At 40.0% G+C, this 251,080-nt stretch overlaps 4 protein-coding genes across 19 annotated transcripts; 1 reads left to right on the top strand and 3 right to left on the bottom strand.

Annotated features, from left to right (window-relative positions):
* Nucleotides 1-32,061: 32,061 nt before the first annotated feature.
* Nucleotides 32,062-49,547, bottom strand: DCAF16 (DDB1 and CUL4 associated factor 16). Of its 5 annotated transcripts, XR_005357410.1 has the most exons (4): nucleotides 49,419-49,531; nucleotides 40,151-43,968; nucleotides 32,487-33,428; nucleotides 32,062-32,086 (listed from the first exon to the last, which is right to left on the bottom strand). XR_005357410.1 is itself a non-coding variant. In XM_038533614.1 (3 exons), exon 3 carries the CDS (start codon nucleotides 39,891-39,893, stop codon nucleotides 39,243-39,245), a length of 651 nt encoding a protein of 216 aa, XP_038389542.1. In that variant the 5' UTR covers nucleotides 39,894-40,497; nucleotides 46,856-46,954; nucleotides 49,419-49,537; the 3' UTR covers nucleotides 37,233-39,242. The 5 variants fall into 5 exon arrangements, 4 of the variants coding, with proteins under 4 accessions (XP_038389542.1, XP_038389540.1, XP_038389541.1 ...); XM_038533614.1 differs by lacking the exons at nucleotides 32,062-32,086; nucleotides 32,487-33,428 and adding an exon at nucleotides 46,856-46,954 and having other exon boundaries at nucleotides 37,233-40,497; nucleotides 49,419-49,537; XM_038533612.1 differs by lacking the exons at nucleotides 32,062-32,086; nucleotides 32,487-33,428 and having other exon boundaries at nucleotides 37,233-40,497; nucleotides 49,419-49,547.
* Nucleotides 49,548-49,730: 183 nt separating this feature from the next.
* Nucleotides 49,731-92,625, top strand: NCAPG (non-SMC condensin I complex subunit G). Its single transcript, XM_038533608.1, has 21 exons — nucleotides 49,731-49,916; nucleotides 50,311-50,520; nucleotides 51,761-51,989; nucleotides 53,923-54,068; nucleotides 54,357-54,441; nucleotides 55,832-56,024; nucleotides 56,502-56,651; nucleotides 60,459-60,599; nucleotides 61,577-61,700; nucleotides 62,826-62,912; nucleotides 63,432-63,611; nucleotides 65,643-65,753; nucleotides 68,600-68,719; nucleotides 74,783-75,010; nucleotides 84,897-85,078; nucleotides 85,373-85,547; nucleotides 87,414-87,575; nucleotides 88,021-88,159; nucleotides 88,563-88,649; nucleotides 90,149-90,215; nucleotides 91,152-92,625. The coding sequence occupies exons 1-21, from the start codon at nucleotides 49,806-49,808 to the stop codon at nucleotides 91,273-91,275; spliced, it is 3,051 nt and encodes a 1,016-aa protein (XP_038389536.1). The 5' UTR covers nucleotides 49,731-49,805; the 3' UTR covers nucleotides 91,276-92,625.
* An 834-nt stretch (nucleotides 92,626-93,459) lies between these two features.
* LCORL (ligand dependent nuclear receptor corepressor like) lies at nucleotides 93,460-243,509 on the bottom strand. Of its 12 annotated transcripts, none has more exons than XM_038533603.1 (7): nucleotides 242,272-242,570; nucleotides 200,196-200,261; nucleotides 189,758-189,837; nucleotides 188,731-188,860; nucleotides 138,669-138,920; nucleotides 117,475-117,568; nucleotides 93,460-93,921 (listed from the first exon to the last, which is right to left on the bottom strand). In XM_038533603.1, the coding sequence occupies exons 1-7, from the start codon at nucleotides 242,414-242,416 to the stop codon at nucleotides 93,741-93,743; spliced, it is 948 nt and encodes a 315-aa protein (XP_038389531.1). In that variant the 5' UTR covers nucleotides 242,417-242,570; the 3' UTR covers nucleotides 93,460-93,740. The 12 variants fall into 12 exon arrangements, 11 of the variants coding, with proteins under 11 accessions (XP_038389531.1, XP_038389533.1, XP_038389528.1 ...); XM_038533600.1 differs by lacking the exons at nucleotides 93,460-93,921; nucleotides 242,272-242,570 and adding exons at nucleotides 102,215-109,506; nucleotides 243,430-243,509; XM_038533597.1 differs by lacking the exon at nucleotides 93,460-93,921 and adding an exon at nucleotides 102,215-109,506 and having other exon boundaries at nucleotides 242,272-242,580.
* LOC102156563 (anaphase-promoting complex subunit 13-like) lies at nucleotides 205,442-205,792 on the bottom strand. Its single transcript, XM_038533611.1, has one exon. The coding sequence runs from the start codon at nucleotides 205,703-205,705 to the stop codon at nucleotides 205,481-205,483; it is 225 nt and encodes a 74-aa protein (XP_038389539.1). The 5' UTR covers nucleotides 205,706-205,792; the 3' UTR covers nucleotides 205,442-205,480.
* Nucleotides 243,510-251,080: the final 7,571 nt, after the last annotated feature.

Below are 251,080 nucleotides of genomic sequence, written 5' to 3'. Positions count from 1 at the left end.
ATTGTTGAAAACTGGACATTCTGAATATTACAGTGTGCATCTTTGGAAATCAGATTCTCCTCCTTCCCCAGGACTTGTTATCACTTCTCGTGGTTGCTGTTGTTTGTTTAGTGACTTTTCTTTTTTTTTTAATTTTTATTTATTTATGATAGTCACACACAGAGAGAGAGAGAGGCAGAGACACAGGCAGAGGGAGAAGCAGGCTCCATGCAGGGAGCCCGATGTGGGATTCGATCCCGGGTCTCCAGGATCGCGCCCTGGGCCAAAGGCAGGCGCCAAACCGCTGCGCCACCCAGGGATCCCTGTTTAGTGACTTTTCTTAACCAAGTTTGCAAAGTCTGCATCGTTTGTCACGTGGCCACTGACGTCTTTGTTCCGCTAGCTTAGTGGTCAGTTAGTGACCCGACAAAGACTTCTTTAAAAGTCTAGAACAGCAATACCCTCCCCCTCGAACCATAAAAGCTCCCAGTCTTTGCAGATGGGCCATGTGCGTGGATTGGGGCACGCTTTCAACACTCATCCAAGTGTCACCCGGGTCGAGAGATGAGGCCGCCCGGGCCGCTCTGAGGATGCGCCAGCCCAGGGAAGGCGTGGGCAGCTCTAGACCCCCAGCGGTGCCCGCCCCAGCCTTTCCTCCCGAGCTTTCAGCGTGTCTGCTGTTTGCCCCAGGATGATACACTTGCCTTTAAATGTTTTGCCAGGATCGCCCCCCTAGCTAGCTACTTCTCCATCCTGGAGGGTTCCTAGTCGGGTCAAACAGAGGCAAGGCTCTTTTGCAACAGTCGTTCAGGGGGCACCCAGGTCATCAGAACAAGGACGGACAGTTCTTTGGACACAGGGCCCACTCTGCCCTCTCTGGCCCCGGGCACCCACATCTGCTTTCATGACTGCCAACCAAGCAAGGGGCGGGGCAGGCCAAGGGCAGGTGCAAATGCCCAGAGGCCCAGACCGTGATCGAGCTGCCTTTCCTCCATCAGGCATTAACCAGTTACTAGAAGTCTCTGACCATTTTCCAGAGTTTCAGTCAAGCTGATTCTCATATTTTTTGCCAGTTTATTTGGGGGCTTTTGAATTTCCTTTCTCCACCATTCTCACTGACGTCGCCGTGTAAAAAAACATTTTTTTTTGTAAAACCCTGTCAGAAAATGATAAGTAGAAGGAAAATCTCTCAAGGTGGTAAAGAATATCAGCCAGAGTCAACAGCAAGCGTCATCAGTCACGCCGTGGTGATGGTGGCCCGACGCTGCGCGCTTACAACGGTTAACAGGGCGATCTTCTGTTGTGCGTATTTTAGGACACGAACGACCACCTGAGTCCTGTTACCATTTAAAAGAAGTAAAGCATGGGACGCCTGGGGGGCTCAGGGGTTGAGCGTCTGCCTTTGGCTCAGGGTGTGACCCTGGGGTCCTGGGATCAGGTCCTGTGTTGGGCTCCCTGCATGGAGCCTGCTTCTCCCTCTGCCTGGGTCTCTGCGCCTCTCTCTCTCTGTGTCTCTCATGAATAAATAGATAAAATCTTAAAAAAAAAAAAAAGAAAAAAGGAGTAAAGCATCACAGATACTGTCAGGAACAACGACAACGCACCTGCCTTTGCCGCGACATCGCACTGGGTTTCTGAACCAAAGCAGCACAAGGTACCCTTACAACTGATGTACGTCGTGCAAAAACCTACGCGGAAAATCAGGCGTCTGCAGGCCAGACGTTAGCACCAGTAAAACACCTTTAAAAATCAAAATATAAAACTATAGAAACACTTAGAGGGGGATCCCTGGGTGGCTCAACGGTTTAGCGCTGCCTTCAGCTCAGGGCCTGATCCTGGAGACCCGGGATTGGATCCCACGTCAGGCTCCCTGCATGGGGCCTGCTGCTCCCTCTGCCTGTGTCTCTGTCTCTCTCTGTGTCTCTCAGGAATAAATAAATATAATCTTTTTTGAAAAAAAAAAGAGAAACACTTAGAAAAGAAACCTTTGGACAAGTGATACAGCGGGCAGGCCTTCCATGCACCTACCTGCGTCCGGTTCTGCTCTGCTTTCCTTCACACCAAGGGTTTCGCCTGCCCGGACTCGTGCGCTGGGGTCAGCCCAAGGCATGAGTGCAGGCTGGGGAGCTGGACGGGCGACACGGGTCACTCCTGAGATAAAACCGCAGCGCTGGGACAGGACCCTCGGCGCTCTCCTGCCCACGTGGTCATGGGGCCCGGACTGCGTGTCCCTGTGCTCAAGCCCTCACAGTCCCCTCGGAGCACAAGTGGGACCCTGCACTGTGTTTTAGCCAGTGACACATGCAAACACGAGGGGTGCCACTTCCATGATCCCCATTTTGATGAGATTTTAATGCCCCCCCCAGCCACGTGACTCTCCCCCTCGCTGGCTTTGGGAAGATCTGCGGGCGACTGTGGAAGGTGGCCTCTAGCTGACAGCCAGCAGGAAGCAGAGGCCCGGGCCACCACCTGCGGGGGGATGGATCCGAGGAGCACATGGAAACCGCCAGAATCACGTGACAAGTCTCTGAGTGGGCGGCTATGCAGGCAACACCTGGCCACGGCTCTGCCAGGCAGGCACGGAGGGGCTGGCCCCGGCCCTGGGGGGGGTGGCAAGGGCAGGCCCGGGGGGCCCTCCTTCGCTCTCGAGCCACGGCTGTTGGGGCTTCGGCGACCGCAACACAACCTGCCTACTGATTGTCATTGATCCTTGGAAAACACCCTTCGGCGGCGCAGGAACAGCGGCCGCGCATGGCCGGGGCGCGACGAGCAGTCCCACCGCCGCCGGCAGAGCTGCGTGGACGGACCCAGGCTCAGCCCTTGTTCAGGGACGGCGACCCAGCAGGAGCGCCGCATCGAGCTGTGAGGGTCCCCGGGCCCTGCGCGGGTGGGAGGGCGAGGGGGCATCTGGTGCACCTGCCCGGCGCTGGACGCCAAGTCCTACCACAAAGGGTCACTCGAATCCGGGACAAACAGCCTGGCACCGAAAGGAAAACGGCCAAAAGCTCGAGTCCAGCCCCAAGGGCTGAAAGCCCTCAAGGCCGCGTGACGCCTGCCAGTCCCAGTCCCCGGCCCCGGCCCCGGCCCCAGCCGGGTCCCTGCTGTCCCCATCTCCGTCCCCGCGGCAGAAGCCTGGGCCACAGAGCTCCAGGCACCTGTCTCTGGAAACACAATTTAGCAAACATCCCAACTGCCGGCGGGGCGGGGGTCAAAGTGCAGCAAACCCCTGGGGGGTCGCGAGTGGAAAGGCGGGCCCACAGCCATCACCTCGGCAGCAGCTCGCTGCCCCCCCACAGGACAAACCCCACAGCTCAGCAGAGCTATTTCGGGCCACCTGCGAGCGGACAACTGCCTCTGCAGGGAGCGAGGCTGGGCGCGCGGTGTGGGCTCCCCTCTCTCAGCGTGCAGGTGCACCCCTGCACCCCGAAGTCCTCTCCTCACCGCACACCCAGGGTCCGCTCAACCCCTGCTGAAGGCAGGCACCCCCAGGCGTGATCCCGCCGGCCGCTCGCGGTCTCCCCGGAGCACCGGCAGCCCTACAAACCCTCGCGTGAGGCTTACACGGAGCAGAGGCCACGGGCTGGCCGGTCCACGCGGCCAGGAGGCACCAACCACTCGGAGCAGGTCCAGGGGCCCCGACGGCTTGCCCAGGCCCGAGCTCCCGAGCTGGTGGCTGCGGCCTGGTCGCCCGGCCCCGGTGCACACGGCAGCCGGCTCCTCCCAGGAGGGACACGAGGCACCACCGGGCCAGGGGCCCCGAGGAGGGGGGCAGAGACGGGCCGCGCACCTGTCGGGCTGGGCAGTGCGTCCCCGGAGGCTCGGCGGGTCTGTGGCGGGAGCCCCCCGCCCCCCAACCTCGACCTAGCACCTCTGGGCCCCAGGGGGTGTTTCTGTGGTTTGAAGCCAGCCCATGCGGCTGCGGCCATGGAATGATAGGGACGGTCACCGCTCAGTGGCCGTCACAGTCGTGTTCCTGACGGTGGGGGCGACTCGGGACCAAGCAGCTCTTGCACGAGAACCCCCAGCCACCTGCCCTCCCTCCCAGGCCACTCGTTTCTGCTGCTTCTGTTAAAATTACGGAGCTTTAGCCCCCATGCCCCCTGCTCATGTCTCCACCAGGACGGCCACCAGGACGGCCACCAGAGTGGCCCGCGGACAGCGGACAGGACAGTCAACGTTTGGTCGCTTTTACAGTTGTTTCTTGTTACATACCGCAGAGAGGGTGGTCTCACAGTTCCAGGGGCGGAGCGGCTGCCCTCGGGGACCTGGGGTTCCTGGGCGCAGGCCTCCAGCCCCTGCCTCCGTCCCACGTGGCCTCCTCTCCTCCTGTGTCTCATCTTCCTATGAGGACATGAGTCATGGGCTCAGGGCGCCCTGTACCATCGTGGCCCCGTCTCAACTAGTGACACTAGTCACTGAGATCCTGGGAGTGACGACGTCCACCTATCCAGTCCCCAACCCCAGTTTGGGGGCAGATATGCAGACTCCTTGCTCACTTGCACAGCTCGCCCGTCCTCCAGAGCTCTAGGTTGGAGCTGGTGGAGAGGCCGCACCGGGTCACCTCGCCACTGCAGGGGTCACAGGTGGGATGGGCCGCCGCAAGGGTGTCCCCAACGACCTCTGCTCACATGCCCCTTCTCGGTTGATATCATTTAAAAATCATGATTATGAAAACCAAGACCATTACAAGTTACAGACGGTTGTTTAAAAAGCCTTATTGTTAAAGCCGAGCGGCCGCTAACCGGCCTCAGTCTCGGGTGAGTGGCTTGCTCTCCGCTGCTTCGAGTGGATCCGGTTTTCTTCTCTCCACCTGCACCTCTCACATCCGAGAGGGTGAGCATGAGCTCCCGGGATCCGTGTCAGGAGTGCTGGCCTCGCGGTCTAGAAGGATCCGCAGCTGTACTCCTGTCCCTCTCAGCACGGGAGTCCCAGAGCCGGTGCCGCTGGGAGACGCTGTGGCCTGTCCTGCAGCTTTTGACCTTGAATGTGTAGCAACAAGTCGCTCATCAAAAGATATCTTTGGGGCACCCGGGGTCCAGTCGGTTCCTGTCGGACACTGATGTCAGCTCAGGTCCTGATCTCAGGGCCGTGAGTTCAAGAACCGCCTTGGGCTCGGTGCTGGGCGGTGGAGCACCTGCCGATGGGACACCTCGGGATGCGGAGCATCAAGCCATGAGCAGGTCCGGCTGAGCCGTGGGCACCAACAAAGGAGCCACACCAACCAGCACCAGACGCAGGGCGGGACCGTCTCTCATTGGCCAGGACGGGGCCATCTCCCATTGGCCGGGACGGGGCCATCTCCTATTGGCCGGACTGTTGCTGGGGGAGGAGGAAACCGTCCTTCTCCTGCTGGGATAGTAAAGTGGTCCCTAAGGTGACATCCAGGTGCAGGTGCAGCTCCTGTTGGGTCTGCAGGTGGCCGGGAGTGGTCGGGCCTGGAGCTCCCTGCCTGCAGACTCCATCTAACTGAGGCTCCTTCCTAATTTTCACCTGGACAATTCCCTGCCCCCCCCCCACTGCAGGTGCTCACTGTGGGCGTTTTTTTTTTTTTTTTTTTTTTTTTTGCTGTGTCCACTTGCTTTTATTTCTCACTGTTTACAAAAGTCCAACAGGAGGACATACGTGGGGTGGGGAAGGGGGTGTGCAGGGGCTCCTCCCTCCTGGGGCGGGGAAAGGTTGGGGTAAACAAGGGAGGCCCCCAGAGAGAGTTCTAGGGCCCTTGTGGGGGGAAGAAATGGTCCCACCCCCCAATCCTGCCTGCTTTATTCTGAAGGCCCCAGACCCCACGCCAGCCCCCTGGGAGCTGCTCAAGCTGGGGGCGTGGTTTGGGAAAGGGCAGCCACCCCCAGTATCCCCAGTATCAGGACCCCGGCTTCTTGGATCCAGAGTGCTCACTTGTGACAGCGGCTCTGCCACCAGGAGGCGGGGGTGCGGCTGCCGGGATAGAGGGCCAGCAAGGGCATTGGTCTAGTAGGGCTAGTAGGGCATCCAGGGTGGCACCCCAGTAATGCTGTCAGGGGGGCCTGGGTGGGACGTGCAGTGGAGACTTTGGGAGGAGAAGCTGGTCACCGGCGAGCCCACAGTGACTGGAGAGATGGCCCTTGAGGGGGAGCACCTCCCTGCAGTCTTCAGTCCTGTCACTACAGATGGAGGTCCCCGACACCCTGCACCCACCTCAACCCCTGTTCCTGGCAGTCTGCGTCCCTGCACCTGGTGCCTCTTGGACCCGAGCCCCACGTGGGGCTGTCAGGTTGCTCAGCGACAGGCTCCTACTCAGCAGGTGGGAGTAGGGCCCTGAGATCAGGTTCGAGGGCTCCCCACCCAGCCAGGGAGAGACCCTCCGAGACTTCCAGGGCCACCACCTGGCTGAGCACAGGAAACCAGTCCCCAGATGCCCTGCTGCCTGGGAGCAGGACCCTCCTACCCATGTCGTACACAGCGACAGTCCCACAGACAAGCAGCCAATCAGGAGCCTCCCACCGCAGCCGCCTTCTGACCCAGCCAGCCCACGAGAACAAGTGCCTGGGAGCCCTCCGAGCAGCTCAGCTCAGGGAATAGGAGTCCCAGGGAAACTCAGACCAGCAACCCCACAACCAGGCCCAGCACAGGATGGGGTCCTCAGGACACCTGACCAAGTGGCAGCACCCTGGCTCGGCTCAGCTCAAACCAGAGCCATGGCAACAGGCCGATGCGGGGGGGGGGGGGGGGGGGGGCTCTGACCTGGGCCTCCAAACAAGCCAGCAGAGGGCAAAGGAGTCCTGGAAGCACAGCCCACGGGGCAGACCCCCCCCCAGCACAGGGCACATGCCCCCACGGGACCCCTGGGCAGCTGGCGCCCTTGGACCCCCCCCAGCACAGGGCGAGTGTCCCCACCCATAGGACCCTAGGCAGCTGGGGCCCTCGGACCCCCCAGCACAGGGCACAAGAGTCCCCCAGACACTCCCCTGACCAGGAATTCCTGCCAGCACAGCCCCTGGCTGAGCAGAGGTCCTGCGGGGTGTGGGAGTCCCCTGGACATCACTTCTGGAGGAGGGCCTGGCCGGGTGGGGGGGACGCTGACCCGGAATGGCAGGGGCTGACCTGCACCCCGCCTGGCCCATGTGCACCCCTCAGGGCTCCGGAGAGCCCCCGGCCAGCCACAGGGGCCGGCGTCCCGCTGAGAACAAAGCAAAGCAGGGGTTTCTGCCCAAACCTGTCTGGCCCCAGACCTGGCGGAGCTGGGACCCCGACCTCCCTCCCTCCCGCTGGTGACAGGTGGGAGTGTAGCCCGAGCTGAGAGTGCGGGAGGAGGGGACAGAGAGGAGGAGGGTCCTGTTCCAGCCTCCCCCAGGGCCCCTCCCAGGTCCAGGGATGTGGGTGGCAGCTCAGGGGAGGAGGAGGCCCGCACGGAGCTGGGTCCCGGGGTCAGGGCCTCCAGGGCCCGGGAAGGAGGCTGGCGTCTCTGCCGGTGGCGTCCGCGCTGCTGGCGGGGTCCAGGTCGCGGGGACACAGGGTCGGCGCCGCTCGTGGGACCGGGCCGGGCTGCAGGCAGGGGGCTCACTCCGGGTGGGCTCCAGCCGCTCCCGGGGACCGGGTCCTTCGCAGGCCGATGCAGACCCACCTCGGGCTGGGCGGGGGCAGGAGGGGGGGCCAGATGGGGGCGGGGTGGGCGGACGGGCCGGCGGGGTGGGGGGGACAGCACCCTGGTTGCCCTCGGTCCCCGCCGTCTCCGCCCCATGGGAGGGGGCCCGGCCCTCCAGCTTCCTCCAAGCCGCAGCGCTGGGCCCCGGCCGGGCTCGGGTCGGGGTCGGGTCGGGTCGGGGTCGGGTCGGGCTCGGGTCGGGGTCGGGTCATAACCCAGGTGGGGCCCGGGTGCGGGGTAGTGGGGGCTGCAGCCTGCTGATATTGGCCGTGGGCACAGACACAGGAAGCGGCAGGGGGCACAGACCGGCCCTCCCCCCCACTCCTCCGAAGCCTGGGTCTTGGTTCCCGGGCCACGACCCCAGCGCCGGCCCCACGGGCACACCTGATTCTGGGTTGACTGCGCCCAGTACCCCACGGCTCCGGCCGGGGTGTGGCTGCCCGTGCGTCCCCCACCTGGAGAGGCTCTCACGAGGGGAAGCCCGCAGCAGGACTTCGAGGGCAGCAGAGTGTCCCTGCGTGTCACCCCTCCCCCCCAGCTGTCCTGGTGACTTGTCATTTTATTGCATAAGGGAGGGTGCTCCCACAGCAGAGCCAAAGGGGTGGTAAGTGGATTCTTGGAGGCTGCTAAAGGGCACTTAGCGGGAGGGTGGCCGAGTGACAGCGCGGGAGCCACCCTGCCCAGGGGCCCCTGTGTGTGGCACTCTTCCCTGGACGCTGGTCGGGTGTTTGACTTCACGGTCTTTCCATTCAGATGGTTTACGTGACTGAAGGGGTTAAGAAGCCAGGGCAGCCCAGACCCAGGGGGAATGGAGAGAACTGGGGAAAGGCGGAGGAAAGGTGGATCAGCCGCTTGGGCCATCCAGGACTTTCCCCACATACAAAAAATGACGCATCCGAAACTGCGCTATCCTTCCTCAGAGGCCGTGGTAGGCCTGAGGTCCCCTGGCGCCTGCTGCCCCCGGTGAGGGCCCGGGGCATGTGGGGGAAGCTCCGCACCGCCCATCCTTTGGGTTTCCAGGGGCTGCTTCTGCTTCTCCGGGTCCCCACTGGTCCGAATGCCCGCGTCCACCGGCCCCGTTCCCGGCAGGCATTGGCCGGGTCACCCGGATGCCGTCTGTAGGCACCACCGCACCCCTGGTGCCGCTTCCAGCACCGTGGGCGCGGGCTCTGGGGAAGCTGGTGGGTAGCTGGGGAGGCTGCGGCCGGCCCGTGGCACACCTGTGGCGCCCATTCTGCGGCCTGCCTCAGGCTCTGTCCCTGCATCACTCTGCGTCCCCTAAACAGCTCGGATTTCGTAACATGCTTAGTTTGTGGGGAACTCATATACGCATTCTCACCCCAGCCCAGCACCGGTGCAATGGAGCAAGTGGGGATTAAAATGCTCAGTTTGGGGACCCCTGGGTGGCTCAGTGGTTGGGCGTCTTCCTTCTGCTCAGGGTGTGACCCCGGGGTCCCAGGATTGAGTCCCAGGTCAGGTTCCCCGCAGGGAGCCTGCTTCTCCCTCTGCCTCAGTCTCTTCCTCTCTCTGTGTCTCTCAAGAATAAACGAAATCTTCTTTAAAAATTAGGAAAAACTCCCATTCTGTTGAAGCCACACGGGTATAGTATTTTGTTTTGGCAGCCTGAGCTGACGAATACCGATGCCAACATCTGGCTCCCTGCGCCAGCCTGTCCCAACCATGGCCCATCATTCTAACGCAGCCAGGTCACGATGGCCACGTACAGTGGCTTCTTTCTCGGACCGCGGCCCATGTCCATCTTTGCACCGCCCGCCGCAGTCCACGCTCCCTCCTGGGGCGTCTCCTCCCCAGGGAAGCACCAGCCTCAGCCGGGTCTCCGGATGCGTGTCCCACGGGCCTCTGTCACGGGGTAGCGGTCTTACAGCTTCTGTGTTTGCCCTCTGCCCCGGCTGCAAGGTGTCCCCGGGAAAGCCGCCCAAGGACCCGTTTCTCCGAGGACTTGGGAGGACGCCGCGCCCTGCACCGCATCAGCTCGGCCTAGTACTTACCGCGCGAAGGAATAAACAGACCAACTACCCGGTCTACGCTGATAGTCCCTCGTCTCGTCGGGCTGCTTTTCCTGAGCGGCAGCCCTCCTGTCTTGGGACTTCCCAGGGCTGCCGCACAAACTACCCCCAACCCCGCGACTCGGAACAAGACGCCTCTTTCCCTGCGAGTGGGCTAAGCGTGGCCGAGCTGATCCGGGCTGGGCCTGGCCGCGCTGCGCCTGCTCTACGCCTCAGATTTTGAATCCTCTGGGTTTGGCTCAGGCGGTGGGCGTCGGATTCAGGTCTGCGCTCTTGGGGCTCCGCTCGCGACAGTGGCCGCTCAGCACGAGGTGGTCCCACGGCGATCTCCAAAGTGTGCCAGCAGGTGCTCAGCGCCCGGCGTTCCTCGGACCAGAGCAAGTCTCGGGGGAGCACAGCGCTCATGGGCTGAGGAGGTGGTCTCTGCTGGGGGCGGTAGGACTAAGCGAACATTTGCTGAACAATAATGCAAACGTGCAAACGGGCCGTGTGTCGGGTTTCCTACGAGGTACCTCCGCCTTGAATATCCTACGAACTCCGGAGAGTCTCCATGTTGTTGGCTCAGAACCTGGCTCTGCCACATCCTCCCTCCGTAGAGCGGGTCTCCTTGTCCGTGTCCTGCTGGCAGGGGGTCCTGCGGCACTCGGACAGAACCCCCAACACCTACCTCCAACAGCCAGCCCCTCTGAATTCTGGATCACCCACCTTCTAGAACCCCCCCCCCCCCCCCCCCGCCCCGGGGCCCGCACAGCTGAAGAGCTCCCCCTGCAGACGTGTGCCTGACTCTCTTGGGTTGTTTGTGGGTTTTCAGACGCTGCGTCCCTGGTTCCCAATGGGATGTTCACTGCCCAGCTCCCACTGTCCAGCGCTAGTTCTTGCCCTGCCTGTCACCTCGGGCTCCCAAGGCCCCCCCAGGCCCTGCGTCTCAGCTTGCTTACGCCGCAACAAGGAGCCTGCACCCCGCACGGCCCTTGCGGGTGCTCACCACTTATAGTGGAAACAAGCTTCTCTGTATCAGCTCTTCTCTGGGGACAGCACCTGATGCAGGGGGCCGTGAACCGCTCTTCATGGAACCGACATCAGGACCCACCAAAGGGGAGAGAGCTGCTGATTAGCCTTGGCTTTGCGGAGGCCTGGTTTAGATGACGTTTGCTCACACACACGTAACCCTATGCTCAGTTCGAATCTCCCCACTCATATTTATTTAGGGCATCACCGGACAATTCGACAGGCTTCCTTAGGACGAATGGGCCCCGCTCCGGAGGGCTGAGGACAGGAAAAGCAAGTCTGGACAGGCGCACTTCGGCAGCAGGACGAGGGAAAGCTCTGCAAGATGAATGTCGCCAGTACTGCTGGCTCTTGCCCGCTGTATTAATTTCTCCTTTAAAATAAAGCTGACCCATTTTTTCCAGCCCACAACCCTAATGGACTCTTATTCAGAGGCCACCCTTCTCCCACATAAAGAGCCGTATTGTGTTTAATGATAAGCCTTTTAATGGAATTTGCTATTTCTGGGTCTCTGGGAAAATGCCATTAATGAGCTTGCAAGTGCAAGGAAAAGCAGATGCTTCGGGGGCACGCTTCTCAAGGGCAGGCTACCCTGGCAAGATGATGAGCAAAACCCCAGAAAACAGGGACGTCTGGGTGGCTCCATGGTGGTTGGCTCTTCCTTTGGCCCAGAGCGTGACCTCGGGGTCCCTGGATCGAGTCCCACATTGGGCTCCCGGCATGGAGCCTGCTTCTCCCTCTGCCTGTGTCTCTGCCTCTCTCTCTCTCTCTGTGTCTCTCATGAATAAATAAATAACATCTTAAAACAAAACAAAACAAAACAAACAGAAAACAGGTCCCTTCTCACTGTCTTGGAACTGGGTTGGCCAAACAAAACTACGATCTAGACAAACGGTCTGCAAGGTCTCACCCTTACCCACCCCCAACATCCTACCTGGAGGCCCCTTATTCTGATGTCGCCCGAATGCTCGTCACCGTCATCGTAACAGAATGTCAGCAGCGCGTGAAGTGAGACCGAGACATGGGTAAGCTAGGCGCGTAACACCTGTCATTCCTTCAAAACCTTCAAAATAGGTCCGTGCCCGTTCTGGAGCCTGAGCACGCCCTGAGGAGGACCGAAGGAGGCAGGCCGCTCCGCCCGGTAGCTGGCAGCCTTAGTGATAGCAAAGGGAGCTTTCATACGGGGCTCGTCTCGGGTGGCAGCGGGGCAACGGATCCCCACACCTGCCCTCCCAATCCTAAGGTTTACAAAGGCCCTACCTGGGTGCGGTCATTCATGTCACGTCACTGTCTTCAGCCTGACATCACCACCCCCAGGCTCTGTCCTTGGAGCAGCCTCTGGGAGCGGGAAAGGCAAGGGGCCCACATTCCGAGGACAGGAGAGGGGGAAGGAGTCCCCGAGCTCCTTACCTGGTCCAGCTCACAGGTCAGCTGGGGGTCACGTCTTGATGATGGTCCCCAACGATGCAGTGCCTCTCTTAGGGGGGCTTCTGCTACTTCGGGATCCCTCGGCACTTCCTGTGATGTGCCGACACCTACACGCGGGGAGATTTGCTGGGACACACACCCCTTCACGCACCTCCTGCTGGCGCTCCCTCGCGGAGGTGCTACACACACCTTAGATGCCTTATCTAAGATACACCTTATCTAAGATACACACACCTTAGATGCCTTAGGTGCTTACACCTTAGATAAGGTATAAGATGAGGTCCTGGTCCTCAAGGGTTGAATGGGTCAGAGTAATCCAACCCATATTCCTGAATGTCACTGGGAGCGGGGCACTATGCTAGGAGCTGTTGGAAGTTCCAAAATGAGGAAAACAAAACGGGGAGCCTCACGTTTCGTAAGTGCTTGCTCAGCTTAAGCATCACCTGAGCGGATTTAAAATGCGATCCCACCTCACACCTGTCAGAGTGGCTACACGGAATAACTCAGGGAAGGACAGCAGACGTTGGCGAGGATGCGGGGAAAGGGGAGCCCTCTCCCACTGCGGGCGGGACGCGGGCCGGTATTATGCTGAGTGAACTAAGCGAGAGAAAAACAAATGCCATGAGTTCACTCACATGGAATTTAGGAAACAAGACAGATGAACATAGGGGAAAGGGGGGAATAAAATAAGACAAAAATAGAGGGAGACAGATCATAAGAGACTCTTCACTCTGGGGAACAAACTGAGGGTCGCTGGAGGGGAGGCGCTGGCGGATGGGATGAGCGGGTGACGGGCATGCAGGAGGGCACTCGAAGTGATGAGCACCGGGTGTTGTGTACGACTGACGAGTCACTGAAGTCTACCCCCAAAACTAATAACGCAGTGCAGGTTAATCAAATTGAATTTAAATAAAAAATTTAAAAATTAACATAAAAATAAGGTGCACGTTGGCAGGCCTCGCCGTGGACTGGCTGTGAAATGCCGCAGGGAGGCCTAGCCACTGTGTGTATGCATGTACTTACTTATTTTTAAGATTTTATTTACTTATTCCTGAGAGACCAGCAAATTTATTTATTTGTGAGAGACAGAGAGAGAGAGAGGCAGAGACCCAGGCAGCGGGAGAAGCAGGCTCCGTGGGGGGAGCCCGATGCGGGACTCGATCCCGGGACCCCGGGGTCACGCCCTGGGCCACCAGGCGTCTCAAGCCACTTGTGTTTCATACTAACATTTGAGGAGCACAGGCCTAAAGGGCTTCTGGAGAAGTGCAGGAAATTAGACGGCGCTTGATCCCTGGGCCACCAGGCGGGGCAAGCGCAGGGCTGGCGAGGACCGGGACCTGTCATCCAGGCCACCGGCGTGGTCAGCGTCAGGCTGAAGTCACAGCCACCAGTGGAGTTTTAAAAATGCACAGTTGCCTGAGCTCCACCCAACAGCTTTCGTTCGCTGGTGCGGATTTTGGTTAGGACGCGCCGCCAGCCTCGGCGGGGAGACGCTGGGGCCTCACGCGGCCGCCCTGCCCGTGCCCCTGCCCGTGCCCGAGCCCGTGGGAGCCTGGACGAGGCCGGTGGCCTGCTTTCCCACCGCTGCCAAGCCTCGGCCCCACAGACCCGTCAAACAACAGGCCTTTGCAGGGCGCCTGGCGGCCAGTGGGGTGAGCTGTGACTCTTGTTTGCTCTCAGGTGGTGACCTCGTGGGTCGTGAGTGGGGCCCAGCTTCTGGGCTCAAGTGGGGCGTCTGCCTGAGAGTCTGTCCCTCGACCCCCCCCCCCCTCTCTCTCTCAAATACACGTCTTGAGAAAGCCACCACCACCTTCATTCTTTCGCCCCGGGGAGGGCAGGAGCTCCGGGCCCTGCAGGCTGTGCCTGCGAAGCTCAGGGGGACAGTCGCCCATCGGGGCCCCTCCAGGGTCTCCCGGCCATGCCCCACCGTCGTACGGCCTTACCCCCGCTAGGTCCCTCTTCTGCCTCAAGTCCCCTTTTCTCTCCCAAGGACACTGCCATCGGATTTAGGGCCCCGCGCAGCTACTGGAAGACTCGCGACCCACGTTGCTCCCCTTAACCTGCGAGGACCCCTTCTCCTGGTGAGGCCGGACTCACGGGCCCAGGGCTTCTGTGTCTACCGGGACGGTCCAAGCCGCCCCACAGCCAGTGCCAGGCGACCACAGCGGCAGCTGGTGGCAGCAGCGGGCAGTAAGGCCGGAGTGGGCCTCGGGCCTGCTTTCCAGCCCAGCGAGAGCCTGAGGTTCAAGGGGCCCAGTTGCTGCGGCGGCTGCCGAGGCCCAGCAGGCAGGGCACCGCTCTGCGGGAAGGTTCCACCCCCAGGGGTGCTTGTCTTGGGATGCCCCGGGTCACCCAGGGGTGCCCGTCCTCGGATGCCCCAGGCCACCCAGACTCCAGGGGTCAGAGGGCTCTGGGGCGCAGGCACAGTCCGCACCTCCCATCACATCCCCCTGCATTGAACGTGACCCAGCACCGGGGACCCCGCGAGCCCCCACGGACCAGCCCAGGGTGGCCTCTGTCGCCTGCACACCCGGGGTCCCACCACACGGACCAGCCCCCGAGGCCCGGACGGGACCCCGGGCGACCCCGACGCGGCGCTGTGAAGGCCCTGTGGACGCGTCCCCCTCCAGGGTCTTCTCGGCTCGCCCTCCTGCTAGTGACGAGGCTCTGTCTACACTGCGGCCCCTCTGCAGGATCGCCTGCGTGTCCAGGCCGCCCACCTGAACAGAGGGCACCCATGGCACCCGTCCCCGCCCCGCGATGCTGTTCCCACGCAGCCCTCCGGTTGGGCACAGGCACCCTGTCCTAATAACCGCCCTTAAGAATCCCAAAGCCAGGATCCCTGGGTGGCTCAGCGGGTTGGCACCTGCCTTTGGTCCAGGGTGTGATCCTGGAGTCCCGGGATCAAGTCCCGTGTCGGGCTCCTGGCAGGGAGCCTGCTTCTCCCTCCTCCTGTGTCTCTGCCTCTCTCTCTCTCTCTGTGTTTATCATGAATAAATTAATAAATAAACCTTAAAAAAAAAAAAAAGAATCCCAAAGCCCTGGGGGCCCCTGGGGGCTCGGCCGGGTAAGCGTGTGCTTGTAGCTCGTCACCAGCTCGTCACCAGCTCGGGGCCTGAGAGCAAGGCCCACGCCAAGCCCGCTCCCCCCGGGGGCCTGCTCGACATGCCCGCGGCCCCGGCCCCTGCGGCAGGTGCGCGCTCTCGCAAACCAAATAGTTCGTTTTAAGGCAGGCTTTCTAACAAGTGGGGTGAGCACCTTGTTTTCAACCAATTACTACGTACCCCTGCCCCCAGCCTCTCCCTTCCAATCTCCCTGAGAGCTCCTCCTAGAGTCTGCCCGTAGCTAACGTTAGTTTTGCTCATAGAAATGTAACTGAGGAAAACACCTGGCAGGTGGCCGGGATCAGGTCTCCCCAGCTCTGGATTTTGGCTCAGATCGTAGAGGGATGGAGCACGGCAGGCTCTGCGCTGGGAGTGGAGCCGCTTACGATTCTCTCTCCAGGGCACCGGGTGGCTCCGTCTGTTGAGCCTGGGCCTCTGGATTTCAGCTCAGGTCCTGATCTCAGGGTCATGACCCCGAGCCCCACTCGGCGCGGAGCCTGCTTAGATGCCCCACTCGGCATCTCCCTCTGCTCGTCCTGTCGCTCTCCTTGTAAAAAAACCACCAAAACGATTCTCTCTCTCCCTGTCCCTCTGCCCCTCCCCTGCCCCTGCTCCCCCCCTCCCAAAAAAAAGAATGAGCATCATAGTACTAATCACAATACTGAAAAGCTGGAATCAACTAGAATGTCCACCAGTAATGGTCCCTGCCTACCTCAGGGAAACCGCCTTGGGCCTCAGGCTGCTGGGGGACTCCAGGCCTCTTGCTTGGTGGCACAGCAAAACTGTGATAAAAACAGCAGAAGCTGACTTAACCAGTCTCCCTTCGACCAACTCGTGGGTAAGTTAATACTCTCCCTCGTTTCTCTGGGAAAGCCCAATTCTGCTCACACTGTCACTTGTCGAGGCCGGTTGTATTCGCTGCTGTGATGACGTGACCTCACGTGACATCATACTAAGTTAGATATGAAGGGGAGGGCAGCCCGGGTGGCTCAGCAGTTTAGCGCCACCTTCAGCCCAGGGCGTGGTCCTGGGGTCCCGGGATCGAGTCCCGCGTCGGTCTCCCTGCAGGGAGCCTGCTTCTCCCTCTGCCTGGGTCTCTGCCTCTCTCTCTCTTTCTGTGTCTCTCATGAATAAATAAATAAAATCTTTAAAAAAAAGATATGAAGGGGCAAGTGAGCTGTTCCTATGAAAACTAGGTTGAACACTTTGGACAGATTCAGTAAAGAAACGCTGCTAAGCTTCGACGTGGAAGGGCCTGGAGGGTATGATGCTGAGTGAAATAAGTCAATCGGAAAAGGACAAACATAAATGGTCTCATTCATTTGGGGAATATAAAAATTAATGAAAGGGAATAAAGGGGAAAGGAGAGAAAATGGGTAGGAAATATCAGAAAGGGAGACAGAACATAAAGACCCCTAATTCTGGGAAACGAACTAGGGGTGGTGGAAGGGGAGGTGGGCGGGGGGTGGGGGTGACTGGGTGACGGGCACTGGGGTGGGCACTTGATGGGATGAGCACTGGGTGTTATGCTATATGTTGACAAATTGAACTCCAATAAAAAAATTTAAAAAAAAAAACGCTGCTAAGGAAAAAAAAAACTATTTTCAAATTATGTAACACAGAGAAGTGAAAAGTTCTAGATTCTCTTCACTTTAAGACACCCAATAAGGAAAAGTACAGGTGCACTGTGGGCACCAGGCCAGGTGCTCTGTGGGAACCAGGCCAGGTAGGCCAGGTGCTCTGTGGGCAGGCTGAGCCCACGTACAGGCCGTCCAGCGCAGTCCCTGTGGTTCCAGGGCCCTACCTGCTTCCCTGCCCCTTCCGGCCTCAGAACCATCCGCTCTGGGTGGTAACAGGAGGTCCCGCTAACTCGGGCATAGTTTGTATGAGACAAAGGTGTAATGCAGCCAGCAGGCCAGCCCGAAGAATGAAAACTGAGCCACACGGGTGGTTAGTGAATGAGTGTTCACATGCATGTTTTCAGTTAGGGTCCTCGAACTTTTTTTGGAAAGGTCTACATAGTAGTTATTTTAGGCTCTAGTCGGGCTCTGTCCCAACTATTCAAATCTGCCATCGTTTTTGTGCCAAACAGAAGCTTCCCTGGATGACCCAGAAATGCATGCGCACTGCTGTGTTCCAATAAAACTTTATTTTGGACACTACATTTGAATTTCATATAATTTTCACATGTCACAAAATTTTGTTATTTTTAAATTTTTTCAAGCATTTAAAAATGTAAAAACCCTTCTTGATTCACAAACCATACAAAAATGGGCAGTGGGCTCATTTGGCCTCATAGTTTTAAGTCTTTAAAAAAATATGTAATGTTATGGATGTGTTAGATTTTTCCTTTGTGGTTTTCATTTTTCAATTATTCAAAATGCTCAAATAACATTGAATAAAAGGGTTTCTATTGAGTTTCTCTACATTCTTTCTATTTCTCTTGCGTGTAAGGGCCGTGAGATTTAAGGGCTTTTACCTGGCACATAGCAGGAGCTCGGTAAATGTTTCCTAGATGAAAGACGTTATACAACACGTATGCAATGGAATACTGACGCAGCCGCGAAAAATTACGTGGGAGAGCTCAAGGTCTATTGTGCAGGGTAAAAAAGCCCCGGTAATACAATAGTTATGGGTGTTGGAACTCTATTTAGAAATTATACGTGCATATTTGCATGGGGAATCATATAGTAGGACATAGAAGAATATTATTAGTTATTATATCACTGTAGTTATTACAGGTTTGGGGATGTTTTAAAATCTCTTTTTTTTTTTTTTTTGCTTGTAGTTTTGATTTTTCTAAAATGGTTGTGTTTTCTAAAATGGTGTATGATTGGTCATTGCTGTTTTATTCCACCTTGTAATGCTGGCGTCCTGAAGGAACTTCAACCTCAGCCACGGAGGCACAGGTTTGGCCAGACCCTGTGTGTGTCAGGGGCTCAGAGGGACCAGGTCGGATGCGGGCCGGGAGGGGTCGGGGAGGCCCACAGGCTTGTCAGCTGTGACCAGTTCTCTACGCTACTCAGAAAATTCGAGATTAGCGCCTCTTGAGTTCTGACCTTTGGAAAAGCTTCCCCGCTTTCCCAGGAAATGTATGCAGGTGGTGGTTGAAGTTGGATAATTGATCCTAGGAGCAGAGGGAGGTCCAGGGGGAGGTTTGTGCCTGTCGCCCAGCAGCGGACACTGTGGGCACCGGTCACCAGGCAGGTGCTGCTCCGGCAGGAGGCAGCCGTCGGGGCCTGAGGGAGCTTCCTCGGGGAGAGTAGGAAGCAGCAACTGGTGAGCGGGGAAGTGATGGTGGCCCACGGAGCCCACGGAACCCACGGAGCCGGGGACCTCAGACACAGCCGGAAGCCACAGGCGGGTTTTAAGCCAAAGAATGACACCTTCTGGTTTATATTTTATTTATTTTTAACATTTTATTTATTTATTCATGAGACACACACAGAGAGAGGCAGAGACCCAGGCAGAGGGAGAAGCAGGCTCCCTGCAGGGAGCCCGATGTGGGACTCGATCCCGGGACCCGGGGTCACGACCTGAGCCGCAGGCAGCGCTCCCCTCTGCCCACCCCCCCCCCCGGGCGCCCCTGGTTTATACTTTAAAAGCTCATTGTTGCCGCTGTGTGAGGGCGCGGGGTGGGGGGCAGAGGGGCGCCTGGGGGCCGGGCGCCTGGTTCTCTGCGGTGGGACTTGCTCGGGACTCGGTCTCTACCGGGGGGGCGGGCCTGGGTCTGCGGTGGTTTCTTTTGTGCGGCCTTTGAGCCCCCGTTGATGGGCCGCACCTCGCGGGGAGGCGGGGCGCTCAGTGGCTTCCAGCGCCCGCGGGCCCGTGAGCCGCGCACCTGCCGCACCTGCCGCACCTGCCGCACCTGCCGCGGATGAATTGGCTGTACCCAAGGCAAGCGCCTCGCCGGCCAGCACCTGCCGCCTGGTCCACGGGCTCGGGGACCTCGGGGTCGGGGTCGGTGTCAGGTTGGGGTCGGGGTCGGGGCCAGGGTCGGGGTCGGGCCGGGGTCAGGGTCAGGTCGGGGTCAGGGCCGGGTCGGGTGGGAGTCGGGGTCAGGGTCGGGGTCGGGGTCGGGGTCGGGTCGGGGCTGCCCCGTGATGCCATCCCCTCCCCCAGCAGCGAGCCGGCGACACCGGCCCGAAGGCCGCAGGCTGCGGGGGTCAGGGCCGCTGTTGGGCTGCAGGTGCCCAGCCCGCCGGTCCCTCACCGCGTGTCGGGCCACCACCCAGCCCGGCCTCACCGCTCCAGGGACACCTGTAGGGGCTCCGCGCCCTCCGAGCGGCCCCCTGCGGGCTGTCCCCACTCGTGGCCGGGAATGGAGCTTGGGGCACCTGCCGCCACGAGGACCGTATTGTCTGTCACGCGCTGGGGGTCCGCGGGGCCAACAGGACGCCCACCCTCGGAGCCGGGAAAACAGGCCGGGCCACGAGGCGAGGCCCCGACGACCCCTTGCTCCCGGCCCCCTCGGCGGGTCCTCCTTCAGGAGGGGTCGGAACCAGCACCTGTCCTGCTCCGGCCCCCCCACCCCTGGGAGACGCCCCGGACGCCAGCCAAACCTCCCCTGTCCAATCGCCCAGGAAGAAAGACTCACTTTTTCCGATGAGAGACGAGGGGAGTCGGCCCCTTGCACTGGAAGCTCACAAAGGGCCTCTAAAGACATGGGGTTTTAGCCACTGGCCGTGTAAGGCCTGGGAGGGAGGACAGCCCAGGGCCAACCTCAAAATTGTTCCGTCGCTCTCAGGTGTCTTCGTGTTTATTCTCATTTGTATTTATTAATATAAGTAAGAGTAAGAAGTATTCCTCGAGAAATAAATCAAGTTTAAATTATATCAAATTTAAAAGATGACTTTGAGTCAAAATTATAATTGTTCTGGGGCGCCTGAGGGGCTCCTTCGATGATGCGTCTGCCTTCGGCTCAGGTCAGGATCCCGGGGTCCTGGGATGGAGCCCCACGGGGGGCTCCCTGATTGGCAAGGAGGCTGCTTCTCCCTCTGCCTCTGGCCCTCCCCGCTGCTCGCGCTCTCACCTGCTCACTCTCTCTCGAATGCATAAATAAATGAAACCTTGCCACTGGTCACAACCCAGACGCACGAGAGGGCACCAGGTAAGTGAAATAAGACAGAGAAAGACAAATACCGTATGAGGTCACTTGTATACAAAATCTTTTTTTTTTTTTTTTTAATTCTATTTATTCATGAGAGAGAGAGAAAGGGGCAGAGACACAGGCAGAGGGAGAAGCAGGCTCCATGCAGGGAGCCTGACGCAGGACTTGATCCCGGGTCTCCAGGATCACACCCTGGGCCGAAGGCGGTGCTAAACCGCTGCGCCAGCCAGGGATCCCCTCCTATGCAGAATCTAAAAACCAAACAGATGAACAAACAATACGGAAAGACATCTAGAAAGTTCTGGTGAAACTGCTGAGCAACCAAACTAAACACAAAGTTTAGACTCTATCAAGAGAAAGGCGGACGACCATGGAGCAATGAAGCTTGGACGCGCAGTGGAATTTTTACCCGCAACAGCCGGTGCCAGAAAACAGCCAGTGCCTTCCTCGCTGCTCTGGGCAAGGAACCGCTCACTGGAATTCTGTCCCCAAATGAATTACCACCCACCACTGAGGGCAAAATCAAGACAGTGTCAAATACGCAGAAGTCCTTCCCCCCACCCAGACCTCAACAGGGAAGATTGTTAATAAGTGAACTTCAGCTGGAAGAAAAGTGAACCCCAACAGAAGGCTTTGGATTCAAGAAAACATAGTGAGACGTGATGAAATGTCAGTGGATTTAATTAATGCTTGATTATAAAAATGATTCTTTAAAAGATTATTTATTTATTTACGAGAGAGAGAGAGAGAAGAGAGAGAGATCGAGCATGAGCAGATTATCTGCTGATCTCAGGACCCTGTGACTGTGACCTGAGCTGAAGGCAGAACCAACTGAGCCACCCAGGTGCCCCTATAAAAATGTTTTTTTAATTTAAAAAAAAGCCAAATGCCCTGGACAACAATGGCAAGATGGGAAAGGATAGGGCTGTTAAATGGGTAAAGTGCACAAAACATCCTTTGCAGGAATGGGGCACCTGGGTGGCTCAGAGGGTTGAGCGTCCAAGTCTTGGTTTCGGATCAGGTCATGATCTCAGGGTCGTGACACGGAGTCCTGCGTGGAGCCCCAGGCTCGGTAGGGAGTCTGCTTAAGATACTCTCTCTCCCTCTGCCCCTTCCCCCTCCCCTGCTCCCTGTCTCTCTCTAAAATAAGTAAACGAATCTTAAAAAAAAAAAATCTTTTGCAGGAAGAAAGAATTACATGATAACTTTCTTAGAAAAAAATATTGATAAGTATATATGTTGAAAAATAAGAGATAGTTCTGAGAAGAACAGAAATAAAGCCTAACTCCCTCTGACGAGCGGTGGGGAACGAGGGAATCGAGACCATTTTATTGACCCAATAGAAGGCAGGGATGGGGAAAAAGGAAGAATGGGAAAGGAAGGTCAATGGGAAACATACAACGTGATAAAAGAACGAGCCCCAATATCTAAGCGATCCCCGTCAGTGCCCAGGGCTTGAACTCGCCTCTCCGAAATACACCTGGAAGAGAACTTACAGGAAGATTCAATATAAGAAGATGCAAAATATGTGACACACGAACATTAGGGGAAAGAAAAGTCGAATATTGATCCGATATTAAAATGTCCAATATAAACGGTTACACGAAGGCCGCGAACGGTGAGGACCGTCCTGACTTGCAATCCGAAGCGCCTTCGGGGAGCAGCCTGCTGGGCGCAGCGCCGTGTCCCGGCCTGGCGGCAGGTGAGCGCGGCAGGTGAGCGCGGCAGGTGAGCGCGGCAGGTGAGCGCGCGGTGGCTGCCTGCCTCGCTGGGGACCGCGCTGCGCCGCCCAAAGCCACCAGCGGTCGGGGGGGGGGGGTCGGCGCACAGCAGGCGCTCCCCGGACCCACGGAACCCCCCCTCGCGCCCTGGTTCTGGGCCGGGTCCTGCAGGGAACCCCGGGGTCGGGGGGCAGGTGGCGCCACTGCAGCAGCAGATGCCTCGGCCAATACCTTCCGCAGGGTGAGGCCACGCAGGCTGCGGTGGGGCGGACGGGAGGGGCCAGCAGGTCGCCAAGGCCGGGGGCGGGGGAGGGGGGTTGGGGGGGTGCGCGCCCTTCCCTCCGTCCTTGACCAGAGGGACCGCGGGAGCTGGGCTGGCGACGACAAGGGGCGCGGGTGGTGGGGCCGGGAGGGGGCTCGTGCCGATGCCAAGGCTCTGTAGGCTCTTCCTGGGGCCACACACACAGAAAAGGGCCTGTGAAGCTACGACACATGGGTGGGAGGAGGTGGGACGAGCGCAGGGAGGAGCGCAGGGAGGAGGTGGGAGGAGCGCAGGGAGGAGTGCAGGGAGGAGGTGGGAGGAGCACAGGGAGGAGCGCAGGGAGGAGGTGGGAGGAGCACAGGGAGGAGGTGGGAGGAGCGCGGGAAGGAGGTGGGAGGAGCGCAGGGAGGAGCGCAGGGAGGAGGGAGGAGCGCAGGGAGGAGGTGGGAGGAGCGCGGGGAGGAGGTGGGAGGAGCGCAGGGAGGAGCGCAGGGAGGAGGTGGGAGGAGCGCAGGGAGGAGGTGGGAGGAGCGCAGGGAAGAGCGCAGGGAGGAGGTGGGAGGAGCGCGGGGAGGAGGTGCGAGGAGCGCAGGGAGGAGCGCAGGGAGGAGGGAGGAGCGCAGGGAGGAGGTGGGAGGAGCGCAGGGAGGAGGTGGGAAGAGCGCGGGGAGGAGGTGGGAGGAGCGCAGGGAGGAGCGCAGGGAGGAGCGCGGGGAGGAGGTGGGAGGAGCGCAGGGAGGAGCGCAGGGAGGAGTGCAGGGAGGAGGTGGGAGGAGCGCGGGGAGGAGGTGGGAGGAGCGCAGGGAGGAGGGAGGAGCGCAGGGAGGAGGTGGGAGGAGCGCAGGGAGGAGCGCAGGGAGGAGTGCAGGGAGGAGCGAGTCCGCACACTGCCGGCCTAGGAGCTCCCCACGCGCGCCAGCGGCAGGAACCCGCGGCCGCGGCTGTGCACCTGCGACCTGGCCCGGCGGGCCGCTGCCGGGGACACGGCGCTGGGCTCCGGGCATCGCTCCGCCCCCCGCCGCCCCCCCCCCGCCGCCCCCCCCCCCCCCCCCCCCCCGCGCGCACAGGTGCCGCTGGCAGGTGCGGGGCGGCCCGCGGGCCCGGCGCGGCGCCGGCGTCAGATGGCGGCTCCGACCGCCCGGGTGACCGTTTGCTTGAGTTTTTTTTTTTTTTTTTTTTAATTTTATTTATTTATGATAGTCACATAGAGAGAGAGAGAGAGGCAGAGACATAGGCAGAGGGAGAAGCAGGCTCCATGCACCGGGAGCCTGACGTGGGATTCGATCCCGGGTCTCCAGGATCGCGCCCTGGGCCAAAGGCAGGCGCCAAACCGCTGCGCCACCCAGGGATCCCTGTTTGCTTGAGTTTTCAGTGAATTCTTTTCTTGGATGACATGCGCAGTGACCAGTTCCAATTTTTGCGTCGGGCCGATCGCGGGATCTTTTATGTCCTCGGGCTCTTGCGTCCTGCTCCGAGGGCCGTTCCCACCCGTCAGGCTCCGGCAGGGCGCTGCGGTTTCTCTTTGCTCCCGTTTACACCTCCGGTCGCCCCGGGGGCCGCGGTGCTAAACGGGCTGGGGCTGGCGCACGGCCTGATTTCCCGGAGGGGGAGGCGTCGGGTGGTTCCTGTCGCGCGCTGCCGACCTCGGTGACTTCTGTAGGAGCAGCCCGCCCGCGCGGGGGACAGCGCCGGGGACGGCGAGGGGGACGGCGCGGGGGACGGCGAGGGGGACGGCGCGGGGGACGGCGCGGGAGACGGCGCGGGGGACAGCGAGCGGGACGGCGTCGGGGACGGCGAGGGGGACGGCGCGGGGGACGGCGAGGGGGACGGGGAGGGGGACGGCGACGGGGACGGCGCGGGGGACGGCGAGCGGGACGGCGAGGGGGACGGCGAGTGGGACGGTGTCGGGGACGGCGAGGGGGACGGCGCGGGGGACGGCGTCGGGGACGGTGTCGGGGACGGCGAGGGGGACGGCGCGGGGGACGGCGAGGGGGACGGCGAGCGGGACGGCGAGGGGGACGGCGCGGGGGACGGCGCGGGGGACAGCGTGCACCGCTGCCGGGGCCTCCCGCCGCCGTCCGAGGCCAGCACATTCCTGAGTGTGCGGCTCGCGACCGCTGCACGGAGGCCTGGTGGTGCGGGTAGGAGCAGGACCTCGGACCCACGGTGGCGCCGCCCGGGCCAGGTCCCCAGCCCGCCGCAGGGCCCGAGGAGCCGGGGTGCCAGCCTCTCCCGCAAGTGTGGTCCCAGCTGCTCAGTCGGGACACTCCTGCGGGAGCGGGTAAGGCAGCCTGAGAGGGGGGACCGGGGACCTGCGGGGGACACGGCCCCGGGGAAAGGCGACCTTGCCGAGACGCGTCCTCCCCTTCTTTGGCCGAGGACGTCCTTGCTGCCCTCCGGCCCCTTCGCGCCCTCCACTTGTCCCGCCTCCTGGGGACCCTCGGCGGGGCAGGATGCTGCCCGGGGCCCGACCGCGCGTCCTCCCCACGGCTCGGCAGGTCCCTGACAGGCGTGGGGGTCCTGCGACCCGGGGGCACCTGCGCCACCCGCTGAAAGCGAAGAGCGACCGGGACCGCAGCCCAGGCCGGCGCCGCCCCTAACCCCTCACCCCGCTCCGCCGGGGCCTCGCCGGCCAGTGCAGGGCGGACCTCTGGGGGGTCACAGGGCCCCGAGCTGGACACACGCAGGCCCGAGGTGACCCCAGCCACAGGCCCCCACGGGCCAGGCACAGCCGCGCAGCTCTCAACAGAGCGAGGGACGCACAGGTTCCCAGGTCTCCTCCCTCCGCCCCACAACCCTGGCCCGCACCCGGCCCGCGGCCGCCCTGCGTCCTGCCCTCCCGCCCTCGCAGCTGACAGTGCGCATTTCTGTCTTCCTAGCGCCCGCGTGGGTTCCTTCACGGCCCGCCCCGTCCGACCCCACACCCCACAGGGCTCTGGAAGCACAGCATCCTCACCGGGTGTTGGCCACAGGCCGCTCCATCACCTTGTCTCCACGGTACCAACCCACGCATCGTCCAGAGTGTATGCGTGCATTCATAACTTTTTAAAAAAAAAACATTTTATTTATTTATGAGAGAGAGAGACAGAGAGAGAGAGAGGCAGAGGGAGGAGCAGGCTCCGTGCAGGGAGCCCGACGTGGGACTCGATCCCGGGACTCCAGGATCAGGCCCTGGGCTGCCCCCCCATGTACACTCTACACCCACACGGAGCTGGGGCTCGGCCGCGGAGACCAAGGGCCACATGCTCTAGGGCTGCACCAGCCGGCCCCGGACTTAGACCTTCTTAAATCCTGGTTAATTTAGGAATTCTCAGGAGCTTCATAAAAACAAGCACTTCAGCCTGCCCACGTCACCGGCTTTGCTTTGGGAGGTAGGAGCTTCACTGACGCTGCTGTGCATGGTACCGGGCCCCCCTCGGAAACCGGTTTCAAGGGCTCCAGGACAGCTGTCCCCCCGCAGGCCGCGCTCCCTCATGTCCTCCGCGTCGTCCCACCCCAGGCCTGGCAGCTGTCAGGTTCAGCTCCCAGCAGCTTCTGAGGCCGAGCTGACCTACTCCAGAGATGCTCTCCCGGGCGGCCGCGGCGAGCCGTACCCCAGGGACCTCCCCCAGCTCTGACCAAGCAATCCATCAGCAGGAACCTTTGTTTTTATTTTATTATTTTAAAGATTTTATTTGACACAGAGCGAGTGAGTGAGCGAGTGGCGAGCACGAGCAGGGGGAGAGGGAGAGACAGACGCCCCACGAGCTCCATCTGGGCCGGATCATGAGCAGAGCTGCAGGCAGCCCCCCACCAAGCCCCCCACCCGAGCCCCCCAAGCGCCGCCAGCAGGAGCTTTCAGGGCACGCATTCCCAATACTGCACTTCTTTTTTTTTTTTTAATTTTTATTTATTTATGATAGTCACACAGAGAGAGAGAGAGAGAGAGAGAGGCAGAGACCCAGGCAGAGGGAGAAGCAGGCTCCATGCACCGGGAGCCCGACGTGGGATTCGATCCCGGGTCTCTAGGATCGCGCCCTGGGCCAAAGGCAGGCGCCAAACCGCTGCGCCACCCAGGGATCCCCCAATACTGCACTTCTTAACCCAGGATTCTATCTACGGGGCTGATGTTTTACATACACTATAATATACAGGTAAGTTAACAGATGAATTCAAGAAAATAGGGCACCTGGATGGCTATGATTTTGCTGGAGCTTGCTTGTCCGGAATTGTCAGTCTCTTTTATTCCCAAATAAACCCATCTTTCGCTGATAAAATAAACTGGCGGTTTTGTTTTTAAGAGTTCATTGGATGAAAACCTCGGGATATTATATATTACGATACATTAGAAAATTTTAAATAAAAAAATAGTCAAATAGGTTTCAACATAATAAAAATACGTATTTATCTCTTTAGGACCTTGTGATTCAGAGGCTTAATTCTAAATTCAGTTTCTTTCAACACTGACTTAATAGCTGTTATAAGTGAAAGCCTATGTAACTTGGTAGATTTAAGGAAACGGTCTCACTAAGGCTACTCACTAAATTATGGTATCACTTTTGCAAACCCATCCACAGATTTTCATAAAGGATTTTGTGGAAATTCAGTAAAATTATATCTTCCCTGACACCAATTAATTCTCACAAGTTAATCACAGAATGTTGCATTTTTTAAAAATGTATTTTTAAATAGGTGATTATTTATACTGTACAATATTCAAAAATGAAAAAAAATGAAGTTTCTCTCCCACTCATTCAACTTCCACAGAGGCAACAAATTCTATTTTTATATGAACACATAAAGTATTATTTTCTGACCCATTTTATACTTGCTACTATATGATTGAAGAAGAACATCGTTTTCCTACACTGTGTCCCCACATCCCTTATTCCTAAGGAATTTTATCAGAATTCCAATAGTAACTGTTAAACACTGTAATTGTGTAAATATGATTCACGGGTCAGAGTGCTCAGGATTACTCCTACTTTTACACCCCTCCCCACCTTTTTCTTCTTTTTTTAAGATTTATTCATTCATGAGAGACACCGAGAGAGATCGAGAGAGAGAGAGAGAGAGAGAGAGAGAGAGAGAGAGACAGCAGAGGGAGAAGCAGGCTCCATGTAGGGGGCCTGACGTGGGATTCGATCCCAGGACCCCAGGATCATGGCCTGAGCCGAAGGCAGACGCTTGACCGACTGAGCCCCCCAGGCGCCCCCGACTGCCTTCTTTAATATCATTTTTGGCAACCCCAAAATTGTACTCGATCAACGATAATGGTTCTGTTTTCAGGTAAACATCGTATCTATACACATGAGCAACGTCTGCAGCATTAACCAGGCGACTGTAGTACTCAGGGTGATGCTCACTGCTGAAATAAATAAACCTTACATTTCACTAGCTTCACACAGTAAAGTTTATTTTTTTGCTCACAATAAACTCGAAGTTACTGGTCCTTAGACCTCCTTTCTAAGAAGACCCTGGGATTGGCTCTTTCCCTCCGGCTCCACCATCCCCTAGGACCTCACGGTCATCCACATTCAGCCTGCAAAAAGGGAAAAGAACACAGCGCTTCTCCAGTACCTTGGCCTGGAAGTGACACACCAATTCTGTGCCATTCCACGGGCGAGAACGGAGACCAAAGGCACTACCAATGATGTGAGGGTCTGGGGACGAAAATTCCAGGCTGGGTAGCAACTTCTCAAAAGAGCTCCATACTATGAACAGGGGAGCACACAATCTGACGGGCATATAATCTACCACGAATAATTCAGACGTGTTGTTAATAATCTGAACATTCACTGGTAAGTAAAGGTAAATAATTGGGATATAAATTGAAGTGAAAAAAAAATCTCACTAAAATGTAAGCTCCATGAAAGTAGGAAGTTTTGCCTGTTTTGCTAAACGTTGACGTCCCAGTGCTTAGGCTAGCACTTGGCACTCCATAGGTGCTAAGTATTTGCCGAAGGACCAACTGAATGAATACGCCGTATGTGCTGGAATTACTGATAAGCCAAAATATTTATGGGAATGGATTTAAAAAGAGCTATAAATAATTAAATGTGAAAACTATTAATTTTACGTATAGAAGCAGATCATGCCTGGGCAGCTCAGTTGGTTGAACGTCCGTCCAGCTCTTGGTTTCGGCCTAGGTTATGACCTAACCCTGAGGTCCTGGGATTGAGCCCCGTGCTGGACTCCTCGCTCAGCATGAAGTCAGCTCGTCCCTCTCCCTCTGATCCCCTGCCTAGTCTCTACCTCTCTTGAAAATAAATAAGATCTTAAAAAAAAAAAAAAAAAGACATTGAGAAATTTCTTAGAGTTGAATAATAGGAAAATCAATGGATAGTGGGAATATTAATTAGGCTAGATAATATCTAGGAGAATACCTTACATGCATAAAAACATTTAAAATAACAGTACACGGCAGAGTAACAAATACAATTTTTGTAACTCCAATGGTTATAGAATTGGTATATTAATATCCAAAATTTTAAACAAGTAACTGCATTAAATTTGTAGTTATTTTATGCCACTTAGATAATTGATTTTCAAGAAAAATTTTAATTTCGGAATTTTTCAGTCTTTTGAGGACAACTTACTTAAAAACCGAATGTCAACTTTCCTACCTCAAAGTTCATGAAAAGGACCAACTCCAAAGATGTATAAACCACATCTAGATAAATCACCTTTGACCCGGATAAAACTGAATAAAAGGAGAAAGTATTAGAGGAAACAGAGGTGCCTCTAATATTCTGTTCTCAGGGATCACATTTTAAAAATAGCTGCAGTAAGAATACTTTAATAAAGATAATTCCCCTTCTACCTTATATAGAGAATTAATCTGAGATGGATCATCGACTTAAAAGCTAAAACTATAAAGCTTCTAAAAAAAGAGAACCCCTTGGTAACATTCAGGATGGCAAAGATCTGTCAAAGCACTAACCGTACTGAAAAAAAAAGATAAACTGGATTTCATCAAAATGAAAAACTTCCACTCATTGGAATATACCATTAAAAGGCAAGGCCGGGGATCCCTGGGTGGCGCAGCGGTTTGGCGCCTGCCTTTGGCCCAGGGCGCGATCCTGGAGACCGGGGATCGAATCCCACGTTGGGCTCCCGGTGCATGGAGCCTGCTTCTCCCTCTGCTTGTGTCTCTGCCTCTCTCTCTCTCTCTGTGTGACTATCATAAATAAATAAAAATTAAAAAAAAAATCATTTAAAAGGCAAGGCCTAGGGATGTCTGGGTGGCTCAGCGGTTGAGCGTCTGCCTTTGGCTCAGGGTGTGAACCCGGGGTCCCGGGATCGAGTCCCACGTCGGGCTCCCTGCATGGAGCCTGCTTCTCCCTCTGCCTGGGTCTCTGCCTCTCTCTCTGTGTCTCTCATGAATAATAAAAAATAAAAAATAAAAATAAAAGGCAAGGCCTAGCCTGGCAGAGATATTCAAAACACACACGTGCAATTGACCTTCGAACTGCACGGCTCCACTTACACACGGATGTTTCCCGATAGAGGACAGTACTGTAAATGCATTTCTCTCTCCCTTATGATTTTCTTAATGACACTTTCTTTTCTCTGGCATACTTGATGGTAAGAATACTGTACATAAAACATGTAACATAAAATATATGTTAACCGACAACTTATGTTATCAGTAAGGCTTCTGGTCAACAGGAGGCTATTAGTACTGAAGACTTTGGGGGGTCAGGGGTCACATGTGGATTGTTGCCTACACAGGGACCGGGGACTCCGACACCCCTTCTCCTTCCATTTCTCAAGGGTCAACAGGATCTTTGGCAACTTGTATAAAAAGTGTATAAAGAACTTGTAGAAATCAATAATAAGACGATAATATCATTTACAAGTGGGCAAAAGACTTGAACAAATACTTTAATAAGTATATGAATAGGGGATCGCTGGGTGGCTCAGGGGTTTAGTGCCTGCCTTTGGCCCAGGGCGTGATTCTGGAGTCCTGGATGGAGTCCCACATTGGGCTCCCAGCATGGAGCCTGCTTCTCCCTCCTCCTGTGTCTCTGCCTCTATCATAAATAAATAAATAAATCTTAAAAAAAAAAAAAAGAAGTATATGAATAGCTACGGGCATACCAAGAGGTACTGTTGCCGATCAACGTAAATTAAAGCCGCCAACGAGACACGATTACAGATCAGAATGGGTAAAATTAAAGAATGACAATAATGAGTGTTAGTAAGGATGTGTAGCAATGGAAACTTTTGTAGTTCGCCGGTGACAGTGTAAAATGATAAAATCGCTTCGGAAAGCATTTGGAAACTGCCAGTTTTGCTAAAACAAACATACACCTATCTTATGACACAGCAGTTCGACTCTTGGGTATAAACCCAAGAAGAATGAGTGCACATACCCACCGGAAACAGCTGTATACTGCAGCTTTATTTGTAACAGCCTCCAACGGGAAAGAACTCGAAGGCCATGAATGGATCAATGAGTTACGGTATGTCCATACAGGGAATAGTCCACAGCAAGAGAAAACCCAACCGGTGATATGTGCACGCGTCTGTGAACCACAGCCGTTACTCCGACAAAGGAAGCCACGCATAAAACCGTACACACTGCACGATCCCATTCACAAGGGACTGAGAACGGGCCTAAGTAACCGAATTTAGAAGAGAAGAGTGGTTCTTCCTCCAGGAGGTGTAGCTGGGAAAGGAAACTAGGGCTCAGAATTTTTTTTTTACTTTAAGCGTATACATCCCGATACAAGTGTATACATGTGGAAAGTTACACTTAACGATCAGTGTCCTTTTTGTATTTTACCGTAGGTATGTTATCCCTTACTTTAAAAAAAAAAAAAAAGTCAGCTAGACGAATTGAGTTTACTCCATAGATTTGATGAAAGAGAAAACACACATCACCACACATAATCTTTGTGATTAAATAAGATTTTATTTGATTATATAGTGATAATACAAACAAATTATGGGAAAAATCCTCAATCACGACTCAGAAAAAACCCTAAAGCATTACATGGGCATATACCATGGAGCTGTCACTGGATTTAACTATATCTTGATAGCAAAAACACTACAGAAGGTGAAAAATAGTGTGAAATTTCAAAATATTATTTTTTCAAAATATTATTTTTAAAGGAGGTAATTCCTTGTGCTTTTAAATGAACAGAGGCTAAAATTTAAATGAAAATGCTGTTGACTCTACTGCTATAAACTATGCATCATTTCTGTAAATAAGAAAACTTAGAGATTTGCCTAAGAAAGGGACAAAATTCCTTTTACTAAAAAAAAGTTATATATATTTTTTTCTAAAAAAGCCTTCTGCAGTGCACATCTTACTGAGCATCCACTGCAGTTGTGGAGAATGACACCTGAAGAAGCAACCTAATCGCTGACATGACTACAATTTTACTATATTTTTAATGTCAAACTTCTAAAATCTGACTACTCTGGTTGTAGCAAAATAATAAAATTGAAGTAAAATTTGAGGTTTATATTCGTGACACTCCAGAATGTGTCCATAACCCCGAATCCAAAAATGTCTATTTGTTGTACTTCTAACTGCCTCGTTTTAACATTAACCCACTGTCCCCTGTACATCCCCCTCCCCCCGCCGGCCCCCTAGTGTTCGGGCATCTGTCTCCCGCCTTCCTGGTTTCCCAGGTACACACACTGTTCCCAGTTTCCAGAGACCCGCTTCCCCAGGCCCGCATCCTGCTTACTTGACATAGTAGCCATCCCAGGACTTATCCTCTTTGCATTCCTCTGTGAGATCTTATGTTTTCAGGACCCCAAGCCTTCTTGGGGACTCCCAAGAAGATGGACTCCTTTGTTTTGGTGAAGCACATTCTCCAGCGGCCTCCTAAAAAAAGGAACACGGTAAGATGCAATGTTGAGACCACAAAAGCCCAAATGTCATGTTAGCCCCGTACATGGACGCTGGGGAGTGGAATTCTACGTTGGAATTTTTCCTCTTCTATTTGAAGGCCTTGTTTTCATAGTCTTCCTTTGACCAGTGTTGCTTCCAAGAAATCTAAACCAGATTGGAAAGATTTCTGTTTCTTTTGAGATTTATTGGGGGGGGGGGGGGGGACAAGAGCAAGCAGGGGGAGGGGCAGAGAGAGAGAATCTCAAGCAGACTCCCCACTGAGCACCGAGCCTGATGTGGGGCTTGATCCCAAGACCCTGAGATCATGGCCTGAGCCAAAATCCAGAGCTGGAGCTTAACTGCCTGGGCCACCCAGGCACCTCATGAAAAATACCTTTCATGTGACTCTTGTTTCATCCCCTTTGGAAGCGATTAGGGTCTTTATTCTCGGCGTCCTGAAGTCTCAGGGTATGCTTCTGTGTGTTTGATTCATTGTGCCGGGCACTTGGTGGATCCTCTTAATTTACGTGACCCGTATCCTACATTTTGGAGAAATGTTCTTTAATTTTGTTCTCTTTTCACCCCCCTTCTCTCGTCTCATTTTGGAGCTCTTACTAATCAGATGTTGCGTGCCGTTCTGATCTTCTGATTTTTTTTTTCCTTCTCTATTTTCCACCTCCGTCTTTTTGTTCTACTTTCTGAAATTTCTTCACCTTATCTTCCAATACACCTACTGAATGCTTAATTCAAGCCGTATTTTTCCAATATTTGTATTTTCTGATTGTTCATTTTTTCCCCAGCATCCTGTTCTTACTTCACGGATGCAGTATATTCTCCTGTGTCTGAGAGTATCATAGCTTCTCTGGGGAGTTCTATGGCCCTTGCGTTATTTCCAGGTTTTGGGTTTGTTTGTTTTAGGTTATTTTAGTTGTTTTAGTCTCCATATCTCATTCTTGAAGTTACCCTCAAATATGTATTGACCCTTGGCTATCAGTTTATCATGATCACGAGACTCAGAGCCACATAGGAGTGGGCAGGCCTTGTGACTCCGGGTTTCATTGTAACAGATCATCAGGTGGCACGTTGTTTGTAGAATTGCTCCTCTCTCTGGGTGAGGTGGGCAGGGCTGGGCCTGAGCCCAGCTGCCAGATTCTGAGGCGGCCTGGAGGAGGCTGGAGGGCGCGTGATCACAATGCCGACATTCTCTCAATCCCCGGTTTTCAGTGGAGCACCTCACACCACCACTGCTCTCCCCGAGGCCGGGTTCTAATCTGCTCGGTTTGATCTGTCCAGAGGATAAGCCTCCCAGCTTCGGCTGCAAAGTGGGATGAGTGACCTGGTTACAAAAGGAGACAAAAATAAACGTTCAGATTCGTGTTTTCAACTTTGCTCCTCACCCCCCATCTCCCCGGGTGTCCTGTGCCTTCTGGGGGTTCTGGAAGGAAAAGATGAGGGTTCCAAGTGTGTGGACCGTTTCTGCAAATGCAGAACGGCTGCCACAACCGTGCTACCTACCAGGTGTTGTTTTGAGTAATACTGAAGCTTTTCTTCATAGTAAAGCGAAGTGAGAAGTTAACTGCTTAAAACACGGCTTAAGATTTAGCAGTTAACCCACACAGGACACAGACAGCAACAAACCCAAACTACCTATTATCGTGACAGCATTTTAAAAATGCGTCTGGAAAGGTTTTAATGGTTTTTTAACCTATAAAATGTGTCTCCTACAAAATTCTCATACCAGCAATTGGGCTTCCCCTCCCACCTCACGCCTCTAATCCTGGCTCAAGTATGTGTTCGCCTCCCGTTCCCCTGCACCCCATCACGTATTTGGAGGCAGGTAAGCCACACATAATGGGAAGAGCCGGACTGCCTCCAGGAACAACTCCATGATTACAACCCAATTAATCAATGCTGCTAACATATTTATAGGGCTGCCAGATTAAAAAAAAATTTAATGTGGATTTCAGATAAGTAATTATTTTTTTCCTGATATAAGTATGTCCCATATTTCATTGTTTACCAGAAATTCATTTGGGCATCCTGTATTTTATATTTGCTAAATCAGTAACCCAACAGATTTAAGGAAACAGTGCATAGAAAAGTGACCAACATTAAAGAGGGAAGGTGGCATCTGGACCAAGGCATTCAGGGCCCTTGGAGTCCACATTACTCCCGGGCAGGTAGCTGGGGGCCGACACCACACAGCCCACTTTGTGATGAATTCCCGTGGCACACACTGGTTGTGGCCAGCATTGATGCTTTCAATTAATAAAGAATTTAGTTCTCTAGGTGTTGGCCCCGTGTCACCAGAGCTCTGCCACTGGTGCCGAATCAAGTCTTTCTGGTAGTTCGGGGTGCAATCATAAAGCCAGTCTATAGGGTTTTCTTTTTTTTTTTTTTTTTTTTTTTTTTTAACTTATTTATGATAGTCACAGAGAGAGAGAGAGAGAGAGGCAGAGACACAGGCAGAGGGAGAAGCAGGCTCCATGCACCGGGAGCCCGACGTGGGATTCGATCCCGGGTCTCCAGGATCGTGCCCTGGGCCAAAGGCAGGCGCCAAACCACTGCGCCACCCAGGGATCCCTCTATAGGGTTTTCTTTCACGAGGACTGGCCATACCCTTGGACTGTTCCAAAAGCTGGGGAGCCTCCCCAAGGAAGTTGTCCCTTCCGGACGCCTGCCTAACTAGAACACTGTAAAACACCAGGTGACACACGGGAGCCACTGACACTATGGGCGGCACGTCAGTGTTCAGGGTTCGGCAGTTCACCCAAATGTGACTTTCCCTGAAGAAGGAGCTGCTGAGTTTACAAACCGCAACACTGACTCTGACACCGTTTCATCTGGTTTCTGCTGAAATCTAATCGGATACCACATCGGCTGGGTTTCTATGTATACTCGGAACCTAGTTTTAATCTTGTTGGGCCGACTGGGATCCCAGGTCTCCTGGGTGACCACAGATCATGTCCTACTCCTGGGACATCAATTCCTAATGGATCCAGGAATTTTCATATTATGTGTCAGGGTCACCCATGTCTTCCCAAATAAATCGCCCAAACTCCAGCCAACCTTTTCTTTTTTCTTTTTTTAAAAGGATCCAACCCTAACCCGTCACTAGCAATTTAAGCTAAGTCCATGCTGTTTGGAAGCAGTAACTCTGGGATTTTAGAATCAGGCCTTCCTTTCCCACATCTCCCTGAGAAGAGCCGGTCATAGTTCTCACAGCTAACAGCAGTTGGGTAGCCAGCAAGTGTCAGGTCATGGCGTTACCTTTATCCTTTCCATTTTCTTGGTCTCATGCCGAAACTGTTATTTAATCCCACTGTTGTCACCAATTGAAAAGAATTCAGAGGGTTGTATACAGTGATAGACTCAAACATGTAACTGTTAACTGAACTTTGTTTAAAATTGGCAAAGATATGCTAGAGATTTTCTTTTCGACAAGAGCAAGTTGACACCGGTGGGTGGTGTTGGCTGGTATGGCCCTCTCAATGTCCCAGTCCAGTGGGTACTGCTCACTGGGGACTCAGGCCAGGAGCTCTGCACAGGCTTGTATCATGCAGTCTGACAACTTATCCAGACTTTCTGGGCTTTTCCATATGCCCCAGCCATACAAGCAAAACACTCCTGGCCCTGATCTTTGGGTGCCATTGCCTCTTGAATTTATCAAATACAACTTTTATCTGTGTATAAAAGACCTCTTTATCTATTCCCTTAGCTGACTACCCCTTTTGGGGTTTAATTGTGCCCTCCATGTGAATTTCCACTACACTTGCACATTTACAAATATCTACGGGTCTGTATAAGGATCAGGCAGGCTTATTTAACGTGACCCCAGAGAGCAAGAATATCAATGGCCAAAAGCTTCAGGGCAATTCTATTGGTTCAATATATTTTATTTTTAAAATTATCTTTAAAAAAGATTTATTTGAGACAGAGAGCACAAGCAGGGGGAGGTGCAGATGGAGAGGAACAAGCAGACTCCCCACTGAGCAAGGAGCCAGATGCAGGGCTCAGCTGCATCCCAGGACCCTGAGATCATAACCTGAGCTGAAATCAGATGCTTAACCTGAGTCAATCACCCAGGTGCCCTGGTTCGATCGATTTTAAAATTAATTTCTGGGACGCCTGGGTGGCTCAGCGGTTGAGTGTCCACCTTCGGTTCAGGGCGTGGTCCCTGGATCCAGGATCGAGTCCCGCATTGGGCTCCTTGAGGGGGGCCTGCTTCTCCCTCTGCCTGTGTCTCCGTCCCTGTCTCTCATGAATAAATAAATAAATCTTAAAAAACAACAACAACTAATTTTTTATGTGTAGTATCTAATTTTGCACTCCCAGTGTCTGGATTATAGTAGACACACCATATGTTATTAGATGAATGGCTAAATTTCTAACAAGAGACATTTAAAAGTAATGGGATACTCCAAAAGGCATGAAGTTCTCTAATACTGAAGCCAAAAGTAGAAAATTATTTATTAGAGACAGGAGAGAGAATTTATGTATTGGTAAAAAAATAACCCAAGCGATCTCTAAATTCCCTAACAGCAGACATGTATCAATTTTCTTCCTTCTCTTGGGAACGCTGATGGGTTTAAAAGACATGATTACGGTCTTCTGTGCTCAAAGTATCTGGACTGCTTCAACAAAAAGAGGCTGCCGATCTGCACGGCAAGAGAGTAATACCTTTAATAACATTAATGTCTGTTGGTTTAGAAGTCCTGTTTCCTTTGATAAATATTCCTGTGAATACATAATAAATTTGTCATTTCTCCCAATCTCTTGTAGGGGAGAGTGGGAAAGTGGTAAATCCTCCCCTACAGCCCCGTGTCCGTGGCACACACAAAGAAGTAAAGGCTTAAGTCTTTTCCAGGAACCTATCACTCTGTGTAACCTGTAATTACTTAACACATACTAACAAATGGGTTCAAATACAGGTCTTGACTGAATAGCTGACATTTTCTTCTATGAGTATGTTTCATTTTCTAGAGCTGCCAAGTCACCTCCTATCAGACACTCTGTATAGATACTATTTATCTGTATCCGTATCAGTCAGTTGACTCTATTCAGCACTTAGTGAATGTTGGATAGGCCTTAAGCAAAGCAGGATCTATTTCATTTGTTGAGAACAAATGACCATACTCTGTTCAGCATGTATAAAGCTGTCGGTTTATTTAGCTGCGGAGCTGGGGAAAGGCTTCCTTTTGGAGTGAATAGCAAAAATGCTTCATGAGCAAGGCACTTTTATACACACATACAGAAAAAGGAACAAATTATGGTTACATAAACATCAATATATTTTAATTTTCAGATCTCCCTACCTCTTCCCACCTCCCGCTTAAAAAAAAAAAAAAAAAGGAAAACAGGTTCTTACAACATTTTAAAAACCCAGTTTCACAGAACATCTACATAGGAACAGTTTCTGATACATTCAGTTATACTAACAGTATGATATGGTTTCAGTTCAGCAATTTTCCACTAACAAATATTTTTTCCTATTACAGGTCCCTCTTTTTTCCTTAAGATACGACAACTAAGGCTTAGCGGAAAAACTCATCAGATTATAAACATTTCCCTCTCTCCTTAAAGTTGCTATACATGTATAGAATTTGTGATTCCACTGATGCTTCCCTTTCTTTGATGCCACATCATATGCAGTACTTAATTATGGAGAACAGGAAAAAGTAAGACTAAAATGAAAGGGTATGTGACATATTTTTTCACAATCCATTTTCTGATGGCTTTTTGATGCCCGGTCAGCCAGGATCACACACACAGGTTTCACTCTATTGTAGGTGTGTGAAAAGATTTAATGGTCGCATGCATCTTCTTTTATGTAGTACTTCTATGTTTTGACTTATTTAAATAAATACAGCAAGATTCATTCACAAGGGTACATACTCTTCCTTGTTGAGCTAGAAAAAAATCTAAAGCTAATCTATATCTAGAAAAACAATGATGCTACAAACCCCAACTTCAAATTGTACTAGGCTGAGATTTTTCTGTAGTAGTAATAAGGTCTTAAAAGTTAGAAGAGTTCCTGAAAGGTTTGCAATAGATGTAAACAGTGCATAAAGTACTGCTGAGATTATACAGATGAAATATTTTAATTCACTAGTAGTTAATACTGAAAGCATAAATGCTCTTAATCCTTTCCTACTGGTCTTTTATTATTTATTTTTTATTTTTTATTTTTTTTAAAGATTTTATTTATTTATTCATAGAGACAGAGAGAGAGACAGGCAGAGGGAGAAGCAGGCTCCATGCAGAGAGCCTGACGTGGGACTCGATCCAGGGTCTCCAGGATCATGCCCGGGGCTGCAGGCGGCGCTAAACCGCGGCGCCACCGGGGCTGCCCTCCTTTCCTACTGGTCTTTTAAAATACAATCTGCTCTTGACTAACCTCTGAATGCCAAGATGCATGAAACACATTCCCTGCAGAACAGGTGTCTGTTTAACCCCCGGTTTCAATTTTTTTAGGCCAACGTAGCTAGAGACGGCCTGCTGGGAGCCTATGATATAAAGGTTTATACTGTAACTGCAGGTACTGTAACAGGTCTGAAGCAGTACAGTCTATGTTTGAAACTGCACTCCCTCCCCCCAAAATAAGAACCCTAAAGGGTGCCATCTATAGGCCTATCTGTATAAAAGGTGGGAGATAAATCCTCAGCCCCATCATTTTCTTTTGTCTAGGTAATTCAAATTAATTTAACTAGCATGTAGAAATTAACGTTAGAAAAGCATATGCTCAGAAAGGTGTTATTGGGAGTAGCTAAGTTCCCACTTTCCCCACTGGCTATTTTGAAGGTAAGGTAACAAAAGGGGTAGGGGCCCGTTACTTCTTCCTCTCCATTCAGAGAGGCACAATAAATTGGGGGGCGGGGGCTGAGTGTGAACAATAGTCAACTTCTGTAATATGGTCCGTTTTGTCTAATTTTCTACTGAAGTTTTCATTTTATCCACAGGGTCTGTCAAAGGGCAAGCTCATCATGCATTTTCTGTAGCGGAGTTACGGTGCTACTGTAGTGGCAGTACTTAAGGGCTTGTCAGGACAGGGCATCGTTCATTGAGAAGGCATGTGTTTCTTAACTGCGGTGTGTGTGTGACTTCCTTCTCAATCAGCAATAGGACAGGTACCAGAACAAATGGTAGCTCTTTATAGTGATGCAGTTAGGAGTCTATTAACTGCCTTTTGGAAGTCAGTGTATGAGTAAGTCGTGTTGATGGGTTCAGTGCGGGTTGTTTCCTTAACTGTTTTAGTTAACCAGCCACAGCAACAACCAGAAACACATGAATTAGGGATCTGTTTTAGGTATTCAGGTATGGGAGTGGCTCTACTCAACGTTCTGCTTAACTGTTTGGTGGCAAGCTGTAGTGCTCCATTTAGAGTGGCATGATCTCTAGACAGCCGGCTGGCAGTTTTAAGGGGCTTCTGAAAAGGGGGTACTCCACAAGAAGCCAGAGGAGGCCACTCAGGAATTGGTTCCAGTTTGGGTACACAATGGGAGCAATGGGAGAGTCTTAGGCCTATCTCTCGAAGTATATGGACTGGTGTGCTTGGATCCAAGAGTTTAGCGTGATATAACCAGGAATTAGGATTTAAAGGTTTCCAAGTTGTAGAATATTTTAAAAGGCACTTAACCTGCCAAGCAAGACTCTCAAGAGGTGTTAGGTTGGGCACCACAGGGTCTTCTTCTTCAGAGGAATCCCACTCTTGCCCAGAACTCTCATTTAGGTAGTTAGCATTTTCTTCTTCCTCACTTTCTGATTCTGATAAGGGGTCAGGAGAGGGATTTCTGGGACCCATTAGAACAGAAGAAGAAACCAGAAAAGGGTAACAATCTAAGCCAGCAAAAGACTGACTAAAACTAGCAAACAGAAACAAAAGATGAAAAATCCTTCAGCAAGCTTAATCTGTATGACAGTCCGTTATGCACACATGGTATGTCTCTGGCTCATACCACTGTGCAGTTCTTCGAGATTATGTTGTATATTCTTCACTTACAAAGAAGACATCTCAGTTCTCAGGACCAGTTCAGTGTGTAAAAGTGTTAAGTCACTTACCAGTTGTACAGGTCAGAGTCTCTCCTTCAAATCCTGGCTACCCAAGAAGAGAAGGGGTCCTCATCTAGGAAAGCTGATTTTCTTAGTGGTCTCAACTGGTCTTGATACTGGGAAGAGACACTTTGTGTATTGTTTTGTTGGTAGAGATATTATATCTACTTGGTAAAGAAAAGAAACAATGGTTGCCTTTGTTGTCCACTGGTGGTGCAAATTTTGTGCAGGGAGACGGCGGGATGAGTTGTCAAGGACATCTGGTGTACACAGATCCGATGCTTTCCATGGATGGTGCAAATGCCCTTGGAAACTGGTGACTTAGTTGTTGAACTATCTGGAAAGGTAGCTTTAACCTGTGAATGAGAAGACTAGAGAAATGATATTAAAGTCTGAAAGCAATGAGTAACATTACTGTCCATCTAACTTTATTGAGTATCTAAGAACACGGATGCTAAATAAGAACCCTTACTGGGCTTTCCCATCTCTATTTCATAGACTCAGGCAGAATTTTCTATTGGGAATGACTCCTGGGAAGCAGAGCCTGAGGTCATTTTCATCTCTTCTTGGTACATAGCTGGGTCAGTTTATTCTTTAGTATACTGTTCTAGCCCAGAAAATTACTTCTTCAAAAGCAGTTCCTTGATGACCCAAACTCCAGATAGAGAGCTATAAGAGGTAGTTCTTTCCCTTTAGATGTGCTTGTTGGGATTAGTTTAGGGGACCTGTCCTGGCTGTAGAGCTGCTAGACGTTAGGGCTCTTGCTGGGACCCAAAGGCTGTGGTCATTATAACCATAATCTATAGATACGAGAGAAAATGGCAGGTATAAATCTTTTTTTTTTCCAGGTGTAATTCTTAATATAGTAGAAACTACAATGAATGTAAACAGGTTAAACTCACAGTTAAAAAACAGACAGACTGGATTAAAAAAAACAAGATTCAATAATAATGCAACAGAAGATACTTCAAAAAAAAAAGAAAAAGGTAAAAAAAAAATAAAAGAATGAAAAAAGATGTAATAGGCAACTGTGGACCAAGATAAAGCTGAGATAGCAATCTTAATACCCAACAAAAAAGATTTCAAGCCATAAAATATAAGGGACAAAGATGGACAATTACACCAGTGAAAGGAACAGAATAAAATTATAGTACTCATCATATACATGTATGACCCTGAAAGCACAATCTCAAAAATTTTCAGGTAACAACTGACAGAACTATATAAGCAGGGGATATAAGAAGCCTGAAAAACAGTCAAAATATTAATGTACTTTATGTATTACATCAGTTGTCAGGACTCTATGCCAAACAGGTTAGACATCTGAGAGTACACATACACGCACAAGAAATAGATCACGTATTAGGTTATAGATTCCAAAGGGTCTATTTCATTCAGACGAAATTCTCTGACCAAAATGCAATAAAAGTAGGTATTAAAGGTTATTTAAAAGCAACTCTATGTTGGGAAGCTAATTAACTCATGGGTTAAAATGGAAATTGAAAAGGATATTAAATACTAAAACCGAATAATATAAACTATACAAGGCAAAATTTGTGGGAGGCGGCCAAACTAGTACTTAAAGGAAGTTACAGCTCTGAATACACCGATGAGGAAATTTAAGTATCTACAAGTTAAGCATTCAATTCAAAATAACGGAAAAGAGGACGCCTGGGTGGCTCAGTGGTTGAGCATCTGCCTTTGGCTCAGGTCGTGACCCCGGAGTCCCGGGATCGAGTCCCTCATTGGGATCCCTGCAGGGAGCCTGCTTCTCCCTCTGTCTGTGTCTCTGCCTCTCTCTCTGTGTATCTCTCGTGGACAAATGAATAAAATCTTAAAAAAAATAATGGAAAAGAGCAATAGCAAAATAAGCAGAAAGGAAATAAAAGCAGAAATGAAATAGCATACATATGAGAATAACAGAAGACTGAAAATTTTTTTGAAGATATAAGAAAAAGTGACTAGTGAAACTCATCAAGTGACTTAAAAACACAAAAAGTGTTTAAAAATAAAAAATATGACAAATATATACTAAATGTGAAAACCTAAATGAAATGGCTGAATTCTGGAATAAAATACCAAAACTCACACAGGAGGAAATAGATAACTTGACTAGAACAAGCCAGTATGTGTTAAAGAAAATGAAAAGGCACCAACCTCCTTTTAAAAGCACCAGGCCCATATAATTTTATAAATGAGTTCCACTAAACTTCCAAGAAAATTAATACCTATTTAAGTTGTTCCAGAAAAAAAAAAAATCATATAAGCTGACAAGCTCCTTTTATGATGATAATAAAATATTAATTACAAACCTAGAGAGGAACCAAATAAAAAAGTACAGGCTCATTTCACTTGCAAAATTTCCAATATTACGTAATAAAATCCAATAGCAGATCAAATAAAAGGTAAAGAATATGCTTATAGAGCTTATCCCCAGGATAAGGGAAGGGAAGAACACCTCAACCTCAAAGAAATTTATAGGGACGCCTGGGGGGGCTCAGCGGTTGGGCGCCCGCTGGGTGCCCACCTTCGGCCCAGGTTGTGACCCCGGGATCTGGGATCGAGTCCTGCATCAGGTCCCCATTATTATTTACAAATAATACGGTAATCTAATTTAAGAAAGCTGACATTGAAACAGTTAGGGGACCCCCGGGTGGCTCAGTGGTTTAGCGCCTGCCTTCGGCTCAGGGTGTGATCCTCGAGTCTTGGGATCGAGTCTCACATCAGGCTCCCCACATGGAGCCTGCCTCCCTCTCTCTCTGTCTCTCAGGAATAAATAAATAAAATTAAAAAAAAAATAAAAGAAACAATTAGAGTTACTAAAAGAGCTCAACAAAGTTCTTGATTTGAGATTAATCTATGGATATTCATTAATTATCATTATAGTATATAGGAACTGCCAATGTTAATTTATTTAAAATTCTCCTAATAACCCTACAAGAGAGGTACTTTAACTGCCCTCATTTTACACATGAAATTTAAGCTACGTGCCCAAGGCCATATTTCTACTAAGTGACAGAGTGTGGATTTGAACACAGGTACTTTTAAGTTAAAAACTTCTATACAAACAATACTAACTAAAAAAAGCATGACATATAAATCTTTCACAATGAGGAAAAAAAATCCAACAACATCAAACCTATCAAGTATCTAGAAACTATTTAATAATATATAAGACCTCTATGAAGAATAAAAAATTCTAATAAAGGACATAGAAAATGATTTAAACATCTTGGATGGAACAAATGAATATTATAAAAAGTTTTTCCAAATTGATTTATACAATCTCAATATGGAGAGAATAAAATTCCCCATGCAGCGACCCCCATTATTTAAACTGAAGATTGAAGGGGATTCTTGGCCTACAAGATATTAACACATATTACAAAAGTCACAGAAATTAAAATATGGTAGAGTTAGTATATTGGACAAATAGTCCAATTGTACAGAACAAAACTCAGAAACGCAGCCACACAAAGTTGTGGAATGTAGTACAAAATAAAGTTAGCATGTAAATCAAGGGGGATCGAACGCAGTTAGTACAAAATATTGGCAAAGCTGGCTCCTCACAAGAAAAACCAAACTGTATACCTACATACTGCCACATACAAAGGAGGACTCATGTTCAATGAAAGATCTACGTGAGAATGTAAAACTATGCCGTTAATAGACTATAATACACGAGGGATCCCTGGGTGGCGCAGTGGTTTGGTGCCTGCCTTTGGCCCAGGGCGCGATCCTGGAGACTCGGGATCGAATCCCACGTCGGGCTCCCGGTGCATGGAGCCTGCTTCTCCCTCTGCCTGTGTCTCTGCCTCTCTCTCTCTCTCTCTCTCTCTGTGACTATCATAAATAAATAAAAAAAAAGAAAAAGAAAGAAAGAATATAATACACGAATATAGAGTATCATTGTGACTTGGGGTCAGGGAGACTGTTATTATTATCATTATCTAAGATTTTATTTATTTAAGAGCGGGGAGCAGAGGTAGAGGGACAAGCACACCCCACACTGAGCACAGAGCCTGACAGGGGGCTTAATTCCATGATCCCAAGATCATGACTTGAGTTAAAAATCAAGAGTTGGATGCCCAACCGACTAGGCCACCCAAGGACCCCCCAGAGACTCTTAAATAAAAAAACATAAAGCATGAGACCAAAAAATGAATTCAATTACATCAAAATTCATTATTTCTGAACTGAACTAAAGATATCAAGAACTAAGTTAACTACAAATCCACAACAAAAAGACAGCAACCTCAATAAAGAAATGGCTAAGGACAAAAATATTCAACTTACAGGAGAGAAAATCAACAGGACATTAGCCGTATGATGAGGAAAGAGTTATTTATTTATTTTTTTTAAATTTTCTTTATTTATGATAGTCACACAGAGAGAGAGAGAGAGGCAGAGACATAGGCAGAGGGAGACGCAGGCTCCATTCCCCGGGAGCCCGACATGGGATTCGATCCTGGGTCTCCAGGATCGCGCCCTGGGCCAAAGGCAGGCACTAAATCACTGCGCCACCCAGGGTTCCCGAGGAAAGAGTTATTATTCAAACTATTTGCACATCTCATGATCCAGCAATTCTACTCTTGTGTATATAAAGAAATTCTCCATAAGACCTGCACGTACTCTGACGCTTCCTCTTTGATGGTAAGGAATTAGAAGTGTTCTAGGTTTCCATCACGGGAGGAGTGGACAAGCAAAATGTGGGGAAAGCACACTAGAGGTATACATAGCAACACGGGTGTACTAAAGGCACAACTCTAAATGAAAAAGGCAAAAAACCAAAATAACATTTCATCTATGCTACTCTGTAGGAGTGATTTCCAAAATTAGTAAACATTTCTAGTTTCAAATATACACTGAGTTGTGCTAATAACGTCATATGCTATGGCTTCAGGTCAATATTCCTGTGAAAAGCATTTCTCTGGCTTCCACACATTCTGTTCCCCCAAAACGTCTGGCATACATTACGGCTTGTTAGGTTTTTTTGAAAGAAAATGAGAGAATGACAAAGGTCAGCTGTAAGTAACTCTACAAGCATGTTCTGTTTTTATTCTATGAAGACAAAAATTCTCAAATTATTTTCAAGTGATCTGGGACTATAGGGCACAAGAACAAATGAAAAGTTTTTAAAGCAGGACCAACATTGCTCCTAAAGCATTATGAAGAAACTATGTATAACTTCATCTTTAAGAAACATGAATGCAAATACTTTCAAGTTTATATTATTACCTAGTTCATCATGAAAACAAAAACAAAATTGTAAACATACCGTAAGTCTTCAGTTTATTGAGACAGGAGAAGCTGTTGGCTTTTAATTCTCCTGTCCTGTTGCATTTTTACTAGATTTTTATCTGCAAGATTATTATTGGGCTATACTTGTTATTGTGTTACTTAAAGTATTCTTTAAAACACCCACTCTTTTTTTTTTTTTTTTTTTTAAGATTGTATCTGGGGGATCCCTGGGTGGCTCAGTGGTTTAGTGCCTGCCTTTGGCCCAGGGCGTGATCCTGGAGTCCTGGGATCGAGTCCCGCATCAGGCTTCCTGCATGGAGCCTGCTTCTCCCTCTGCCTGTGTCTCTGTCTCTCTCTCTATTACGAATAAATAAATAAATAGAATCTTAAAAAAAAATAAAGATTCTATCTATTTATTTGAGAGTGAGCAAAACAAGGAGCAGGGGGAGGGGCAGAGGGAGAGGGACCCTGACCTGGGGCTGGATCCTGATCCCGGAGTTCTGGGATCATGACCAGAGCTGAAGGCAGATGCCCAACCCACTGAGGTACCCTTCTACTTTTTTAGCAGAAATAAGACAAAGTCTCGTTGGGGGCATATGTAAATTCTAGAGTGAACTCATCACTGTTACTCCTTTACATTCCATGTGTACAATTTTCCCACATCAAAACTGAACTAACTGGATCTATTATTCCATTTACTTGTGTCTAATTTACCTTTAAAGAATGATTTTACCATAATTTCAGAACTAAATAGGCTTACCTTCCAAAATCTTTAGTTTTGTTATTTCTTCAACTAAACTAAGTTTACCAAGGACAGGAAGAAATTTATTCCCACAGTTGCTAACACTTGTTCTTTTTTCCCATAAAACTAAAAGCAAACTCAAGAAAAAGGTAAGCTTTAAGGCAGTGAGACTAGGATTTTTTACTACCATTTATTATTATTTTTTACCATTATCAACTTTATTGAGGTATGACTGACAATTTGTGTATATTTAACACGTACAATGTGATGTTTTGATACGTGTATATACTGTGAAATGATTACAGCAAACAAGCTAATAATTAATACATTCATCACCCCAGTTACCATTTTCCTGTGTGTGGTGAGAACACTTGAGATTAACCCTCAGCATTCCAGGTATACATAATTACTAACTCTCACCAGGCTGTACGTTAGGTCTCCAGAATTTATCTAACGCAGTTTGTACTTGTCCAGCATCTCCCAATTTCCCCCAAGCCAGTGATAACTTCCATCCTACTCTGTTACTACGAGTTTGACTGTTTTAGATTCCACATAGAAGTAGGATTATACAGCAATTGCCTTTCTGTGCCTGGCTTATTTCCCTTCGCAAAATGTCTCCCGGGCTGACCGTGTTGTAGCAAATTGCAGGACCTCTTTCCTTTTTAAGACTGAAGAGTATTCAATTATATAAAAATCACATCTTTATCATTTATCCATGGATGGGAACTTACATGGGTTCCCTGTCTCGGCTCCTGGGACCACCACTGCAATCAACACGGGACTGCAGATGCATCTTGGAGGCTGTGCTTTCATTTCCCGTGGATATACGCCTAGAAATAGGATTGCTGGATCACACTGGTATTTTTTAATTTTTTGAGAAAACTCCAGATTGTTTTCTATATAATTGCTGTATCAATTTACATTCCCACCAACATGTCTAAGGGTTCTCTCTTCTCCACATCCTCACTAACACTGGTTATCTTTTAATTTTTTGATTATAGTCATCCTATCAGGTGTGAAGTGATATCTTACTGAGGTTTTTTTTTTTTTTTTTTTTTTTTTTTATTTTATTTATTCATGAGAGACAGAGAGAGAGGCAGAGACAAAGGCAGAGGGAGAAGCAGGCTCCATGCAGGGAGCCCAATGTGGGACTTGATTCCAGGACCCCGAGACCACACCCTGGGCTGAAGGCAGCGCTAAACCACTGAGCCACCTGGGCTTGCCCTCTTACTGAGGTTTTGATTGCATTTCTCTGATGATCAGTGATGTTGAACACATCTTCAAATATGTGCTGGCTGTATGTCTTCTGTGGAAAAATGTCTATTTAGCTCTTTTGCTCATTTTTAAAATTGGGTTATTTGCTTTTTTGCTATTGTAGGAGTTTCTTATATAGTTTGGGTATTAACCCCTTATGTGAAACATAGTTTGCAAATATTTTCTCCCATTCTAAAGGCTGTCTTTTCGTTTTGTAATCCATCTCTTTTTATCTTTCGGATTATAATGTTCAAAAAATACTAAATAAAAACATGTTATTAAATCCTTAAAAAAGCTAATCAAAATAGTTAGGCTGACCTCTGGTGGCCAGATGCCTCATCCTTCAGTAACTGACAAAATGATAGGAAGTCCTCTCTCATTTGCAGAGACCCCCAATTAAAATACAGTAAAGGGGGGATCCCTGGGTGGCTCAGCGCCACCTTCAGCCCAGGGCATGACCCTGGGGTCCTGGGATCGAGTTCTCCCATCGGGGTCCCTGCAAGGAGCCTGCTTCTCCCTCTGCCTGTGTCTCTGCCTCTCTCTGTCTCTCTCATGAATAAATAAAATCTTTTTTTTTTAAGATTTATTTATTCATGATAGAGAGAGAGAGAGAGAGGCAGAGACACAGGAGGAGGGAGAAGCAGGCTCCATGCCGGGAGCCTGACACGGGACTCGATCCTGGGACTCCAGGATCGCGCCCTGAGCCAAAGGCAGGCGTCAAACCGCTGAGCCACCCAGGGATCCCCCTGAATAAATAAAACCTTAAAAAAAAATACAGTAAAGGAAATAATATTGTTAAAAACTTCATAGTAAAAGGAACCAAAGGTAGCATGCACCGAAAGCATAAAAAGAGCTCAGCAATTAAAGGCCACAAAATAAGAAAAATGTCTCCAAATATTAGTCTGTCCTAGTTTACCAATTTTACATGAAAAACACATGGGATATACAGTGGTTCTCACACTAAGAACAGTTTCACACTGTCCAATACTGTAGACACCAGCCCCAAGTGTCTACGGAGCACCCAAAATGCGGTTACTGTAAAATAACATCAAATTTCAAAAACGTGGTAGGGGAAAAAAAAAAAAAAAGAGAGAGAATGCAGACCATTAGTAATTTGTTGGTTACACGCTGAAATAACATTTTGGATATACTTGGTTAAAACACTAATGCCCTTTCTGGGTTTCTTTCCCCACAGCCCTCCAGCCATCTACATTTCAGCCATAGTGAGACTATACTGGTTGTATATTCTAGGAATTCCTGGGCCTCTAGGCTCTTGCTCCAGCCGGTTGACCTAAAACACTCACCCCTTCTCCGCCTTCTCAGAACTAGACCTCTTGACGATTTTGCGATTCCAGGCAACCCAAAAGCTACCGCTGCCATTACTTTAACCGGCACTGGAATACTTCGTGTTGCGTGTGTAATAGGAAACAAGAGAACCGGATGAATAAACCATCGAACGTTCACACGACAGAATGCCGGGACAGCCTGTCTGTGCCTCAGTTTCCTCGTCTGGAGGTTACCTGGCCCGGGTGGTCTGCAAGGGCCGGATGAAGTCAAGCGCTCAGAACAGTGTCCGGCACACGCGGGTCCGAAGGGTGCAAGTCAGTACTATTAAAGGACCCACATGAATGAACCTCAAAGACCACACTGATTAAAAAAAAAAAAAAAAAAAAGAAAAGGAAAAAGCAAATTGCAAAGGATTATTATTGTCATTTCTGCAAACGATGACTTGTAGGTTGGAACGCGAGGGCAGCTCGGTGCATTTACTCGGAGGCTTCCCCCCAGCCGTTGACACGGAACCACAGCGGGGGCAGAGAAGCCGTCAGCCGTGGAGGGCAGGTGAGTCGGCGGGAGAGGTGCAGGGGCGGCCTCGGCGGCCCCGCCCGTGTTCGCAACCCGGGCCGTGACCCCGCCCGCGGCAGGCCGGGCGCCCGCGTCTCGGGGAGGGGGGCGCGCAGCCTCCAGCGCCCGGCCTTTCCCTTCTCGCACCCCCCCTTGAGCCCGAGCGGCCGCGGCGCCCTCGGCAGACCCTGCGCTCACCCTGCGGGATGCTTTCCTCCTCCTCGCCCCGCCGGGCCGCACCGAACCAGCGACTCCCGCACAGCGGCTCCGCCGTTCGCCTAGTCGCGCGGCTTACATCACTTCCGGGCGGCCCTACGCCACTTCCGGGCGGCCCGGCGCCCCGCCCCTCGCAACGCCACTTCCCGCTCGGAGCGCCGCAGCCCGTGCCCCAGGCGCATGCGCCCGCCCCTCCGTAAGCGGGGACGGGCCCGCCCCTCTGTTCCCGCCCTCGCGGTAGTCTCGCGGTACCTCCTCCTCCCGCGGGAGTTATTTGAACGCGGTGGCGGGAACGGCGCCCCGGACCGTCGGAGGCCGGCGCGCCCCTGCGTCCCCGAGCGGCGGGCTCGTCCCCCGGGTCGCGGCGCCATGGGGGCGGAGAAGAAGCTGCTGCCGGTGAAGGAGGCCTTCCAGCTGGCGCAGCAGCCGCACCAGAACCAGGCGAAGCTGGTGATGGCGCTGAGCCGCACCTACCGCGCGGTAAGCGGGCGCCAGCCTCCCGGGGCCGCGGCCTCCTCCTCCACCGGTCGGCGAGGTTCCCCCCCGGCCCCCGCGGCGGCCTCGGGGGTACAGGGAGCCCCCGGGGATCCCATGGCTCCTCCCCCTCGCACGGTGTCGCGGCGGGGGCGGCGGGGGCGGCGGGGGCGGCGGGGCCGCCTCCTCGCACCCTGCGCCTCCGCGTCCCTTTTCCTCCCCGAAGTCTTGGTCTCCGCAGAGACATTTGTGCAACAACAATAACAAAAACATTTATTTTCCCTCCCTTGGCCGGCTTGGCCCCCCCGCCCCGCCTCCCCGAGGGTCCGTCTGGGCTGCGCTAGGGGCCCGGCAGCCGTCGGGGGGCGCGGGGGTCGCGACGTGCCGCTCTGCCCTCCAGGTGGGCGACAAGGCCGGCTTCCACGAGGAGTTCGCTCGCCGCCTCCGGTACGCCATGGTGGTGTACAAGCGGGAGCCCGCCGTCGAGAGGGTCCTGGAATTCGCAGCCAAGTTTGTCACCTCGTTTCACCAGTCGGATGCGGACGAGGAGGCGGAGGAGGAGGAGGACGACGGGGGCATCTTGAATTACTTGTTTACCTTTCTTCTAAAGGTACGAAGCTGAGACTTTGGGGGGAGTGGGGGGAGTATCGTAGAAAGTCTTGCCGTATTAAAAGGGCCATGGGAGTTTGCCATCCAAATCCTAGAGGAGGACACAGGCAACACCCCTCTTTGAACTCGGCCGCAGTAACTTCTTGCAAGATACATCCACGAAGGCAAGAGAAACAAAAGCAAAAATGAACTATTGGGACTTCATCAAGGTAAGAAGCTTCTGCACAGCCAAAAGAGTTTGCATGCTTTAGAGGAGGAGATACTAGGGGATCCCTGGGTGGCGCAGCGGTTTGGCGCCTGCCTTTGGCCCAGGGCGCGATCCTGGAGACTCGGGATCGAATCCCACATCGGGCTCCCGGTGCATGGAGCCTGCTTCTCCCTCTGCCTGTGTCTCTGCGCCTCTCTCTCTCTCTGTGACTATCATAAATAAATAAATAAAAATTAAAAAAAAAATTTATAGAGGAGGAGATACTTAGCAACGGAGGAGATGTCTGTGAATGAGCCTGCCTTTTGTAGGAAGTGTTAGGACTGTCCTTGAGATGAGAAAAACGGGCTTTAACTCCAGCGTTAAGCTTTGATGGTCTTAGCCAGTTCTCACCTGGCTTCAAACGAGTTGCCTGTTTTGTTTTATTACTTTATTTTATTATTTTATTACTTATTTTTTTTTAAGATTTTATTTATTCATGAGAGAGAGAGAGAGAGGCAGAGACACAGGCAGAGGGAGAAGCAGGCTCCGTGCAGGGAGTCCCACATGGTACTCGATCCCGGGTCTCCAGGATCACACCCTGGGCTGAAGGCAGGTGCTAACCTGCTGAGCCACCCGGGCTGCCCCAAGTTGCCTATTTTAGAAATAAAGTGAGGGGGATCCCTGGGTGGTGCAGTGGTTTAGCACCTGCCTTTGGCCCCAGGATCGAATCCCATGTCGGGCTCCCGGTGCATGGAGCCTGCTTCTCCCTCTGCCTGTGTCTCTGCCTCTCTCTCTCTCTCTCTCTCTCTCTCTGTGTGTGACTATCATAAAAAAAAAAAAAGAAAGAAAGTGAGGATTTCTACAGAGGGGAGTGTGCCCTGGTAATTTGGTTCAGACTTCCTTTGGACTGTGTGTACGGGGAGCCTCACCGTGTGCAGGCGGATCAAGGCAGCCGGGCGCTTTCTCTGCAAGTAGCAAATGACTCTTGTAACTTCCCGAATTCCGAACAGGATTCCTGTGATTGTAAATAGATTTTAATTTGTTCCCATTACAGTCTCACGAAGCCAACAGCAATGCAGTGAGATTTAGAGCGTGCCAGCTCATAAGCAAGTTCTTGGGAAGCATGCCAGAAAATGCCCAGATTGATGATGATTTGTTTGATAAAATTAATGAAGCCATGCTTATTAGGTTGAAAGATAAAATTCCAAATGTGAGGATACAGGCAGTTCTGGCTCTTTCACGACTTCAGGATCCCAAAGATGATGACTGTCCCGTGGTTAATGGTATGTATAGCTTCCTAAACTCTTTTTCAGTTTCCTTGACTTTGTTAAACTCTTGGTAGACAGGGTTTCTAAAAGATTCTCTCTTTCTCTGTGTGGAAAGGTATAGGGTACATATATGACTTAAAAAAAAATACCCAAGTAGTCCCTACCCAACTTAAAAAGTAGGCCAAAGAGCATCATTCACCAGTGCCTTTGAAGTCTGCCCTACCTCCCATCCTACTCTCCGTCAGAGTTCACGATTATTCTGAATTTTAATTATTCTCTTGTCTTTAGACACATGTATGTATCTCCTGTCATTTATGCATTCTATGAGTTGTATTTGTTTGCACTTTCGGATCATTATTTCTAATTGTAACATTCATCCATGTTGATGATATTTACTGTCTTACAGCATTCTGTTGTATGAATATAGCACAGTTAATTATTTCTAATATTGACCGTCTGGTTTCTAGTTATTTTACTCTGAAAAAAATGGTGTTACTGCGAATTTCCTTATCATGACTTCTGGTACACAGGTTAAAGAGCTTTTCTAGGGTATATACCTAAGGGGGACTTGTTAGGATCATGTTAGGATATGTGTACATTTCAGCTTTATTAGGTAAGGTACAAGTGTTCTGCAAAACAGTTTACCAATTAATATTCCCAGGAACAGTGCAGAAAAGCATTCATCGGTCATATTCTTTCCAATGTTTGATATTGTCAGATTTTAAAATTGTTTATCTGGTTGTGCGTGTGATACATTTCCTTTTTATGCATCTTTTCATATATTTAACAGTCAATATTGTATTTCTTCTATATAATGCCTATTAATGTGTTCTCATTTTTCTGTTGGTTTGTCTTATTGATTTACTGAAGTTCTTTGTTCTGGAAAGAAATTTTGGATCTTGTGAATTGTAGGTATCTTTCAACTTTAGATAGATAGCTCTTTGTTTTACTTTTTTTAGGATGTCTTCTGCTGGACAGAAATTCCTGATGTCAAAATTAATCTCTGCCTTTATGACCTCCTCCTCCTCCTCCTCCTCCTCCTCTTCTTCTTCTTCATGATCTGTGCTTTCTATCTTTAAGAAATTTTTCTCTATCTCTGGCCTCATAAAGATAGTTATATTCCACTTGTCCATATATGCCTAGCTATGTTTTGGCCACATTTTCATTTTTCTCTTTGTCCCTGCTACTAGCTTTATTATCAGTTTTGGTAACCGATGATAGTTAAAATATTTGGTGTTAAATGGTACACATAATACTGTATAAAACAGGGACGCCTGGGTGGCTCAGCAGTTGAGTGTCTCCCTTTGGCTCAGGGCATGATCCTGTAGTCCTGGGATCGAGTCCCGCATCGGGCTCCCTGCAGGGAGCCTGCTTCTCCCTCTGCCTGTGTCTCTGCCTCTCTCTCTCTCTCTCTCATGAATAAATAAATTAAATCTTTATAAAATATATTGTATAAAACAAGTATTTAGTAGTCAACATGTACTTAATTATAAAGCTGGGGAAAATTTGAGAAGCAGAGGTGAATAAATATTTAAATACAGGAAATGGATTTTGTTTCAGGGAGTAAAATGAGAAGTTACTTCCTTTTTCAGGACTCGTTAAAAGTCAAAATAATAAGCCCTTTACATTAAAATCATCTGCCTGCTTTACTAGATTTTCTTCTAGATCTTGAAGAGTAGCAAAGACATAATCTTAATGATGGATTTTCCACGATCTTTAGGGCTTTTTGTTTTTTAGGTTTAGCCTTTGTGCCTAGTCCATTGACAAATTTCTACTTATTAAGAGAACTTGATAGGAAAAAAATTTTTTCACTAAAATCAAATGTGTAAGACTAAATAACTTTATTGTTTAAAAATATTGTTAAATATCAAAATGTGAGTTATCTTATGACTGTGGTTAAGTAAATAATAGTTCCTTAATGTACTAAAACGTATTGCTTTATTTTTAGCATATGCTACTTTGATTGAAAACGATTCAAATTCAGAAGTTAGACGGGCAGTGTTATCATGTATTGCGCCATCAGCAAAGACTTTGCCAAAAATCGTAGGGCGCACTAAGGATGTGAAAGAGGCTGTCAGAAAGCTGGCTTATCAGGTAAATAAGTCTAATAATTTGTGTAGACATATTCTTAAAATACTTTTGAAAAATATTTGGCATATAATAATGATTTCTTCAATTTTTGTGGATTTTTATGAGATTTTTATGGACAGGGAGTATAGATAATTGAGGTAGACTCTTGCTGCATTAAATGTGTTACCAGATATTAATTTGTTTTGGAAATTCTGGGTTATTTTCTTAGATGAAGGAGTTATTACTAGTTATGAAATATATAGACTATGTGGAGTTTAATGACCACCTTATTATTTTTACTTTCTCCTTAAGGTTTTAGCTGAGAAGGTTCATATGAGAGCTATGACCATTGCTCAGAGAGTAATGCTCCTTCAACAAGGTCTTAATGACAGATCAGGTAAGATAGACTTCTATATACAAAACATCAGTAGGGGACACCTGGGGGGCTCAGTGGTTGAGCCTCTGCCTTCAGCTCAGGGCATGACTCCAGGGTCCCGGGATCGAGTCCTGTATCGGGCTCCTTGCAGGGACCCTGCTTCTCCCTCTGTCCGTGTCTCTGCCTCTCTCTCTGTGTCTCTCAAGAATAAAATCTTTTTAAAAAATCAGTAGGTTTTGATTTAGTAGGCTTAGAAGATTTAGAAAACATGTGTCCTTAATTATGTCCAGGAAGTCTGTCACTGTCACAGCCTGTCAAAATTTAGCTTGGTACATCATGTAGAAACATTTCAAAGGGTTAAAAGTCCTGGTAGTTAAAGGAACAGTGTTTGTTTTAATTTTCCTGTGTTTTACAGTTGAAGGAACTGTGTGAAGGCTATCTAGCTAATTTATATCAGAGGTAGGGCAGGATCTTTTTCAACTCTCTCTCTTCCAAAGAAGTGCCATCTGTCCCCTTTGTGTATGTCTTGGTGGTGATGTGTGCTGTGCTACAGAAACAAATTAAGAATAATCAGGCTAGTATAGTTTTCCTACCTTTTTTTTTTTCTCTGTTAAAACTAGAGATTGCTTACAGGCATCATGAGGAATGATATATTTTATTTTTTTATTTTTTATTTTATTTTTAATTTTTTAAAATTTATTTATGATAGTCAGAGAGAGAGAGAGAGGCAGAGACATAGGCAGAGGGAGAAGCAGGCTCCATGCACTGGGAGCCTGACATGGGATTCGATCCCGGGTCTCCAGGATCGCGGCCTGGGCAAAAGGCAGGCGCTAAACTGCTGCGCCACCCAGGGATCCCAGGAATGATATATTTTAAATTTCCAGTCCCCATGAAAAGGCTAAGACAGCTTAGTTTTGCTGTAGCAACAAAACTTGAGATTCAAAACATTGTCAGAGGACTAATGACTAGGAGGATGAATTTAACAGCTAAAGTTTGTTCAGTTATACATGCTGGTATGATTCACTACTGCGAATATAGCAATCATGTAATAGATGAAGTCAGGCATCAGGTGAAATAATCGTTATAATGTCAGGACTAATGCTGAAGCCCAGTGAACCCAGGGGAAAAGGAGTGCAGATATTTTTGTAGGCTGCGAGAGTGGGTGGGTATTTGGTTTGGGCCTTTTCCATTTTTATTGGAAGTGAGCAGCATAGTGACTCTTGCAATATTATTGTAGTTTTATTTTTTCTTCCATATTTTTCTTTGTTCTTCTTAGTCTCTTCTCATTGTTATTGTAAATGTCCGTTTCATGTTAGCATTGATCTGATGATATTTAATTAATACAGACAAAATATAGAAAATGGAAGCTAGAGGGAGCCCCTGTTCACTTAAATTTCAAATGACTTAACAGATGCAGTGAAACAGGCGGTGCAAAAGCATCTTCTCCAAAGCTGGTTACGTTTCACTGAAGGAAATATATTAGAGTTGCTCCATCGGTTAGATGTGGAAAATTCTTCTGAAGTGGCAGTCTCTGCTCTCAACGCCTTATTTTCAGCAACTCCTCTTAACGAACTGGCAGAAATCTGTAAAAGTGACGATGGCAGGTACATGTTCCTTACTTGAAATGTGATTCTCGTGAACTTCTACAATTAGAATCAGTCCCCTTCTGGTCCTTTTCTGATGACTTCAGATGGTTTTAATAGCTTTTATCTAACTCACCTGTGTCTTTACTGTGGCATGGTGAGTGTCTTTTCTTTTTTATCCCCTTTGGGGAAGGACTCGCTACCTTATCACGGACTACTTTAGCTGCATTCTTTTTCTCCCCCCATTTTGTTACTTTGATGTGTGCATTAGCTTACCATGGAAAGTCCTGCAACATGCTTCCCTATTGTATGACTCTTTTTTTCTCTTTTGCTCTAAATATTTTCGTTTGTGCACGTGTGTGGATAAATTAATGACTTTGCAATTAAAAGGATGCTGGTTATAAATCAGGCTTGCTTTTTATTCCTATTTTTTATACTTAGTTCAAATTTTTAACTTTAAGATTATGCTTTCTCTTATTCTCTCCCTTTTAATTGAAGGCAACTGATTCCATTGGAAACATTAACTCCTGAAAATGCTTTGTATTGGCGTGTCCTTTGTGAATATGTGAAATCAAAAGGAGATGAAGGTGAAGCAGTTTTGGAGCAGATTTTGCCGGAGCCTGTAGTATATGCAGAGTATTTACTAAGGTAAAATTTTTTCTTATTATTCAGATTGTACTTTTGTTGCTGTGTTAAGCCTCTAGCCCCTTCCCTCAAAGTCATGTTTGATGACTTTGTGAAAAACCATTTTTTTTGACTAGGCAGAGATAAATAGCAATGTATATTGAGTCTTTCTGAAGAATGTTCTGTGCTGGATGGATAAAGTGCAAAAAGTCAGTGTGTTTAGGGAGATTTCCTTAAAACTGTTAGGATGTGCTTATGAACATTTCTCCATAAAGTTGATAATGATGATGATGTGTTACTCTTTGAAATTGGTTGGCAAACCTTTTCTAAGGGTCAGAGCATAAATATTTTAGTTTGTAGACCTGTGTCACAGTGACAGTTCTGCTGTGTTGGTGCAAAAGCAGCCAAAGAAATATGGGATGAATGATTGTAACTATTTTCCAATGAAACTTCTTTCAACTTTTATGGACTAAAATTTGAATTTCATATGATTTTCATCTGTATATATTTTCAAATTATGTTTATATCCATGTATAAACAAACTTCCATTTAAAAGTGTATAAACTCTCATCCTGCAAACTATGAAAACAAGCAGCAGGCTGTATCTGGTGCACGGGCCATACTTTTCCAACTGACAAGGTGAACCTTTGTGGCTACTTTAGTATTAATTAAACCTGCACTATTTGGCTTTTTGTTTTCTAAAAGGATTTTTCAATATACACTTTTATATTAGTTATTCTAATTTCACTTTAAAATTGTACAAGTAAAACATGAAAGCAATTCTGATCAAAATTCAAATACAGAAATATGTAGAAGAAAAACGTAGAATTTTTCTTTCATCTCCTAATTCTTTAATCCCATTTATCTTACAGTTAACAATTTGTGGAATGTACACTTGTGGCCCTCTTTCTCTACATATATATATTAAAATACACAAAAATTTTAAACATAGCACAATACATGTTTTTGTTTTTCTTTTTCCCCCCAACTACTTATATCTATCTGTGGTCATTATATGTTGGTGCGTATAAACTTATCACACTCTTAACATATTATTCCATGGTATGATGGCAATACTTAATTTACTTCTCTGTTAATGGACATTTAGCGTGATTCTGGTTTTTTACTGATAAGGTTGTATTAAACCATACATTTTTATATGTGTTTGGGATTTTGTGGGGTTGATTCCTAGAAGTGGAATTGCTGGGTCAAAGGTTATATGTATTTTCATAGATTTTGGTGGGTAGATTTTTAACTTTATGCTTTTAAAAAAAAATATTTTATTTATTTATTCATGAGAGAGACAGAGAGGGAGAGAGAGAGAGAGAGACGCAGGCAGAGGGAGAAGCAGGCTCTATGCAGGGAGCCCGACGTGGGACTCGATCCCGGGTCTCCAGGATCATGACCTGGGCCGAAGGCAGGCGCTAAACCGCTGAGCCACACAGGGATCCCCTAGCTTTATACTTTTAATGCAGTTTTTAAAAAGCTTCTTCCATATAATATGAATTATAGGCCTGAGTTCTTTTTGTATAGAATGTAACATTTTGCTTTTGATGAATGATTCCATGTAAGTTAGGAAGCAAAACTATAAATGCATTTTAATTTGCATGCAAAATATTGAACCAAGGATAAATACCTAAAATTTGAGCCAAAATGGAAACTTACAGCCTGAATTCATAGTAACATCATAAAAAATATGAGTGAATCTACTGTTTCAATAGTAATTGTTTCAAGCTTCAATATAATTAGAGTATTCATTATATTGCTGTTTGGGCCATGTTGCAGTATTTCCAAAACCAATGAGTTTGATGTAGTGCTTAATAATATGAATTAATATAAAAGTAATAAATACTTATAGAAAATAAGGGAATGTTTCAGAGATTAATTCTTAGTTACTGAAATCAACAGGTAAGGAGCTTGGTTTCCCTGGCTCTGAGAAGTTAGGGATTCTTATATTTCCATTGTCACTTAATCTGTGAGTTTTGAAATAGGTAACTTTAATCAACTTTTTATTTAAAAAGAAGAAAACTTTAAAAATTGTATTTTTATTATTATTGAAAGAACAGTTTAGAAATAGAATAGTTTTCTTTTTGGAGCGACATCACTAGATAGGATTAGCTTATTCCGGTACTGAAACAAAATTAAGTGGAAAAATTGCTTCCTGAAAAATCTCAGAAATATATTTTCAGGCATTTGGTAGCAGAAAGAGGTAGTGACCCAGAATTCTGATATGAAACAAGGTTTCCTGTTAACCGAAGTATTCACATAAAGGAAGAAATCAGGGATATTAAATTTGGCTTGTCAAATTTGAGGAAGAAAAAGAGATGTGAACACAATTTTAGGAAACAACCTTAAATATAAATTCTTGGAGAGAGCTTTAGGAAAAGGCTTTCTTTCTTGAGTGTTCTCCTCATTGTAATGAATGTGTTTAAAAATGGTTAAAAAGAGATGATTTCATGGTAATTAAAATTGGTGGGTCCATTTTAGGTTGTATTTATGCAGTTTGAGATTCTTAATCTATGAATGAAGTTATTACTCTGAATTTATTTAAAAAAATACCCTCAGTCTTGATGCTATGCATTGTGCTAAAGCTGGAGTGGAAGAGTAGGGAAGGATTCAAAGAAGAGGGGATCCCTGGGTGGCTCAGTGGTTTAGTGCCTGCCTTCCACTCAGGGTGTGATCCTGGAGACCCGGGATCGAGTCCCACATCCGCCTCCCTGCATGGAGCCTGCTCCTCCCTCTGCCTGTGTCTCTGCCTCTCTCTGTCTCTCGTGAATAAATAAATTAAAAAAAAAAAATCTTCAAAGATGAGTGAAGGTTTTTTTTAGCCTGTCAGAAACCAGCAACTCTACTAAGCTAATGATTTTGATAATTACTAGTTTCTTTCCTTTAGTTTTCTACTAGAACCCAAAGAGCGCTGATGCCCTTTGAAAGTCCTATCTCATGGCCAGAGATTTGTGAGCTTTTATTTACTCTTGGTTGTTATTTTAAAGACGAGTCAGTTTATTCATCATACATAATTCTGCAGTTCTTATAACTTGATTTTTGTTGACAATTTAAAAATGACATTTTCATCAGGATTGTTTATTACTTTCAACCTAAAGGCACCTAGTTGTCTAAGCTTTAACTCTTAATTCTGCCTTTACCTAGGTTTTTTTTGTTCACACAAAAAAGAGAACTTTTGGTAGTCTGTTGAATTTTATCTAGATGAGGGTTGTAAAAGGCTTTAATTTGGGCGGAGGTAATAAGCATAAAAGGGTAGTTGATGATGCTTATTTAGGAATATCTACAATGAAATAAGAACAATACAGATATTAGTAGAGCCCCCAAGCAAGGATAATACAAATTCATGAAGCTCTATTTTTCTGATTTTTTAAAAGGTCATTGTATTCATGGCTTACTTGCATAATTAAAAATAATTATTCCTACTTTTCTTCTAAACAAAAGAATAATGATCAGTTAGGGATGATGAGTGAAGACTAGCTCTTTTTGAAAAATTGGGTTTTTGTTAAGGGGGTCAGATACTGATGATACTGAAGTAATGTTACCAATTTGAGAGATATAATATTTGCCTTTTGAAAATTTCCCATAAGAAATTTGAATCCTTAGTCGAGTATATTTTCCAAATTCTTTTTGATTCAAGCCCATAAATTTGTTTGCAAAAGTTCCTAATAGCATAGAGTTTATTCTTTAGGCCAAATTAGTATAATGTGGTATAAACATCCATATATTTGAAGTGATAGAACTGAAAAAGACCCTTTTCTGACCACATGGGGAACTGTTTAATGTTTTTTAACAGATTGTACATTTTATTTATTCTGCTTGTTTTAGTTATATTCAGAGTATCCCAGTTGTCAGCGATGAAAATAAAAGTGATTTTTCCTATATTGGAAATTTGATGTCAAAAGAGTTTATAGGTCAACAGCTGATTCTAATTATCAAGTCTTTGGATACAAGCGAAGAAGGAGGAAGGTATGTCTAAATTTTGGCGCTTGTCCTAATTTGCTTTTCTAATATCCTGTATTCAAACACAGTCTTATTACAGTATGATTAAATATATTTAACCTAGCTCTCTTAAGTGCAATAAAGTTTTCTTTTTCCTCTTATGCATATAATATCTAGTAGGAGATATACTTGGTGTGGGTATGTGGGTGTATACATACATATATGTTTATATATGTACTATATGTACACACGTGTGCGTGTATATGTATATATACACATATATATATATAGTTGACTCTTGAGCAACACAGGGGTAGGGAGTAAGGGTGCTGATCCTCTGTCCCCCCTTCTTGGAGTCAGAAATCCATATATAACTTTTGACTCCTCAAAAAACAAATTATTAATAGCCTATTGACTAAGAGCCTTACCAATAAGCATAAACATAAAAATCGACATAAATAGTTAACATATTTTTTTATATTGTATGTGTTATATACTATATTCTTAAAGTAAGCTAGAGAAAACCTGTTATTAAGAAAATCATAAGAAAATAAAGTACAATACTGTATTTATGGTATTGTATTGTACTGTATGGGCAAAAAGATGCATATAGGTGGACCTGTGCAGTCCATGTTGTTCATATATATGGAAACACAAGTTCCTTATTCAGTTTTTTCAGAATAAATCAATAAAATTACAGATTTTGCTTAAACACCTCTATTACAGAGAGTTAGTAAATACTGTTAAAGATTTGATTCACTTCTAATATTTTGTCATTTCATCATGTTGATTTATGAAAGATTGTAAGGTCATTTATAAAGTTTTTTTTTTTTTTTTTTTTCAGATAGGAAATTTTTACGTAGTCTGTACGTGTTTTTTTGTACCTATAGTGTTAAAAAAAAAGTGAGACTAATGTAATTAAATCTTCAGAATAAATGAAATGTTAGAGATAAGATAGGTTTCTACTGTCATGTTTAAATGAAAATAGTTCTTTTTGAATGCAGGAAACGACTACTGGCAATTTTACAGGAGATTCTTACTCTACCCACAACCCCAATATCCCTACTTTCTTTTCTTGTTGAGAGATTGCTTTGCATCATTGTAGATGATAATAAGAGAATACAAATTGTAAGTAATTTTCTTCATTGTTGATAAAGGTTAAAAGATTGTGGTCAGTGATATTGAGGATTGTCTTATTTTCTTTTCAGTATTTTTTTATTTATCTTTAATTGTTTTTTGTTTTAGTCATGTTTATTTTTTAAACTTCTTAAAACTAAATCTCCCACACACACATTTAAAAAGTTATCTCCTTCCTTCCTATCATTTTGTTGAATCAGGTTGAAATAAAAGAGGTTAGGGAAGAGGGGACACATTTGTCTTTGTCACTAGAGTGTTTGAGAGGTTACTCAAGTTATACATATTTAGGTTCAGATCCCTTCTGCTGCTTTGTGACTTTGAGCCAAGTTATTTAACTTACTAACCTTTTTACTTGTCTGCAAAATGAGAATACCAATAAAGCCTGCCTTGTTCAATGATATAGTGTGCATCATGTGCTTGGTAAATACAGAAATAAATGCTATCTATTGCAATACTATTGCCAATATTATTTTTTCTGGGGTAGCCAAAAAAGACAGGCCTGTATCAGTGCTTTTCATAAATTGATACAATCTCTGAGTTACAGGTTAATTCAGGGGTTGTCTTTCCCAATGCCTCCTTATACATACTTACACATAAATCATTTCTACAGTGTACAAGTATTCCCAGTTAGTAGTTATCCCACGTCTGCTTAAGTACCTTCATTTAGGCTATAGCCTTTTCCTAAATCAGCCAACTCCTGTGTCCCAGCGGCTCTGAAAGGAAGGTCTTTAGTTATGTATTGTATACGCAAAGGAAGAATAAAAGCGTATTCTGTTTTTCTATATTTAACTCCCTCAGAGCTGAACAAGGGAGGGAGTTGATTGTAGACAGAGAATTTTAGTTTTTGGTGCTTAATATTAGATACTATATTTGTTTTAGAATACATGCCTGTTTACCATCTCATGATCTTAGAGTTTTTAGTCATATATTGTTTGGTCATTCCCCCCCACCCCCAAAGTTGTCTGGCAAGCAGAATGTGTGCTGTTTTTACTTGTGTATTTTGCTCCATTTTTAAAGAGATTGTGGATACTATTTGAAGTTATGTGTAGCAATTTGATTTCATTTTATGACATAGAACATATATTAAAGCATGTACTCTGAATTATAACTTACCAGGTTACAGAAATCATCTCAGAGATTCGGGCACCCATTGTTACTGTTGGTGCTGCTGATCCAGCTGATGTAAGAAAGAAGGAACTCAAGGTAAATTTCCTCTAAATTGAATAAATGCTTGACTATAATGTAGCTGTGCAAGTCTCTTAATTCCTCTTCCTGTACTATTTCAAAATTGTTCTCACAGAGTCTTATTATTGGTTAACTGTTGAAGTGTAAGAGTATCTCAAATATTACCAGATGATGCAGTTTGAAAGGTTTGCCCTCTTTGGATCAGGAAGGCTGTGCCTTTTTTTTGTACATGCCTGACTGTGCTTAACTTCTGGTTGTCAAGATGTTAAATATTACTTTTTTTTTTTTTAAATATTACTCTTAAGTTTGCTACAGATGTTCATAGTATATATATATATTTAAGATTTTATTTATTCATGAGAGACACAGAGAGAGAGAGAGAGAGAGAGAGACAGGCAGAGGGAGAAGCAGGCTCCATGCAGGGAGCCCGATGTGGGACTCCATCCAGGACCCCGGGGTCACACCTTGAGCTGAAGGGAGGGCCACCCTGGTGTCCCCATGATAGTTTTTGTTAAAGCAATTTATATCTTTCCTTAGATGGCTGAAATAAAAGTTAAACTTATTGAGACAAAAGAAGCTTTGGAAAATTGCATTAACTTACAGGATTTTAATCAAGCATCAGAATTAAAAGAAGAAATAAAAACATTAGAAGATGCCAAAATAAATCTATTGAAAGAGATAGAGCAACTTGAAATCAAAGAAGTCCACATAGAGAAGGTAAAAATAACTTTTTCATACTAATTTTCAGCTGTTATTAATCATCTCAACTATATTTTCTTTCTTAACTCAATGCTGACAGATATTTTTACTTTGGAGTTGGAGTGCTTTTTAGCAGTATCATGAATTAACATGAAAATATTTTTTTTGTCTTGTTCCTTTTTATTTTAGACTTTGAAAGACCTAAATTAGCTTTATAAAATAATCTCTGTAATCTCTGTACTCTATCATCTTCCTTGCTAAGGAAACTTAACCCTCTAGTATTTTCCTTCTGTGTGTGTGTGTTAAAGCTTTATCCATCTTTCTCTTTTGTGGAAGACTCCAGACTTTTCTGAGCTAGAAAAAGAATTTCTGTGGTAACTATACCATTATACATGTAATTTTTAAAGCTTAACCACACTTTTGTTTTTAGAAAGAGCTAAGGAATTTTGTTATTTTAAATGAAACACTAAGCACTTTATTTAGTAACATTTAAAGCTGAGTTTCAGCAGTCGTATTTTTTTAAAACTTCGTTGTGTTTGATAAAAAAAAACATTTGTCATTTTTTAACATAAGATAGAATAATATCAATTACTGTGTTTGATATTAACTTTCAGGAGGTCTTTTAGAATTTTGCCTTTTGTAGTAAACATGATTATTTTACTTCAAGTTTAGGAAGTGCTGGTTGGAGTATGCTCATAAGAAGAATGCTGGGTGGGGAAGAATTTACTCTGTAGGAACATTTTGTAAGTTATGCTATGTCCTTGAGCTCTCTAGCTGTAGACATCTCTGCTCCAACACTCCATTTTTGAATTTTATTTTTCTAGCTAGTATCTTATTTTGTTTGATAAAGTATGGATCATTATAGGTTCTTAACTTTGAGGAGCATATTTAAAGTGACAAATGAAAATATAAACTTCAAGTCTGAATTGGGGAAATATGAATAAAAATGGTCTATCGTGATTTATATCATCTGTTTAACTGGACTTTCTTTGATCTTTTATGTGTTCATTTGTCCTATTTAAGAGTTATAAATCTATTATAAATAGTGCGGTTACAGCATAACATAATAAATTGTATAGGCAGGGAAGTTATAGGGGTTTTATGGAGAGGCATCTAACCCAGGAAGGGTGTTGTTGGATTCCCCAGGGGAAGAAATGTTTTCACTTGACATTTGAGTAAAAATAATACTGTAAGCCAACATTTATAGGATGCTTTTTCTCTGGTGGTTACTACTTCATGCACTTTGCAAGTGTTTGATTCTCACTACATAACTTTATGGGGTTGGTCCTATTTTCATCTTATAGAGGAAAAGTAACTTGCCCAAAGACACACAGATAGTAAGTTGTAGAGGCAGGATTAAAATCCAGGCAAGTCAGGCAAGTGGCTTTAGATTTGTGCTTTTAATGTACTCTATTGTCTCTCCTTGATGAATTGTTAAAGGAATGCAGGCAGAAGGAAGGCATGTGTGAAGACCCAGAGTAATGTGAAAACTTTAGGTCCACATAACTAGAGAATTGAGGAGGGAGAGGTAAATCAAGTGGAAAAATTAAGGGCTAGGTCTTGTAAGTCGTTGTATAAGCAATATTTGAAACTTTCTGCCTTAGCCAAGGATCATGGTGAACCACTAAAAGTGTTAAGTGGTAGGATGAGATTTATTTAGGAATCAGTAACAGGGAGAAGAGTCAAGAATATATCATAGGTCTTTTGGTTTGGACATTTGGGTAGATGGCAGTGTTAATTTATGGAGATAGCACAAGAAGAGGAGGGGGGCCTGGGGTAATAATGAGTTAGTTCTCTTTTGGACATTTTGAGTTTGAGAAGCCTGTGGAACATACAAGAGGAAACGTAGTAATTGTATATATGAATCTGAAACTTAAGAAATAGCTGGGTTAGCTCATCGATGGTAAATGGAGTTGGATGATTGGATAAGATTGCCCAGAGAGTGTACATACAGACGATATGCTTAGACAAAGCCCTGAAAAAGCTAACATTTAAGGGATGGGCAGAAGATATTCTTACTAATGGGGAATATTTTGTGTTTCATTTTAGAATGATGTTGAAACCCTACAGAAGTGTCTTATTTTGTGCTATGAATTGTTGAAGCAGGTGAATATTTCAGCAGGTATAGGTGCAACCATGAATGGCATCATTGAATCTTTGGTATGTTGGCAGCCTTTGAGGCTTTATTTTAGCCCACTCCTTCCTCATTTCATAAATTATATGTTCCTTGGAGTTCCAAAGAAGAAAAAGATAACCATCTTAAACACCTGATAAATAGAAGTGGTAAAAAAAAAAAAAAATTATATAGTGGCTACTTCATGTTGTGAAGGTTAAATTAAGATAATGTATAATGTATATAAAATTAAGATGATATATATAAGTTAAGATAATGATAACATAAGTTATACTTATTCCTTTAAAAAGTTTGAAAAAATTATGTTACAAAGAGATATAGAATATCTTCATTCTTTGAATAGTAAGAGGAGGTATTGAAACATGTAAGGAAATATTTAAGTATTAGAATCTTGCTGTATAGAGGGACTATGAGACTGTTACATTGTGAGTCCCATGAAAGGAATTTGTTTTTTCCTATGAATTTAAAGGAATTTGTAATTAAGTAGCTCTTCAAAGGTAATTTCCACATTAGTGAGCATAGGGACATAAATACTACAAGACTCTAGTAAAATAACATTGTCTGATAGCAATAAAATGCAAACCACTTGTAACTTTACATTTTCTGTAGCCACATTTAAAAATTAAAAAGAAACAAGTGAAATTAATTTTAATATCTTTAACCCAATATACCCAAAATGTTTTGATGGCATCATTTACTCAGTATTAAACTATTGAGATATTTTACATTCAGTTCTTCATATTGTCTTTTTTTATTTTTTTATTTTTTTAAGTAGGCTCCATGCCTATGGGGCTTACTTGAATTCTTGGCCTTGAGATCAAGACCTGAGCTGAAATCAGGAGTTGGATGCTTAACTGAGCCATCCAGGCATCCCCATATTAAGTCCTTAACAGAAGCACATCTCAGTCTGGCATAGTCACATTTCAAGTGTTGAATGTGTCCGGGCTCTTCCAGGATTTCCCCCCAATTGTTTTTACTTAGGATTAATGAAAAATAGCCAATGGATATAATCTAAAATCAAGTTCCTTGGATTGTCATGAGTTTCTAAAGGCAGTAAAGAAGACCAATTAGCTTTTATGACCATGTAGAGCTTCTGATTAAAAGTAGGTTTTACTAAACCATTAGAATTTAGCTTCATTCTTAGTGAAGCAAATGTCTTTAGTGAAAAGTAGTTACTTTTAAAGTTTTATTTGCATACTTTATGCCTGGTCCTATTGCAAGAGAATGGTAAACTGGTACAATTACACAATGGAAGTAGTAAATATGAAGACTACACATACTGGAAAAGATATACAAGTTTGAGTGAAGAAAACACAAAATTGAATAGTCATAATTTAAGTATACAAAAACAATTTATGTCTAAAGATTGAAAGATATTAGACGTAAATGAGTATAGGGTATTTTGATGGAAGAGTTACAGTATTTTAATGGAATTACCATTTTAAAATAAAAATCAGGGGATCCCTGGGTGGCGCAGTGGTTTGGCGCCTGCCTTTGGCCCAGGGCGCGATCCTGGAGACCCGGGATCGAATCCCACGTCGGGCTCCCGGTGCATGGAGCCTGCTTCTCCCTCTGCCTGTGTCTCTGCCTCTCTCTCTCTCTTTCTCTCTCTCTCTCTGTGTGACTATCATAAATAAATAAATAAATAAATAAATAAATAAATATTAAAAAAATAAAATAAAAATCATAAGTTACTGGGATCCCTGGGTGGCGCAGCGGTTTAGCGCCTGCCTTTGGCCCAGGGCGCGATCCTGGAGACCCGGGATCGAATCCCACGTCGGGCTCCCTGCATGGAGCCTGCTTCTCCCTCTGCCTATGTCTCTGCCTCTCTCTCTCTCTCTCTCTCTCTCTGTGACTATCATAAATAAATTAAAAAATTTAAAAAAATCATAAGTTACTAATTGGACAAATACTTGAACATCTACTGTATACTAAATGCCAGTGATAGAGTGTACATGGTATACAAAACATATAGACTATCCTTGTGGATCTTCTGGTCAGATGAGAGGGACACCAATCAAATAAACAAGTAGAAGAATATGCCATTTATAACTGCTATGAAGAAGAGTTATATGGTCATATGTGAACTTATAATAGTGGGAGTTGCTCTGTGCAGGGAAGATGACCTTGATCTGGTTTTTGACATTAGCTGTGTGAAAAAGGGAAGGAAGAATGTTCTGTATTTGCTCTCTCCGGTACGGTTGCCACATCCACATGTGGCTATTAAAAACTTGTGCCTATTAACAAGTAGAGCAGACTGAGATATACTTGAAGTGTCCAAATACATTGGGTTTTGAAGGCTTAGTACAAACAACACAATGTAGATTATCTTAATTTTTTAATATTGATTACATGTTGTGATGTTAATATTTTGGTTATATTGGGTACAATAAAATGTATTAAAATTAGCTTTACATGTTTCTTTGAATGTGCCTACTAGAAAATTTAAAATGACCTATGACTTACATTATATTTCTGTTGAACAGTACTGAATGGAAGGGGTCAAAATCAGACGATTTTATGAGCAAAGAGCAGGGGATAGCATGGTATAAGATGATACGAGAAAGCCTACACAAATGAGAGCTATGCCGTGTAAAGGTGTTTTATCTTTGTCCTGTGAGCATTGGGAGCCATTGAGTCACTTTAGCAGGTAGAAAGGGATGTCTCATGATCAGACTGTATTTCACTCTGCCTTTATTCCTCTGTTTTAGCAATTTAATACATACCTTTTTTTTTTTTGTAACTAAAAATTGAGTTAGACAATATGGATAAGAAGTAGATCTATAATATACAGAAGTTTTATTTTTAGCCATGTTTTTAATATGCTGTTATACATTTATTATCCTGATAAAAATTATTTTATTTAATTTAGATTCTTCCTGGAATAGTAAGTGTTCATCCCGTACTAAGAAACCTGGCTGTTTTATGCTTGGGATGCTGTGGACTACAGAATCTGGATTTTGCAAGTAAACACTTCGTATTATTGTTGCAGGTAGGATTTATCTTATGACAAAAATCTTGATTGTATTTTCTGAAATAAGTACATAGAATCTGTGATGATACAATGAGTGCTCTAAATTTAATTTATTCCAGGGTTTATTAATGATGGTGACTCTTATGGATGACTTTTAGGGACTCAATGATTTTTATCTTTTGATTTCTTTATTAAAGTAGAAAAAAAGATGAAATGTCAATTATTTAAGGTATTTTTAAAAATTAACCATATAGCATATTCTATGCCTAGCATTATTTTAGGCTTGGGGATAAAAATGATAAGTAATGAAAAAGAAAAGCAAGATAAAAGATGCTGTCCTAATGGAGCTTATATTTTAGAAGGGGAAACACAATGAAAAATAAACTATAGCATGTCCAATTGAATAGATAAAGCAAAGAAGAGGAGTAAGAAGTGGAAATATGGAGAAAGATCTGTTTTGTCAAAGGTCTCACTAATAAGTTGGTTTTGGTATTTGGGCCAATACCAGAGGAAAGTGGGGGAATGAACTATGTAGATATCTGGGTTAGATGTTTCTGAGGAGAGGGAAGAACATGGGAAGGGGCCCTGAAGTAGAACTTTGTCTCAAATGTTCAAGGAGCAGGGCAGCTATGGCTAGGGCAGACTGAGCACGAGGGAGAATAGTAGGAGAAAGGAATTGTAGGCAACAGGATGTCCATATCTTTAGGGACTTACAGACTTCACAGTGAAGGAAATGGGAAAAAATTGGAAGATTTTGAGTAGAGGATTATTATGATCTGACTGGGTATAGAGTTGATGTAGACCAGGGACTGGCAAACCTTTTCTGTAAGGTGCTAGAGAGGGGGCGGTGCCTGGGTGGCTAGTCTGTTGGGCGTCTGCCTTTGGCTGGGATTATGATCCCAGAGTCCCCGGGATTGAGCCCCATGTCAAGCCCCACGTTGTGCTCCCTGCTCAGCAGGGAGTCTGCTCCTCCCTTTCTCTCTGTCCCTCCCCTTCCCCCTGCCTATGCTCTCTCTCTCGCTCTCACTTTCTCTCAAATAAACAAATAAGTTCTTTTTTTTTTTTTTTTTTTCAATAAAGGGCTAGAGAGTAAATATTTTTGACTTTGCAGACTGTATCATGTGTCTCAAGTACTACTCTTAGGTGCAAGTGTGAAAAGACCCACGACAATATATAAGTGAATTAGTGTGGTTGTAGTTTAATATTTATGGACACTAAAATTTGAATTTCATATAATTTTCACATGTAATGAAATTATTTTTCTTAACTATATAAAGATAATTCTTCTTAACTTGAAAGTTGTGCAAATAGGCAGCAGATTGGATTTGGCCCCTTAGCCATAGTTTACAGTCCCTAATGTTAACTGTAGGGGTATAAGAATGGAAGCAGATTTACTCATGAAGAAGGTATGCAGTAATCCAGGAAAGAGATGATGATGACTTGGACCAGTATTCAAGTGACTAATGGGGTTGCAAGAAGGGGCAGTAATCTAAGTTTGAAGATGACATCTATAGAATTTGATAGTCTGATGTGGCATCTGAGAGAAAGAAATTGAAGGTAATGAAGAATTATAGCCAAAGTAACTGGAAAGAGACTTGCCCTTTCCTGTGATGGGGAAAATAGAGGAACAGGTTTCATGGCGGGTGGATGAGATAAGGAGTTCAGTTTTGGGCATGGTAAGTTTGAAGTTTGTGTTCCAAGTAGATACATCGAGTAGGCATTTGTGAGTTTGGAGATAGGAGGGAAGTGCAAATTGGAGAGATGAACCTGTCTTTATGATAGTATCCAGTGCTTCGAGACTGGATGTTACCTGAGGGATGAGTGTAGATTGAGATCTCAACTTTGTAGTTCCCTAGGGCTTAGGCAACACTTAAAAAGAAGGGGAGAGGGCAGCTCCGATGGCGCAGCGGTTTAGCGCCGCCTGCAGCCCAGGGCGTGATCCTGGAGACCTGGGATCAAGTCCCATGTCAGGCTCTTTGCATGGTGCCTGCTTCTCTCTCTCTGCCTGTGTCTCTGCCTCTCTCTCTCTCTCTCTCTCTCTCTCTGTGTGTCTCTATGAATAAATAAAGTCTTTAAAAAAAAACATTAAAAAAATAAAAAGAAGGGGAGATGAAGAACTAGTAAAGACTAAGGTGGAGTAGACAGTAAGGGGAGTGTGATGTCCTAGAAGGCAATTGAAGATGATATTTTATAAGGGCTAGCATCATCTGACTGTCCAATGCTGGTGACAGGTTGATAAGGATTTATAATTGACCATTTGGGGCAAATAAGGAAGTGTTGTGGCTTTCATGAGAATGGGCTGGAGAGAGAATTATGAGAGAGGAATTGGAGACAGCCAGTACAGACTACTCTTAAGATTTTATTTTTGTTAGGAATAATAGAAATTGGGAGGTAGCAAGAGAAGGGCTTGGGATAAAGAGAAGAGCCTTTTGATTTTACTTTTTTTTTTTAATGATAGAGAATATTATACCATGTTTGTGATAAATACTAAAGACAGTGACTCATTGGCCCTGTTGAAAGGAAAAAAATTGATAATATAGGAAGAGAAGACACTTGGCTAGAGTGCTACTGAATAAAGAAGGATGAAATCTGGTGTAGCCAGTGGAATGTATTTGACCTTTTAACTCCTTTGGATATCTGTCTTTAACTTTTGGGCCTGGCTTAACTTCAAAAAAAAAAAAAAAAAACAACTTCCCTCCAGTTCTCCGTATAAAAAGACAATGTGATTCATGTAGCATCTGGTGGTTGCCAAATGTAATGGTATAAAAAAAGCTGCAAGGGATTTTTAGTGCAAATTGTTTGCCAGCAGGTAAATGGGAGTGCTTTGTGTGCTCAATTTGAAAATAACATATGACAACACAGACATCATTTTCATGAAAAAATTAAAAGACAACTCTGGGGTGCTGGGTGGCTTAGTCAGTTAAGCATCCAACTCTTGATTCAGGCTCAGGTCATGATCTTAGTCAGGGTCCTGAGATCTGTCAGTATCGGGCTCCATGGAAGTCTGTTGGAGATTCTCTCTCTCCCACTGGCCCACCCCACTTGCACATGCTCTTTCTCTCAAATTAATAAGTCTTAAAAGAAAAAGTTGAACTCAACCAATAATAAATAATAGAATATTCCCTCAGCATGAAACCTTTATCTTGGAGCACCCTTTAATGTTGCAAACACATTACCAAGAAAAAGAAAGCATATAATTAGAGGAAACCTTGGGGAAGTCACATGTTCTAGAAGTGGTCAAATTGCTTGTGGCTTATATCAGAGGAAGAAAATTAAACTCATACTTACATCAAAAGAATTTCATAAGGAATAAGGAATTTCAGGGTTTTGTTTTAGTTTCCTCTTTTGGAGCATTTGGCATCTAATCAACTCACTTTAATGTGTAGTGATGGAGTTCCTGTTGATGCTTTGTTCATATTTATCCTATGCTGCTGATGTCACAGAAAAATTTCTGTTACAATTATATTCTTTTGGAAACTTGAAATGTCAGAATTATCTTTAAAATAATGTGAAGTTCCTCTCTCAGAGAAACTGAAAGAAAAAATTTGGTACTTTGTCCAGGTGAATCATGTAGAGTGCTCGGCCATACATCGGTTTTGCTCCAAGATGTAGAGTGAATCTGCATGTGTTATAGAGAGTCCTTTTTAAGCCAGCACAGGTATTGGGACAAATGATTCTGTTAGTAATTCTAAAGAAAGTCTTGTTCACTATTATACAATTTTTTGGCTTAATATAGGTGTCCAGAGAATAAAATTCTGTATTTTCAAACAGGTTTTGCTAAGGAATTAGTGTACAGCAAGCTTTCTACTTCTATTTCCTGTCTTCCAAGAAGATGGGTCTTGAAGTGCTAGATTGATCTCTGGTCATTACTTTTTTTTTAAGTGGAAGAAGAATCTTATTAGAACATTCGATAGTGAAGGATTCATTTATGTCTAGCTTCAGTAGTATTTTTTTTTTCTCTAAAAATGGGATAAAACATTCATTAAGATGTTCTATATACCATTAAGAATGCTGCTGAAAAATTGTGAGTTACAGTCAGGTTGGAACTCTAATAGGAAGATTAAAGGTAGACAGTTACATAATATTTCTAGTATTGCAACGAAGGAAATACCATAGAATTTTCCCAAAAGATAATTAAGTTCACTTAACCTTTAAAGATGAAATATGGATTTTGATCCTTTTAATTCTTGGTGGCCATAACATCAATAATAAGTGCCGTGGGGACGCCCTGGTGGCTTAGTGGTTGAGCATCCGCTTTTGGCTCAGGGCGTGATCCCGGGGTCCTCCCTATGAGGAGCCTGCTTCTCTCTCTGCCTGTGTCTGGATCTCTGTCTGTCTTTTCATGCATAAATAAAATATTTTTAAAAAATGCTGTGGTCATTTTAGCCAAAAGAAAGGCAGAATGACTGTAGTGCTTAAAAGTGTCCTGAAGCATTTAGTGCTAACTCATGCTCCACTTGACAGAGCTTATAGGAGCCTTGATGTTGTTTGTTTATATTTTTATTTTTTCTATTTTTTTTGGTCTTGTTTGTTTTTATATATGTACTTTTCTGTTGTGGAAAGGAATTGTCAAATTCAAGCAGATGTGAAAGATAAATGATGTTTCTTATCACAACTATTCCACAATTTTACTCTCTTCCAAATCAAATGAATCAATGGAAAAGCAGCCTTGTCATGGAATTCAAGGTTTTTTTTTTTTTTTATTTTTTTAAAAATTTATTAATGATAGTCACACACAGAGAGAGAGAGAGGCAGAGACACAGGCAGAGGGAGAAGCAGGCTCCATGCACCGGGAGCCCGACGTGGGATTCGATCCCGGGTCTCCAGGATCGCGCCCTGGGCCAAAGGCAGGCGCTAAACCACTGCGCCACCCCAGGGGTCCCTGGAATTCAAGTTTTAAAGAATTGAAGTTTGTCCTCCCCCCTCCCTTTTTTGTAGTATAAACAACTGAGATCATTAAACTTTTTTCAGGGACTAGCTATTAATATTTGCCTGAAAAAAACAGCTAGATTTTTTTTTTTTTTTTAAAGTAGGCTCCATGCTGAGCATGGAGCCCAGTGTGGGGCTCAAACTCATGACCTGAGCTGAGATCAAGAGTCAGATGCTTAACTGAGCCACCCAGGTGCCCCTTGATAAAAATTGTTTTGTAAATTAAAAATGTTTGTGAATGATATCAGGTTCAAATGTGAAATATATGTAAAATTTGCTTGTGTTTTTTTTTTTGTATGTTATTCTGCAGTGGGGTTTTAAGGTCTTTTCAGATCCTTGAAAGGTTCACGATCAAAAAAGTTAACCACTGAACAACTTAAGTTGTTTATAAAGTTATTTTTAGGGCTATCAGAAGATTTTAGATTAAGGGAAAATAGCTATCTTTTGGGGGAAGTAAGATATTAGTTCTTTTGTAAATCAAGTTTTAGTAATAAAAATTGGTTCAAGACATGTATTCACAATAACTTGTTAGAAAGTCAAGAGAGGGAAATTCTTTTTTTTTTTTTTAAGATTTTATTTATTCATAGACACAGAGAGAGAGAGAGAGAGAGAGGCAGAGACACAGGCTGAGGGAGAGGGAGAAGCAGGCTCTACACAGGGAGCCCGACGTGGGACTCGATCCCGGGTCTCCAGGATCACACCCCAGGCTGCAGGCGGTGCCAAACCGCTGCGCCACCAGGGCTGCCCTAATTGGTTAGAATGTAATGTTTTGTCTTGATAAGATGGTGAGAAACAATTTGCATATAATTGAACAGTTTTTCTAGATCTTAAAAAGAATCATAGCCAATATATTCATTCTTTTTCAAATAAAAGGAATAAATAATATAATTCAGCCTGACTCTAGTTCTAGGAATTTTTTTGTACTAAAGGTGAACTTTTTCTGAATGAAATATAAGTGTGAATATAATGGTACAAATAAATAAAAATAATAACTTTAAAACAAATTTTAATTTCTGAAAAATGATGTTTCATGTGGACTTGAATGTTGGAAATGGAATAAGAAAATAAGATGTGTGTTAATTTTATGCCGCATACACAGAATGAAAAGTTTACTGAATTTACTTTTTTTTGGTGGGGGATGTTTGAATTTAGGTCTTACAAATTGATGATGTGACAATAAAAATAAGTGCTTTAAAGGCAGTCTTTGACCAACTAATGGCATTTGGGGTTGAGCCATTTAAAACTAAAAAAATCAAAGCCCTTCAAAGTGAAGATGCAGAAGTAAACAATGATGGAGACCAAGAGTTCAAAGAAGCTGAAGAAGAGACTGCCACAGTCAAGAATGTTCTGAAACTTCTTTCTGATTTCCTAGATAGTGAGGTAAGAAATAATCACAGCTCTGTTGTTACGAAATTTCTTTTTATTGTTTATTTTTATGCTCTATTCTTTTTTAGGCTGAAGTTTAAGTTTGACCAACATTTGAAGATTGTCTTTTAAATATAATTAAATTCCTCTTTCATCCTTAATATACTTTGTTTCTCACTGCCATATTGCATGTGCAGAAAATTGAAGTGTAAACAAAAATGACTATTGGAGGCTGTTCATTTTTTTTTTTTAAAGATTTTATTTATTTATTCATGAGAGACACACAGAGAGAGAGAGAGGCAGAGACACAGGCAGAGGGAGAAGCAGGCTCCATGCAGGGAGCCCGACGTGGGACTCGATCCCAGGACTCCAGGATCATGCCCTGGGCCAAAGGCAGATGCCCAACCACTGAGCCACCCAGGGATCCCTGTTCAATTTTTTTTTTTTTAATTTTTATTTATTATTTATGATAGTCACAGAGAGAGAGAGAGGCAGAGACACAGGCAGAGGGAGAAGCAGGCTCCATGCACTGGGAGCCCAACGCGGGATTCGATCCCGGGTCTCCAGGATCGCGCCCTGGGCCAAAGGCAGGCGCCAAACCGCTGCGCCACCCAGGGATCCCTCATTTTTTTTTTTTTTTTTCCATCTTTTCCCATGTCTTTGTGATTTATGATTTAAAAATTATCAACTTTTTTTTTTTAAGATTTATTTATTCATGAGAGACCCAGAGAGAGAGGCAGAGACACAGAAGGAGAAGCAGGCTCCAGGCTCCGTGTGAGGAGTCTGATCTGGGACTCAATCTCAGGACCCTGGGGTCATGACCTGGGCCGAAGGCAGATGCTCAACCTCTGAGCCCCCCCATGCATTCCCTTCAGGAGTCTGAAGAAACAATTTAAAATAATTTTACATTGGGTTGGTGGAAGGTCTGAGATAGGATATGGGATTAGATTTTTTTTTCTTCAAGTACTCTTGAGCTACATTTTTATAGCATATGTAAACAATTAAAAAATCTTTATCTTGACTTTTTTTTCTTGAGGTGAAATATTGATACAAACATTTTTGAAGTGGACAATTGGCATTTAGTACCCTCACCATGTAATGTAACTGCCACCTCTAATTTGAAAACATTTCCCTTATCCCCAAAGGAAGAACTGTGTCCATTGAGCAGTTGCTCCCTACTTCCCCTGCTGCCTGCTTCTGACAGTGACCAGTATGCCTTTTGTTTCTGTGGATTTAACTATTCTGGATGTTTCACACAAATACAGTCATATAGTATGTGACGTTGTGTCTGCTTTGTTTCACTTAGCGTATTTTCGAGGCTCATTCATGTTGTAGCTTTTATCAGTACTTTTTCCTTCTTATGGCAGCAGGATCTCTCATTTTGTGTATAGATCACAACTTGTTTAGCCATTGATCCATTGAGAGATATTTGGGCTGTTTCCGTCTTTTGTCTGTTGGGTATAGTGCTGTTAGGAACATGCATGGACGTGTAGTTGTCTGTTTTTTGGGGGTATATACCTAGGAAGGGGTTACTGGGCCATATGGAAGTTTTTTTTTTTTTAATGATTCACCCCCAATCCAGTTAATTAACATATCCCAAAAATTCACCTATTATTTTAGTGAGAACATTTAGTTCTACTCTCCTAGCAAAGTTCAGTTATACAGTATACTGTTAACTAAATATAGTGTTAATTAAAATCACCGTGTTTTACATTATTAGGTCTCCAGAATTTATTTTTAAAGAATTTGTAACTGAAAGTTTGTATCCTTTTACCAATGTCTCTGTATTTCTCCCCACTCCCCAATCCTGGCAGCTACTTTTCTACTCCATTTCTATGAGTTTTGACTTTTTTTTTTTTTTTTTTAAGATTCTACATGTAAAGTGATACCACGCAGTATTTGTTTTTGTCTGGTGATTTCACTTAGCACAGCGTCCATAAGGTTGCATTGTCCTACCATGTTGCAGATGATAGGATTTCTTTTTCTTACTTCCAAATATAGTGTGTGTGTGTGTGTGTACAAAGCATTTTCTTTATCCACTCATCAGTTGATGGACACTCGGACTGTTTCTAGAATTTGGCTACTATAGATAATGCTGCTCTAAGCATTGGGGAGCATGTATGCCTTTGAATTAGTAATTTTGTATTCTTTGGATAAATACCTAGTAGTGCAATTGCTGGATTGTAGGATAGTTCTATTTTTAACTTTTTGAGGAACCCCTTTACTGTTTTCCAGCATGGCTTGTACCAGTTTGCATTCCCACCAACAGTGCAAGAGGGTTTCCCTTTCTCCACATTCTTGCTGCCAACACCTATTATTTATTGGGTTATTTGGGGTTTTTTGCTATTGAGTTATTTGAGTTCCTTACATATTTGGAATATTAATTTGTTATTAAATACATAATTTGCAAATATTTTTTGCATATGTATGTTGCCTTTTCATTTTGTTGATGGTTTCCCTTGCTGTGCAGAGCTGTTCACTTTGATATAGTCCCGCTTATTTCTTTTTCCTAATGTTGACTTTGTTTTTGGTGTCAAATCCAAAAAATCAGTGAGACCTGTTTTCTTTAGGAGTTTTATGGTTTCATGTGATAATTCCTTTAACTTCTTTGAGTACCTGCCAAACTGTTTTTCACAGCAGTCAAACCATTTTACTTTTCTTGTTTTTTTAAAGATTTTATTTATTTATTCATGAGAATACGCAGAGAGGAGAGAGAGAGGCAGAGACACAGGCAGAGGGAGAAGCAGGCTCCATGCTGGGAGCTTTCCTTTGTCTTCTATTTTTTTGGACTAGTTTGAGATAAATAGGTAATAACTTTTCTTTAAATGTTTGGTAAAACTCACCTGTGGTAAATGGCCCTGAACTTGTTTGTTGGGAACTTTTTTTTTAATTGACTCAATTTCATTGCTGGTAATTGAGCCTTTCAAATTTTCTATTTATACCTGATTCAGTTTTGGGAGGTTACATATTTCTAGGAATTTATCTATTTTTTCTTAGTTGTCCAATTTTTTGGCATATAGTGTTTCATAATATTTTCTTACAATCTTTCATATTTCTGTGATGTCAGTTATTATTCTTTCATTTCTGATTTTGAGTCCTCTTTTTTTGATGAGTCTGGCTAAACAATTTGTCAATTTGGTTGATTTTTTTCAGGAATCAGCTCCTGGCTTCATTGTTCTATTAGTTTTTTAGTTTTTATTTCACTTATTTTTACTCTAATCTTTATTTTCTACCTTCTACTGGTTTTGGATTATGTTTATTCTTCTTTTTCTAGCTCCTTTATGTGTAAGTTCAAGTTGTTTGAGATTTTTCTGCCTTCTTGAGATGAGCCTGTATCGTGATAAACTTCCCTCTTAGAATAGCTTTTGCTGCATCCTAAAGATTTTTCTCATTTTCATGTCTATCCATTTTACTTTTTGATTTTTTGATTTCTTGGTTGCCTCCTTAATCGTTTACTAGCATGTTATTTGACCTCCATGCATTTGTGTTCTTTCCAGATTTTTTCTTGTGGTTGATTTCTAGTTTCACAGTGTTGTGGTTGGAAAAGATGCATGGTATGATTTTAGTCCTTTTGTTGAGATTTGTTTTGTTGGCTAAGGTGGCCTATTCTTGAGAACGGTCCATGTGCATTTGATAATTATTTTTTTTTAAAAGATTTTATTTATTTATTCATGAGACACACAGAGAGAGGGGCAGAGACACAGGCAGAGGGAGAAGCAGGCACCATGCAGGGAGCCCAACGTGGGAATCGATCCTGGGACCTCAGATCAGGCCCTGGGCCGGAGGCAGCGCTAACCAGCTGAGCCCCCGGGGCTAACAATGTATATTCTGCTGTTTTTTATTTTTTATTTTTTATTTGTTTATGATAGTCACAGAGAGAGAGAGAGAGAGAGGCAGAGACACAGGCAGAGGGAGAAGCAGGCTCCATGCACCGGGAGCCCGATGTGGGATTCGATTCCGGGTCTCCGGGATCGCGCCCTGGGCCAAAGGCAGGCGCCAAACCGCTGCGCCACCCAGGGATCCCATATTCTGCTGTTTTACGACAGAATGTTCTGAATATATGTTAGATCCATTTCATTTAATGCGTCATTGAAATATTTACAGTTGTTATATCTTCTTGTTGGATTGTTCCCTTATGATTATGTATTGTTTTTGTCTCCACTTAATTCTTTGTTTTAAAGTCTGTTTTGTCTGATACCTGTTTCTACCTCAGCCTTCTTCCCACTTCCATTTACAGATGAACGTTTTTCTGTCCCTCACTGTCACTCTTCATGTTCTTTAGGTCTGAAGTGAGTCTCCTGTAGCCAGCAGTGTTTTTTTTTTTTTTTTTTTAGAATTTATTTATGTATTTATTCATGAGAGAGAAGCAGAGACACAGGCAGAGGGAGAAGCAGGCTCCCTGCGGACTCTGGGATCACGCCCTGAGCCTAAGGCAGACAGATGCTCCACTGCTGAGCCACCCAGGCTTCCCACCAGCATTTTTTTTTTTTCTTTTTAAATCCATTCTGTTACTATGTCTTTTGATTGGAGCATTTAGTCCACTTACATTCAAAGTAATTATTGATAGGCATGTACTTACTGCTCTTCTGTTACTTGTTTTGTGGTTGTTTCTGTAGTTCTCTGTTCCTTTCTTGGTCTTTTCATTCACAGTTTGCTGGCTTTCTTTAGTGATACACCTGGATTCCTTCCTCTTTACTTACTGCGTATCTGTTACCGATTTTTGTCTTGTAACCATCAGATTTACATATAACATGGACAAAGCAATTTATATTAAGTTGATTGTCACTTCAGTTTGAATAATTTTATTTTATTTTTTAGATTTATTTATTTATTTATTCATGATAGACACAGAGAGAGAGAGAGAGGCAGAGACACAGGCAGAGGGAGAAGCAGGCTCCATGCGGGGAGTGCGATGCGGGACTCGATCCCGGGCCTCCAGGATCACGCCCTGGGCCGAAGGCAGGCGCTAAACCGCTGAGCCACCCAGGGATCCCCCAATAATTTTAAAAGTACTAAATTTCCCCTCCTCTCCCTGTATATTTTCGGTATATGATGTTATACTTTTTATCTTTACTTCTGTGAATTCCTTGACTGAGTTTTATAGGTATGCTTCATTTTACTTCTTTGTGTTCCCTAGTTTTCTTACTCCTGCTTACAGTGTTTCTTTTCCACTAAAAGAATCCCCTGTAACATTTCTCATATTTATTTATTTATTTATTTATTTATTTATTTATTTCAGAAAGAGAGCATGAGAGGGAGGGGAAGGGCGTAGGGAAAGGCAGAGGATCTCAGGCAGACACCCATGCTAAGCGTGGAGCCAGATGCAGGGCTTGATTCCACAGCCCTGAGATCCTGACCTGAGCTGAAAACCAAGAGTCAGGCACTCAACTGACTGAGCCCCCCAGGTGCCCTACTACTTCTTGCCGATTTAATTACTCCGCGTCTTGGTGTGGACTTCCCTGGGTTGATTCTGCTAGGGGCTTTCTGTGCCTCCTATCCAGATTTCTATTTCCTTTTCCAGTTTTGGGAAGTTTTCAGCTGCTATTTATTCAAATGAGATTTCTTTCCTCTTTTCTCTCTCTTCTTTTGAAGTCCCTATAATGCAAATGGTATCATGTTGATGGCATCTCCTATGCGTGTTATGCACTTTCCTTTCGTGGCTGAGCTGTGTTTGCCTTTAGTCCAGTCATCTGCAGTGGCTCACTTTGCCTGTTGTTGGCAAGCTTTAGTCCCTATATTTTAGTGGGCCAGTCTAGGGAGGGCCACTTTAAGCTTGATTGGGTCAGACTGAGTGTCGGAGATGTGGTCACAACAAACTGAAAGGGCTCTTTTGGTGTTGCCCCCTGGGAAGCTTTCATTGGTAGGCAGGACTGGCTGTCAGATTAGGTGTCTTGCCTTCACCCCACTGCTTTGGCTGCTTTGGGGAATTCCTGCTGTGTCTGGGTTGGAGGGGGCAGCTCTGGAGAATTCAGGAGTGGGCTGTGCGGTTGGCAAGGTAGGTGGAAAGTGTTCATCCTGGGCTGATTCCCTGAAGTGTTAGGTATATAAGTTGGGGAGCCAGGGAGGGCAAGGGCACCTGCCAGGTCTTTTGTTCTTGGAGAAGTCTCCTAAAGATCCCCGTCCTTCTAGCACACATTCTCAGATTAGTAAATAAATCTTCCCGTATACCCCTGGCCTTTTTCAAAGGACCACCTCTGTGCTGTATCTTTGCAGGATTGTTTGTTAAGCTGTCTCCTTAAGGGCAGAGACCGAGTTTCCTATCTCCATGTGTCTTTCCCAGAGCCTCATTGGCTGATTTTCTTAAAGCTCTGGGTGTCAAGCCCCACTGATGATAAGAATTCACAGTGTTAAGCCTTCTGGTTTTCAAAACCGTATGTTCCAGGGATTCATCTTCGCAGTGCAGGTCTCTCCTGTGCCTGGGGTGGGGAGGGTCTGCCCCCTCTCCTCTGTCCAGTGGCTGCAGTGCCCCTTCTTCCTGTGGACAGTCTCGTGTGTCTGTGGAGAGTCTGTCCTGGCTTATTTACACTGATGTGGGTGTTACCCTAGATACATCCATGGGAGGAGATGAGCTCAGGGTACTCCTCCTCCATCTTCCTGGAAGTCCCAAGTTTTTTTGTTTTGTTTTGTTTTAAAGTGGGCATTTACTGCTATAAATTTCCCTGTGAATGCCGCTTTTGTTGCACTTCGTAAGTTTTGGGGTTTTGTATTTTTCATTTTAGTTCATTTTCTAAGTGTTTTCTATATTTCCTTTTGTTTGATATTGTCTTTGGTTTGTTGGTGTATAACAAGTATATTGTTTACACATATTTGTGAATACAGTCTTGTATTGCTGTCTAGGTATAATCTCTTGTGGTTAGAGAAGATACTTTGATGTTTTCATTTTTAAAAAATTTATTTTGAGTTGTTTTTGGCCTAACATGAGTGTCAATCCATGAGGATATTCCACGTGCCCTGTAGAAGAAAGTGTATTCTATAGTGAGGTGGAGTGGACGGCATGTTTGGTGGGTCTGGTTGGTCTGCAGTGTTGGTCAAGTCCTCTCTTTCCTTACTGATCTGCCTGGGTGTTCTGTCCATTACACAGAGCTCTTCAGTTATTATTATTATTGAGCTATTTCTTCCTGCATTTCTGCCAAAGCTTGTTTTATGTATTTTGAGGCTCTGTTGTTTGTCTATACTTTTGTCTTTTTGATGAATTAACCTTTTTAATATAAGTATTTATTGTTCTTTGTCTCTTTTAACAGTTTTTTACTTAATCACATTTTGATTGCAAAATTATGGTGATCGGTCCTTATCAGTGATTTAGGAGTAAATAAATTAAACTCACCAGTCAAGGGACGCCTGGGTCGCTCAGTGGTTAAAGCGTCTGCCCTTGGCTCAGGGCGTGATCCTGGAGACCCTGGATGAGTCCCATATCAGGCTCCCTGCAGGGAGCCTGCTTCTCCCTCTTCCTGTGTCTCTGCTGCTCTCTCTCTCTCTGTGTCTCTCATGAATAAATAAATCTTAAACAAAACAAAACAAAACAAAAACCTCACCAGTCAAAAGGCAGATGTTGACTTTTTAAATTTTAATATTCAAGCGATATACTAATCTCCTGTTGGGAATTACCCAGTGCTATGGGCTTGCTAACATGCCATTGGTAGAAAATGAGTGAATAGTAAAACTGTGTGACAAAGGAATGAAGGTTTCCAATAGTGCTGGTACCTTAATCTCTTTCTGGCTAAACTGGATTCTGTGATTTTGACTTCATTTTTGTTATCACTACTAAACAAAATCTGACTTACTTTACTGCCCTTTGGGCCATAATAAGAATTTTTTTTTATATGCTTTAAAGACTTGCAGTTCTCACTTCATATTCCTCACATTTAACTTCAGATGGATCACTATTGCTATCAGGAAAGTATGTCGTAAACATTTTAAAAAGATGGGGAGCATGCAACCTTGGGAGTTACTGACTTGCACATTTGTGTTCTGGTTGCATTTGTGTGAATTTTCAATAAGGTGTTTATGGTCTCTGGCTTTTTCCTCATCTGCCAAATGGGGATGTTGATGCCTATTCATTGGATGGTTCTTCAGTTAAGTGAACAAATACTTGAGGGCAAATTATGTGCCAGTCACTTTACGTTGAGGGTACAGCACTGAGTGGAACAAAGTTTCTGCCCTCATGGTTGTTGTGAGCTACAAATAGTTAGTGCCAGTGCCCAGCGCTTATTAATCTTGTTGACCTCTAAATCTTTGTTTTGAAAAAATTTTTGAAATAGTTCTTGTATTTTCTCATCCGTTGTTTTTACTTCTATTTAGACTTTTATTTTACATTCGTAGATTATAATCTGCAAAGATAATTTTCCTTAAATCTCATTTAAGTATTAATTTCTCTACCATTTCTAAAACCTTAAGTGGTTCCACATCCTGCTTCACTACAGTTGAATTTCTTTGCCGGATTTTCAGGATCTCTGTCATGTGATCATTGAACAAATTTACTGTTTATCAGTAATAATATAAATAATAACTGATATTTGCTTTGTTTTTTTTTTTAAAGATTTATTTATTTATGATAGAGAGAGAGAGAGAGAGAGAGGCAGAGACACAGGAGGAGGGAGAAGCAGGCTCCATGCCGGGAGCAGGATGCGGGACTCGATCCCGGGACTCCAGGATCGCACCCTGGGCCAAAGGCAGGCGCTAAACCGTTGAGCCACCCAGGGATCCCCAATAACTGATATTTGTTGAGGATTTACTAAATGGATAGCACTTTAGAAAAAAAGATTTTATTTATTCAAGAGAGAGCAAGAGAGCAGGAGGAGAGAGAGGGATAAGCAGACTCCTGGTGAGCACCAAGGTGGATATGGGGCTTGATTTCAGGACCCTAAGATCATGACCTGAGCTGAAACCCAAGAGTCAGGTGCTTAACCGACTGAGCCACCCATGCGCCTCTACGTGGGTAGAACTTGTAAGAGTTTTATTTGTAGTTTTTCTTTATCCTTGTAACTGTAATTTTATCACCCTTTTTTTTTTTTTTTTTAATAAAAAAGTGAGATACATGGGGGACCTGGGTGGCTCAGTCAGTTGAGCATCTGAGTTTTGATTTCGGCTCAGGTCATGGTCTCAGGATCATGGGATCGAGCCCCACGTTGGGACGCCACAGTCAGCAGGGAGTCTGCTTGAGATTCCCTCCCTCTGCCCCTTACACCATTCACGCGTGCACTCTCTCTAAAATATGTAAATCTTCAAGAAAAAAATGGGGTACAAAGTTAATATGCACAGGATCATGCAGCCAGGAAGTGTTAGAGGCTTGACTTTAAAAATTCATTCGGTCACAATGACTAGTACTTTCAGTTACCTGCCTTTAGGCCTGTGCCTCCATTTGAATGTCACTGTATCTTCTCTCCATTTTCTTCTCTAAGGTTTGCTTTGATTAGTCTTTCTGGGAATAACTGTGCACGGGAACACCTATTCACAGTTCCCCTTTATTCACATACATTGTCCCTATCCCCTCAGGAGCTTCCCTTTACAGGCCACCTCCCTCTGACGGCAGGGGTTATTACTAGTGTTTTCTGGATCTTACATCATGAGAAGCATGTAATACAGGCTCTTTGACTTTTGTTTTCACGGTACTTAAAAGGTCGTTTGGTTCTTTTTTTTTTTTTTTTTTTTTTTCCGTTTTTCTTGTTTGTTTGTTTCTGTTTGGTTCTTCTAAAGAATTTTAAGGGAGTTATAGTTTTCTTAGCTAGACTAATAATTTATCACATAGCCTTAACCTAAAATCTTTTTATGTGTCTTTAACGAATTCACAGTATGAGTGATTTTTTGATAGTTCATAGAAAAATATTATACGACAGGCTGCCTTGTAAGGCTTAAAAAGGAAATACAAATTAAAATTTCTTTTAATGAAAGTCATTTTTAATAGGTGCCTGAACTCAGGACAGGAGCTGCAGAAGGACTAGCCAAGCTGATGTTCTCGGGGCTTTTGGTCAGCAGCAGGATTCTTTCTCGTCTTATCTTGTTATGGTACAATCCTGTGACTGAAGAGGACGTTCGGCTTCGACATTGCCTGGGCGTGTTCTTCCCCATGTTTGCTTATGCGAGCAGGTATTTGGTTATAGTGATCATCAGAATCTGAGTTGAAGTTCAATTCAGGCTCCCCATGAGTCCTATCTATAAATACAAGTTTCTTTTTTTCAGTGGTTAGTGATAAAAATGTGAACTTAATTAGATTTTATTTACCTGAATTATTTGTCTCTTTCCTCGATGAAAATATACTGTTATCTTGATGGGGTGAATTTTATACTTTTTTGTTGTTTGTTCTTTTTTTGTTTGTTTTGTTTTTTTGAGAATCATATGCCTTTTCTTTGCTCACAAATTTTTCAAATTGTTTTTCAATAGGACTAATCAGGAATGTTTTGAAGAAGCCTTTCTTCCAACTCTGCAAACACTGGCCAGTGCTCCTGCATCTTCTCCTTTAGCTGAAGTAGATATCACTAATGTTGCTGAGTTATTTGTAGATTTGACAAGACCAAGTGGATTAAATCCTCAGGCCAAGAATTCACAAGATTACCAGGTGGGTGAGGAAGTTAGTCTATGGATAGTAAGGATAATGCCTGTCATGGAGGTAACTGTTTTTGATGAAATAATCCTTTTCATAGGTTCTTTGACACAGAGAGAAGCCACATTTTGATCTTGAGAGTTCTGGTGTATATGGTGGCATATAAACACAAAGTAAGAAAAAGACCTTTTGGGAAATGTGATAATCATATAAAGATAGAAGTAGTCAATGCTAGCGTTTTTGCTACTGAAATTCAGAACTTGCCAAAAATCACTTTCACTACCCCTTCCCGACCTAGCGCTGGCTGTTAAACAGTCTGAAAAATGTCCTGTATTTATTTAGGACTCATTGAGTCTTCCTTCAAATGTTGGGTTATACCTGCTATATTTCTGATACAAGGAAGGAGAATCGAAAGAATGAAGCTCACCTCAAGCTTATTTTTGTTTTTAATTCAAAGAAGATAAATTAGCTGCAAACTTTCCCATAAATTAAATTTAAGCTAGGTTTTTAATCCTTTAATATAATTAAATCAGATTTGTTACCATATTGAAAGTTAATGTGTTGTTAATGAGTTCAGATGCTAGCTAATTAAGTTGAAAGTATTGCTTTTTAATTTTTTTTTTTTTTTTTTTTTGCTTTTTAATTTTAATTGATATTTAGTGACTTCATATTCCTTTCACATCATTATGTTTTATGTTCTTGGAAAGAAGATTACAAAGGTTATTAAGGCAAAGTATAGTAAGGGTAGGTGATAGGGCGACTAAGTGCTTTAGGACTTTAGAAGAAGGCAGGTATCATGGGGTGGGTGGGGGTGAAGAGTACAGCATCAGTAGTAAAATTCAGTTCGGTCTTGTTGGGATTTGGACAGTGGTTTGGGTAGAGCGAGAAAGACTAGATAAAAGTGATTAAATGTAGCTGGTTGCCCAAGTCATGCTGGGAGTTGTGGAGGAATCATTCTGGCTGAGGAGCCAGGATGGCCCTGTTGAGGGACAGAGCATTAAGGTTAGTAGGGAACGGGGAGTTGGCCATATTTGCCATAACGATGTTGGGAATATATATTGAAAGGCTTAATGGGATGAAAGTTACCTATTAGGAAAATCAATTTGATCAGTATTGTTAGATGAGGTGAACTGGTGAGAGGAATAGAAAATATTAATAAAGAGAGGAATTGGAAATCTTTAAGATTTTTAAGAGATAAAAGCTTGTAGAAAAAGAATAATAGCAGCAATAGAAAGTAGAAAGAAAAGAATAGTAGGTATTGACATGGAAAAAAATCACGAGTATAAAAGACATGCAGAAAGAGCCTAGAGAGGCAAGAAGGATAGAGTCCAACCAGGATAACCCTAAGGTCCTGAGTATGGGTCAGAGAAGACTCCGAAGAAGCTGTTGACATCGTTCAATTGCAGAGTTTTCTCACGATCGGCATCCTGCAGGAGCGAGGGAAGTAGGCTGAGGCAGGGGAGGAACCTGGGCCCCAGGTCATCCCCCAGGAAGTTCTTGAACCGGGATAGTGCTTTGAGTCGTCCAGAACCAAGAGAAGGCTGGGCTGTTAAACCTGCATCTTTTCCAGCCATTGAACATGGACTAGGAATATGACGGGGCCCCGCTGTCTTCAGCCTGGATCAGTTCTGCACCTGAGAACTTTTAGCCTCCAGAACTCTGTCATGAAGGGGGCGGGTCTGGACCTTGTACCACAGGAGCCTCTGTAAGAAGAGGGAGAGTTCAGTTTGGGAGGAATATGTTAAATTTGGTCCTAGACATCTTGCGTTTGAGATGATGGCAAGAAAGTTGGAAATGTTTGTTAGATGTGTAGGAACTATATTGTAATGGTGGATATTCCAATATTCCAATTTACAAAGACTTTTCTCTTGACTTTTCTAGGCCTTATCTGTTCATGACAATTTGGCTATAAAAATTTGCAATGAGATCTTAACATGTCCATGTTCACCAGAAATTCGAGTCTATACGAAAGCCTTGAGTTCTTTAGAACTCAGTAGCAATCTTGGTCAAGATCTTTTGGTTCTGTTGAATGAAATTCTGGAGGTAAAGTAGTTTCTAAATACTCTATAAATGCTGCATGAATTTTTTATCAAAGTAGAATTTATGTGGTTGTATTAAATTATTGTATTAAATACATTACATGGTTGTATTAAATTATACATATGTTGGCAAATTGCTTATTTGAAGTAAATAGGGACCCCCGGGTGCCTCAGCAGTTGAGCATCTGCCTTGGACTCAGGTTGTGACCCCGGGGTTCTGGGATCGAGTCCCACATCGGGCTCCCTGCATGGAGCCTGCTTCTACTTCTTCCTGTGTCTCTGCTTCTCTCAGAAATAAAATCATTGAAAAAAAAAAAAAAAGTAAATATTTTACAAATTAAATAGAATTTTTTAAGAGTTTTAAAATAATGTGATATCCATATATATCATTTTTGAAAGAACATTGGAAAATGCTACATTAAAAATGTTAATGATATTTTCTTTTATAGCAAGTAAAAGATAGGACATGTCTGAGAGCTCTGGAGAAAATCAAGATTCAGTTTGAAAAAGGAAATAAAGAGTTTGATGACCAGGCAGAAGCAGCACAGGATGACAACGTGACTATGACTCCTTTCCAAGTTGAAGATGGTAATTGCATACTAACCTGAGGATTTTAAGATTCTGTCCTTTTCATCTTAATGAGGCACATTATTTTCTCCTCTCACATGTGGTGGTTGGATTTCAGAAATGAAAAAAATGTTTCTAATTTAATTGCCTTGGAAAACATACTGCTGATAAGTGTTTATTCTACTTTCATAGGTCTTTTTTATGTGTACATTTTTCATCATATAACCACGCATACATACTGTCTTAGTTTCGTTTGCTTTCCAATATTCACATTTCTTGGAACACTGATCTATGATAATTTTCAATAGCTGCTAATGATACTGGTTGTCCTTTCTGTTTTATGAAAAATCAACTTGGAAAGACCATTTAAAATATTTAATGCAGTTTTAAAAAATTTACATTGTTGCATTATTTCCTTTAATAGAAAAAAGTAAAGAAGCATGTAAAACTTCTCTCAGGGATGTAAAAGCAACCGGAGCATCAAAATCCACTCAGCAAAAGACTAACAGAGGTAGTGTATGGATCTTTATAATAAAACTTTTCAATTTTGTTTTCCAATGAAATACTGACTTTGCAAGTGTCCTTGTAGATAAAGAGTTTTAAATGTCTCAGTATCTTTAACTTTATTTTCAGTTCTTTAAGCTGATACTGCGTTTTGCTTTGTGTCTGAAAGATTCTAGTACCAGTGTTGCTCCAAGTGCTTTTGATTGAAAGTGATAACGACGCAGTGTATCATATTGCCAAGGACTGTTTGAGTTGAATTAAGATTTTTTTTTTTAATCAGATGATCAGTGATGATTTTATATTATCGTTTGTATTCTGTCCTTTATATGATTAAGCATTTTTGAAAAACCTTTTATCCCTGTAATACTTGTCTGGGCTTCTGTTTTCCCTTTTCCCCATTTTCTTTCATAATTTCTCAACATCATCTATTTCCCAAGGGATATCCAACAATAGGGGATTTGTTGGAATAAAGTAAATGTTGACTATTAGGGGATCACTTGGAAAAAAATCTGAAATTCAACATCTTTTTATTGTTTTATTATTATTACAAAAGCAGTTCATGCTTATTACAGAAGAATCAGAAAATACATGCAAGCAAACTAATATAAAGAACGTTAATAATCCCACCCACAAGCCACTCATTATTTTAATTCTTAGAAAACAATTTTGAGGCCCTTTCCTGTGCAGATTTAATTTTTTTCTAAATGGAATCTGGCCATAATATTTTTGTAGCCAATCACTTATTTAAATGCTTATTGTCGGGTGTTGTTACAGATTAGTCCCATATTGTTGGATGTTTTCCTGGGGCTAGCTGCATTATAAGCAATTATGTAAGGTTTTGGAGAAAAACAGTAAGTTTCACATGAATCCATAGGTTATGTAAATTTCAACCAAATGTTCCTTCTGAGAAATTTGATCAGGTTCTTAACATAAATGAGGAGCATCACAGGCTAAATTTGTCTTAATTTTGGAAGTTTCTAGCAAGTAGAATTTTTATAACCTTCAGCATATTGTTAAAAGGTGTAGCTTTTATACAAATGATGTTTTACGACACATATTTGAATTGGCCACGTATATGTTTGAATATTTTACAAGAAGCCATTACCTTACTGATTACAGTTCTTTCTTCCGGGCCTATTGATGGGCTTTCCCCGCCTTTCTCACCTTAATTTTCATTAGTTTCTCCATACACCATGTGCTATAGCTGTAATAGAAGTACTTCTCTTTCCATACCATGTTTTTCACATTCTTCTTTCTCCCAAATATATTTAACTAAAATCTGCCTCCTTATAATTTTTTTCCATATTTTCCCTTGCCTGTTATCCAAGCTTACGAACGAAATGAATAGTTGGTTAGAAACTAGGAAAAAAAAAAAGAAAAGAAAAGAAACTAGGGAGAAATGCGTTGCAGAGGGAAAAGAAAGGATTTGGGTAGCCCGGAACATAGATTAGAAACACTAAGCAATTGCGGATAAATTTTGATCATGAATTATACACTGTCTTGAAGGGCAGAGAAAAAGGACAGCCTCGACTAGGAACAGGAGACGCCGGGCTGCGGAGGTTGACTCTGAGAGGTATGCCGTGCACATCTAGAAAATGTAGAGGCTTTTTGTTGTTGTGGTTCTAGTAAATAGAGAAGAAATTGTAGTTTGCTTCCACTGTGAAAGAGCGAAACTCCTATGTAGTAAGATACTCAGTGAAAACTGTAAATAGCAAGGTTGTGGGTATAGAGAGTCTAAAATTCCATTATCAAGAGCCTTTGACCTCCCATGTCTTGTGTGCTTTTCCAGGTGGGCAGCCCTTAGTCCTGGGTGGTCGTCTTGAATATGTCCTTTCAGTTTATATTTCCTGATCTAATCACGTGATTGTATGTGTATGGCTCCTCCCTTCTTGAATTAGCAAGCTCTTAGGATTTAGATCTGGGTTCTTGACCTTTATAAGCAGGATTATTCTATCATTGTAACTTGATTATATTTGTGGCATAGTGTTAGTTTTAGGTTCTGCCAAGTAAGCCACTGTTGTGAGCTGTAAGTTTATAGCTCTCTCATTCGTCTATTGGAAAAATCGTACTGTGTGTATTTTCCGTTATGTAACTTTAGGTTAAGTTTTGACTAAATTTAAAATGTTTGGGAAACTTGCTGTTTATAAACAGTGTTTTAAGAATATGTTGCTTAATAAGAGAACTTAAAATGTTTTTTCACTTGGAGTTGTCCTCCAAAATTCTTTTGGGCAGTTGTTCCTGTTTAATCACACACCTCATTACAAAATTTTGTTGTTTTGCCTTATAACACCAGGTTCCATATAGAGAGACAAAGCAGTTAGCTAGGTTTTCCGTGATTTACTTGGCAGGATAGCAGGATAGTTAGTCTTTTTTTTTTTTGGTTTTCGTTTTAAACTTAGTAGAATCAGGATTCAATTACACGCTGATAAATGACAGAAACAAAAAGTTTTATTGATAAACTTGTTTTAAAGCTTGTATTTAAATTGGTGTATTTTCAACATCTATTTAGTGATCCTGAAATTCCAGAGCCAGAATCAGAAATGAAGATGAGATTGCCAAGACGAGCCAAAACAGCAGCACTAGAAAAAAGTAAACTGAACCTTGAACAGTTTCTCAATGAAGAAATAAGTTAGAGGAGATGATGGAGGTGAAGTCCTTTTAACCGTGTCCTTTCAAAGTACGTTCAGGTCTCTACTTAAGTTACCCTTGTATCAAAATTAGAAAATGTATTTCTGATGTCTTGTAAGATTTTGTGCGGTGTGAGTCCACATTACAGTGGCCTGTACTGAAGCAGGACAGCGCCTGGCCCTGAGCTCCCAGAAGCCTGCGTCAGTGCCGTGGGAGCAGCCACATGTGGGGTGGGCCTAGGAACCTGCTCCGGACCCGGCTGCTCAGGCCGTGCGTGCGCCCTCACGTTCTGGACCGCCTCTCGGTGTCGCTAGCTCTAGTAGCTGCATCTGAGAAGCTCGCAACTTCGATGGGGCGTGTGTACCCAGCATAGATGGACACGCTTCAGGGCACGTTTAGAAAGGGACATCTATCTCCAGGGCAAACGAAGTAGCACACACTGGCTCGAAGGGGCTGACTGTCAGGGAGGGGGGCTAGGACAGTGAACCCAGAGTCGCCAGCCATCTAGGTTGAATGGTTCTTTTGATGATTTTTGTGGTTAAGAACTAAGAACATTTTGGCTGTGCTACCTGAATGGGTAATTTCTCTTCTCACCATATCTGCATACAGGAGCCCTCGTTTGCTTAAGTTTCTGATGGTGTTTCTTGGGTTAGGGAGATGTTCACATATACATATACAATTACATATATATATATATATATATATTAATTTTAGTAATCTCTACACCAGTGTGGGGCCTGAACTCATGACCCCAAGATCAAGAGTCTCAGGCGCTCCTGACTGAGCCAGCCGGGCGCCCCCACATAAATACATATTCATTAGGGGTTGCTTGCTTTGTTTCTGGCGTGACAATACTTGCTGTGGATAACAGGACAGTTCTAGCGGGACCGTGTGACAGGAAGTCCTTTATGAACTGGCTTAGGAGCGCGGTCTTCACTGTCAGTTTCATGTTTCTCCCCAAATTGGCACTCCCCTGACTTGTGGAAGTCCACCTACGAACTCCGTCCTCTGTCCTTCTGCAACACTCAGCAAAACATGTTTTCTTACCCCTTTCATTACCTTTTCTCTTGGATTATCCAGAATAGAAATGTCCTAACATTGGATCTGTTTTCGTAGTAATTGTGCTTTTTACGATTTAGGCCATTTATTTGAGGTGATGTTCTAAGATAGAGCTAAATTAAGATCGTTTGTGCTTTTTAGAACCCAATTGCCGTATTATATACATATATGTGCTTTGTAAAACTCGGAAATACAAAAGGAGTCTGAACGATACCAAGTAAGAATGCTTGTTAAGCAAAGGAAAAGGCAGATGTGGTGGTGGCGTAAAACAATAAAACACAGGTGCCTGTCTTTCATTCTGTTGGCTCTGTGTCTTCCTGTGCTTCAGATTCCTCGCGTAAGTCTCCTTTTGTTAAATCCCTGTCACTTTAAAAATAGCTTGGGGGTGGGGGTGGGAGAACCAGGACCCAGAGTGTCCACAGAATGTGCTGTGACAACGGGTTTGGAAACCCCGCCAACTACGTCCCTGACCCCGCAGCCGGCGGCGCCGAGGGACGGAGCCGCGCTCGTGCGCCCCGCGGGCCAACGTACCAAAGCTTTTGTTCTCGGCCCGGGAAGAATGAAGCTAAGCACCGAACCTTTAGTCTTCTCACTGCCCACGTTAGACACAGTCGCGTAGCCGTTGCTGAAGCTGTGCTTTTGCACTATTGTAGTTTAAGGTAAGGAGTAGTGTCCTGATGTAGAAGGACATTTTACACTTAAATGGCTAAAGTACAATAAAATCAACAGATGTAAATCCATTTACCATTTTTCATTCAAAACTGGTAACTTACACGGCCCAGTAACGTGTGTGGGGGCCCAGCCTTGCCAGGGAGCCAACCTGCAGCCGCGCCGCTGACCTCGCAGCCCGTGGGTCCCCTGGGTTGAAGGGCGCAGACGGCTGGTCAGCTCAGGCCCGCCTGCCAGTGGAAACCTGCTGCTGGACGGTAAGCTGTGGTGCGTTTCTCTGCACGTGTGGGACTTGCAAAGAGACTTCTGGGCGGTACCTTTGCCTTTTACCAGTTTGCTTCGAGGTAGTTGGTATCCACCTGTATACACTGTTCATGGGTCAGGTCATCATCACAAATCTTTACAATACTAGCTTTCTAAATCACATAATGCAGTATATATTAAAACTTTGTGCACAGAAATAAAACCAGGGACAATTATGTATTTAAACTGAGGGCATAAAAAATTCACAAAATACCATTAAAAAGAGAAACATCAAAATCCATTTGTACTGCAAAATTCCACAACGGTCTGATGTAAACGGTAAAAAAAAAAAAAAAAATGAAATACAAGGAATATAATCAAAATGATTAATGCTAATGATTTAATATAAAGACATCACAGGACTAGAAATAGTTCAAGATCAATTGATAAATGCAGGGTATTGATGTACAAAATAAGGACAGTGCAAGAGGAGCTGAATCTACTTCTCTTCACTTTTGAGATTTTGGTTATGGGCCGTACAGCTCGCTAGGGACGCTGCTGTCAGACTCAGATTCCATTCAATGGGACGAGTAAGGCACATCTTAATGGGGCTCAGGGGGCCACTTGCTGTATTCCCATCGGACAAATTCAATTGCTCATCAGTTTTCATTTGTAGCACGCTGGAAGAAAAAGTGTACAGCGTTTTAGTTTTACGACTTCAAAGGAATGATCAACCTTGTAAAAGAAAGTTCAGGTTACGGCGCGGCCTGCGGCGGCGTCCAACACCCGCGCTCCGCCCGCGCCGCGTCCGCTGGGGGCGCCCCTCCCCCCTCCCCCTCCCCCTCCCCCTCCCCCTCCCCGGGACGCTCGCAGCCCCTCGTCCCTCCGAGAGCCGGAGCTGGGAGCACGGGGAGCGCGTCGGCCTGAGCAGCGGCCCTGTTCGGAGCCGGACCCCCCGCGGGTTTGGCGCAGGTTCCCGCCGCTCAGTGCGCGCAGGCCGAGGCCCGACGGCCTCACGACGGCCCCTAGGTCCGCGGCGCCGGGGCCAGCGGGCGCCTCCTCCCGGCTGCGGGGCCTGCGCCTGCTCCCGCACCCACGGCCCGCGGGGCTCGCACCTCGACCCGCCCCCCTGGCGTCCGCCCAGGCTCCATCCGCGGGAGGCGGCGGCGGCCCGCGGCAGCCGGGCGGGCGTCCGTGCCCCGTGGACAGTCCCTGTCCCGCGGCTCTTCTCTTTGGGCTGCGCCGTGCGCGGCTCCCGGGCGCCATCTAGGGCGACGAGGCACGTGCCCGCGCAGCCGGGCGCCCCTGAAATGTTGTGGATGCGCTTCGCGAACTTTTTATTTTGCAGGTTTTAAAGATGAAAGTCCGAGACTCCGGGATGTGCCTGTGTCGCCGACCGGCCGTGTAGGGCTGCCGTCTAGGAGCAGGGTAAACTGAGTCACGGGGCGCGCGGGGCACAAGGGCGCTCGCACCGCCACGCACCGACCCCCGCGCACTTCCGCGAACCCAGCAGCAGGTTCCAGCGCTGCCCCCTGGAGGCCGTGGCGAGTCGCGGCCGCAGCAGCCGCAGCCCCGGCGGGACCCCGCCGCGACCAGTGGCCGCCTGCCCCTCCCCCTCCCCCTCCCGCCCTCCCCTCCCCTCCCCCCGTAAACGCACCCCGCCTGTGGGCGAGTAACGGCTCTCGCAGCGGACTCCCCGCCGCTCCCCTGACCCCGGCAAGGCCCCCCCACCCCCACCCACACCCCCAGGGCCCCCCGCGTCGGAGGCCGAGGCAGGCGGCGGGCGGGACGGCGCAGCCCTTCCCAGGGGCGCGGGGCTCTGCCCCTTGGGGCTCCCGAGCAGGGCGGCTGCCCCCGGCCCCGCCCCCGCCCGTCCCGCGTCCGGGTGACCCCGCGTCCAGGTGACGTCCACGAGCCCGGCAGGTGGAGGCAGGACCCTGGCGCTCCCGCTGCCCGCAGGTGGAGGTGCTGGGGCGCACCTGGCCCCGGGAGCCCCCGACCCCGGGACCGCCCTCGGCCCGTCCGGGTCCGCGCCCTCCTCCAAACGCCCTGGCTGTGCTCGGGAGACCGAAGGCCCCACCGCTTCCCTCCCCGCTCCTTGCCTGCCCGCCGGGTCCCCACGCTCCCGCACCCCCGACGGCAGGCCCCGCGCGCGCCTCGCCCCCTTCCTCGGGCAGGACGCCGTGGCGGGGCCGCCCCAGGTCCCGGACTGCATCACCCGGAGCCAGGTCGCCCCGCTTGCCCTCCTCCCGCTAAAGCACGAGCTGCCGGGGGCTCCTCCTGCACAGCTGCCAGGAGGCCAAATAGACCTCCTGCCCCCGGCCCTGAAGCAACGGGGACCAGACGCGGACCAGACGCGCCTCTCACTTTGAACGACTTAGAAAGTAGACAAAAATCCATGGGATGCACAGATGGATCCATAAACACTATACTGTGGAGCCCAATGCCGGGCTTGAACTCATGACCCTGAGCATCAAGACCTGAGCTGAAATGGAGTCAGATGCTTAACTGACCAAGCCCCCATGGGCCCCTGGAATATTAAGGCCACGGACAAAAGACCGTGCAGGATGATAAGGATCCCCGAAAGGAGGGAAGCCCTGAGAGTCGCTCTGCTTACTGCCGAAGAGTTTCTAGGCTGCAGTAGAGAGAGGGCCCCAAAGGGGCTTGCAAACCTTCCTGAGCTGACAGGACAGTTTGTGGGTGAGGGAGCCCAAGGCAACCAGAAGCCGTGGCTCGGAGCACGGGAGACAGAGCTGCGCAGAGAAGGCTCCACGGATCTGCACTGGTTTCCCCGAATCTGTAGATAAATCCTGATCAGTGCGTGAACGTTTCCAAGGCCGTGAAAACCCCCCCTGAACAGGATCAGGCGGACACTCGCTAGAAGCCGCGTGGGACGGGATAGGGTCTGTGTTCCCACCAGCAAGAATGGGACACCCCTGACACACCGCAGGAGGTAATTATCGGGAGGGCCTCACCTTGGGGCAAAATCAGCCCTACAGCAAGACCTCTCCTCCTCAGCACCACTGACGTCGGGGCCTAGTGATTATCATGGGGAGCCACAGACCGTAGAAGGTTTAGTGGGGTCCCCGACCTCTACCCGCCAAGTGTGACGGTCCAAGGTGTTTCTGTGCATCACCAAAAATTCTCCACTGGACATCACCAGTTGAGAACCACTGTCCTATGCTGAAGGCTGTTCCAACTCTGCCTACCAATGCCCGAAACAAGATTTGAAAGAATAAAACGTTTTCTTAATAAGCTAATGGTGTCTCAGAACAGAGCCACAAAACGCTGAAGGCCTTGCAAAAACAAACAAGCAACCACCCACCCCCAGCACAGAATGTAAAATCTACAATGTCTAGCATCCAATCTAAAATTACTGGGTCTGCAAAAAACAGGAAAACAAAAAATGAGAAAAACCAATCAATAGGAACTGGTAAATAACACAGATTGTAAAACTAGCACACCAGGATGTTTACCCAGGTGCTTTCAAAGAGCTGAGGAAAGCATGAGCATGAGGAGGAGAAAGACAATAGTTTCCAAGAGATTAAACTTAAATCTCAAGATGAAAATCCAATTTCTGAAATTAGATGCTAATGCTAAATATCATGGGTTTATTAACAGCATACTGGACAATCCAAAGAAAAGGTTATCAAGCTTAAAAGCAGAAATAGCATAATCCAAAATGAAACAGCAAAGTAAACAAAAATGAATAGGTACCAGTGATCCACGTGACAAAATACACGTGGTTGGAATCCCCTCGGGAGGGGAAAGAGGGACAGAAACATTTTAAGAAAATAGGGCTGAAAGATTTCCATATGTGATAAAAACAATCCCCTCATACCCAAGTAGTTAAAAAAAAAAAAAAAAAAACTCCAAATAGAAAAAAGATGAAGGCAACAATGCCAAACCCATTTATAATCAAAGTGCTGATAACCAGTGATAAAATCTTATAAGCAACTGGAGGAGGAAGCAAAACCCAGAACATACAGAGTAGCAAGTATAATAGTGCCCGCGGACTTCTCTGCACGACAGTGGAGCAACGGCTGCAAAGTCCTAGAAGAAACCTATGGTCAAATCTGAGTTTCATATCCAGCTAAAATAGCTTTCAAACACAAAAGTTGGGGGGAAAGTGAAATAAAGACTTTCACAAAAAATGGCAGGGCTGGGTGGATTAAACAGCAAGCCCGCACCACAAGAGATGCTAAAGGAAGTTACTCAGGCAGAAGTAGAACGGCATCGATAGAAACCTGGATTTGTACAAAACAGTGAAATGTGCCAGAAATGAAAAATTCATGCGGAAAATACTTTTCCTAGTTTATTTTTTTAAAGATTTATTTATTTATGATAGACATAGAGAGGGAGGCAGAGACAGGAGGAGGGAGGAGCAGGCTCCATGCAGGGAGCCCGACGGGGTACTTGATCCCGGGACCCCAGGATCGTGTTCTGGGCCAAAGGCAGGCGCTGAACTGCTGAGCCACCCAGGGATCCCCACTTTTCCTATTTTAAGAATCTCTTTGAACCACTATGAAAAGGAGAAACAGCAACAACACATTGGGAAGATTATACCATTTATAGAAGCAAAATATATGTCAATAAGAACAGCGCAGAGGCCTGCGGGGAGGCCATGCAAATGTCCTGTAAGTTCTTGGACTAAAGGTGAGGTGGTGTAGCCACCGGAGCTCAGACGTGCAGGGCAAGCCCACGGCGAGAACTTCTTAAGAAACCGATTAAGGGATGAAATAGAATAAAAAAGTAGGAAGTAAATAATAGATGGGACGAATAGAAAGTAGAGAGTGGGGTGGCTGTCATCAAAAAGACCAGAAATAACAAGTGTCGGTGAAGATGTGGGGAAAGGGCAGCCTTGCTACTCTCGGTGGGTGGGTGTGCCCCCTGCGGAAAACAGTGCGACGTGGGGGGGGCGGGGGTGTGACGTGGGGGGCGGGGGGTAGGGGGCCTGCAAGGCTGTGACACCGGAAGAGCCTGGGCCTGGCCGCGGTGGGCAAACCCCAGTCGTGCGGAGACCGGACTCGGGAAACGCCTTACAGATGTGCCCTCCCCCACATCGGAACAGCACCCACGGCGCCCACTGCGCCCCCAGCACCCCTGGTGCCCCCAGAGCCCCATGGTCCCCCCACCCCCTGCTCCCCTGCACCCCCAGCTCCCCCAGCGCCCCAAGCCCCATGCTCCCCCCATAGCCCCTGCTCCCCTGCACCCCCAGCTCCCCCAGCACCCCCGGCGCCCCCCGTGCCCCAGCATCCCCCTGCTCCCCCAGCACCCCGCCCCCCCGCACCCTCCACACCCCCACGCCCCCAGCATCCTGGCTCCCCCCACGCTGCCCCCCCTCCGCAGGTCCGGGTCCAGGGAGCTGGAACACCAGGAGCCAGGAGGACCCTGCACTGCGGCTGGGGGCTCCCGGGGCTCCCCCCCATTCTACCGACGGGGTCACGAACTTTCTCCACAAAGGCCACGGGGTACGCCAGCTCTGCCCAGGGAAGTGAGGGACGGGCGGCCGGGCCAGACGGCCCAGTTTAGAGAACTGGTTCTGTGTGCGAAACCAGCTCTGCAGCAGGCCCTTCCTCTAGGAGGGAGACGCGACCTCTGCCAAGTGAGAGCGTGTTGCCAAAGCAAAACAAGAAGCCGCAGTAGTTTTACAGGTTCCCCGAGTTCCCGGCGACTCTAACGTGCAACACAAAGCCTCGGGGATCAAAACCAAGAGCGTCCCGCTTATTCGACCACAGTTTGTGGACTACATTGGATGCTTTTCCATGAAAGACGAGGGACAACTGGTGAAGTAGAATATTGTGAAAAACGCGGTAACGGCTGACAAAGCAAGAGCACATCCACGAAAATTTCAAGAAAAAAGCACCAAACTTGGGATCGTGCAAGTAGCTGCTGCGTATTTTAATAAAGCACCGCAGGAAGGCGAGGACTGCTGCAGGGCCCAAGCCCTTCCCCTAACTCCGCTCCTGTGAAGGTCATGCTGGTGGGGAGCAAAACTCAGTCGTGGACAGAATGGATTTTTATCAAAAATTCCTGATTTCATCAGAATGCTTCAAGTGACCCGAGGTTTCACAGGCCCACCGGGCCCTGGCGGTCAGCGAGGCGGCGCCGCGAGGTCCGAATGGAAAGGGCGCCGAGGAGCCGAGTCATTGCCCCGCGAGCGCCCGTGCGCAGCGGCGCGGGGCACCCCGGGGGCGGGGGCTGCAGGAGCCCGGGCTCCGGGAGGTCGGCGTGCGCCGGGGCCTGCTCGGCTCCCCCGGTCCTGAGCCGCCCCCGCCCCCCCCGCCCCCCCCCGACCCAAGGAGGAGCCGCGCAACCGCCGGGCGGCCGTCACGGGCTGCAGGTGCGCGGCGCGGTCCTCCACGGCGACACCTGCCCGTCGGCCTCGGCCGCGGCGACCGGGTCCCAGGGCGCATCGGGTGCGCACACGAGCCTGTGCTTGGGGTCGCGGCCTTGTCTGCGGGGCTCGGGGCGTCGCGGGGGCTGCAGGGCCGCCCCAGCGGGACCTGCACGGAGCCGCGCTCCGGGGCCGCTCCGCAGTGGGGCCAGGAAGCCGGCTGCGCGGGGCGGGGGTGCCGGGGCCTCGGCGGCCACGACGCGTCGTCCGGAGCGTTTCTGTCGCCGCGAAGCCTGGAGAATCGGCTGCTCTCCCCGCGGTCCGTCACCCGCTCACCCCGCGCCGGAGCCACGCGGCCTGCCCCGCCCGAGCGTCCCCTCCGGGGGGCGGCGGGGGCGGGGGCAGCCCCGCGCGTGGGCCCGAGTCCGGGGTGGAACCGGGTGTCTTCGGGCCTTCGGGGGGCAGGAGACAGCGGGCCCGACCCGCCGCCCGAACCCGGCTCGGAGCCGCAATCCGGGCCCTGCGCTGCCCCGGCGGCGCCCCCGTTGCGGCCGGACACGCGGGGACACGAGCCCCGGCCCGCTCTCGGCGCAGGCCGCCCTCCGGCCCCGACCCAGCCCGGCCACGCGGGGAACCTCCCCGCGGCTGCCCCGGACTCGCGGCGCCGATGCCCCGAGGTCCCGCCTCTGCGTTTCCAACAGTCACCGGCCACCTCCCGAGCGCCCCTCCCCGAACCTGCGCCCGGCGCCGCCGCCACCGCCACGGACGGGTCTCCCGCCCCTTGGCCCCCTCCCCCCCCCCGACCCCCCTGCCCGCGGTCCGGAAACGCCGCGACGCCCCTTTCGCTCCCGCCGCGGTGGTCCTCCTCCCCCCGCTCCTCCCCCTCCCCTCCCCCTCCCCCCTCCTGCCCCCTCCCCCCTCTCCTTTCCCCCACCTCCTCCCCCTCCTCCCCTCCCCCTCCTGCCCCCTCCCTCCCTCTCCCTCCTCCCCCTCCCTCCCCTCCCTCCTCCCCCTCCCCTCCCCCTCCCTCCTCTCCTCCCCCTCCCTCCTCCTCTCCCCTCCTCCTCCCCCTCCCTCCTCCTCTCCCCTCCTTCTCCTCCCCTCCCTCCTCCCCTCCCCCCTTCCTCCTCCCCTCCCTCCCCCCTCTCCTTTCCCCCCTCTCCTCCCCCTCCTCCTCCGGCCCGCCCGCCCGCGCTCGGTCTCCGGCCCCACAGCCACCCTCCGCATCACGACGATCACCTCTTAACCGTCTCCAGGCTTATCCGACCTGTCATCAACCGCCTTCACCGCTGTTCCATCCCTTCTTGGAACCGCTTCCTTGTCTCCACCCTCCCGCCTTCCTCTATCTGCCTCACTGCGCTTCTGTGCACATCCCCCGTCCCCCGTTTTTTTTTTTTTTTTGAAGATTTCATCCATTTATTTTAGAGACGGCGCCCCTGAGCGCAGAGGCACAGACCTCAGGCCCCCGGGGCTTGAGCTCACGACGCGGAGACCAGGACCTGAGCCCAGACCAACCAAGAGCTGCTGCTCAACCAACTAGACGACCCAGGCGCCCCTGTGCACCTCCCCCCGCCCCATATCCTCGGGGCCCTGCGATCCCAGGCTCTTCCCATTTTACACTAAGCCATCTATTCCACTCTCATGGGTTCAATTTGTGGACCCCAAAATCTCAGCCTCTTTCCCGAGCAACAAACCCGTATTACCTAAAGCTGATCTCTAACAAGACACGTTTAAAATGCACGCGTCCACTTACACGCAGATTTCCCCCCATAAACATTCGCACGATATTGTAAATGTATTTTTTCTTCCTCATGATTTTCTTATTAAAATTTTCTTTTCTCCAGCTTTATTGTAAGAATACTGCACAGGGTACATACGACAGAAAATACCTGCTAACTGTCCACACTCTCAGCAAGGCTTCCCGTCAACAGGCTATTGGCACTGAAGTTTTTAGGGAGTCAGAGTCGTTTGCAGATTTTCTACTACACGGGGGTTCGGCACCCCTAGACTGCACTGTCCAAGGGTCCACGGTGATTGCGTCATGAGCATCTGTTCTCGGACATCCCAAATTCCCTATGCCTGAATGTTCTCTCGTATCTCAGTGAACCTAGATGTTCAAGCCCAAACCTGGACATCACCCTTTATTGCTCCTCCTCTAACATATCGGATCCCACTTCCTGGGCCTCTGTCAAACGTGCCTGTTCTTCCCCCTCATTGCCACTGTCGGGTCCAGACTTTGTTTCACGACCGATGCCGGCCCCACCGCTGGGCTGGCCTTCCCTCAGCGGCCCGAACTCCGGCTGTGCCCCGCCCGCGGCCGCTCCTCAGGCCTCAGCCCCGCGATGACAGCTCCTGTCCTGCAGGCCTTCTCGGCCGCACCTCCCCCCCGGCGCCCAGGGCCTCGGCGGCCTGCCGGGCTCGGCCGGGGGTGGCCGGTGAGCATCCCTGCCTAATTCTCTAAACCCGGGTTCAGGCTCCGTCCTCCGTGCTCCCACAAGCCGCCCCCCACCCCGGGCACAGCAGGCTGCTTTCTACGGAAATGGCCTATTCGCGGTCTCCGTGAAACACAAACTAGGACTTTGACCATCCATCCCCTTAACTGATGTGATTAGTAATAGAATATCCCACTTAAAACATAAAATATACTCTATTTATTGAATAAATACGGGATACAGGCCTTGTTTTCTTAAGCTGGAAAGGGAACTTTCTCAACTTTCTACAGTGTCTAGGAGCATGCTGTAGGCATTAAGAGGATATTCGGAATAGAATTGCATTTCATCTTTCCTTTCATGTCCACATTTGATATACAGCAGTACACATGTAGCGAAGAGTAAGTTTTAAGACTCCCATGGATTAAACTATACCTGGACAGTTAATCTTGAAATGTACAAAAATGAGACGTTTATGGTAGAAGCAAGACTTTTCAGCAAGAGAAATATTCCATGATTCACTATATACATTGCCCTATGAATTCTTCTATAAAAGTCCTTGTTAAAAATCTCTCAAATCTCCAGTCACTAATTATACTATGATGAAGAAAAACACATATAAAACTAATAATGAATTTTACGGTCATTTCCAAAGAGGCATTAAGAAGTATGGAATACCAGGAATAATGAGAAAAAATAACACTTTAAGAAACATTTTAAAATCAGATAAATATAACAAATACTGTTATAAATACAAATTTGTAAAAAATAATGTCCTTGATTAAAAAAAAAAGAATGTTAAATAAAGAAGGAAAGTTATCAGTAAAAGGTAAATAAAACTTCAAGCAGAACAGGAAATAGTACTAGTAATTTTAAAAATGAGAAAAGGTGAAAAACAACTCTTACTATGATACTAGATCTTTAAAAAATACCACAAAAGGATTTTGAGATTAACTTGAAAAAATAATACTAAGGCATCTTCCATTTTATTTTTCCAGGATATCTAGCGAGATAAGAGAATCATACTAAAATAAATTTATATTTATACCTGAGGAAGATACAATGGCTAAGAAGCTAGAAGAACAAACAACGGTTCTGTTGTAAAGTGAGTTAATGCAAACTACGTTTGGTAAACTAACAGCACGAAATGAGAATGGCATAAAGAATTAAAAATGAAACGCTGCACTTTATACTCCATTCATGACAGTCTTTTAAAAATATGTGTGTATATTTTTACGTGAATTATACATTTTTTAAAAAATCAGGCTTCATCACTCTTTTTTCCTGACATATCTGTTACGCTATTTTTAGTTATCCTGAGGACAAGAAACAAAGGACATTACTTTTAGATTTGATTCATCTTTCATAATGGAGACTCTAATTTGATCAACGTTAAAGCTTTAATCATCACATGTTACGAAGTTAAAGTTTTTAATGAATGCATGTTAAATATTACTTAAATAGGTATTTTTAAAGTCAATTAACTGAATTTTGGGGGCCATTGTAATCATCTAACCTATTCAAACTTGAGTTTAATTATTACTTTTAATATTTTAATAGAGGATTTAATCGTTTTTTAGCTTTTAAAGAAGTTTTACAAAAGGTAACACAAATAAATCCATCAGGACCGGTATAAGCCCCTAAAATACACAATGCAACAACGCAACCACACGATACAATACCCTTAAATTCACAAATGTAACCTGGCACTCTTTCGTGTCTGGGAAGTAATGAGACAAACACCCGGCACTTGTCACACGTCCTCAACTGTCTACGCTTCCAACAAGCAGAGGCGGAGCTGGCTTCGGCGGCAACAGCGCGTTCACACCCTGTCTTGCTAGTTCTCAGGCTAAGGGTCTCCCCGGGGTGGCTGTCAGGCCTGCACAACCCAGTCAGCGCACCGTTGCCAATTCCAGTTCGCATCCTAAATTTAGCGCTACCTGCCACTGACCTGTGCGTGACTTGGCCCCTCGCTCGGCTGTACAGATGGTCCCTGGAAAGAGCCTCCTCTTTGTATCTGTGCAATCTAGTTCAAGTCTCCCCTGAAAAAGCCTATTCAACAAGTTTGCTTATTTATTGAAGAAAATATCTTGTTCCTGGACGCTCTGTAAAGAGCAGAGTCTTAACGTGGTTCCCGAAGCAGCAGGGGTCGCAGCAATTCGACGGTGCTCGGGAGGCGGTAAGGCCGCAATTATTACGTGTGTGAACGGACCCCAGCAATTTAGCAACGAGACAGTCTTTACTTCTGCCCACGTGGTCTCAGAGCTATTAATTTATCAAGACAAGGAAAATGCATTATCCTGTAGCGCAGCAGTGGATTCTTAGATAGCTCCTTGGGCGTATTTACCAAACTATTTTCTATATCTTTTATTAGATAAAATGCAAACGCAGATAATATAACTTGTACACTAAGGATCTATGTTTAGAAGCCTTCTATGTCTCTACTAAATGTATTTTAATTTGCTTAAAATCCTGGATACATTAAGGTGTAGGGACGCGCACTGCTACACTGAGCAGAACCTAATTTCAGGAGTTTCATACTAGGTGCCAAGAAATTAGGTTGTCCAAGTATTTTGGAAATAAACTGAAACTAAATCAGCTGTTCCTCTTCTCCCCATGATCTCATACTTTACTCAAGGCACCTACAATGAAACTTTAAAATTAAGCAGAGAAAAACTTACCTAGTTGGGATTTTTAATAATAGTTTGCCATTTGTCCACTGTTGCAAGACTGTCGTTTATGTCTTTTTGTTGACATTTCTGTGGTCTTCCAAGGTGGTCTTTTTCTTTTGTTCAATTTGCTAAGAACGTCAGAACTATCAGGATTCTTGTCATAGTTAACACATTTATTTAATTTACTATTGTCAAGTTGGCCAGGAAATTTATCGGTTGAAGGACTATTTGTTTTAGCATTTTCCATTTCTTTAGATTGCTTTTTAAAAGAGTTTTGCCTAGCAGAATGGGATCTTAGGGTAAAGCGCTTTGCTTCTTCTATGCGAGTCTGATGATTACTTCCACTGTCAACAGATTCGGGAGAGTAAATGATTGTATTTAGCTTAAAAGTATTTCTGTGTTCAAGATAGTTGATCTTCCTCAAAAATATTCTACAATCTTTTAGGGTTTTTGACTTCCAATTATTTGGACATACATTTCCTAGTCTTGGTCCCTTTTCAAAATCTTTTTGGCTGCAATTTGTTCCATTCTCCTTTGCCTCTGACTTAAAATTATTCTCTAGACTAGCATGTGTTTTCAAGTCAGACATTGCCACCTTCTGCTGCAAAGAGTCATCCCTGATCTCAGGTGGCAAAATAAACTGATTTTCTACGGTGTTTTTTCCTTGGAGTGGGGTGTCAGCATTTGTTCCCCCCTCAGTCTTATTTAAAAATTGGTTCTGGCAGAAAAATCTCAAGTTCCTCCTTTTAGAGATCCAATCAACTGTTCCATGGTTGTGCAACTTCCCCTTTCTTTTCCACCTTTCATGTTGTAACCTCTTAAACTCAGTTCTTTTTAATCTAGCTAATGTTAAATTACTTTTCACATTTAACAGTGGAGAGCTAACCATTTTATGCAGTATATGCAACTTCCCTGCTGATTTTGAAGGAGAAGATAGTGCAAATTTTTTAAAGTGCTTTCTGAAGGGGCTGGTATTAAAATTAGAATATTTGGTTCCTAGTTTAATTCCTCTGGTATTTATTACTTCCAAAGGGTTTCGAGCATTTGCCTTTCTAACTAGTGAAAGAGACTGTGTTTCTGTTGTTTGCATAAACCAGATACAGAGTTCGTTCAAATCATACTTTTTCCGAAAAAGCATTTTTACAGGTGAAACTTCAAGTTCTAAAAGACAGGTTTCCAAAGGGTTGGCTATTTTGAAATTATCATTTTCAACGTGTTCTCTTTTTTTATGAACACAGTTTTCGGCTTCATCTCCACTCACTTGCACCCAAGCATTTGTTATTTGCTCAAATCTATTGTTTAATTCTTCTAATAAGGAATCGTTTGAAGTAGAAGCAGCCCACCACCTGAGCAAGGGGTTTGATGAGATTATAGGGTCCAAAGATACTTCAGAAATGGGAATTAATTTGTTATCTTCCAAACGCATTTTTGCATTCCTCGAGTTCCTAGTTCCCGGGGCACCTTTCGAAGCTATTTTCATCCTTGACTGCCTATGTTTTTCCTTCTGACTTTTACCTTTCTGCAAACGGAGTTTATATGACTTACGGAGCAGAGCGTTTCTATAAATAAGTGAGCTGGAAGATGCGAATGGATGTAAGAAATGGAGAGATGGTTTTCTATCCCTAACAGAATGTCTCAAAGGTATCGTGGCAACCATACTTTTTGGTCCATTCTCAAATACGCCAGCGCCAGCGTGCCTTGCACCCACCTTACCGCACCGGTGTTCACGCTTCTCTTCAGCTACGTGTTTTTCTAACATATTTTCTTGTTCTAAAGGAGGCAAGCAGCTGCTAATGCTTACTTCTCTCTCCTGAGGTGAAACTCTTATGAATAGTCACAGATATGCCAGAGATCTTCACCTTCGCGGGCCGACCAGGCTTCCTAGTTACTGCAAAAGGCTTCTGATTCGGCCGAGCAACGTTCTTGGAAGGTTGAGGTATCACAGACTTGTTCTTGATGGGCCTAACGTGTTCAAAGCCAGACCCCAAGATCTCGCCTTCAGTAGTCGGACTTGAAGCAGCACTTCTTCTTTCACCTGGGTCAGTCTTGTGTTCTCTAGTATTTCGGAGGCCACCACACTCAGCTGGAAAATCCGCAACCTTACTGCTGCCAGACCTAACGTTGCTTATGTCTCCAGCTCCTTCAGAAACATGTCTTTTAGCTCTTCTTGACCTTCCATAAATAACAGTTACGGTAATACTCTTTTTATAAATACCTTCTTTTACTTCTGATAGGAGAGATTCGGGACTTTTCTTTCCAGCACTAGAGGACTCATTCTGGCAAACGGCGACATCTGTTTGCTCAGCCTTAGGTTTCGGGGGTCTTCCAATTGGCCGCTTAGTTTGCTTCACAACCTGGGGACCTATTTTTTTAGGTCTGCCTGGCTTTCGTTTGAAAGATGAATCAATACCACTGCTTGGATTTTCCTTCGGTTCGTCCTGTGGCTTATCACTATTAATATCATCTATAAACATTGCAGACGATTCTGTAGTTTCACTTGCACAATTCAACTTATTTAGTCCTCCCTGAAGAGTGTCACTGTCATTAAGATTAGAACTATGATTTTCCAAGTTAGCGTTTGGGACGTCCTCATTTGTTTCTGGTTTTTTTTCAGTTACGTGAGGAGTCGGACATTTTTCAGAAGGAAGATCAGTATTTGACTTGGAAGTACCAACTGAAGTTAAAGTATATTTGACTCCTTCACTGCTTTTAACCTCAGATAGAAACATGAGTTTGATGGGACTAGAATAGCTGGAAAAAGAAGAGCTTCCAAAGCCCTCATACTTTGTTGGCACACTTGTAACACTGGAAATCAAGCTACTTGTATCTAAAATTGATGACTTTTCCAGATTAACACGTTTTTTGCTATTCCAATCTATTGTAGGCATATGACTGTTTTTGATATTGCCGGCCGCTACCACAGATTTTGATAAACTCTGCTCTTTGCAGGTCATTCTGCTTACAGTAAGGGTCATATTTCTACCTGCATTTTGATCTTTACCATCAATTTCTATCAATTTCTTGGATGCCCTGCATCCTTCAGATGAGTGGTTATTCCAAGACTTTTTGGCCATATTTATCGTGTCTTCCAAACGCTCCACAACAACTTGTAAGTTAGAATTCATTGCAATTTTGTTTAGATCTATATTGTGTGAGCTTTCAATTTGAATATTTTTTACTGGATCTTTTCTTTTTGTAGATTCAGAAACTTTTTTGGCCTTAGGGGACTTTTTGAAAACATAATTATTTGTGACATATATAGAGTACCACCCTGGGGGCACAATATTTCGCTTAGTTCTGCTCAGAAGTCCAGGAACATCACTCTTCAGAGGCGTTTCAGTATTCTCCAGTTTTGGATTCTCCTTGTGATTTTGCAAAAGTTTTTTTCCAGCTGCAGATTTCTCCTGTGATTTTCTTATGCTCATTTTCCCAGGGGAAGTTGTTTTAAAGCTTTCTGAAAATGCATCAAAAGCCAAGTTAGTCTCTAAACTATGAAGAGGTAGTTGCAATGATTGTAATGCACAATCTGGTGAAAATGATGTTTCTACATGATTATTATCTTGCAAGCTTTTAGAATTTTGTAAAGACCCTTGGCAATGATAGAATTGTTTGTCTGTTGAAAATATCTCATCATTGCGTGTCAACTTCCTTGAATTTTTTTCAGTATATTTTTTTCTTACAAAATTTTCATCAAGACTAGCAAGTTCTCTTTTTATTTGTAAAGAGTGCCTTCTAAACATGGGTGAATCAGGAGAGTTGTGCATTGAAAATAAGGTTTCTTGACGCTTTCGAAATCTTGTCTGAATAATTTTATTTTCTACCTTTTTATCATGTTGGCTCAGCAATTCCATAAAACTGTAATCACTGGCCTTAGCGTTATGCAAGAGTGAGGCTATTAAATCTCTCAATTTTAAATCATTATCTGTAGTACAATCACTGCTAGATAATTTTGTAAGGTTTGTCATATCTGTAGTTTCTATTGATTTTAATTTTTCATTAATACGATCCATTAAATCTTGAAAAATTATAGTAGTTTCACCTTTTTCATGATTCGTAGTACAATTATCGCTGTCTTCCAGGAGCAAATAATCAGAGTTACCGCATTTCTTAGCTTTTTGTATTTTACCTTCGTGATCACCCTTGTCACTGTTTATTTCTGCTGGTATGAGAGATGGAGGCTGGTTAATGTTTATTTCAAGTCTGTTATTTTCTAAGGCTGAAAGCTCCGAGACGACATCTTTCAGTTTTTCAAATCCTTCAGTCTGTACAGGTGATAATGGTGGGGGTGACGGACTTCGTGATCTACAAACACCCTCGAGTCGGACTGAAACATCGCATACTTCCCTTGATGAAAGAGGAGCTTGAAAGGTCGATTTTGTAGAGTGAAGGTTTGCTAACGGTCCAGAACAGCACCTGTGAGAACTATAACTGTTGGCAATTCCTCTATTCACCACTGTCTTAATGTGCTCAATAGTTACAGTTTGGCAAGTTAAACAACGTAAATCTTTAATACAGACTGGCAGAGGCACAAAACCAGGGCTTTGCCTTTCACTTTGTAGACCCCCTCTTTCTGCCAGCCTATATTCACAACTACAGAATAGGCCATGTAAATTATCTTCAGTTAGGGGCTTTTGAGATTCTGAAGACACAGTATATGATGTATTACAATAGCAAAGAGAAGCAGCATTCTGCTCTTGGACTAGAAATTTCAACATGGCCAAAACTTGTTGCTGGTGATGTGTGCACAAAGATTCCAAAACTTTGCTTAATGCTGATTTTCCTTTTTCCATTTTAGTAGCTTCCTCTGATTTTGCATCAACAGTTGAACTAAAAATAAAAATCAAACAAAAAATGAATTACAGCAAAAATACCAGTATTATACGGAGTTATAATTTTAACAGAGTTTGAGCAAAAGAAATTTTGGTATTGCTGGACTCCTAACTCCTATAGAGCCGCAACAGTGACATCTTGATTATTGTTCAGCCACAATATAATGAAGCACTGATGATAATTAATTTCCTATGGCAAGGATAATAGTCAAAGGAAAGCCCTAGTTTTGTAGAAAACCTGAGTATAGATATGATTATATTTATAGATCGCTAATGTTTAGTGCTTTGGATGTATTAAGAATATTTAATGGAAAGTGCTTCATGAGTTACATTTTTGAAAGTATACATTTTATAAGTTATTTTGATAATTATCAACCCATATTAGTGCAAATAAGAAAAATAAGATGTAGGAGAAATTCTTTATTTAAAATAGATATTTTTTCAAGGTAGTGAAAATAAAAATTAATAAAAGACAGCTTTGCATACTCACAAGGAAAATTAAGGAATTTAGATTTCATGTAAATTACAGTTTTTTTTTTTCTAAGATTAAGCTGCAGGCATTTTAACCTAATAATAAAAAATTTAAGCTATTTAAAAATAAAATCTATTTTTAATTGATTTTAAATACTAAAGTAATTACATGAAGACTAAAGGCATTACTTACCTAATTATTTAATTTCAAATGCTGGAAAATGTCCCACTGAAGAAGCTAATATACATCTAAATTTAACTAATACCCAAGATTACTTAGCAACCAAGGCACAAGTGTACAAAATTTTTTTTTAATCCAATACCAGCAGCAAGAATAAAATATATTAAAAGAATTCTGTTTCAGAAAAGTATCTATTTAAATTAAACATATCACCAAACTCTGTACATGAAAATAACCTCCCATTCATGATTTCTTATATTTGCTATTATTAGTAGTAGCTCTGCTTTATAGAAATTTTATTTAGGGTTGGAATTGGGATATATTGATTATGAATTGCTACAAAAGACTGTTATCTTGTTTAAAGGGTTATTATATTCATGTGTATTAAAAAATAAAGGATTTTTATTTTAAAATGAAAAGTGAAATTAATTTTATTTTGCTCTCTAAAATGGCTTAACCTGTTTCACAGATAAGTATGCAATATTTAACTACATTTTATAAATATTATGTTATTTGAGTAGCAAAAACACTGAAGCAAATTCTGAACATTAGATAAAAATTTTCTAGAAAAACGGTAACTTTACTAGATTCAACCAATATTTCACCAAGACTAACATGTGATTTGACAAAAGCAGTCATCAAAGTGATAAGATATGAAATTAACAATAAAACATTTCAAGTCCACAGACATGACCCCAATATCCCTTCCTTTCTGAAAAAAAATTTTTTTCTTTGGGTAAATTTTATCACAAGTAGAAGTCAATGATGGAATGGATTTCCAAGATTCACTATTAAATAATTCAAAAAATATATGGAGAACAAAGACATAAGGAAATGTTAATTATCAAATATGAAGATTTAAGTGATTTTTATACTCTTTTCCAGCAAATTAAAAATTATAGTTTTCACATAAGCACTAGAAAACCCAAAAGACTTCTGAAAGATGCATTTCTTTAAAGTCATGTTACGGCCTAGTAAATATATCTGTGAATAAACAGAGATTTTGTTTCTTATAAAAATTCACTGCATCATATTTTAAAGATTATTTTCCTTTCATAAGTTTCAAGAATGCTTACATGTTTTTTGTTAGTAATGTCAAGTATAAAGTAGAAATAATTAAAACGAATGATTAGCGTTAACTATTCTGAGAACCACCCCAAGTTTTTTACAACTGTCTTCTGAGATTTCAAGGGAGTCTATACTTCTAAAAAGTTTCTTATTCAGTTTATTACTTTTTTTTTTTTTTCAGTTTATTACTTTTAATAATGGAACTTCCATAATACCATAGTGGTAATTTCCATGAAATGGTATATGAAGAATAGCTTCATAAAGTGACTAGCTGGATATTCAGGTATTAGATTATATCTAATACACACATATCAAGATATTAGATAACGAAATTCTCAAATTACAAAATTCCATAATGTTTATTTGGCTCCAAAAATTTTCTTTTCTATATTTCTTGCATGTTAGAATCTCAAAGAAAAACCTAATATGAGTAAATAATAGTTGAATACATACAAGTCTCCAACCTAGAATTTATTCTCAAGTGATTATGTAAAGTTCCTAAATCTTTCATAGCTTCCTTGTTTTTAATGTTAAATTTTTTTCTAAGTTTTTCCAGGCTGATTTATAAATGAAAACATCCTATGTTTTTTTGTATGTCGCTATGGGGTTTGCTCATTACAGGTTTTGTTGTTGAAATAGTTCTTTGGAGAAGTCAGTTTTTCATATTAATATAAATAATTCCTATAGTGAATCAAAAAAGTCAGTGTAGTCAGTTTTTTTTCTTTTCTTTTCTTTTGTTTTTTTTTTTTACTGAATGAGTAAATCAATCACACACCAACAGTGTTGTAAATTTAAGTGCAAAAGCATTGAAGTGCTTTACTACAAATTACAACCTAGAAACACGTTAACTGAACAATTAAAATTCATACAATCAGATTTAGATATATAACAACACAAAGTAGGAACAGAATTACAGTACATTTACAACACAAGACAGATACATGAATTCATTAGAAAATATTGTAATAAATAATTCATGAATTATAGTGCAATTGATTTATGCATAAATATAACTAATTGCCTAACAATCAGTTTATATTAACAAAATCTGTCAAAATCAAGGCAGCCACAGAGTTTTACTAAATTACTGCGACAATGGAAATACTGCAATTAAAAAACAAATACAAGTATTTGTACTGTAAACAACTAAAAAAATCAGTCTCACTAAAGTTAGTATACAATTTAATATAAAATTGTCATTAGCTACCAGAAATGGTTTAAACAACTTTACTGAGCAGTAGTTTTCTAAAAACAGAGGCACTGTTTTTTCTTTTCCTTCTTTTTTTTTTTTTTTTTTAAATATAAAATACTTGAGGAACATTCAAATAAGTAGAAAGCATATAAGGGTTGCTTTCACCTTCATTAAAAGTCTGCTGAAACTGGATTTTTCAGAAAACTGTCAATTAATAAGTAGTAACTGGTAACTAAATTTATAAAGTACTTTGAAAGTTTAACATAAAGAACATCTTTATAGAATCACTGGGGAGAAGGGGAACCCATAAATTTCCCTGCCTTTCCTAGTTTGTATAATCAAAAGTTAACTCAATAATTAGAAACATTTTGTTTCTTTTAAAAGTTATGGGTTGATCATTACCTATAAACTATCAAAAAATATTTAATTTACTATTTCTGACCAAAAATAAATAATACAAATACTAAATGCTGCAAATTAACTATAATATTACCTATAAAACTACTGATCACTGTGAAGTCAATAGCAAAATGATCCCTGATTTTATGAATCCTGTAAAGTTTTTGGTCAGGTCATCTTCTAAATGATATAAAAGTGTTCTGTAAGTATCCCTTTACTATAAACTTCTCAATCAATTTACTAATGTAAATATAGTGTGAGGAATAAAAAAGCTCAATATAAATATTATGTAATGCATTCAGGCCCCCAAATTTTTGCAAGTAAAATTCTGTATAAAGAGGTCAATAAAATCGTGGTGAAACATTTACTTTGTTTTTTAAATTTGTTTTTCAATGGGGGAGGAGGGGAAATATATTAAATAATCCAAGTTCTGGCCCTCACAAAATATGGCTTAATTCTTTAAAAAGAAAGATGACCCTGACATCTGCTGTTTTGCAATCTATTATGTATATTTACTTGGGAAAAAAAAAAAAAAAAAAAGAGCAAGAGGATTCATACCCTAGTATGCAGGTAACGTTAAGCTGAAGAGGGTTCAGTATAGATCTAAGAGACCAAGTAACTACCTGGTTGTGTAGTTTCCCACTCTTCAGTTTCTTTAAACGTAATGTAAGCAGTTTTTAAATGTAATAGCTGAAAATCTCTTTAGTATTACATATATATGTGATTATTAGATACACACAAACACAAGTGTAAAAACACAAGTATTTGACAAGGTGCACTTATTTTTTAAATTCAGCTTTAAGTATTCCTTTTGGACTTAGGAAAATTGGCTTAGAAAAATGACCGGAACCTGAATTTTAACAGAGAAAAGGGGCACTCGGAGAATTCTGAATATATGAAGCAAATCCCCATTCTTTATATGGAGGCACATGCTTTATAACATTTTACCACTAAAACTGCATACTCCATAAATCCAACATGGATACTCTGAACCACATTTTAAAACTGCTATATAAAAATTATTGGTCTCTCTTATGAGTCTAGTAAAAGTTAAAATGCACTGCCCAGCTTCTAACTACCCAATTAGTAGAGAGTTTACATTACTGAAAGTTCAAAACAGCTTCAGTGTTAAACATCTGTAAATCTATTCAAGACCCTGAACAAACTGCAAATTTGGTTATTAGCAAAATGATAATGTATCGCCCACCAAAATGAAATCTGTAATTCATTTTGATAAACTGAAAATGTTTTGAAATGTCACAGCAGCAAATATATTAAAGTTACACTGAGGTTTTTCAATAGTAGGAGTGTGTCACAATCCTTAAAATTTAAAGTAGTCATAACATCAACTAACCAGCACATTTAAACCAAAATTATCATTCTCAAGCTTTTTCTGTGCACATTATAAACATGCTCTAAGTTGCATTCCAACTTTCTTTTCTAACCTTACACATTAGCTTATTTTTCAAATGAAAAACAAAATTAAATTATTTTAATAATTAAATTTAAATTACTTTTTGTTCTTAGTATTCCATCTTATATTAAAGGATTCTATGGCTGCTGGGGTTAACTATGTGTCAGTTTTTTTTTTTTTTAAAGTATATACCTTATAAACCCCAACTTCCTGTAAATCAACTATTAAATGATAAATATTAAATTTCATTATACATATCATTTAAGGTTTTCTTTTCTATTCCTGGTGGATGCACTTGAGTGCATTTCATATTTCATAGAATACACTGTAGTGTACTAATACTGTATATATTAATTTTTCTTAGTATGGAGATAGTGGTCTATTTAAACTTTGATTGGTTGTTTGATGTACTTACAATAGCTGTAAGTGTATTAGGTAAAAATGTTTACAAACTATTAATATCATATTTCCATTATAAGATGGTTCAACTGAATGGCTGGAGTGGTCTTTCACCAATAAAAATGTTTCACTTGACAATTACTTGTTTTTCCACAACGCTTTATGCTATTGACTACTAAAGAAAACCTGAATCTTTTTCACCTATTTATACAAGGATTAAATACAAACTATCAGAATTAAGTAAGCAACTATATAATTCTGTCCACAGTGAAAACCCTGAATAAAACTTTTTTCAAAAGGCATGTAAGTGGTTTTTGAACTGTAAAATTTCATGTCTCCTGTCAGAGTGAGCATCTGTAATTCCCACGTGTGTATATAGACACACAAACACACACCTGTGCACATACACACACACACACACACGCCAACGCACATACACACACGCACATACACACACACAAACATTTTCCTAACAAGTAATCTACACAGGCTTGCTGTTTTTGCAGCTGCCAGTCCCTGAATCTGTCATATTATATAACCCAGTGTCTGGTAATCGGAGTTTCTTCTTCGGAGGAGTCTTCAGTGTTCCAGATCTTTCTTTTACCTTGTATTCTAAAGTGCTGTGAGGTACCCCATAAATTCCTTGTGCTTTGGAAACACTCATTTTTCCGCTCATTACCATTGCAATAGCCTCTTCCATTATTTCATGATCGTATTGGCGATAACGGCCACGTTTTTTCCTGGGCTGCTTATTATCTTTTCGATCCAATCCATCTTCAGTATTTTCAGAGGTTCCATCAACTGTTCCATTTTTAGAATTAAGACACAAAGGAGAGAGGTCCCCATGTAGAAAATAAGAGTCAACACTTGAGTGAGTTACAGGCCCAGAACATTCTATTTTGTTCTGTTTAGGGAGTATATTTTTCAGTTTTTGGAGAGCTGATCCTTCTAGGACTGGAGAGGTTTTGGAAACTTGATACATAACATCCAGCAGACCAGGACCATCAGGTTGTGGTTTTGAAACAGAACTTACTCGGAGCTGAGGAATTTTTAACTGTACAGTAGGATGTGAAGTTTCATATTGTAGGCTTTCATTTTTTTCTTTAAATTGAGTAACCATTTTCTGTAGAGTTAACTGATGGAGGTAACTGGAAGCTGTTGGGAATTTTAATTCTGAGGTTTCAAGTAGATTGAGTTTACTTTTTTCTGTGCGCTCTGCTTGAGCTCTTGCCCACAAGGCTACTTTTTGCAGTACTGCACAAGTTTCTTTACTGTCTTTATATGAGTAACTATCATTGAAATCTCGAGTTTTGTTTTTAAAAGACGCAGGCTTCCCTGCTGGTAAGGCTTCTAAGTGGAGAAGTAAAGTTTTTTGAGGTATGCCATAAAGTATGCCTGCTTTATTTATGTCCAGTGCTCCAGACTGAATGTCTTTCAAAGCTTTTGAGAGCAAACCATCTGCAAACTCAGCACTTCTTTCCACATAGTCCTCTCTGTTTCTGTGTAGTCTCCTGGATGGATGGAATGAAACGATGGTAAACTGATGCATGAGAGACTCTCACACAGCTATGGAAGGGGAGGGTCCACTCCTTTATTATACTCCTTGCTTAGGTAACATCACTGCTTATGACTCTTTTTAAGTCTGTGAGATGTAGTAGTTACTCCTTATCAAAGCAAACGCTACAGTCCTGGTAGGACAATGTGTCAATCATACGGTGGCCTCAACGGGCAGACCTTCCAAGAACATAAAATCCTAACTCAGTATTTGTAAAAATATTCTCATGATGTTGCTATTCCTCTGACAGATGCTTGCAGAGCAACACTTATAATTTTTATTTGTACAATTAGAGTTCCATTATAAAAAATACCCAAATCCTAAAGGAGTTTTTGTTAGTAGAAACGTGACGTTACCGCTAAACAAGTAATAAAAGAGTCAACCCCTTTAAAGGAAAATTGTAGCAGCAAGAATATTTCCAAACACAAACACCTCATATTTCCACAGACTAATTTTTCTCTAGACAAAAACTTAAAATTTGAAACAAGTAGATAAGTTATATTTGGGTAAAATAATTTGATACTACTATGTTATTTCTGTTTCAAATATATCACTGTAATTTTCTCAAAGAGAAGCTAACTGTACCTTATGACTCAGAAGCTAGTACAGCCTTAGTTGAAACAAATCACACTCTCCAGCTAAGATTTAAATGTGACAAAAAAGCTTCCTATGCAGTTTGTTAATGGGAAGATGCAAAAGTCACTAAATAAAAATCCAAAAATCCAGCAGAATAGCATCTCACTGCTGATTTTTTAATTAATTTAAAGAGAGCCTTCAAAGTATGAAAGGACTTTTTGTGGTGTTTGCTAGATATATATCACTGTATATATTATATAAAGTTTGCCACCACACCTAAAGCACAGTGAAAAAAAATGTAAATACTCTAAGCTGTAAGAATTAGTAAGTATGGTACTTTTAGAATTTGCTGATTGTTTATAAAATTAAATAGTGAAATCACATATTTTCCTTAAAATTGCCTCCTGAATACTGAATTTTAAATTTTCTCGACTCGTCCTGCTTCTTAAGAGTTTGCAGCCTATGATTAAGTTGGTAGTTCATTTTAGTAACATGAACTAAAGTTTGGTGATTGTTCTGATAACTTTTCTTTAACAGAAAGAATAAAAAGGAAAGAGAAAGGACAAATGAAAGGTATGAGAGACACACATATGAGTGACAAAAATTCTGGAGGAAAGCTATATATGTCAATCTACTCAAAGTAGTATTAAGAGTTCTCTGTAGAGATAATTGTATATTAATATTAAATTATGTTTCCTAGATATTGCTTACCCAGCCATTGAATTTTCAGAAGAAGGATCACATATGGATGACTCTTCAGATTTTATGCTGGTTTTCTTTGTAGAGAGATCTAACACTCCATCCCCTATAATTTTTGCAAGAGAAAAAACTTTATATTTGTGACAGGTAGGTTTACATTTTAACATTTCATATTTTGCTGATCTACTAATTCATGACCTAAAAATTAACATTTGTATTTGACATGTGGCCGTTACCAACTCATCTTGTGGTTTTAGCAACAGGACATGACTGGGAAGGCACTACATAGGAAAAAAGAATCGAGAAGGAGCTGGCACTGCCAAATGATATGAAGAAACAAACAGGCTGTGATATAAAATCTGTTTAAAATCAACCTTTGGTCACTTTTCCCATTGTTCTGCTGTGAACAGCCATTAACTGCTTATTCATGACTTTTTTCTACTCAAGGCTGCTCAGAGGATGCTTCGAGAAAATAGGAATGATGTAAGTTGTACAAAACAGAGATCACAGAAAAAATGATGATGAATAAGAGAACAATTATTAGCATTTACTAGGACTAGCAATATGTGGAACATATATTTAGGTAAACTGTGACTCCACATATGACCAATCTATTTTTTTTTAGAACTCACTGTAAAATTTTACTATTTTACATAGCTGAAATGCGTAACAATTGCATCATTGCCTTTGTAATATACTGTGTTTATATCTGTGATTGGATGAAGACATTACCTATAACAATATAACATTTTAGGAAAAATAGCTTGTTAGGAAACAACTGCCTAAGTATTTATTAAAATGTAGTTATTTTTATTACTATTATAACATTGAATTTACATAAATAAAACATGTTAATCTGACAAACTTAAGGATGGAAAAGAATAAAAATATACTATGAATTTAAAAGAGCACTAAATAATACTATTTCTTTACTGATAGCTAAAAATTTGGAAATTTAAGTTATAAAGAATTATAAGAAAACAGGTTTAAAAAATATAAAAATTCAAGTTGGCTTAAAAAAACTCAACTGGGTTTTATTGTTACCGTGCAAATTTACCCAACACTTAGGTGGCCTGGCAAGATACAAAGACAAAAATAAAACGCCTCACTCGTATCTTGCTATGTGTAATTCAATGATTTTGTTGAGTGCCTACTATGTGGAAAGCACTATTTTAGGAATTTGGAAGCAGCAGTAATGAAGGCATAAAAAGTACCTTTTGTCATGGTGCCAACCATGACCAATCAAGCATGTTATCTGGGGGAAAGCTTCTATCAGGAACAGTTTGTGCAAAGACTGTGATATGGAATCATTTTTGAAATGTCTGAGGAATAGCAACGAGGCCCAGGTGGCTGGAAGCCAGGCTGAGTGAAAAAGATCAGAAATGTAGGAAGGCAGATCACATTAGGCCTTGAAGGTCATGGTGAGAAATTTTAAATTTATTTTAGTTTTTAAAAGATTTTATTTATTCATGACAGACAGACAGACAGGCACACACACACACACAAACACACACAGAGGCAGAGACACAGGCAGAGGGAGAAGCAGGCTCCACGCAGGGAGCCTGATGCAGGACTCAATCCAGGACCCCGGAGTCACGCCCTGAGCTGAAGGCAGATGCTCAACCGCTGAGCCACCCAGGCGTCCCTGAATTTTATTTTAAGAGACACAGGAAACCCTTGGAGGATTCTAAGCATTAGACTGACACAATTTTAATTTATGCTTTTAAAGGATCAATCTGTTTTCTGGCAAGGGGGTAAAGGTGGAGTGGAGAAACCTGTTGGGAAAGGACTAGGGTATTCTTAAACTCTGGGCTTTCATACTTTAAGTTTCCCCTGTTAGAAGACTCTTAATTCTTTCCTTCTATCCTCACACTCATCCTAATTCTCACCAAATCTTACTGGTCATTACTTACTTATTCAGTCATTCAGGCCACAACTTGGATTTGGGTGACTGTCACTATTCTAGGTTCTACAGTTGCAACACTTACTTATAATATTTGGCATTAAGCATGCTATATTCTAGTAGCTTATATATTTACCAGTGTTAGCCATGCAGACTATAAACTATGAGAAGGCAAAGACCGTGTCCATTTTATTCACCCGTGTATCCCCACTGCCTAGAAGAGTGCCTGGCATACAGTAAGTGTAGAGTAAATTTTGAAGAATTAAAAAAGGAGACTGGATAAGCATAAGGTACATAGTACCTTGAAAAATTGTTAAATGAAGCATCTTGCTCCAGGTTATCTGTTCAGCTCAATTTTTTATGTTTTGTCTCCAACTCAGCTCAGCCCCTCAGGTTTCCCATGGATCCAATCACTTGCAGTCCCTCAAACATGCCATGTGGTGTCAGGTCTCTCAAACTGCAGTACGTGGTTCCCTCTGCCTAGAATGCTCTACCTTTTCAACTTGTCAAACTCCTACTCATCCTTAAAGATCCATATGCCCCCAAGCAAAGCTGATTATTGTTTCCCTTGTGTTGACATTTATAACACTTAATGACACTTGTGACACTGTCTTGCAATTACTGATTTTTATATATACACAAATATATATATATATACATCTTTTTATCCCACAAGACTGAAGGATCTTATTTATTTGTATTTCATACGTAGTAGAGTGCTGTAACCTACTAAAAGAAATGAATGTTGTCTTCTCCTTTACTATCTCATTTCTCTCCTTCAACAATTAAAAACTTTATTATTTCAAGACTTTATAAGATCACCATTAAAAACCATTACTACCTAATCCATATTCAGATTTACCAGTTTTTTTTTTTTTTAAGATTTTATTTATTTATTCATGAGTCACAGAGAGAGAGGCAGAGACACAGGCAGAGGGAGAAGCAGGCTCCCTGCGGGGAGCCCGATGAGGGACTTGATCCCGGGACCCCGGGGATCACAACCCTGAGCCAAAGGCAGATGCTCAACTACTGAGCCACCGAGGCGCCCCAGATTTACCAGTTTTGATCCTGCTCATATTTTACATAGTATATAGGACATAAAACACACTGTTCATAAATCTTTTATTCCTAGCCAATGTTACAAAATGAATTAATGAAATTTCTCCAATTCTATACTCTTTTAGACTTTTGATATAATTTAAAGTTAATTAGTCCACAGACCAGAAATAAGAAAAGGAGGTACAGGGAACAACTCCTCTCTCTCCTTTACATTAACTATGCCTACTTGTCTATTGCTCTCTAGTTAGGGCAGTAAAGGCATTCTTGTCCTTTTGGGGCCATTCTTAGACACATGGCCCTGGTTAGGGATAATTTTAATCTTAAGGATGAACTAAACCTAAGTCTTATTCCATCCTTAAGAGAGCTACCCAAATCAGGTTTATACTCCTGATTTCTTTTCTTTCAGAACGCTAAACAGTGACCGAGGTGACAGATGCTTTCATTTTTTCCCCACAGCCTTGTCTCCATATCTAGGCTACCTATGTTAAAAGCTTTGCTCTAGAAGTATTTGCTAACTTAAATAACACACTATCGTTGCTATCTAGTGAAGACAGAAAATATACTCCTTCAACATATTTCTACCACACAGTAAAATTATGTAATCAATGAACATTTGTGTAGTGAATACAAGATACATAAATATATAAATAAAGAACTTTAAAAGAAATTTTAGTTGTCACAGAAAATCTCACTTTTCGTTAGCAGTGCTTTGGCCTATAGTAAAGTATTTTGCTGATATCCTTACTTCTTTATACACCATAAAAGCTTGAGCTCAAGAGTTATCTCTAGGATTGTCACAGAGTTATCTCTAGGACTGTCCAAATTAGAAAAGCAAAACCAGTAAGAGAAGGGGAGAGATAGCCTGGGAAGGCTTGAGAAAAAGAAAGATCAGTAATGGGCTTAATGGGCATTTTCTTGCTCCTGCTGATTTAGATCTAGCTGAAGTGATTACCTCTACGAGCATCACTCCTTCACATGGGAGACAGCACATCATAACTGGATTGTTTTGCGTGCATATATTTCCAAAGTACTAATGATTAACCTAATGGATAACTAAGCACATTTTTAAAAGATTTTATTCATTCATCTGAGAAAGAGAGGGAGAGAGAGCGAGTGAGTGAGCATGAGCTGGGGCCAGGGAGGGCAGAGGGAGAGGGAGACGCAGGCTCCTGACCAAGCCGGGAAACCAACACAGGGCTCAGTCCCAGGACTGTGGAATCACGACCTGAGCCAAAGGCAATACTTAACCACTCTGGTGCCCCCTTTTTAAGGATTTTATTTACGAGAGAGAGAGAGAGAGAGAGAGAGAGAGAGAGAGAGAGGGAGAGAGATAATATATGTGAGCGGGGGTGGGGGGCAGAGAAAGAGGGACAAGCAGACTCCCCGACGAGGAGGGAGCCTAACTCAAGGCTTGATCCTAGGACTCTGAGATCATGACCTGAACCAAAGTCAGACGCTTAACCAACTGAGCCACCAAGGCGCCCCCAAAACTGAACACTTATTATGTTCTAGGGCAATATAAATTAAGTAGAAGACAAAGAGACTGAAATTTATTTACTATTCAACTACTGGTAGGTAACTTAGGTTATCTGTGTTTTACACTATTACAAACAATCCTGAAATGAAAGTCTATTTAAATGTCGTCTTGTGCTCATGTATAAGAATTTTTTTTTTTTTTTAATATACACCTAGTAGTGTAAATGCTGGATTTACATTTTGGAATTTAGTAGATACTACCAAACTTCTTTATCATATCCTTGATGACATTTGGTATTGTTGAGATTTTAAATTTTTGCTAATCTGGTAAGAAAAGCAAATTATAGGAATAAATTAACAAGAGTGCACTTAGTATGCATTAATGCAAATTTTTAAAGCACACAAAATTATTTTACTTATAAATGCAAAATAGGTTTTATCAAAGGTTGCTTCTAAGATGTAAACAAAAGGATGTGATAGTTCCTTAAGAGAAAGCATATCAGAGGCAAACATGATCAAATAGTGACAGGAACATTACTATTTCTACATACTTGGAAATTACCTAATAATAAATACAAATTATTCCCATTTACTTGTTAATAGACTTGGTCTTAACACTACAATTTACTTATTTTTGATCAAACACTAATGCAAAATGTATACAATTATTATTATTATTTTTAATGATTTTATTTATTTATTCATGAGAGACACAAAGAGAGGGGCAGAGACACAGGCAGAGGGAGAAGCAGGCTCCATGCCAGGAGCCCGACGCGGAACTCGATCCCGGGACTCCAGGATCACGCCCTGGGCCGAAGGCAGGCTCTAAACCACTGAGCCACCCAGGGATCCCCCTAAAATGTATAGAATCAAAGAGAGGCCTTTCAACGAGGTCAGGCAATTGTATATATTACACTACCAGACAGAACTTAAAATGGACTGATCTTTGAAAAACCAAAACCATGCCTAATAAGCTGGGCAATTTCTTGATACCAAAGCTTTATTGGGTTAGTTTTATATTTAGAATTCACCTTCTGTTAAAATCAAGATTTGAATTTTCACTTACAGATTGTTTTCAGTTCCGTATTTTCATGTAAATTCCCGACCAAGTATCTATTCAAAGCAGACGAGTGCAATTGTCACAACATAGAGTTGTTTTTTCACCCCTCCAAGGACACCCTTCTTTCTCATCTCTCATCTTATGGCCTTTGTCCATTCTTTAAAGTACGCTCTCTGTTCTCTTGGCCTGACAAGTTAATTTCTACACATCTTTCAGGACCATGCATCCCATCAAATGTTTTCCTAATTTTCCCCACAATACCCTTTATATTCTTCTATACTGTATATTAAGATGTGTTATTAGTTTAGTACCTAAAGTCTAATGGGAGAGTTAGTAACTATTTTTAAAATCTATTTAAGATTTATATGTAATTAAGCATAACTACCTGGTCGATCTTCTCACCAGACTCCCTCCCTAAGCCAGGGCCTGGAAGGAACAGTACCTCAACACAGATTTATTCAGTGGCTCATCAATGACTTGCTCTGTTTGTCGCAACAGTCAGCATTGCATACAACAGACTCAAACAGTCATGCAATCAATGAACTTTGTTCCGCTAGTCAGAAATAACAACACAGTCAAAATGCTGATATCTATATGGGAGAGAGGGTTAGTTTCACACAGAAAAATTCTGCTCAAGAATGGTTTCTATATTTTTTAGGTTTTAATAATCATATAGATTTTTCTTCAGAAATTGTCAAGACTGATGATCACTAATCAATTATGAATATTAACTATATTACAAACATATTAACTCCTCACAATACTATTGGCCTTCAGTTGCTGTTCGAGATAAATAATGAAGCTCAGTCCATACAGCAGCATGAGTCTGAGATAAAAGGTCTTTGAAACTACATTATCTCTCATCAATATTAAATATGTAAATATTAGTAAGAGTCACTACATGAAAGCAAGTAAATTTTAATGAGGAGAAAATATCACATACATTTTGTTATCTAGAAGGGAAGAATATTCCAAATTAAATTTCATAGAAATGGCAATTACTAGCGATAAAGCTTTCATTAAAATCAACGGTGCTTAAAAGTTAGTAATTTTTGATGCAAACTGCAAACTTATGTTAACAGCCTTAATAAATACCTTAAAGCTATTTCTACCTTCTTAAATGGGTCTTGTCTTAAAAAAAAAAAAGATTTATGAAAGAGAGAGTGCACACGTGTGTGAGTGTGCACAGGTGGGGAGGGGCAGAGGAAGAGGAAGAGTGAGAATCACAAGCAGACTCTGCTGAGTGTGGAGCCAGCCTCATGCGGGGCTTGATCCCATGACTAGAGACCACGACCCAAGGAAACCACAGGTCGGACGCTCGACAGACTGAGCCCCCCAGGCGCCGCAGGTCTTGTCTTTCTTTTATGCCCTCAATGTCCTAGTCAGCCTCTGTGGAGTCCGACTCTTTCTGGTCTTAACTGTACCCTTTAGGAGATTCCTATGCTGTAAATTTTAATTCATTTATATTTGGCTGATTTCTAGAAAATATTAGTAACTCACAAATAATCTAAATACATAAAAATAGTATTTTTCTATAGTACATAAAGTGTGATGCACTACCTAAGAGTATTATGTATCTTAACCCATTTAGTGCTTATACAACCCAATACATAAATAGGTTTCCCTAATTTGCAAACTTTAATGACACAATTGAAAGTGAAAGAGAGGTTAACTATCCTGCCCAGGGTCACACAGTTGTAAGTAGTAAAAAATGCCATTCAAACTCAGACAGCCCTGTACCAGAAACTACATTTTAACTACAATTCTAATCTGCGATGTTTTGAAAAGAAAAATTACAACGTTGGTAATGGTGCGATAAACATAGCATGGTCAAACATTACTAGTTCAGGAATACAACCCTTTTGGAAACATTACAGCAGTATGTCATCACAAATCTTAAGAATGTTCATAGTTTTCTTAAATGTTCACACTTTTAAGAAAATATTTAACATGAAAATGTTGTCATGTACCAAGATATACCAAAGATTTTAATGTTACTGATCAATACAATTTTTACAACCCCATATAATTAAAAAATGGTTATATAAATCATAGTAGTTTCACTTGAGAATTAAGTCTAGGTATCAGTTAAGGTAATTAATAAAACATTGAACATTGTGCAACTGCTATTACAAAGTTTTTAAAAAGGAGGATATAAACTTGAATAAAAATATAGACAATGAACCATAAAAAAAGCCAAAAAATCAAATATAGAATAACACTTGGAAGTAAATATACCACATGACAACAATGCTGATCTTTGATGAGGATCTGATTAGTAAAATATGTGTGTGGGCACATACCTGCATACATATAACTTATTAACTCAAATTTACTATCAAAACTTATTAACACAGTAATACCAAAGTATAAAATTCCCTAGGATTACCCAAATTTTATTTTTAAATTGTTTTTGATGTTACTGATTTAACCACTGAGTTGAAGTTCCAGAGTCCTGGGGGAAATAACCAATAAAATATCAGAGTAGCATATCAATTAAGTTTTAACACTGGTTTTTCCTTCCCTTATTTGGCTCCCTCTACAAGCAAGCATGTTTTTAAAAGGGAAAGTTACAGCCTTCCCAAAATGGTTTACTTAGTGCATATATAGCTGAAACCCATAGAATTCATTCATTTACTATTTATTAGTAATAAAAGGCAATATAAATTAAAGTGCTTATTGTGAATTTAGGATGCAAAAATTAACTAAGGTCTCAGTACTTCCACCAAATACTGAATTGAAACAAAATTTCACAAGGCTTCAAGTCCATACTTAAAAAACATTTTCAAAAACAAGTTCTCTTTTTTACCCCATGTATTGCACTACCTTATTCTATAAGTTTAAATTTTAACCAAACATTTTACTAAAATGTGCGATATTTACTTATTACAACAATATCACACTGGAAGACTTTACATTTGTTAACCATACATTTGATAGTCTCTATCATGTATATTCAAAAATGATTTATATTTTTAAAAACTTTTTATTGAAATATGACATTCGTAATAAAAGCACACACAAGTATACAGTTTAATGAATTTTCACAAACTATACAGTCCTATGTAAACAGCATCTAATTATGACCATCAACCAAGAGACACCCCCCCCCACCCTATCTGCCTCTGATCACTGACTCACTATCCCCCCCCACTATCTTAACTTCTAACAGCTTTATGCATGCGCACCTTGTTGCAGCAACTTTACTTCTAGGAATACATGTGAAGTAAAAATTGAGTACAAGGTCTTAGCTCAAGCAGGCTTACTTACATATGTAAAGACAGAATGAAATATGTGATCGTTCCACAAAATATAATACTATTCAACTAAGTGATTCTGTATTAAAGTTATTTAGTAACAAGGATGTTTAAAAATATTATTTTGAAAAACACAAGTTGCAGAGGATTGTGAAGCGTATGATTTGTGGGAGTGAGCTCTGGGAAGACAAAGAGAGAGTGAGTGTATGTATTTCTTCCCAGAAGAAACTGGATTGAAAATTTAACAGGAGCAGTTACTGCTGGGTGGGTAAGAAAGGATAATTTTTATTTTCTTCATTTGCTTATTTATTTTCTAGTTTTCCTATAACACTTGGCTTTTATAATTCATTTATTCAATTAATACTTATTGAATGGATACAATATGCCAGTCATTTTTTAAGGCACACAGGAAACAGTAAGGGAATATGATAGAAAATGTTCTGCTTTCATGGAACTTACATTCTAGAGGGGAAGACAAAGAAAAGATAAACAAATCAATAAAAAAAATGTCACAAGGTAATAAGACTTATAACGAAAATAAAACACAGTAATAGGACACAGTAATAACAATGGCAAGTGGAAGTTACTATGCTGGAACAAATGATGGGGCAAAGCCTCTGAGAAGGTGATCCACTCTTTTTAAAAAGATAAATTCAAACATGTAAGAATATAGAATGATTCCCCCTTATATCCTCTCTTCAGTTTGATCAATTACCTAGATTTTTGCTATACTTGCTCCATTTATCCCTATTAAGTATTTTATAGCTAATTCCAGATGTTACATCATTTCTGTGGCATGAAACTTTAAAACATAAACATTTCCATATATAACTATACCAATTCTTTGCTATGGTCTAAAACTTGGTTTGTACTGAAATTCGCTCCAGTGAGTCTTCAGGACACTGACTTTGTTTTTTAAGTTTATTACTTATTATTTACTTATTATTACTTAAGTAATCTCTACACCCAACGTGAGGCTCAAACTCAAAACCCTGACATTAGAAGTCACGTGGTCTTGCAACTGAGCCACCCAGGTGCCCCAACACTGACTTTTTGAAGAAGCTAGGTCATGGGTACTAATAGATAATATTTTACATTACGGTTTGTTCTGTTTCCTGTGGTGTCCTTTCCTTTGTTCTATGTCCCAATAACTCTGATAAACTTGGAATTAACTGTAAAGCAAATGGTTCTCAAACTTTTGGATTTCATTTCTTTTTACTCTTAAGAAATACTACGGACCACAAAAAGCTTTTGTTTAGATGAGTTACATCCATTGATATTACCATATTATATAGAAATTAAATGGATAAATTTAAAAAATATTCTTAATTGATAACAATAACTTTAATTGTTAATGTTTTTAAAAACATTTTACAGAATAACATTTTCAAAGTAAAATAGATTTTTAAATAATTTTGCATATCTCTATAATGTCTAGCTTAATATAAGATAGCCATATTGTCATATATGCTTCTCTATTCAATATATTTAGATATACTAGTAGTCTCTGGTGGACTTCATTATATACTTGTGAGAGAATGAGAGTGAAAAGGACAAATAATATTAGTATTAGTGTGACCCAGGGTATCTGAAAAAGTTTCAGGGGCTCCAAGAGCTTTCTGAACCATATTAGAGAACCACTGGCCTAAAGAACTGCTTGGATTCCTTTTCAATGTTTTTGGCAAGAGTACTTCAAAAGTGATACGACATATGATGTGGCACATAAAATCTAATCTCAATAATGTTCAAGTGATCAGTGTGTTCTGATGGTGATAATTTGACCCTGCCTCCATTGTACAGTTCCCGAAATAACCTCTCGTCTAATAGTTTTATTTTCTAATGATGATGTTTGATGCAATTCTCTTATTAGGAGCTGCAAGATATTAGTATTTTTAGTCTATCATGTCTTCCATATTTATTAGCTGGAATTCTTCTTTAAGAATCTTCCTTAAATGATGGCTATTTGGTCCTGAAATACGATTTGTTTAAAAAGAAAGAAAGAAAGATGAATGCTTAACTTTTTCCTTTAATTGCTCATTTGCACAGTAAGCAGTTGGTACACTGTGTACCTTCAGTGTGGACTAAAGACTTTGATTATTATAAACTAATGGATTTTAAAACATTCAGCTTGCTTCAGTTACAATTGTTCTTCGTTTTGATGCTCAAATGTTCTCTTATTGGCCAATGGGGAACCCTTAACATTGGCTTCTGTATTCTGTTGACAAATTAGTCTTTGGAGCTTCCTTGCTTGCTGGCACAAGATGTTCTAGGCTCATTTTGTACATTTTCTGATCCAGACCAGGATTGCAAGGAGGCCAGATTCCTTTTAAAGGAAAATAATGTTTAGAGATCATGATCCAGGTATAGGTTCAATTGAAATGTCACTGCTTTTAGGGTACTTCAGCAGTCAGACTAGGAAATACATATTTTTGAAGAGAAAAAAAATTTGTGAATTTGCATGGACATTTCCAAACCACATGTAATATTACAGGGTTTTTACTACTTTGATTTTATTCGTTTTTCTTTTCTTACCCTAGAAATCTTGTTTCCCTAACAATGTTATATGATTATATATTTATCATTTATTTTTTTTTATATTTATCATTTAAAGAACAAACTGGCAATATTATTACTAATATTACCAAAAGGATTTCTTTAAAGCACTCTGTCCTTAAAATATCCTCTACTAAGAATGCACAGTCAAAATACTGGCTTATAGACATATAAGAATTATAGACATAAATTCTTTCCTCAGTGCCAATATGTTACTAATATAATGCAGCCAGGATTTGTTTGCTACATTCTTTCTCAAATTTTAAGGATTGCTTTATTTTAAAAAATGTATATCCTTTGGAATATATAGAATATTTACATAAACTATATAATAAGGTCCATTCACAGTATTTTCATCCCGTCCCCTCTGCCTCATCCTACTTCATCCCTTTATAGGTAACCATGCTTTTAATTTTTATCCCTTACTGCTTTTTTTGCAAATGAGAATATATTTCCAACCCTTTGCTATTATAAAGAATGTGCTCAAGTGTATAATCTTGAATATAATACGTAAAACAGAGAGACAGAGAGGGGGGCAGGGACAAGATCTTAGAGAAGCCATACAAGTCATGGAAATAAATTTAAATTTTGTTTTTCATATATTAGAAAACTAAGAGGAAGATTTTAAATACAGAAGTAATGTAAGTTTTACTTTTATTTAATCTGAGAATGAGAACACAATTTTGTCAAACTGGTAACTTCAAAAGTTGTATTAAGGTATACATTATGAAAGATATCTCTTTAGAGGGAAAATAGAAGAAAATTACAGAGAAAACTAAAGTCCACTGTATTGCAGTTAGAAACCATGTGGTGCTACAGTGGCCAATTTTATATCAAACTCTAACAAATATTCAGAAAAAATGTAACGGTTAAAAAGAAGTTAATCTTTTCTTTCTCTTGCTCCCCACTTTCTTCCTTTCCTTCTTTTTTAGGCTTCATACAGCTAATTACGTTAGTCAAGTGACGGTTTGTTTACATGGGAACATTAAGGAACATCTAACTGTAAAGTGCATGGCTATTTGTTTGTGATATTCCTTATAAGACAGAAAACCAAAAAAATCCAGTTCACACATTCTGTGACAATTATATTTCTTGACACTCTATAATCTGACTTTATAGAAAAAGCTTTGAATAGTCTCCTGATTTTTAAGTAACTGAGGCAATCTTCATACAATTCCTCAAACATAACTGATTTGTTCCTGCCTCTTTTGATTTCTGGTACTTTTGTCTTTGATATTTTTTCTGCCTGGAATGCTTTGCCCTCAGGTCTTCATATGCTCAAACTCATTTCCTCAGGGAGACCTTCCTGACCATCTTACCTAAAATAATCCTCCCAGTCACTCTTGATATCTTGCTTATCGATTCTTTTGTAAAATTAGGGGCAAACAGACAGGCATATTTCAAAAATGTTACAACTAATTCTGGAAATGCAAAACGTAATAACAAATTAGAAACTCAAGATACTTAAGCAGTAATTAGAATAGCTCAGGAGAGAATTAGTGAATTTGGAAATTGTTCTAAATACACTAATCAAGATGCAAGAAAAGGAGACAAAGAGGTGGAAAATATAAGAGAATATAGGTGATACAGAGGATAGAATGAGAGGATTCAAAATATGTCTTAGTAGATTCTGACAGGTGATAAAGTGGGAGGTATAGTAATTTGAAAAGATAATGGCTAAGAAAATCACAACTGATGAAAGGCATTTGTCCTAAGTCATAGAAATCATGATTACCCATCAGAATAAATAAATCTATACCCAAACATATTCAAGACAACCTGCAGAACACCATAAACAAAACACACAGAGAAAGAGAAAGAGAGCTGCTGAAAGTACACAGTATGCAGATCACCTATAAAGGAAAGCCTATTACTTGCAGTTATAGCAACAATGGAAGCCAAGACATTCTTGAGAGTAGTTCTGACAAAACAATAATTGTCAGCCTAAACTTGTGTACCCAGAAAAATGATCTTTTAAGAACATATGTTAAAAAAAAAGAACGAGAAACTGAAGAAAACCTGGGAATTTATTATCAATAAAATTAAGAGAATTCTGTTTATTAAAAGAATTTCTGTTCCCAGAGGAAAATCTGAGCTATAGGAAGGAATAGTGGGCAAAGGAAAAGGTCATCATATATGTAAATCTGAACAAAAATTGATGATATGAAATAAATAGTTACAATGCTTAAACTGTGGTGTCATAAAAAGAGAACTAAAGCACTGATAAAACAGTTCTATGTGTTGGGATAGATGGCAACTTAAAATGCTCTAAATTCTGTATATTAACTGTTCAGCTAATTACACACTTAAAAATTTCTAATGTAACCAACTAACAGAACAGCAGTAAAGTACATAACTTCAAAATCAGCAAAGAAAAAAATGAAGTAAAGGGAAAAACACAACCTAAAATAAAATAATGCAGGGGGAAAAGTTTTAACAAACAAGATGCACAAAATAAGATGATGGAAACAAATGATGCTATGAGAAAATATAAGAAGAGACCCAAACTAAATTTTGGTGGGAATTAATAGGAACGTGCTCACATGTGTACATGTACATGTATGTACATGCAATTTAGGAGGTATGGGGAGGTTTTCTTAGAGAAGTGATGTTTAAACCACCTGGAAAAAAAAGAGTTAAGTTTTATGTAGAATAAATTGGTGGAGGTAGAAAGTGGCTTCTACAGAGAGGCACCTGCACGTGTGAATGTTCTAAGGCCAGGCTGTACAACATATTGAAGAAAATGAGGGATAGCGAGCATGAGGACCAAAACCAGAGCCACAGGATGTGGCTGGTAGACAGCAGCTGGATCTTGGCAAGTTCAGGATTTTAGATTTTGTCCTAAGGACAATGAGAAGCCATTAAAAGGTCTTATTTATTTATTAAATTTTAAAAAAAGATTTTACTTATTTATTCATGAGAGACAGAGAGAGGCAGAGACACAGGCAGAGGGAGAAGCAGGCTCCCAGCAGGGAGCCCGATGTGGGACTCGATCCCGGGACTCCAGGATCACAACCTGGGCTGAAGGCAGGTGCTAAACTGCTGAGCCACCCAGGGATCCCCCCATTAAAAGGTTTCAAAGCGGATGAGTGGTATGCCTTGATTTGGGATTTTTAAGTATCACCTGTTTCTTCTATCCCTATAGTCGGAGAATATTAGATTGAAAGGCACATGGAGTAATCTAGATATATTATGTTTTATTCTTCAGGTTTAATAAAATATGGTATTATATTAAGCATAGAACGTAACATTTCTTCCATGTCTTTAGCTTTCAAAAACGAAAGCTTAGCACTAAAAAACAAGATAGATAATTTTATTGACTTCATTAGTGGATGCATAAAATACCTTCTGAACTGAACTATAGAAACTGTTCAGTATTTTCCTAACAGAGTAACAACAGGCTCCATTTATAAATGGCATAAACATAACATCATAAAACTATAATTGGCTCTCTTAATTACAGTTTAACATCTCAGCTGACAACTTCACCTACTGTAATCTCAGCCAAGAAACCAGACTAGTAGTGACAGTAGCAGAGGCAAAGGATACTTAATAATACTAAACATATCACTGAAAGTCATAGAAGTTATTCAATGCATTCTCCCAAATGCTCACTTGAAGCCTATCCGATATTAGTTTCACACATAATTTTGATTTTTTAAAAATCTTACTCAAATTAGGAGATGTGATTTCCAAAAGTTAGCCTGCCGGTAGCAGTTGTAGTAGTAATTTCTGATTTTTTTTTTTTTTACTTATCTGTTGCCAATTAGCTTGAGGGGAAATGTGAAGATATTACAAGGCAGTGCAATAACTAATGTTCATCATGACACTTAATGTTTCATATGTTGTTTAAGAACGTATTAACGTGGGATCCCTGGGTGGCGCAGCGGTTTGGTGCCTGCCTTTGGCCCAGGGCGCGATCCTGGAGACCTGGGATCGAATCCCACGTTGGGCTCCCGGTGCATGGAGCCTACTTCTCCCTCTGCCTATGTCTCTGCCTCTCTCTCTCTCTCTGTGTGACTATCATAAATAAATAAAAATTTAAAAAAAAAAAAAAAGAAAGTATTAACGTATTTTCCATTTAAAATGTTTAAAATAAAAAATTTCACTGCTAAAAAAATCATAAATCCAATGATCAAGTCTCAATTCTCATTTTAGTTATCAGTAATATTTGAAAACAATGAAGATTTTTAAGCCAATAAAACCAACATGTCAAAGATATAGTATAGGGGAAAGAAAGATAAACATGGAAACAACTACAATGCAGTGAGAAATTTACTATAAAGAAAGCTCTAGGAGAATATTCACTGAACCTCATTACAGAAATCTACACCAACTGGGCCGATGACATGCTGTTTCATCTCTGCCCACATTTGATCTTTTGTATAGGACTGGTAAGATCTTCATGAGTATCACAATAATGATAAAGTCTATAGGTTGCGTATTTCTTCCTGTACTTTAGAATTTAGGAGAAGTTTTTAGTTTGGCCCCAGATTAAAACTGAAAAATTTTTAAAAAAGACACATGAATGACATTTTTAACTCAGTGTGCCAGGGCAAAAAAGAATCCTTAGAACAAGCAATGCATGACTTACTACTTCCTCCCAGATTCTGAGGCTCAGAGTATTTATACAAATCTGTATAAATCAAAGTGCACCAAGAAATATTTCTACTCTTTGAAACACGTGGTTAGAAAGTACAATGGAGAGGTAAATGGGAATGTTCCCCCCTCTGGGTAACTACATTTTAAGCTTGTCTAGAGTTTGTAGAAGAGAAGGAAAGGAAAATGAGGAATATGGAAACTGACTTTGAAAAACAATTAAAGATGAAAAGATTTGCATGGAAAACAGAAGTTTAGAAAGACATAATAGTTTCAATAAATATTTACAGCACTAGTAGAAGGAGTAAATTTTCTCATATTGCTGCAGAGAGGAAAAATCCCCTAAAGATTAGATGGAAAAGAGAGGTCTTAGGGTTAATAATTTCTACACATTTTTATAGTACTGTTAAGTAAAATATTGTTGCAGACAGAAAAAATATAAAACAAAAGGCAGATGTTTCAGAGATATGAGCTTAATTATCAGAGCTCTCAAAGATTTTTGGCAAGTACTTATTATCAATCAGCGACTGACTTACCATCTCCTATATGATAGACCAAAAGAACTCTATATTGGGGCAGAGACTGGGTAGGATATTCTTTTGAGTATCTTTTTCTTGGTTTATATAGCTAATTCTGTTCTGACAAGTGTTTTTGCCTATTTTTCTACATGGTTGTATTTTTCTCATTCACTTTAGTTTTGTTCTGTTAGTTGAATGGTTGCCAGGTGTTATCAAATCATAAATACTGTCTTCATCTTAGCCTTGAATTTTCACTCTGTTCATAGTGATTTTCATAATACTTAAGCTTATCTCAATAGGGTCAAATTTACAAAATTGTTGTACAGATTGTTATTCTTGCATCTTAAGAAAGTCTTCCTTATTTTGAGTTTGTTAGGATTTAATCCTAGATCTTTTCTTTAAAAGTTTTTCCTTTCACATTTAGCTGCTCTTTAACCCACTGGAATTACTTTTGTGAGTGGTGTGACGTAGGAATCTTTTTTTTTTCCTTTGGTCCCACATGATTAACCAGTTGCCCCGGAACCATTTATTCAAGAGGCCATCCTTCCCAGTGATAGAGAATGACATCTCTATCGTATACTAGATTCCACTAATGTCTGGAGAGCTTCCAGCTTGCTCATATGTTCTACTGATATGTATATGGCCAATAGCACCGTGTTTTAATTGTACTGCATTAAGTCTTGATATGTCTAGAGTGACTCCCTCAAACACCTTGACTTAGTTATGCTTAGCTCTTTAAGTATTGCTCATAAATTTTAGGATTGGCAGGTCATTTTTCACAATAAACCCACTGAGAATTTGACTGGAGTGACACTGACTCTATAAGCATATTAAGGATGAAATGCTATCTTTTAGAGCCTGCCCGTTCATTTAAAATATAATTGCTTATTTTGAGAGTCTCATTTTGTAGCCTTCAAAAGTATCATGTTTTCCATAAGGTTTGAAATAGTTTATTAGTTTCATTTTTGGTGTTTTGGTGCATTTACTGCTTTTGTTGCTACTGTCGATGAGATTTTTTAAAAAACTGGATGGTCTAGCTGGGTGGTTGCTGATTTGCAGTGATATATACTGATCTTGTGAGCAGTACCTTTTCTGAACTTTTTACCAGTTCTAAAAGTTTACCTATTCTTTCATACTTTCTACATACACAACCACATTGTTTGTGAGCAACCACAATTTTATTCATTCTTTCCTTGTAAGATATTATTGCTTAATTGCATACTTCTATTTTTTTTCTCATCATGCTACTTAAGTCAGGCCCTCTTATGGTCTGGTGATATATAAATTGGTGATAGTGTGCACTGCTGTCTTGTTCATTACTTTAAATCATCAGGATGTGATATTTTTGGTAGTGGCAGTGCTCATTTACATTTGATAAACATTTTTTATTATAAATTTGTCAGCTTTTGTAGAATTTTTCTCTATCAAGATGATATGTTTCTTTTCTTTTTTGGCAATGTGGAAAATCATAGAGGTTTTTCAACTGTGGAATCATCCATGCCTCACTGTCATTATTTACTATGTTTTTATACTCACTATATTCAACTTGCTAATACATATTTAGGATTTTTTGCACCTATGTCTGTAAGTAAAACTGGTTTGTAACTTTTTTCTTTTGCTTTTTTGGTCTGGTTTTAATATAAAGATTATACCAATATTTCTCTTTTCAAAGACAGAAATTGTTGCTTTACGGTTATATGAAGCTTACCTATAAAACCATTTGTGATTAAGAATTTAAAGATTTATAAGTTAGACTACCCATAAGTTATTCACATTATTAATGGTTAGATTAACTATTAGATTTATGGATTACATCATCTAATTTGAATAAAGAAACTCACAAAATGAACAATGGTCTTAAGTGAGTACTGTTAAGATATTATAAGTGAGTATACTATGGAAGATATCAGCACTAACAAATAAACAAAGGCAGAACATTGCCACAGCTAGTATAAGCACTTTAATGATTATAGGTAAGAACAGTATAATCAGGGCAAAAATTTTAAATCTTTTTTTTAAAAAAGATTTTTATTTATTTGAGAGTGAGAGAGAGCATGTGCGCATAGATGAGGGAGGAGCAGACTCCTGACTTGGGAGCTCGATCCCAGGACCCCAAGATGACGACCTGAGGTGAAGGCAGATGTTTAACTGACTGAGCCCCCATGTGCCCCCCCCACTAAATTTTGATTCTTAAAAAAAAAACATTTGAGGGGCTCCTGGGTGGCTCAGTCAGTTAAGCATCTGCCTTCAGCTCAGATCATGATCCTAGGATCCTGGGATCCAACCCCACATCTGGCTCCCTGTTCAGTTGGGGAGCCTGCTTCTTCCTCTCGCTCTGCCCCTCCCTCCTGCTCATGCTGTCTCTCGCTTTATCTCAATAAAATCTTTAAAAAGAAAAAAAAAGAAATCTGAATCCATCTGAAATGTGGATTTATACCTTCTATCATTATTAATAAAATTCTCTCAAAGTTTATAGTGTGTAATAAGATACTAGCAGTGAAGTTGTGATTAGCAAGACACTTAAAAGTTGTTTATAACATCTTTATTTTAACCTTAAAAATTTTAATTTATGGAAACATTAGTACAGATATTGGCATGTATACATACACACACACATGCATCAAAGGATACATGCTCTATTTTTTTTTTTTTTTAAGATTTGGCGTACAAGTGTGCAAACTTAAAACCTACCAATTTATACCAGAGCAGTAGGCTTTATAGAAAAAAAAACAAAAACAACCTAATTTTATTACTCTCTGCTTGAAGCAATCTAGGAGTTTTCTGTGGCCATAAGAAAGTCAAAATCTTCAATATTTCCTGTATAGTTTTCTCATAATCTGGTCTCTATTTTTTTTGGCTTACTCTATTAACATTCTCTCCCTTGCTCTCTACACTATAAGCCACACTAGACTAAATGATTCCTATAATCGTGTAAGATAAGAAGTAATCCCCCAAAATCAAGATTTAAGGTATAGATTTATATCTACTATTGTTACTCTTTTAATCTTCAGATGAAAAGTTTGTTCACAAAAAAAAAACAACAAAAAGTTTGTTCACATACATATCTGTGCACTTTGCAGAGAATATCACAGTAATTTAAATAATTTACATTACTTGTTTTCCACATATACGTGGGGGTCTGCTGTATCACTTACATTCATAAAATCACAGAATTTAAGGACTGGAAATTTACTTCTAAAATGTCATTTATTCCAACCACTCGTCTGATGCTTTTGAATACCTCTAATGACAAGGCAACCATTTTCCACTTGGAGAAATGTGTGATGCTTAAAAAACATTCTTTTTCATATGACCTGAAATCTGTTTTCCTCTAATTTCTAGATCCTAATTCTAGTCACTGGGCTATTCAAAGAAAGTTCTGCCACATTTAGTGTAATGACCACACAGATACTTGATGGTCACTCTAATGTTACCGTAAGACTTTCTTCTGTGATAGTAAGGAAAAGGAGAAACACAGTATGGAGACTAGTGTTTGACTATCTTTTATGAGTTGGTTACTTCATATTTAATCTTCACATTGCTTTAATGAATTTGCTATTATTATTAATGCCAAATAATAAATGAGGAAACTTAAAGCTCCCACAGGTAAAGTTACTTGTTCGAGTAACTAAGTAGCAGAGCTGGTCAACCACAAGTCTGTCAGGTACTAAAGAAAGCCTATGTTTTAGTCTCATTAGGACACTGACCTGCCTTCGACAAAGAGCTCTAAGAGGGTATGAAACATGGAAAACAAAACAAAACAGCAACCAAGCAAAATTCTAAAAATTCTATGCTAACTTCCAAAATTCTAGGTGTTGATATATTTTTTCCTCAAGCCTTATATTGTAGTCATCTTTGACATTTCTGTCTTATAAACTGTCTAATTATTATCTTAATATTTCTCAGATCTTTCTACATAAGTAAACTCCCACGACCTAAAATTAGGGAAGCAAAAAGAGAAAATCACTTCCCTATTTCATCCCCTCTCAATTTTTATGTTATACAATGAAAAGACCATCTTCTTTAAACATTAACTAGGTACTCTTCTTTAGAGCCCAAACACACACTTCCTTCTATAATCAAACCTAATGCTGGTATTTTCCTGGCTTCAAGGACTGACAACACTATTCCGAACTTGTGTTAACAAAAGATACCTATTCTCTCTTCTCCAGGCAAACACTTACTTGGCATCCTCCACAAGCACTTAAAAGGCCCTTCCTTCCTTTCCCTGTGAATCATGGCTCTTCTTCAATTAACTATTAGATCAGTCCAACACAGACTTCATCATTTAGGCTTCTTATGAAAAATGTATCTCTATATTCTTAGTTGCATGATTATATTTATCACATATATTAACTTTTCTTTTTCTCCATTATTTCCCCATAAATAATTGAAGAAAAATCACCTATTTTTTTTTTATTTTTCATCTAAGTATAAAAAACTGAACAGCAAGTGCTTAATGTTCTCAGCTGTATGTTTTAAAAACAATTTCTCATTAAATACATCTCTTTATTTGTATTCTTTGTTTTTAAGTTGCTTGTTAGGATTTTCTCACCATATATTTAATTGTGAAAAGAGACCAAGAGCAACGCAAATTCTCTTTCAAAAACAAAGTGAAACACAATACAAAATTCAGCCCTTCTCTAGTTCATCCCATAGGCTAGCTAATTGCAAGTAATATTACTTCTAAAATAAATTTCTTTATGAATGTAAGGTTTTATGTATATTAAATACTAAAACATAAAATTATGAATGACACACACATGTACACAAAATCTTACCTTGCTGAGTATTTTGTTCTTGCATTCGATTCACAGTGAGGTCTAAGGGGCCTTCCTGCTCTTCCTGAAGCGAGTTTTCTGCTTGATTCATTTGGATACTTTTACATATTAAACTTGGTCCAATTGAACCATTTCTATTTTCTTGAATTTTACCACTTTTTGAAATATACTCAATTGCAAACTGACGTATCATCTTTTTCATTAATTCCTGAGCAACTAAGGGAATGTTAGGATCACAGTTCTGAGGAAGATCTAGGGAAGAAATAAATATGACAGGCATTAAAAAAGAGAAACGCAAAATACCAATACTTACACTTATTTTTGTTAAAAATTAATGGATTCAGAAGTCTTCAGTCCACATTGCTAATGGTTTCTAGGACTTAGCAGTAGAAACCTTGTAGATTTAATTAGTATTACATCAATCCAAACTTGGCATATTTAATCATTCCTTATAAACATTTTCCAGGGTGCTCGGGTGCTCAGTTGGTTGAGCGTCCGTCCCACTCTTGGTTTTGGCTCAGGTCATGATCTCAGGGTTGTGAGATGGACCCCCAAGAATTGCTCTGTGCTAAATGCATAGTCTGCTTGAAATTCTCCCTCTCCCTCCCACCACATGCACCTGTGTTCTCTTAAATAAATAAATAAATAAATAAATAAATAAATAAATAAATAAAATCTCCAAATAACAACAAAAACCCAAACATCTTCAGTCCCAAACTAAAATACAAAGAATTAGACACAGAAGTGGAACAGCTTATTTTCAGAGTTTTAATTCAAATGCATTCTACTAGATATTGAAACACTTAGAATGCAAACAAATTATAACTAAGCAATTTCTAATATACAAGTAAATGTATACATTAACTATTTAACAAAACATCTAAACTCTTATACTTATTACCGTTAAATTCTTCAATTCTGTCAAATGTGTATTCCATAAATAACCTGAATGTCATCAAAAATTTTCCTTTCCTCAACTTATATGGAAAAATTTCAATCATAAAGAAAAAATAAAGAAATATACAGTGATATAGGCAGCCTCTACCAAGATTCAAGAATTGTTAGTATCCTTCCACATTCACTTTTTTTTTTTTTAATTTTATTTACTTATGATAGTCACACACAGAGAGAGAGAGAGGCAAAGATATAGGCAGAGGGAGAAGCAGGCTTCATGCACCAGGAGCCCGACGTGGGATTCGATCCCGCGTCTCCAGGATCGCGCCCTGGGCCAAAGGAAGGCACCAAACTGCCGCGCCACCCAGGGATCCCCCGCATTCACTTTTAAAACTTTTTTTGTTTGCAGAACCACTGAAAGTATATTGTAGAATTATGACATTTCACTACTAAATATTTCAGTATGCATCTACTAAGACCCTCCTATAAAAATGGCAATACAATTATTGAGGGTCTTAATCCTTGACCCCAAAACATGTAGATCAGCTACAACTACAATAAAGATCAGAAGTGATACACAATTTTGTTTGAAACTTGTACAGGAGATAAAATAACTGAATTATTTTATATAAGTATGGAATGAGGACAGACAACTTGTAAACACAGTATATAATAGTGATAAGAAGTTTTGGTATTAGGGAGGGTGGGTGGTGGTAATTTTTTCACCCATACTTCTGGCCTCACTCCAATCCTTTTATTTTGTTCCGTCAGAGGCAGAACTATTGATAACTTGGGAAAGATGACTATGCAAACATGACGAGGCTCCACAGTTTTTCCTCACAGAAGTTAACCTAGAGATACTACTTCTTTGCTCCTTAAAAACCTCAACTCTTACCAAGGCCGATCAGTGTTATATATATAGGCCTGCTGTGATCCAGGGCTGTCTGAGACTGGAGGATTGAGTCTCTTTTGTTTTGGGTTTAAATATTAGCTGGAGCACATGTCTTAGAAATCTGAGGGCAAGTTCCCCAACTAACATCTACAGTTATAGATACAAGACTCTAAAATGCAAGATAGTTTGAGAATATATGATATTTGGAAGTGAGGAGAGGCAACAAACTACTTCCACCTTGACCACTACCAAATTCGGTAACAAAACGTGATCTAGGCTGAGATGAATCTATTTATTTATGGTCTTGCAGAAGTATCAATATATTTGATTACAGGGTGTTGTTTTGGAGATGTCACATAGCAAATATAACATCTGAGAGAAGGAACTGTGGGCCAATATAAAAGTAACACTTTAGCCTTTACATTTACTCTTCATTTAGAGCCCAGTAGGGAAGAGAGGCACTACTGTCTTTAGGTACTGGAAAAAAAGGACTTAACTACAGGTTGGAATCTTAGCCATCTTTAAGAGCTTAGGGTAGTTACATATCCCCTCTAGGTTTTAGTTTTTCCGTTCAAAAAAATGGAAATGATAACCAAACTTCTGAAATCATAATAGGGCTTGATCACAGGATATTTTAAGGTTTTGTAAGATTGTAGGTAAAATACTGCAATTCCTATACTTGGCATTTTAACAGTCTAGTAAACATTAGCCATTAAGATACAGACTGAATGAACACTTTTATTTTATTTAAGTCACAAAACGGCAAATAAGTAAAAATATTAACTAGGTTAATATTAAATTATTAGCTAACTGGGAAAATACAAAAGACCTAACCTCTAAGTACATGCGATACTTTTTGGTCCAGAATAGACAGTATTAGCACATGTACCCTAAATGACATAGCTTACCAAAACAAGAAATTTCCAAGTTGTACATAAACTCTCAATTTATATCATTTTTAAATTATTACCTCCAAGCATCTTTGAAGGCTTCTTTTGAATATTCTGCTCCAGCTTTCTCCAAGCCTGATTTTCCTTTGTATTATGTGTTAATAGGAGGTATTAAATTTACTTCTTGGTATTTTGTTTAACTGTCTGAAAATTTATTGACAAATGTCACCTTATATATTAAAAAAATTAAATTTACCAAAAAAAGACTAGAAACATTTGGATTTATATCAACTGACTGGGGTTATAATTTTAGGGTTAGAGTTTAAAGCTAAGTTTAAAGCTGAATACATTGTGCTACTCTATTTTTTTTCATGTACTCAGTTTTTGGTCTTTTATACTGGGTAATACATGTGTATTTAAGAAAAGAGAAAGACAGTGACAAAGGAAATGCTGATTAGCTAGGGAGCCTTCTAGGTTATGTGTACAAGCTGTTATAACTATAAAAAAGCAAATGAGTTAACTAGAGATACGGACCAGGAATTGTAATGTTTCCAAAGGTCAGGGAAGCAATAAATATTTGGCTGGAAGAGAGAATGCTGCCACATAGAAATAGTGTCCATTGTCCCCAAGAAGACAAAAATAACTTGTTTTTTTGCCCTCTTAATCCTTTAAATTTAACTAATTCAAATGTTTAACAAGCTTTTGTAACAGCCAGTTTCAAGATAGTTCTCAATGACTCCAACCTCCTGGCTTCAGTCTGTTGTGTAGCCCCTTCCATGTTGCACTGGTTGGTGGTATGGGTGATTTAGAGCATTCTAAAGAAGCATGTCACTTCCAAGATAAGTTATAGAATTCAGTTTCTATCTTGGATACTCCTGAATGTTAGTGTTTGCTGTCACCCCCTCCCCCATCCTCTATCACTCACTCTGGAGGTCATACTGTTAAAAGCTCTTTGGGGAGGCTCACATGGAGAAGAACTGAAGTCCCCTGCAAACAACCAGTGAGTGAACTTGAAAGAAGATATTCCAGATCAATGAAATCCCAGATGATCATAATCCCAGCTGATCCCTTGACTGCAGCCAAACATCCAAGTGTGCTAGTATAAGATTCATAGCTCAGAGAAAAAGTGAGACAATAAATGTTTATTTTAAACTGCTAAATTTTGGGGATAATTTGCTAAATAATAATGATAATAAATTAAAAATTTTGGTACATGTTAGTGGGATGTTGCTGTAATAAAAATCTGAAATTGTGATTTGGCTTTAGAACCAGGCAGAGATGAGCACTGGGTATTATACATATTGGCAAACTGAATTTAAATAAATGAATAAATAAATATTCTAGGTCTAAAATAATTTTTTTGCTAATTAAAAATAAAGAGTTGTTATATTGAAAAAACCCCCAAAATAACCAAGCAGTGGGCTCTGGGGGTGAATTAACATTGTAAGACAAAAAGAACTTTGAAGAAGTTGTTAATAGGAACCTTGTGGTCTTTGATAAGATGTGTAGGGCGAAGATTTGTAGGACAGTAAGATAAATGTTATTGGAAAGTAGAGGAAAGAATATACTTATTTTATAGTGGTAGAAAGTTTTATAATAACCACTGTTTGCAATAATATGGAAAAAGTAGAAAATGTGCCTAATAAATTGGGTGATTTATCTAGAGAAATTTCTAAGCAAAGTATTGAGATGCCCTCCAGTTTCTTCTTGTAATTATAGTAAAATGTAGGAAGGGAGATATACTAAAGGAAGAGCTGTTAAATAAAAAGAAACCAGATCTTGATTATTTTGAAAAATTTCAGATATACAGATAGCAAATGAGGCTAAAATTAAGAAAGGCTGAGCTAAGACCAAATCAGGGGAACAACCAGGAAAACAGCTTCAAAATGGTGATGGTTTTTTCTCCAGAGTTATGGAGAATATGTTGTGGGACCTATGTGAATTTTAAATTTTAATTTTTTGTGTGTGGGGTGTCATTCCTTTAAACAATAGAACACTGGAGTTAACCAAATCTTTACAGGGAGTATCCATTCAAGAACACTGGCTAAATTTCCTTAAGAATAGTAAGCTGTATAGTGTTTTAAATTGCTTTATTCCCATCCTCCCTCACTACTTTTGAGGAAGCCTTCCCAAGGCAAACCCCAACAATGTTAGGGTTCTAGATATTTAAGGAAATCTCTGTCCATTCAGTAGTTTACCACTAAGCTAACTAAGCAGAGATGTTAATAGCTACACAATACAAAGAATACTGACTTCATGGAATTACATCAGAAAAGTCATTAAACAAACAAACAAACATAGCAACAACAAATAGTAACACCAAAACCTGAGGTGGGGGGTAATTTGATTTCTACCAGTGTCACACTGTATTATTTAAAATATCCAGTCTTTTAAAACATCACAAGAAATGCAAAAAAAATAAGAATGTATGGCACATATACAGGAAGAAAAAAGTCAACAGATAATGTCTCTGAAGAGGCTCAGATATTGAATTTCCCAGATAAAAACTTTAATCAGACATTTTAAATATGTTCAAAGAGCTAAAGGAAATCATGTATAAAGAACTAAAGGGAAGTATCAGGAGAATATTTCAGCAAATAAAAAATAAAGTTTTTTAAAAGAACCAACTAGAAATTCTAGAGTTGAAAAGTACACTAATTAAAATCCAAAATTCACCATGATGGATACAGCAAAAGATTTGTACTGGCAAAAATCAATCGATCAATCAATCAGTGAATTTGAAGATGGGCCCATTGAGATTATCCATTCTGAGGAGAGAGAGAAAAGAAGGAAGGGAGAGTAGGAAGGAGGGAAGGAGGGACAGAAGGCAGGCAGGCAGGCAGGCAAGCAGGCACACATGTAGGTAAGGGGAGGGGACAAGAGGGGAGAAAGAAGGAAAAAAAGAAAAATAAGAGTCTCAGAGATCTATGGAATATCATCAAATGCACCAACATTCACAATGGTTGTCCTTGAAGAGAGGAGAGAAAGAGGCACAAAGGAAAGCTGAAGAAATGACAATGTCTCAAATTTGATGAAAAACCTTTACGTACATATCCAAGAAGGATAAAGTCAAAGAAAGCCACATTTAGATGCATCCTAATCAAATGATCAGAAGCCAAAGACAAAGAGCAAGTCCTGAAAGCAGCAAGGAAAACCCCTCAATTCACATACAAGATCCTCAATGAGATTAATAGCCAATATCACACGAGAACCTGTGAAGGCCAGAAGGCAGTGAGATGACATACATATTCAAGGAACTGAAAGAAAAAAGATTGTCAATTAAGAATTTTACATTCAGCAAAAGTATCCTTTAAAAACACACAAGAAATTTAGACATTCTCAAATAAATAAAAACAGAAAAGTTGCTGCAAGCAGACCTTACCTAATAAAAGGACACTGGAGAGTAACTCAAATCCACACAAAGAAATAATAAGCATCAGTACAGTAACTACATAGGTAAAATACAGTATAAATGTATTTTTTTAATAAATTACCAAATGTATTTTTTGTTTGTAACTTTTTTCCTATTTAATTTAGAAGACAGCTGATAAAGCAATAATTACAAATCTCTTAGTGGATAATGTAGTAGTATGGAGGACAAAACACAGCGAGGAGGGAAAGGAAATGGAGATATACAGGTTCAAAGTTTTTCTAAACTACTGAAATTAAATTGGTATTAATTTGAACTAGACTGTTGTCTATTAGGATGTTAATTGTAATCCCCAGGACAACCACTAGGAAAACATCTGAAGAATATAATAAAAGACAGAACAAAGGACTTAAAATGGTATACCAGAAAATATCTCCTTAACACAAAATAAAGTAATAATAGAAACGCAGAGAAAACAAAAAGAAATAAGACATATTGAAAATAGCAAAATGACAGATGTAAATCTTACCTTATCAGTAATTACATTAAATGTAAATGGAAAGGCAGAGATTGGCAAAATGTATTAAAAAGAACAAGCCAACTACACACTGTCAAAAGAGACATTTGAATTTTTTTTGAAAGATCTTATTTATTTGAGAGAGAGAGAGAGAGAGAGAGCGCAAGTATGAGTGGGGGAGGGGCACAGGGAGAGGGACAAGTAGACTCCCTACTGAGCAGGGAGCCCAACATGAGGCTCGATCCCAGGACCCCGAGATCATGACTTGAGCAGAACGTAGATACTTAACCAACCAAGTCACCCAGGTGTTCCAAAAGAGACATTTTAAATTTAAATATCCAAATATGTTGAAAGAAAGAGGATAGGGAAATAAAAGACATTATGTAAACAGTAACCAAAAGGAAGCTGGGGTGATTCTACTAATATCAGGCAAAATTGATTCTAAGATAAAAATTGTCAATAAAAACAGATAAGGTCACTTTATAACAATAAAGGTTCAATCTATTAAGAAGACATACTAATTATAAACATACATATACCTCACAACACAGCCCCAAAATACATGAAGAAATAACAGAATTAAAGAGAGAAATAAAACATTCAATACTAACAGTTGGAAATTACTCAATAAACCACTTTAAAAAATACGTTTATTTATTTATTCTTTCTTTCTTTCTTTCGCAAACATGTGAGTGGGGGGAGGGGCATTGGGAGAGGGAGAGAAAACCTCAGGGCTCAATCTCATAACCTGAGCCAAATCAAGAGTTGGGCACTAACTGACTGAGGCACCCGGGTGCCCCTAAACCATTTTCAATAATGTATAGAAAAACCAGAAAGAATATAAACTAATAGAAGACTTTAACAACACTAAATTAATTATATCTAACAAACATATGCAGCACTCCATCCCAAAACAGCACAATGCATATTTTTGTCAAATGTATATAGGGATTCTCTAAGACAGACCATACGTTAGGACACAAAACAAAAAGATTAAAAACATAAAAGGTATGTTCTCCAAAGTCAAAAGAATAAAAAAAGTAGAAAAAGGAAATATGGGAAATTTACAAATGTAAAAAAAAAAAAAATTCCTAAAAATGTAAGGAGTCAAAGATTGAGTCACAAAGGACATCAGAGGGGATCCCTGGGTGGCTCAGCGGTTTAGAGCCTGCCTTTAGCCCAGGGCGTGGTCCTGGAGTCCTGGGATCGAGTCCAGGGTCAGGCTCCCGACATGGAGCCTGCTTCTCCCTCTGCCTTTCTCTATGTCTATCATGAATAAATCAATCAATCAATCAATCAATCAATCAATCAATCAATCTTAACCCCCCCCCCCCAAAAAAAAAACCAAAAAAACAAAGGACATAGAATATACCACAAGTCTACTGAAAAGGAAAATACAACACACCAAATGGTATGAGATGCTGCTAAAGCAGTACTTAGAGGACAATTTGTAGCTGTAAAAACATATTTTTTAAAAGCAATTCCAACCAACAACCCAAGGTTAGAGCAGAAAAATTAAAGAAAAGAAAAACAACAGAGAAGATCAATGAAATCAAAACTTGGTTCTCTGAAAAGATCAACAAAGTTACAAACCTTTAGCTAGACTAACCAAGAAAAGAAACTAGAGAAGATTTAAGTTGCTAAAATCAGGAACAAAAGAAGAGATGTTACTTCTAATCTTAAAGAAACACAAAAGAGAATCAGAAAATACTATAAAAAATTATACATCAAGTTAAATATTCTAACACATAATACTGTATGTTAACTACAATGTAATTAAAATAAAAATAATAAAATTTCAAAAAAAAATTAGATATCCTATATGAAATGGCTAAATTCTAGAAAGATATAAATTATCAAACTGACTCGACGATGTAATAGAAAACATAAATAGACCTATAGTAAGTAAAAACATTGAATAACTAAAAAACTTGCCATGAAGAAGGCCCAGGGACTGATTTACCAGTGAATTCTATTAGACATTAAAAAAATTAACACCAAATCCTTCACAAATTCTAAGAAAGAGGAAGGAATATTTCCCAATTCATTTTATGTCAGCAATAGACAAAAGAAATCACATGAAAAGAAAACTATCATGCCAAGTGAAAACTATCAATTATGAAGAGATGCAAAAATCCTAAATGAAATACTATCAAACAGAATCCAGCAACACCTAAAAAGAACTACGCACCAAGAATTTATCGGGTGGACAATATAGTGATTCATAACGTATTATATTAAAAATGGTGAAACTTAAAGACAACCTAAATAAATAGAAATATATTTTGTGTTCATGAACTGGACGATGTAATATTTTAAGATGGTAATACTCCCCAAAGAGATTCAACACAATCCCCATCAAAATCCCAGCTGGCATTTTCATAGAAATTGGCAGCTTGATCTAAAACTCATATGGAAATGCAAGGAATCCAAGATAGAAAAAAAAAAAAATCTTGAAAAGAAAACAACTAAATTGAAGGATCAGCACGTCCTGATTTTGAAAATTACTATCAAGTGCAATAATCAAGACAAAGATTAGACATATAGATTAATGGGGTAGAACTGAGCCTCAAAATAAACCCTTACATTTATAGTTAATTGATTTTTGGTAAGAGTACCTAGACAATTCTTTTTTTTTTTTTTTTTTTAACCTAGACAATTCAATGAGAGAAAGAACAGTCTTTTCAACGATGCTGGGACAACTAGATACTTACACAGAAAATGAAGCTGGATCTCTACCTCATACAATATATAATAATTAACTGAAAATGGATCAAAGGCCTCAACAGAGGCACTCAAACCTGAAAAATCTTAAAAGAAAACACATGCATAAATCTTTATAACCTTGGATTAAGGCAACAATTCCTTATATATGACACCAAAAACACAAGCAACAAAAGAAAAAAACAGATTAGACGACGAAAATTAAAAAGTACTTCAAAGGACACAAGAAGTGAAAGACAGTCCACACAATGGGTGTTAATATTTATAAATGTTTGATAAAAGTTCAGTGTACAAGAATTCTTTATAAGAACTTTTACAAATCAACAAAAAAACAAATGCCCCCCCCAAAATGGAAAATGATTTGAATAGATATTTCTCCAAAGAATATATTACTAATGGCCAATATGCACATGAAAAAGATTCTTAACATCACTGCTCATTAGGGAAATGCAAATCAAAACGACAATGAGATATTTCACACCCAAAAGGAGCATTATAATAAAAAAAAATGCAGATAAAGTACTCATGAGGATGTGAAGAAATCTGAACCCTCAAACACTGCAGGTGAGAATGTGAAAATAGTGTAGCCACTTTGGAAAACACATTGGCAGTTCTTAAAAAAATGTAAACACGTGATCCAGGAAATTCCACTCCCAGGTATATACCCAAGAAAACTGAAAACACGTATCAATGAGTTTGAATATCCATGGTAGCATTATTGAGTAATGAGTGCATGAAAATTCATGGAGCATTATTCATAACAGCCAAAAAGTAGAAACAACCCAAATGAACATCAACTGGTGAATGTATAGATAAGAAGTCATATATCCATACAACAGAGTATTATTCAATCATAAAAAGGAATGAAGAACTGGTACACACTGTAAGGATGAACCTCGAAAACATTAGGCTCAATGAGGGCTGCACATTATACGATTCCATTACATGAAATGTCTAAAACAGGCAAATCTTTCTCCTTTTCCCTCTCCACACCCCCTCTTAGTGGTTGCCAGAGGCTGGGGGAGGATAGGTAAAGGAGGAGTGAGTGCTAATCTGCTAATGGGTTTCTTTTTTAGGATGATGAAAATGTTCCGGAATCAGATAGCAGTGAGGGTTGTAAAACTTGGTCAACGAGCATACTGAAACCCACTAAAAATCGTATACCTTTAAAAAAGTTAATTTCATAGTAAAAAAGGAAAGGAAGGATAGAACTCCAAGGAGTGGAATATGACAGATCCAAGAGCCATAAAGAATTGTTCTTAGACCTTAAGATCTAATCAAAGAACTCCCAACTCTTGCCCAGCTGGATTTCAGATTTGCTATGAATGGTGACCTCTGTGTGCTCCCCTTTTCTCCAATGCGGAACAGAGTGTTTACAGTGGTTATTCACCACTCTGTTGGGTGTGTATGGGCAGGCAGCTTGTTTTTCTTACTTTTAAAGGTCAATAAATCAAGAGGAATTGTACCTGAAGTGCTGTAAAGAGCTGCACACAAAGAACCCAGTTTGCACCTGGACCTAAATTAGTATTGTGAGATAACAGTGTAATAACAATAAGACTTTTGAAAGTCTTGGGCAAAGATGAGTATATTTTGCAAATAAAGAGAGATGTGAATCACTGGGGACAGACCGATCCCAACTTCCTTGTATGCACACCTTTGTTTCGTATTCTCCCAACTGATGGCTGGCATATCATGCCACTGTTTACCTGAGAGGAACAGCTGCTCTTGAAATCATTCTAAAAATACTGATGGGTTATCTCAATTATGAGATCATCAATGAGGAATATTGAGTCCAATAAAATGTCTTAAAGGCCAGGATCATTTTTGTCATCACCTTCCCCCCATCCCCATTTCCCTTCTCTCCATATTTGATAGCTGTATTAATAATTAACACTGGTTTACACTTTACAGAACAAGGACTCTGATATCATTTAATGTCAAGGATCATATTAGCACAGATAGTAATGTAACGAAAAGTAAAAAGGGAAGCAAAGTCTTATGGAACCATTTACAGTACACAGTTTTTGCCCTTGCCTTTTATTTTTTCCCAAGTATTTTACTTCTAAACATTTCAATCTATGAAAAAGTTGAAAGAATAATACAATGTACTTCCACAAAATTTTGCCTCTATAGATTCAACAACTGTTGACATTCTGTATCATTTTCTGTACATACACACAAGTTATTTGGGGGGGAAGCATTCGCAGATGTCATGAATCCTTAACCTGAAATACTGGGTAATAAAGAACATCACCATATATAGCTATAATACCATTATTCCTTCCAAGAAATTTAGCACAAACAATAATGCCTTCAATTTTCCCAATTATGTCCTTTACAGTCTTTTTTCTCCCCAATCTCAGGATGCAATCAAGAATCACATGTTGTATTTGACTGTCATGTGTCTCCAGTCTTTTTTTCTTTCATGCCATTCATTTGATAGCATGTTCCACAATCTGGGTTACATTCCTCATCATTTGGGTTCAGACTGATTGATCATTTTTTTGCAGGAATAGCACCATAGATGATATGCCTCCTTGGAGTGTAACAGTTGGTCTGCTATCAGTGATGCCATATATCACTTGCTTTAAGGTGATTTTCAACAAATCTCTCCATTGTGAAGTTACATTTTCTCCTTTATAATTAGTAATCCGCGGAGTCATACTTGAATGGGATTATCCTGTTCCCTAGCATTCTTTACTCAATTGTTTTAGCATTGATTGATGATTCCTGCCTGAATCAATTATTACACTAGCGATTGCAAAATGGTAATTTTGTAATTCCATTATTCATTCTCTATTTTTATGTAGCGTTCCTAAAAAAAAGTGCCTTCTCTTCTGTGAAGAGAAGACCCTTATCTTTTGTTTTTACCACTATGGACTCATGGATTGTTTCTTGTTATCCAATGTTATCATCCATGCCATCATTATCCATTTTAATGCACAAGTTGTTTCAAATTTAGCCAGTGGAAACCTTCAAGTTGGTTCTTGTATTCTTTTGATATACCTCCTGTTTATGGGGATGTCTTTATTTTTTGGCAAATAAGGAGATACTACACGTCCCCTTTCTACTTTTCTTGTCCCTGACTTAGAATCAATCAATATTATAAATATCCTATTTTTCCTTTTTTTGTGGTAGAGAGTGCTACTGAGGCATCAAGATCTGGATGCTAAGTGTGGTTATTGCTACTGTGGTGTCACTGCTTCTAGAATCTTACAGTAGGCCAAACTAATAAATACTATATACATTAGATATATATATATACATACACATTTTATTATATATTGTTATTTTACATAAAATTTATATATGTTAAATTATATTTATAAAATATAAATATATTTAGATCTTGAATTCATACACCTCTAATAACATAGCTCTGTTTTTCTTCCCCCATTCTGTAATTTACTCCTTTCTCCAAATGAAAAAACTCTTAGAACTACTACACCCATACCACTGCTGAAAGATGTTAATCCTTAAAATATGTCCTAGGTTAATTATTTAATTTCTTCCTGTGTTCTGTATTATCAATATGACACAGATTTGTTTCTTTGTTGTTGTTTGTACTCAATCACAGGGTTCACTCCCCCATCCCTTCCGATTTAATTTTATTTTTTAAAAATGCTTAAGATACTTTCTCCCTTTCCCTCTCCACACCCCCACTTAAAAAAATGTAAAAAATTAATGTTTCAAAAGTCAAAACTATACAAGACTCAAATAAGTTTCACTTATTTTTCTTTCACTCCCAAAGTAACCAATTTCATTAGTTTCTAGTTTATACTTTTGTGTTTTTGTTTAAAAATAGACTCATATATTTTTCCCTCTTCTCTCTTAAAAGTGAACATACCACATATAACATGCAGTATACTTTTTTCCTTGCTTTTTCCACTTAAAAAATATACACCCAGGGGCACCTGAGTGGCTCAGTTGGTTAAGTGTCCAACTCTTGATATCAGCTCAGGTCATGGCCTCAGGGTGTTGAGATTAAGATCCACATCCTGCTCCCCTCAGTGATGTGTCTGCTTGAGATACTCTCCCTTTCCCTCTGCCCCTCGTCCTGCTGTGTCACTCTCTCAAAAAATAAATCTTAAAAAAAAAAAAATACACACACTCCCAGGGAATTAATCATTCTTATCAGTTCACAGAAAAGAGATGTTCTTTATTCTCTAGTTTCGTGTCTGTCTATTCTATGTTTTTTTTTTTTTTTAAGATTTTATTTATTCATGAGAGACAGACAGAGAGAGAGAGAGAGGGAGAGAGAGAGAGGCAGAGTCACAAGCAGAAGGAGAAGCAGGCTCCATGCAGGGAGCCCAACGCGGGACTTGATCCCAGGTCTCCAGGATCACAACCTGGGCTGAAGGCAGCGCTAAACCGGAGCCACCCAGGCTGCCCTATTCTACGTTTCTATCACAGAACAGTCACCATGTTAGGATCCTAAGGATAGGCATGTAAGTGATTTCTAATATTTTGCTATTAGAAATAACACTGAAATGAATAATTCTGTGCATGTTGTTAAACAAGTATTAGGTAAATTCTAAAAAGTGAGATTACTGGATCAAAGGGTAAATACATATGTAGTTTTTTTTTTTAAAGATTATTTATTTATTTATTTGTGAGAGACAGAGAGAGAGAGAGAGAGAGAGAGAGGCAGAGACACAGGCAGAGGGAGAAGCAGGCTCCATGCAGGGAGCCCGACGTGGGACTCGATCCCAGGACCCCAGGATCACGCTCTGGGCCGAAGGCGGCACTAAACCGCTGAGCCACCCAGGGGTCCCCCATATGTAGTTTTAATAGATACTGCCTTATACTCCTTGTAGGAAGTGTATCACTTTGTACTTTCCACAACGATGGATGAAAGTGTTTCATAGGCACCCTAATAGGGTTCTATAAGGCTTTTGAATTTTGGCCAAACTAATATATGAGAAATGGAAACTCACTATTGTTTTAATTTGCAGTTCAAGGGCCATTTGAATGTCTTATTTTTCTGTGTTTAATACTCTGTTCATGCTTTTTGTCAATTTTTCTATGAGTGTCTCACCTTTTTTCTCCCCTTAATTTAAAAAAACTTACATAACTTACATAATAGAGATTAACTTACATAATAGAGATCAACTCTTTCTGATGATATAAAGATTTCCTCCCAGTTTGTCTTTGTCTCTCAATTCTATGAAGTTTTATTCCTGGGAAAATTATTTTCTTTTTTTGATATAAATGACTCTTAAATGTCAATATTTCATTTTATTTCACCTTAAATAACAGAGAAAGCCTCTGCCCTATATCTGGGTTACTAGAGAATTCTACTGATACTTTCTTCCAGTTTATACATGGTTACATCATTTTGCATTTAAATCTCTTATTCAATTTGAAACTTCTTCAAGTACACATGAGGTATGGATCTAATTTTATCTTTTTTCAATTAATTTTCTAGTTGTCCTAAGACCATTTATTAAATAGTCCATCATTTTCCTTACTATTTGTAATACCACCTGCATCATATGAGAATATCCCTGAGTATCTGGATCTATTTCTTAATGAGTTGTTTGTCCATTTGGGTGACAGTACTATAATTTTAATTATAGATGTTTTAATACCTGGAAGACCCAGTGTCAGCACTTTAAAAAAATCTATTCTAGGGACGTCTGGGTGGCTCAGTGGTTGAGCATCTGCCTTCAGCTCAGGGTGTGATCCCGGGGTTCCGGGATTGAGTCCCACATTGGGCTCTTTGCATGGAGCCTGCTTCTCCCTCTGCCTGTGTCTCTGCCTCTCTCTCTGGGTCTCTCATGAATAAATAAAAATCTTTAAAACAAAAAAAAAAAAATCTGTTCTATGTACTTGTATTCCATATATTAGCTCCAAGGAAAAGTGGGGGGTGGGGGAAAGGAGAACTTTAAGGGATCATATGAAATTTATGATTTCCTATTACTTTAGGAAAAACAAATTATTTGTATGTTTATTCCAAAAGTCTTTTTTGCTTTTGTAAATGGTATTGTGTTATCTGATTATGTGTATATGAAAGTCATTGACTGTTCATTTTATGTATCTTGACACTGCACTGAATTCTTTTACTACTTGAGTTGATATTAGCATCAATGCTCTTGGTTTTCTATTTTCATATGCAAAGAGAACTAGTTGTATTTCTTCTTTTCCAATTTGTATGAATCTAAGGCAGTTCTCTCTTGTCTAATTGTCCAAACCTCTAACACAATGTTAAATAGTAGGGACTGAGAACAATCTTGCCTTGTTCCAACTTTAATGGGAATGTTGCCAGTGTTTCCACATTATGCTGTATTTAAAAATAGGGTATATGTGTTTTATTAAAGAAATATGCACCAATTCCTTTTTTATTGATTATTTTTATCATGAACACAGGTTGAATTCTGCCAAAGGTCTTTTCAGCAACAGTGGAGATGAACTTTATTTTTGTTTCTCCTTAGATTAACAGGTGAATTATATTAATGGGTATTCTAAAACACAACCATTCTTACATTATTGGAACAAATCTCATTTGACCATGGTGTATTATTTTCTTACTGTAGCACAGAATTCTGTTTGACATTTTTGCATTGAGAGGAGACTGTTCTGTAGTTGTATATATATGTTAATTATCTTTATGAGATTTTTATCTACATCAGTTTCATACTCAGGTTAAAATAATTAGGATACTTTCTTTTTTATGTTCTGGAAAAATTTATGGAGCATTAAAATTGGCTAATCTTAGTTTTGGTAAAATAGAACTTTAAAATCTTCTGAGCTGATGTTTTGTTGAGCTTTTTGATACTTTTTCCTACTAAAAAAAAGAAAGGCTTGCTTAACCTTTCTATTTCCTCTGATAGACAGAAATCTATCTTTTCTGAGATACGAATTCTGCTAAATGGGATTTTCCTAAGTAATGATCTATTTCATCTAAGTTGTGGAAAACAGATAAACAATTTTGTTTTCTTCCCTTTCACCTTAAGGTTGTTTCAAAGAACGTTTTACATTGCAGGTGAACAGGCCTTTAAATTTTGTTATTCATTTCTATCTTTATCGTATTATGGTTGAAATGTTTTTATGTCTTATTTCTACTTTACAGAACTTTTTAAGGATTCTTTTTGACTTAGTAATCAATTTTTTGGTGAATGTTCCCTGTATACTTGAAAGTGTATTTTACATTATCTGAGTAGAGACTTCAATATATACTCTTTAACTATCCCTTACTATTCTTTTAAGTCCTCTATATCTTCACTTAAATTCATTTCACCTATGTTGGACTCAAAGTGACATGTTAATAACCCTATTTGTTCGTTCTTTCCTCTAAATTTTCTGTAAGTCTTAATTTATGAAAGTAGTTGCTATGTTATTTGGTACACAGATATTAATAAATGTCCTATTTACATTATGACTTAGGACCTTTAACAAAGTCTTTTGTCCTCAAGTCCGCAAGAGAACCAATGTAATTTGGTATGTAACAAATATTTTGAGTACTTCATATTTAATTGTACAGGATATTTTTTAAAAATGTCTAGCCCAAAGTTTAAAATTTCATAAATTAAAAAAAATACCCTTCGTCAAGGGTATTAAGTGTCACGGTCCTTTTTTACTACAATGTGAGTGGTGCTTAAGAACACAAGGACTACTAGGTATAATTTATTGCCACTGACTTGATTCATGCTAAGGTGCCAGCAATTTTAACCCATGTTGCTTTTGTGCCATCAGTGCAAATGTCAACATGGCACAAGTGGAAAATAACATTTTAGATTATTAAAAAAAATACTTTTGACCTTGCAGATTCCTTGAATGAGTCTCAGGGACCCCAGGGTTGCATGTATCACGCTTGGAGAACCACAATCCTATGAAAACCTGATATATTTTTATCCCATAATAAATAGTATACTGGGAAGGTAACATAGAAGAATGGTTGGAAATACATCTTTTATTTTTTTTTAAGATCTTATTTATTTATTCCTGAGAGACAGAGAGAGGCACAGACACAGGCAGAGGGAGAAGCAGGCTCCCTGCGGGGTGCCCAGTGCGGGACTGGATCCCAATCCCGGGATCATGACCTGAGCCAAAGGCAGACACTCAACCACTGAGCCACGCAGGGGTCCAGGAAATATATCCTTGTGGTCAGATACACCTGGAATCAAATTTCAGCTGTGTTGATTACAGGCTTTGTAACTTCAGGCAAGTAACTTTATAAGCCATAATTTGTTTATCTGTAAAGTGATTCTACTAATAGCATCTAAAGGAGTTACTGCAAGGACAAAATGAACTAATACATACAGAGCGTGTAGCCAGTGCCTACTACATTGCCCTCAGAAAGCACTAGCCTATAATTATTTAATTTTTATACAATACAGCTATTTTCTAACAATCCCTGTATCAAGAGAAGAAAAATCAAAGACAGTAATTTGGGTAGTTTCTCTAAATCAAAAGCTTAAAAAATGAGCAAAACCTTTGAAATACTAGATTACTAAAATTTTAGAATATAAAATTTCAATAATGGCATTTTTTAACATTTGAAAGCCTTTTTTTTTAAAACACTGAACTTTTAACCTTGTCTATCTATTTTTTTTCTTTTAAAGATTTATTTATCTTAGAAAGAGAGAGAGAGTGCACAAGAGAGAGTGCAGAGGGGAAGAGAGAATCTGAAGCAGACTGCGCTGCATGAGGAGCCTGACACAGGGCTGGATCTCATGTCCCTGAGATCAGGACCTGAGCAGAAACCCAAGAATCAGATGCTCAATGAAATGTGCCACCCACGTTCCCCTATCTTCTCTATTTTATCTTCGCATTCTCTTTCACTAATTTTGTTCATATCTTCATTTGCTTTACTCCAACTTATTTAGGGTTACTTTTTTTTAACTCCTTCAGTTAGATGTATGGTTCACTCATTACATTTCTTTTTCTTTCTAAGAATTTAAGTTTATAAATTTCCTTTTACCAAATCAGCTTGTCCAATAATTTTTAAAATGTCTTTTTAATATCATCCAATGCTAGTATTCTAATAGCTATTAGTTCTTCTTTATTCCCTGAATTACTTAGAAATGTCTTAAAATTTCCATGTTTATTTATTTAAACTTATCTTATTACTGATCACCATCTTAACTGAACGGTATCAAGGCATATGGTCCATATGATATCACTTTTTACTTATAATGCACAGAATACAGTCAATTTTTATAAAATTTCAAGTACACTTGAAAAAATGTTTATATTGTTTACCAACTTGATGATGGTTGGGTTCAGGGCTCTATATATGTCCATTTGTTCAAACTTGATAATTGTGTTTTTCAAATATTCTTTCTTTTCATTAATTTTAAGTTTATTGACTTAATTAAGACAAACTCTCCTTCCGTGATGTTCTCCTTATACCTTTACTGACTTCTGCTTTGTATTTTTGAGCCATGTTATTCTGGTATGTGTAGTCAGAAATGTCATGGTTTCTTGGTGACCACCTTTTATCATGATATAAAAATCCCATTAATTTCTAATACTTCTCTTTGACTTTATAAAATATAATGATTTTATATGTTATATGTATCTGGTCAGGCTTTCACTAGCATATATTTTTTCTCAGGCTTTTACCTTTTCAAGGACTCTTAGGACAAACACGTAGGTGGATTTGAATTTTCATTCTATCTGGTCATCTGTTTTAATTGGAGAGCTCACACTCTAAGACTGATACTTCCATTTATTCTTATTTTTTGCTTTTATAAGTCCCACTTCATCTTTTGAAATTATTATTTTTTTCCATAAAATTTCCCCTTTTCTACTGGTTTGAAACTAGTATCTCTAGATCTATTACTTAGCTGAGAAATTTTCACATACATACGTTTCCTTGTAAAACCTAAAGTCAATTAATATATATGCCCTATTTAAAAGCACTGCTTACATGTTCTTATTGTCAAGTATTACAGGATCTTTAATCACACAAGTAAATATTATTTTTATTACTTTATGCAATCAGTTTTTCTTTAGATTTACCCCAATGATTGTCAATTTTTATTTTCACTCCTTGCATCTCAGACTTTCTTTCCAGGATTGTTTTGTTTCTTCCTCAAGTATAAACCTCAAAGTTTTTTTTGTTTCGTTTTGTTTTTTTTTTTAAAGTAAATCTGTTGGAGTAAAGCCTCTATTTTTTTTTAACCTGCAAATAAATCTAATCCTTGAAAGATCTTTTACTATAATATAAAATCCTAAGTTGATAGTAATTTTCTCTTGTAGGGGTCCATTTTCGCTTAGAAGCCAGCGGTTAGTCTATTGTTTGACTGTAAGTAATCAGTCCTTTAGTTCTGGCTGTTTTCAACATTTTCTCTTTCCCTCGGTCTTTTTGTTTGTTTTGTTTCAGTTTTCAATAACTAAGTCTGATGTGAATTCATTTTCTTTCATCCTGTTAAGTAACACTAGCATCCCATAATATGATTCTTATCTTTCATGAATTCTAAGAAATTCATATATATATTCTAAGATGTATATATATGTGTGTGTGTATTATTACACACACACACACACACACACACACACACACACACCCACCCCACTTCTTTATCCTTTCATCTGTTGATGGACATGGGCTCTTTCCATAGTTTGGCTATTGTGGTCACTGCTGCTATAAACATTAGGGTGCAGGTGCCCCTTAGGATCACTACATTTGTATCTTTGAGGTAAATACCCAGTAGTGCAATTGCTGGGTTGTAGGGTAGCTCTATTTTCAACTTTTTGAGCAACCTCCACAGTTTTCCAGTGGCTGCATCAGCTTGTGTTCCCACCAACACTGTAAGAGGGTTCTCCTTTCTCAGCATCCTCGCCAATATCTGTTGTTTCCTGACCTGTTAATTTAATTTTTTAAAAATATTTTACTTATATACTTGACAGAGAGTGAGTGAGTGAGAGCGAGAGAGCGAGAGCATGAGAAGGGTGAGGGGCAGAGGGAGAAGCAGACTCCGCAATGAGCAGGGAGCCTGATGTGGGACTCAATGCAGGACTCCAGGATCATGACCTGAAGCCAAAGGCAGATGCCTGCCTAACGGACTGAGACACTCAGGCACCCCATTACTTGTTAATTTTAGCCATTTTCACTGGTGTGTGGTGGTATCTCACTGTGGGTTTTTTTTTTTCTCAATGTGGTTTTGATTTGTATTACCCTGATGCTAAGTGATGCTGAACATTTTTTCATGGATCTGTTGGCCCTAAAATATACTCTTTATATTCTTATCTTTTAATTACAAAATCCAGTCTTTGAAGGCAGGGTCTTATTTTTATAATTTTTGCCAATAATTGCAAACAGTTCCTTGTTTGCTTGTGTATTTTATAATTTGTTTATTTTGGGGGGAGGGAAATGAGTTCATTTTTAAAGGATCTTTATATTTGAGACTGTTTTGAGATTTAAATTTTGGATATGTTTTCAGAAAGTCTGTGCCTTTGGTTCTTCTAGGTGCCTGGAGGAGCTACCAAACCAAGATGATTTAAAAAAAAAAAATTTAGGGCAGCCCGCGTGGCTCAGTGGTTTAGTTTTAGTGCTGCCTTCAGCCAGGACGTGATCCTGGAGTCCTGGGATCGAGTCCCATGTTGGGCTCCCTGCATGGAGCCTGCTTCTCCCTCTGCCTCTCTCTCTCTCTCTCCTCTCTGTGTTTCTCATGAATGAATAAATATAATCTTTAAAAAAAATTTTTATCACAGTAAAATACGCCTAACATAAAATTTACCACTTTAAGTGTGATTCAGTGGTATTATATATATTCATAATGTTGTGATTATAATCCATCTCCAGACCTCTTTTCATCTTGTAAAACTGAAACTCCATACCCATTAAATAACCCCTCACTGTACCCCTTTCACCACTGGCAACCATAATTCTACTTTCTGTCTCTAGGATTTTGACTACTCCAAGTACCTCATATAAGCAGAAGCATACAGTATACGTCTTTTTGTGACTGGCTTATTTTACTTAGGGTAATGTCCTTAAGCTTCCTCCATACTGTACCATATGTTAGAATTTCCTTCCTTTTGGGGCTGAATAAAATTCTGTTCTATGGATACATCACATTCTACTTATCCATTCATCTGTCCAGGGACATTTGAGTTGTTTCCAACCCAAGATGATTTTTTTTTAATTTATTTTTATTTTTTTTTTTATTGGTGTTCAATTTACTAACATACAGAATAACACCCAGTGCCCGTCACCCATTCACTCCCACCCCCCCCTCCTCCCCTTCTACCACCAAGATGATTTTAAAATTATGAATTAGTATGATTTCAGATTCCTAACTTCTGTGTCAAATAGCTAAAAATTACTAGAGGAGATTTCTTCTTTTTGCATATAGATATAGGTTCTTATTTTCTATTTATATTAAATTTTGTTTTTCATTCTAGCATTTTTCATTGCTTAATGAGAGTTTTGAGTCTTTTCAATTTCTAGAAACAAGAGATCAGAGCTTCCTTGCTTATAAATTTCCATTTATATCAATGGTCATTTGTAACTAATCACACAAATTTTCAAAATAAATACTTTTTTCAAAATAAATACTTTTTAAACTATTTATTTAAAAACCAAGTTATTCATATGCCTTATTTTTAAAAGACATAACTCATTTAAAGATTCAGAATTATCTCTTTAGACAATGTAAATATACTAAAGTGACTTATGAAATCTATCTTAAATAATTAAAGTTTAATAGTATAGTGAGACATTTAAACTTCCCTATGGGACCACTATGAGCAGTCCTAACCCTGTGGGAAAGTTTTAAAAGTCTAAATGTAGAATAATAAGTAAAAGAGCTAATAATTTTTAATGTTGTCATGATCTCATGACAATTCTTGCAGATTCAGTGTTGAATCTCATAGGAAAGGGTAAAAATGGCTAAATCCTTACAAGAAAGCTTTCCTTGGGGCAGTTACTCACCCTGATAAAAAGCAACTCTGCTACATTTCTGGCATGTCTCTATGTTCCAATGCTAAACACGGTCTAAGCAATTTATGGCAATAATTAAATGAAAAATCAGATTAAGGAAAAGATCCATGATATGCTTTCAGAATTTTTCCTTCCTTAAAAAAAGCCATTCAGTAGATGATACTAGAGATATTTCAGAATAAAAGAGTTCAGCTTGTATTCTATGCCTTTTTAAAAGTTCAAATCCACTGGTTCTTTGAAAAGATCAATAAAACTGATAACCCCTAGACAGGATACCAAGATAGAAAGGGAAGACACAAATTAAAAATGCAGAAATAAAAGATTTTTATCCCCTAGACATTAAAAGGGTAATGGAGGAATATCATGAACAACTTTGTACCTAAAAAGTTGATAACTTACCTGAAACAGAACAATTTCCTAAAAGACACAATATACCAAAACACTCACAACAAATGCTGGTGAGGATACGGTGAAACAGGAATTCTTATTCTTTGCTGCTGGTAGTGTAAAAATGATGCAGCCACACTGGAAGCCAGTCTGGCAGTTTCTTGCAAAGCTAAACAGTTTTACCATAAGCTCTCGGAAATGCAGCCCTGGGATTTACACAAATGAGTTGAAGACTTATATTCACATATAAACCTGTGAATGTTTAATAACACCTTTATTTATAATTGCTAAAAACTGGAAACAACCAAGATGTCCTTCAACAGGTGAAGAGATAAACAAACTGGTACATCACTAGCATGGAAATTACTCAATAATAAAAAGAAATGAGCTATCAAGCTACGAAAAGACACAGAGTAACCTTATACACATATTCCTAAGTAAAAAAAATGAATCTAAAGTGTGTATCTAAAAAGACTACATACTCTATGATTCCAACTAATGGCATTCTAGAAAAGGCAAAGCTATGGAGACAGTAAAAAGATCAGTGTTTTGACACAGGAGGGCATTTCTCGGGGTGGTGAAACTACGGAGTATGACACTGTAACGGTGGATACATAAAATTGTACACTTTGCAAGACCCACACAACTTTACAACATACACAGAGTAAACCTAATATAAACCAGGGGCTCTTTCTAAAAAAATATTTTATTTATTTATTCATGAGAGACACACAGAGAGAGGCAGAGACACAGGCAGAGGGAGAAGCAGGCTCCCTGCGGGGAGTCCGATGTGGGACTCCATCCCGAGTCTCCAGGATCAGGCCCTGGATTGAAGGCAGCGCTAAACCGCTGAGCCACCTGGGCTGCCCTAAACTAGGGGCTCTGTTTAATTATAATGTATCAATCAATATTGGTTATCAGTTATAATAAATGTACCACAACAAAAAAAGATAACAGGGGAAACTGCAGGGGAGTATGGGAACACCATTATTTCTGTTCAATTTTTCTGTAAAACCTAAAACTGCTCTAAAAAATGAAGTCTATTAATTAAAAAAACCCCAAAAAATCAGATTAAGAGAAATATCCGCCTGATATCACACACTTTTCTTCCACTAACAAGCTATGCAGTAGATGGCACCAGAGATCCTTTAGAATAAGGAATTGCAAGATGCACTATTCATAAGGCTTAGATTTGATGTTGTTGATACATGCTTTGCGATTGTATTTATTCATTGAATAATACAATTGACTTTTAAACAAAAAAAAAAAAGTATTACAGACAGCTACATTTAGATGTAAATTATATCATCCCATAAGTAAATAATCATGAAAATCTAGGAATGCGGATCTGAAAAATTATGGAGCAATAGTAATTCTACATTATGGGTAAATAAAAAAGGTGCTACATTAAGCTATTTAAAAACCAAATTCCAGTTCACATTTGACAACTATATAGCACATCCATTTGACACTTCTTGACTACTAGTGAGCAAGTATCTCATTAGTAAATTGTCTTTCTCCATAGACTAAAAGCATTCACTAATTGTAGCATCAAGGCATTTTAAAATTCATTTTCTCCTCAAACTGAGACAGAAAACAAGTATTATGTCTTTCTAAAAAGCAGAGGGTGAAAACATGTTAATTACCTACCAGGCAACTATCGTCTATCCACCCCCTGGCATTCAAGCTGAAATAATATGCAGTTTTGTAGAGAACAAATGAAGTAGCCATGAGTTGCAAAAAACAATCTCTTCTCCTATCTTAATTTATATCACTTTAAAGTGATATTATATAGGCATCTAGCTATTAAGTACATTACCTATTAATGGAGCCAAATATTATATACTTCTGCTTTGATGGAGGTAGGAGAGAAGAGATATAAGGTAAGAAGGAACCAAAGAATCATCCTGGAGAGAAGAGTAAAATGTATTCTCTTATTTCCAAATTTAGAATCCAATTTTCAGAACACAAATGATCAACAATGGCAGCATGTGACTACAATAGTAACATAAAGTAGTATATTATACCTCAATTACCATAATGGTAATATCATTCTTTGTACTTGAGAATTACTATTTAACATTTATTTCTAAGAAAAAAAATATTAGAGTTCCAACCAAACTGATCAATACATTTTTAGAAAATGGTTTAACTGCAGTGGTGGAACAACATGAGAGTAAGTCTAAGAACACAGTAATTGAAAACCAGTCTTGGAAGTAAATCCCCTGAAAGTGTACTATACATTACTAGTTAATATAAAATTATAGACACTGATGGATCTCTGATTTGTCCACAATAAATGTATTAATCTTAATCTGTAAGAGAAAACTGTAGTCACCTACACCTTGGGAAATATACCTTGGACAATATATAGCATGGTGATTCCCAATCTTTTATAACTCAATTCCCTATTGAGTTTAATTCAAAGCAATGCTAATAAGTTGTTCTGTCTGGCAAATTTTATGAAGAAACAGTAGTATGAATTTGAACCAAATATAAAGGAAACTTTTGTTTGGCTTACAGTCTTATTACAAGTAATTATATGACTTTTTACAAACTCTCAGGACCATTAGACTTTAGGCTCCACCAGGATGAGAGACAAAATCTAATCTAATCTCATAATTGTACAGAAAGGAAACAAAAATCCAGAAAGAGCAAGTGGTAGAGTTTAGAACATCAGTTTTCTAATCTCCAAACTGTACTCTTTACTTAACTATATGGTCTTCTTACAGTAATACAAGTATCACTCAAATTTATTTGGTTCTTGAATTCACAGTTTAAAGAGCAAGGTCAGGTAGCAAGGGATGTTTGCAGTCATTAGAACCTATTTGATTCCAAATTTTCAACAGAGAGAAATTTATTTGAAAATTTATCTAAATTTATTCAGTTTCTGAGTTCAGGTAATGAGAGTTCAAATAAAGAAGGAGACCTATTTTGTAAGAAGATGGGGAAGAAAGACTTGATCCATGTCTTTTCTCTTTGTGCATGTGTTTCTAACTCTACCCCACCACGTCTCAGGAGTCATTGCTACTGAAATGTCTCTATTTTTCTTAGGGTAATATTTGGTTTAATTAGAGAAGAGGACTGTAGTTTCTCCTCAACCCCAAAGTTCCTTTCACATACAGTAATTATAGAAGTTTCCCTATTACTACCAGCAGAAATGTAGACAGATTAAATAGATTAAACTGAACAAATATGGTACAGATCAACATGCTCGGTACGCATGGGTCAGTTTACATTATTTTGTAATAATCTCATAATTTATTATATACATTTTATAATCATACAATTTACATACAGGGTTAAAGAATTTCTAAATATGTGATGCCTTTTTAGTCCCCATAAACAATTCAGAGGTATTTATCCTCATTTTAAGTTGGGCCTCTATTCCTCCCATATTCCTTAATGTCAAACTAACATTGCTATAGGATAATATTCTAATCATTTTAAAGTTTTTCAGACACATTTTCCCAACACTATGTCACCATCATTTTCCTAGCATACCATAACACACTTCTATATATGGTTCAACAAATTCTAGCATCCATACGGTACCAAACTAGAAAAAAATATTTGAAAAGAAACATTTATAAATGTATAAATGTTAACATCTGGAATCACTGCACTATATTATGAGGAAACGATAATTCCACAATATAAAGAGTAGTTATTAATATATCTAATTTTTTTTAAGGTGCCATCAAGGCTCCTTTTTATTTTTTTTAAAGATTTATTTATTTATTTATTTATTTATTTATTTATTTATTTATTTATTTATTTATTTATTTATTTATGAGAGACAGAGTGTGGGGAGGTGTGTAGAGACACAGGCAGAAGGAGAAGCAGGCTCCATGCAGGGAGCCCGACGTGGGACTTGAACCCAGGTCTCCAGGATCAGGCCCTGAGCTGAAGAGGACGCTAAACCGCTTAGCCACAGGGGCTGCCTTATATCTAACTTTTTAAAGCATCTGTAAGAAAATTTAAGAAGAACATGGCTAACTGAATCTCTCAATTAAAAAAAAAAAAAAAAACACCTGATTTTCATTAATGATTTCATCCTTACTTTACCCAAAATCTCTTGTGACAGAAGCCATAAACGGGAAAATCTTACAGACTTAGATTTCCTCTCCCTTTCCTAGTTATTCTCCAGGAAAAGATGTTAACAAAACACCAGAGGACAAACAGCAGCACACACTCTTGCTCACACAATTAAAAGGCATAGCTAAGACATATATAAAAAATTTCTAAGTCGTTATATTATCAATTTACCCACTGATAAGCCTACCTACATATTTCTCAAATGAGAAAAAGAACTAGAGTGATAAAGTGAAACAAAGTCTGGTCTAGTCTTATATAAGTCAAGGAAGTAGCCAGGAGAGTCATCTGACCTGGTTCTTACATTTACAAATTTGCTACACATGTAGAATTTTAATATCATCTTCGAATGAGGTTATGTATTTATATTTACATATGACAGGACTTAAAAAAAAAGCTTTAACCTTACAACTTCAAATTTCCATTCCTGGAAATTACGAATTAATACTGGATATTACAAATTAATGCATTTTATAACCCTAATAATGACCTTGTAAATACGATTTTATTTCATTTTATGTGTTTAAAGGCTTAATCTGTTACACAAAACATTTTAGATACACAATAATTTGCCCACCTCAAAAAGGTAAAGTCACTAAGCCTCTCTCAACTTTTCAGAGATCCCCTTTTTATTTTCTTAGTTTTCTTAGTCTCAGCTTAGTTTCATTTGTCTAGTTTCTTCAGCTCCCACAAGGAGTATATTGAAACTATGCCTTTAATCTCACAAGGTTGAACGAATTAGGAGATAAAAATGCACTTCAACAAGGTTTAAGCACTATTCAAACATCATGAATGACCTGTAAATTGACCGGTCTCTAGAATTTATAAAAAGTATGTACAAATCAACAAGAGAAAAAGGGGCAAATGACTTGGAAGAGATCCTTTAAAAGAGAAGATATGCAAACTGCCTGTAAGAACTTGGAAAGGCATTCAACATTACTAGTTATCAGGAAAATGCAATTTAAAGCAAAATGAGACACCATTTCACACCTACTAGATTAGCTAGTAACAAAGACTGATTAATAGTAGTTGTGTTCTAACCGGGACCTGGAGTAACTAGAATTCTCATGCATTTCTAATGAGCCTGTAAAATGATTAATTTTGGAGAATGGTATAACAGTTTCTAGTATATTTAGAAATATACAACGACATTATGACCCAGCAATTCTACTCTTATAGATTCTCCCAAGAGAAATAAAACAGATGTCCAAAAATTATGAAAATGTTCATAGCAGCCTTATCAATAATCCCTAGCTACTTATTAATAACCCTTTTCAGAGGACAGTAAGAAAGAACAAAGAATACAAAATGATTCTTACATGTTAATCCTGAGTGAGAAGATGTCAATAGCACTAACTAATGGAGAGCACAGAAAGAAAAAGAGAAGGCTTAAAAAGGAAAATTAGTTTAGATTCGCTAACTTAAAATTCCTCCCATAATACATATGTGAAGAAGTCTAGAAAAGAGCATGGAACGTGGTGAGGTGCTGTGGCTCATCTAAATAGAAGTTAAATGTTGACGCTGGGAAAGGGGAGGAGATCTGGAAAGGGGAAAAATGAATACATATATTTTCATAAACATATATGTGTACATATAAATTATAATTATAAGGACATAATTATTATAAGGATAAGTTATTATCGTTAAGGTATAACATTCTGGGGGCAGCATGAAGATCAAACAGTAAAGGAGGAAGACAATTCTTACGCCTTTCTGTATGAGACATCTTCAGTAGTATGGTCAAAACTATGGAATCCTACTCAGTCATGTTTTAAAAGTACAAATATATAGGATTCGAAAAGAAACCAACTATACTGAAATACAACTGTCAAAAAAATTTTAAAGTGAGATACTGTTATATGTGTTTTCTTAATGCATTAAAATATAAGATTAAGTAGTAAGTCTAATATCTACAATTTTGAAATAGTGAAAATTATAAACAATAATTTAAGATATGTCAAGGAAACAGCTAGGACTTTTATTGCTGGAACGGGTATTACTACTACTGTTGTTTATTGTCAATATTTATATTTGAAGGAAAAATTAAATTTCAGTTAGAGGTCAGTGAAAATAAAGATGTCATTTTCTTTTTCTCCCATGAAATCCTATCCATGAATTTTTGGAGGAGTATCCCAGGTTAAGAACCACGGAGTTAGGACGTAAAATTAAACAGATATAAAACCTCAATGAAACAGTATCATGGAAATTACAGCAGCAAAATAGCAAATGCTGGTTTTAATCTGTAAGGATAAAATCCTGTACCCACAGTTTCTGCTTCATTTCTTACAATTGTGAAGCAGAATGAGAAAGATCAGGGAACAGTATTGTTAAGCACAGTAATGTAGAAAAGGTGCAGAGGTTTTTGAGTTATTTACAGTAAAATAAATCACAACAGTATTTAAACTGATTTTAAAATATGTACCCTATTAGGAATCACCTGATAAACCACCATAACCACAGAGTGCCAATACAATAATCATTCTATGTACCAGACATTCCACTCGCATCCTCCTTCACCCAGCTTCCAAATCTTACCAAAATCTACTGATATGCTCTGCTCTGCAACCAGGGTCAAAACAGAGGAATAGTAACGGCCTGAGTCTTTTCAGCTGGCCCAACTGCTACCCTAGGCACAGGAAACCATTCATCATGGCACTGAACAGGAGGGGTAGACCATTTCATTCTTTTAGGGATGCAGTCAGACACATTACTCCAGGTACTTTATCTTACCGCTCATATTTCTCTACGTAGCAGTCTGTATTATAGGAAAAATATGACTAGAATTATTTGGAATGCCAAGTCATTTCTCAGGATAGGCTCTTTTGTTCTGCCTCTCAGCAGCCATGGCACTTGCTATTAAGTCGTATCCATCTCTGACCCAACAAAGTCGTTGTTTACAGAATACCTCATTCCTCCCACAGGCACCTTCAACAGAGCTTCGGGGCGAAGTGTCCAGAGGCTAGGCTACCGTGGGGGAATTATGGCTGGGAATGGCACACGTGCTGCAGAAGACACCTGCTGGAGAACTCTCTGCTGTGGCACCCAGACAGATACCAGTATCTCCAGACAAGCTTTTATTGATTTGTTTTTTATTTTATTATTTTTAAAAAAGATTTTATTTACTTATTCATGAGAGACACAGAGACAGGGGCAGAGACACAGGCAGAGGGAGAAGCAGGCTCCCTGCAGGGAGCCCGACGCGGGACTCGATCCCGGGACACCAGGATCACGCCCTGGGCCGAAGGCAGGGGCTAAACCGCTGAGCCACCCAGGTGTCCCTGTTGTTTTTATTTTAATCTCTGTTCCTAACGTGAGGCTCCAACTCACAATCCCAAGGTCAAGAGTCGCCTGCTCTACTGGCTGAGTCTGCTGGGTGCCCCTCCAGATAATCTTTTAGATCTGCTAAAGCTGGGGCGTGGGGCAATTCTCAGGAACAAACAAAACAAATAGAAACAACTAGAAAGGTAAAAGTACTATAAAGCACACTCCCTATCAAAGAAAACCTAATACTTTACAATAGAGTGAAGTCAAAACAAGGTTTTTAGTAGTTTCAAAAACTATTCTAAAACAGTAAAGTTGATAAGTACTACTGTATGTACTACATAGTACACGTGTCATCCCGTCTTTTAATCCTACAGTAGGATTTAAATGTATTGTACTCGACGTGACAAGAGCAGGTAAAGTATCTAATTTTCAGTAACAAGCAGAAACTTAAACTGAGGCGTGGGGTTTAATACTCAATTGGCAGAACTACTATTATTGCTCTTTTCTGTCTATTGAATATGAGTCATAAAAGACCTTCCCAAATGTTGTTTTACATTTTATTTTAAATGGAATGAGACTCTAAACAAAATGCAAATACGTTACTATTAAAAAGTATTTTAAAAACATTATCTAGAAAATAATGGGATAGCTACAGATGCACAGAGGTGTATTTTAGCTGAAGATCACTTTACTTTGTTAGAAGCACAGTAATAAAAGAGACACTGAGAAAGAATACATATTTTCTGTTCTCTAGGTGTGAGCAATCTAGTATGGAAAGATACAATGTGGGATCCCTGGGTGGCTCAGCGGTTTAGTGCCGCCTTCCGCCCAGGGCATGATCCTGGAGACCCGGGATCGAGTCCCACGTCGGGCTCCCTGCATGGAGCCTGCTTCTCCCTCCACCTATGTCTCTGCCTCTCTCTTTCTGTGTCTCTCATGAATAAATAGATAATTTTTTTTTTTTTTTAAAGATACAACATAAAGATCTTATATAGATCTTGGAGGGGCATCAAGGCTCATTTGGTCAATTTCCACATTGGTGAGTAGAGTACAGGAGGTTAAAGATGACATGCAAATCAAGAGCATGTGAACTCTTCTGTTTTACCTCCACTTACCCTACTATAACCTGCCAGTGTCCTCCTTGAGACTAAGCACTGAATCTTACTCACTTACCTATTCACAGTAATCTGCCATGGTACCACACACGTGGTAATTCAATAAATTTCATAAATGAATGACTCTTAACTCTTTAATAATTTTTTAAAGGATTTTATTTACTTACTTGAGAGACACAAAGATAGGGAAAGAGCACGAGTGGGAAGGAGAGGGAGAAGCAGGCTCCCCACTGAGCAGGGAGCCTGACTCGGGACTCGACCTCAGGACCCTGGGACCATGACCTGAGCCGAAGGCAGACACTTAGCCAATTGAGCCACCCAGGTGCCCCCAGACTCTTTATTCTTTAAAGGGAGTAAGGACTGCATAAACAATTCAGCAATAAGCTAACCTGTTCTGTTAATTTACAGGACATAGAAAAATAAGAATGTGGAATTTAAGAAACAGAACAGATAAACATAGGCAAGGGAAGGAAAAATAAAAGAAGACAAAACTGAGAGGGAGACAAACCACAAGAGACTCTTAACTCCTGGAGACAAACTGATGGTTGCTGGAGGGGACGTGGGTATGTCACTGTCAGCTTGTTTCCTGTGTCCCTACTAAACATGTACTACAAAAGATAAATACAAAGTCAAAGTCAAATGAATAGACATGGGCTTCCTGAAGCTTCTCTTCATTCCACAGATTTAATCGTCTTAACTGCCCATGTAGAACGAGGAATCCACCAGGTCAGAGGAACATAGAGAACACAGAACTATAAAATCTCTACATTTTTTAGGGGGATGTGGGGGGAGAAAGGAGAATAGAAAAATGTGATCATAAGAATTCACACCATTATTGTAAAAGGATATCCCTGCAGTCCTACTTCCAAGTACAACCACTTGAGGTCTTAGTAAAAGCCATGGCCCACCACAGCTTAATGTGGTTACTTACCTATACAGCTTTCCTTAAAAAAGGATATGGACATGGTATTATCTTTTAGTCCTAAATTATTTTGCTCCTTCTTATCCATCCTGCTCCCTGTGTTTTTGCCTCATTAATGCCATGAAGTAACAACTATATCTGTGAATCTCCTAACCTTGTTAAAGCAAAAGTCCAACTCTGCTATGACTACAAGTTTCCCTCTTAGATCTTTTAGTCATTAAGTCAGCTCACCAATTCCGGACTTAGAAATAATCCATCAATCTCTAAAATATACTTCAGAGCAAAGTTTTCAAATTTTGTTGACTGTTTAACCTCACCAATTAACAAACTTGAGAATGTGCCTTTAAAATATGTGTATTATTTATAAATTACACAGTCACATTCTTATCATGAGCCAAACATCTCAAAGCACAGCATGTGCTCGGAGAAAGGTTCATCAATGATACAATCTTTTAAGGCCACTTACATATTTTTTGGACGTAATTCAGATAAAACTACATAGCAGTATATGTATGTCCATTTAACTAGACCATCTAAACTGCAATATATCATAATACTCAGAATGCAAACCAAAGAATAAGGCTCCATTATCAATCCCTTCTTATATGAGGAACCTTCTCAGGACCTTCAGATATAAGCCCCAAGTAAGGGTTCCATTGCTGGTCCATTTATCAAAGATAAGATATGTTACCTTATTTTTATCATGGTTTTAAAAAATACTTTAAATTTTGAAGTCATTTTAGACTACAGAACAGTTTCAAAAGCAGGGAAGAATTGATATATATTTTTCTCTCAACTTTTTCCTAATGTTAATCAACATCCTATATAACCAATGATCAATACTCAGAAGTTAACACTGGTATAATACTATTAACTAAACCACAGACTTTAGTTGAATTTATTAGTTTTCCCACTAACATTCTTTTTCTGTTCCAAAATCCAATCCAGGATCCCATAATGCACTTAGTTGTCATGTTTCCCTAGTCTCCTCTAATTAGTGAAAGCTCCTCAGTCTTTCCTTGTCTTTTATTATCCTGACATTTTGGAGGAGTTCTGTTCAGTTACTTGGAAGAATGTTCCTTAATATGTGTGAAACCTTTTCATGATTAACTTCAAGTAATGCATTTTGGCAATCTACTGCAGAAGCAATGTGCCTTTTCGAGTGCATCTTATCAGTGTACCAATAAGATTTAATATGTTTTGTTAATGGTTATGTTAACCCTTCATCACTTGGTCAAGTTGCTGTTGATTTTATATGAATTATATTGTTACTTATTTTGTTCAAATAGTGGAACTATTTGGGCCATTGGGAGCTCTTTCACACTGGCTCCCATGTCTCACCCAACATATTCCTATCCTTGTCTGAGTACTTCCTTACTGCTGGCACCACAAAATGCTCTGAACTCTTTTTCTATTTTCCCAATCCCAGCAATAGAAGCAACCATTTCTCCAAGAATCTTGGTTCCCTTCACTGCAGAAGTTTTATTTTATTAAGGATGCATATTGATGTAAATAGAATTCCTGTACGCCAGTGGATCATCTTATTTAATCCCTGTCTTCATGCACAAATGATTTTGGAAAGCTCTGTTCTATAGCATTGCTCCATGATGATAAATAATTTTTTGCTCTAACAAAACACTCAGCATTAATGAAGGAACACTCTCTATTAATAGTCTAAAACATTTCCAGGGTTAGTAAGAATTAAGTCAAAGAAATGGATGCAATAGGAAGAACCCCAGACTTGTCAATGAGATCTACAGTTTTTTCTCTATATCTTATATACGTGTAAAGCCTATAACTCTGAGCTCCAATAACTACAAGAAATGATGATTTCAAGAGGTCCATAAACATACTTTAGTCTGGGTAGGCACTGAACATTATTCTACCAAAGACAGAGTGTTTCTTTTTACAAACACCTTCAATCAGTATTGTCAGAACAGTAAGTGTGCCTTTTAGAAAAACAAGTATGGATAAAGACTCACATGAAAAAAAAAAAGCTAGCATTTAATATGGGCTCACAGATGGTTCTGTAGAACTCTAGAGTATTTTAAGTTGAAGGAATGAGGTATGTGCAAAGTAAATCAAGAGCCAGTATGGCATACCACACCCAAAAGCTTTGGAGCTCAAACAATATCAGATAATTAGAACATATGATCACACTCACTAGCATGTTTGGCTAGCACCACGGTTCCAGTTGCTCATCAGAAACACTGGCAGCCCAATTTAGTGTTTTCACAACAGAAGTAACTTTAGAGCAAATCACTTTAACATCTTGATGGCTTAAATAAAAAATAAATTTTTAAAAATATATACAAAAGCATTTAAACATTTCTTTTTTTAAAAGATTTTATTTATTGATTTGAGAGAGAGAGAGAGAGAGAGAGAGAGAGAGTATAAGCAGAAGGAGGGGCAGAGGGAGAGGGAGAACAGGCTCTCCACTGAGCATGTGGGGCTGGATCTGGGGACTCTGGGATCATGACCTGAACCAAAGGCAGATGCTTAGCCTACTGAGCCACCCAGGCACCCTGCATTTTAACATTTCTAGTTAAAGCAGACTCTCCATTACCCGTGCCTACAGTAAAAAGCAATCTGACATAATAAACAGCCCTCCAAAATTTTTGTTTTGGTTTAGAAAATGTGTCCTTTTGTTACAGAAACATATTCATATGAGATTTTTACTTTGTTATTAATATTTTAAAATTACTTTTGGTTCTCTGAGCATTCAGAATATGGAAAGAATTAGAAAAATAGCTACCAGAATTGGCCAGCTTTGCAAATTATTTATGCTGAAATTTTCCCTCAGAGTGCCTCACTCTTCAATGATTATTGAAGGCTAACTATGTCAACACACTTTAGCAAAAAGTTTTCCATTTATCAACTAAGAAATTGAAGCACAAAAGTGACTTTTTATTTGTACAAAATACACACAAAGAACACTGTAATTTGTATCCTATTTTGCTGACAATTCTACTTCCTCAGAGCATCCAAAGAATATGACATTTACTGCTGACAGTTTTGAAGCATTATTTTGAGACTCTATGGTCTTGATGTTAGCTATTAATTCATGGAATCCTAAGGACGATATTCTAAACAATTAGAAGATTTAATGTGGCAGCTAAGCTCCAATGATCTCCCTTTGTTGATTTAGTGTCATTCTAAGTAATGACGATAATGACTAATAAATAACAGTAACAGCAGTTTTAGATTATTGTGTCCTTACATATATTATCTCTGCTTCTCCATCTTATTGAAGTATAACTGGTATACAAAAACTGCACATAATTAGGGATCCCTGGGTGGCGCAGCGGTTTGGCGCCTGCCTTTGGCCCAGGGCGCGATCCTGGAGACCCGGGATCGAATCCCACGTCGGGCTCCCGGTGCATGGAGCCTGCTTCTCCCTCTGCCTATGTCTCTGCCTCTCTCTCTCTCTGTGTGTGACTATCATGAATAAAAAAAAAAAAAAAAACAAAAAAAAAAACAAAAAAAAACAAAAAAACTGCACATAATTAATATATACAATTTGGTGAGTTTGCATCAAGCTCTCTTAATCATCACAATAATCATTTTGAAAAAGCTAGAATTATTCCTGTTCTATAAAAAATGGAAACAAGTCTGAAGAATGTTAGAAAGTTTGTCTGAGGTCACACAAGGCTGAATAAGCAGTTCAGCCAGGACTAGACTCTAGGTCTAATCTAAAATCTGACCTTTTAACTACTATGCCTACAAATGATTAGAGCAGGTCATTTAGATGCCAGTGCTTAGTTGCTCACACAACAAAAGCAACAAAAATTAGTGCAATCCACCATGGAGTTATTCTCACTGGATGCCCATTACAATAAGGCATTAAGCTGAATGTTTCATTTACCTTGTATTAATCTTCACAATGATAGAGTATTATATAACTTGTCCAATATCACAGCTAATTTTTTTTTTATCACAGCTAATTTAATGGGGAAAAAAAACTATAAGCAACACATCTAGATTTGCCTCCATAGCCCACAGTCTTTCTACCAGAAGCTACTAATGAACACATAGTATACATATCAATGACTAAAACATTAAAATCTAAACTAATATCTTCTATTTTAGCAAAACTATATTTTTGGTAGGTGAGGACAGACAATAGAGTATAAACAGCTGTAATTATTGTGCCTTTTCTGCAGATGAGAAAGATAAATCACAAAAAGGGTATGACATTTGTCAGAATCACATAACACACGGTGGGGAAGATTTGAATCCATAGCTGTTCATTGTAAAGCTTATGCTTTGCTCCTTCTGTCAAGGATAGAAACATTTTAGAAGACTTCACTCAAAACATCTGAAGGAGGAAAACTCACACATGCCCATAAAAATATGGATTTATATGGAAAAAGGCAGGGGTAACTGCTAATTGTTACTAAAAAATCAATATTACTAACTAATAAGCCTTATAAAACAGTGTGAGCATGCTGTGGATATAATGCACAACTAGCCAAGAGCAAGTAGGAAACTGTAACGGACAGTTCAAATTATATATAAGCTAAAAATGGCAAGATGGCAATTTATAAACTAACTTATCACATTTCACAAGTATGGTATCTGATTCTCTGCTAGAATCCTATACTCCCTGTATGTTGATAAGAGAAATTCAGAAAAAATGAGGTTCCAAAGTACCACAGGGAATAGGTGATTCGTTAAAACAGAATTACATATCATATTAAATGAGACAGAAATGAAAGCTCATGTGTTAGAGCATGTTTAATAAATGCTATAAAATTACATTTAAAAATGATCTTTATGTGAGATTAAGAATCTGAAAATATCAGACTCAAAATTATGAGAAGACAAAACTTCAACATTTTATAAAACAGCAAGAGATAGTAGATTGATTCAGTATCTGGCCTATAATTCAGGTAGTTTTTACACTAGATTTTCTCATTCATAAAGCTACAGTTTATGGAGAAAATTATCTGGAAAAAATTAGCTGAAAAGCAGCATACTCTTTCACCTTTTTATGCCAGTTCAGGACATATGAAATACTTCAGTCCTTGGCTAATTTCTCTGGCCATTAAAAGTTTACTTTTTCCCTTAGAAGGCTCTAATCCTGAGATTCTAATATCACGCAATTTAGTATGTTGGGCTGTCTTAAATTTCCAGGGAGACTGCAATCATGTTTAACCTTTAAGATATCAAGAGGAAATAGATAATTTAAGTATTATTGATTAAAGTTTCAGACATGTTACTTACAAGTGTAATGACATTTTTCTATATTTACACTTTAAAAATGACATCTCTTAAAAAAAATGGACAAAAAATTTGTCAGTAGTTTTTACTCTAAACTCACCTAACAACCTGCTATCTTTAGGTATGTAACACAGAGATAATCACTGTTTTAAAATTATACAAACTAGGGGTGCTTGGGTGGCTCAGTTGGTTAACTGTCTATCTTCGGCTCAGGTTATGATCCCAGGATCCTGGGATTGAGTCCCAGGTCAGGCTCCCTGCTCAGTGGGGAATCTGCTTCTTCTTTTTTTTTTTTTTTTAAAGACTTTATTTATTCATGAGAGATGAGACAGACGAGAGAGACAGAGAGACAGAGAGAGAGAGAGGCGGAGACACAGGCAGAGGGAGAAGCAGGCTCCATGCAGGGAGCCGGATGTGGGACTCGATCCCGGGACTCCAGGATCAAGCCCTGGGCTGAAGGCGGCGCTAAACCGCTGAGCCACCCAGGGATCCCCATAGGGAGTCTGCTTCTCTGCTCCTTCCCCCTGCTGGTGCTTGCTTGCTCTCACTCAAATACATAAACGCTTTAAATAAATAAATCTTACTTATTTTATAAATGTTGTAGCTTAAAATACCATGAAGAACTTGAAAACTTAGAGACAAAATTTAAAAAGAAAAAACCAGAGAAAAGCAGACCTCTAAGACACATAGATTCTTCCAAAAAGTTTTTAAAAACCAAACCTTTATTTTCACAGCATCTAACACAGACATAAAATTTGTGGCAGGAGAATTTATGAATAAATTTATACATATCAATTCTTATAAAAAATCTTAGAGACATATTATTTCATAGACTAAAATCTTAAGACACCTGAAATATAGCAACTGAGAAGGTGAAAGCTGACTAGGAAACCACTTTTGCATCATCTTTTGTGTAGGCTCCTCCTGTATTTGCCTAGACATGTGGCAATATGCCTGAACCAAACTGCCTTATGGTATCTTTTTTTTTTCCCTCTATGTAAATTTTATTTACTTATTTATTTTTTACATATTTTTTTTAAATTGGAGTTCAATTTGCCAACATATAGCATAACAGCCAGTGCTCATCCCATCAAGTGCCCTGCTTTATGGTATCTTAAAAACTTAAAAACTCATAGACAGCTGAGCCATGTTATTCCATCATAACATAAAGGCAGTGTGCATGAACATGCATTCTTTAATAGATGCGTTTTAAAAGATACATTTTCATCATTTTTTAAAATGTATTTATTTATTTATTTATGATAGACATAGAGAGAGAGAGAGGCAGAGACACAGGAGGAGGGAGAATCAGGCTCCATGCCAGGAGCCCAACGTGGGACTCGATCCCGGGACTCCAGGATCACAGCCTGGACCAAAGGCAGGTGCTAAACCACTGAGCCAGCCAGGGATCCCCTATTTTCATCATTTTCTAAATGTATAATCAGCTGTTCATAAATTGAATGGTACCACATGTTAAAGAGTGTCTTCTGTGTTTTTTATATCTTTAGCCAAAACAATTCAAAAAACAGTAAGTATTTATAAGGAATTGAAAAGGAAAAAAATAAAATCAAGATACTCCTTGCCTCCAGAGTTCAAATATATGAATATCAAGTTTTAAGAGTACGTAGGGAATATGGTAGAGTTTTCAAAAATTGACAAAAAATCATTTTGCAGAATCAAAATTATCCTTTAAAATCTCTTAAATAGCCAATGGGTAAGGTCTACAGTCTCATACACTATGATGTATTATGAATCACACATCATCTTAAATATGAGAATAATGCTCTCACTGCAGAGATGTTTTTGAAGTACAGGAGGTATGTAGAAACTAGACGCTATTAAAACAATAGTAAATTCATTTATGTCCCATCTCATGGTTGTCCCCTATGGCGGGCTATATTCTGACAAAGTAGATCAGTGTAGCTATGCCCACATGATACAGATTTTTATTTTTCACATTTGAGTATGAGTATCTGCTGCGGGGTGCTAATACATTTGACATTTCTAGATACAGGATTTATAAAAGTTTTGGTAAAAAGATAGTCTTAGGTGAATGAGAATTCAGAAGAAGTATCACAACAAACAATATAAGATGCACGAAAGAAACCAGCATTTTTTTTTGTTAACTCTAGAAGTTAAAGGAAATGCTGAATATAAAACAAAAAGTCCTCCATCTTGTCAAGGAGGCTAGATTTAATGATCTAGACAGTGAAAATGTTAAAGAACTGCTAACACCACACAGTGAGGAGTTCATGATTGAGAAAATCTTTCAACTTGATGCTCATCATCAGTTTGAATCATAACAGATAAAATGTTTATGGCTACAAGTGAATTTGATTATGATAGAAGACTCCACATGTGAAAAAATGAAACTGCAAGGAAAATCTTAGGTGACCAGGAGATGAAACACTGGTAGTGAAAGGAACTTAAATAGTTCATCCATTGATAGTTTTTAATTTCTGTTTTTTTTTTTTTTTTAAATACTGTTGCTTTTTCCAGGGATTCAGACATTGATGAACTTCAGGCATTTGAATTTACCTGTTTACTACTTCACCGGCTCACTCTGGCTTACATTACTCACCACCCAAGCAGCAACAGGGACTAAAGCTTCTATCTCTTTCCATAAAACCTCACTCAGGCAACTCTATAATACATTAGTTGAACATTTTTTAAAATGCCTTTTTAGGGGCACCTGGGTGGCTCAGAGGTTGAGCATCTGCCTTTGACTCAGGTTGTGATACCGGGGTCCTGGGATCAATCAAGTCCCGTATCAAGCTCCATGGAGGGAGCCTGCTTCTCCCTCTGCCTTTGCCTCTGCCTCGCTCTCTCTCTCTGTGTCTTTCATGAAAAACAAACAAACAAACAAACAAACAAACAATTGCCTTTTAAAAAATTTTACTAAGTGCTACTGGTAATAACTAATTATCTTACATTATTTCATTATTTACTTAGCACATGTTCCTTGGTCAACTTATATAACTGTGATTTCTTTGTATGTAAAGGAACAGAAACAATCTCTAAATCTTCTGCCTGCTTTAAAATGCTCTCATTTTAGATTGGTCTTTAAAAGCAAAATAATCAGGCAGCCCCGGTGGCTCAGCGGTTTAGTGCCACCTGCAGCCCAGGGCATGATCCTGGAGACCCTGGATGGAGTCCCACTCGAGCTCCCTGCATGGAGCCTGCTTTTCCCTCTGCCTGTGTCTCTGCCTCTCTCTCTCTCTGCATCTCTATGAATAAATAAAAAATCTTAAAAAAAGTTTAATAAAAAAAAATAAATAAAAGCAAAATAATCTTTAAAACTGAGGAATGGGAGTGGCAATCACCACCACATGATTCATCTATAATTTTTCAAAACTGGTATTATCTTTAACTTTTGAAATGCATTTCCCCTAGGATTTCAGTAGTTCGCTACCCTGTTCTGTTTTTACATCTTTGCTCAAATGTCATCTGACTGCCCTTTGTAAAACTGTGATCATCACTTCTCTCCTGGCATTTCCTAAGCTGCTCTACCTGCTTTGTCTCCAGAGCACTTATACACATATATATGTGTATATATATTCATATGTGTCCATGTATATTAGAGATATGTGTGTATGTGTACACACACATGCACATTCAACCACAAATACAACTCACCTGTTTAATATCTGCTTTCCCTCACTAGAATATAAGAGCCCATGAGGACTGGGATAGTTTTTGGTCTTCTGTTAATTGGTATGGTACCCGCATGTAGAAAGAAGCTTACCAGATCTTTGCTGAATAGATGAATTTCTCTAAACATGCACAGAAATGTGTTTTATAAAGCCCAACATGCCAGTCTTGCTTTGGGAAAAGCCATACTCAAGGGAAAACAAGAACTAAAATGGTAGTATTCTATAAAAGAACACACAGGTGATAAACAGTTGGTGAGTTTATGAGTCACTCAAGAAAACCATAAAAATATTACACAAAGATTTAAAAAATAATGTGTTGATCCTCAATAGTTAAAACAGCACATATTGGTTCTTCTGTTACTTCCACATAAAAGCGCTTTTTCTTGTTATACTCTGGTTAGTAGGACTCTGGTTATAAAGTGTTTTGAATAGCACACATAGATTACTACACATATTTGATACAAGCTGGTTTAATTATCTGACATATTAGAGACAGAGCATTGGGAAGAAATAATACCCAAGGACAGATGGTAATTAATAAAATTGGGCGCCAACTAGAATTATACCTCTGCTGAGAATTAGGTCTTCCTTTTTACCTAGTGAACTATATTTTCTCAATTGAAGGAGAATATGCAAAGAAATAATTTAGATAAATTCGCAAAGAATTATATAAAGATAAATGGAAGAACCGTTGCTTCTCCAAAATTTAAATAATTTCCTCAAAATGTTATTAGGATTGTGCAAACCACTTAAAGAATAATTCATTGACTAAATATTGCTGAGAGAAATTTAGAATCACTTATATTTTTAGTTTTTTAGGCTGATTCCTAGCACATCTTAGGATATTGGTACTTGCTTGTTACCTTCAAGGTCTCACTACAAATTTTGTAAAGGTCTACCTACTATTGCTGTGAATCACATTTTAAAACACTGTGGATAGAGAATCATGATTTTAAAGCATTGCTTTTGATCTTTAAAACATTCCTTTTCTAAATGACTTACATGCACTCCATTAAGTTACTGAGCATTAACTGTATTAGATACTATTTTAGGTGCTGGGGATATACCAAAACAGACAAAATCCCTGTCTTATTGGTCCTTACATTCTAGAAGTAGCAGGTAACAGACTTTAAAAGAAAGTCTTGGGAAACAAACAAACAAAAAAGCAGAATAATTGAAAAGAGAATGACTGAGATGAGTTATCATAAATAAATGAGTGGAGCATGGATGGTCAAAGCTAGGAGTCTGGTGATATGAAGGAGTGAGCAATGCTCACTGTGGAAACAGGATTCTAGATGGCAAGTATGAGGCAAGTATGAAGACCCTGACATAGGAATAAGGTTAGCACATTTGAGGAAAAGCAAAAAGCCATCAGTCTGCAAAAGAATGAGCAATAAGAAATGTGATCAAAAAGGGCAGCCCCAGTGGTGCAGCAGTTTAGTGCTGCCTTTGGCCTGGGGTGTGGTCTTGGAGACCCGGGATTGAGTCCCACGTCAAGCTTCCTGCATGGAGAGCCTGCTTCTCTCTCTGCCTGTGTCTCTCCCTCTCCCTCTTTCTCTCTCTGTCATGAATAAATAAAATCTTAAAAGAAAAAAAAAAAAAAGGAGGCACAACTAGAGTCCTTGACATATTTTATCCTAAGTGACATTCAAAGTCACTGGAAGTTTTTGGGCAGAGAAATTAATGATCTGGTTTAGGCTTTCTTTGTTCTTTTTAAGATCTATTTACTTGAGAGAGAGAGAGAGAGAGAGAGAGAATCTTCAGCAGACTCTCCACTGAGCGCAGAGCCCAATGTGAGGCTCGATTTCACAACCCTGAGATGATGACCTGAGCTGAAATCAAGAGCTGGACACTTGGATGACTGACCACCCATGTGCCCCATGGTTTAGGCTTTAGATATATTAGCCTTCTCTGTATAAAAATGAATTGTTGGGAAGGGAAAAGTAGAAGCAGAGACATGAGTTATGAGGCTCTTTAATAGTATATACCAGAGAAGATGTATCTTGAATTAGGGTGGTAGCAACAGAAGTGGCAAAACATGGCCAGATTTAGGGTAAATTTTAAAGACAGAGCCAATGAGACTTGATGTTAGGTTATATGTGGGTATGAAAGACACTGAGGAATCAGGAAGGCTTGTAGCTTTTGAAGCTGACCAACTAGGCTAAGAATGATATAGTTTACTAAGATGGGAAAGTCTGGGGCGGAGGAAGATTTTAGGGGCATAAAACCAAGTGTTCTGTTTTAGATAGGTCATTCTGAGATGCCTTTATTTTTTTATTTTTTGAGATGCCTTTAGATAATCTTATGAAGAGTATATCAGTTAGGCAGCTACATATAAAAGGGTAAAACTAGAGAAAAGGTTAGTTTAAATATTTAGGTGTCATCAACACACACATAATGCTGTAAGATGAAATGAGGCCATGATGTAGTTAAGGTATATCCAGAACAGAATACAACTAAGGATTAACTTCTGGGACTATTCAACATTTAGAGGTCAAGAAGTTAAGAACCAGCAAGGAGCATGTGAAAGCAGCAATTTGTGGGAAAAATAGGAAAGAATAAAAAAAATAATTCTTTTAATTCTAATAATATTAAAAGAATAGAAATCAGAATAAGGAAGTGATCAACTCTGTCAAATGATGCTGAAAGGTTAAGTAAAATGAAAACTGGTAACTTCCCTTTAAACAGTACAAGATGGAACTGCCAATGAAATTGATAAAACAATTAGAGATGTGTTAAGAAAGAAACTCTAATTGGGACAGGTTGAAAAGAGTAGGAGAATTGAGAAGTAAAGACAGTAAAAGTATAGATGATAAGTATTTACTAAGCATCTGCTATGTGTCAGATGCTTGAGACACTGGTCAACAAAAATACAAAATCTAATTCCTCATGGTGCTTATATTCTAGCAGCAGAAGAAAGACAATGAACAATAAATAAAATAAGTAAATTATATATGTTAGAAGGTAATGATGCTATAAAAAGCAAGTGTGATTATTGGTTGTTGGAGAGATTAAAAAAAAGACATAAAATAACTACCTGAAAGAGAGGAAATGGACTAAATGAGACTGAGAAGGTCAGTATAATTGGGTTCTTTATTCCAGTCATGTTCAGCTGGTCCAGGGCAAGTGTGTAATAAATGAGGAATTGGACACAGAGAAAGTTCTAACAAGCAAATATGACAAAGGAAGAGAGAGGCAATAGAGTTAAGATTTTATATGAAAGATGATCACAGTGATCAAGCACAGTACCTAAGCTGAGTAAGGACAGAAGTGAAGTCTTAAGTCATGTCCAGGAGACAATGAAGAGTGAAAATCCGTGTGGTCAATAGACTGGAAGTTATAATGAGGTTAAGAAAAGGAGGAAGGAGTATTGGAATAAAATTGTAGACAGAGAAAGAGATGGTTGAAATAAGATTTGAGAGGTGGCAAGTCTAGGAATAAAAATGGGTAAAGATGGCTTGAGGGGAATGGAGGAAAAGATCATTGGAAATTAAGAGATCAAATAACTGAGAGGCCAGAGTTTTTAATGTAGCATCTAAATAAAATTTGAAGTCATTAAGAATTGTGATGGGAATAATATTTGGGAGGAAGAAAGTGAAAATGCTGGTGGAGGTCCACAACATGATAATGTAGATGAAATAGTTTTGGTGTTCTGTGCTTCCAAGGAGCTCAGAGTTTTAAGAAGAGCCAATAAACGATGGGAAAGCAGCTATAAAGATATTAGAGGTTGCCTGCCAATGGTATCACCCTATATTACATAAAGCAAAGAATTAAAAACAGCCAGAAAGGGAGAGGGCTACAAAAACATCTTTTATGAATATGTAGATGAGTTACAGAAATAAAATAAAGGGAACATTAAAAGACTGAGGACACAGGAGATTTTGTGGATGAAAGACAAGTTCCAGAAGACAAAACAGAAATTCAGGTGCTTGTAATAGATAGCTGACTCAAATTCAAGAATAAAAAAGATAAAAGGAGATAAAAATCTAGATAATAATGAGTGACCTAATAGTTGGCCTCTAATTCCTGTTATGGATGGTACTGCAGTAGAAAGGTGATTTTACTGGAATTGCAAAAAACCCAGTTATAATTTTAAATGTATTTTCTTAGGATTCCATTCATATCTTCCAGGTATATGACAAAACAAGAAAAATCTTTTCATAAACACCTTTGAATGTGGTAACAATATGTGAATTATTTTATGGCACTAATATACAATTTCCTGAGAGTTCCAAAAGGCAGCCCATATATGAGAAATTAATTCAATGTATGACCCACATGACCCCATAAAGGCACATGTCTATAAGAAACATTCAGGGCTTGAATGAATCAGGTCAAATCTACATAGTCACTCAAGGATGCCTGCATTTAAAGAAAAGCAATCTAAAAGATCAACACCCCTGTTTCTAAGAAATCAAATGCCTTATTATCAGTCATAACCAACTGATTAGTGAGCTATATTAATATTTATTTGATATAGTATAAAACTAGAAAATTAAGAGTTTAAAAGGAAAAGGATCTGTATTGAGAAAAGGTTGAAAGAGTTTAAATAAAACCTGGCTACCAATTAATTTAAGGGGAAAGGGTTGGTTAATAGCAGCTTTCAACTAACTGGATCAAATCCATCAGGAAAGCTCTCTGAAAACAAAAAAAACCCATAATAGCAGTTACATGAATGCTAAACGTGTGTGAGGATAAAAGATAAAGCAGGAGAAACATATATATTTTGATGAAGAAAGATTTCATTTCATCATATATTTAGCAATATGATTCATTCAACCACTATGTGTATACTATCTTTTCAACTTAGTCAAGTAGCCTTCTTTAATTTAAAAATAAAAGATGAGACATCTTCCTGAATCATAAGCCAGGAACTTATACTGTTTCAGGTAATCAGACAATGTGAAGCTATAAGTCAGGATAATTTAGCTTACATATCATGGGGATACTTTGAAAAAGGCATTTTATATCTCTGTGCCTATGTTTCTACACACTTCAAAACAAACTGACTGATATACACAGTAATAAACTTAAGTACAAAATTGGGAAAGGTAAATTATACGTGCATGCTAATTTAACTTCTTTCTCCAAATAAAACAAGTACTAATACCAGAGTATGTAGAGAAGCTGGAAGATACTGGGCAGTTTATTAGTATTCATATCTGTGTTCAAGAAATATTTACTGAGGATATGAAAAGTACTGTTCTAAATACTGAGGATACTGGAATTAATAAAACAAAGTGCCTAGTATCATGGAGCCTTCATTCTAATTTATTCTCTAGAGAATTTTAAGGTTACCCCCTAGAAGGAATTCAATTTTGAAAAATTTCTCAAAAATATTCAAAACTAGTTGAAGTTTGGCTCTGGACTAAATGCTAACCCCCACCTACCTCCCCATTCTATTTATTCCTGAAAACGTATTTTTGACTACCTTCTAATTACAAGGGATTGACCAAACTGTATTTAGTATTTCAGTTTCCTCAATCTATTATTAAACTTTATTAGGAAACTAATCATAAAAACTGTTTATAGTTCATTTAAAGGAAAAATGGAAATGTATGAGAAATATAGCATTTCTCATAGGTCTTCTGTAGTCTGCCTAATGCAATTAAGATAATTCTAATCCTAGGTGGCCAAGTAGTAGATAACAGAAAAGTTTTCCTATTTAGTACATAAAAAAATCTTGGTACTTCTCACACAGAACACTTTTTAACTCTTTTTAAACTTCTTGAGGACTCAAATGTTTATAACAGAACTAAAAGACATTAGTTAACTTCTCTGTGTTTCATTGTCTCTACCTGTTAAAATGATAACAGTACCTACCTCAACATTGTTTTTGGATTAAATGAGATCAAGGCATAAAAAGGTTTTAGTGCTCAATCAGAACTGATGACATCAATTATCATTATCCTGTGTAGTGGGTTCTTAATAACAGATTACATTATCATTATAATTGTCTCAAAACCATAGTTAGGAAAAATAATAAACAAGCTACAATAAAGCTATTAAAAGATTTCTTTGTGTTTTGGCAGGATAATTAACATACATGTTTCTCAAACTGAGCAAAAGATCAGTATATGTAAAGTATTAGTGACACTAATGTTAAGAGTATCCAGAATTCCTGAAAGTGGCTGTAATTTGGGAACTTTTCAGGAATCAAAACTTCACAAACAATATGCTTTATCAACAATATATTTGTTACACCAAAGACTCAGAAATGTTTCTTATCTTTAAAAACATGTTTATACCTTTTATTTCCATGTAAAGTTAACAGAAGGATTAACAAATGAAGGAGTTTGTTATCACTTAAAGATACTGCTATTATTATCTTCTGGCCTTTATCCTAATTGGACCATACTGGAAACCTCTAAAATTTTCAAAGAAAATTTAAAAATAAAGAACAAAATCAAAACCAAGTAAATGAGTAGAAAAATCCTTGTTTAATTAAATCTGGATAGTCATGCTGGACTACAAATAAAGGAATTAACAAAGGTAAGACCTGAAGTAAAGCAAAAAAAAAACTAGTAAGAATCTTCCACTTAAAAACTCTGCAATCCTTCAAAGACCTCAGACATCACCAAGATTATCCCCAAATGGAGAGGTCACTAAATATCCATGAACACTCACCCAACCTTTGGTAGGAGACCTCTTGAAGACCCAGATGCTTGAATCAGCTGAAATAGTACCAAGTGTTTTCTGATTACTCTTAATAGGGCAACGGAGCACAGGTTACTCCACACTATCAAAAATTATAGGTCATTATTATTACTGATAATTCTAGCTACTACCATTATAAATTACTCAAGAAAAAGGAGATTGTGTAATGAGTTCTAAGGTGAGTGAAACTTACTGTGTGCATGTATGTTAATGTGTACATTTCTTCCCATTCTTAGTGATAGAAGTCTATTACATAACTCTTCTCGTGAGTATAAATACATTGGCAGAATAAAATCCTCTAAATTAATATGCTATAAAGTTCTTAAAGTATGTAAAAAAATATTTTTAAAGATTTATTTATTTATTTATTTATTTATTTATTTATTTATTCATTTATGAGAGACACACAGAGAGAGAGAGAGAGAGAGAGAGAGAGGCAGAGACATAGGCAGAGGGAGAAGCAGGCTCCATGCTGGGAGCCCGACGTGGGGCTCGATCCCGGGTCTCCAGGATCACACCCTGGGCCGAAGGCAGCGCTAAAACGCTGAGCCACCCAGGGATCCCTGTAAAAATATTTTTAATATTGGTTCAGATAAAAAATTTCTAGGGGTGTCTGGGTAGCTCAGTTGTTTAACCATCTGACTCTTGATTTTGGCTCAGGTCATGATGTCAGGGTTGTGAGATCAAGTTCCCCTACCAGGCTCTCTGCTGAGTGTGGAGCCCACGTAAGATTCTCCTTCTTCCTCTCCCTCTGCCCCTCCCCTGGCTTGCGTGCACACACTCTCTCTCTTTCAAATAAGTTAATCTCTTTGAAAATTCTGAAAGAACTTTTTTTTTTAAAGAGATTTATTTATTTGAGAGGGAGAAGGAGAGAGAGCAAGAGAGCATAAGAGGGAAAGATGAAGAAGCAGGCTCCCCACCGAGCAGGGAGCCTAATGTGGGGCTCCATCCGAGGACCCTAGGATCATGACCTAAACCGAAGGCAGACATTTAACCAACTGAGCCATCCAGGTGCCCCAGAAGAACGTGGTTTATTTTTATTTATTTATTTTTTTTGTTTTTTTAATTTTATTTATTTATTCATGAGAGACAGGGAGAGAGAGAGATAGAGAGGCAGAGACACAGGCAGAGGGAGAAGCAGGCTCCATGCAGGGAGCCTGATGTGGGACTCGATCCCGGGACTCCAGGATTACGCCCTGGTCTGAAGGCAGCACTAAATCCCTGAGCCACCCAGGCTGCCCAAGAACATGTTTTTTAAAGACAAATGCCAATTTCTGAACATTTAGCACTTCAGTAACACACAGGAAAAGATTTTAAGTCCTCTGCACTTAAAAAAAAAGTTCTTAACTTTAGGTTTTTGTTGTTTTTGTTTTTTGATTCTTTGGTTTTAAGTTTTTTTATTAAGAGAGAGAAAGATAGAAGGAGAACACATGTGTGTACGTGGAGAGGGGAAGAGAGAGAGGGTAGGAAAAAAATCTCAGACTCCCCACTCTGCACGGAGCCTGACAAGGGGTGCCGTCTCATAACCCTGAGATCATGACCTTAGTTGAAATCAAGAGTCAGATGCTTAACTGAGCCATCCAGGTGCCCCTTAACTTTAAGCTTTTTAATGTACTAATGATTCTTCTAATCAGAGGAGTCTTATATTTCAACACACAAAAGAACTCGTAACACTGACGACTAAACAAAAGCCTCCTTGCTCAAAAGCGAAGACTATTTTCAACATTACTGATTAAAATCTAAAGGTTATCCATTTAATAGAAAAATATCCAATATTAACCTAATTTCAAAGAAGAATACAGCAGCAGGTTCAACACCTAGATGAAATAATGTTTTTCTTGATCTCTGGAAAGTGGGAGGTGGAATGATAACCCCTCCCACCCTGCATTCCCCCTACACCATGACTCATTCCAAGGATCTACATGGTAAAAATTAAGACACTCTATTACTGCAGAAATTACCAAGAACAAAAAATGGAAGGTTCTATATTTTTCTCAAGTAACTAAGATAAAAAAAAAAAAAACTGCTTCTCTCTGATACATATGTATCAAGTGAACAAGTGAAACAAGCCTCATTTGGTTTAAATAGTTTAGACAGGAAGCAAAAAAGAACATTTGACATTTAATGTCAAGTAAGAATATTCAAGCTACCAAAGAAACAGTGAAGCCCCAAGCCAGCAAATAAACTCCAACCTGGCTGATAAATGATTTAACTGTTACGTTTCTAAAGACAGCTTTGTAGTAATCTACCACTTATTGAACATGAAAGAACTTTTGAAGTTTTGAGAACAGCAACAAAATAAGGAAGACCAGAAGCATAAAAAAAATTTCAGTAGGTGAGGAAAATGTCTGATAAAGTCAAGGAGAGAACTGAGAAAAGGGTGGTGAAAGGAAGACTAGCGCTACAGTAATTGAGAATCCTAATGTCCCCAAAAATATGAAGAAAAACTAAGGATAATAAAAAATGGAGTAAAGACTGGCACATAAAAAAAATAATTTGTGTAAGAAAAATACAAACATTCTATATTTCTACTGCTAATTTTAGATGACAAGGTATACCAATATTACCTTTCTTTCGAAAGAGTGCATTTAGGTAATTTTCTGCTTGGCATTCAATCTTTTCAGTGTTGGACTGGCCCTGAGATGATAGTTCCTCCGTTGGTGTTGACTGTGAAGAATCAAGAGATGGTATACAATCCTAAAATTATAAGAAAGAAACATTAAAAAAATCATTTTTATTACACATGTGATTCCATTAAAAATAGCAAGAAAAAAATTTTCTAAATGCTCATTTATTCTATATATCAAATTACATAGGGAGAACATAAAATTTGGGACAGGAGTCAGGAGAAAAGAAATTTAGTTCTGATACCAAATTAATTTTATTTCTTTGCAAAACTAGTCAAAAGGGAGGTGGCGACTGTAGATAAAATACATTGCTGAATAAATTTACTATAATAAAGCATTCCAGTAATGAGAGTTTAACAACAAAGCAGGTATGTTTACCCACTAATCTGACCCAAATGGGTACAAGTTCTCAAGTTCTCATTTCTTCTTAGCCTTTCTCACAATAGTAAAGAATTAGGACTTCCCAACATACAAGAAGATGCTGCTTGCCTAGTTTATGCCCTGTTTATAGTAGACACTAAATATTTAATCATTTACACAGGAAATAACTCTGATATCCAAACGACTTCAAGAGAATAAAAGGCTAAATAGTAGTATCACATTATCCTCCAACTACAGATTCCTAAGAAATCAGATTATAGGGTGGTCTCAAACCAAACCAAGCCTCCAAGCTCACTGTCCTTTACCAAATACAAATCAGATCTAAACTGAACTTCATGAGTCAGGGAGCTATAAGGAAGAAATGTGAAATAAGCAAAAAAGATGAGTGTTTCGGTGATTTCACTTGCAAGTTAAGCTAAATGTTAGACTTCTAACAAAAGACTTTAAAAAAATTCTTCTCATTACCAAAATCAAATATTTAAATTTCCACTGTAAGTCACCACTTTTCAGAACAAATTAAGTTAAAAAAAATTGTGTTACAATTGTGCAATTAGTTTAGAAATAATTTCATAGCACTAAAACTTACACTGACTGCTTCTCTCTGTAGGTTACAAAATGAACATTTTTCATCCATAGACCAGTCAGTCAGCTCTTCTGGTTCACAGTCTTTAAAAGAGGGAAAAATATTCATTAAGTACACTAACTTTATTGATACAAATAAAATTACCACTCTCCACAGCAATGTCTCATATAAAAAGCTAACTACTGATAGTAAGGGGAGAAGGCGTAACTTTAAAATTAAAGTGATGACATCTAGAAAGAAATAAACAAAGAAGGCTGTAAGGAGAGTAATTTTGCACTATTATGGGACAAAGTAGCAAGAACAATGTACTGGTTATAAATTCATTTTCTAACAATAGGGTTTTAAGTATCATCTAACCTTCTAAAAGATTCAATTTATCATTACCTATTAATTTTTAATTTTCACTGTGAAAGAAATCAAAACAGGAAGGTGTGGGGAAAAATAAATTTTACACATCATGAAAGCAACATAAAACAGAGAAAGGGAGTAAAGCATCAGAAAAGTCCACAGATTTGAGAAAATGGAATGTTGTCCAAAAAAAAAGTAGAAATCCATCGCTAAAAAGTCAGATCAGATTTTTATTACATTGTGTAATGGTGTTGTTGCAAGAGCTCAAGTAAAAGGCAGGTAAACAAGCTATATTATTCAATACAAAACATGAATTTTTTTCACAAGAATGTTTCATATAATCCAACTATTGTAATATATTAGAAAGTTTGTGCAAAACAAACATTTTATGATGAAGAAATTTTATGAAGATATAACAACACTGCCATCCTAACTATTTGGTACAGTGATTTTTCAAACTTATTTCTTACAGTAAAACTCCTTTCAATTTCCTTTCCCAAATAAATTCCTATATAGAACCTCCAATATATGAAACAATTATCATCTGAGGCAATTATACTGGTACTAATTTGAAAAGCACTGGGGTAACACAGTAATTCTAGCTCATACTTTTGAAATACATAATGAAGTCGAATATAGGTTTCTGTTAAACTACATAGAAAATAAGCTTACCTTTTGGGAATGGTAATAAATAAATACCAGTTAGGATCAGCCCCCAAGAAATTCTTGTATCAATCGAGATATACAAGTCAGAATAGAAGATAATGTAATCTGTTGGAGTATAAAGAGTGTAGTGATAGTTCCCTTTGGCTTTAGCAGTGGTCCAGAAATATTCCTAATATTTATCTACACTTAGAAGTGGTAGGAAATGGGAGCATGAGACCCAGTATAGGGTAATGGAAAGATAATTAGATTTTAAGTTTCCTTCTGGAATGAACTTACTTGTAACCTTGTCAAGTTATAGAGTTTTTGTTTTAATTTCCATATCTATAAAATAAAGATCCCATCACCTAACTTACTTGTGGATCAAATGAAAAAATGTGAAAATATTTTATAAACTGCAAAACACGATGCAAAGGCTAGTTACTAACAAAGCAGGATTATCAGTCATTATTTTTTTAAATCCTGCACAATCACGAACATACTTAATAAGGCTAGTTCGTAAAACAGATAATTTTAATACATCAGTTTAAGAAAATGGATCACTTTCTGCAAACAACCGGATAAATCAAAAAGTTTAAACAATCTATACAATTAAAAACCTAGAATTGTAGTTATATAGGTTTATTATTTTCTTCAACCCTTTGAAGAAAGACCTGTCACTATAACAGAGGAATACATTCATACTCTTGAATGTGGAACTGTGCCATGTCTCTCACTAGGGAGGCAGAGCTTTCTGATCAGTGGGAACCGATGTGGGAAAAGTGATAGTATATATTCCAAGCTGAGGCTTTAAAAGGTATGGCAAGTTTCCCCAGTTCTCTTGAGTTTCCACCATCCAACATGAGAAGAACTTGCCCAAACACACTCACTACTCCTTCGGATTGGGACTTGCAGTCACCAGAAGTGATCCCTGAAGGCCAGTGGTGAATCACATCATCCATAAGGATGCAACAGATTTAAGAGCTATTTGTTATGCAGTATTACTGTGTGAAAACTTGACTCATATGCTAAGCATAACAATTCTGATAGATTAAGGAAATTTTACTGTTTTTTATTATGGCTTCATGAATAAAAAATATGAAAGATATCTAGCATTAGAATTTTTTTAAATAGCAGTATTCCTGGAGAAGAGGTATTTTTGAAAAATCACTGTAAGGTTTCATGAAGTTTTAGTGATAAATATGTTGAATTGAGGAACAACTTTGGAATAATTAAAACAATTATCAGTTATAAGATAAAATTGGGCATGGTGATCTTATCTCATTTATTTCAGTTATTTTAGAAGTTCTTCAAAGAAATGTTAATTAAAATAAATGTCTATGTAGTTAAGTAAATGGTATCAAATAATCAACAATTATATAAATGCCATTAAATTTTGCTGGGTAAAAAAAAAAACAAACTACTGTACTTACAAATATTGAATAACTACTCTTTCTACAAAAACTTTTGGTTTTGAGTCCAAATAAATGATGAGATATATTTTTTTTATTTATTGGAAAACAAAATTTGAAAAATCAACTCTAGGCCAGATTTCTCCAAATTAATCTTTTCATGTCATAAGAGTTAACAAAGATTTCTCAAACAAAATATGACAATAAATCAGATATTCCTGAAATAAGATGTCTCTCATTTTGAATACATGAAGTTGTATAAACTCAAAAGGGTGAAATTATATATCTTACAGAAATAGCCTTATTAATAAAAGGCAATGTCATAACAAAAACTAATAGTAAATGACTAACAAAAGAGCAACCTTTTCACCATGGATATATATTCACAAAGTCTGGTTCCAATCATTTTACCTTATCTACCTTAGAAAGTTAACAGACTTTGAAATTAAAGAGCCTTGGTACTGAGATAGCTTTCCAAATACTATATGTGGCCTTTGGCAAGTTACTTTCTTTGGGGTTCAATTTCCTTATCTGTTAAAATGAGGATAATGATTGCATCTTACGGCTGTAGTAAAAATTAAATAAGAACATATGCAGAACACCTAACAAGTTCAGTTGGTGTTACTTTCATTTTCTTTTAGATATTCACAAATCTTTTGAATGTTTTTATTCTCTTCAGTACCCTTTAACCGTAAGAAGTAAATTTTAAGTTTCCGAAGACAAAGCTCAATGAAAAGTAAAAAGGAGGCTATGAACTAGATTTCTCATGAAGGTCATGAAAAAGTGGTTATAACTATGTTGATCTTGAGGAAAGACAATGAACAATGTTATTAAAGAATAATTTTTCATTATGAAACTATATACTAACTATACTAAAAACTATGAAGAAGAAAATAAAAACTATCCATAATCCCAATTATTCCGAAGTAATGATTAACATATTCTATGCCTTTTTAAAAATTAGCATTATCCTAACTCTGGGAAACGAACTAGGGGTGGTGGAAGGGGAGGAGGGCGGGGGGTGGGAGTGAATGGGTGACGGGCACTGGGGGTTATTCTGTATGTTAGTAAATTGAACACCAATAAAAAATTAAAAAAAAAAATTAGCATTATCCAATTCTTTGAAAATATCAATAAAATCAACAAACCTCTACCCATACTACTCAAGTAAAAAAAAAAAAAATCATTCATTCAGAAATGAAAAATGGGCCATCATTACTGATTCTATGATTAATAAAAAGATAATAAAATTATGAATCATATTAGTTGCCCATGAATATGGTAACTTCAGATGAAATGGACAAACTCCTTGAAAGACACATCTACCAAATCTCACACAATAATAGATAATCTCAATAAGACTCTAGCTATTAAAGAAATTAAATCAATAATTAATAACCTTCCAAAACAGAATGCTCCAACTCAGATGGTTTCTCTACAATCTGTTCCAGAAAATAAACACAGATCAAGTATTTTCTGATTCTATCATTATCTACCATCATTACCCAAGTACCATAAACAGTCTGAAGAGACACCTCACCCAAGAAGATATACAGATAGCAAATAAGCTTATGATATCAGTATCATATCCCATTAGAGAATTAAGATGAGCTACCCCTCCACACCTACTAGAATGATTTAAGTCTGAAACATGGATGACATCAGATGCTGGTGTGGATGCAGAGCAAATACAATTAATCTTTCCATACTATCTAGCAACAGTGCTCCTAGGTATTTAGGCAAATGAGTTGAGAAGTTAGGTCTATACAAAACCTTGCACACAAATGCTTATAGCAGCTTTATTAATAATTACCAAAACTCGAAGCAACCAGATGTCTTTCAAGTAGGTCAATGGATAAGAAAACTATGGTACATCCACCCAAGGCAGTATTATTCAGTAATAAAAAGAAATGATCCATGATGAAAAGACATAGAGGAATCTTACATGCATATTATTCAGTGAAAAAAGTGAGTCTGAAAAAAACAAAATACAGTATGATTTCAAATATATGGCATTATGAAGAAGAAAAAAGATAGCAAAAAAGAGTAATGTTTGACATGGGTTGGAGACGAGGGAAGAACTTTAAAGGTGGAATACAGGTGATTTTTGGGGCAGTGAATTATCGTGTAGGATACTGTAACGTGGACACACGACTGTGAATTTGCCAAAATGCACTACTGTACAACACACAAAGACTTAGTTAATGTAAACTATGGGGGCTTTAATTAATAAAATATATCAATATTGGCTCAACAATTTTAACAAATGTACAACACTAATGAAAGAGAAACCTTGGGGGTGAGAGGGTCTATGGGAAATCTTTGTATTTTCTATTTTTGCTGTAAATTTAATCTGTTCTGAAAAATGCTTTTTATTTGAAAAATTAGGATATTACACACATGCTTAATTGTCACAAATATTTTCTATGCTCAAATACCTCTAAATCATTTTTAATAAATAAGCATGGTCCATCAAACCGATGTTTCAGAACTTATTTAATCACTATCCTATTATTGGATATTTAGCCTGTTTCTCTAATCTTGGTATGCTAAATAGCATGATGAATACGATCAGATAAGTTTTTGTGTGCACACTGATAAGAGCTAATATAATTTATAAAACTATAAAATAGAGCAGTATTAGATTCTCTGGTTTCAAGATAAATAATCAATTGATATTGGAAAACTCCTGACAATACTAGGCCATGAATTTCTAGAAGAGATCCTACTTATTCAGTTTTCCTTCCTCACTGCTCATTATAGTTCCTGACACAAAATAAGCATTCAAAATATTTCATCTAACAAAAGAGGCAAGAATACACAATAGGGAAAAGACAGTCTCTTCAATAAATGCTGGGAAAACTGGGCAGCTACACGTAAAGGATGAAACTGGACCACTTTCTCACATCATACAAATGAATAAACTTAAAATGGGTTATAGGCCTCAATGTAAGACCTTAAGTGACAAAAATCCTAAAAGAGAATATAGGCAGCAATTTCTCTGATATTAGTGGTAGCAGTATTTTTCTAGATATGTCCCCTAGGGCAAAGGAAACAAAAGCAAAAATAAACGACTGGGACTACATCAAAATAAAAAGCTTCTGCAGAGCAAAGGAAACCTTCAACAAAGCAAAAACGCAACCTACTGAATGGGAAAAGATATTTGTAAATAATATATCTGATATGAGGTTAACAATCAAAATATATAAAGAACTTATTCAACGCAATACAAAAAAACAAAACAAAAAACCCGCGCACACACACACACAAAAACCAACTAAAAAATGAGCAGAGGACCGAAATAGATATTTTTCCAAAGAAGAAATACAGATGGCCAACAGGCACATGAAAAGATGCTCAATATCACTCATCATCAGGGAAATGCAAATGAAAACCACAATTAGATATCACTTTATATCTATCAGCATGGCTAACATCAAAAAGGCAAGTAAGTGATGGGTATTAAGGAGAGCACTTGTGATGAGCACTGGTTATTGTATGTAAGTGATAAATCACTAAATTCTATACCTGAAACTAATATTACACTCTATGTTAACTAACTAGAATCTAAATAAAAATTTGGAAAAAAAAAAAGTTGGAGAGCATGTAGAGAAAAAGAAACCCTTGTATGCTTGCTGTTAGTGGGAAGACAAATTGGTACACCAGTGTGAAAAGTAGTATGGAGGTTCCTCAAAAAATTAAAAATAGAAATATCACATGATCCAACAAATCCACTACTGGGCATTTAACCAAAGAAAACAAAAACACTAATTCAAAAAGATACATGCACCTCTATGTGTGTTGCAGCTTTATTTACAATAACCAAGATACAGGAAGTGCCTCAGTATTCATCAACAGATGAATTAAGAAGATGCAAGATGATATACACACATGCACACACAATGACATATCACAAAGCCTAAAAAAAAAAGAGAGCCTGTGACATTTGTGACAGTATAGATGGACAGTATAGTTTAATGTAGTGAAATAAGTCAGACTGAGAAAGACAAATATCAAATGATTTCATTTATGTGGAATCTAAAAAAAAAATCAAATGAGTAAACTAAAAGCTGACTTGGACCTATAAATACACAGAATAAACTGATGGTTGCCAGAGGGAAGGGGGAATGGGTGAGAGGATGGGCAAAATGGACAAAGAGAAATGGAAGATAATAGGCTTCCAGTTATGGAATGAGTAAGTCACAGGAATAAAAAAGGCACAGCACAGGGCATATAGTTAATGACATTGTAGTAGCATTGTATGGTGACAGATGACAGCTACACTTGTGGTGAGCACAGCATAATATGTACTGAAGTTGAATCACTATGCTGCACACCAGAAACCAATGGAACATTGTATGTCAACCATACTCATAAAAAATTGTTTATAATGTTTTACCTAATAAATCTTATGTAAAAAGTAGTTTTGTTGTCTCCATCCATAGTGTTTACAGTTGAAAAAAGATACTAAGTTAAAAAATATTAAATTTCAGTCAGTGGTACACTCAGGGGTCAGCAAATCTTTCTATTAACAGCCGGATAGTAGGTATTTTAGGTTTTGCTGGCCATACTATCTGCTACACCACTCAACTCTACTGCTGCAGTATGAAAGCAGCCATTGACAATGTCTCAACAAATGAGAGGGGCTGTCTTCAATAAAACCTTCTTAACTGGACAATTAAATTTGAACTTCACATAATTTTCATATGTCACAAAATATTAATCTTCTTTTCATTTTTTTCAACTATTTAAAAATGTAAAAATTATTTTTAGCTCACAGGCCATTCAGAAACAGTAAACAAGCTGGATCTGGCCCACATGCTAAAGCTTGCAGACTCTGATACAATCTTCCTTTGGATCTAACAGTTTACAGAGGCCTACTGCACTCTTTTCCAATTTTTTTTTTTTTTGTTTTTTGTTTTTTGTTTTCCAATTTTTATAAAAATCTACAGTCATGGCAAGTATCAGATGATCCTACAGGTGAAAGAAACCAGTCACAAATAAGATATGAAAAAGGACTGGCTAAAGCAGGGGAAAAAAAGAGGGAATATTTGCTTAAAAGTTCTGTAGCAGGAGGAAAAATAAATTTTGGAAAGACAGAGGAAGAGACGCAAAGAGTATGAGGAACTTTTCTGGGCATACATAAAAGTTTGAAATTTATGACATTCAAACCTTCTTTGGAGACCTCCCCCCTCCCAAAAATAATAGTTATATTTTTCCCAAAAGGAGAGAAAGTCATGAAACATATCAAAGAAGATAGAAAACTAGGGCTCTGTTTAGTTTCCAACAAAATAAAAATTAGCACCACTCAAAAGCTTCCTTCAAACTATTCAACCTGGAGGTGGTTCTGAATCAAATTCAGGAATTAAAATACCTCTCAAGACACTAATGTATATGATATAAAAGTCTTAAAAACATGCTCTGTGCCACACTTGATTTTTTAAGGTAGCAGTACGAAATTTAGAATATTAATTTCCACAAAAACAGTAATAGGTATGCAATGTAGTCTATTTAATGTATTATAAAATTAAAATACTATGCAAAATTAAGTATTATAAAATTAAAATACTATGCATTTAATTTTATAACAAAAAATAATTTAGAGTATTATACGGGGATCCTTTGCTAAGCAATATACTAGTTTCTGAGTTTTGGAAAGTCAGTTAACGAGAGTTCAGACTTCCAATGATTTATCTAAAAATATACGGTAATCTATTTGATTCTTGCATACAGTCCTGTATAGTGAGAAACACCTATACTTAGAGTCCCAAGCATCTAAACATTAAACCATTTTTAACAATGACAACAACAAAGAAAGCACACTTATTTATAAGAGGATAAGAGAGAAGCTGGAGATAATGGGTAGTTTCTACATGCCTTTTCAAGAGGTTCTACACTTTGATAGCACTGATTTAATTTTCCTTCAAAATGTAGAGCTGTCTTCTTCCTTGCATAGCTATAGATTTATTGCTATAATTAATATCCTCATACTTAAGTCTACAATTTAATTAGAAGCTTTTCTTAAATTCAAAAAAAGGAACTAAAAGGAGGAAGAATTTACCTAAGAAATCTGGAGAAACAATTTACCTGAGAAACCTGGAGAAAGAATATTCGGGGTGAAAAAAGGGAACAGATATGTGTCTATATGCAAGTTTCAAAGCTTATTAGCTAATTTTGTTAGCTCTCTCCACCAAAAAAAAAAAAAAAGCACTTTTTCAAAAGGACATAAAGTACAAGACCTATCTGAACTTAAATAAATGGAATGACATATATGGCAATGGGTTGTTAAATTAGGTAAATTAATTATAAATAGATCTACAATGAAATACTGTGCAGCCATTAAGAAAGATGATCTAGACTTTATAAACCCAAATGATATACCAGTGAACAAGGCAAAGAAATTGTACATAGTGTGCATATACTATATACTACTATAATAAAAGAATACACACAAACATATACCTTACATCATAGAAAATTGTTTGAAAATTATTTATGGATCGTGTGAATAGGGATAATTTTTTCTTTCTGGTTTATCTCTATTTTTGAATTTCCTAAAATAAACATGTACAACTTGTATACTAAAGAAATGCTAGTCTAAAAACAAAATACAAAGCATTTATTTCCTTTGAACATTCTGCTGTTTGTATAATAAACAATTTTTGAAGGAACATAGGTATATACATATATATGCAACTATATAAATAAACAAAAGTGAGGGAACAGGCTGAGTCACAAGCTATAATTTGGGTTGTCAGAAGGCAAATATAATGCTGACTTCTGACATGAATGAGGGCAGCAGGTTAAGCAAGGGAAGTCTGAAGAAATGTCAGGCTTAGATTAAATTCTTGTTTTTTAAAAATATTTTTCCTCTGTTCATTTTTAAGCTCAGAAAAATAGGTGGAACTACAATTGATCAGTATTGCTAAAAATGTATCAGGTAAAAATACTTAATTCAGTGCTGAATTATGATAAGATGAGAAATGAATAAAGTTAAGAGAAATAAAAAAATGATCTTAGCTATACGAATGATAAAACCCTAGAACAAGCACATTTTGGAGTCTCCATTCTTAAAGTCATGTTCTACATGGATATCAATTCATCTCAGTGAAGAGAGGTGGTTGGGACAAATGATCTTGCATAGATACTTTCAGATCTGATTCATAACTCAATTATCCTGCTCAATATTAATAAAGAATGGCCAGAAAACTTTTGTCTACTCCACCATCACTCCCTTAACTCCCATCATCTTTCCCTCAACTCAAAGATGTATTTATGCAGAAGAATAAGGACCTTTAGAGACCTGGGGTCTTGGTAGAATGGAAGGTACACAGTCGAATAGAAGGTACTAGAGTTAGGACATAAAACTGACCAGATACAAGATTCAGAAATAATTCAATCAAAATCAAAGTAAAAATTTATACTACCATTACTTACTCTGTAAATAAACTGGAGTATAAAATTTTAGATGTCTACAAAAACGTTCTCCTACTATTGTATATTTCCAAGCAAGCAATAAAACAACTAAACTATGATATCATAGAAATTATATGACAAATCAAAATCTTCCACTAGGATTTATGCTATAGCATTTGAAAGAAGTGGCTAATAAGTAACAAATAGTATTATATATAAATATAAGACTCTGAGCACACATGGTAGGATTTCTCAGAGTGACAATCTGAGGTTTCCAGGCTGCCTGTCTCATGAACAACAGGAAATATTTACTTAATTGAACCCTTTTAAAACTTCTTTAAGAATAAATGAGGGTACGTTATAACAAAAATTAAATTTCACCATTAAGTCAAAAAGAAGTTTCACATTCCTTTTTGATCAATGTATTAAGTATTTTAAAAGGTTACGATAACATTATGTAATAACAAAAACAATATTTGGATCACTTTATTTAGTTAAAAAGTTACTAATTAAACAAGACCACAAATTCATGTTTAATATAAAGTTAGCACAGAACCACCACCTTTCATTTATTAAATGGGATGGGAAGTCAGAATTTTAAAATACAATTTAAAAAGCATTACCTTCAAATAAACTGAGGTCTCTTCGTAGCCGTGGTCCATAAAGCCCTTCTAAAATACTCTCAAAACCTGTGTTGTAAAAGAGAGAAAAGTATATAACCTACTGGAAAAGTTTAATTTTATAATAATCAAATTAAAACCATATATCCAAATGAATTAGAGAATTATAAATTTAACTATGAGGGGTCATTTTTCTTTTAGGTCATTTAAGCTGAACTAGGCAATACACAAAACAGTAAACAATCACACAATGACTATCAGAAATAATGTGATTGTGAAGAATTTAAAATATTCAAACATAAATATTCACTACTAAACAAGTAAATAGCTTTGTTATTTAGAATATTCCGAGGTTGAAATGTTATAGACTGATTTTTTGGGTAATAACTTTGTAGAGGAGAAGAATGAAAAAAGACACGTATTACATTCCAGTTTACATTTGTAACAAAAAACGTTAAAAGAAAGTAGCATCTTTAACTCTAATTATAAGAATGAGTAAATGAATATCAATGGGGAGAAAATCTTGCTGTGACCAGTATGACGTACAAATTTAAACCTACGTACTTATAAAAATTAAAACACAATTTGTTCATGGCTATGGACTACTTTGTGTTAAGGAAAAAAATACTGAAAATCTTGTCAAGTTAACAAGAATCATGAATTTGCAAAAGTGTTCTACCTTCTGGATATACAGATTTGAATATTTTACTGTCTTCTTTTTGAAGCCTGTATCTTACTCAGTTTTAAGCAGCTTACAGATAAAGTGAAAGGCATTCCAAGAAAAATGACCAGGATGGCAAAATAACTAGGAAACCAAAAAGAGGAACTAATTTAAGAATGCTTAAATGAGGGAAGAAAAAAAAGGTAGCACAACAGGTATGAAAAATTAAAGGTAAAGTAGTTTGTTTTTTAGTGGTGTTCCTAAATTGTAAAACAGTAGAAATACTTCTATAGAAATGTTTAATAAATCATAAAATGCTTTAAAAAAACATTTTAACATCTTTGAAATCAAGATGCATATTAAAATCAATGGTGGGGATCCCTGGGTGGCTCAGCGGTTTATCACCACCTTCGGCCCAGGGTGTGACCCCGGGGTCCCGGGATCGAGTCCCGCATCGGGCTCCCTGCATGGAGCCTGCTTCTCCCTCTGCCTGGGTCTCTGCCCCTCTCTCTTTGTGTCTCTCAGGAATAAATAAATAAAATCTTAAAAAATATGTATATAAAATAAAAAAAATAAAATCAATGGTGTGTTATAGCCGAAGAGTGGCAATATTTTTTCAGTTAGCAGAACATGAAATGATGCAACTTAAAATTAATGATGTCTTAGCTTTGGCAAAATAAGGTACTTACTATCATGGTACTTGGTAAATATGTATTTAATAAAAATCTTTGTGAAGTGAATCAGTACTAGTTCCTAGAGTGGAAATTTCAGGCAGAAAAGTGAATGAACCATCATCAGAGAGAGCTTTCAAGAACGCTATATTTTTTTACATAAGACTCATATTAGGTAAAGACAGACTGAAAGAGTCCCAAATCTCTATTACTAAGATATTCTATTTATCAATGTGCTCCAAAAATACTGTAAAAACTATTTTAAGATGTTATTCTGTTTTAGATTGGACAAAACATAAAGCCCCTCCCTATATAAGCCTACTGAATTTAAATGCTGCACATTTCCTAGATTTAAGTGTGAAAAGAGGCAGCAAACAAGGACTTACATGTTTGTTCTATTGGGCTTCTCAGCTCCTCCCTAGATATGATCAAGGTCTTAACATATATCCTGCTAAGATTTATTCATAGTATATAGTATTGGTGCTACTGTAAATGGTATCTTTAATTGTTTCTTGTAGGTTAACAGAAACATAACTAATTTGTATATTGACTCTGTATCTAGCAACATTGCTAAATTCTCTAATAATTTATCTTGATATTCTTTACATACACAAATATATCATCTATAGATATGGTGGTTCTGTTTTTCCCTTTCCAATCCTTACTGCTTTCTTTCTTTTTTTTCTGTTCTTGCCTTACTGCCTTGGCTAGGATCTCCATATTATGCTGAAAATTAGTGAGGACAGCAGATATCCTTGACTTTGTGAAAATAAAAGGAAATCTCTTTTTTGGAGTCGGGAGGCCGGCAGGGGGAGCTCTCACATCCTACCAAGAGTCGTCAGTTGTAGACCCAAAGGAAGACAGGGACCTTGCATGAGGATACTACCTGACTATCCCAGGAGGAGGAAAAAAGGCTTTCCTCCTAAGGGGCAGCAGTTCAGCCAATGAGAGGCTGTCACTCTGCCAATGAAAGACCACTATACTTTGAACTTCTAGTTTGTTCCAATGGACTTTTTTTTTCCATTTGTTTTTATTGAAGTTCGATTTGCCAACATATAGCATAACCAATGGACTTTTTGTTTACAAGAGCCCACCCAACTTCCCTCCTTTTATAAAGAAACTTGCTTAGGGGACTTGCCTATGGTTTTCCATAGCCTGCTTGTCCAGGATGGCAGTTTTCTACTACTCCTGAATAAATCTATCTTTTGCTGGTAAAATAACTGGCAGTTTTATTTTTAAGCTTTAACTATATATGCCCAAACTAAATGGGAAGGCATTCAAAATTTCATCATTAAATACAATGTTTGCTATATTCTTTTTAAAATAAACAGCACTTGGGTCGTCTGGATGGCTCAGTTGGTTAAGCTAGACTCTTGATTTCAGTTCAGGCAATAATCTCATCATGGTCATGGGATCCAGCCCCATGTTGGGCTCCATGATCAGTGGTGAGTCAGCTGGAGATTCTCTCTCTCTGCCCCTCCCCTACTTGCACATGCACACAAGTATATATGCATGCTCTCAAATAAATGAATAAGTCTTAAAAAATATAAACACCACTTATCACCTTACGGAAGTTCCTTCAACATCTAGCTTGCAAAAGATTTTTTATTACTATCAACAAATGATGAATTTTATCAAATTTATTTTGCATCTATTCCAATAATTGCATCATTTTTTCCTTTATCTAATTAATATATGTTAAACCAAACTTTTCCCGTCTTTAGGAAAAGCCAACATTATCATGAGGTATTTTTGAGGTATCTTGTCCTGACAGTTTCTTTAAAATTACTGCATCTATGTAGTCACCAATGAAACTGGTCTATAAATTTCTTTTGTACTTATCAGGTTCTTATATTAATGTTGTGCTACCCTCATAAAATGAATGATAATGTTCTTTCTCTTTAACACCTGGGAAAAATGAAAAATATAGGATGTCTTGCTTGAATATTTGGTAGAAAATGCCAGGGATGCCACCTGGAAATAAAGTCTTTCTAAACAGGCTTACTGCCAATCAAATTTATTTAGCTGTCAAAGGATTTGTCTTTTCTAGAGCTGTGTCTAAATGGAATCACAAAACATATACTCTTTTGTATCTCGCTTCTTTTACCAGCAAACAGTCTGAGATTCATTCATGTTGTTACACGTATCGGTTAGTATTTTCATTTTAATTGTGGAGATGTATTCCCTTATATGGATACATGACAAACTGTTTATCAATTCTCATGTTGATGGACATGTGGGTTGTTTAGGATGTGTGGCTATTATAAGTAAAGCTGATATATACATGCATGTATAAGTTTTATTTTATAAATACGCTATCACTTCTCCTTAATAAGTATGTAAGAGTGTAATCGCTGGGTTTAGTGGTAGAGTTGTTTTGGCTTGTCGTTAAAATTTTAAGAAATGAAAGAGTTGTTTTGCAAAATGGCTGTAGTCTTTTACATTTTTTTTTTTAGATTTTTACATTTCCACTCGTAATATACAAGAAGTCCAGTTGCACCAGAGCCTTATCAACGCATGACGCTGTCAATCTTTTTTTTATTTTAGCTTTAGCACTCTAATATATGGGTATCTCATAGTTGTTGTAATTTTCAATTCTTTGATGATTAATGACTGTTAGCATCCTTTCTATTGAAATGTCTCTATTTTGTTTTTTTATGGTAACAGTAATGGTGGCCTCAAAAAGCAAAGTGAGAAGTGAGCTATTCTCTATTTTCTGAGTTTGCATATTTTACTATTTATTTATTAACTATAAACCAGGCCTGGAGTCTTCTTGATGGCAAGGTTTTAAATTATGAATTGGGTTTTTAAATCAATATAAAACATTCAGGTTATCTAATTCTTAACTAAGTCACTTTTGGCCATTCATATCTTTTAAATTATACTATTTGCATAAAGCTGTTCAAAAAATTTTCATATTTGCCTTTAATGTCTGTAGAATCTGTAGTGATATCCCCCTTTCATTCCCAATACTGGTTTAAGTATCTCCTCTCCTTTTTCATCAATCAGTCCAGCTAAAATGTTAGCAATTAGCAATTTTATTGATCTAATCAAGATACCACTTATGGTTTCAATGATTTTCTTAATTGTCCATCCATTTCTGTGATTTTGATTTCTGTCCTACCTTTATTATATTCCTCCTTCTAATTACTTTTTTTTTCATTTGCACTTATTTTTCTCTAAGCTTTCCAGATGGAAGCTTATAGCATTGATTTTGCTCATTGCCTCTTTCTAATAAAAACATTAAACTGTAAGTTTCTCTATATTCACTACATTAGCTCCATCTCATAAATTGTGCTGTCTTTCCATTTTCATTCAGTTCAAAATGTTTGCAATTTCCCTTATGATGTCTTCACTTACACATAGGCCATAAATACACTGTTAAATTTCCAAATGGTCACTTTCCAGAAATCTGTTACTAAATCTGACTGAATCCCTGTGATCATAAAACATATTCTGTAAGATTATAATCATTTTAAATTTACTGGGATTTTATTTACAAGTAACATATGATGTATGCTGGTGAACATTCCATGTACACTTGAAAATAATGTATCTGCATTTATTGAGTAGATTGTACCATAAATGTCAGTTAGGCCTAGTTAATTGATAGTGTTAAGTCTTCTATAATTTTTTTTATGTGTTCTACATTTCTATAGATCCTTCTTTTTTTAAGTTCAGTCAGTTTTTTCTTCATGTATTTTGAAGCTATGTTATTAGATGCATATATTTTTTATTAGGTCTCCTTTGTGAATTGATCTCATCATTAAAAAATGTTCCCCTTTGCCGTGTACTAAAGCCCTATTCCTTGAATAGGAATCTCATGTTGTATCAGCCACACCAACATTCTTATGATTAGCATTTTTTGTCCTATATCTCTTTTTCTTTTTTTTTTTTTTTTACATTTTGTATCTGTATATTTTTCAAAAATATGTACAGGAAAAAGGAGCCAGGTGTTACTTTCCTATAGGGGGAATATTCTCATGGAGATACTGTAAGGCCAAGTCAGTCCACTTCATTTCTTGTTCTTTAACAGATTCTGTGGTGCCACCGTTGTCCTGTTCAGGTTCAGGAAGCTCATTCAGTGGTATTGCAACATCCTCATATGGCAGCTTGTCTTCTCGCCAAGCATCGTCAATCAAATCCAAGATCCTTCCATCTCTCTGTACCTCACTGTCCATTCTCCTGCAGCTTTGATCTTGTCAGATCCGCACCGGACTCAGCGCCGCACCCGCTTCCACTGGAACTTCCCCTATATCTCTTTCTAACCTCTTTTAATCTATGTCTTTATGCTTACATTGAGTTTCTTCTGGACAACACACAGTTAAATCTTCCATTTTTATCCAGACTCTAAGTCTCTACTTTTTAATTAAAGTGTTAGGACCATTAACATTTAATGTAATTATTGGGATAGCTGGATTTATATCTACCATCTTGTTACCTGTTTTCTGTCGTATCTATTATATGTTCCTTCTTCCCATTCTCATCTCCCATAATATTCTTATGGGAGATAAACTTAAACAAGAATTTTTAGTATTCTATTTTATTGCCACCATTATTAGTTTATCAGCTATCTCCCTTTAGATTTTTAGTGCTGCTATAGGGCTGCAAACGTTTTTCTCTTAAAAGTTTTAGAGATTGAGTTTTACATTTAAGCCTACAGTCCATTTTGATTTGTGAATGAGGTGATAGGGTTAATGTTCTTTTGTTCTATATTGACATCTATTTGATCCAGCACCATTTGTTGAATGATTTGTTTCCTTTTAACATTCTCCATTTATCTCTTCATTATGTTTATGTTATCCCTTGGTCCTTGACTACACTGAGCAAATTTTAATGGCATTTTTAACATCCTTATCTGCTAATTTCATTATGTATTATTTCTAATCCACTAACTGATATTTCTCTTGATAATGAAATACATTTTCCTGCTTTTTTTGCACATTTAGTAATTTTTATGTGGATGTCAGACACTATGAGTGCTGGATTTGTTTTAAGAGTATCATACTTTATTCAAAAAGTTAAAAACACTTGAAGATCATTTTGAGGCTTTTTAAAAAAGGTTTTTAGAACAAAAGCACTAAAGTCTTCCCACCACTATGTTTAGGTTTCATGGATCTCCAATGAATAACTCTTGTATTCCATGACTGCTCTTACTCTGGCTGGTGGGAACCTGAATGACTCTCAGACCTGTGGGAGTTCTAGCCATTGTTCAGATTACAGCTCACTGGTATTCTTTCCTAAAAGTGTTATTTATCAGCCCTTATGGGATGTTCATCCTACATATGCATTAACTTTTTTTCAAAGATTCAAGGGTAACATGTGCTGGTTTCTTGAGCTCTTTTTCTGTGTAGCTACCTCTTTTCTGCCTCCACAAATTTTAGCCACTTAAAATACTCTGAATGCTGATTTCTGTCTTCTCAAGTCAGTGAGACCCCTGGGCTCTTTTTGGCTCATCCTGCCTGTGCTATAGTCTGGAAGTGACCTCCAAGCAAAATGGTGGAGTGATCGTAAGGCCTATATCATTAATTTCATTTTTCTCAGGGACTACAGTCCTATTTTCCAATGCTGAAACAAATTTCTTTTAAATATAGACTCCAGTTTCCTAGCTGTCTACACTTGAAGATAAATCCAAACCTTCTTACTTCTTCATGGTTAGAGATGGAAGTTTATCTGCTGGCTTGTTAGTTTAATAATTTTATTTGTACATGTTTTACTATGTTATTTTTCAAATATTTAACATCATTTTTTCCCTCCTCATTCCTTGTAGATATTGAAGTCTGTCCTTTTTAAAAATATGGTAAGCACAACCATTTATTTTTTTAAAGATTTTATTTGAGAGAGACAGAAAGCATGAGCAGTGGGAGATGCAGTGGGAGAAGCAGGCTCCTCCTCACTGAGCAGGGAGTTCAATGTGGAGCTGGATCCCAGCACCCTGGGATCATGACCTGATCAGAAGGCAGACACTTAATGATGAGCCACCCAGGCGCCCTCAGCACAACCATTTTAAAAATCAGTATCTGATCATTCCAATATCTTCTAGTGTACGAGTAGTTTCTGCTGTCTCATGGTTCTTGCTCAGCTTGCCTATTTCTTTGTGCACTTAATTCAGTACTTACTGGCTTCTGCCCTCAAAAGATTAAAAATTCCAAGGCCTAGGATGGATGTAGCCTCCTCCGGAGATGCTTCCTGTCTGCTTCCAGAAGGCACCTAAAGGCACTATCAGTTGGAAACCATCTTGTGGTGGGTAGAATGAATGGCCTCACAGAAATGCTCATGTTCCAATACCCGCTAACCACAAATACATTATGTTACATGGTAAGAAGGCATTAAGGTTACAAATGGAATTAAGGTTGCTAATCAGTTGACCTTAAAGTAAGATCATACTGGTTGGCCCATTATAATCACAAAAATGTTTAAAATGGGAAAAGGGGCAGAAGAGTCAGAATGAGATGGTGTCATTAGAAAGACTCAACTGGTCATTGCTGGCTTTGAAGACAGAAAGGAGCCACATGCCATAGAATGCTGGCAACCTCTAAAAGTTGGAAAATGCAAAAAATGTACCCTGTCATGAAGCTTTCATAAAGGAATACAGTACTGCCAACAACTTGATTTTAGCCCACTGAGGCTCACTTCAGACTTCTGACCCTCAGAACTATAAGATAATAAATTGGTGTTATCTTAAGCCACTAAATCTGGGTTAATTTGTTACAGCAACAGTAGGAAACTAATATACATTTCTTAATCCATGCAGGTGGTTAAAACAAAAAAACAGAAACTCAAGTAGCTTATAAACAACAAACATTTATTTCTCACAGTTCTGGAGAACACATATTCAAGATCAGAGTGCCAGCATGGTCTGACTCTGGTGAAGGCTCTCATCTGGGTTACAGAATGCCATCTTCACTATGTGTCCTTTACACAGTGGACGGAGTGAGTTAGCTCTTTTGGGTCACATTTAAAAGGGTACTAATCCCACTAATCCTAATCCCATGAGAGCTCCACCCTCATGACCTAATCACCCCCTGAAGGCCCCAACTCCTAATACCATTACTTTGGGCATTAAGTTTTCACCATACGAATTTTGGGGGAACACAAAAACTCAGACCATAGCAACACTTCAAATCAATATTACAGTCTGAGGTTCCTTGATTGTCAAGATACAGATCTGCTATAAGGCCAATCTGTGACAAATTCAATCTCAGATATTTTTCTCCTTTTACATTCCTTTTCCTGCTCTGCTTATCAGGCAATATTTTGGAACTACAGAGAGGAAGGATGATTTTAGATCTGGTTGCTTTTACCCTGAAGGCATGGCCTTTTGAGGTCTAGCTTAATTTGCAGAAGATCTCCTATAAGAATGTGTATCTTGAACAAACCCTGAGGCCATAATTTTGATCCTTTTGCCTAGTTAGTCAGGAAAATAAAATAAACAATATTAACAAAGGACTTTAAGCTAAAGCAGCTTTTGCCTCAAATCTTCTACTTACCTCTAACATTAGCCTGGGTATTCCCAACTGTCTTTCCAGCTCTCTTTAATCTTTTTTAAAAAATCTCACATTTTTTTTCATTGCTTTCAGCATAAAGATTTATCTACATAACTGAGATCAACCTTACCAAAAGACCAAAATTCCTTGTGCATTCAGTTTGACTATAATATAGAGTTAATTTATATAAATACATGCAGTTTATCCATTTCTCTACTGAGAGCTATGTGACTTTTCACTTTTTGTTATTATGTACAATGCTGCATTAAAAATCTTGATAAACGTGTCATCCTGTCCAAGTGCTATTTAGTTTCTTCTCGATAGAAATCTGTAAGTGGAATTATGTGGCCTTACCGTATGCACATTTTCAACTTTGCCAGATATTTATTGTATTATACAGTTACATTATTTTATAAAGTCTATCAGCAATGTTTAAGAGTTCCTGTTTTCCCCCAAATAACCAAAACGTGGTATTATCAGGCTTTATATTTGTCAAATACATTAAAATAAAATCATTTATCATTTTAATTTGCAGTTATTTAGTTATTACTGAGATTTGACATATTTTGAAATATCCTATGTTCCAATTGCCCTTTTGCCACTTTTCAATTGATTGTTGGCCTTTTAAAATTCAGTCATAGTTTTATGCATCCTGGATGCTAATTGTTAATTTCATGAACTGCATTCATCCCCTAACAATGGCTTTTCATTTTGTTCTTTCACACAGAAGTTTGTTTTGTTTTAATACAACACAGACATTTTTTTGTTGTATTTTGTTTACAGCTTGTACATTTTCTCTTGGGTAAAAAAAATTTTTGACAAAGACAACTATCTTACATGCATATGTGTATGTATAAAATTCTTAAGCTTTGCTTTATATATGTAGTTCTTAAATCCACCAGAATTCATTTTTTAGCAACATCTAATATAGAACCCCAACTGTATCCCAACTATTAAACTATCTCAAAATGAGGGTACCGGAGTGGCTCAATTGGTTGTCAGACTCAGGTCATGACCTAAGGGGTCCTGGGATCAGACCCCACCATCAAGCTCCACGCTCAGCCTAGAATCTGCTTAAGATTCTCTCTCTCTCTCTCTCTCTTCACTCAGGCTCTCTAAAGAAAATTTTTAAATTAAATTTAAAAACAAATAAAAATTTAAAAATACCATCTCTAATGATTAGTAAGGCTACCCTTATGCTCCTGAAGTTCCAAAACATGTCTATATTTTTTTAATTAATAGCTATATTGAAATATAATTTACCACCATAAAATTTATTCATTGTAAATACACAATCTGGTGATTTTCATATAGAGTTATATAATCATCACAGCAATCTAATTTTAGCACATTCTATCACTTCCAAAAGAAATATTGTGCCCGTTTAAGAGTCTCCTTTTGTGTCTATAGATTTGCCTTTTCTGGATATTTCACATAAATAAAGTCATATGATGATGTGCTTTTTTTGTGTCTGCCTTCTTTTACTGAGCATAATGTCTTTCAGACCCATCCATATTGTAGCATATATTACTACTTCAATACAATTGTATAACCATTTATCAGTTGATAGAACTTTGGGTTGTTTCCACTTTTAGGCCACTGTCAGTAATGCTGCTATGAACATTTGTATCCAAAGTGTAGACATATATTTTCATTCCTATTGGGTTGGTACAGAGAAATAGAATTGGAATTGCTAGGTCAAATGATAATGTTGTTTTAACATTTTAAGAAATTACCAAAATGAAAAAAAAAAAAAAAAAAGAAAGAAATTACCAAACTCTTCCAAAGTAGCTGGGCCATTTTATATTCCTACCGTGATTTCTCTACATTCTTAACAACACTTGTCTTTTTGATTACAGCCACGCTGCTAAGTATGAACTGGTATCTCATTTACCTAGTAACTAATAATGTTGGACATCTTTTTATGTGCTTACTAATAATCTGTAGTGCTTCAGTAAAAAATATCTAGTCAAATCCTTTGCTTAAACTGCAACTGGGTTATTTGTCTTTTCATTATTGAGTTGTAAAAGTTCTTATGGATATAGGTCACTTATCAGGTACATTATCTGCAAATATTTTCTCCCCTCTATGGGCTCTTTTCACTTTCTTAATGATGTCTTTTGAAGCACAAAAATTGGTAACTTTGATTAAGTTCAGTTTATCAACTTTTCTTCGTGGATCTGTTTTTAGGCTCTCCATTAATCTGTTTGTCTACTAATAAGCAAATACCACAATGTGTTAGGCATTACCAGAGATTTAAAAAAATATTCCTGATAACATTTAATTATTTTCTTAAAAAAGTGTAACATACAATTTGTTGAGGTTATGCTTGCTTACCTTTATGGACACCAAAAATTTTAACTTGAAATATTCTTTTGGTGTACCCAATGGATATGGCCAACTTATATCCAGTAAACTTGCTAAACTTTTACTACCCATTTTAATAATCTATTAACTCTCTTACAGTTTTCTATATAAATACCTGTAGAAAGCCACAAATGTATTTCCTCTTTCAAATCATTGTGCTTTTCTTCACCCCTAATTCTATTGCTTTGGCTAAGGCTCCAGTTAATGTTCAACAAGACTGGTAATACCTTAATTACATACACAAGAACAAAGGTAAGAATTAAAAGCACATTTCCCATCTAAAATTGTGCAAGCCAGAAGACAATGGAGTGACCTTTTTAAGTACTAAAACAAACTATCAACCCAGAATTCTATACTCAGTAAAAATATCTTTCAAAAATAAAGGTGAAATAAAGACATTTCAGACTCCCCCCACCAAAAAACAACTCTGAGAAAATTATCAGGAGACCCACAATACAAGAAATATTAAAGGAAATTATTCAGCCAGAAGAATTATTTCTGGCAGAAGAAATATAAACCCTTGGATCTATACAAAAAAAGGAAGAAGATTCCTCAAAAATTGTTAAGATAAAGGTAAATATAAAAGACAATTGCCCATTTTCAGTAACTCTAAAAGATAATTAACTAAAGTAAAAATAGTAGTGATGCTGGTTAATAGCATATATAAAATTTTTGCAAATCATGTAACTGATAACAGACTTGTCTAGACTAAATACCCTCAAAACACAATAAGAAAACATTCAAATTTAAAGAAAATGGATAAAAGATTTAAATACAATCACCAAAAAGACAGATGGTTACAAATAAGCACATGAAAAGGTGTCTAACATCATTTATCATTGATATGCAAACCAAAATGCCAATAAAAGATCACCACACACCTATCAGAATGGCTGGTAAGTATGTGCAACTAGATTTCCCATTAATTGCTGATAGGAATGAAAATAATACAGTAACTTTAGAAAACAGTTTGACAATTTCTAGTAAGCTAAAAATACACTGCCACATGATCAACAATCCCCTAGACATTTACTCAAGAAAAACGAAAACTACATTCACACAAACTTGTAAGCAAAGTGTTCACAGGGTTTCGTTCACAATTACCCAACACTGGAAACAACCCAATGTTCTTCAGGTGTTAAATGGATAAACCATGCTACAAAAGAATACTACTCAGGAAAAAGAACAAACTACTGATACATGCGACAATATGGCTAGATCTCAAATGTATACTGTTAGGTAAAGGAAAAGGAAGCCAGACTCAAAAGTACATACTGTATGATTCCATTTATATAACACTCTGAAAAAAAGCAAAACTGTAAGGTCAAAAAGCAGATCAATGGTTGCCAGTGCCAGAGTATAGGTTAAGGAGAGGACTGCCAAGGAGCACAAAAGAAAAGGATGGGGTGCATGGGTGGCATAGTCAGTTGTGCCTCTGGCTCAGGTCATGATCTCAGGTTGGGGGGATGGAGCCCCACGTCCAGCTCTGCGCTCAGCCCAGGGCAGAGTCCACTTGAGATTTTCTCTCCCTTTTCCTCTGTCCCTCCTGTTCATGCATTCTCTCTCTCAAGTAAACAAATAAATCTTTTTTTTTTTTTTTTTTTGTAAACAAATAAATCTTGAAGGAAAAAAAAAACCAACTTCTGGGGATGACAGAACTGCTCTATTATCTTGACTGTTGAAGAGTTGGTTATCCAACTGCTTGTGTGTTAGAATTCATAAAATGTTCTCTGTAAATTATATTTTAATCAACCTTGTTAAATTTTCTAAATATAACATGAGAAATTTAAAGCAGAGAAAGCTGAAGGTCATTACTGAGAATTAAAAGAATTGTGAGGCTAGATGGTTTAATGGGTTATCCTTAAGAACAATAAGGCCAGCCACAAATGATGTTTAAAGTAAAGATGGAAGACTGAAAATAAGATGTCAAAGTCATTATGATGTGGAAAGGTAACTTAGCTTCCCACATGTACGCAGCATACCAAAAATCCCATGATCCTCAAAAATAAAGAGCCTTCTGTATGGAGTAGAATGATGATTTGAAAGCAAAAGCATGATACAGAGTATACAGAGAAAAACTACTTTAAAAAACCACCAACAACCTAAAATTACTGAAGTGAAATATACCAAGTGATGGTGGGATACAGGAAGTAGTGGGTAACTACAATAGAGCAGAAGTAAAACTTGCTGATAATAAGTAACCATATTATAAACTTGAGGGTAGGTACTATGCTGATGCTTTCTTCATTCCCCATTCTGCTTATCATAATGCTTATTAAAGTTGACCTAAGATTACAAATCTAATACTGTATTTTTGTAATGAAAACACACCTGATTACAATGCTTTCTATCTGTAAAGTTACCTTCAGACAGATTCTTGAGTTGCTAGATTCAATTCTATGTTTTAAAGTCTTATTAAATGTAGCAAGTCTAGTAACTTTGACCTCTATAACATAAACCATGATTATTTAATGAAAAGCTTCTTTAGTCAGTACTCAGATGCTAAATCCATTTAAGCGTATCTTTACTTCATGGTGGTAAATCCATGCACTACACTCAACATAAAACTATACTAAGTAAAACTATAGTTTACACAAAATTTCTTTTTTTTCCACAAAATTTCAATCTTATTTATCTTCTAAAATCTCGCTACTTACTAAACACTGACTCCTGGATTTAAATATAATAGACATTAACGCAAAAGGCAAGAATTTGGACTTCAGGGTTGGAGGAGACAGAAAAAGATGGTGTTGGGTAAGATCTTCCAGAAATGGATGACACTCAAACTGAGCATTTTTTAAAGATTTTTATTTATTTGAGAGAGTGTGCGACTGAGAGAGAGAGAGAGAGAGAGAGAGAGAGCACACACGCATGAACAGAAGGAGGGGCAGAGGGAGGAGCAGACTCCCTACTGAGCAGGGAACCCAATGTGGGGCTTGATCCCAGGACTCCAGGATCATAACCTGAGCCGAAGGCAGATGCTTAACCGACTGAGCCACCCAGGGGCCCCCCAAACTGAGTCTCAATGGGAGAAGGGAATTAGGCAAAACAAGGAAGGGCACATTACACATACAGAAAAGGACAGTAGTATACATAAAGACATAGGGAAAGGAGAACTTAATATACTCAAGAATAGCATAATCCAACAGAGTTGTTATTTGATGATAGATATGTTCTATATCTCTGCTGTCCAATTCAGGAACAGATTTTAGTATTTTTATTTAGTTTTAATTGATTTAAATTAAAAAATAAATTCCTAGAATTGAAAAAGTATGGCAAAAAATAAAGAATGTGATGAAAGGGCAAATATAAAAGGCTGGTGAGATGAGCACAACGCAGATTCTGAAAGGCCTAGTGCATTTTGCCTAGTTAATTTTTATCTTGAAAGTCATAATGAGCCATGCTAGGCCTGTAGGTAGTCAAGAGGCAGGATTAGCTTTACATTCAGAAAAGATCACTCAAGCGGCAAGGGGCATATAGACTAAATGGGAAAAGAACAAAGACAGATGGCTAGAAAACTTGCAGAAATACAGCGAAGAAAAAACAAGAACCTAAGTTTAGGCAGCAGTTTACCTAAGAGAAAGAGGAAAGTTTTGAGTGATATAATACAATTAAGTAGAAATAATAATAATTAAATGGTGACACAGCTTCATTATCTTAAGGTGGAAATTAAGAGGAGTAAAGGTTTCTAGCTTGAGAAATTGAGTGAATAAAACATTCACTGGGACAGAAAAGCCACGAAACGGTTCTGTTTTGTTTTTGTTTTACATAATTGGTAGATATGGAAAGAATTCACTTTTGGATATGTTTACTTGGATACGTGAGCATAAATCAAACAAAAACATCCAGAGGTAGAAACATAGATTTAGAGGTCATGAGTACATAGATGTAAGATAGGAGTCCCATTTTCTAATCAATTAAAATAGACTTTTCTCAAGTATCAGAATTTTTAAAAATTTAATTACCACTTAAAAGCTTTTCCCTATGTAATTGCTAATACAGTAATGTTATTATTGTTTTTTTACTACAAATGTTCGGTATTTCAGTACACAATAGACAAAAAATCAATATACCATCTGGTACCACGCTATCCCCCTGACCTCCCCCCATCCCTGCCAACTCTCAAGCTCTAAAAATGCCACATTATATCCCACCTCAGACATGCACACAAAGCTGTTCCTTCAACCTACAATACACTCCAACCCCCAGTCTTACTCCTAAAACATGTCTCGGTACCTCCTACTAATTCTTAAAATCTTGGTATTAAGAATCACTAAAACCATAAAGCTCCTAGAAGAAAACATACAGAAAATATTCCTTGACATTAGTCTTGGCAATGATTTTTTTTCTTTTATATGATACCAAAAGCACTGGCCACAAAAGTATAAGTAGCCATTTGGAACTAAACTAAAAAGCTTTTGCACAGGAAAGGAAATAACCAACAAAATAAAAAAGCAACCTACAAAAAAGTATTTACAAATCAAGTGGTCCAGTTTCATATGATAAGGAGTTAATATATAAAATATATAAAGAATTCACACAATTGAGCAGCAAAAAACAATCTAATTAAAAAGAGGCAGGGGAACTGAACAGACATTTTTCCAAAGACATACAAATGGCCAATAGGTACATGAAAAGGTACTGACCATCACAAACCGGGGAGATGCATATCAAAACTGCAATGAGCTATCATCTTACACCTGTTAGGATTGCTGTAATCAAAAAGATAAGAAATAAAAGATAAGAGATAACAAGTGCTGGTGAGGATGTGGAGAAAAGGAAACCCTTGTGCACTAGTGCTGGAAATGTAAAGTGGTGCAGCCACTATAGAAAACAGTATAGAAAAAAAAAAAAAGAAAACATTAAAAATGGAATGCCCATATACCCAGCAATTTCACTTATGAGTATACATCTGAAGGTAACAATATCACCGTCTTGAAGAGGTATCTGCCCCTCCCTACTTCACTGCAGTATTATTTATAATAGCTAAGACATAGAAACAACTTAAATGTCCAACAACGAATGAATGGATAAAGAAGATATGGTATATACAGAAAACAGAATTATCATTCAGCCATGAGAAAGAAACCTTGCCATTTATAACAATATGGATGAAGCTAGAAGACCTCCTGCTAAATGAAATTAGCCAGACAGAGAAAGACAAATCTGTATGATCTGATCTCACTTTTATGTGGAATCTTAAAAAAAAAAAAAAAAGAAAAGAAAAAGAAAAGAAAAGAAAAAAAAAAGAAAAGTCAAACTCCTAGAAACAGCAGAATGGTGGTTACCAGGGGCTGGGGGTGGGGAGATGGAGAGACGCTGGTCAAGGAGAACAAGCCTTCAGTTATAAGATGAATAAGCTCTGGGGATCTAATTAAGAGCACAGTAATACTGTGTTGTGTACTTGAAATTCGCTAAGAGCAGGTTTTAAGCTTTTACATCATATATACACGAAAAAGGTAACTATGTGAGGTAATGGTGTGTTAACTCTATTATGGTAATTACTGCACAAAGGGTACATATGTCAAATCATCACATTGTATGGTTTAAAATATACAATTTTATTTGCCAATTATACCTCAGTAAAGCTGGGAAAAACACTGCCTCAATTTAAAGCTTTGTCTAATCTAATCTAGCTTTAGACTACAGTAGACCCATTGTTTCATGTTACATATTATATAATACCTGTATTATTCTCTTTGGAGCACTTATCACAATTCTAATTAATTGTGTGTAATTTTTAAAACGTCTCTTCCCAAGTAATCAATTATTCATTTGGCAAATATTTACACACCTACCAGGCGTTCTAGAAGCTGGGGTACATCAGTAAGAAGAGACAAGTATTCTCCCCTCAACTCAAACTGGGAGAAGGGGAGTAAGAGAAAGAAAAATTCACATAAATAAATATTTAATATTTTTATTTGATAGGGACACCCAGGTGGCTCAGTGGTTGAGCACCACCTTTGGCCCAGGGCCTGATTCTGGAGACCTGGGATTGAGTCCCACGTTGGGCTCCCTGCAAGGAGCCTGCTTCTCCCTCTCCCTTTGTCTCTGCCTCTCTCTCTCTCTGTGAGCGTGTCTCTCATGAATAAATAAATAAAATCTTAAAAAAAAATTTATTTGATAAATACCATGAAAATTTTATAAGCTCCAAGAAGTAAAGTATCATGTCATCTTGCTTGTTATGCTAGCCCTAGTGTCTAGCCCACACAGGGCACTCAAATATTGTTGAACAAATGTTTGAGGAAAAAATTTAACTCTGAGACCAAAGACATTAATCCTCAAAAGAACTTTTAGAACACAGCCCAATTATAAGTTAAAAACTACCTGTCCTTATTATCTTTACATTAAGTCTCTTTCTGAAATACACAGCCATTTATTTATTTATTTATATCCTATCTTGTTCTAAGAAGAAAGACCCATATTTAGTGCTTTTTCTACTTCTTAGAACCTAAGATACGAGTTTCAATGTAACCACTGCCTCTTTCTTAAGCTGTCTTATGATTCTGGTCTTTCTGTAAGCATATAACTTAAGAGTTGTGATCCCTCTATTAATAAACATGTCTCTATTACAAGGTCTTGAAGTCTCCCTAATTCCCAAACATGAGCATATGATTGGAACTACTGGTATCTACTAATATCAAGGATGCTGCCAAATATCCTACAATGCATAGGACAAAACTCCACACAAGGAATTTTCCAGCCCAAAATGTCAATAGTGCCAAGGTTGTTTCAAAACTCAGGGTTAGGCAAATTTGGTAAATATGTCTGAATACACACTAAAAGAGAAAACCTCAAAAAAAAAAAAAAAAAAGAGAAAAACTCAAAGAATATCTTAACTATCCACTTCTTTCTGATTTACATTCATGCAGCAAGTGTAAATCAAAGTAGTCATGAAGAACTACAGAGGAATAAACATATATATACAAAATAAATGGTTACACTGTACAAGACTTAAACACAGTTGATTTGATACTACAATAAAAATTATTTCTCTGAATTTAAATGCTTGTTAGTTATTGCTGTAAAAACTGATCTCATCCTCTCATTAAAACTATTAGCATTCCCTGACTTTTTTATATCAGAGTCTGTTTTGCTCTCTCATAAGTATAGGATGATAATGGATATGGAGTTAAAATCCAGGCTGGAGCCCCATATTTCCCATCTTATCAGCTATATGGTCTTGGACAAACGACCTAACTTACCTAAATCATGAATCTTTCTTCTGTAAGACTGGAATGTTATCAATATTTCATATGTTGATTTACTTATTATAATCACTTAATAACTCATATATCCCAGATACAGAGTCCATTTCTATAGAATTTTTAGTGAAACGTAAAGCAATAAACAAAAGGTAAACACTATTCACAAACCAGAAATACACACAGGTATCTGAACTAGACTTTATTCCTACCAGAGTATATATGGACAAACTCAGGAAATACATTCTGATCACCCTGTGTCCATATTTTTTCCTTTTATCTTTTACTGTTTGTAAATTATTTTTATAGAGGTATAATACTAGAATATTCATGATCTATAGCAGTGATGATGTCTGACTGTAAACAAGACTAATAAGGAAACTAGATTTATGCACAAATGAAAAGATAAAATATGGGGCAATAATATGCTCTAGGAAGAAATTTATATTAATTTAAATAAGGTTGGGGAGTATTTAAAATAATCCAGCACAGAAAAATTCAATGTGCAACTTTTACAAAAGACACCTTAGTACATAAAATACATCTGACTCTTACTTTGAAATCATTTGTAGAAAGTAGATTATCTTTAAAGAAGAGAAAAATATATACATCCAGGATGAAGGAAATGGAATGGAACACAGGCAAACAATAGATGGGAATTTCAATTTCATCTGTCACATTTTATTCCTTTAAGATGGAAGGCACGTGGATATACATAATATTATACTCTATAAATTTTCTGGAGGCCTGATACAGTTCATAACTGAAAAAAATTTTATAATTCCAAACAGTGAAACTTTGTTAAAGATTCACCTCTATTGAGCATTATTCAGCAATACAGAAAATGTGAAGTTTACTGGAGTATCTCTCTGATTACTAATGCTCTTATAATAGGTATCAGAATCGTTATCCTAATCAACTTTCATCATTTATTTTTTTTTTTTAATTTTTATTTATTTATGATAGTCACACAGAGAGAGAGAGGCAGAGACACAGGCAGAGGGAGAAGCAGGCTCCATGCACCGGGAGCCCGACATGGGATTCGATCCTGGGTCTCCAGGATCGTGCCCTGGGCCAAAGGCAGGCGCCAAACCGCTGCGCCACCCAGGGATCCCAACTTTCATCATTTAAAAGAGCATAAGACTTTATTAATTCTACTTAAAACTCTCTAATTGATCCCTACTCCTTACAGGATGAATTACAGATGTCCTAAAAGAGCATATAGGGCCTCTCTGGTCTACTCTCTGCCTATGGTCCCACCTCATTTTATATAACTTCATCATAATTAAATTACAAATTTACACATCTGAGCTTTTTGCACATGTTGTATATCTGAAATCCTTTCCCCCTATCATCTTTGTTCATCTATCAAGTATCCTGTCTTCCAAACTAACCTAAAACATTTCCTTTCAGCTTTACAACTAGCTGAGTAACCATATTAAGCAGCAGTTTATGTGTAGAACAGAGCTGTATCCAAGGACTGTCTAAATGGTACCACACAGTCTTTTCCAATCTTATTTGTCAGAATTTATTTTCGTCAGCACCACATTCTCCAAGTATGTTCATAGCCTAATTTGAGACATTTCTGTCTTTTTCTTCTCGTCGTTGTTGTTGAGGAAGGGAGCTAGAATATTTATTAGTCCCTTGACAATAGGGACAACTTTACCGCCTTTGTTGTATTATCCCCAGGATCTGTCATAGTGATTCATCTAATAAAATGTAGTTGAGGGGAACCTGAGTGGCTCAGTTGGTTAAGTGTCCAGCTCTTGATCTCAGCTCAGGTCTTGATCTCAGGGTTGTGAGTTCAAGGCCCATTTAAAAAATAATAATAATATTGTAGTTTTAAATTTCATGGACTCTAGGATTTGGCTAGAGGGAGAGAGGGACCATCTATACTTAACACTTTTTCAGTAAAGAGGTAGAAGAGATTTAAAATAGTAAGGTGGGGATCCCTGGGTGGCGCAGCAGTTTGGCGCCTGCCTTTGGCCCAGGGCGCGATCCTGGAGACCCAGGATCGAATCCCACATCGGGCTCCCGGTGCTTGGGGCCTGCTTCTCCCTCTGCCTGTGTCTCTGCCTCTCTCTCTCTCTCTGTGTGACTATCATAAATAAATAAAAATTAAAAAAAATAAAATAGTAAGGTTATTAATATAAAAACAAGCATTTGTAGCAAATGACAGCACTTTAGAGAAGATGAAAACAGGTGACAAAGTCTTCAATTTTTCAAAAAACATTTTTGTTAAACTCCTAATAAACACTTGCCTTAAGGTCACAGTTTACTGGGGAAGAAGGCAAAGCAGCAGACACAATCTATAAATATTACATAAAATGTGTGAGATGAGCAAGACTAGAGAGCTGAACTCTAAGAGAAAGTGGGAGAAATAAAATAGTGGAAGGTATACTATCATTGTTATTCAATTAGAGGAGGGGAGAAATGAGTGTAAGAACATGATGGTTAAAGTGAAGATGATAATTTTAATATCAGAGAAGATAAATTCAAGATGAAAAGCAAATACTCTTACAAATGAAAGAAATGATATTCAGGTATAACATAAGTAACTTACAAAGGAAACCAGTTTTTAAGGGCCAAGAAACTCAAAAGCAAAATATACTATTAACTCTGGCTTATCTCAGCGGCTTGACTCTATTCGAATATAGTGACTTAATTCTGTAAAAATAAATAGGTTTTTAAGCCCAGAAGGGGAAGGCGGCAGGAGAGTCTATATTTCTTGAAATCTCAGCTTACTTTTAATATAGTTTATCATTCATAAAATTGTCTTGGCTCCAAATGTCTTTCGGCTATTTCCAAAATTCAATACCACCCTCAAAGGACAAATATTACTTGCCACAAATGGGGTTATTAGATATGCCACAAGTGATAAAAGCATTTTCCAAAAATATTTTACGTAAATAGCTGTATGGCAGAACAAAAGTACAAAAGGGACAACACAGATGCCTGATGAGTTACAAATTTTTACATAACTTTTTAAAGGAACTGTATATCTAAAGAGAATAAAACAAAGGTAGAGAGTATTAATTATATTGTTCAATTTCCATTAGATTTATGTTTATTTTCTTAGCAATGGAAGAGCAAGTGTACTGAAAAAACTCATTTACTCAACAATTACTTAAGTACTCAGTGAGTGCTAAGAAGACAGGGAAAGAGAAAACATGTTTTTTTCTTTGCATGCAACACACACACATACTTTGAATGTGATGGAATATATAAACATAAATGTTTATGGTAGAGGAAGGTGAGCATGGTTATCAGTGCACAGAAAAGGGCACCAAATCCAAACCTGGAGAGGCTAAGAAGGCTTCTTGGGAAAAGTGAAGTCTAGTCAGCTAAGACGAGGTAAAAAATAACCTAGGAGTTGAACCAAAATTAAAAATGTATAATGTGGTGCACCTGGGTTGGCTCAGTCGGTTAAGCATCTGCCTTCAGCAAGGTCGTGATCCTGGGGTTGCAGGATCAAGCCCCCATGTTGCTTCTGGTTCCCTGCTCAGCAGGGTCTGCTTCTCCCTCTCTGCCACCCCCCCACTTGTGTTCTATTGCGTGCATGTGTGCGCATATACTTACTCTCCTTCTCTCTCAAATAAATTATTTTAAAAATGTATAATGTATAAGAATGTTAACTATTGTTTGCAATAATGTAGACTGGAAACAACACAATTATCCTTCAAAGTGAGAAGAGATGTTATACATATTTATGTACCAGAATATTATAAAGCAGTGAAAATGAATAAACTGTATCTGAAGGCAACCGCATGAATGAATCTCACAGATACAAAGTTGAGTTTCAGAAGCTAGACACAAAAGAATAATGCTATATAATTCCATTGAAACAGAGTTTCCCAAAACAGGCAAAAATAATCCATGGTATTAAATTGTGTCAGAATACTATCTACTATTTGGAGAGGAGGGTGAGATTAGTGATTGGGAGAGGATACGAGGGGACTTTTTGGGAAGGGGTTCTATTTCTTGATCTGGTGGTAGTTGTATGAATACATTCATTTTGTTCACTGAAATTTATAGTTTATATGCTTTTTTTCTATGTAGTTATACTTTTTAAAAAAGTTTATAAGAAGAAGCACTGAATAGCAGCTATTGGTAATCCAAAGAAGAAAACAAATATGCAAAAGCCCAGAGGTACAGTGTCTAGGAAACCCAAAATTGTTCAATGTGATTCCTCTGTAAAATGCTAACTATAATATCTATACTCAAAGTTATTCTCAAGGTTAAGGGATAGAATATACATAAAGCACCCACAGTATTAATTGGGGTTCAATAAATATTAGCTGGTATTATTTCTATACTACTATTACTGAGCTACTGATACAGCTGATTGATGATAGTGCCCAAGGTAGAATGACAAAAAGGGTAAGGTAGTGTAGAGGCAGCAGATTACGCTGGGCTTTCCAAGCCATGTTATGAATTTAGACTTTATCCTAAGGTTGGTAGGAAACCAGTTAAGCTTTTTACACAGAAAATCATATAATTTGAGTTTAGGAAAATTATGCATAGAAAGATATAAACCTTTAAAAGAAAAAAAGACATCAAGAAGAGACTGTCAACAAATATTGCAGAGAGGTCCACTATAGAGAAAGGAACAATGAAAAAAAAATAACTGATTTGAAAACCAATATGCGGGGCAGCCTGGGTGGCTCAGCAGTTTAGCGCTGCCTTCAGCCCAGGGTGTGATCCTGGAGTTCTGAGATTGAGTCCCACGTTGGGCTCCCTGCATGGAGCCTGCTTCTCTGCCTGTGTCTCTGCCTCTCTCTGTGTCTCTCATGAATAAATAAATAAAATCTTAAAAAAAATAAAAATAAAAGAAATCAATATGCAACAATCTGTACCACATACAGTTGACACCTTGAATAAAAGGTACCCTAAACTTACAATTTACTACAAAAATCTTAGTTTAATATTTTTTTATAATTGTATAATTGTATAATTTTTATATAATTGTAACTTTAAGCACACATATGACAACAGGATCTCCTGTTCAATTGTTCATTAAAATTAAACTAAAAATACTTATTTTTTTAAGTCTCCTGGAATTATCACCATTATTATCACTAAAGACAAATTATACACATAGATGAATATCTATATATACCTAGTTATCTATATCTATATACATCTGTGTGTGTATATATATATCCGTATCCATCTATATCTAATAAAGTTCATATTTTCTGAGCTATAATTTGCTATGGTTCTTTTAATAAACACCCAAGACATAAGTAACAAATTAGCATGAGGGCTGACATAACACTAATGTGAAAAACTTTAATGTTATTATTATTTCAACAACAATCAAGTAAGATGAGTGCTCTGAGGGATTTTGACACATCAGCTATACCACTGTTAATTCAGTGGCTCTATAAGATTAAAAAAGATGAAATGCTCTTCAGCACATGTAATGAACCTATTAATAAGCAGTATTCTCTTTGGTTTGCTTGATGTATAGAAAATGTCAGACAGATCTAAGACATAAGCAGCAATGGTTTCTTACTGGTTTTAGAGGTATTCAAAAAACAGAGGACAAAGATGGAAGAGAAGGAGAAAGAAGATAGAGTATGTGAGAAAGAAAAAATAGAGAAAGAGTAAACTTCTGGGGTCTAAACCCATTTTTTTGGGGGGGCTCATAACCAAAGCATATACAACCAAAAACAAGCAGTAAGAGGTCATAAATGGGGATCCCTGGGTGGCGCAGCGGTTTGGCGCCTGCCTTTGGCCCAGGGCGCGATCCTGGAGGCCCGGGATCGAATCCCACGTCGGGCTTCCGGTGCATGGAGCCTGCTTCTCCCTCTGCCTGTGTCTCTGCCTCTCTCTCTCTCTCTCACTGTGTGCCTATCATAAATAAATAAAAAATTAAAAAAAAAAAAAAAAAAAAAGAGGTCATAAATGTCCTATTTTCCACAACTCTTACATAAATCCACAATTACTTGCAACAAAATGTGTGAGCTGGGTTTTTCACATTGGAAGAAATGGGTTACAGCCATTCAGACAACCAATATATAAAATGTTTTGTTCTGAATAAAAATTTTAATATTAGGGATGCCTGGGGTGGCACGGTTGGTTAAGCATCTGACTCTTGATTTCAGCTTGGGTTATGATCTCATGGTAGTGGGAGGCTCCGCACTCAGCGTGGAGTCGGCTTGGGATTCTCTCGCCTTCTCCTTCTGCCCCTCCTGCTTGTTCTCTCTCTCAGGTAGATAAATAAATTTTTAAAGAAATTTTTCTTTAATATTAAAAATCAGGCCAGAATTTGTAATACCGCTAAAGCTGGGTCGCAGAAATATGGAAATTCATTATGCTTTCTTCTACTTTTGTACATAGTTAAAACTTCCCATAATGATTTTTATAAATTATGCCCAAGTTTTCAAATATTCTCTTAGGAAGGCTCCTTTTGATTTCCCCCAAAGAATGAGTAATCATGGTTTGCATAGGGTTAGTCTAAAACAAAGAATTTTAACAATGAATTCATTGAATGGAATGTGGAAAGTGGCATTCCTGTAACCCTCCAAACTTAAAAGAAAGTTAACAATAATGTCAGTTAAATTTTAATTAAATATCAAGATAAGGGCTAATTTCTTAGGACAATATTTTAAAAACCAATATAACTATTCACATTCTGGCCTCAAACCAATTTTTATACTTTATGGTTTCTGCCACATTGCAAGCCTCAGGGATGCTATAATAATTTTTGGGAAAACAAAAACAAAACAGAGGGAAATCAAGAATTCAGTTTTAAGGGCACCCAGGTGGCTCAACTGGTTGAGCATCTGACTCTTGATTTCAGCTCAGGTCATAATCTCAGAGTTGAGGGATCAAGCCCTGCATTGGATTCTAAGCTAGGCTGGGAGTCTGCTTGAGAGTCTCTCTCCCTCTTCCTCTGCCCCTCCCCCCCTGTTGGCACATGTTGGCTCTCATTCTCTCTCTCTAGAATAAATCTTAAAAAAAAAAGTTCAGGGGTGCCTGGGTGGCTCAGTCAGTTAAACGTCTGCCTTCAGCTGAGGTCATGATCTCAGGGTCCTGGGATCAAGCCCTCCCTGAGCAGGGAGTCTGTTTCTCCCTCTCCCTCTCCTGCTGCCCCTGCTGTTTGTTCTTCCTCCGTTAAATAAATAAATAGTTTTTAAAAGTTCAGTTTTAGATATGTTACATTTAGGTTATCTGAAAGATACACAAGTAAGTGAAGAAAGATCAAGTAAATCAAATATTAAGATAGATCAGTAACTGGGAGGACACAGAGAAGATGAAGGTAAAAGAAGTGTTTGGGATTTTGTTTAAAGATGGAATCATTAGGGACACCTGGGTGGCTCAGTGGTTGAGCCTTTGCCTCAGGGAGTGGTCCTGGAGTCTGGGGATCGCATCCCGCCTCAGGCTCTTTGCATGGAGCCTGCTTCTCCCTCTGCCTGTGTCTCCGTCCCCATGGCTCCCTCTCTCCTGTCATGAATAAATCAATAAAATCTTTTAAAAAAAGACGGAATCATTATATATCACAGCTATGCGGTCTAAAACCTACAGTGAACCACATTACACTCTAGCAACTTTGACACAATTAGGGAAAACTGATTTGAGACAGTCTTTCCAAATTACTTCTTGTTGATTATAAAATTATTCACAAACAACATACAATTACAAAATAAAGTTAGTCTATCTAGGCTAAATTTTCCTGACAGATAATAAGGAATCAAATTTGGGAGGGAAAAAAGCAAAATACTACACACACAATAGTCAAGGTCTAAAGCCACCCCTGGACCTTCAAATGTTAAGAAAACAAGAATGCAGGGGGGCACCACACCATCCCTGCAGCCGATGCAGGAGCCTTTGAACTGTGAAATATGAAAAATATGCTGTTCTATATCCTCTCTTGTATAACTGTTTCACAATCCAAGTAGGCCTCCTAAAAGAAGCTCAAAAATGATTTTTTCTATTCTTCCTTTTTCTGTATGCTCATAGCTCATCAATATGTAAAATCTGTTGATTGCAATGCATTATATTTTTGAGTTTTTCCTTCTCTTCCATTGACTACTACTACTCTTATTTCAGATCCTTATAATTTCTTGGTTGGGCTATCTTGACATCCTCCTGGTTGATCTGCCTGTCCTGTTCCTGTATTACTCTACTGGTAATCTTATAAAACCACAAAGGAAACTATGTCACTTCCATGCTTAAAACCCATCAATGGTTTTCCACTACCTGTCAGTTATTTAATGGGGATGATAAAAATATTTCCTACTTATATAACTCATGAAAATCAAATGAGCTTGAGTGTAAACATTCAATGCCTAACCCAAAGTAAATAATTAAAAATAACAATAATTACTATTATATTCCACTTACAAGTTTCTTCATGGTTCATCTTCTCTTTCTCTTTTCTCATGTCCCACAATCATCCTGTGGCCATTCTTGGACCCATATAAGGAAACCTGATCACTCTCTTGCTTTGTATCACAATGTTAATATTGTATATGCTTCAATTACAGCATTTACCATAGTAAAACCTCGTGTAACCTACAGGACTGTGCTTCATGAAAACAATCTAATGCATGAGTCCCCTAACACAATGCCTGACCCCATAAACACTTACTTAAAAAAAAATTATGAGATGCACAAAAGAACATAGCAGATGACCATGCTTCCTTCAATATTGAAAATCCTATTATATTTTATATAAAATAAAGGGGCAATTTTTGAATGGGTCTAAAGAATGAAAGGGTCAGCAAAAACTCATTCTGTGACAGAAGATAAAAGGATCTGTGGGGTCAGACTGATGAGAAGAGTGAAGATAAATAAGATGACTTAGTAAGATAAGTTACATAAGTAAGCTAATACATACTCATAGGGATATTCTATCCCATTTATAAGTTGTACCAATGCCAGAATGGAAATATTAAAAGGTCAAATAATAAAGCAAAGGAGAAAAAAATAGGTAATGATTAGACTGATGCCATAATGTTAGTGTGTTTAAAAAAAAATTTGCCAGGGTACTACTTTCCTATACTCTAAATGGGTATAGGGAAGAAACAAAGGGGAATTAAAATGATATATTGTCATTAGCTCTTCCTTCTACTTGATAATTTGCCATTCTTTGGAAAAGTTAAAAAGAGATGGAAAGGAAATGGCCATCATTCTTGGAATTGGGGTAGACAGAAATTTTATATCCAGACTAAAAACACTGACAATCTTTGGGAAATAATATCCTTGCCCATAATTCCATGTTCTTACCACCCGCCATTCCCAACAGATGACCAAGAAAGAAATCTAGATGTATTACTTCTGGTTAATCCGCCTTAACAGAACCCTTAACTCAGATATGTGTGTTTAAATAACAGAAGACCCTATTTTCTTTAATTTCTCACCAAGAACAAAGGGCTGAAGTAGTTTAAATCCAGAATAATTTTCCCTACCATTGAAACACAGGGTTCTGAAATGCAACAGAGAACAGCACTATTTTACTAAAGCTTTAGACACAACTATCTGATTAAGGGGGATCAGACTTGTTAATTTCTTCACCAGGATTGACTAAGAGAGTCATATAGACCGGGATGTGAATGCCACCCGCGGATTTCCTCCACGGAAAGTCTTGGGCAGCCTCTCTCAGACTCGGTTTTCTACCCTGTAAAATGAAGATAAAAATTGTACTATGTCTGTCACATGTGAAAATTAAATGTGATTAATACACATAGTGTATGAAACATGGGAAGCACTCAATTGATATTAGCTACCATGATTTCAAAGGGCAGTTCTTAGTGCTGAAAGACCTGTAAGACAATCTATACATTACTAACTACGTGGTTTTAAGAGCTGAGGGTGATTAATCCAAGAGAATGTAATATTTCAGTTCATAACACTGCTTTTAAATACTTTTACTTTGTAATAATTTTATGTATTTATTTATTTTGAATATTTATTTATATGAGAGAGAGAAACAGCATGAGCAGGGGGAAGCACAGAGGAATAAGCAGGGAACCTGACACAGGGCTGGATCCCAGGACCCTGAGATCATGATCTGAGCCAAAGTCAGATGTTTAACCAACTGAGCCACCCAGGGGCTCCTGTAACAATTTTGGATTTATAGACAATGTTTTAAGTACAGTAAAAACTTTTATTTTCCCTATTTGAGAGTAAATGACCTATATCATGTCCCATCACCCTTAAATTCTTTAACAGGTAATTCCTACAAAAGCATTCTCTTAGGATACAACCATTAAAATCAGTAAATTAAAAATAATATATTACGTATTATATTTCTAATCTATATATAATGAAAGCCATGAGTTCACACCCGTATTTCATTTCCAGTCCAACACTACAAAGAGCATTCTAGTTTTCTCCTACTCCATTCCTGTAACTCTCCTTTCAGACCATGAGAGGCCTGGCTCCCATTATCTTTAATATTTATTTTTTTGACCAGTCTCCCTCTATGTAACCAATCTCCCATTGTGGCTCTCTCCCCCTCCCTACAGAGACACTTCCCTCACCTTTCTCTGCCCCAATGCCTCCTCCATGTATATAATTTCCTCATTTTATTCAAGTCCCTATTCCTCATGCCTGGCACGCCTCCTACAAGAATATCTTCCTCCACCTGCTCAGGCGCAAACATCCTACCTATACTGAGATGACCCTCTATTGGGATGCCTTCCTCTCCCCACCCTAGGGCTCTGACGTCTTATACTGGGATGCCTCTGCGCATCAACTCCCTCCTCACTCAGCCTGACTCAATACATCCACACCAGACTACCTTCCTACACGGATGTCTTTCTTTCCCATCCCACCTCCAAGTAGATGCCCTCTTTATCCTCTTACCCTGTTAAAGCCTGGGCACCTCTTACTAGGAACAACCAACCTCCCTCACTAGGTCTACTATCCTTCACAGACCGCCTGCTCAGGCGCTGACAATTCGCACCAGTGTGCCCTTCTAGGCAGATTACTCCTCACCTCTTGAAAACCTATCAACCCACATGGAAACCCTCCTCACATATACCATCCAGTGTAGATATGTACCCTTGCTTGGTCCCACCTGATGGTTTTAGTACTGAACTGTTCAGAAAGGGGAAGACAGAGAGAATAAGGAAGAATTGATAACATTTTAAGGAAAGAGATACCAGTGAATAAACTGCCTAAGCACCCATAATCAGAGCTGATTAAAAGCATAATTTATCAAAGTATCTGCTTTTTCCACTTAAATAGTGCTCTATTCTTTCTAAATTTAAAAAGTTACTAGATGAAGAAGTTAGTGTTGTCCTTTTCTCACCAAACATGAATTTTGTTTAAGTATCTTACACAGGTCTATAGAAAAACTAGTTCATTAAAAAAGAGAAAGTTTGGGACGCCCGGGTGGCCCAGCGGTTTGGCGCCTGCCTTTGGCTCAGGGGGTGACCCCGGGATCAAGTCCTGCGTCGGGTTCCCCGCAGGGAGCCTGCTTCTGTCTCTGCCTCTCTCTCTCTCTGTGTCTCTCATGAGTAAATAAATAAAATCTTAAAAAAAAAAAAAGAAAGTTTAAGAAATATGGTTGTTTCAAACACAAGAATTAAATATTTTAAAAAATATCCAGAATATGTAAATTTGACTTGTTTTCAGTACAATAACAGTTGAACTGTTTCCAGTACACTTATCTCCAGGTGTAACTTGGCAAAAAAAGTAACCTGGATTGTCGGAGGAATAACACCTTTTCCTTGCCCCTTGTTTGTTTCTATGAGCAAGGATGCTTTGCAAGCACAATACGAGCCTCTCTTCACCCCTAGGGAAGTGAACTAACTGCCTGATCTGATTGGTGATTTTGTAAAGAAGAAATGAGTAGACAGGGCTCAGTTCTGCTTCTATTCCCCCTGGGAATGAGCTACTGGGAAAACATACCTGCAGAGACCTCCTGTTTTGCTCTGCTTCCCTAGTATGCCTAGGCCTGGGTGGATAAGTTGGCCTATGCCAGGCCATGTGACTCCCACCACCCTACTCTTCTAACCTGGCCTCAACAGCAGTAGAGGTGGTATTTTGGCTTCCATCTCTCTCCTTATTTTTTGAAGTTGTTCAAGGCCCAGGCAGAAAAGAAGGATGCCATTTCCGAGTACTTCAGCAATCCAACATCTTAATTAATATATTGAAGTGGAGATTGCTCATTTTCCCAGTTTGGACTTAAAAGGGCTGCTTCAATTTGAGTTTCTCAAAACTATTACAAACAAAAACCCTCAAACCTGAAACCAGCAGATGTTCAAAATGAACACAAGCCAATTTATCTGATCATGCTTATTACCCGTTTAAAAAAAAAAAAAAAACAACAAACTTCAAGACTTCAAGACTCAGTTTCTTCCTTATAGAGGCCATAATTTATACTTCCCATCCTACTCCCTACTCCCACCCTATATTCCAATTGACACAAGAGTGCTGAATATTTTCAGAATATATCATTATTTAGGCTTCTATGCTTTTGCTTACATGATCCCTCTGCCTCTTCCCTCCACCCTACTCTCCCACTGGATCATTTAACTTAGGAATAAGTGAACTATGGTCTGTAGGCCACATCTGGCTATTTTTGTAAATAATTTTTTATTGGAATACAGCCATGCTCATTCATCTATATATTGTTTTTGCACTGTAACAGTAAAGTTAAGTAGCTGCAACAGAGACCATATAATCCACAAAGCCTAGGATATTTATTACCCAGCCCTTTACAAAAAAGCTTCTGTACAGCACAAGGAAACTCATCAACAAAACAAAAATGCAACCTACTGAATGCGAGAAGGTATTTTCAAATGATTTATCTGATAAGAGGTTAATATCCAAAATATATAAAGAACATATATAACTCAACACCAAATAAAATCCAATTAAAAATAGGCAGATTACCTGAATAAAGATTTTTCCAAAGTAGATCTACAGATGGCCAACAGACACATGAAAAGATGTTCAACATCATTAATCATCAAGGGAATGCAAATCAAACCACAATGAGATATTACTTCACAACAGTCAGAATGGCTAGTATCAAAAAGACAAGAAATAAGTATTGGAGAGGATGTAAAGTAAAAGGAATGCTTGTGCACGACTGGTGGGAACGTAAAGTAGTACAGCCACTGTGGAAAACAGTATGGAGGTTTCTCAAAAAACCAAAAACAGAAACATCATATGATCCAGTAATTCCACTACTGGGTATTTAGCCAAAGGAAACAAAAAAACTAATTCAAAAAGTTATATGCACCCCTATGTTTACCGCAGCATTATTTACAACACCCAGCCCAAGGATCCATTTATAGATGAATGAATAAAGATGTGAGATACACACACACACACAAGTATTACTCAGCCATAAAACAAAAATGAGATCTTGCCATTTGCAACAACACCGATAGGCATAGCGGGTATTACGCTATGTGAAATAAGTCAAGCAAAGAAAGACCAGTACCACATTATTTCACTTATGTGAGGAATGCAAAAAACAAAACAAATAAATAAAATAACAAAAACCTTCAAACTCTTAAATACAGAGAACAAATTGGTTATTGCCAGAGAAGAGGTGGTGTAAGGATGGGCAAGACAGGTAAAGGGGATTCAGAAGTATAAACTTCCAATTACAAAATGAATAAAATGGGGGCGGGGGGGAGGGAGGGAGGTTTGCACCTGGATGGCTCAGTTGGTTAAGTGTCTGCCTTTGACTCGGCTCTGGTCAGGATCCCAGGGTCCTGGGATTAAGCCCCACGAAGGGTTCTCTCCTCAGTGAGGGGCTTGCTTCTCCCTCTCCTTCCCGCTCCCCCTGCTTGTGTGCGTGCAGCTCTCTTTCTCTGTCAAATAAATAAATAAAATCTTCTAAAAAAATTAAAAAATAAGTCAGGGGATGAAAAGTACAGCATAAGGAATAATAATAATAAAAAAAAGCTTGCCAACTCCTGTTTTCAGTCAATCTTTTGAAGCCTCATCATTTCAGGTCCTTCAAATCAAAATTAATTGCTCCCTCTTCTGTCTTTCCATTATACCAACTCTAATACTCAACATCCCTGATAACTGTGAGTACTTTAAAAAAAGCAAAGTCTAAGCCCTATTCCTAGTGTATACAATAAGCTTTTCACCTACCTACAGTCCCCACCTCTCCCAACAATTTTCATTCTTAGGGGAAGTATTTTGAAAGAAGCTTCTGCCCTGTTCTCTACCCCTTATTCAGTTCTCCCAAGGGAAAGTGGAATGACTAATACTGGCAACATCCTGATAGCTGCTCCTAGTGGGATGAATTAATGTTTTAAAGGTCATTTTTCATGCATGGCCAAGCCTCCTCTCCCTCTGCCTAAATGGTCATACCTACCAATAAGCAAATCGCATGGTAAACTTAGAAGAGGTCTGCAGTGCCAGCTGCTCTATCTTTGACAGGTTGCTAAACTCAATTCAGGGGCACAGGGAGTAAAGAAGTCTGATTTGGTCTCAATTCCATGCCAAGTTCTCCCATGCAACCTTACCATTTTAAAAGGTAATATTTTAATCTCTGATTCTGAAGTCTACTTCCAATTCAGAACCCAGTAAGGAAAAAACAGAATTATACCCCATCAACTAGCACACAGTAGGACTCACGATATTTCATGATTAACTGACAACAGTAAAATAACTGGAAAAAAAAAAGCATTCCTTTAAATTGTGTAACACACTAATTCTGCACATATCTTAGTGAGGAACTTAATTAGGAAAATATTTTTTAAAGAAAAAGGGATGCTTTTAGAGTACACAGTGAGTGGAAACCAAGCCCTTTCTATGTATCTGCCTCAATATCTTGTTGTATTCAACAATTAATTAACAAAGTATGTTTAAATATGATTAAATATGATTTAAATAACAAAGTATGATTAAATAACATACAAAGTAATCATTAATTTCCCTGTCTTAATGGTATCTCCCACCTAAGTAACAAACATCCCTAGACCCCAGGTTCTTCCAATTGCTATTCCATTTATCCGTTTTTCCTCAAAATGTAGCTTCTCAAATGAGTAGTCTACTAAAAGACTAAAAGTCTACTAAATGTTACCTTCTCTTATTTACATCTTATTTTCTAGCCTATGTTAATACAACCTGCCCTACCACACTGCTGAAATTTACCAGTTAATGTCACCTAGAACCCCCATGTTGCCAAAAAACAATGTATACTTTCCTGTTTGAAGGTATTTAACATCTCAACAATGTAACAATCCTTTCTTCTTGTAACACTCCTCTCCCTCCATTAAGTAGTACTACTGTCTCCTGGTTTTCCTACTTAGAGCCAATTGCCTTACTTTTCAATGTAAAAGTTCAGAGGCTGTATTTGGGAGCTCCCCTTCATCTGTCCAAAGACTGTTAAGATTTCTTAAGGCATGGTATAGAGTACTCTCTACTCTTCTCTACTTTGATTATCCCCTACCCCTAGGTGATCTCATCTATTTCCATGGATTTAAATATCATCTTTATGCTGATAACACCTTAACTTATATCTTTAGCCTACAAACTACTACTACATAAATAATACAGAACCTTTCCCCCAAACAAAAAACAGTGAACATATGAGGACAGAAATTATCCTAGCTTACAGATAAATAATTTGTGCCAAAGGCTATAATGATTAAAGCTAAGAAAGAAATACTATTCTCTCAATTCTTAATCCTTTCTACTATTTGTTAAAACAGTCCATTGTCCCGAAATGGTCGACTACTTAAATACGAAGACTACTGGACAAGTTACTTCCTACATGCACACACCACACATGTCCATCAGAAAAGAACCGGCCAATCTGAATTAATTAAAAAAGGTCTCAAACTTGTTACTCAATAAATACTTTAGAAAATATTCTAGGTTGCAACTGACTTTTAAAAGTGACTGAGGATGCAGGGTAGAAGATATAACTAAAAAGACAGTCAAGGATTCGGGGCAATGTGTACAAAAGAGAAGCAAAAGCAGATGAAAATGTATGGGCTGTAAAGAAGTGGCTAGACAAATGAATGGGGGAAGAAGCAGTCTGGTAAACCATGATCAACTAATTGAGTAAGATTATGAGTTTTTACTTGATGAAGAAAGACAAATGGGAGATACTACTGCTTTGTAAACTACAAAACCAAAGCAGGTATTTCAAATAATGATTTATTATAGATTATAAACTAGACTGAAACACAATAAACAGCAATGCAGATAGTGACATAAACCAAAATATTATCTGAATCTGCTCAACATGTTTACTTTACTATAAAAACCGAATCCACGAGACAGTGTAAAGAAGGTAATAATAGCTTGGCAACAAATAAAGAAAAAAGAAAAACGAGAAGTGAATGAAGTAAACAGGATAGGTTTGCTGTCAACCATGAGAAAACTGCATAAAATGAGATGAGATACAGAATAGTGATTCTTCATGAAGTTTTACATTATCTTACTTTTTGTGGTGAATAAAAACTATTGAAAGAATTGCTTAATGATAGAGTCAGCATAGACTCTAATAAAGTTAAACGGGTCCCTCAAATTTAGAATTTATGAATTTGGTGCTCTAACCAACTGTTATCTATCACCCATGAAAGCTGGCCATATTCATACACCAAAAAGAAGGAATACTACCGAAAAAGAAAAAGATAGTAAATCCACATACAAAAAATGTAGATTATACTTGAAAGACTGAATTTATTAATAAGGAAGAAAAAATTGCATATCCAAAAATCTACCTGCCTTTGTTGCTCCTCCCAAGAGGTAGAATTAGAGACCAGGATTGAAAGTCTGACAAGTCAGGGGAATATGGAGGATACACAGTAACAACGTTGTATTAAGGTGCACAGCCAAGCTGAGAGGGGTGCACACATACAGCCAGCTGAGGGAAACAGCATGGGCATGAAGGGACAGCATGATGCAGGAAGGACGTTAGGATATACACAGACCAGCAGGAAGGACGTTATGATATACACAGACCAGCTTGTAGCCTATATCTAACATCTACAAAAATACAAAATTCACACATTGCTTGGTTCTAAGGATGGCAGGATTTTACTCTTCCAATTATAAAATAATCCAGGAGTACAAAGAATTTCAAATTTTACAAGTAAAATCCATTGATATGCCTATTATAAACACAAATTCGGATACATGTCTTAACCACTCAACTATACATTATCATAGAGTACATCTGCCTGGTGTATGTTATTAGTGCCATAATTTACACCTTTTTAAATGGGTAAAAAAAATTGCTAGTTTGAAAAAATAGTTGTACAGCCTAGTGCCAAGGTTTCTGGATGGCTGATCCGTCCATACCAGTCCTCATCAAATTCAGATTTTTAATTAAATCTACTCTTCTGGAATTTATTTGACAATAATGACAAGATGAAGCAGAAGTTAGTGCAAAGACAAGAGTAGAGGGCAAGAAGCAGCCAGAAAGAAATGTCAAGTTGATTATCTAGAATTTTATTTATCTGGACTGTCCTATCTTTAAGACTCATAGTTCTATGAACTGGCCTATAACTTCTTCATAGGTTAAAAATAGAAGAAGAAACTATCCTCTGACACTGATACTGCTATTATAAATGGCGCAGGTAGTTTGAAAGAAAGTCTACTCTACAAGCAGTTGCTGAGTGCAAAGCTCTAAGGCAGTGATGTGTTTAACAGAAAGAGTCAAATAGAGTGTAGACAAAAGGTAGTTTCAAGATGATCTAGCACGATATAGATTTTTAAAATGAATTTAAACTAATTTCTTATATTCAGGTACTCTAAAGCCAAAAAATTGCTAAGAATGTAGGAAGCATCATTTCTTTTGATCTCCCCATATATGAAAAGACAGGATTATGCTAAGTGATATACTGTGATTCTAAAACCCTGACTCTGGAATATAGATCATGCAAGCCCTCACTATCTTTTCCTCTAATATGCCTCATGATCCTTTTACTGCTTATCAGCATTCCCACCAGAAAGAATCTATTGGCAAAAGCGTAAAGCTCAAAGCTGCTAAAAACCTGTGTAAATCACTAATAACAATACTTTATATTTATGGAATGCTTTCTATATGGCAGACACATATTAACATATATCAACATAATTAATTCTCAGAACCACTTCATTATCTCCAATTTACAGATAAGAAACTGAAGTATAGAAAGGTTAAGTAACTTGTGCACATTGGTAAGTGGTAACCCTAGGCTTCAAACACAGGTAATCTAGCTTCAGAGCCTATTTATTTGCTGTATTTTCTCTGAATAAAAGATCTGGAGAAAGATAAACTAAGCTGTGGATCTGGTTATTATCAACACATTTGAAATAAGGGGTGCCATGGTGTCAAGAGTTGTCCAGAGCTACTATACTACAGAACTGTGTTGTCCAAGAAGGTAGCTACTTGGACACGTGGGCTAATATTAATAAATATTAATAAATGAATAAATATATATATAAATATAAATATATAAATATTTCAGGTATTTACCTGAAATGTGTCTAGTTTAAATTAAGGTGTGCCAGATGTATAAAATACCTAACTTCAAAAATTTAGTATTAAGAATGTAAACTAAAAAAAAAAAAAAAAAAAAAAAATAGAATGTAAACTAACTCTAATAATTTTTGTATGAATTCTTAAAATATTTTGAACATATTGGCCTAAAAAAAGTGCCTTTCCAATGTGGAGATTAAAAAACTTTAAATATTTGGCTACCATTATATTTCTACTGGACAACACTGGTATGTAGGAAGGAAATTGGAGTTTACAGAATGATTCTAATCAAATCTTTCCATTTTGTTGTGTTGTTGCCCCCTTAGACATATCAGTTACACTAAGTATTAGCTTCTGTATCAGAAAAATGTTTTTTTGTTTTTGTTTTTTTTAAAGGTTCATTTATTCATGAAAGACACAGAGAGGAGAGAGACAGACATTCAGGCAGGCAGAGGGAGAAGCAGACTCCATGCAGGGAGCCCGACGCGGGACTCGATCCCGGGTCTCCAGGATCAGGCCTTGGGCTGAAGGCAGGCGCCAAACCGCTGAGCCACCCGGGCTGCCCAGAAAAATGGGGTTTAAAAACAGTCCTAAAAAAACAAAACAAAACAAAAAAACAGTCCTAAAACCTAGTGTTCAGATTTTGGTATCTAAACCTATCCTCCACTAAAAAGAATGGAGGGCTCCTTGGAGAAATGTCTTACATGGGGGCTGGGATAGGGTAAACACAAGATGAACCTGGAATATCTTGGCAGGAAGTGTGTGCTCAAAAAGTCATTTGAGAGATGAGGGTGAAAGGGGTTGTGGAGAGGTGGACTTGTCAAAAAACACTGGAAGCAGCTTCATGAGGCTCCCAGAGACCAAACCTGAGGCAATCTGGGAATCAAAGTAATGACAGTAATGGATTGAACCATTAAATAAAAATAGAACCCACGAGTTCATACTGATAAAAGTAACTGGATAAATAAACAGTGGAGGAGATGGGAAAGACTGCTTTATGACGGAATACCAAGTACTAATTACAGAAGGAACGATGAAGTTAGAGAATCACAAGTGGATGTTAAAACTTGTGGGTGAAATATTGGTGAGACTATGTAAATATTCTGTTCCTCAAAATATTTTCCCACAAATTACACATTAATTACAAAAGGATAAATAATAACTTCCAGGGAGAAATACAGAGAATACCACCGTAGCCAAATTTTCAAAGCTAACATCACCAACATTGGGACAAACCAACATCACGAACCTCAAGATATAATGTACTGATAAAGAACCTCTCTTTAGAGGTGTTCCTGCCAAATATGTGTAACCAATCTAGTCACGAGAAAACTCAAATTAGGGACATTCTACAAAATAACCATCCTGTACTTTTAAAAATGTCAAGGCCAAGAAATACAAGAAAGGCTGAGGAAGTGTTCCAGATTAAGAGAGACTACGGAGATAGTACTACTGAATGCAATACATGATCCAGGACTGGATAATACATTATCCAGCTTGGAGATAAAAGAGATTAAAAATTGAGCATAGATTATGAAATAGATAACTGTATTATGTCATTTTTAAGTCTCCTGGTTTTAATAATTACACTGTAGTTAGGCAAGATAATGTCCTTGGTTTTAGGAAATATACACTGAAGAATTTAAGGGCAGAGAGGTATGATGTCACCAAATTATGCTCATACAGTTCAGAAGAAAAAATAGACATAAGACAAGAATGATAAATGCAGCAAAATATAATACAATTGGTGAATATGGTTAAGTGTATGCAGGAATTCCTTGTACTATTCTTCCAACTTTTCATGTAAATTTGAAATTTCATCAAAATTAAAAGTTAGCAAAAAGTAGAAAAACAAAAAACGTGGCCTATCTCCCAGACTGAATACCCTAATAGACTATACAATACGTGGTAACATTTAAAAATATGCTAATGCATTACTTTTATGCCTGACTTTACTTTGTTTTAAATTTAATGTATTGTCAGATACTAACTGTATTATAAATTCCATAAGACCCAAGACTGTTATCACTCAATGTCATATTGAGTACCAGGATACTATTTACTATACCCAATAAGCACTCAAACATTTGTTAGCTGAGTATACTCAACATTATAGCATTGCATAGGACGATTATAGAAAAACAATTAAATTATAAAAAGCACATTATAAATAGAGCTATTAACTAGGACATAGAGTCTGTAGAACTTTTCAATTAAATTGTAAAAAAGAAAAACGAGGAATCAGAGTAGTCACAAATCTAACCTAAAGACATGAGTTCCACAAATAGAGGAAAGCAGACATAACCTTCCATATTGAGTTAAACATCTTAGCTCACTACCAGCAGTCATGACAACCAAAATGAACTTTTTCCCCTTTGAAATTAGAATTTATATAGGAGTCATTAAAAAAAAAATCAGATTACTTTAAAAACTTAGGCTAAGGGGATCCCTGGGTGGCTCAGCGGTTTAGCGCCTGCCTTTGGCCCAGGGCGTGATCCTGGAGTCCCCGGATCGAGTCCCATGTCGGGCTCCCGGCATGGAAGCCTGCTTCTCCCTCTGCCTGTCTCTGCCTCTCTATCATGAATAAATAAATAAAATCTTAAAAAAAAAAAAAAAAACTTAGATTAAGAACTGAGACTTAAAATTTCACTACTGGCTCAATACTAATTTGCTGTATAAGCCTAGGGACCACTGCTTACAATTTCAGTCTCATATAAAAATAAGACTTTTGGAAGATTTTCTTTTCCAAAGGTAGAAAGTATAATTCATAAAAATGATTTCAAGCAATAAGAGCACTAAATATATTAAATATAGAAATATACACATATAAATATTCACACACACCCAAAAGGAAAGAGAATATGGCTTTTTTGTAAATATGCTTACCAACTTAATTATTAAATATAACCACGCCTATAGCAAAAGATAATTTAAAATAGTCACACAAAATACATTTAATCCTAACTCACACTATAAGGTCTTCACATATACGATACTGAAAAAACCCAATCAACAAGTGTATATCCCGTTTAAAAGAGTTTTATTGTTTATTTAAAAACAACAGTGACAAAAACAAAGTATGAGATGGGTTTTACTAGGTCTCCTGACTGGCACTATGGGAAATAATTCTCAAATATAGTTAGAGACCAGGAAAACATTTCCTTTCAAATACAGTACAGTTCTGCATTACATTAAAAATATAATATAGAGCTTGCATGTTAGACACAGCACGTAGCTCAGTTTTCAAGGTCTTTCAATCCGACTTGTATGTCTGAATAGACAGGGCAGAAAGATATTCGAAATCCCTTTTTCCATCAAATCCAACGTCCTGTTTAAAATTTGCCTATTTTTCAAAACTACTTTTTTTTTTTTTTTTGATATAGAGCCATGCTTAATGTGTCTAAACAAGGAGATAAGGGAAAAATCCCGAAGTATTCCCAAACAGAAGCCCTGAGGAAGACGGTGCTCGTCCCCGCCTCGGTTAGACCCGCAGGGCCACGTCCTGAGCCCGGGTCCCCATGCGGTCATCCCGCCGGATCTCGGGGAGCGAGCGCCACGATTTCTAAACAGGTTGTCAGCCGTAGGGGTCTTGAAGCAATCCTAAAAATGGGTCCGTTTTGTATTCAGGAAGCACTGGCAACACTTAGCATTTTTATAAAAGAATACCGTGAGGATTTAAAATCTTTTCTTTCTTTTTTTTTTTTACTTTCCCTAAGGAACTACAACCGCTTAGAGATACTTGACTACACCTATTTCCCAGAATATTTCCTTAAATGAGACCAAACTGTGTCTTATAAGGGCTGCACAGTTCGTTGGGTAAAGTGAACCCCACGGCCCCCGCGGGGCGCCCTTCCTTCCCGTGCGAATCCCCGCAGCCCTGCACCCGCCGAGCTCCCAGCGCGGGGCCCCAGGCCGGCGCCGGACCAGTGGATCCCAGCGCGGTCCCCCTGCCCCGGGGGGCGAGGCAGATCCTCGGGCGCTGAGCTGGTCCAGTGGATCCCAGGATCCCAGCACGGTCCTCCCTGCGCCGGAGGGGGGGGGGGGGGGGAGGAAGATACTCAGGCGCGGAGCTGGACCGAGCGGGACCAGTGGATCCCAGCGCGATCCCCCGAGCGGGACCAGTGGATCCCAGGATCCCAGCGCGATCCCCCGAGCGGGACCAGTCGATCCCAGAGCGATCCCCCTGCACCGAGGGGCGAGGCAGATCCTCGGGCGCTGAGCGGGGCCAGTGGATCCCAGGATCCCAGCACGGCCCCCCCTGCGCCGGGGGACGAGGCAGATCTCCGGGCAGAGCACACAAGTCCGGGGGGCCGGGCGGCGCGCGAGCCGAGGGCAGCGGGCGCAGGGGCCCGAGCGCGGGGTGCTGCCCACCTGCAGGCGCCCGGGTCTCGGCCCCCGCCCCCCGGGCCCGCACGCCGACCCGCCGGGCCGCAGCTCCTCGCACTCGGCTCACCCCGACCGACGGGCGGCCTCCGCAGCGGGGGACCCCAGCGCCGCGTGCCCCCGGGGCGGCCCCGAGCCCCGAAGTTTCTGGCCGGGGGACCCGGGCCGCTCCGAGGGAGGCGGGCGCAGGGGGGCGGCGGCGGCGGGGACGGGGACGGGGACGGGGACGGCCCATCGCCCGCAGCAGCCCAGGGCCGGTCGCCCCGGCGTCCGCGAGCGCAGAGGGAGGGGGCGCGGCGGGGGGGCGCGGCGGGGGGGCGCGGGCGCCGTCGCCATGGCGACGCCCCCCGTCCGTCCGGACTTCCAAACTGGGAGGCAGAACTTCAAATCCCAACCGTCAGCGCCCGAGCGGCTCCGTCTTAAAGGGGCACACACCGCGCCGCGCCGCCCCCGCCCCCGCCCCTCGGGCGACGCCCCCGCCGGCCCGCCCGCGCCCCCCGCCCCGCGCCCCGCGAGCGCCCCGGAGGCCCCCGGTGCCGGCCCCGGGGACGGGGACGGGGACGGGGACGGGGACGCGGCCGCGGCGGGGCGGGGGGCGTGAGCGCCCGGCGGGGGCGCGGACCGGCCGGCCTGCCTCCCGCCCGCCCCGGGCCGCCCGCCGCCGACAGCGCGCGCCGCGGAGTTCCGGCCAACAGCTCCGGGCCGCCGGCGGCCGAGCTCCCGGGGCCGCAGACAAAAGGCGAGCGCCGGGGCCGCCGCCGCCGCGCTCCCGCCGCGCTCCCGGACGGCCCCGAGCGGGACCCCGGCGAGCCCGAGCCGCGGGCCGGGGCCGGGGCCGGGGCCGGGGCCGGGGCCGCGGCGGGCAGGGCGGGGGCGCGGGCGGGCCGCGGGTGTCTTACCTACACAGTGCATGAGGCGGTGGCGCCACGAGTCGAGCTCCCGCCGGAAGCCTCTCCTCTCCGCCGCGCACCGCGGGCTCCGGCACTGAGCGGCGGCGGCGGCAGCAGCGGCGGCAGCGGCCATTCTCTCTCTCCCCTTGTCCATCTGCGTCCCGCGTCACGCGCCCTCATTTACATACGAGCGGCGCAGGCACGAGGCAGGGGCGCGAGCCCTCGGCGCGAGCCCCGGAGCGCGCGCCCCCCGCGGGGGGGTTGATTGACACGTGTCACTAGCCTCCCTCGGCCCTGCCCGCCCCCTCCCTGCGCTCCCGGCGGGGCGGGCGCGAGGCGGCGCGGGGGGAGGGAGCAACCTGCCGCTTCCGCCGGCCCCGCCCCCGCCCCCGCCCGCGCCCCGCCCCGCCCCGCCCCCGCCCGCGGGCTGTGCTCCGGCTCGCCATCCTGCTCCCGCCGCCGCCGCCGCCGCCGCCGCCGCCGACGCCGCCGCCCGCGAAAATCCTGAGCGCGGAGCCCGGCCAGGGACCCGCGCGCCGATGGAGCGCACGAGCAACGCCTCCCCCGCCGACTCGGCGACGCGACTCGGGGCCGCCCGGGGACTTCACTTCCCAGGCTCCCTTGCGCCGCGGTCCCGGAGCGGAGCCGGCCGCCGCGCCGCGGTGCATGCCGGTCCTTGTAGTCCCGCGCGGGGAGGGGGCGGGCACTCCCTGGCTCTCACGGGGGGCTCGCCGCGGCGCGGCGCGCGGGCTCGCGGGGCAGCCGCCTTCGCGCCCCGGGGCTCCCCGTGGGAGGGCGCCCCCCCCCCCCCCCCCCCCCCCCGCCGAGGGCTCGGGCTCGGGCTCGGGCTGCGCTGCGCGCTCCCAGCGCCGGGAACTTCGGGGGCGGGGGGGTCCCCGGGGGCCCCGCCGCGCGGGGAAGCTCGAGCCGGTCCTGGGGCCGCCTCACAGGTGCCCCCGCGGCTTCAGCGGCCCGGCCGCAGGGCTCTCGGGAACAGCATTTGCGAGCACCGCGGGAAAAGGTGGGGGGCCCTCCATGCAAAATTGCCTGCGACGGGATTGGGCGTGTCCGGGTGAACCCCCCACCCCCAGACCGCAGACTGCGCCCCGCAAGATGCAGACGCCTGCAGGGCGCGCCCCGTTAGCGCGTGGGCCCGCAGTTACAAACCTGGGATCAGCCTCACGCTCTGCTGCAGAGACTGCTCCTCCTCGACAGAGAAGGAAAACTTTTGCACTTTCTTTTTTTCTTTTGCTTCCCTCCCTCCCCCCTTTTTGGGGAAACTTTTGATTGGACGTAAACTCCTATGGCATTTCTTGCTCTTGCAACAGCGCGGTTGTGCAGGGCTTTCCGGCCCTGCGCAGGGGTGCACCCAAAGCTAAGACACCCAAGGTCTGCTGAGAGGTGCCGTGCATGCCTGGGAATCCATGCACATGTTTTTGGGGAAATAGGCTTTATTCTTCTTGGAAACTCGTATGCGTTCAGCTCTACCCTTCCTGGTTTGTGGCTTGTCCCTTTGGCCTGCTCGCTTGTTTACTTGCTTTTTTTTTTTTTTTCCTACCAGAAAGCACTTCCTTGCTCATCACTACCTCGCAATAGTGAAGATACATTTTCACAAAGAAAGAAGGATGACATTTGAATTTCACGGTCACCTCTTCCAGAATGGTCACAAATGGAGAAGCAAGTGAAATCGCTAGCGAAGGTGCTTTCTGGAATCGTGAGTGGATGGTTTCCCGAGACAGGTTCCACTCATAGTTGCCAGGGTGACCAGCCTTTGGAGTTCCCCTGATGACTTTTACCGCGGCCTACGTTAGTTAGGATGGGCTGGGTTATAGCGCAGTAACAAAAAAAAAATCTAAAAATTGTAGGGGCTTAAAAGAACAACAACAACAACAACAAAAAGGTATTTCCTGCTTCCCTTCCTGGACATGGGGAGCTGTGGGGGAGTGGCAGGGGAGTTTCACTACAGATGGTTCTCACCAAGCAACCAGAAGGCTCCAGTCTCTAGAACTTCCCCACTTGAGTGATGTGCAAAGGACCCGTGGATGGCAAACTGGTTCTTCCTGAAAGTTATACGAGTCAATTCCACTCGCATTTCTTTGACGAAAGCAAATCACATGGGCATGCTACCTTCAAAGGAGCAGGGAAGCGTCATTCTATTTGCCCAGAAGGAAGCTAACCCAAATTTACCGGTGAGCTGCACCAAAGAGCATTGCAATCCATTCTTCTAGTCACCAATTTACAGTTCACTCAACTAACACTATAAAATCCCTTCATCCCTTTCACAAATGAGGCAATCTAAACGTTTTATTCAGTAATTATGGCATTAATTGCAAAGTTCAGCATCTCTGGGCCATGCTTGGTAGTCCCTGTATTAGACCACGATAAAGCTTCTCTTATTGAAGAGAAAGTACCTATCCTCCCTGTTTAAACCCACACCCACACTCAACATAGGGCGCTGCCGCAGGGACAGAGCAACGTGGTAAACATTCCTATTTAGAAAGGGGAAGAATGGGAGATACACATGAATAGTTTTAGCAAATATTTTACCACAGCCAGCATGGATTGCCAACTTTCCAGCCTCTAACAATAGTTTCCTTGCTACCACCCACGGAGTTTCTAAGTCACAGCTACATATTTTAGGTTTTCTGTCATAACTGTACTCCTGGGTACCAGTTTCTACATTAGTCAGAATGGACTGGGCTATGCTTGAGTAATAGTAACCCCAAGTCTCGGAGGTTTATTTTCTTTATTTTTATTTTTTTAAGATTTTATTTATTTATTCATAGAGACACAGAGAGAGAGGCAGAGACCCAGGCAGAGGGAGAAGCAGGCTCCATGCAGGGAGCCCAATGTGGGACTCGATCCCGGGGTCTCCAGGATCACACCCTGGGCTGAAGGTGGCGCTAAACTGCTGAGCCACCCGGGCTGCCCGTCTCAGAGGTTTAATACAAAGATTTCTTTTTTTTTTTTTTAATTTCAAGTTTTTATTTAAGTTCTAGTTAGTTAACATACATGGTAAATTTGGTTTCAGGTGTAGAATTTAGTGATTCATCACTAAACAGGGCTCAACAGCCAGGGCTCATCTTAACAAAGAGTATTTCTTACTTACACTACATGTTCTCCAAAAGTCAGTATCGGGGAGATGGAGAGAACTCCCCCGAGTCCACCAGGGACCCAGGTTTATGAAGCCCCACCATCTGGAAGCACCCGAGTCACCATGACAAGAAAAATAAGATGCTGAATCACAGTCCAGCTCTAAAGGCTTCCATCAGGAGTGACAAGGTGCAGTGGGTGAAGCGCATCACGTGGCCATGCCTACCTTCAAGGGAGTGAAGGAGCAGCTTTCAGGGCGTCACAAACCACTCAGAACTTCCTAGCTTAGACACCAGCTATTCCTTCAGCTCATAATTCTATGGGATGGCAGTTTGTATCAGGCTCAGCCTTGCATCAGGCTCTGCCAGGACACTTCTGCTGGCCTGGGCTGGCTCACCCAGGTGCCTGTGATCAGCCGGAGCCACGGAGCCATCAGCCCAGGTGTCCCTCGTCGTCACAGGCTAGCCCGGGCTTGTCCAATGGTTGCATCCGCAGAGTTCGAAGAGCAGCGACAGCCCCACTGTGTACAGGAGCACTTTTTAAGTTTCAGCGAGAGTCACGTTTGCTACAGTTCCAATGGCTGAGGCATTGTTGGGCTTGACCATTGGATGGTAAAATAGATTCTATCTCCTAACTAAAAGAGCTGAAAGACACATTGCCAGGGGGAAAGAAATAGTCTGTGGCCACTTTTGCGCATGGGAAAGTGCAATGCCACCCCGTTCCCCCAAGGAATGAGAAATAGAGATATCAATGAACAGAAGTAATGAATATAACTGGGGAAGAATTTCTGGGAGAGGGGAAAGAGCATGGCCATATGGGATGAAATACATAAATGGAGCCAACTTCAGAACTCAGCTTGACTTAGAAGAGCAAAGAATTTTCCATGGCAAGTACCCCAAGGTGTGTTATAATAATCCAATAACTTGATCTTAGCGTACGCTCAATAAACATAGAGATGGAGTCTAGCTGAATCACTCGTGTATTGTCAGCACCTAGTGCTGTTTGAGGCACTTAATTGGCACTTAATGTTTCTTTATTGATTTGACAAATATATGGGATATCTATAAAGCCAAGGGTAGGAAAAGGGTCATATCCAAGACGTTCCTCTACACCGAAAATCTAGTTAGCAACAAAGGAATTTCCCTCTAACAACAGATCCATGACAAGGAAATGTTAATGTTCTTTGGAAAGATGTTTTTGTTCTGTCATTTCCTACATGTATTATATCATTTATTTATTGCTTTGTAACAACCAGTCCATAACTCAGTGGCATAAAAGAGCTGTCACGTGTTACTGTTCAAAAGTCTACGAGTCAGACGGCCGGTTCTGCTGATCTGGATCGGATCTGCTGATCTTGGCTGGGATTGCTGATCCTGGAAGCTGCATGATCTGGGTGGCCTCACTCTGGTCTAGAATTTGGCTCCTTATTTGCTGGGGTGATGGGAATGCGGAGCCAAGTGTCCCATCTTTCAGAGGCCAGCTAGAGCTTATTTACATAGTGGCAGCCAGTGAAGCAGCAGACGGTGAGGACTAATGTGCAGCTGCTTTTCAAGACTCTGCTTGCATTGCTTGCTTGCCACTGTTCTGTTGGCCAAGGCACATCTCATGCTCAAGGACCAAATCTGAATAAGTGGACACTAACAAATAGCATGGGTATAGAAAGGTGTGAATAAATTGGGGTCATTACTAATAATTAACCACCATGAATATCCAAGTTCACTTTTTATCTACCTAAAACTGATATAGTTTGTTTGTTGTTGTTGTTTTTACAGAGGGAAGCACATAGAGGGAAGGCGCAGAGGGGGAGAGAGGATCTTTTTTTTTTTTTTTTTTTAAAGCATCTTTCTTTTGTTTTTTAATTTAAATTCAACTTGCCAACCTGTGGTATAACACCCAGTGCTCATCACATCACGTGCCCTCCTTAATGTCGGTCACCCAGTTACTCCATCCCCCAAGCCACCTCCCCTCCAGCAATCCTCAGTTTGTTTTCCAGAGTTAATTGTCTCTCATAGTTTGTCTTCCTCTCTAATTTTTCCCCATTTGAGAGAGAGAGAATCTTTTTTTTAAAGATTTATTTATTTATTCATGATAGACACACACACACACACACAGAGAGAGAGAGAGAGAGAGAGAGAGAGGCAGAGACACAGGCAGACTCCAGGCCAGGAGCCCGACGCGGGACTCGATCCCGGGTCTCCAGATCACGCCCTGGGCCAAAGGCAAGTGCCAAACTGCTGAGCCACCCAGGGATCCCGAGAGAGAGAGAGAGAGAGAGAGAGAGAATCTTAAGCAGTCTTCACACTCAGCAGAGCTGAGCCAGATGTGGACCTCAATCTCCTGACCCCATGATCATGACCTGAACCGAAATCAAGAGTTGGTGGCCTACCTAACCGAGCCACCCAGGCCTCCCAGCACGTCAACAGTTTTTATATAGTACCAAGTATTGATACAAACTGCCGGAGGGGCACCTGGGTGCCTCAGCGGTTGATCGTCTACCTTCGGCTCAGGCCATGACCCCGGGGTCCTGGGATCGAGTCCCGCATCGGGCTCCCTGCACGGAGCCTGCTTCTCCCTCTGCCTGTGTCTCTTATGAATAGATAAATAAAATCTGAAAAAAAAGTATAATCTGCTGGCAAAATTAATAGTTTCTTGACTTATGTGACCATTGGGCAGGCGATTCTTAATCAGGGTACATTTTCATAGAATATGATGTAAACATACAAATAAATTGGAGTAGTTAGAAATATTCATGTTTCCATAGCAGAGAAATATAAGATTTACAGAGGGGTATGACTAGAGTCATGTTGAGATACTAACCAAAAATGAAAGCTGTTCTTTTACTTAGCAGCAAAAAACCCCTGATATACTAGTAGGATTGTAAAATACCTACTCAATTATGGATTATCAACCTGTAAATACAAACATAATATACACTTTCTAATTTAATAAACTCTAAACACTTTTGTATGAATTCAATATCTATAATTATAAAGCATGAATATTCAATGCCTTAATTATAAAATGTTTCATAATTCTGAAAAGTCATTTTTTTAGTGAACTTTATTAGCTGCTTCAAAAATATCACAATTTACTATATTTCCTTTAGTTCTGAACTATAATGCAGTGCACTCATCAGAGATCTAAAAATCAAAGACAAATTTGATCAACCAGTTATTTAAGGCATGGAACATAGCCCCTTTCCAGAAAATTTCTAATCAGCCACATAATCATATTATGCTAAATTTTATGCAAGCATCTTAGACTCATCCGAGTTTATGAGCCAAACATTTCTCAGCATTCTTTTTCATATGAGAGTATGGACTCCAAGGACACCATCATCTCAGATATACATGTTGTGCATTTAATTTTAATATTTCAGGTAAATAATTAGAGATATCTAAAAATAGATGAATGATTTTGTCTTCTTGATGCATTTCCAGATGTGATCAACATCTCTTTTGCACATTTATAACTGTCAGGATAACCAATATGAAATTAGAATAGGCACATTTTCTAATTTTTTCAAACAAAGTCATACACCTTTGAGCTTGGCATCTCAATTTAATAGTATTTACCATCTACTTTCTCCTGTATCCAGGCAGATGATAATAGGAGCTATTTATCACTACTCTTTTTGTGTCTACTTGAAACCACTCCCCTAGCCTAACTCATTATTATCACTTTCATTTTCAGCCTTTTAATAATTTCAACGTATTATATGCTTAATATAATGGCAATTTGATCCAATTTAATCCAATTGCATAGTTTAGTATCAAAATCAAATGAAAAATGTCATCCATATCACCTAGACTATTATAGTTTTGAAAAAGTACAGGTCATATAGGTCAATTCCCTATTTTTGCAGATAGGGAAATTGAGGACCAGAAGCAATTTGTGTAGGTCACGCAGTTTATAAGTAGCAATACTCTACCTAAGGATCAGATTTCCTGCTTCCTAATCTTGACTCTTTTTACTATAATGATAGCCACCATTTTTTGAGCACTTATCTGCATTATTAATTCATTTAACCTTTACAATAACCCTGTGAAATAAGTACTGTTATTATTATTCCCATATCTCAGAGAAGGAATTATAAACAGGCTCAGTGAAGTTAACTTGTCCAATGTCACTTAGTTGGTTAGTGGTGGAACTGCAATTTCCAGCTCTGTCTTTCCAAATTTAACCACTGCTTTACATTGGCAAAGCAGAAAAGAAGGTTAATAAAGCTGCCTTGTAAGGAATCAGAAATTGAGAAACATAGGCTTTATCTGATTTTCATGAGGGACTACTATTGATTTGGAGGAAGGTAGTAACACAAACACAAAAGTATGGTCCCTCCGTATTTAATAGATCATTCAGGCAAACTAGGCTTTCTACGGGCCCCCATCTCACACTTCCATGCTGATCTGCTTTCATGAAGCTTGTTCAATACCTCCAAGCAAAATCATGATAACTCCTTTTTATGTTCTTGAAATATTTTATTTATACTTTTTCCCGTTGGTGTTAGCTCTTTCTTCCATGTATTATAATTACTTGTGCATGCATCTTATTGTTCTACTCTATCACCTTGTAGATTATGATGTCAAGGCCTAGTATTCATCATTTCTGTAAACCTGTTTTCTACACTTAGTTGGTACCAAAGAGACTTCTGTTGACTTGAAATGAAATGGTAACAAATTGGGATTTTTAGAAGAAAAAATGAGAGATATAAGACTTCTTTCACCCCCACACCACCACCATTCTCAAGCCCTACTCATAAATCCAAATTTATTTTTCATCCTTAATGTCAAGGCAGTAACAAAAGGAGATGGCATGATTGCATTTTACAGGGGTTATATTTGAAACCAAGAAGTTAACATTGTTTGGCATTTCTGCATGTTGAAACTCCTGGTACAGAATAAACCATAATGTTTTATATGAATAAATCTCATTACTTTACTTACTGGAATGACATAATGAACAGAAATATGAACAATTTATGAATTTGGAATTGTTTTTCCATGCTGTTGACAATAGATGAGATTTAGTTCTCAGTTTCAACATATGGAATATATTTATTTTGATATGAAAATAGTATAGAATACCAATATTTCATGAAGAGGCTAGGGCAGCCCAGGTGACTCGGCAGTTTAGTGCTGCCTTCAGCCCAGGGCCTGCCTGATCCTGGAGACCCCGGATCGAGTCCCACATTGGGCTCCCTGCATGGAGCCTGCTTCTCCCTCTGCCTGTGTCTCTGCCTCTCTCTTTCTCTCTCATGAATAAGTAAAAATCTTAAAAAAAAAAAAAAAAAGAGGCCAGCAGTACACCTCCAAAGTGATTCTAGTAGATTGAGGAAGTTTATTTTTAAATATTATCAGAAAAATATATTTAAACAGTGAATATGATAGTGGCCCATATTAATATCCACCTAGAGAATAGATGTGAAATAAGGGTAGAAAAGAAAGAAGCAGTTAAATTATACTATGATTTACCTTCATAAGGAAGAGATGGAATTAAAAATGTGTAGTTGGTATAGCTTTAGCACCTTTTAGCTTAGTACGTATGTCAAAATTCTATCATATTTGAAAATTTAAATTATAATATAAAATTTAAATTATAATTAATGATTACTTATGCAACTATGGAAGGTAAAGAATAGTCTAATATTATCCTGTTATAAGCTTTCAAATTGAATAGGCCAAATTGCCTGATCTTATTCTTATACACTAAAGTCATTAAGCCTTAC

Source organism: Canis lupus, chromosome 3 (genome assembly GCF_011100685.1).
Source record: "Canis lupus familiaris isolate Mischka breed German Shepherd chromosome 3, alternate assembly UU_Cfam_GSD_1.0, whole genome shotgun sequence".
In the NCBI taxonomy this organism is placed as follows: Eukaryota; Metazoa; Chordata; class Mammalia; order Carnivora; family Canidae; genus Canis; species Canis lupus.
The sequence above is the reverse complement of the archived record's forward strand: the minus strand, read 5'-3'. Positions and strand labels throughout refer to the sequence as shown.

Excerpts from the sequence above, each read along its gene's own strand:
- DCAF16 (XM_038533612.1), bottom strand. The coding sequence starts at position 39,893 with ATGGGTCCCAGAAATCCCTCTCCTGACCCCTTATCAGAATCAGAAAGT.
- NCAPG (XM_038533608.1), top strand. The coding sequence starts at position 49,806 with ATGGGGGCGGAGAAGAAGCTGCTGCCGGTGAAGGAGGCCTTCCAGCTG. Across the intron at positions 51,990-53,922 it reads TGACTGTCCCGTGGTTAATG|CATATGCTACTTTGATTGAA; the intron begins GTATGTATAGCT and ends CTTTATTTTTAG. Across the intron at positions 62,913-63,431 it reads TAAGAAAGAAGGAACTCAAG|ATGGCTGAAATAAAAGTTAA; the intron begins GTAAATTTCCTC and ends ATCTTTCCTTAG.
- LOC102156563 (XM_038533611.1), bottom strand. The coding sequence starts at position 205,705 with ATGGACAGTGAGGTACAGAGAGATGGAAGGATCTTGGATTTGATTGAC.
- LCORL (XM_038533597.1), bottom strand. The coding sequence starts at position 242,416 with ATGGACAAGGGGAGAGAGAGAATGGCCGCTGCCGCCGCTGCTGCCGCC. Across the intron at positions 188,861-189,757 it reads TACAGAGAGAAGCAGTCAGT|GATTGTATACCATCTCTTGA; the intron begins GTAAGTTTTAGT and ends TTATAATTTTAG. Across the intron at positions 109,507-117,474 it reads TCTGAAAATTCAATGGCTGG|TTCAACTGTTGATGCAAAAT; the intron begins GTAAGCAATATC and ends TTTTATTTTTAG.